Source organism: Calonectris borealis, chromosome 6 (assembly GCF_964195595.1).
Source record: "Calonectris borealis chromosome 6, bCalBor7.hap1.2, whole genome shotgun sequence".
Classification (NCBI taxonomy): Eukaryota; Metazoa; Chordata; class Aves; order Procellariiformes; family Procellariidae; genus Calonectris; species Calonectris borealis.
The window spans coordinates 22,125,597-22,339,328 of NC_134317.1; the positions used below are offsets into that span (position 1 = coordinate 22,125,597).

At 40.4% G+C, this 213,732-nt stretch overlaps 4 protein-coding genes across 6 annotated transcripts in view; 2 read left to right on the forward strand and 2 right to left on the reverse strand.

Annotated features, from left to right (window-relative positions):
- The first annotated feature begins 35,598 nt into the window (after positions 1-35,598).
- On the forward strand, positions 35,599-161,674 carry CERS6 (ceramide synthase 6). 2 transcript variants are annotated; one of them, XM_075153125.1, is made up of 11 exons: positions 35,599-35,845; positions 71,306-71,411; positions 74,514-74,644; positions 98,739-98,796; positions 123,489-123,539; positions 127,651-127,743; positions 134,515-134,643; positions 138,861-138,967; positions 155,834-155,990; positions 157,008-157,031; positions 159,995-161,322. In XM_075153125.1, the coding sequence occupies exons 1-11, from the start codon at positions 35,676-35,678 to the stop codon at positions 160,154-160,156; spliced, it is 1,188 nt and encodes a 395-aa protein (XP_075009226.1). In that variant the 5' UTR covers positions 35,599-35,675; the 3' UTR covers positions 160,157-161,322. The 2 variants fall into 2 exon arrangements, with proteins under 2 accessions (XP_075009226.1, XP_075009228.1); XM_075153127.1 differs by lacking the exon at positions 157,008-157,031 and having other exon boundaries at positions 159,995-161,674.
- A 12,888-nt stretch (positions 161,675-174,562) lies between these two features.
- On the reverse strand, positions 174,563-178,862 carry SPC25 (SPC25 component of NDC80 kinetochore complex). Its single transcript, XM_075153128.1, has 7 exons — positions 178,481-178,862; positions 178,101-178,258; positions 177,946-178,011; positions 176,984-177,130; positions 176,728-176,832; positions 176,318-176,416; positions 174,563-175,323 (listed from the first exon to the last, which is right to left on the reverse strand). Exons 2-7 carry the CDS (start codon positions 178,252-178,254, stop codon positions 175,199-175,201), a joined length of 696 nt encoding a protein of 231 aa, XP_075009229.1. The 5' UTR covers positions 178,255-178,258; positions 178,481-178,862; the 3' UTR covers positions 174,563-175,198.
- A 7,055-nt stretch (positions 178,863-185,917) lies between these two features.
- On the forward strand, positions 185,918-198,339 carry G6PC2 (glucose-6-phosphatase catalytic subunit 2). 2 transcript variants are annotated; one of them, XR_012674084.1, is made up of 6 exons: positions 185,918-186,135; positions 186,461-186,570; positions 190,599-190,710; positions 191,539-191,654; positions 192,852-194,203; positions 194,906-198,339. XR_012674084.1 is itself a non-coding variant. In XM_075153129.1 (5 exons), exons 1-5 carry the CDS (start codon positions 185,918-185,920, stop codon positions 193,361-193,363), a joined length of 1,068 nt encoding a protein of 355 aa, XP_075009230.1. In that variant the 3' UTR covers positions 193,364-198,339. The 2 variants fall into 2 exon arrangements, 1 of the variants encoding a protein (XP_075009230.1); XM_075153129.1 differs by having other exon boundaries at positions 192,852-198,339.
- Positions 198,340-198,635: 296 nt separating this feature from the next.
- ABCB11 (ATP binding cassette subfamily B member 11) overlaps positions 198,636-213,732 on the reverse strand; it is a 43,678-nt gene continuing 28,581 nt past the window's right edge. Inside the window, exons 19-27 of the mRNA XM_075153895.1 lie at positions 209,268-209,372; positions 209,007-209,168; positions 206,692-206,895; positions 203,287-203,528; positions 203,017-203,173; positions 201,779-201,976; positions 200,769-200,975; positions 199,743-199,889; positions 198,636-198,988 (exon numbers count right to left, since the gene is read on the reverse strand). Of these exons, the coding sequence (XP_075009996.1) occupies positions 198,788-198,988; positions 199,743-199,889; positions 200,769-200,975; positions 201,779-201,976; positions 203,017-203,173; positions 203,287-203,528; positions 206,692-206,895; positions 209,007-209,168; positions 209,268-209,372 (1,623 nt within the window). The 3' untranslated portion in view covers positions 198,636-198,787. The remainder of the gene's footprint in view (positions 198,989-199,742; positions 199,890-200,768; positions 200,976-201,778; positions 201,977-203,016; positions 203,174-203,286; positions 203,529-206,691; positions 206,896-209,006; positions 209,169-209,267; positions 209,373-213,732) is intronic.

Sequence of the window (213,732 nt, forward strand, 5' to 3'; positions counted from 1 at the left end):
GTTTGAAGGATTTAGACAAGAATAACACTGGTGCTTACAATGACATTTCAGACAATTAATTAGCTTTAAACATAAACTTACCTATGTAAAGTCAAAGACAAGATGAGAACTGGGGTTCGTAAGCAACGATACATACACTGGTAGCATGCACAAGGGATAGCATCCACTCACTCCTTTTTTTCTAAGTAGAAAGGCAGCAGATGCAAGCTAAACAGCCGTATAACCTAGCATAGACTAAACCAGAGCGAGAAGGAACTATTCTCTCTACTATCACTTCTACCTCAGAGAAACAGTGAAGTAAACCCATCCTCACTCCCAAAAAATGGCCTAATATTGCAATTATGACTATCACATGGTGTAGCACAGCTCTCTGCAATCATGTATGTAAAGTCTGAAAGCCTCTAATTTGGTAGCGGTGAGGGACGGCTGTGCTTTAAACGACATCATGAGATATGAAGGCTGACACAATAGCAGCTGGTGCTGACAGGAGTGGACTAAATGCTTTCAACCTCCCTTTCTCTTCTAGTGAATATATACTTAAATAGGTAACGTGTCCATTATTGCCACTAGGGTGCTTGCTTTCATCAAAGCTTGCAGCTTAGGTTAGTTTCTGCTCACACAGAAGACACGAGAATTCTTCTTGGCAATTCACATTAGAAAAAGCATCTTACTTAATACACTGGAAAACATTTGATTCAGAAATCACTGTCAGCTGTGTTCTTACTAAGTCTCACTGAAGTTAATGTCTATCAGAGCATAGTGACCTTACAAAATAAACCACTTTTATTTTTTTCCTAGGTTGAAGGCCTTGATGCCTTTCTCTCTTTTCTTATCCCCCTCCTTGTAAACCTTTGCAAGCTGTTCCACTCAGCAAATTTACTCCTTAAGCTCAGGTAGGAAGGTTTTGTGTTCTGGATATTAATGATCGTTGAACCAATAACCATTAAGCCAGAGTTTATTGTTATATAGTCAAATGGGCCTTTTAGTTATTTCCTTATATGCCATACCCCAGGCTGTTACTGGTCCTTGCAATAGAAACTTCCATTGCCTTTCTGGTAAGTACAGTCAGTGCCACAATACATGCCCCTGTGATTAGTGACTCTTTCTATTAGAACCAGAATGAAGTACTGTTCTCTTTCATGTGAACACCAAACCTTTTTCTTAAGTATTTTCTTATTTGACCATCCTATTTTGCAGACCACAGATACAGAAAATGCTCACACCTTTGTCTGAAACGCTCTGAATGTGAGGGACCTTGACGGGCATATTGAAGACAACACTTAAAAGAATAACGGAGCCTATGTGAAATTCTCTGCAGAGCAGACGCAGCCTCAGTCTCAATAGAGCTTATTCCTCAACATCATGGCTGGCATCGCATGGTAGGAACCACTGTTAGGTAATTAAGTCTTCATATCCTCCCCATCCAGTTTTTCAGACCATGAGAATGCATTTTGCAGTTAACTTGCTGTTGCTACCAAACCAGCCAAAACTTGAAAATCGTCGGCTTAAAAATGACTAGGTCATTCCAGCAGCATAAGCACCAGTGGCTTATTACCTAAATCATGGTGGCATACCAATGATTATACGTTGCAAACATTCAAAATTCAGAACTGTGCATACATTTAGAATATTTACACACTAGTCATCCATGTATTGGCAACAATAGCTTTTTTGCAACAAATGCCTTCTGGAACCTGCAGGAATCACAATTTCCGCTATGATGATTTGAATGAATTTAGGATACAGTCATCATGAAGATGACAATGGACTAAAGATTATTGTTGCTTTTAAACTCCAGTTTAATATCATTAAGATCTTGTGGAGGTGTCTGGGTTACCGAGGCTTTTAGCAGGAATGAACTCTCTGTAGCTGTGAATGGATAAAACTCAAACATACAAAAGAGTTGATCTAGGAACTTCCATGGCTTTCATCACTGTAGGATATGAACATCTCATGCATATTAATAAATCAATCTTCACATACCAAAAGGCTGGGGAATATAATTATCTCAATTTCACAACTGGAAACAGAGAAAGCTTAAGCGATTTGCTAAACGTCATACAAGAAGTCTGTAGCAAACCTGGGAATATAACACACATTTTCTAAGGATGGGATTTCACACAGCCTCACAGCAAGATCAGGGACCTAATCTGGCTGACAGCTAATTCCTGGTTTGGTTCAGCTGGAAACATTAGCTAGTTCACCGGGCAGCCAAACAAGTGATAGAGAGGATAAACAGGAGAGACATGAGAAAAATGTGGCCAATAGCGGGGAAAGGGATATGCCTCCATTTAGGCAGTAGCACAGTTTTAGATTTGTTAGATGGTCATGAAGTGACACTAAGTCCAAAACAAATACCTTAATTATAAAAGGCTATCCATCATTGGAGTAAATGACCCTAGCCTTTCCTCGTTTTCTATTTATAGGATCAGGGAAGGAACAGTTCATACTTCACTGGAAAGCTACAAACTTCAATTCAGCAATGTTTGTAGAGTGCTTGAGTTCTTGGGATTGAAACACTTTAAAAATAAAATGGTTTCCTTTTAGTTTTGGGGATGTAAGCTGAAATCATTTTGTAATCTAAATGCCATAAGTGTGCCTGTATATGAAGCCCAACCATTAAACAAAAATTTGTGATGACATTTGAAATTTCCAAATTTTTTTTTCTGATGGAAAACCTGGGATCTGATGGGCAGGGCTTTCTGGGAAATCAAAATGGCAGTTAAAAACAAAATAAACCTTGTTCATATTTTATGCTTTCTTTCCAGCATTATGATTTGCAAATGAGAAATTAAACTGTCCAGAGCTGCTGGCTGCATTTCCCCTCAAGTAATTCAACAAGATTCCCAGTGCAGCTTGAGCATTATAAAAAGCTCAGGCTCCTATCTCTCAGGGCAGCTTGCTCTGCTTTTACAGACTGGCAGAGCTCCTCAACCTAGGTCATCCTTGAGGAGGAAAGCTGTTTAATGAAGGGCTCCTGCTTGAGCAAGCCATGTCAGGGAGCAGCGAGGGCTGGGCTGCCCTGCGAGGGCAGGCGAGCCAGGAGCGATATAAACAATATTATTTTTTAATGCATCCCTTACTGTTTTTATGATTTCTTTAAAAATCTAATTTATCCATGAATGACAGAAACCTAAAGTCATCAATGCTGGCTTTTAATAGACAAGAAACTGAAATCAGGCAGTTTAGGCACAACCTACTTTTAAGTTTTATTGTCATTAAAACAATCAAAACAGCCCCAGTAGACATCATTATTCACAGATGCTGTACCTATAAAAGCCCTACCCCCCTAGGTACAACATGCTAAGAAAACACTCCTCGTTTTGTTTCAGTCATTACCAATAGTAGAATCAACTGTGCGCGGAAGTCAGACACCCCAGATAAGCAGGTTTTGCTGTTGTAGCCTGTAATGCGTCCTCTGCAAATACAGCGATCAAAGTCAGAGCTCTGACCCAATACTCTGGCCAGTATGATTGCACCTACAAAACTAGTTATAGCAGCAGAAACCACACTTTGACTAGTGCTGTTTGCTACGCTTGTGTAAGGGTGCTTATTGTACTAATATAAAAGCCTAATTTTGCCAATATACAGGAAAACGTATTTGGAAACGGTGCCAGTAAAATGCAGTTTTATCTCCGTTGGTAAACAAGTCCTGGCATAGGCACAGCTTTGTCTTACCAGTGATTACACCAACACGTGGCATAGTGCTGGTATGAAAGTACTCACTGATATAGGTCATGCCACTTACACAAAGCATCAGCTGAAGTGGTGTAGTTCTGGGTTGTGATCTTTGAGTGGCACCAGAGCGAGCTGTATGGGAAGAGGATGCTACAAGCAAGGGGAGCAGGCACAGCTCGCTCTGGGATGTGTAGGGCCCAGAGTGAATATTGCTGGGTAACAACCAAAAGGCAAGAATAGTATTTGATGGGAAGAATGGGGCAGCTGGAAGCTCTGGGACAACTTAATATCCGACAGAACAAAAGACAACAGGAAGATACTTAAACAGAGCTTTCCTCTGAATCTGCAGTGTCAGTGAAAAAAAACCCTCTTGGAGTATCACCTTATTTCCTGTAGTAACTAAAAACTCTTTAACACTTCATGCACATCAGACACTGTTTACTTAGAATAAGTTTACTACCAAGTTGTATTACAGAGACTTGAGCAATGCGCTACACATATATTTGAAATGTATGAGTGCGATGTCTTTTAACCAAAGGAAAGAGGAACTGTAAGGGAATCTGCAACCTGTCTAAGCTGTGCGCCTTTAGGAACTTACTCTGGTTTCCTACAGTGGATTGGGTTGTGGCTGGAACTGTGGACAAAAACTTCATTCCCAGTCTTTCAGTAGTCCAAAATCTTGGCTAGCCTGCTGACATGCTGAAGTTGTCCACTCTAGGAAGAAATCTGCAGAGGGTGCAAAACACCCCAATGTTCCACGTGGGACAGCCATGAGGGGAGAAAGGTGGCAGAGCTCAAAATCCAGGAGGACCTGCAGGTGGTTCTAACAACAGCAGCACAAACGGGCAACACCTAACATATAGAAAACAAAGAAATGCCATGAAAGCCTTTGCTTCCGTGAGTGAACAAAAATGAAAGGCAGGCAGATAAATAATTATTAGATCAAAAAAACAGATGATTGACTTGAACAAAACGTGGACTGTGATTGCCAAAAATATATCTGAAGAGCAGAGCCTGCAAAGTTAAAGCCATTAGCACAGATTGGGACAGGAGGTGCCCAGCTCACTTAGCGACTCCGGAGCAAGGTCCCACCCCTACATCAACTTTTTTTTAAAAGAAAGCAGAGCACTGATCTTTAAGATGTTAGAGAAAAATGTATTAAAAATTATGGACTATGTGTGGATTTAAAAAGCAAAGAAAAGTGTTAGTAAAATTTTATATTGGCCTCATTGTAGCTTCTGTGATATCAGATTAACGGTGGAGGCTTGTGATATGCCACAGACACAACTTCAGTGGAGACAAAAGAGTATGTCCTGGTGACAAAAATAAAAAAGGGCATGGGTAAAATCTTTCATAGACTTGTTTATGTTGATGGCAAAAATATATAACTTAATATTCTCAATTTGCTGGAACAGATATGCTAAAGGAGTATCTCAGCTAAGCAGCTGATTGACAGAGTCAGACTTGTTTAGCCAGATAAATATTCTAGGTTGCAGTTTACATGGCATCAGTTTGAGCGGGTCACAATAAAGTTGGTCGTCTTTTTACCTTAATTCAGTGGGATAGCTGAAAGTCATTTTAAAGTTAACACAATCCGTACTGAAAGGGATTGTAGCAAAACAGTGTCAGATTCAGTTTCATTGATGCCATATTCTGTTATTTAATGGTGTAAAGTATAATTTAACAGTTCTAACAGTGAATCGTTGTTGGTAACCTGCGGACGTTTTTGGTAGAAAACTCCAAACTAGAATACTTATAATGGAAAAAGCTGGAGGCAGAAGAAAAGCTGGGATGTGCAAACCTATAAAGAAACAGAAAACCTCAAACAACAAAGGTGGTGAGTACCTAGGAATTAATGCCTCTTTGACAAAAGACAAAAATGGAAATAAGTCATCACAGATTATCAGAGATGACAAATAAGGTCAACTCCAGCCAGAGACAGTAAAAGGAACATATGGCACCTTACCCAGCTCCCAGAAAGGAGGGAGACCAGGCACAGAACGTATAGAATGAGATGTAAGAGTGATGGTTTGCTGCAGAACTGAGGCAAGACCAACAAATCCCCTAATATAAAACAAGCAGAACAAATTAATTTTCCATATCAACAGTGGCAGTGATATTTCAACTGAGAATCGCTGTCATTTTTAAGTTGTAAGTCATCTAAGTAGGCTCCATTTATCACCTGGAAATTTTAAAAATACCCATATATTTTTAAATGTTGTCCAGAAAGAAAGTTGAAGCACTAAAATCAGCTAAGGACTTTCCTATGGTCATTTACACCACCTCAACTGAAGAGCAGGAACTCCTTTCTCTGCTACGAGCATTTTAGCAAGCAGATACCTGAATGTATTCCAAGAATCTATTAATACCATGGTTAAGGAAGACCAAACAGGTTTTGTACTTGCTTTTACATCTGATAGTTTTTCTCTAATAGGCATAAAATGGTAGCCTTTAATAATGGGAAAGGAAATGAGTATTTCCTCCGTTGCTTGGTCAGACAAGGAATAAAATACGAGTTCTTTTTTGTTAATTCTCCCAAGACTCCCAACAATACATAAAGGGCTTTTTGTTGTCTCTCCCTTAAAGGGACAAGTTTATGTTGTCTCTTTGTTGTACTTCTGAAGTTATTTAAAAGTATTTTTCGCTGCTTGAAACAGTGCAATATGTAAACTCAAAATATGTAGGAGTTACAACATTTGCAAGACATATTTCTTCTGCTGCAGTAAAATGCTATTTTTAAGGAAGCAAACAACAGAAAAGGTTTCTTTTCACATGAATTGTGTGCATATTTATTGATATTCTGTGATAGAGTTCACTGTATGAATGCTGTATTGAACAATTAAACAACAGCGTATATATAGAGAGAGACAGAGTGAGAAATTAGAAAAGATGTTTACTTTTTAGATTCAGATCTTGTCTGCCAAATGTCTTAAATCAAATAATAAAAACTTATACTTTTAATTAGTGCCTTAGATTCTGGTCTGTAAAGTAAATTAACTGCCCTAGGCTTACACAAGATATTCCCACAATATGAATAAAATAGTTTTGGTTTTGTTTGCTTAAATTAGCATTCGCACTGCAGATAGTACTAGTGCTCTTCAAAGCTGCTTAGAAATTCTGGCAAAGTATTCATCCAACTGTGTAACTTCTGTGAAGCACTGGTATATGAACTAGTCAAAAAGCAAGAGGAAGAATTTAAATCAGTTTAAATGGTTTTTTACCCCCAACTGACCAATATTTCAGATTTTTAAAAAAAAAAAAAAAAAGAAAAAACATTTGCCAGGTATATTTGCAGAGAACATAAAGGTGACTCACAAGAGGTGCAGGACTCAGCCCTTGTGTCTAAGGTTCACTGGCATCAGTACAAGTGAAGCATCAGCATATGAATGATGAGACCCTTCAGGAAACTGCCCCTGCTTACCCTGAGCTGGAAATAGTGCTGCTCACTCACCATCACCATTAGGACTGTTTTCTTAAGGCACGTATCCAACCATATTTAAACACCTGTGCACCCCAATGACAATGTGAGATCTCTGAACAAGCCTCAGGGTTCAAAACTCACTATTATTTTTAAATGGAAATCTTATATTCTGCAGAGCTGGGCACTGATTCAAGTATTAGATATATATATCTGGCAGGCTGCCTTCAGCCAGGGGAATTGCAATCTGACACACGCATTATGAATCAGAAAAGTAACCTGTATTGATTTGTATTAGTGCTGATCTCATATTCCTAAGCAAGGTTCAGGTGGCATTTCCACTCTCTTGATGAATTACAAGTTCACATCATTTGTAGAGGCAAACCAGACAAACCGAAAGAACTATTACTTTCAAATAAGAGATTTCATAGCAGAAAGAGCCTATGTTTTCCCAAGTTTTGAAGTATTTTTAACCTTATGCCCCTGAAAGTTGCCAAGCTGGCTAGCCTGGATGCTAGAACCACTTGCTTAATGGAAGAACAGTAATACCGCAGGCAGGCAGGCAGGCAGGCTTCCTCCAGCTGCAGAATCAACACAGCCTCAGACTCCACCAGCCCATCAGTCTTCAGTCTCTCTGCAGAGAATGCCACCAAGCATCATTTAGCAGCAGCCCCAAACTGCAAGGAGACAATGAATTTCAAAGCAGCTGCCACTCACTCAGCCAGGTAACAGCACACTGTAATCAGAGGCAAATGGACCTATCTCACCTGCAGACTGTCAGTTTCTAGATTTGTAGGTTAATTTTTAATTCCCACTCGTGCCTACTCTTTGCTTATAAGTTCAGCTACATAAGCAATTTGCAGAAGCTTGAATTATTTTTAGCAGGTGGATATGTACATCCTTTTGCTACTTAAAGTCTGTTAGGAGTCAGGTTTTGTTAGACTATAGCTTATATATATCTTTATACTCTCAGAAACTTTATACTTTTTTTTATATATATATCTTTATACTCTCACAAACAAGGTTGTGGAAGGGAGAATTCTAATTGATACTGTTGGGGGGATGAAGAGGAAAGACAAGTTTTTAGGTCACAACTTCTTCAGTTTTGAAGCAGAAGCAGCAAGCTTGGAGATGGATGCAGGTCAGAACCAGAGACAGGTGGCAAGGACAGAAACGCCCCTTGCCTTCAGGAAAACGTTCTTAGGGAACAGCCACTGTGGCTCTGGCCTCTCAGTCTCATCCCAGGCTGCTTTCCAGAAATGAGCCTAGGAAGAGCAAAACATAATATGACTACCTATTAAAAATCATAAATTCAGTACAGATAATTTTTGCCACACCGTGCCCGCTGTTGTTCCAGAGCTGCTGACTCTCTACATCCTACTGCCCTGGCAGCTTCTCTGCCTCCCTTCTTGCTGTCATGTGTGCCTCACAGGTGCCAATTACCCTTTTCTCTCAACTTGTTTAAAGGGTTTTAACTCCAAGTAGTTGCACCCTACCTGTATTTTGCCTGATGTTTAGTGTCTCTGTTCCAGGACTGAAGAAAGACCATGTGTTCAAGCGCTCATTTATTCTATCCAGCAGTATCAGCACTCTATAAAAGATAGAATCATAGAATCATTAAGGTTGGAAAAGACCTCTAAGATCATCGAGTCCAACCGTCAACCCAACACCACCATGCCCACTAAACCATGTCCCTAAATGCCACATCTACACGTCTTTTAAATACCTCCAGGGATGGTGACTCAACCACTTCCCTGGGCAGCCTGTTCCAAGGCCTGACCACTCTTTCAATAAAGAAATTTTTCCTAATGTCCAATCTAAACCTCCCTTGGCGCAACTTGAGGCCATTTCCTCTCGTCCTATCGCTTGTTACTTGGGAGAAGAGACCAACACCCACCTCGCTACAACCTCCCTTCAGGTAGTTGTAGAGCACGATGAGGTCTCCCCTGAGCCTCCTCTTCTCCAGACTAAACAGTCCCAGTGCCCTCAGCCACTCCTCATAAGACTTGTGCTCCAGGCCCTTCACCAGCTTCGTTGCCCTTCTCTGGACACGCTCCAGCACCTCCATGTCCTTCTTGTAGTGAGGGGCCCAAAACTGAACACAGTATTCGAGGTGCGGCCTCACCAGTGCCAAGTACAGGGGCACGATCACCTCCCTGCTCCTGCTGGCCACACTATTTCTAATACAGGCCAGGATGCTGTTGGCTTTCTTGGACACCTGGGCACACTGCCAGCTCATGTCGGCACCCATGGTGCACCCCAGGTCCTTTTCCTCCGGGCAGCTTTCCAGCCACTCTTCCCCAAGCCTGTAGCGTTGCATGGGGTTGTTGTGACCCAAGTGCAGGACCCGGCACTTGGCCTTGTTGAACCTCGTACAGTTGGCCTCGGCCCATCGATCCAGCCTGTCCAGGTCCCTCTGCAGAGCCTTCCTACCCTCCAGCAGATCAACACTCCCACCCAGCTTGGTGTCGTCTGCAAACTTACTGAGGGAGCACTCGATCCTCTCATCCCGATCATTGATAAAGATATTGAACAGGACCAGCCCCAGCACTGAGCCCTGGGGAACACCGCTCGTGACCGGCCGCCAACTGGATTTAACTCCGTTCACCACAACTCTCTGGGCCCGGCCGTCCAGCCAGTTTTTTACCCAGCAAAGAGTGCACCTGTCTAGGCCGTGAGCAGCCAGCTTCTCTAGCAGAATGTCGTGGGAGACAGTGTCAAAGGCTTTACTGAAGTCCAGGTAGACCACATCCACAGCCTTTCCCTCATGCACTAGGCGGGTCACCTGGTGAGATGGGAAGGGCGGTCAGAAATTGTGTGTTAACGTAACGTTTCTCCTAATGTGCATTCACTCCATTGCTGCTTTATTTATTTATACTCTTTATCATATTCTCATCATGTTACATGTTTTTTAAGCTATCTTTCCTTGTCTTTTTCTTGTCTTTAAAAAAAAAAAGGTAGAGATTAACAGCAGAATCTGAGTGCTGAGAACTACCATCTAAAACATTTTCCTTTAATCAGAAAGGATATTTAAATTTTACATGTTTTTTAAACAAGTCTTATGAAAGCCTGTATTCAAATGGACAGGAAGAGAGAACAGAGGGAGAGAGAATCACTGAAGAGTTACTCGTTCAAGAAAGTTTTCAGTGTATTCATTCGCACCAGCTTTATTCCCTAGTGTATATGTGCACGCGTAATGAACGTGCAACATAATTTGGTTGGTATACAGTGCAGTAAACAAAGCTCTTTGTAAGAGAACTGCAAAACCAGATTGACTGCTAAGTGAAGGCACTCAGAGAAGTTGCAAGTTACTGGAATTACCCTATCACCTTCTGTTCCTAACATTCACTTTGGAGGGTTAAATAGTTGTTTTGCACAGCTCTTTGGAAGTGTAAAAAAAGCCACCCCACTATCATGCTGGCATACCAAAAAGGTAAATCCTTCCACAGTTTATCTTTCTGCAAATACAGTATTTGGCGTGGAGTGATTTGTTTGAACTATTTCTAATGCTTTGATTTTCCCTTCAAAAAGATACCCCAGTCTAGAGCCTACCCTCAGACTTCAAACACTCCCCAGAGCCCAGAGGGCTGGAGAGCAAAGACCTGGGTCTTCCCAGAAGAGCCCACTCCTCCTGCCTTTGTGGGAAAGGAGCAAGCTGAGGCACAGGCAAGTGAGACAAATATAAAACAGATTCACAAAAAAAAATGCCCTTCCATTACCACTCTCCTATGGTATGCTTGCTGAGATATGCCAATGGTCGTGGGAGCTACTGCTCAGGACATGGGGTGGCTGGATTTTGCTCCCACTGAATGCCCTTGCCTAGAGGCAGCTTCTTCAGTCTCTTTGAGACCCGGGCGTCAGCACTGCACCAGCGCTGCCGCTTGCAGGAAAGTCTTCCACCCTGGCACTATCGAACAGAGCAGGGCTGTGATTTTCTCTGATTGTACCTTGGCAAAGCAACTAAGTGAATGAGGATGATGGGGCTGAAATTTATATCTATTTCATTATTAAGTGACTTAATAAAATCCTCTGTCAGAAAGCAGAAATTGTGGACCACGTAACACTTGAAGTGATAAACTATTGAAATAGGAGCTGAGAATGAAGTAGCAACTTCTAATGAAATACCAACTCTGAAAATTATGTCCTCAGTTTTTCTTTGTCGTGTGTGTTTTAAGTCTGTTTACTGGAAACAGTGAGGGAAAGAAGAGAAAATGGAAATCACTTTATTTTCCAAAACCATAGTTGTGAATGCATGTATTTGTTTTAATCAGCGTTATTGTAACTTCCACCAAAGTTATCTAAAACCTGTCTCTTGCCATTTGTCTGCATTTTGGTTTTGGAATACAATTTTTTGGGGTGGGATGTCCCGGGAATTTGTTGAGGGAATCCCAGGTTCTAGCTCATGTCCTGAAGCAATTATTTTGTTCTTGACCAGCACTGGCTTCATTTGGGAGGGCACACAGAAAGTAACCCTGGGGATGAACACTGCTCTGCATAACACAGTTATTTTAAAAAGGCAGACAGGATCACACCAGATCAAAGCGTGATACCAAAGTGAGGTTCTTACACAGATGCACATGCACCTTCTTCAGCAGTAATGTAATTCCCCTTCTCAACACCCAGGTAACCAAGTAATGCTCTCTAACTCAATTAATAGTCCTAGTTGCACTTTTCTAACCTCTCTATGTCCTGTACAGTGACAGTCAAGCTTTCAGCTATTGAATTTCCAATTAAAATCCTGAGACCTGATTCCTGCTGCCTAAACACCCCTTCCCACCATTGCTGCTTAGGTATTTATATCTCCCCAGCCTCTTACCCCTTCCAAACCTCAGTGTAGTCATCTTTGGTTCAGATGGCACCTTCAGATGCACTTCTCACCTGAAATCTATCATGTCGCAACAGTCTTTTTCAGCTATTCTTCTCCCAGACTAATCCAAGGCCCCAGATTAGTTTTAAGACCAATGCTCATTTTACCTCTGCAATGAAAATCAAACCATTGGGAGCCAATCAACTGATTCGTTAGAGGAAGGCTAAAGGTGGCAGTCAGATGGCTGTCACCTGCCTGACCTCCACAGCAATGGAGAGGGCCCTCCTGGGAACTCAAACAGGTAGTCCCTTCCTCCTTTTCTACTCCTCCGGGCAATCAAGATGAGTAAGGGTTGATCTCTGTCATTTTTCCAGACCTTTTTCCTGTAGTACTGGAGAGAGAACTGCTTGTATGAACTTGATGTATTAAATTAAATTTCTAAGATGTAATATTTCTATTTTGTGGATAAAAGTATCCAGTAAAGCAATTTTACATATGAACTTTACATTTTGATGTTGAAATTGGGGAGGGAATTTAGGGAGGCACAGTGGCTAAGGCACACAAAGAAACAGGCAGTAGGGTAGCCAGCTCTCCTCCTGACTTTTCCATAAAATTGGATTTTAAAAAGGATGCTGTACTCTCTTTGCTGATCAGATATACCATAGTACTTTTCATAAGCACTGCAATTTTAACAAACCTCTATAGTTGCATGTGAGGAAGAGAAGAAGAATCTACCCAATCTCTTGCCTGTTGAAGTACTTTCAGATTGCATTTCAGAATCCCTTATTGAATCAACTTTTTTTTAATTGGTCTTTGATCCTGGTCTTTTTCTGCAAAACCCACTAACGCTCCTTCTTATATTCTACTAACCCTATTCCAACAGTTCAAAAGCCCTATCATACTTGTATTATAACCTTTGTGGAATGTTTGTTTTCTTCAGTGAGTTCTTCAGGCTTTGATGAAAAATAAAGTGCTAAAATTTACAGAGTTAGTGCTGAGACTGGAGCTGAAGAGTGATTCCCAGCTCTAAGTTCAGATGATGGCTCTATGCAGTTAAAAGCAGTGATCTCAAAGGAATAGCAGCGCAGAACTGTTTGAGACAAATCTACAATCAATAAGACCTGTTATTTGGATACTGGCAAAATAGCAGTTCTTACAGCACAGTGGATAGGATACTTTATCACAAGAGTTCCTACTTGTGCAAAACATACAGATTTTTTTAATGCGTGATCTTTGAAATCACAGAGGGAAAATTCAATAAATATTGCATTGCATAATAGCAGGTAGTTTGCCAGTTGATGCAGCCATCACATACTGCAAATCACTTATTTTCTGGCAGTTAACATTATTACCCATGTGATTGCCTGGGCAAGCTTTTGGCTGTATACTCCTATTGTTTTAACCGATTTGGTCCTATTTGATCCATGGTAACATGCCAAGGAGACAGTGGTATGCTTTTCCACTCTGTCTCAAATGTCCTCCTTTTCTATCCTTTGATCAACCTTTATGTCTCTGGTAATGAATTCACAGATTAAGTGATCTTTTGCTTTTCCTAGAAAACATCATTCAAATTTAAAAGGTGGAAATTTGTCTCTTCCCTCACAGTGAAAAGTGATCAACCAACCTAGACGAATGATGTGGTGCTGCTGGATTCCTAATTGTCTATGCCCTGATTATCTGTCATTTCTATCTCTTATTTCGTCTTCCTGCTGTTGATTGGGTACTTATTATGGTGGATATTCAGAGACACTGAACCTCTGCAGTTCCACTGATCATTAAAATATTTTAACTCTTTCAGAGAAGAGTGAAAACATCCACAAGAAAAAACAATTTTGAGAGCTGATTTTTTGAGAGAGCGCTGTTACTCCCCTTTCTACCCTTGAAGCTCTCCCTTACATAAATAAATCATTTTTGCAAATGCCTGGCAAAATCAAATTGTAGTGACAATTTAATCTGATGCATCCGTCACTGGTTCTGCAGTCTGTCCTTAAAGGAGAATGGACTTGCTCACCAAATAGTTTTTTTCTGTCTCCCTCTGCTATGATTATCCACTTTAAATGCCTCAATACCAATAGAAAAGGTCATACTAGTTCAGAAAATGTTGGCTAATAACCATGTAGAGACAGAGAGACTGCAGAAAATGCTGTCCTCCAGGTTTAAGACAACATCTTGAACCAATGCCTGGCCCATATAGAGGAACTGATTTGTCTGAAAGAACCCAAAAAACAAGAAAGTGTATATCTGAATGCAGATTTCTTGAGGATTTTTAAATTTTTTTTTAAGGAATTGGAGGCTCCATCTTGTGCCCAAACTATAGCTGAAAACTATGAGTTTTACTCACAGTGAGTAAATTCATGTAAAAGCAGCATTTGGTGTTTTGCATTGGATTTCCGAATTCTACTTAATTATTATGTAAAGAATTATTTGCAAGAACCCCTCCTTTAGACTATGTGATGTGAAACTCTACCTGACACAGCATGTAAGGTGCAGAACTGTTATTTACTACTTGTGTAGTTTTTGTTATTAATTTAGTGAAGTACAGTTCTCCAGGAAACTTTCCAGTGAGATGTAAAAGTATCCTTCACTAAAGATGATTTAGCCACCTCTGTTGCTAGTTCTCCTTAGCAACCCAGCGTATGATCATCTGCCCTCTCATCTCTTTACCCCCTTGTTTTCAAAACTCTACTCCAAGCAAGAGAAGTTAAATCTGCTGATTTCTTGCCCTACATTTTTCAGGCATTCCATATGTCTTGGTATATAAGCATCTTAGTGGTAACTTTCCAAACTGTACAGTGGCACCAAGAAATGAAAAGACAACTAATTCTTCATAAGCGGTAACAGCAGCACATCAGCAGCTAAAGAAAAAAAATTAGCCTCCTGTCTGTCCCTGTCCTGCTGATTCTATTGTGTAAAGTTGATGTTATGTAGCAGTTTGTGTCAATAAGATTAGAACAATATTTGTGAAAAACAAATTCCATGTCTTGGCAAGAAGTATTTCTGTATTGGAAAAATGTGTCTATTACAGAAAGTAATCAATAGTTTATTCTGTTGTGATTTCCATGAAAGGAAACAGAGGGATGCAAGATGTCTTAGTCCCTTACACGGTCCTCTTACACTACAGAATGGAAGGAAACTAGCTGATACCTCACCCTCTGTTCCTCAGGTGGGCAGAAAATGCCAGCTGCCAGGAAAAGTCTGTGCGAATGCAGCTTTAACTTTCCATGTACTTCAGTCTTCCAGATGTAAGTCATCAAGTCCTCCTATATGAAGACAATATTTGGTGGGAGGGAGAGTGAGGTTTGGTACCTGCTGTGCTCAAAAGTTATTTGCTAGAAAGAGACTAAAATAAACAGACATTCCAGATGGACAGCCAAATGCAAGTAGTGCTGCTGACCGTAGGTCAGACCTGGCAAACAGTAATTTCAAAGGTTTGAATGTGAAAAGAATAAGAAATCTTCTCCTCACAACTTCTTATAAATGGGTGAAGTCAAACATGTCATGTTGTAGGTTCCATCTCAAATTCTGGAAGGATGCTGTTCCTTCAGGATAACCAGCTGCTCATAACGAGGTGTAAGTTCCCCTTCCATGGGCATGTGGGCTTCTCAGCACCATGCGGAAGGTACTCATTGTGAAAGCTAATTCAACAGGATAGACACAAGAGGAACTCACCCACAGCTATGAGGCAGCACCATTCACATTTCTGTGTTTTCACTAGCTCTTCCCAGCAGTATGCTCCATTTCATATCTGGATTAGGATCTACCCTGGTGAAATTAGATCCTAATTAAAAATATTAAACATTGAATATAGATCAAATATTGCAATGCCACAGAAGAGGGAATACAGAGAATTTCCCAACATTATGTTAAGTGATTTTCAAATCAAATACATTTTCAGGCTATATATCAATATTTAGATCAATGAGCTTATTTTATACTGGGGAAAAAAGAGTCATTTTCCTTAAATAGCAGTTTGCCATTGTAGGACATAATAACCTTGAACATTCAAATTAGTGGGAGATTTTTTTTAATTTGACCCAAAAAGCATTAAGTTCAAGCTCTTACTCAGATACGTATTCAGCAAAAACCATTAGGTGTCCTTGGCACATATTTATACATGAACTGTATGACCAATGTGGCAGTCCAGCATCTCCAACTGGTTGCAAATAAAACAACCTGTGTCAGCTCCAAACGTTTATATTTGGCCATGAGAGCGTAGATACCCTCCCTAGCTATTGAAAAAGATAGATATATGTAATAAAGCACATGAGCTACGAAATTAGATTGTCAGAAATGTGCATTTTAAAAGGACCCTGAATATGCATTGTAACAGGTCAATAAAATATATTTGTAAGAACCTGTCAGTAAATAGGAGAAATTCACACATCTGAAAATATGGAGGGTGTCTGCCTCAAGTATTCAAGGTTAACTGTTCAGTTTTAACCTCAGAGTCTATTTTTGCCTTGATGTATGAGCATTAGTATAAGCGGATGCATATCAATGCACGAATACTTCAGAGAGGAAATGCTAACTGATGGTTACAACAAAATATTAAAACAATAGTGGCTGAAGGTACTTCTTTATAAACATCTCTTATGGTGCATTGGAATTGATTTCATAGTACTGAGCTATCCTAAAGGGGTACAGTGAGACCTAATTAATATTTGCAGCACATTGTGTCTGGGTGAAAAAAGCTAATAGAATCCTAAATTATTAGTGTCCGCATGTCTTCTGTACTGTGACTTATGAGGAACTGTCCAGGTTGCCATAAAGCATTACATGGAAGCACAGCCATATGGGCTGATATACCATCTCATCAATTTGTACCCAAGTCTTATTTTTAATAACAGTTTTCTTTCAAATTACTGACAATCAAAAAATGCATCTGGAACCAGTATTGTATCTCTGGAGTTCTTGACTTTTTGACATAGTGATCAAACCCAAGACAGTTTTATTACACATGAAAAGCAAGCACTCTTCATACAAATAAACAAACCAAATGAACATATAAGAAGTTGAAGGGATGTTAAAAGCAACCTGAAGTATATTTGTCCTGTAGCGTATGAAGGAAGGAAAAACTAACTATATTTGGTTTCCCATGTTAATAGATTGCAAAAGGTCGGTGTTGCTTCCTGCTAAGATACTTAGAAAATAGTATACATAGCTATAAAGTTGATCAAGAATCATCACTGAAGTCACTTTCATCTGCGTGTGGTATACCACTGGTGCAGGACCCAAAGACAGTGTGGCAAGTGGAATTCAAAGTCAAACTTTAGATTTCCCTGTTTTAATGCATTTTTAAAAAGAGAGTAAAACAAGATAAGCAAGAAAGCTTCAAAGAAATTAAGTATCATCAGCCAGATAGAAGTTTCACATGGGTACATGGGTTGTTGGGGTTTTTTTTTTGGCAGTCCAGCTTTCAGATATACATCCTGCATGTTGAAGGGCAGTCTTCTGCTCTCATCAGTGTCCAGAAAGAAGCTGGTTCTGGGAGGCTGCCGCTTTGAAAGACCTTCAATTGCAACAAGCTGTAGTTATCTTGCAGTTGATCCAGCCCCTCCATATTACTACGGAAATCATTGCTTCCTCATAGGAGGAATTGTCTTCCTATTAGTTAAGTCAATACTGTAGGCAGCTTTTCCATATTCCAAAACCCCGGAACGAGTGGTCAAACTTATAAAGAGCAACTCCTCCGTTGCCATCCCATTACCCTTCTTTTTAATTCAATGATGCCATTTTAACGCCATGGCCAGCACAAATGGTGCTCCAAGTCACAGTGTTGATCACTGCAGACAAGCTGCAGCTTGTTGATGAGTATTTGGCATTTTACAGTCAAACAGCATCAGTTTTGGAAATCAATGATTAGGCTCCCAAGTGACTTTTGGCAGCAACACCAACAACTACATTGCCTGCAGCTGCTGTAGGAAGACTGTGAGAAAGAAAAAAGGGAAGGATGTGAAACAGCTCCTTCTGAAGGAATTACTTTTGATTCAAACTCACTTTGGTGTCAGTTCCAACAAGCATCAACTGGTGGAGAGGAATGTGCTGCACACCTGGAAGGCTCAGCAGTGACAGCAGGACCAATGCCACCTTTCTAGAGATCTCTGCAGAGCTCCCCTCTTCTCCCCTAAAACCATGCAAGAGAAGCACAGGAAATTGAGACCCCCTATAGTACTTTCACGGTCCCCATTGCTACTGCTGACTAAATAAATTCACTGAGGTACTCAAAATCACAGCTGCTTTTATTTCACCCTTGGTCTGAGCACTTAGACATGCACAAACGTACTAAATTAGGCTGCAGGAAGCTAAAACTCCCTTTTTTAGCTGGTGTAGAGCAGGTGATAACTGGCTTGCAAAGGGATATGTTCTCAGAGATACATTTCTTCTCAGTAGCTGATTGCTGCTGGGCTGTATCAGGAGTTTGCTCATCTGAGACAATCAGTAGATCCAGCTCACAAGGAAGGTAAGCGCAGACTAACCGGAGTATGTGCTTCTGGAGGAGCGTGGGGGCTTTATCTGAATCCGTTTCACTTGGTGTAATGGTGCTTCTAACAAGTATCCTGGGGGGCCGCTATTCTCCATAAGCCATGAATCTGGTATGACTGAGGATTACAAGTTACCACGTGGGCTAATACTGCAGGAGGCCAAACCTACCAAGCAGCTTGCCAGAGAAAGACGTCTAAGGGCCATCCTGGCAGGTCCCAGGAGTGGTTTAAGAACACAGAAGAGCTGAGCTGCCAGGTCCTGTCTCCTCTGAAAATGCCGGAGACTGAGCTAGAAATGGTGCCTGAACTCTGACAAGACTAAGATGGTTTGGATGCACATGCGATCCAAAGTTCAGGTCTAATTACCAAGAATCCTGGTGACAATTAATTGAAGGACTCTGCCAGTTTTGTTACACTATACACTACCACACTATCTATTTACTGTGGAAATGACTGTATTTGCATGATTTTTTTCCGGTCCTGCAGACTAAAATTATCCCTGTTTAACAGCTGGAGAGGAAGCAGAACTACAGCAATGTGAAAGGATTTGCCTAAGCCATGTCGTGTTTCTTTCGCAGACGTAAGGATATGAATTCTTATTCTTGGCTCTCAAGATAGTTCTGGTCCCCATTCTTATTCTCAAACCTTAATCAAGTGATCATTTTTCTATGTTTTTACAGATTCTCCTCCTGACACAGCAATAAATGGGCGCAAGCATTTAAGTAGCTCGCTAATCTTCGGGTTTGAGACGCCAGTGGAACATACTTGAAATAAAAGCGAAAGTCATTTTTTGAAAACCAGAATTAACAAAAAGAAGGAACTTACTCTTCTGATACCAGTATTTATGTGGCCAGTTGTTAGGCAGCCCTGCTAACCCTGTTTCAGAAAAGTATTTCATAGTGTATTCATGATGACAAGCACTGCTGAATGGTTCATTTTGTGTAGAGCGAGGCACTTAATTCGTGACTTCAAAGAAATCTTTGATCAGATTGTTCACACAAGCGTTACTGAAGACTTGTCATGGCTGATGTGTCCAGGAAGTATCAAACAAGGAGAGTATGCACAAATGATCTGGTGCTACTGAAATAATCAGAATCTTCCCATTAATATATTAATAAAGTGACATCATTATGTTTAATTTAGGTAACCAATAAAGAGTTATTTGCCATATGCTTTTAAAGATATGTTGAAGTATCTTCATTTAATTAAATATTAAAATATACTTGACTTGCTGGGGTCCCTAAATACATTTTTAATAAGGTTTTAAAAAACTTACAGCAAACAGGCTTATTCCATAGTTGCCAGAAAAGACTATATAAAAATAGCTTTACAAACTTATCCAACGATCGCCCCAAATTCATAATTCTCTTGCACTTCTTATACTGTGAAAGGTAGCATAAAGGTGAATAGAGAAGTATTAAAGAAACTGATGTTTACTTTTTATCATCCCAGTTTACTTCCACAATAGAAAAGAAGCTGAAATTATCTAGGATGCTGTCATTTAGGAAATTATTCAGGAGAATAAAGCACAGTTTATGAAGAGAGAGGGGAATTTTTAAAAATGGTCTCTTTGAAGTTCCCCAGATTAGATAGAACAGATTTTTCAGTGCTGAGATATGCAATCTACTGTAGATTGGAAGGGAAAAATTAAACTAATCATATGTCTCACAGGAGTCCAAACTAATTTAAAACTTAAAATGAAGCATCACTGCAGGTTTCTCAATGGGCATCTGTGGCCGAAAGAGCAAACAAGTTGTTAAAGGAAAAGAAAATAATAGCGGATACAGTGATGGAAAAAAATCTGTCATTGTTTGTATTGACACTGCAGCATCAGCTGCGTGGTCTTGGTAACTCCATGTCAGAAAGGATACCACAGAGCTAATTAGAGTGGTTTCAGGAAAAGGGGTGAATCAGAAAAAGATGATCAATCAAGGGATGGAAAAAACTCTCCCATGGAGGCAAATTAAGAAGACAAGAATGCTTTGCTTTAATGTGGAGATAAATAAGAGCATGGTAGATAAAGTAATATTATGAACTAGCTTGAAACTTTCTGTCTGCACTACTTTTATAGACAAGAACAAGGCAACATTCAATTAAATTAAAGGATGGGCATACAAAAGTAATGAGTCTCTACACTGGAGGCCTAATATAACCTTTGTATTCACCAGCAGGCGGAAAATTATGAAGGCTGACAAATGATAGTTAGAGCGTCACTGGATAGCAAACATCCAGAGTTGTAACTATGGGCAAAGCTCTCTGAAAGGTACTTTTTGGGGATTCACAAAATCTCCATTAGATCAGGAAAAAATGTAAAGCATGTGTAAGGGCAGAGTGGAAAACACAATGTTTTGCTCATCTGCCAGCTGCAGAGGTCTTACATATTCTTCTGAAATACCTTGTACTGAGTACTGACAGATAAATTGAATCCTGGGTCTGATTCAGCTGCCAAGTTCCTGGTTTGTTCTGGGATGTATCAAAATATTAAGTTATTGACCTTACCTTTTGCAAATGTATTAATTGCCTCAAATGCACTGGCAATCAATCAATTGCAGTGATGCAAAACACTGAAGTAGCATATGCCTGATGATGAATTTCAGACATGAATTTACAAGGCTGGAACTCTCCTTCAAGTCCTGCTTGCTATGACCTGCACTATGTGTCAGGAGAAGAGGAAGAGCTGCAGAGCCTCCTCCCAGGTCACCCGCTGTACCTGCCCCGAAACCTCTGGGCTGGATTTGCAGCAGATCTGACTCAACCTATGTTCCTTCAGCCTCCCGCAGTGATCAGCTCTCATCCAGAGCCTCCACTCTGTCCTCCTACAGGCCCTGAGTACAGTGGGCGTAAGGATTACAGGGGTTCTCCCAGCAAAGAAGGATTTGTTGTGCAGTAAATGTCCTGAAGCCTCAAACTGTCAGGAGAGGCCTGTGTAAAACCTTGTCAAATGGAAGTGTTCTCCGGCTGTAGGTGCTTGAATTTTTGAGGCATCTTTGCTCTTTTTCCCAGGGAGACTCCTTCGTATTTGGGGCAAGGGCAGGGTGCTGGGGCAGTCCATTTCAGTGAGGAGCAGACTAGCTGAGGTCAGAAGGAAGTAGTTTGAAACCATTTGTGTTTTCGGATGCCTCGGATTAAAACACATCAGAATACCAATTGCTCTGCTTACAATAGTATTTCAAAACAAAGCAGTTATTTAAAAACAAATACACTTCATCCAGATATAATTATTCCTAATGTGGTATTTAAATGGTGAACAATCACCCAGTAACTGCTTTTGTTCTGGTGCAATGACAGTCTGTGGTTTATCCTGTGTTAGCTTCTCAAACTAGACCCTGGGCTTTATGCTCGGGTTAATTTTAACCAGCTCATGACTGCAAACTTTTAACAGCTTGGTTTACACTAGGATTTGAAAAGGTGTTAGTAAACAGTGCATGTTAAATTAAAGCTTTCTCTAGCAGAGTCTCAGTGGAGTAAGCAGAGCCACAGGGTACATAAGGATAACAGCTGCCAAGTGAGCTGAAAGATTTTTCATGGTGGGGTATCCCTTTCTCCCAGTTCCCAGCCTGGCAAGATGAATAGGATCTGGCTGCCAGCATGTGCCACTGCCTGAAGCTCCTGCATGCCAGAAAGCTGACTATTTCCAGCACCCGGTTTCCACACAGCATGTGCGCAAGGGGGCCAGATTTCCAAAGAGCAGAGTTTGTCTCACAGGTGGGGCCAGATCACTCAGACTTCCAGGGAGTTACACAATATCAAGGATTCATTTCCAGCCTGCTACCTTCCTGCCAGAACCTGGTCACCAGACTCCCTAGGGATGATGGTTTGGCTTTTTTTTAATTGTGGCCTCAATTTTGTGTAATGCATTCCTAGACATCTGGCCCTTGGGTTAACTTCAACATATGGTAGATGTTGCACATTCTTTAGTAAATTGTTTGCTGGCATGAAGCCAGGAGGAATGCCCCAGGAGAAGATTGTGTCTTTGCTATGTGAATGTATGCGAAGCAGTTGGAGTAAAATAGCTTCTCCCCTGGGGAATCTGTCTCAGAAAAGAACTTACACGTGTAAGGACACCTCCAAGAGTCCACCCGAGTGAATGACTGTGGGACGCTCCCATTGTGCCTTCCAGAACCACGGGGCAGGGTGGCAGCACGTGGGCTGTAGCCATTGCTCATCCCTGTGGCACGTTTCCCTCCTGGCATGTTCACACAGGTGGCATTGCAGTCTGCAGTTTTCTTTGGAAGGGTGTGACTCTAATTGCTTACATCTAATTGCTGTATTCCTCTTTCGTCATCAGTTGCAAAAGCGAGCGGACCCCCACACACCTTGCACCTTGCCCCTGCTGGCATATCTGCCATTAGTGCGGGAGGCAACAAGGCAGCGCCCACAGGAGCCCAGGGGTAGCCAGGAGGACATGGCAGCGTGGACAGCCCAGCACCAAAGCCACCTTACCAGGTGCTCCACCAGGGCCACCCCCCCGTGGGGCACCAGGCATCCTCGCAGCAGCGCCAGGTGGAGGTCAATCAGGAGATCGTTTCTGTCTGTCCTGGCCACCTGGTGAGCCGCAGCCTGCTCTCCCCCGGGTTATGGCGTCAGTAGACAAAGAATTCAAAAGCAGCGTTAAACAGATTTTTCTCCGAGTAAACCACAGTCTTAAAAGCCTGAAGCGTAATGGAGCGGCAAGGCAATTGTTTTTTCCTCCAACTGCTAATCTTCCTTAGCTTCTGGCCTGTCTTTTTGCTGATTCTCAGAAAGGGTGATTTGTAGATGTTTATTGTGAAATTCAAAGTGATTTAAAATGAATGCTTAAATGACTTTCAGAATTAAGTTATTCATACATTACTAATTTTATAAGCAGTTAATACTTTTTAAGGACTCTTACAATTTATTAGCACACTTCATATTTGTAGTTTATGCAGAAATGCCAATTAACCCACACAATGTGCAGTCAAGATAGATGAAGATTAAGTCCCTACAGCCATGGGAATAGCAGAGGTGCAATGACCTGAAAATTGTATCCTTAGCTCCTTTGCCTGTAATTAACATAAATTCACCAGTAAAGTGTCTTTCTTCTTTTTATTAATCTCTTCTCTCCAGTCCTGGATCTCTGTTGCTCAAGCAATTAGGACAGATAGCTTATGCTCTCCTGATTCTTTCAGATCTGACTTCAGACTTGCAAGGGCTGCCTGACCAGGCTTGATAATCTGGGGGGGATGGGGGACGGGGTGCCATCTTGCATATGTGCAATAAATTTCCAGTTATGCAGTAAATGCCAAGGCATGTAATCAACCAGCTCTCCAGCTCATATTTCTTGTGTATTTGTTTTCATTGCACATCTCTGAATATGCATTATGTCTTCTCTTCTTTACTCAATGTCAGCCCTTCCACACGCTATTTTGTTCTTTGCCGCCTGCTGGCCCACAAGTACAAGATGCAGTGTAGAACTATGGAGAACGCTCTTTTGTGCGTGGAGCGGAAACTGAGAAGGAAGGATTTGTCGCCTTGTCTGCAGTAACAGAGGCATGGTTCAGGATAGGATGACCAAAATATTTTAATAGGGAAGAGAAGTGATTGCTTTGGTGCTCTCCCCCTTGTTTCCAAAGGCACATAGTGAAGGTAGAGTCTACTGTTTTGACTCCAGTTGCTGCTGATTGGCATAAATTTTCACACATCTTTTGCTTCTGATTTGCATTTCAGACATACACAGCTGTCACTGGAGCCAGGCAAATGAGCAGAGCTGCAGATGCATGTGGTTAGCTGAGTAGGAGGATATTTGAAACTGCTCAAGTCCTAATGTGGCTACTAGCATCACTACACAACTCAAGACTATCAGAGAGAAAGGGATACCTAACAGAGGCTTTGGGAGACTTCAGAGGCAGCATCATGTGGCTGTGGCGAATGCTGTGAGTAACGCAGGATTCAGGTTGGTAAAGAAGTTCATTACAATATTCTTTTTTCTCTGTGAAATTACTTAAGGTTTAGTCTCAAAATAAAGAGGAATGCAGACCTTTGTGTGTCCTTGAAACAAAAAAAGCAGTATGCCATTTCTGATATTTTAAAAGTGTAAAAATTAAGGTTAAGGGAAGCAGCAGGGCTTCACTGAGGCAACAGGAAAACTTCAAAAGCAGTAGGGTGCTTATGCTGCTGCTCAGAGTTGTGGGAAGACTAAGCTGTGTTTTGGCTTAGAAATCTTGCCCCACCAGCCGAGATATTTATAATATTATGCTCCTTTGTGCACCTCTTTGAATGTAGCTCATTTGTTAAGCAGGAGGGGTCTTAACATTGGTAAAACATTCCTTCAACAAGTTCTGACATCAAGGAGAGCTAGAAACCTACAGCTACATGAAATGATGGAGAAGGCAAGAATCAGTGTGCTGGGAAATAAGGCCATGAGTCACGGTGACAAAAGGATCTCTAGGACTCAGCAGCTGACAATGCTATAGCAGGTCTATGGAAGGAAATACATCTAGTGACTTAATGGGCAAATTGATAGGATTAAAGGGGTGCTGAGAAGCAGTGTAATCTGTTTAAGATGGAATGACTGTAAAAGTATAAGGTCATGGGACTTAAAGATTAGGAATATTAAGCTTAGAAAAACAGCAAACTCAGAAGTCAAAGCTGCTAGACAGTTGTCTTTGGCATATTATTAGTTATTGGAGCAGGGGAAGAATAGTGGCATGCAGTTGGCATAGGTATGTAGTTTGTAGTTTGAGCTATGTATGGAGATGTGTTTGTTCTACTTGTAAAATCACTAAAGTATCTTCAAATTATACTCTTTTTTTTCTAAAAGGCCTTTAATAGCTAGCCTAGGAAGACAAAGATTGTTAAAGAATCTTTTTCTCAACATCCATCCTAATATGTGTCATCAGAAACAGACAAGATGAAAAGAAACCAGAATTTGCTATTAAAAGATTGCTGGATAATGTGGTGGTACTCACCTGAAACATGTTATCATTTATGCAATGACAGGGGAACAATTAACTGCTAATCTAAGGTGGATCTTGTTTCTGATTACAGTACTTCCATACAGCTCACATAGACATACTCTCAGCTGGGTCTATGTAGCCTTGGCATAAAGAGAGAGGTAGAGGTAGGAGCAGATTATTTTTGGCTTCTCCAGCAACCTTTGGGTCCCAGTTTCTACTAACTGAGGGGTTCCCCTGTTGTGATGTTGTGTCTCCAACGCAATGTTACGGCATGGCCAGCCCAAGAAGGGGTAACTGGTAATCGCTCTACCAGCAAATATCACTCATGAATGATGGTTAGGTAAGATATTTTTCTATTGTTTTGAGCTACTGGAATGGGAAATGGCATATGAAGTGGCCCTTAATGTGAGTGATTGTGTTGTGGGCAAGACACTGATCTCTGCTCCTGCCAGGCAGGACAATAAATCATCCTTAAATCACCCATTGCCAGGTGCAATTCCCTTCATAGCTGCTTCACCTGATCCCCGAGTTACTCAGAGGTGCCATCAGAGCTCAGGCTTCTTCTGCTAGCGCTGTCCTGCTCCTCTGAAGTCAGTGGCAACAGAGTTCTGCTGCTGATAGCCTTTCTGATGGTCCTTTCAGTCATCGTTTTTCTCCATCACCTGAGCCTTTTGCAGAATAAACAGCAAGCACTGAGGTAGATGAAGAATAAAAAACAAGGTTATGTTTTTTTTTTTTAAAAAAAAAAAAAAATCCACTGGAACAGGTTGCCCAGAGAGGTGGTAGATGCCCCATCCCTGGAAACATTCAAGGTCAGGTTGGACAGGGCTCTGAGCGACCTGATCTAGTTGAAGGTGTCCCTGCCCATGGCAGGGGGGGTCAGACTAGATGATCTCTAAAGGTCCCTTCCAACCCAAACTATTCTGTGATATATCTCTTTGGCAATATGCACTCCTTAGTGGCTGGTACCTTTGTCCATCCCTAAAGTTGATAATCTTGCAGTGTTGTTCCAAATCCAATTGGTATTGGCAAAATCCTTGCTCATGATTGTATTTGCCTTCCTCCATGCTGTATTTTACTAGATGACTACACACGCTGAGAATGTTGTAAACACGCCAACTATCTTCAATATTTGTGGGCGAGTGATTTTTAAAACATATTTTAGTACCCCCTTAATTCCTATTTGAAACAGCCTCTGCCTATATGCTCTTTCCTGGTTTCTCTCAGTTCCTAGGCTGATTTTGCAATCAAATCAGCATGAAATCAAACAGAACATCATAATTCTCTGAGTGCACTAATAAATAAATCTACTAACCATCTCAAATAATACTGCAGTAAAAAAATATATTTTTACAGCTTAAATTTAGTGAGCATTGAGTTTGAATAATAAGAGAGTGGAAAAATGACCACGTATACAGGAAAGGACAGAAGAGAGGCAGTCAAGTGAGAAAGAAAAATAGCTTAGAAAGCAGTAAAAAGTCTGCAAAAGGAAAGCATTAAAAAATCCTGGATGCAGAAAGTCAAAGAAATAAATGGCAATTAGGGATTTGAATACCTAATTAATATTATCTTGTTACAAAAGAACACCTGCAAAGCATTGACTACTGGGTCTTTTTACAGTCATTGATTGGTGGAAAGAAAAAAAAAAGGAGAAAATTGCTACTGCCAACTTGGTTAAAAGGAGTTGACAAATTGACACTAAGTGCTCCCTCACATGTTAACTATCCACACTGTTATTAACTCAGCCCATCCTTGCAGACTCTTGCACTTTGTTTAGTGCTCAGTGTTACAGTTCTTAATCCCTGGGTTTGTTCTACTTCACATAATAGATTCAGTAAAACACAATTCAGCACAATAGACTAAATTTACCAAAGGGAAAGCAGTAAAGTATTTTCCTAACTCTTATTTTAAAAGTCATTAAAACTTAAGTGTATAAATGCTGACCACTTTTAATGCTGATAAAATGTTAGTATTTATGAAGTGGGGTTTTTCTTCTTTTTATAATACTACAGAGCCTGAGTCAATATACTGTAGAGTGTAAAACTTTACAAGATGTGTGTTGAAGATTTAATCCTGGGACTTTGTTTGGACCCTCTGCTTTCAGACTGACATAGAATATTATGGTAGTGAAATAAATACATCAAACGTTCTATTATGGCACAAGGAAAATCATACATATATACTGCAACAAGCAGAGGATTATAGCCATTGTGTTGTGACTTTAGGTGCTGACTGACTTCAAATGGGATCTAAACACCCATGTGGCAAAAGGCACAACATATGACCCCATGCCAGGAAGTGTTTATTTCAGTGGAAATTCAAGCTAGAAACTACACAACATTTTCATAAAAATGGTAGAACCGTCCCCATCCTATCCCTGTCCTCCCTCAAAGAGCTGTGCTTTAGAGGACTTGAAAAATATAACAGGGGACTTAATGTGCTTTAAAGAAGTGGCATTTATCTAAAGATGGCAAATCAGGAGGTGGGGATGTATTTTGGAATGCAATGCAGCTGTGTGTGTCTGGCTCTGCTTAACCACAGCTTGTGTGAAGAGGTTTTGTGTGTTTGAAATTGTGCAGCTACAGCACGCTGCCTGCCCTCCCCTATCTTTTCTTGAAAAAGCTTGTTATGGTGCTGCTTTGGTGCAGGAAAATTTTGCTCTATAATTGAGGCAGTGGGGTATAACTCATCTCAGCTCCGTTCCCCATTCCTAAGGGCTGCAGCTTTTCTTCTGCTCTGAACCACAGCTGTGAGAATTCACAAGCAGCAGAAACTGAGCTCCAAAGAAAAAGACTGAAGAACCTGAACTTGTTGTGGCGAGACCAGAGAGCACCAGCCTCATCCAAGCGATTCAGGTTCAGCTGAAATCATGTCAGAGTGTTTCTCTCCATCCTCCATCTGTCCCTGAGAGCAGAACAAAAATATGTTGTACTTGGTGATCAAATCCACTGGAAGGTGCAACAGGATAAAGAAAGATAATCTCTTCCTTACTTTAAACTGTGTCCCTTTAACTCCCTTTCCTACTCCCCCTGCCAACCCTTTGGGCCCCAGCCAGCTGGATCTTCATCCTCTGTTGATATCCTAAATGCATACTTAGAAATGAGTGCATTGTGGTTTGCGTTATTTCATTTGTTTTTCTGTGATGAGTTCTTATTTCTAGAAGCAGCACTTTCTTCCTGAGGTTTAATTACTTGGGGTTTTAGTAAATGAAAACCTCTTTTATTGATAAACAATAGCAAATAATGACAGTGATAAGAATGTTAGTTAAAAGACTACGTTTAACATTAAGGGATACCAATTTTTTTTTCCCCATGGAGTATCCGTTCCAAGAAAAAGACATTGTTTTGACTGAAACTTTGGAATTTTTTTTTTTTTTTTAAAAAAGCCTGTCAGTGTTAATTGATATTATTCAGCTACCCCCATTTGCTTGGTTTGGAGTTCTCCTATTTAATTTAGCTGTCTTGATACAGACCTCGCCCAACAGGGAAGCTCCTGAGCTTTTGCAGCTGTATTTATTCTGGTCTTTTATGAAGTGGGTTAGCTAACAAAAAGCAGTTTCCAACGTACAATTTATGTTTGTAAAGTTCCCAAATTATACCCTGGCCCCCTTCATTGTGCAGAAGGAAAAGCCGCCTCAGCACTGTAACAAAAGCCAGAGTATAAGGAGGCAGCACTAGCACAAAAAGTGTTTTGCATCAGTGCTGATCAGCATGTAGTTTGATACCTGAATTTGGTTACCCTGGATTGATGAAGACCACCAACCTCAACAGTATCTACTGTTAACTGGGAAATTAATCAAATAGTGAGACTGCTCTGCGCCTGGTGAAAGGATGCCCCCTGACAAAATTCTGTTTCCAGTGAGTTATTCATTGACATAATTTGTTCAGTTTTACAGAAATTCTTTTGATGGTACCTCTAATCAGTTAAAAGAGTTTTCTCCTTTGTTTTGTTTCTGATTTCTATGAAGTTCAAATGTACACTAGTTAAAGCAAAATAGCAACAACTTGATGACAGTCAGACAGAAAATAATAAGCTCGGCCACCTGCCTTTTCTATTAGTCTGATAGTTTTCCTTTGAAGTCAGAGACAAAACTGCCACTGATTTCAGAGATGGATTGTACTTAAATGATATAAAACCACAAAACCATTAATATCTAATGGATTTTTTTCTTATCTCAACCCTATATGCTTTTAGGAACTCTGGCTTCTAGGTTAAAAGAGACAAAGACCTTACAGGTTTGGAATCTTTTCTAAAAAAAAAAATTATCTCAACTCTACATATATATGTAGAATACAATTAGTTATGCTAAAATATGTTTCTAATAACCACTTCTAATCTTGTTTAGTAGAATGCTTACATAGTTAGATCATGGTATGCAGATTATAAGCTTAGAGCTGTATGTGTTTGCAACTACTTCTTTTGCGGTTCACTAAGCTGACTTACAAATTTTGCAGTCTTCTGTGCCATTCCATGAGGATGTCTGTCTGTCCATCTGTCTGTGATGCACCCACTCTACAATCAGCCTCACTTTACAGAGCAGGAGGAGCATTGATCTCACCAGGGTTCTCCCCTACACAAGACAGAAGTAAGCACTCAAGACAAAATTGCCGCATCTCTTTCTTCTTCTTGGTGTGAAATGCAATGGGGAAAAACACACAAAAAAATCACCAAGCAATGGAGTCAATTCAACCTTTTCAAGACTAAGTATTACTTCAGGAAATACAGTTTGGTTTACAAATAACAAAACTTTTAGTAACAAAAGTCCAGGAATAAGTAAATTATAATGTGACTCTATAGCCCAAACCTGGCCACATGAATAGGCGTGAAGTAGATGTTTCTGAAATGCCAGTTAAGTGTAATGCAGTGTATCTAGTTTGAGATAAAACTGGCACTTTTTCCAGCTGTCTGTCTGTGCTAAGAGTTGTGCAAACCTCATTAGAAGCATTCTTTCAGGATAATTTAGTTAAAATTGGTGCAGAAGATTCTGACTACTCTTACTGTAGTTTGAATAAGGTCTAGTTCAGTTTAGCGTAAGCTCAAGTAGTTAAGCAACATTGAAATCAAGCAAACTATGACTGTATCATAATTAGGATGTACACTTTGGCACGCTTTCTTTAAATCTAGAGCAGAAAGCTAAACCAAAGTGAACAATGGAGACAAATGAAGCATGGAGACATACAGTGACTCAGGCGATCCCTGCTTCCTCCTCTCCTTCTGACCAGTCCTCACAGAGCAGTTTGGCTTCAGGTCTTGTCTTTAATTGGAGCCCAGCACAAAGCACAAACCCTCCCTCTCTTTCAGCTAGAGCTACTTGTCCACACATCTCTTCACAACAGCCAAACTAATTACCATTGCACCTCTTCCCAAGTGACAAAACTTGCCTGTCTGCCAAGATAAAAAATTTGGAAGGCTGTGAAGTGATATAACCTGGGGACACCTACTGTATTGATCTATTTTAAGCACTACTACATAGAGCTCTGCTGGTGACTTGAATTCAGGGTACGTCGTTTGGTAATTGGGTGAAGCCAGACTGGTCTCTTCAGACTGATACAACCCCATGCAGGAGTCAGGACTGATTTGACTGGCCCAGCATAGCTTTTGTAATGAAGACTGCTACTCTGTTAGTGTGACTTTACTTCTTGGGTGAAATTATTAGAGAAGCTGGCAAAACTAGCAGCAAAAGAAACTGGAAGTTCCCACAGCTGCTGGGACCAGCAGGTAGAAGACGTATTAGAAGAATGAGAGCTCAGGGCCATGCCTTCCACTGCTGCTTCCCTCGTGCCCGTGATCCTCCACCCTCCCCAGGAGGTTGCATAGCAGTCATGCAACACCCAGGCAGTTCTTGGCCCTTCTGCTAGGCACATCACTAGTGGCCTAATGATACGGACCTACGGAAATGGGACTGGCACCGCTGCTTTTACATGGGTCAGCCATAGCCACCTCTTCTGCTCAGGACCAACCCGGTTTGGATTTGGATAACAAAAAGTCTCAGTGGATCATGTTATTGGCACCTGTACTATCTGATCCATTAAATGGACTGGCACAGAGTCTGATTGCAGTTCCGTGCATGTAAGCCTGGCACTACTCCAGAATTACAGCAGACTACATGAGATAAAAAATTTGGCCGGTTGCTTTCAATTCTTTAGCAGTCCTTTAAAATCAAGAGATTTTGCTGCAGCTTTTCCTGTTTTGGTGGAGGAACTCTTCCAGCTGGCCAGCAGTATGGCACAGACATGTTGGTGCTAACAAATGCGTATTACCAAACTCACTCAAAGTGGTTTAGAGATGTGATACATGCTCCTGTTGACTGCAGATGGATAAATAAACCATGACAGGTAAATAAAAATAGTGGCTAATACCCACTGTAAACTAGTAAAGCTGCTTTTGAGACATCCCCCCAGTAAAAAGTTCGCTGTCAATATCCTTCAATGAAGCCTCTAAGGTTTTGTTATGAGCTTGTAACTCGAGCCATATTTGCAGCATGAATGTAGTGCTTGAAAACTTTAAATGGCATTTCTGTACTAAACAGATGACTTTGAACAGCATGCTGCTTTTCTATACAATTTTTGCAGTACCTGTTGGAACACCGTCCTGATCCTGTGTCCCATTACTTAAAGCAACTCTCTTATCTTAGAGTAATGTCTAAATACTGCTCATTTTTATTTTTAACCTTTGCTTTGTGTGTGTGTTTGTATCTGTGTGGAAGTGTAAGACAGCATAAACCACTGTCTATTTTAAGCAATTTAATATTGATAGAAAAAAAATTTAAGTTTTCCAGAAAACTTTCTGAATTTTCATGTATTAAAACATATCTACATTGGAAAGTACACGGTTTATTCTGATCTGTGAGGAAGTAAGTACTAGTAATCTTCTAATCTGATGTAAAGAGGCTACTGGAAGTTTGTGGCCATGGGGAGAAGTGAGGCTGGTGGGCAAAGGAAGTCTTCTGTTGTGTGAAAATGCATTTAATACACTTGTTCTAAGCCTGAAGGAGGAGCTTCATTAGACTAAGAACAATCATTTTATTCCTAAAGCTAAAGAACATTTTCTTTTGTGCCTGAGATCTAACCTGACTTCTTGATGTTAAGCAAACAAACAAACAAGACATAAACAAAGTCCTTCATTTTAGAGTGGTCACTCGGCTGGTTGCTCAAGGCCTTGAACTAGCGATGTACAATCTGTTAGTTTTCTCTTTTTCTTTTTGGAGCAGAAACAGAAGTTCAGTTTAGTTATTACTAACTCTTGCATTTTACGAAGACTGCCCAGGCTGGGCTTTTGGGCTTTTGAGGAAACAGACTGACTTTCAGCACTTTACTTTTTTTTTTTTGCCAAGCTCTAGCACTGTCTTGGAATAAGTTGCTTCAGAATAGGAGACCACATATGAAACCACAGTTTTTAAAATTCTGTTGGGCTCCCTTTTGTGATATAACAGTTTTAGGGGGCAGAAAAACAAACCCTAGTAATGTCTCCCTCTAAAGCACAAGATTCAGGCATCCTCATTCCATAGTCCTGTCTTGGCTACATCTATATAATTGCTGCTACAATTTGAATTCAATTAAAAGCTTTTAATTGGTCATCCTCCCAAACGTTTCAGATATGTCATTCCTTTTCAGATACGTCATTCCTTTTCAGATATGCTTAGAGATCTGTTGTCCTAACATAATTTTAGTCTGACACAAAAGTCAATTACACTAATTTTTCAGCAGGAATTAAGCTCTTAAGCATCATCAGTTGTTACTGTTGCTAGGTTCACTTTGCAAAGATCTGTTCCTCTCCTGTATCTGTACATAGGCAATGCTGAGCACCAGCACCTGCGAGCCTCAGTACGGGCTGGGAAAGAACTACTTCATTGTATTAGAAACTGATATAAGTATTGAATATACTTCTAAATTGATTGGAATATTGAAATATGCTGCAAAAAGACAGGTCACCTTCAGGTGCAGAATAATGATGCCAATTTTCTGATTAAAATTAACTTTGCCTTAAACACAATTATCATTAATGAAGCAAATGGTTATCTGTGTATTGTCAGCTATTAAAATGATATCTAAAGAGATTTTCATCAATAGATTTCAAAGTTTATGCTTCTGAGGTCACTCTGAGGACACACTGGATGATTTGGGTATTGTAACTGAAAAGAGGCATATGTATATGTGCAGGAGCCAGCTCAGGTGTTTGTGAGACAGGGCTGGAAGATGAGCTCCCAGGGGAAGTTCTAGGGGAGTTCCAAGTCAGCTGGAAGAGGGGTAAAATCCAGCCATGAAAACAAGACAGAGAGATTGGAAGGAGGAAGGGAGATATTAGCTGGTCACATTTTCAGCACTGGCAAAAAGAGGTCTTGCTTATTTGAGCAAGGAAGTGTTTTCTTCTGCTCGGAAAATCATTATTTGTAAGTAAAGAAGGCTGTATTAGAGGTGCGCAACTCCCGTGGTCAGTCTTCCCTCTGAACTGAAATCACAGCAAAGCCCTGGGTTTTGACAGATAGCTCATGTTAGAGACTCATAGTAGAATACTGAGACGATTACACACAGGGCTGGGACCAGTGGGGAGCTGAGGGCTCAGATAGGCACAGGCAGTGAGCTCCGTGCTAATCGCAGTGAAGGAAGAGATGGGATCTGGCAGTGGTGCTAGAGTCCACACTTTTTTCCAGGTGATTTGAAGGACTAGGTGTCCATGCAGCAGCCTCCAGCTACCAGCTCTTTTCTCTCTCCCCAGGAAGCAACCACAAGAACTAAATCAGAATATTTACAGACACTTCAGATGTTGGCTCAGCAATAAAACAGATGCATCCAGTGGCAGGTTCACCCGCATGGCTCCTAAGCCATCCTGCCAAAGCATTCCCTGAAACTTCCCCGAAATGTCCTAGATGGAAATTCTTCCTATATATAGAAATGGTTTGGTTTGTTTAAATCGGTATAGCGTTTTTCACAGCATCAGGGTCATGTGTTTAACTTAGAATTTTCTTCAGCACAGAAATGTCAGCACAGATGTGAGGAGCTGTGCAATTAATTTTTCAGGAAGGGCAAGTAGAGCCAGTAGGGGGAAAAGAGCAAGCTAGCAGAAAAACTAAAGGCAGGATGATAAAACTCTGGAGTATGCCATGTGCAGAAGTCAGTGTCTCAGTATTCAGTAGCCAGCTGGAGAGTGTGATGGTACAGGGGAGAAAACTGAAGCCATCTAAAATAAAGTGAGGCAGGGCTGACAAAATAGTGATATTACAGGAGCAGTGTACCTACTACTTGAAGTAATTTTGTGTGTGCCTAGACCACCATGTGTCTAGTCCAGTGGCTACAGCTACACTAAAGCCTGCTAGTCACCTTTGCTGTAAAGTCTAGTGGAGACAATCGTAGTTTTCCTCTTGCAGCTTGTCTCTGGCGGGACTGGGCAGTGAGATAAGGAACCGAAAGTAAAAACCTGCGTAAAGACAAAAAGGTTTTCTTTAGCTGGAAGCAAAGTCACTTTTGTTGCTGATGAGCGGTATGCTCTCAGACACTTTTCCATGCCTCATTTACGCCCGTTTGCTGTACATGCATACAGGGTTCAGTCATTAATGTTTCGGGGGGGTCCTTTCTCCCAGGACAGTCCCGCTGCCGTTTAAACGGCTCACCAGGATAGGGCAGATAGCAGCGCTGCTGGCAGGGGTTACTTGCGCGGGGACCAGGCTGACGCAGCCGGTACCGGTCCGCGTGGCTGTGCAGAAAAGGAGGGCTTTTTGTTGCTGCCATCTGCCCATTTAAATCAGCGACAGCCTTTCCAGGCTCGCCGGGAGCCCGGCAATACCGCACGGCGAGTCAGCCCGGCTGAGCGGCGGGAGGGAGGGCCGCGGTGGCCAGGCGACAGGGGTGACGAGGCGCGGAGCGCGTCGCCGCCAGGCCCGTTGGACGCTGAGCCGGCGCTGAAGCGGAGGCTGCGTCCCAGCCGGGTGCTGCCGGCAGCCTCGGCGAGTGCCCCCAGGACGGAGTCCCCGCTCGCCCGGGCCTTGTAATGTCTGGCTCCGGGTTTGGTGGGGTTTTTTGGAAGGGGAGGAGGGGCGGGGGAAGACTGCTTCTGGCCGCCCGGCGGGGCCACCCCCGGGACCGCCTGAGGGACACGGCGAGCTCTGGGGCAGCCGAGCAGCCGCGCGGGCGGGAGCCAATGGGGGCCGGCGCGGCCGTGTGACAGGCGGGGCGGCCGCTGCCCCCGCCGGGTGGCTGGGGCGGGGAGCCGGCACGGCACAGCGCGCCGCGCTGCTCGGCAGCATCATCTGCGGCTGCGGGGCTGACACACGCCTCCATCCTCCTCTCCCCCAGCAGCCGCTCAGCACACGCCTCGCCGCGGCGAGGGAGGCCGGCGGGCGGAGCGGAGCGGGGGGCGCCGCGGCAGACAAAGCAAAGATGGCAGGGATCCTCGCCTGGTTCTGGAACGAGCGGTTCTGGCTGCCGCACAACGTCACCTGGGCGGACCTGCAGAGCACGGAGGAAGCCGCCTTCCCGCAGGCGGAGGACCTCTACCTCGCCTTCCCCCTGGCCTTCTGCATCTTCATGATCCGGCTGCTCTTCGAAAGGTAACGCTGAGCCGCCCTCGCCGCCCCGGGCTCGGCGGGGCTGGGCGGGCCGCGCGGCTGGCGACGGCCGCTGGCTGAGGGGCAGCCGGGGAACCTTGGCTGCCCGGCGTCCTCCTCCCGCCGCCGCTTCTCTCCTGGCCTTGCCCGGCTCTTACGTTTTCCCTCCCCCCTGGGTCGGTCACGTAGCGGGCCCGATGCAGGAAGGTGGAGGGGTTTGGGAGGCAGCCGGCGCTCCTCTCCCGCTGCCCGCAGCACGGCCCGGCGCGGGCGCTAGGAGGCGAGGTCTCCCCGGGAATGGGCGCAGCGGCGCTCCTCTGGTGGCGGGGGGAGAAGGGCCCTCCGGCACCTGTGCGAGCCGGGGCCTGCCCGCCCGCCGGCCGCTGCCCGACGGCTGCGGCAGGGCCCTGGCCGCCCCCCTCAGGGAAGCCTCACGAGAAGCGCTCTGGGGACGGGCCGGGGCGGGAAACTGTCCCGGCAGGAGAGTTCGCCCGTGGCCCCGCCGCAGGGTCGCTCGCTAGAGAGTAAACTGCGGCGAAGCCCGCGCTGCCCTCCCTCTGCGCGGCCGCCGTACGCCGTGGGGCAGGACTCGGCCTAACTGCCGCCGGAGGCGCGAGGCGCTGGCGCTGCGCGGCTGAGGAGGCGGCGGCAGTGTCAGGTAGGAACGGGAAGTTTGATGGTGAGCACCAGCCTGCGGGGGAGGCGTGGCTGAGCAGAGTTTTGCCTGGCCAGTTTGTGTGGTAGCGGTGTGGGCGGCACGTGCCGTGTATCTGGGAACTACTCCCCGTACTGCCAGGATGTGGCACCTCGGTGAAGAAAAGCTCCAGATGCTGTTCATCACTGAACCAAACTGACCGCTCTTTGAGATTGCTGAATTCAAAATATACATTTCACAAACATATAAGTACACATATGTGTATATTTAAACACGAGACGTCAAACTAGTGATGGGTCAGCAATGACACTATTTTCTGTGAGTGTTTCCTTACGGGTATTTAAGGGAAGTCACCTGTTATGGGGAGGCAGCTGAGGCGAAGTGGGTTGCTCACTTGCGCACGCTTCAGTGCTGCCTGACAAGGGTGGTGTTCCCTCTATCTCCGGAGAACAAAAGAACGATTCCCTATGCCAACAGCTACGTGTTTTCAGTGCTGTCTTCCTAGGCAATGCTATTAGGGTAGTCCAGGAAGATAAAGGAAGACCTGTATTTACCATGTGCCAGAGAAAGGCTATAAAGATGCTTTAAAAATGGTAAAATAGCTGATCTGCCAGGTAGCACTCCACATCTCCTAAGCATTACCTCACCCTGGTTAGAATATAGCGCGTGGGATATTGGTTTGTGAAAAACTTGGCTGTTTTCAGGACTCAGCTGACAGGACCATATTTGTTTTGAAAAATAAGCTGTTGGGGGCTGTTGTTAACTTCTGTATAGCTTTACAGATTTACTAATAAAGACAGCAAAACTTGTGGTCTGCCTGAAAATCTGAGGTTGTCAAAACTTGATTCAAACACTTATCCCGAGTTAAATACTGCAATATAGTTACATTTTGAGTGCCAAGTATTATTTAAATAATGTCAAATCATAAGTGGTTTTTTTTTTCCTTTGCAGTCTGTACAATGTGTACTTTCGAGTGCTGAAAGGGGGTGCGTGATGTTGCATCTCTTGCCATCTGAATTGCAATAAGTATCACAGCAGGGCTGTGTTTAGATGGAGGAACAGTTAGGGAGACAATTTCAGCGTAAACTTAGAATCATGTTTCTGCTAGTTCTGATGCGGCTGTTGTTAGCGTTATAGAAGCTACTCTGATTATTTAGTAGTCTGTATCCACTCCCTCTGGTTATTTTTCTTCATTCAATTAAAGTAATTTTTAATTTTGCGGTACGTTATATTTTTAAGTGTTAGTTATACAGATGAGAAAATCAGTATGTTTTCATAATTCTCTTATATTCTTTAGGCTAATTTTGAAATTCAGATCTGGAAATGCGTTCTGCTAGCCTGATAGTAGGTGAGAGACCTCCAAAGAGGCTTTATTAACAATAACTTAAGTATGTATTTTTTCCTTTTTAATTTCAAATCAATTGCAAAACTCCACTGTGAGAGTAGGATCAAGCCATTTTGTGTGTGATTAATCCACACGGCATGGCACAATTGTGATTTTTTTCATGTAGAGCATTTTATTAAAGCAGACTGAGCAAAAGTGACTGGACCTGCTTCCACTGATCAAAGCGGGGGGATTGTCTTTGACTTGAATGGGGGAAAGATCAAGCCTTATTATTGCTCATTTATTGTGTCAGACCTCTGTGCTTTGTTTGTTGGGAGCCACAGAAATGCCTCATGCACATGATTAATTAAAGGCTTGCAATTATTTCAATTGATAAAGCTATACAAGATCTGGAAGGGAAAAGAGAGGAATATCTGTTAAACTGATAATTTTTCATTCTTCTGTGTATTAAAACAGCTACATTTTTCCCTTCCAAAACTTAAGTTGTGGATTACTGATGTTGTATATGCTACATCCTCGAACAGGGTTTTGCAGATGTGTAACAGTTCCCTGTTTTTGCAATGGCAGCAACTAAAGAAAAAAAAACAGGTGCTGTAATACATTTTTAAAAAAACCCAGGTCTACATTAAATCCATGGTTGTACTGCAATATTTGTAACGTCAGTGTATTCTCTATTTTGCTTTGTAAGATACCTAATACAGGTGCTCTTGTAATTCTTTGTACTGGTAGGGAAGCAGCCACAAGGTGTTAAGAATCTGATTATGTATTTTATATCCATTATTTTCAAACTCCTTCACAGCAGCTGACTGCTAGGCTGCTGGAGTAGTATGGTTTTACTTCCCTTGCTATGAAGGGTGACTAACTTCATGGATCTTCACAGTAGTAAGAAGTATGGTTCAGGGGGAGCTGTGATTTGGACTTCATGTGTCTTTGCTTACAAAGTTCTTGATATGTCTAGGGAATAAAACTTGTCATGCTAAGGGTTAAAAGTTGACTTCATATATATATTTATATTCTCTATATATATGTATTTGTGTTTACGTATTTGCTGGCACAATTGAAATGTCAGGACTTGGAAATTTTGTTCTATACGTATTAAGCTATTATTAACAGAGTTAATCCTACTGGGATTTTTTTTGTTGTTACTGGTTTGGTGAATCCACTAACCAAGTCAAGAAAAGAATCTAGACACTTCTGGAATTTTTTTTCTTTTTTTTTTTCTTCCCCTTTCAAATGAAGTTTTTCTTTATTTCCTTGTCCTGCCGTCCCTGATCAGCACTCTTGAATGAAAGGAAAAAGTAGATTAGAACATTAAGTGTATGCTGAATTGCTTCAGCAATTGGATCTGATGATGATGAGTGCTCTTGAAATAAGCTTTGCTCTGAGATATAATCTCATAACCATGAGATTTAGTGGATCTATCTGCTGAGGCCATCATAGTTATGGATGAGGTGCTAAAATACCTTAACAGCGTTTTCTCTTTTCCCTTCCTTCTCATTTATCTCTTTCTTTAAGCACAAAGTACGTTTTAGAAAACTGTAATAACTAAGCGTAAAGGTAGTGTTACCTAGTAATTTGGAAGATGACAGGAGTTTAGCAATGCAGTGGTAATGTGGGGACATATTTCTTCATAGTATCCATCAATTTTGTGTGTCTTACTATTATTTTAAAGGCATGTAAGCAATTAAGGATCCCCTCCTGTACTATACAACGCCTTCAGCTATAAGGAGATAACGTAAGTGCTTGATAATAACAGTCTCTGTCTCCCCGGATCCTTTCCAGTTCTAGTGCAGGCATGACAGATTAAAGCTGAATTGAAACTGGTCTTACTAATAGCAGGGTGTTGTAGTTTTGATTGGCCTAAAAAGATAAAGAAACGTCTGTTATTCTGGGCAAATACAATTTTTCTTTTTTCTTTTATGGGATCACATAACTCTTCTCCCTCTGCGCTAGACCTCACTGCTCAGAAGCAGCATCCTTTCCTATCCTTCCAGGCAAGTCCTCTGTGAGGTGTGTGTAGTTATATGAAAACAACATCCGCTCAGCAGTTGGTGTGCTTGTTGGACACCAAAGAAGAGGACAACACACCTCTGCTTTAGAGACTTCTTTCAAGGGAGAAGTTGGCTGAATTCTCCAAAAGAAGTGCTAACTAAACAGATTTCTGATGTGGTCCAGCAATCTTCTGAGTCACGTAGCCTTATATTACTGCTTTCTTTACACTTGGCTCATCTACTCAAGTTTCTCATATCTCATCTTTGCATTTTAATTGCACTATACTTTATTTCCCTCACCTTGTAAGCAGCAGTTTGGGCTCAGATCTAATGAGATCGCTCCATAAATCAGCAAACCAGGCTTATAATGCTTTTATTGTCCTCTGGCCTTGATGGGAGGGCAGTTCTCAAAGGTGAAGCTGATATTCCTCAGTTGATGGAATGGCTCATATGGTCAGGGATAGCTTGATTATATATAGGAACAGCCCTCCAGCTGCGCTGATTTAAACTGAGCCAGCCTCATCATTTACTATCAGTCAGATCAAGATACTCTAGACATTGAGCGTATGGAAATTCACAGCTTTTGTATGACATTTTGCTTTTATAATGGTAATTCAGCCTCAAAGGTAACCTCAGCTGACACTCATTTAGTATGACACAGTAGAATTCCTAGTGGATCAGGGTGACATAATACAATGACTGTGTGTGTGCACATGTATATCTATATATATTTTGCTAACTGTAAAAATTCATTCAGGTGACAGTACATTAAAGCCTTGCAAGCGTTTCTGGTATGTGGTGTATACATACAAATTTGATTTTCGTAATCCCTAAGACATCTAGTATCGGTGCTTTCTTTCAACGACGAGGAGGCTAGACAGGATTCAGAATTTGGAAGAGGGTGTACAAACTTGCTGCATTTCCAGCAGCCCAAAATCTCATCTGCGGAGGTTGGGTGGGGCAATGATCGTTATTTCTATCAAAACCTGTTTGTAGGCTGTGATATTTGTAGATTTCTTGCTTAGTTCCCTGTGTGTTAGGCAAAATCTGATCATTCAGGTATAATTCACTTGTGTGTAAGTGGATGCACGTGTTCACTGACAATAACTTTCTCAGATTTTTTCTCTATATTTTTTTTTACAATTTCTTTTTTTCATAAGGTGACCTATAAGGTCTTTTTTTGCTTGATTACTATTTCATAAATGCTTAATTCAGTTGAAATGGAATAGGACATTGGAATTGATAACTTCCTACAAAAAGACACAGGCAATGTAAAGAAAATAACTGAAAAAGCTATTTCTTTTAAACTTTAAACCAATTTCTTTTGAAAATAGTAACAATAGAGCATTAACAGTAAATAGCTTTAAAATAAGTTTATATCTCGCTGATTGTACTATCCATTTCTCTGTGTTTCTTTTCATTAGTTATTAATTTTCTGTCATTTATATTTTCCTTTATGTAACCGGTTTTTGTTTCGTAGGGTTGCAGTGTTTGAGCTTCAGCCACTAACACAAGTAGATACTTCACAACGAAATGATTGTTTCTACCTGGAGAGCCGTTGTCTGTCTTGGCATGGATGGAGCTCTGTCTTACCAGCTCTGACCAGTGCGGTGTACACTCACCCACCTTGATGGTGTCTGTGTTGGCTGGTACGCATCTCTGTTGTGTAATGTAGTTGTGTGTTCAGATGTAAGCTGAGAGTGTTCCTTTAAAAGAAAGTGGAGTGGATAAAATGCTTGCTGTTTAAATGTCCATTGTAAAGAACCATTTATAGATGCACATTAGTGCCAATCTCAAAATTGGGAGTTAAATGGGAAATATGTGTTGAGCTCCAGGAGAGAATACCATTAAAACTGATTTCTAAAATATCCAGGTGGCAGAAGTATGACAGCCAAACCACAGCTTAGCTGAGGGAAAGGTTTCAGTGACAGGTCACTAGTGGGTACTAGGAGCCTATTACTGGGGCAGAGCTGCCGTTAGTGAGGTTTTGTCTGAGTGCAGGTTCCAGTTACTGTTAGAAACTCCCATTCAGTTCTTGCCTGGATTCCTGTAACTGCGCAGTTGGATCCAAATTGCCTGTGGCTCTTTCGGTTGCTACTTCTGCCGCTATCGCTGATTAACAGGCATTTGCTAAGAATTTGTTCTTGGAAAAAGAAGAGCTTCTGGTATGCTGCCTCTTTCTACACATCTGCAGACCAGTGTCGTATTAGTCCATACAAAGTATTTAGTAAATTCGCATTTGGGGAAATCTGTTCCCTTGACTCTATCTCTGTTATCTGTCAACAGGGTAGAGAAGAAGGGGATGCCTGAGCTGAATGGTGCTTATTTGACCATATTTGTGTTCTGTTTTGTTTTTTTTTTCCCAACAGTTGTTAAATATCCCATGCCTACGGTAGTTTGACAGTTAATTAGCCTTTGGGGCTTCTGTGCCTGTCTCAAGGTGGTCCTGGAGTTTTGAGAAGGAAGTTAAAATTACAACATAAAAGTATGTGGCTTTCATAAGTGATGTAACCTTATATAATATTCAGTAGTATGCTTAAGACTGTAGTTGGCATCTTATGGACATTCAGATGTGTATGATGTGTATCAACGATTCCTTGGAGGTGTTCATCTTACACCTTGATTGCTCTGTGGTCTCCCACACCAGTGACTCCCTTCACTCATTGGGCACTTACAGATTTTGGGGGTGCAGCAGGGATGGGCATCCAGGTCAAGGGAAAGGGAGGGAAACGTGATCACTTGAGAGAGGAGGAATCACTGATGTCTTGCTTTAAGGTGAGAAAAATTTCTGACAATCAGATGGGCTGCGATCTTCCATCCTCTGCGAGGAAGTCTTTTTAGCAGGTCGTCCTTATAGAAGACTAACTCTACACCATCCATCAATTCCTCACAAGGATGATACCTTTCTGGTTATTCTGCAGTAGTCAAATTGTGGCAGAGGTGGGAGAGATGGAGTTTTTAGCCTGGCCAGTTATAATCTTAGAGATGGTTTTCATAATGCTGGTGGACCTGTAACACAAAGCTGTGGCTTCTGTACCAAAACCAGAGAGTAAACTGTAATGATTTTTTTTTTCCCCCTATGTAGTTAATACCCCTCATAATCACAAATTTTGTCATTGGTAAGCTTTCATACTGCTGAGCGATTGTGAAGCCTCATGTAACTGTTACTGATGTAATATAATCAAATTTTAACTCTCAAGGTAATTGTCTGTACAATTACTAAGAATGTCGAAGAGCCGTAAAGAAGCATAACATCCAGTTAGCCATGTTGTGTATTTTATAATATGTAAGATATATGTATTTATATATTGGCTATTAATCCAAGTTACCTTTTGCACAGGGAGGAACATAATGCTAAGGTTCTCCAGACTACCTTACCATCAATACCTTGTATTAATGAAGTATCTTTCAGGTTCACTAACCTAAACCTCATTTTAATATTATAAATGATGCATTTTAAAGTTTCGTGTGAAATGATGAAAAGCCTTGTTTGCACTCATAGGTCACACTAGGATGGTTAAAGCAATATATCGAAATCACTTGCATTTTTTCTCAGTGTGAGTGCAGTAAAAGCTTCCTTTTAATAGTATCTTCTCTGTCTTGGTTTCCCCTGTAAGGATGGGGGGGAATAACCTATAGTACTATATTTAAAAAAGAAAAAAATCTGGCTGACATAGTTACACTGGTGCAAAAAACAGAGGTTAGAGCCCAGAGGGTATTCATTGGCATAAAATCTTCGATTCCCAAGGCTGTTTGAGTATTTGTGCATGCAGTAGTATTTGTCTAGTTGCTCTGTTTCTTACAGCAATGGGATGACCCAGAGGAAAAGTGGCTCTTTTATTTATTTCCTGTGGTGTCATCACATTTACTCGTTGCCCATGTGCCATCCTCTGAGATAAACTTAATGTTTTTTAGTTCTGCAAGCAGAAGGAGAAAAAGGCTTGATAGAAATGATGCTGAAATTCTCACTTTGGAATTGGGATCTCTTCACTCCCTTTTTGCCTCTGTTGCTGATTGAATTCAGTTCTATATGACATTATATAGATACCTGAACTTTCACTGGGACTGTCATTTACTGTGTTCCTGGGACTCTCATTCTTACTGAGAAGAGAGTGGAAGCGGAGGCCACCCCCAGCTTCTACTTTGCTATGATGTTTGGTATGATGTGTAGTCACACAGAACTTAAACTATGAAAGCTGCTTTTGCACCAGTACTGTCTACCTGGACAAATGATACAAACGAGCATAACTGCCTAGGCTAGTGAGAGACTCCTTCATGCGGTGGCAGGGAATTGCTTATTTGGAAATAAGAGTGTGCTGTACAGTGCAAAGTAAAGGGACCCTGCTTACTCAAAAGCAGTTGCTGATCACAAAAGTGAGTAATGTAAAAAGAAGATCAGAGTGGCATATTGTAATATCACTTATGCTTGCTTTTCCTTTTGTCTGTTGTGACTGTGTGACGTATCTGTTGCTGAGAGAAATGCAGTGGTCACACAGCTGGAGACAAACTGCCTGGTCTGCTGTCGTGAAGGGGACAGTCCGAACAAGATATGTTCCTTAAGAAGTACAGAAATTAGCCTTGATACGGCAACTGCTGAAACTTCGTCGGTGGGCAGTGTAAACATGGAATGCTAGCCTAAACCTGTGGGCATTACAGCGTGACAAAGCAGACAAAATTAAATCTACGTGAAGTGAAAGTGAGCTGAGAAATTTTGGGGGCAGTGGGTGAACTCAGGTGGTGGTGAGCTCCTCTGGTGCACTTCTCAACTAGGAGACCTGCTCAGTTGGGGAGCTGGAGGGCTCCAGCCTCTCACCAGCTGACTGTCAGGGCTGTGGCTTTCCTGGGCACTGCTGGAGCAGGTGAGACCAGTGAGTCATCAAGACCAGAATCCCCCTTGCAACTGGTGAGATCAGTTGCTCCTGCTGAAAACAAAGTTTTAGGTAATGAGTGGATTATGAGTGGGAATGTGCCTGTTGACAAGCTTTTCTGCAGTTGTCCATTAGATTTTCTTGAACTTCCTGCTGTTTACTACTTGCGGTTGTCCAAAGCATGCTGCTGGACAAGATGATCGGGGCCAGTTGGGTGTATTTATTCCTCTACAGGCATCATGTTGGAAAGAAGCCGTTGAGAAAAAGAAAAGCAAGTGGTTAGACCACAAGCAGGAGCGTGTTTTGTATATATTGAAGCAATAATTGGGTGGTAATTGGGTGGTTGATACTTATCTGTCAACTTTTCCCACACACCTAGTATGAGAGAAGGGAGAGAACTGATATGATAAGAGGGTAGCCTGAAAATATGAACAGTTCCAGTGCCAAATGCTCCCCAGGATTACAACATCTGTTGTGCTAAATTAACTTTGCAGTGATTGCATTGATGTGATTATGACAAATTGAACTGCAAACAGAATCCTGGGAGTGCTGGTGGACAACAAGCTGAACATGAGCCAGAAATGCACCAGCAGCATTGGGGAAAGTGTTGCCAGCAGGTCGAGGGAAGGGATTATTCCCCTATACTCAGCACTGGTGAGGCTATGTCTGGAGTGATGAGTCCAGTTTTGGTCTCCCCTCTACAAGACATGAACATACTGGAGTGAGGGCAGTGAAGGGCCACTGAGGGAGAGTAAAGAAGTCAGGAAATTCTGCTTAAACATGAGAACAAACTTTTTCCTGGGATGATGGTGAAACACTAGGGCAGGTTACCCAGAAAGATTGTGGAGTCTCCATCTGTGGAGATACTCAGAAACCAACTGGGCACGGTCCTGCTCTAGTTGACCGTGCTGTGAGAAGGGGGCTGGACTTGGTGATCTCCAGAGGTCTCTTCCAACCTCAGTGATTCTGTGAAATCATAAACCTCACTAAATGGCATGCTTTCACAATGCAGGGCTCCAAGGGGCTCCTGGGATCCTACGTCTGTATGAAGTGTGTAAACTGTATTGGAAACCTGAATAGGTGAGGATTAGATTGAAGTTCACTGTAAGCCTGCAGAAGAAACTTAATTAGGGCAGAGCACATAATACTTGATTGAATGGACATCTGGATTTTCCTTTTGCTGTAGAATGGGTCTTTTGATTTTATTGTAGTCTGGCATGTGAGCAGATGGGTCATAAATCAAGAAATAGATGCGGACCTCCTCTACCTAAGACAGGAATTACCTTGTGGGTACCCAAAATGAAGTCTGAGTTGCTGCAGTATAAACACATTCTTTTCTCTTCTAGGATCAATACTTGGAGTCTCCTACAGCATTAAATTTGATTATAACAGGCAATTTTGAGGATAATTTTAGTTTTGTTGCCCTTAAGTTGATTCTTCTCCACACTGCAATATCTTCAAGATAATTTTGTTTTTGAAAAAAATTCACAGAAAGAGGTGCTTAGAAGACAGGGAATGGTGATCACATGCCTTATTGGAAAAGCTTTTATTCACTTTGTGTTCAAGATAATAAATCAGTCTTAGAAAAAAAAACGAGAGAAGCTAGTCTTTAGTTCCACATTCACCAACTGTTTATATAGGCAATATATGTATAGTTGTAAATATATATGTGTGTGTGTGTGATACAGAGTAATTTATACACCTCAGTGTATCATATCGCTCTGATATAATACTTTTTTTTTCTATTTTATTAAAAATCATTAAATTAAAAAAAATCTTTAAGAGCAGCTGTAAAATACTGACTGATCTAGAAAATGAGATATTTCAAAATGTCAGTTGTTGGGGTGATAATGAAACAGTTTGATATTTGACGGAAGAAACACACCCTGTATCCTAATTAAAGGAACTCTTGTGTGTGCTAACCTGGAATTGTTATTTTCTAGAGCATTTATAGGAAATGTGAAAAATATTTGGTTTTCTTCCAGTTTGGAATGAAATGGAAATTTAGAAATGTCAAAATTTCATCAGGAACAGATGTCCTGACTCTCAGCCAGCACTGATGAATGGGTCTGGGAACAAGACAATGATGTAGAGGTAAAAATGAGATCTCTATAGCATTGCCAGCTTCCAGAAGCATACATTTTTGACCAGCTCTTAATTTAAGAGTTAATTCAGTTTGTATCTGTATGCATGTGCACAGAAAGTTTTGTTGTGTTTTTTTGTTTTGTTTCGTATTTTGTTTTATTTAAGAAAAAAAAAATCTCTGAACAGGTTCGTTTTCTTGAAAATAGCTTGATGGTTTGCTAGAATCATGGCAAGAGCTCAGACCTCTAGCCTGGCATTTACCTTCAGTTGTCAAGATGAAAAGTGTGCTAGCAGAAATGGGAGAACACTACTTCATCTTGCTTACTCTTCTATTGAGAGCTGACTTCAAGGTTTGAAGAGAAAGTAGCACTTTGTATCCATCACCATTACTTGTGTTTTGCCTTGTTTCCTGGTTAGAATAACTCAAGCATAAAACCAGAGTGGCTTAGAGCTTTAAATACTAATAACAAATCTCTTACTGAAGTAAGGTGCCTCAAAGAATAGAAAACTGCAAAGTTATCTTGAAGCATCTGTTTTTACACTTATTTTTAAGTGCATTGAAGTTAAATCATTTGCCCTATTCTGGATGGTGGATTTAGTGGTGGTATGGGGTTTTTTTGTGGGTTGTTTGTTTTGTTGTATTTTATTACCATGCTTTAATTTATAACTCGAAACATGACAGCCATCACATCTTTGAAGCACCGGGGCTGTATGAATATAGAACTAGAATTTAGGATTCTGATTGTTTCATGTCTGCTGCGGAAGATGCTGGGATCCTTTTTTATAATATGAGCAAGAACAGTAACTGCTTCTTGCTTCTAAAATGTTTTCACATTGTTTAATGAGAACTACCACGAATAGCAAAAAGTTTTCAGAACTTACTGCAAGGTGAGCCATTCTTCTGAACTCCTAAACTCCCTTCCCCCTGGAGAGTTTACAGACTTACAGGTGCAGTTGCTTCTGTTCTGGAGTAACTTCAAAATGTGACTGGCGTATATGAGGATAGAGGCGAAGAAGGAAGATGGAAAATTTCATCTTCACACTTGAGTCTTCTGGGATATTTTTCTCTCATCTCTTAAATAAGAATAAGTATAAGGTCCCAATGACTGACAGTTGCCATCAACTGTATGAAGCATCCACTTCTAAAGAAACGCCATTAATCAGTCTCATTCCTGCTTTGATGAGGAGAGACCTGGAACAAAACGAAATTAACTACAAAACATGCAGAACTTGTGGGAATCCTTATCAGAAATTGTTTTGGAGAACCCAGATCTTGAAAAAAGGCATTGCAGTTGTAAGCTGTAGTGGCCGCTGGAGAGTTTGCTTTTTTTACTTCTCAACACCTTCTTAAATATTGTCTTGCATGGAAATTTTCCAGCATATTACTTAAAAGAAACAAAAGAAATACTCTTCATGTAGGAAAGTGCAAACTGTCAGACTATGTTAATTTTAATGGTATTGCCTTGCTTTGCCATCCGTTTACAGTGTACCCCGAAGAGTCACACACAGGATTGGGTTTTTTCCCTTCCTCATTCCTTACCTTTAAAATTGTATTGAAAACATAATACTAATAGTGATGATGTTGATGATAATATAATATTTGCCACTTCCAAAAGGGTGTTTTGAGATGCAGGTCTGTAAAGGGGACTTAATGCATATGAACAGTTGAGAAAGGTCTCAGTAATAATATGATGGCTGTGTAGCTGGCTGTGTGTAATAAGGCTGTGTAAGGCTGAAAAATCAGCAGAAGGAAGTGCTGATGCTTTTCTGCGGAAGCACAGTATAACGCTTGGCATGAAGATCTGTGAGCAGAGAAGGGCTGCTGTGTGCGGCAATGCTCTGTATCAAAGGGACGTGTCCTCTTTATTCAGCTAAAAAGAAATAAATTTTGGAACGCATTAAAATCTATATTTTAATACTGCTTTTGGATACCTGAATGCTATTTAGGACAGGGTATAAAAAGTTAGTATTTACAAAGTTATTGTCCTATAATTGTTGAGGTTTTAATGAAGGACTTGGTTTACTCTTAGGCTTTATTTATGACAATAGTACACTCCTGCACTGTACTTCAGCTCTCAGCTCATAGTTTTAGGTTTAGATCTTGATCCTGCAGCTGGATTATTTATGGTGTAAATGAAATAGTGATGAAATGTAAGTTCTTTTGGTCCTACTGCAGAATAGGCTGAGTTATTTTGGTGTTCCAAAGCCTCTTAACTAACGGTGTTAAAATAATGAGTAATAAAAACAGAAGTTGGAATACTTCTGTCCCATCAATAAATATTTGCATCTCAAATGACAGATAACGACAAGTCAACCCCCTCATGTGTGTGAGTAATGCAAATAATTTTTGTGGAGATACAGTGCAGCAACCACATGGCTTGTGGTGTGACAATCTGCTGCTCTTCAGTATCTTGACACTTCTGTTGCTTACTTGGAACTTAAAGTTTAGGGAATAAATTACTCCCCAAATTCCTCCTGTACTCGCTAGGTTAAAATTGTTAATGGAGAGGTTGAGGACCAGAGGTGGGAATGGGGCAGAGAAGTAGAATTGGAAGGAACACACAGGTATTTTCTGGAGCGTGGGAGAGGGGAGTGAGACTAACGATACAGTATGAGGGGGGAAAACATGACCGTGACGTGTGTGTGTGCACCTGGGAGGAATGCAGTGTAACCAGGCATGCCCGTTTGTTTGTTCTCACCAGAAACAATATGCATTTGCAACTGCTCCCTTCAGATACACTTCTGAATTCAAAGGTATGTAAGAACACTTGTATCCTAGGAAAGGAAGAAACTTGATGTATGTGTGATTTGTCCGCCTCAGCTTTTGCATGGGACAGATCTGAAAATTGTTAAGAAGAATTAAAATTTTCCTTTTTTTTTTTTTTGTAAAGTAGGCAGTAGAAAGCCAGAGTGTTTGTATCATTGCAATCCCCTCCCTTGCAATGGAAGGGTGTAGCATGCCCACGCACCACCCCCACCTTCTTGCAGCAACTTTAATGAACACAGATTACAAATAAGAAAGAAAAGAGATGCCAGCTGGCTAACGTGACCCAAAATGATTACGGACTGGTATCTGTTTATCTATGCTGATGGCATCCAGAAGTCTGCCATTTGGGAGAGACAGCACCCTTGCTACTCTTTCCAAATTAAGTCAGTAATAACCTTCCAGGTTTGGTTGGAAAATGTAGGTACTGTTACTTCTGGCAGGTCTTGGTGAGAGATTGGATCCTCATCATTCACCAGAGCCCTGGATGGTCAGTGAGACCACGAACACCGAAAGGAAATACAGAAGATTTGTATAAAACTTTCATTAGGGTAGCTGGTTTCCATCTGTAGAAGTTACAAGCAGTATTAAAACGAGCTGATTTCTGATTGTTGAGCTTGAGAGCTCCAAGGACAGGAATCGCAGATGGGCGTGAGATGAGGTGACATACCGTAGTATGTCAATATAGGCAAGAAGAATGGGAGATCTTGAAGATGGTGCAAGTAGGTGAACTTTGAGTCTGATGGGCCTTTTGTGGGGAAATAGGAGAAATATTGTTACATGCGAAGAGTTCTCTAAGTGGACTCTAGCCTTTTCTTTGAACTGGAAAATGCCCATTGCAACTGCCTGCCAAACTCTGCTGTTGACAAACCAAGACGACTGACAGAAAAATTCTTGATTTCAAGATAGAGAGCATTTTCAATCAGCTAGACGGTGCATCCTTCATATCCTTAGGCTATCACGGTACAAAAAGTACTGCTTAAATCATCTAAGGAAACATCTTAAGCAAACTGCTGCTCTGATGACTTGATTAGCACTAAAGGTTTATTTTATGGCATTAAAAATAATGCCAAATAATTGTTCTTGCTTTATGCTATACTGTAAGGGGGGATGTGTGTGTGGATGTGTGCCTGTGTGAGAGAAAAATGGTAATGTTCTCTAGTAACCCAGAACAGCTATGATTGCCTGGATCATCTAGAAGTACAAGATGTTTTCAGCAATTAATTTATAGACTTAGCAGATGTTCATTGTGGCGAGAACCCAATAAAGGACAAGAGCTGTTCTCTGAAAGGCTGGTAGTATGTTTTCCCAATAACTGAGGCTTAGGAAAGAAATCCACAAACTTTTATTTCCTTATTGAGAAACACCTATTTCATAAGGGAGATCTCCTGTTAAGTTTCTAATTAGAATATCAGTCATAAGATGGTTTAATGATCTAACAGAAGGAATTGAAAAAAATGAAAAATTTTGCTCAATACAGTTGAGCAAATGCAATACAGTTTACTCAATACAGTTTGACTGTTCTTGAGAGCTGCTGTTGAATTGTATAAAACATTGGTTTGGGAAGCTTTTTAAATAAATGAAGGAAAAAGTAATTTCCAGCTTGATATTTGAGTACACCGTAATTTCAGCTGGTAGTTTAAAAATAAAAATAAACTTTGTTTCATATAGAAAGCAAACCTAGTTGACGATGCTGTTCTGCTAGATACCTTTAAAGAACAATGCGGGTTTCTGATTGAGTTGTGGAACAAGAAATCATACTTCTGCAAATGAAGCTGATCAAATTATTGTGCAATTTATCTATTGAACAGGGTGGCGGGAAAAAACCCTTTTGAATCTCAAGACTGTGTTTCTCATTCTGGGGCAGTATTTCAAAAATGAAAGATAAATAAAGGAAGTATCGGTTAGGGTAAATACAGGCATTCTATCTGACCTGTGTTAAAAGGATTAATGAAGCTTCGAATTTTTATAGAAGCAGAAGATCTGTATTAGATCATCATACATGAGCACTGCTCAAGAAGAAGGATTGAGCATTAAGGTACGGATTTCAAAACTGAGTGTGGGCTTTGCTTGGAGTGAGTCAAAGTGTGCTGGATGCTGCTACCTGACGGTTTAGTGGTTCCAGAATGTTTTTAGCTTGGCAATTTTCTCACAAATGCTTGTTTTCCCTATCGTACTTTGTCCAGTTCCTCATATTCACCTAAATAATCCCAGCACTGCTGTTTCTTTACCTTCTTGATCCAGTAGACATTAAGCAGAGCTCATTTGGTTCCAAGTGTCCTCCTGGGTTCAGGTCCAAGATGCCTCTCCCCTCTTAATACAACACTGTCAAAAAAACAAATGAAACAAACAAATCCCAACCAAGGAACAAGAAACCCCCAAAACTTTTCCTCAGGATTTCCATAGCTGTTTATCTAAGGTATCTAAGGCAATAATTGTTTATGGCTTACTGAGTTAAGAGTGAAAAATTATCCAAGACTGTGAAAGTTCAACAGTGACTGCTATAGATAAGATCCAGCTCAGAAACAAAGGCCAGATGGGGCTGATTTAGATGAGTTATGTGTAGCATAGCCTTGGCTTCAAAGGAATTTAGCCAAAGGCAGGAAGGGTAAAGGTAAAGAAACATCAAAGACAAAGGCTCCCCCTGCACGTTTCTGAATTTAGGATGCATTCTGTGTAGTCTGCTGCTCAGCTATATACTGTGCTCCAAATGGCTTTTCCGAGTGGTCTGTGATAGTCCTGGGTTTACTGGTAAGAGAAAAAGGCTTTAGTAGCATAATAGAAACTCCGCTGAGCCCCTGTGCGGAAAGAGAAATTATGACGATTTCCATTAATTCGGGCTAAAATGGCTCGAGACTGGTTGTGTGTTTTGCCAGCCAGATCTGCAAGTGTCACATTCCACAATGGCTTTTATTTTCCATCAAAGCAAATGAATGAGGCAGTCGTGCTTAAAACAGCATCCCCCCCCCCTGCCGCCAGCACTCCTTTCCCACCACTGGAGTCCCTCGGCTGCCTGTAAGCAGGGTACCCCAGTCCTCCTTGAAGCGGAGGCAGCAGGGCGAGCAGTGTCCCAGGCGTCTGTCACACGTCGTTAGAGGCGGCGCTTGCCATTAAGAATCAGGACTGGTTCCCCCACCCAGCCCGTGGGGCACGCCAGCATTCCCCCAGCCTTCAGCTGTCAGCATAACATTCTATGGTACGGAACCCTATGAAGGTTGCGGTATGCGGCTTGTCAAACCAGTTAGGTTGGCCATCACTGCAGTAAGTCAGGAAGTTGATTTCTTTGCCTTCTTGCAGTAACCTGTCAGGCAGCTTATTGTGTGTGCTGGAAATGGAGTTGGAGGGTGATTTGGTTTAGTATTTGGCCGATACAGAATTGTGTATCTCTGTTTCTTGGTTTTTGTTTTTTTTTTTTTAAATGATGAAAGCAAGTGCCTTCTGTCTGTGCAACAGAAGGAAAGAAATGAATAAAAATGAGTAAGCTGAAATTGGACTGACTTGGTCCCTGCATTTTATGAAGATTTTAAAAAGAACACTTGATGCCTTTGTGACAGTGAATGTATGAATTGCAGTATGTGAGTCCAATTATAAAAGATAATTATTTAAAACATACACAGGGTGACTAGTAGATATAAAAACTAGTATTACAGTTACTTTTTGGAAATTTAGTGTCAAAGTGGAGATATTTATGAGGTTTCTAAAATGTTCACTCACAAAGCTGTAGAAAATACACTAACAAGATGTCATTAAAAGCAGCAGATGCTATAGTGTTTTTGCTGCAAGTACAGCAAAAGCGAAAGCACCGCAGTTCCTCTATTTTTTGCCTCTTTCTAGCCTATCTTTGTCTGCCTCTTGCTCCCCTCCCTCCCCTTTTATTTTTTAACATGCATCATTGTTTGGCTGCTAATGGACCCTAGTAGCATTGAGTACATACACTCTAGGATTAGAATTTGTGACTTGGAAAGACTATAATGATTTAATTTTCCCCCTTCCATCTGCAGTTGCATAGGTGACCCCCCTGATATGTACCAGGCAGAAGTAGTTTGAGATCTGCATGACAGGTCTGTTGCATTCTCATTAATTGATTTCTTCAATAACTACTGAAAGCTAAAGGGGAGGAGGGCTGGGGAGGAACAGCAGTGAGGTTGACTAACAAAACATTTGACCTAGTTCTTTCAATCTACACGGCTCTGCAGACAGATTCAGTTATAAATCTGCCTCTTCAGAAGTGCTTTTATTTGTTTATTTTTGTTCCCTGCATGAACAGATGCATTTGTTTTGAATATTCGAATTTGGTGGGTTAAAATGTAAAATTTTGTCATCATTGTGTAGTGTCGTGGAAATGTGCTTCTATGGTGAGGAAGTAAAGGAAGGCATCTACTTCTGCTGGATTGCTGTGGGGATTTCTACTTCTGCCCTGCCCCTCCATCGTTCTCCTTTCTGTGTATTTGATAGCTGTGTGACATTACACGCTTGGTTTTTCATCTTGCCTGCAGTATTAAAAAGTGTTGAAATACAATCACTCTTCACTGTGCGCAGGAGTTGTTGTGGTGCTGCTTTGCACACAAAGCTAAAAAAGACTGAAAGGTTTTTTTTAAAGTTTTTGATAACATCTCTAAGCTAATCGTTTTGCCTTCTTATTTCTATTTATATCAAGTGGTTCTGGCCTTTGCTTGGTTTGCTTGTTTGTTTATTTTTCTTCCCTTACTTAGCAGTGAAGGACCAGGGATTAGTACTAAATACTGTAACAGCACGGGGATTCATGACAGGCTGATGACCAGTGCTTTGACCCTCCAGATGCTCTGGGTAAGCATTACAACAGACATCTGAAGGGGGACATTCAGTCGCTGAGTAGGTATGCGTATAATGTTTGTCTCCTGAAATTTGATCACAGAGAGGTTTCCTTCTAGAGCCATTTGTTAACTGAAGCACAGGGCTCTGTTATTGACCGATGAGGGTTTTACCTGTTCTGCGTTCTTTAATAACTGGTTTTGTTCTCGAACCACTTGCATCTGCTACAGGAAAACCATACCCAGCTGAAAGCCAGGGAACTGACTTCTGTTTCTGAAGCTGCTCTGAGATGTAGCTGGAACTGCATCAGGAGACTGCATAAACCCATCCTTGCTGGTTACACCCTGGCTTCCTACCCTCCTGGGGCTCTCTTTCATTGTGCCGTAGGCAGTGGTGCTGGAGCACAGCTTCATGCAGCTTTACAGTTTCTCACTGTTTGCTCCCTTATGGCATGGGCTGTGGCTCCAGTGTTGGTTCTTGTCAGCTGGAGAGCCTGTTGAAGAGGGCAAGAGTTTCCAGCTCTCAATCGGCAAGGAGGGGGCCTCATGGGGAATGAGAAAAGCAAAGATGGTGCTTGGATCAGGGGAGGTTCTGTAGGCTTCATGGGAACTCCTCAGAGGTTGTCTCTCTCTTTGTCTCTGGCCTGTATGTGTCAGTCAACAATATTCATCTGCTTTAGGCCTGGAAAAGGATAGTTTCTGCGTGCTGCTGTGACCTTGGTGTAACAGCATTCCCCAGCCCTCCTTCTTCCATCCCTGCTTGGTTTTGCAAGTGCTGCTCTTTTAAGCTGAAAAGATATCCCTGTAGGTAGAAGTTGATCTTGCAATGGAGTAAATTCATCACCGTTTCCTCTTCTAAAGTAAAATTTGAGATTACGCTGTAGTTCTGGGTATTCTGAAGACTTTTGCTTTTCTTTGTGTTCCTGGCTGTAGGTGTTGAGGCAGCGGTCACACTCTTTGGGAGCCAGGCTCTGTCGGTAACATTTCTCTAGAGGATGATGACTGACATGCATGTCAAGAAAGTGGCTGTCAGCCCAGGAGCTGAAGGGAGGTGCCCGCTTGCTTGTAATTCTCCATGTGCACCAGAATGCTCAGTTTACTGCAGGACCTGGAGCAATGGGATGAGCTGTAAAGATCTATGGAAGAGGTGATTCCCAGCAAGGCAGCATGTTCTTGTCTAAGTTCTGCTGGGTGGGTTTTGGTGGTTGGGCTAGATTGACCTGTGCCTTCAGGAGTATCCACGTTGCTTCTTTGCTCAAACCGTACCCTCACATTGCCTGGTCACAGCTTATTTTAAAGGCAGAATGTTTTTCCTTTTGACTTTTTAGTTATACTCGTAAATAAGAATTACTTGATGACCAATCTTAGGAACTATGTTTCTTCCCATTTAAAAAATAAAACTCATTGTCTACAATTGTGTAAAAATCTTCTATAATGACATGATTATAACTCACATGGATTCCCAATTTTGGTTATTAGTTTCCGTTTTTTATATTCTAATAGAAGGTACTAAACCAATTCAGAGCAGGGTCCAATTTCTCTGTAACGTGGTGATGGTCATGGTGTGCAGAAGAAGCTGCTTTTATCCTAAGCAGCTTCCGCTGTGGTGTGTTAAAAACAAATAAATAAGAAGGACAATTCTAATGATCCCAAGAAGATGAGAAGGCATATAGCACCCCTAAACAGAAGTACAAAGACTAACAAATACTTGCCACTTTAAAAGCTTTAAGTAACTATTATCTTACAAGTATTTTGTGACCTGCCAGGGCGGGTAAGTGCTCTGCCTGATTTTCCGCACTGGGAATTTGTCTCCTCCTTTTTTTTTCAAACTCTAATAGAAAAAGAGCCACCTCTTGTGTTACCATCTCAGCATCACTTACTTACGGCATCTAATAGCAACCACTGGGGGACGATGTTACAGTGTCAGGCTCCCTCAAATACCCACCTGCCCCAATTTTTTTTTTTTTTTTTAAACCCTCTGCTGATAGACATGGGTAGTTATATACTAATACTAGGAGGGAATCACATTTCAGTCAGGTGTCCTTTGTGGGATCATTTGAAGTTGGAGTGTGCAAGTTGCTGACAAAAATCTTGTAATGAGCTAAAAGAAAATAGGATTGTAACAGTTTCATGTGTATTATGATGTACAAAATACACTTGCTTATGGATCCAAGGTATAAATGATTCACAAATACCCCAGATATGAGATTACTACTTTTCTTTTGTTTGACACATGCTGCAGCATTTTCAATTGCTGTCAAAACTGGTGCACCAGCATTGCTTTTATGCGGTGAGCTCCTGCAGCTGGATGGTAGCCATGCATACAGCTCACCAATGCGTTGTGCAAGGCTCCCTTCCCTGTCTGCTGTTTCTGGCTGCAGCAGTCCAGGGAGTTGTTTCCAAAGTGGCATTTGGGTGATCTGCTAGCAAATCCTATTATTTATTAATAGGATTTGTTCTTGCACTGCTTTGTGTGATCACTAAATGTTTATCACGCATTAGGACTACAATGAGATGCCTGTCAACTGTGTTATGAGTATTTTGTGTGCAAGACTTGTTGTTTGCTTGCGATGGTGGGTTTTGCTTTGGGAAAGTCTCAGTATGGAAGGCAGAAAACAAAGGCTCCGCATTTCTAACACTGCAGCATATCCTGCACTCCAGTAAGCGCTAGTTTCCCCGGCTCCCCAATAGATGGTGGGGCGCATAGAGGGTCTGTAAGCTTATCTGGAGGCCTGCGTGCTCTGCGCTTGTGGATGCAGAGCCGCGGCTGGTTTCCAGATTGCCTCTCTGCCTTTCTGAAAGAGTGCGCCGCTGAGGTGGCAATCAAACAGGAAAACATTAAGAAAATTCAGAAATAGAATAGAAAGATGAAGGTGAAAAATGTACAGGAAAGCTTGGGAGCTAGTAAGAACTAGTTGCTTTTTTTCTTTGTAGAGTGTTTTGATCAGTCTGGATGATGTTTAATGATCATACAAAGCAGGTAGAAACTACTTCGCAGAAGGGGTCTGTCTGAGCTGGTTTTTGAGGTTTCAGGTGTGAGCATTTGTATAGGTATTTTTACAAATCTTTTGCTGAAACACTTCTTCCAAAAAACTAATTCATAATAATTCTTTTGAATTATAGGTACCCTAATATGCTTTTTTAATCCCTTTTCTCAGAAGGGAATACTTTTTAAAGAAGTACTAAAGTCAGATTTCCAAAGCAGCATCTGAATGTGGTCCTGGGATGACTTAACTTGAGCTTCTAGAGAGTTCACACTCAGGTTTGCTTATGTCGCAGCTTAGCAATGCTGTGCTGATGGAGTGAATTGGATCAGGTCACTGATCCAGCTGAAAACTGGATGCTTTTCTGGGGAGGTGGGCAGGGATAGTCTTCAGTTTCTCGAAGCCCTAATCTGCTGCTTCTGTGGCTGCAGTAAAGGTGGCAGGGTGGGATAAGTGTGGGTGATGCAGCCTGAGCGCTTCAGGTGGCTGCCCCTGCTCAGGGTGCTGTGCCCAGGCAGGTGGGAATGCCTCAGGGGAGCCTGCCCTGTCCTGGCTTAGTTGGCTCCAGCTGGAAACTCGAGCTGTGAATTTTCAACAGTCCTTATCTTTTTAAGTAATCTCAATTTAAGGATAAAATAGGCAAAATAATTTATTATGTAGTTTGGCTGCATCCGTCTTCAGAAATAGGTTTCCTGAATATCTACATATATTTGTTATCTTTTTGTATTGGAAGCTAAATAGAAATAAACTGAGGAACTAGTTTTTTGTACCAGTTAGGAACAGATTTTTGTTCTGATTCTGTGCAAAGCGTCTGGAAAGAAATAAGGCTCTAATTCTTGTTAGGTAATGAGACAATATGCTTAAGTTTGATTGTGTATACACACACATATATAACATAAACACAAATATATAAATATATATGCTATTATATATGCTTTATATATTGTATATGTGTTTCTGTGTGTGCGCATACATATATACATGCACTCACGCACATATATAAAAAATATAGTGAATGAATACCATTGTGATCATCTTGTGTGACTAATACCTGCCAGCAAGGATGAAAATTGGTTCATCCTGAAGTTCCCTCAAAAGGTTTGATCATTTTGTGACCTAGCTCTTGGAATGAAACGCTTGATCTCCAAGTCAAACCAACCGCCCCTATTTCAAGTACTTACAGAAATACAGCCATCCTACTATGAGGTATCCATGACCTATTGCTTCTTCAAAAGGAACAGTCTTCACCAGAAGAAAGATTTAGTGTGAGCTTTCATCTCAGAGCAGGAAAATTCCTGAAACATGTCCTATCTCCTAATGTAGGGAGAAGTAGGATTTGCACCAGAGGTACTGGTTTGTCAGTAAGAGTGAGGCACATATTTAAATCCTCTCTGTTGTATGCCGTGACAGCCCACCTGCCGTGGAGGAGCCAAACTTCCAAGAGCACAAAGAGGAAGCTTACAAATATTTAAATACTTCGTGGTGTGTGCTCTTCTTTCAAGACCTGAAGTTTGTGCCTCTCCCAGGTGGTGTGATGACAGTGTTCAGGAACAGAGCATGCCTATAAATCATGCAGGCAGGCCGGGTCGTTTGCTCAAACGCAAATGCACACTTCTGGCAGACAGGCAGAGGTTCGGGCATTGCTGGTCAGGCAGCACCTGTGCTTGCTCAGGGTCTGGTTGCAGAACCTGTGGAGAAAGACAGCAGGGAGTGGTCCTTGAGCCAGACAAGCACTGAAACATATTGAGGACTTGAATTTATTTTTTTTTTTAATGTTCCATTGAATATAAAGCACCTTCTATCTTCTCTGCTTTCAAAAAATGCATGCTAACCCAACGTAACTTAATGAGTTCCTGTTCTAGGTGAGCAATATAATTTCTCAACGTTTCAGACACCTTTTAATATTTTCCAGGAAGGCATTGCTGTCCAGTTCTATTCTGTGACTTGCTACAGTCTTTTGTAATAATATCAGATGGACTGATTGTTGTTAAGAGTGATCACTAGGGATTTTTAGCTACATCCTTCGTTATTTTGCCTCCTGGTAGTAAATAGATCAGAGTAAGGAAAATAAATTAGAATATAAGAGGACATTGATGAGATGAGCTATCACTTAATGAGCAGGGTGAGAACTACCATGGAGGAACCTGGAGGAGTAGCATTGGCTTTCTAGTGGGCAGTTATGTTATTTATCAAAATGATTGCTGAGGCTTTTACTTCTTGAAATAGTTGCTCTGAGCCATTTAGCAACTTTTGGGTCACGTCCAAGTGGCAGGTAACTGCAGCTTCTTTTTGCGTCTTGGAAGCTGCCTTGGTGGATGAAGGAGAGCTGCATTAAGAGTGTGCGTATGTGCCAAGAAGCTGGTGGATGGTATGACTTGTCTACGGCTTTAATGTAGGCACAGGTATTGCTCAGAATTTTTTTTTTTTTATTTTCTTGCTCACATATTGAAAATATGACCAAATTAAAAAATAAAGTAATGCTGCAGGATCTGATGGGTTAGAACAGAGTCATTGTATTAGAGTGACCTACTGTGATTTAAAAATCAAATTGTTAATCTTCCCTTTCTATATACGCTTTTTTCCTGCCCTTTTCTCTGCCCAGCATTTAATCCCATTTGGGTCATGTGTCTTTTCATATGTAGATGTTTTACAGATGGCTCTTCGCTTTGGTTGTCCCAGACTTGCTGAATTTACGTATCAGCTCTGTATTTTAGGAGGTAGCAGAGGGGAGTAGGAGACAAATCTAGATGGTCAGGAGTGGCACAGAAAGGATGCATTGGGATTGACTGCTCACTTTTTACCAGTGCAAGAAGTAAAGGACCAGAAACTAAACTGGCAGGTGACAAGTTCAAAACGAATGGAGATGGTTGTCTTCACACAGTCTGAATTTACACTGGGGAGCTCTGCCACAGGGTGTCGAAAGTTTGCATGGGCTCAATGAGCTACTAGTGTAGCTTGGGGAGGAAGGGGCAGCTCTTTGGGGACTGCTGTGTGCAAAGATGCTTTTTTTTGGTCTAGAAGGTCCCTAAGCCACAGCTTTTTAAAAGTTGGGAGAATATTTTTATCTCCACTGACCTTTAGCAGTGGACTAGAATTTTGGAGACCTGAATCTTACCACTGACCCTGACTTATGTATCCTGATTTTACTGTGTGTAAAAAGGGTGAGAGGGATACCTTCAGCACTGTATCATCCATACCTTCTACAGCCTTGATGATGGCAGTGGAGGGCAGCTGAGAGTAGGCACTGTGTGTGAGAGGTGGGGGGGACTGGAGTGCATCTCCCCTTCCATTCCCTTCTCCCTCTGCCTCATCCACGCTTGGAAAGTTGCAGAGTGACTAAACTTTTTATTTTTAGACATTACAAAGAAAGAAAGCATTAGACAGCTGGCTGCAAAAATATTTATTTGTGACCTTTCTCTACATTTGTGCAGTTCTTGTTGCTATTCTGGAGAGAGTGTGCAATTCCTCCCCACTTCAGCTCTTTGGTCTCACAGAGTTTCAGGAGAAACTGAAATACTTACAGCTTTATGCATGCATATATTTAAAAAAAAAAAAAATTAAAAATGCTTCCATGTTTGGAAAACATGGCTCCTTCTGTTTGTAAGCTGTTGACCTACATTTGTGTCCCATTTTCTTATTAACTTATTAACTGGACAAGCAACCGGAGTGCTGCTGGTAGAGGCTGTGCTGGGGCATTCCCATATTGGTGGCTGAACACCCTCTGCTCCAGTCAGTCCTGTCATGAACTAACCTACAGCTTGAGGTAGGCTCCTCCCTAACCTTTCCACTCTAAGAGAAAGGATTAAGTAGGTTTGCCAGATCAGAGAGGTGAAAGGGTTTGGCAGTGTGTGTGTACAGGGCGGGAATCAGGGCCACGATCAGCGGGGTCTGGCCTGCAGCATGTGGTGGGAGCTAGCAGGCCTGCAAAGGTAGCTCAAACAGATGTTACTGCTTGGGTTTTTTGTGATTGGAACAAAATCTCAGGAAAAAGGAGTATTTTTGACTTTGCACAGTGGGGAGATGTGACTTTTAGACATGCATGTTCAGTCAAAAAAAAAAAGGCAGGATATTATAAATGTGAGAAATCCAGCTGCAAAAAGAAACAGTTTTACAGTAATTGAATGGTACAGGTCAGTCATATCAGTCATGTTCCTTAAGAGTAACTCTGTAGGACAAAACATTTCATAATACTGTTGTTGAGTGATGAGGATAATTTGTTTTATTTACTTAAAATGGTGTGCGTTAGCACTGCACTGATCAGGAAACCTGCAAGCTGACATGCAGCTACTAGATCCATTTTTTATCACAGCTACCTTTCACAGACTGTTGAGTAAAGTGAAACTTTCCATTATGTGAAAGTACTCTTGGATGGAAGCCCTTGAGTCCCTTATTGCCCCCAAGCAGATTACTGTGACCAAATTTTCTTCTCTAAAACTGATCTGTATAAAACCATTTTTCACTTCAAAGGCATCCAAAGTATGAAAAACACTCGATGCTGAATGCTGCTTTGCTAGGACAATAGGCTGAATTTATAGGGTGCTTTGCTTCGCAGCTGAAAAATTACTAAAACCTTTTTGAAGGTGAAGCATTGCTCTTGCAAGCAGAGATGGAGCAGTTTTATACAGGTAATATGTGTACATGTCAGTACTCCTATTGCATCAAATGTTACAGGTGTAGTGCTGTTCTTTAGCCTGCCTTTTATATCATCTTTGATATATTAAAGGAAAGAATATTTTCTGTCAAAAGGCAGAAAAATGCACAGGAGTAGTGCTGTAGGGTTACAGGGGCTGTGGCGGTACTTGAGTACTACCGACTGGTATTCCAGAGGGGTGTCTCGCCAATGGAGCAAGCCTGATAGAGCCCACGTCTAGCGATGCATTGGCTTCTGCCACCGCTGGTTTCTAGGACTCTGCCTACGCTAGATCCTAGCAAATACCTGCACTTAAAAGTATTGGATTGTGCTTCCTTATTTTAGATGAGCAGTTTCTCATTCCGCACCATTAATTCCACCAGCCCTCAGCAGCACTGCAGGCTACTGCCAGCCACGCTCCCTGAGGTCCAAGTACTGTAATAGATGCATTTTCTACTGCCAGTTTGACATGTTCTTTGATTTTTGTTATGAGGAATGAGCAATGCCCTTTGTTAGGAAGGATTTCAGACAGCTTCCCAGCTCTGTGTTTAAGAACTAGCAGGACATTGGTGATTGATGTGTGGGTTAGTTTTTTGGGTTGGTTTTTTTTTTTTTTTGGTTTGTTGGTTTGGGGGTTTTTTAAAGCCTTTTAATGAAACTTACAATACTTTGTAGAAATGCTGAGGTCAAAAACATGTTTGCTTGTTGGAAAGGTTTTTCAGGTCAAAACATTAACAAGAAGCTTTCAAAACCTTAAAAAAAACCCAAACAAACGTCCCAAAGTACTGATTTTCCAGCAATCTTTTCTCCCCCTCTAGTGCGTGTAAATGCTGTCTAGTAATTTGAGCCAAAGAAAGACAAAACTTCACTAATTCGGTAAGCTTAATTCTCTTGCAAGCTGCTTAGGTTTTATTTTTTTTGAAACACATGTGGGTTCCACAGCATAGTTTGCATAACTTGATGGGAGGTATGGAATAATGATGCCGGCTAATGCATTTCTAATAAGAAGAGAAGGAAAGGCATGGGACCTCTCAGATGAAAGGCGGATGCATATGTGTGCTTTTCTGAAGTCATTTCAGGGGGGTTGGGAATAGGTCCCCTCTGAAAGGGTTGGCTCTGAGCTCTCCTGCGCGCGGCCCTCTGAGGCAGCACTCGTGATGCTCAGCAGCAGAAAGCTCTTGCTGACGTACCGAGTTGTGTGCTGGGCTTCTTCCTTGGGCAGGCAGGTTCTTACCTTTGAAAGAGTTCGTTGCGGGAGTTGTGACCCTAGCACAGCCAACAAATTTTAGGTTAACTTTCCTGTATAGCTACTGGATGAGGTTAACTGGGCTAAGACACTGGCCTGTGCTTCAGACATTGTATCCTTGGGGGCCTTCTATACAGAAGGTGTTGGGAAACATAAAGCCAAAATTAGTGCTGGGATAGGTATACTGAAGTGACTACTCTACTTATCTACTGAATTTGTCCTAGGACTGTTAAGATTTTTCTGCCTTTTTTTATTAGCAATACAAGTAACTTCTGAATTAAATAGCCAGCTATACAAAAATAATAAAACAGATTCAGCAATTGTTTTTGTGTGTTGTGGCAGTAAATCTGTTGAGTGTCTGCTCAGAAACAAGCCTCTTCTGCTTTCACTCATCCTTGTAGTTAAAGCAAATCTAGATTGTTTCTGTTTAAAACCAGCAAGCAATGTCCAACAAGTTAGACAATTGTAATCATAAATCCCTGGAACAATCTGTGTTTGGAGGGCATAAAGTAGATGAGCTGGGAAAATTTGTTCTGCATCAGTCTTTCAAAAAGGGAGCCAGACTCTTCAAAACAGAACAGAACAGGCACCTCTTTAGCACAGAGAGGAATTTTTGCTGGTTATAACTGCCTTCCCTGGTATTTGTAAATATACTGATAGGAAACTATGAGATTTGACAGACATACTTAATTTGCAGGAATAGCTTGCTTGGGTTTTTTGTTATGGGGCTCAGAGTTGGCTGGCGTTAGCAACATGAGCAGTCTTTTATGCAAGCACCACTTGAACTATGCCTGTGTCCAAGTGAGAGTTTTTTACCAGGTTCACAGAGATACTGTATGTATGTAATCAGAGTATACCCCTTAGCTCAAACTAGAGTTCATTATACTTGGAGATGACTCAGAGATGCTCTGCACACTTCACGTTCACCGTAGTTTTCTCAAATTTCTCCATGTAGGTGCATCCTCAGCACAGGAGGGGGAGATTCAAACTCTCATGCACCAGCAAGCAGTTAACTCAAATGTCTTTGTGGATGTGAAAGGCTAAAGCAAAAATGCCTATTCTCAGTATTCATGGGGACTTTGTAGGGTTCTGCCTGATGGCTTCATGAAATTTTTAATCTATTAGCACAGATCATGTAGGAGCAGTCTCCAGGGTGATTTTTTGCAGCTGCTTTCTGCCAGGCTGAGGTACCTTCCCAGAAAATAGATTGTTGGTCGGGGGATGGATGGGCTCCTTAAGTTTTGGGCTGTGATAAGAGGCCATTAGTCCTGTCTGTTGGTCCATAAAATGACCTACTTTTGATAAAAATGAAAGACAAAAGGGAATGGTTCAAGCTGTGATCAACAAACATTTTTAAAAAGTGTGAAATGTGCACTAGCTTAGCTTTTCTTTCTTGCATTGATGAAAATTTGTGAGTGGGCTTCCATATTGAAGTTGGCCACAAAATAAAGTTAAGTGAGGGAAGAAGCTTTCAGTGCTTGAAACACGTCAAGGAAAAAAGGTTTTCTAATTTGTGGGAAGAAGATTTTACAGAGCCTGTTAGCCATTAAAATGTGTTACACCTAGATAGAAAAAGTCATTGCTTTAGCAAGACTCAAGAGGAATAAGAAGGTTGATGCAAAACTAAGAAATTACATTAATAGGTCAGAAACCGAAATGAATTCAGTCTTTGCTTGCAATCCTCAGGAGAGATTTCAAGGTCAAGGAGCAGACAGGTCACTTGTCTCAGTCCACAGAGTTTGAAAGTTTTAAATTAAAAATTTAACAGATTTCAGAAACCTTCCTGACATACAACAACATTTAAAACATATTGCATGTGAATGGCAGGACAGCTTATTAAATCTGATGGGGAAGTCCATAAATTTAAAAAAAAAAAAAAATTCTAAGTTTATTTTATTGGCAGTTATTCCTGGGCTTGGGGCCTAGTAAGGCTTCTTGCAGCTCCGACCCTCGCGATGGTGACTTATTTTAGGTATGCCAGTTTTAAATGCAGGAGTGTAAAATACCCTTTTTTATCTACGTCAAAGAACCTTGTCTTGATTTAGATTCTCTTGAATGGATAATCTTGTCCTTATCCTTTTGTAAAAATAATTGGACATGAGTTCAATAGCTTTTATTGCAGATTATATTAGGACAGTATGGTAAAATCAAGGATCAGATAGTAAGTTGTTATCCTCCTGCAGTAGAAAAAAAAAAAAGTAAAAAAATCTACAGCAGACTTTTTTGTTCATTCAGTCTATTGCTTCCCCATTCCTGGACCCCTTTCTTATCAGCTTGTGAGGTTTGAGTTTGGGAGAGGGGAGAGAGTTATGGGGTTTTGTAGGGTTTTTTTTCTTTCTTTCTTTTGCTTATTTACCTCAGTAAAAATGGAGAAAGGTTTATGGTTTTCAATTTCTGGATTCTTGTTGTCTTGTTCTAGAGAGAATTTTGGTGAAATGAAGTGTTTCTAAATAGAGCAGAAACATTTGACAAATAAGGATTGCAAAGTGCTACAATTTTATCACTTCAAAGAGCATGGGAAGGAATCCAAACCTGGTTTTAACTGGTTAACATGTATCGCTTGCCAGCTAACATTGTCAATTAAGACTGACATTTCTTAAATTGAAAGTTTAGAACAAGCCACTGAATATTTTCTTTGTATCTCCCCACACATTTAGAAAAAAGAAGGCATATTTAATTACATGAATCAAATATTCATTAGCGCTGTTAGCTTAATGGTGGGTGGTTTTGGTTGAGGTTTTTTTGGCCCTGTTTGGAAAGCCTTAATTCTTGCAGACCTTTTAGGCTGTTTAAAAAATGTGTAATCCCTATTTACCTGTTGTGGGCTCTGTGGTGGTTTGAGCACCTTCAAAGCTGCTGAGAAAATGTCAAACATGGATTTGCTAAAGGGCAGCCACTGTGGTCAGCTCAGAAATGGCAGATGACCTGCTGGTATGGAAACACTACATTCATGTGGTGTAGGAGGGCCCTGCAGGCATATTTCCAGTGCCCCAGATGACTAAAGAGTTGCTATATATTAGTTTCTGACCAGATTCAGGGCAAAGATTACGTGTTGTGAGTAGGGCTGTTTGATTTGTAGTAAAATCCAAAGAATCAAAAAAAAAAAAGGATCCTTTTACTTTTCTCCTCCTCCTTCATGTGATGCTTTAAAAAAAACCGCAGACTTTGCAAGTGCTAGTGAATATCAGCCTCCAAGGATTATGAGGGTCAACACTAACGTTTCTAGTTAATTCTGGGATTAAAATGATGTAATTTGTCAAGGTGAAAAGCAGTAAACTAAAAAACTTACATGGTAATTAATTAGTAAGGCTTAAATAGCCAGTAAAGGAGAACAGAAAGAGCCCTGTGAGTCAGTGGGGACATTTTCCTTACTCTTTTATTAGAGGTTAGTTTATCAGTGATACTGCAGTTACGTTTCCAGTTAATGTGCCCAGGATGGTTTGTGCTCATTGCGGATCTGGCCTGTTCGTATTTCTAAGGAGAAACTTTTACAGGGTGTGCAGTGTCCAGGATGTGGAACCAGCATATTTTTAAGCTGTACTTTTATGAACATGAGGAATTAGACATCTAGCGTGGAGCAGTAGGAATGGTTTCTGAAGACGCTGCAGGTTTGGGGTTTCGTTTCCCCAGGGTTGATGGCCGGGTGGGATCCTTGTCTCCCTCTACGCAGTACTGTGCCCACTGCGATCACTGCAAAGAGCAGATGGTGCCCAACTGGTGTTTAGCTTCCTCCACCAGGGCAAAGTTAATTTTTAGTTGGGTTTTTCTTTTTTTTACTTCTTCTTTTTCTACTTACTCATCTGTTGTAAGAGCAGCTGACTTTGTCTAGTTGGCATTTGTTAAAGGGCAAGTGGAAAACCCAAAATGGTACTTATTCTTGATCAAATTTACATACTTCTGGTGAAATGGTGCTTCTTTTTATGCTCTAGGGAAGGTGGGGGATCATTTTGCAAAGGGTTTCTTGACTCCTTTGTAGCGAAAAACTGATCTCTGAATTTGGGGTGGAGTATGAGGCCTTGCTGTCAGTGTTGTAAATAATCGATTTGAGAAAAACAGACAGGATCCAAAATGCAAACCAGCGCCTGCCTTCAGAGGGTATGGGACACTCAGAAATGCTTGTTGTCTTCAGGCAGATGGTGCGGTGTTTATGGGCCTGCAGAGGCTGAGTGCTTTCTACTCGGATGCTCTGCAGTCACCCACATTGTCTGAACTGGCTGGCTGTCGGCTTTTGGTTTGGTTTTGTTTTTAAATGTGGCTTTAGATTGTGAATGAGGAAGCTGCCTATAAAAAGGTTCTTGAATTCTGACTTTAATTCCCTTGTTTATGTCGGTGTTTCATTTCTAGATCCAGAATAGATGGGGCTGCATTTGGCAAAAAATGCTTGTCCCTTAATTTCTCTGTTAATTGAATGCCAGCTTGCAATTCAACTGTACTGAAATCCATTGAAAAAGATATATTAGTGTGGTATTTGTTCAGATTTACATGTTTAAAGAGAAAACTTGGCAATATACTCAAGTCTGCTCTCCTTACTCTCTCACAATAGTTCTTCCCTCTTAATTGCAGTACCTTATGCAATAAATAGTCCGACAGGTTTCAGTAAGACTGCTTGGGGAATTGAAGACCGCAGCGTTAGCAGAAATGGAAAAATGAATAGTGCTTTTAAGAAGAGCAGCATTTGGCAAAACGCTCATAATTTGTACATGTATCAAACATTAATTCTGTTTTGTTTACTTAGGAATCTATTTAAAATATTACAGAAAACTATCGGTGAGTATTATGTTAATGATGCTTTTTATGGTACCTGATGTGACATTTGGGATCCTATTGATTAAGTTCTACTTTAAAATTCTATTATAACCTTGAAAAACAATTTTTATACTGCAAGGTATAGCTTGAAGTCATTAAGTTTTTGTATGAAAAGTAAAAAATATCTCTGAAATTTCACCAGTTGCACCAAAGGCAATCACATGGACATGGCTCACTGTCGTGGTTTAACCTGGCAGGCAGCCAAATACCACGCAGCCGCTCACTCACTCCCCCCGCCCCCCAGTGGGACGGGGAGAGAATCGGAAGGGTAAGAGTGAGAAAAACTCGTGGGTTGAGATAAAGACAGTTTAATAGAACAGAAAAGGGAAAATAATGATAATAAATAATGATAGAATATACAAAATGAGTGATGCACAATGCAATTGCTCACCACCCGCGCTGACCGATAACCAAGTAGCGATCGGTACTTCCTGGATCACGCGTACTGGTCATATACTGAGCATGATGTCACATGGTATGGAATACCCCATTGGCCAGCTGGTCTGGCTGTCCTGATTATGTTCCCTCCCATTTCGTGTACCTAGCTCAGTCAGTAGGCACGGGAGCTGTCCTTGGACTAGGAGGGCACTTAGCAACAACTGAAACATCAGTGTGTTATCAACATTCTCCTCATACTAAATCCAAAACACAGCACTAGGAAGAAATTTAACCCTATCCCAGCCGAAACCGGGACACTCACGCACACTTGAATTGGTGGTCAGACCTGCTCAGTATTGCAGGTATTTAAAATGTTTCTGTTAAAATTGCTTTATTTCCCTGAGTGTCCTACTAGGATTTAACAATCCCTTGAGGGGATTTTTGTAAAGCTTTTTTTCAAAAGTGGAGAAAGACCACAAGAGCGTGTCAGGAAAGAGACCTTTGTGGTTTTTTTTTAAACTTTCCCTATCCCTTCCTCCCAGACATAGCTGGCCAAGATCATCCTGTGTCTTGCAGCTGTGTACTCTGTACACGTCCTTACTGCACTTTGCTGTCCTTGTGGATAAGCTCTCATTTGGGTCATGTGCCCATTCCTCCACTGTATGTAAAAAACATAAGCAGCAAAGGAAGAAAAATTTATATTCCTGTTTAGAAAATACCAGATTGAAGCAGAAAATGTGTTTCGTTTTAGGTAATGGGTGTAACATCAATATTACAATTCTCTTCTCTTTTTAAAGTCTAGACAAACACTGTATCTGGGCTTTGTTCTGGATTTATCTAGGCTGTTCATTAGCAAGACATGTCATTTTAAGAATGGCATTTAAGCAAACCCAGCTGATTTGCTTAGATTTAAATGAAGATCAGCTCAGCATGAAGCTTGTTGGAATTGGTCCTTGTGGAATTTTTCTAGCTGGGACTTTTTAATCTGCTTTTGACTTTACCAAATTAAATATTTTTTTTTCTTTTAAATTAGCATTTTTAAGGAACTGCCGTTCTATTGGAATTATATCATGGCTATCTCATTCCTTCATTCAGCAGAGGAGAAAAGCAAAACAGAAGTTGAAAGATCTATGTGTGTTAAAAAAAAAAAAGCAAAGACCAAAAAACAAAAAAAAACCACCAAACCAAAACCAAACAACACAAACCACCAAACCAAAAATGACACCCCTCAAACAAACAACAACAAAAAACCGTAAATCAAGTCTTACTTCAGAGGAGACTGACTTTGCAAGTCCATGTTAAACTAGAGAATACAATTCTCGCTGCTTCTTTTGTCACCTTATACTTTAAGTAATGTACAAGTTCCCAGTGTAGCGAGATTACAGTGTATTTACATATAACATGTACAGAGCTTACGTGCTTCTGTTTCGTGAGCAGAAAACTCGACTGCTTTCTGCTTGAGCTCAGCAGTGAAACTGGAATCGTCAAAGCTCTTAACCCTAAAGCAGGGAATATTACACCTGATGCAGTGCCATTGATTTGGTTGATGCTAGGGATCTAGCAGTATGGTTGCAATCTGCAGCCAATCCAGATTGCGACCAAACTTTTACAGAGTGTAATAAGTTTTTTTTGGTTGATTCTCCCCCCCCGACGCCTTAAAACATACAAGGGTCAAAGAGTGAGTTCACTGATACACTACACGTGTCTTTGGATATATGACTTCCTACCCCCCTCGCAAATAGTCACCAGAATGATTTCAGGCTATAGGATTGGCTTTCATATGGGAATGGTATCAATGTATCAAGAATTTTTCCTTGGAAAAACAAGGAAAACAAGGTAGTCTGGCATCACCCATCTTTCTTTACCAAATGCTATTGCTAACCACTGTAGCATTGCTTAGGACTTAATTCTCTTTAATCCGCTGTGCTGTCTTAAACATAGCAGAAACAGCAGATGTAGCGCAAAACAGTGCTTAAAATGGGACTTGCATGCGGATAAGAATTCCATGATTTTTAAGAGCTTGTGGTCATTCAGCTGGATAAGCGTGAAACTACTTCTTAACTACTGAGTGTGTTGTTTTGGTCCCTGCTCGCAAATGAAGTCTTAGGAAACGGAAGTCTTTTAAGTGAAATCAAGAGTTATATAGTTCAAAGATGGCAGAAGTTCATACTGTTCATATATGAATGTGATTCCTATACAGACTTTGTACCTTTCGTGGGGATTCCAGAGTTGGACTCAGAGTTACAAATAATTTAGTTTTTAATGATGGAATGGTTATCTTTGAGTGTACGTCATGTAAGTTACGTAATTCATCTCTAAAATGTATCAGAACTTATGGATTGGTGTTTGGATCTGTGACAGCTTTGTATTTTAGCAGAAGAGTTTGGAGGAAGAGCAAAGTCTTTGAGGCATGGCTCAACACTGTTTAAACTTTATGGTTTAGAAAATTGTATTGACTGGGCAGCTTCAGTGCTTGCTGCCTTTAACGACTTTGTTTGAATTTCCATTATGCAAAAGGAGGCAGTAGCTACTCTGGAAACTGATTTATGAAAAAGGCTCTGTTTGGAGCAGAATATTACGTGCTCTTCATCTCTGCAAGCTGCCCTGCTCTTTTCATTAGTTGATGCTTCTCTAGGAGGCATTCCTCTAATGCTTTTGTTTTATCCTTTTTTTTCACAACATGAAAGAAAACCCTCAGTTTCATACGCTCCACGGAGTTCCTTTCATCCTTCAAAGTGATGTTACTTATTTTGCAATGTAATCGCGTGTATGAGCTTGCTTTTGAGCTGTAGGCTAAGTATTGTTTTTGTTGGCAGGATTATAATGTTTGCACATTTACCACATGTCATTGATAACAGTAATGAAGTAAATAACTGAAGGATTTCACTTGTTTTCTTTTTTCACTCTTCTGTTTCTCACAGGTTCATTGCTAAACCATGTGCCTTAGGCCTTAAAGTCCAAGCCAACGGACCACAGAAAGCTCAACCTAATGCTATCTTGGAAAAAGTTTTCACAGCTATTACAAAGGTAGAGTATTTAACTGTCCTGGTTTTGGCTGGGATAGAGTTAATTTTCTTCCTAATAGCTGGTACAGTGCTGTGTTTTGGATTTAGGATGAGAATAATGTTGATAACACACTGATGTTTTAGTTGTTGCTGAGCAGTGCTTACACTGAGTCAAGGACTTTTCAGCTTCTCATACTGTCCTGCCAGTGGGGAGGCTGGGGGTGCGCAAGAAGCTGGGAGGGGACACAGCCAGGACAGCTGACCCAAACTGGCCAAAGGGATATCCCATACTATATGACATCATGCTGACAAAAAACTGGGGGGGAGTTGGGGGGGGGGGGCAGGGAGGGCGCAGCCGCTGGTTGGGAACTGGCTGGGCATCGGTCAGCGGGTGGTGAACAATTGCATTGTGCATCACTTGTTTTGTATATTCTTTTATCATTATTATTATTTTCCCTTCCTTTTCTGTCCTATTAAATTGCCTTTATCTCAACCCATGAGTTTTACCTTTTTTCCAATTCTCTCCCCTGTCCCATTGGGGGCGGGGAGTGACGAGCGGCTGTGTGGTGTTTAGCTACCTGCTGGGTTAAACCACAACACTAACTAAATATTTACCTTGTGAAGTGGGATATGGCACTATCAACTATGTCTGAACAAAACAAAGCTTTTTTAGCTTTTTACAACTAAAATCAGAACATGCAAATGTCAAGGTTGTCTTTGGCATGCCAGTTTGAGCAGTTGTGCATCCCTTTGTGATGTCTCCTGTAAGCTTTTAAGCAAAAAAAGTTGTTACAGAAACACTTTATAGGTGCCATATGGCCACCTACTTTTTTTTTTTCTTCTTATCTTCTAGAAATTTCCACAAAATCGACTTTTTTTTTTTTTTTTGAGTAAATTGTGAGCCAGTAAGACTGGCCTTACTGTGTTTTCCATGAAACTTCAAAGCTACTCCTTCTAGGGGAACTGCCTGAGCACAGGGCACTGGTGGCTTGCTGGTGTCCTTGCTGTTTATGTTGCGATGAATGTCCTTTGAAATTGGGAGGGGGGGAGAAGTTAGAAAAGTGGGGGAAACTGACCGAAAAATGTTTTAGATCTTGCAGGGGTTTTTTTGTACAGTACAAGTTTTTCCCCCACCGCTTATGTCTCTCTCTGTACAGCTCTCGCTGTATGACATCTCAACTAAACCTCTATGTCATCCTGTCCATGCTTTTGAAGCATCCTGAGCTTTCCCGTAGCCGTGAGCAGTGATCAGATGTCCTTTAGCATCTCCTGAAGGCCTCAGTGGTCAGCTGCTTTGTAGCGGAAAGGCCTGTGGAGGCCTGAAGGATGAAGCCACTGTGCTGCAGGAACTTCCCAGGCCCACCTCGGCTCCAGGCTGCGGCTGGGCAAAAGGCCACAGCAAAGGCATCAGTCTAAACTTCAGAGAGTATTAGAGTCATGGAGGGCAAAAATGGGTTCAGTGTCAGGGACAGTGAAATATGCCATGGATCTGTCTTGCTTGTGTGTCCTACCCTATCCTGAGATCACCATGGCACTTGGTGTGGGTTTTGTCCTGTTTTCGGAAAGGGAATCGCACATACCTTGTTTCTAAAAGCTGCAGCACATGTGCTCTCACCCAGACTCAGCTGGAGGAAGAATGGAGTTTGTTTTTTTTTTTTTTAAATTTTTCCTTGCAGAATCTGCTAGTCTGACACAGGGCCTGAGTGTGTGAAGTGATGTAACTAATGCCTGTGAGTCATCGCAGGAGCTGGCGCACACGGCTCCCAGCACCCAGTGCATGGAGACGAGTGGGAAGAGCTCCAAAGGAAAGTATCTACTTTCCTGCAAGAGTTTGGAAGGGCTGTCTGGTAACTGCTCTCAAAGAAACTGTCCGATTTAGCTAGCTGCCTTTTTTGAGTCATGTGCAGCAGTTCTCTCTAGTCAAGCTCCCAAGAGCTGCATCAATCATTTGATTTTTCTAAAGTTACAGAGAATGGCTTTTCTTAACTTTCCATTGAAAAACTAGTGGCTACTTTGGTTGATTAAAAACCTTTTTTGTTTTTTTTTTGTTTTGGTTTGGGTTTTTTTGTTTTGTTTTGAGATGGATGGCAAATACTTCACCCTTCTCTTGTCTCACCCCTTCCTTTTCCTTCCTGTCTTTTCCTGGATGCTGATAGATGAAACTTCAGCCTGACAAAAGCTTTGCTGTTTTTACCTCTTGCAACATTTTAAGAAGTCTTTATCATGGCAACTCTTGTGTCTCATTCAATGTATTTAACTGGCTTGCAGAAATAAAGCTAAAGCTCCAGGAAACAGATTGTCCAAATTTTCTGTTTTTTTAAAAAAGAATGCGATCAGGAGAAATATATAAATAGTCCTCGTGCAGTACTGTACATGTAGAATTGCTGCATGATTGGAAACGTGGCCTGTACTGCTCTTCTATCCTATAGAAGTCAAATTAAGGGCAGACTCATTTTCTTTTCTTTTGACTTACCTCTGCACTGGTTTGCAGCCGCTCTAATGGAATGAGAGTTCCACATTTGCTGCTTTGGAGAATAATTGTGTGTAGCTAATTTTACAATAAAAAATTCTCTCTCCTTGTTGTCAAGATGATTTTCCTTTTGAAGTTGTCACTTTGTTTAATGACCTCATTTTTTAACATTAACATGCACAAACATGGGATGTATCTTCTTTCCATGTCAGTCAAACAATCTTCACTACTGCAGTAGTCGATAAGACAAAGATCCTGATGCAGGAGGATGGAACAGACATAGCACGTGGCAGGCAGGGGGTGTTTGTAAGCCCCGCTGCTTAAGAAATGCATGACATTTTATCCCTGCTTATCATCACTTTCCAAGTTTCAAGCAAGTTTTCATCCCATAGTCCCCTTTAAGCTTCTTGTTAGTAACAACCTGCATGCAATATTACAGCATATGTCCTTCTAGATTAATAATAGTCACTGTAAACGTATTTGGATGTGTATCTGCCAGCAGAGATTTCTGTGAAAGTAATTTTATTTCTATGTATCCACGTGTCTGACAGGCAGCCTCTAAGACATCGAGAGGCAATTACAGTGGTTCTAAATTTAAAGTGGAGTTACTGCAGTTGGTCAAAGAAATAATTTTTATCCTTCTCTGTTCTGTAGCATCCAGATGAGAAGAGGCTGGAGGGCCTCTCCAAGCAGCTGGACTGGGATGTACGCAGCATTCAACGTTGGTTTCGACAAAGACGCAACCAGGAAAAGCCCAGCACTCTTACAAAGTTCTGTGAGAGCATGTAAGGATGCACGTTCTCTTCTTAAGTCTTGTTGAGCCTGTGTTTTCATCAGTTTTCCCCTTTGTTCTTCATGGGTATTTTTGTAGACGGGTAGAAAAATTATACAAATTGGTAGAATATAACTTCTTGCATGAGAAAAACAATCATCATCTTCCTGAAGGAGTCAGATTGTACTTTTCGTGTACTTTCAATGGTGAAAAATTATACAAATTGGTAGAATATAACTTCTTGCATGAGAAAAACAATCATCATCTTCCTGAAGGAGTCAGATTGTACTTTTCGTGTACTTTCAATGGTGAAAAGCTTTCAAAGATCAGGTGGTTGTGATTCTATACTGTCAGGGTGCCAGCCTGATCCTTTGAGACAAATTGCCTGGTGTTAGGCTGGGAAGCTGTCTTTACAGCACAACCTTTAGCAATGCAACCTGACAGAGATACGAGATGGAGGAGTAAAGATAAAAGCCAACTGGGTTGTTAAATGCCTTCTTTGTTTTTTCTCATCCCAGGCTTGTCCCCTTTACTAGCCCATTTCCTTGGGTGCACTGAACTCTGAGAAGCTAAAGACTCCTATGCTTTCTTTAGGAGGTTATTTTTCACCTGCCAGGGTTTACTTCTAAGGAATCTTTCCCAGCACCCAGCTGCTCTTCAAACTGGTTGTCTACATAAAGTTCGTTTTTCTAATTAGACTCCATTGTTTTTAGTATCTGAGTTATATTTCCATGCCAGCTGGATTTAACATATTAATACTTAATCTGCATTGAAAGAGCATGGAAAATTAAATCTACTTAAAATATTTACATGTTTTTCTTAAAGGAGGACTGATAGACATTGAATTCATAACCAAACACAAAGAACAACACTAGTTTATTTGAAAGACTCATTAATTCCAAGACTCAGCCCTGTAGCACTGCTGGATGTTGTTCCTTTGATGTGGAAGGTCATGCATTTAAGGAAAATTTTACATGCCCCAAATCAAGAGACTTGGCAAATACTGCTGAGGCCATAAACAAGTATTAGCTTTATTACAACCTGTTGGTCAAGTAGTTGTGTTACTGCTGGCTTAAAACTCTAGTTACACATTTTGTTAGCTAGGAAAGAAGTTCTAGGTAGAAATGTCAGCAGAAATAGAGGAAGCCTATTTAAGTTAGAAAGCAAATCTTAGTTAATCTTGTTTTCCAAGTTTCGGGGTTTTTTTTATTCCTAACAACTCTTAAATGATTTATTTAAGAAATTGGAAGTAAAGAAATCACAAAATCACTGCAGACCAGCCAGAGAGAGAGAGAGGGGTGGGTGGGGGTGGGTGAGTGTACACATATATATATATATTAAAAAAAATATAAAAATATATACATATATATTAAAAAAAAATAAAAAAAACAACTTGTGGAATATACTGTTGTATCATTCATGCAGATTTCCTAAATATATTTCATACTTTTTCCTTTTGTAGGTTTCCTAAGTATTTTCCTTAAACTTTATCTTCCTGTGAAGACATACAGGAAGGTTCATAATATGGTCCTGAATAAATAATGTATTAAGGATTTTTTTTCTAAAGCCAAACCATAGATGAAATGTTATTCAAGTAGCAACTGATACTTACTTTCAACTAAGGACTGAATAGGAGAGAAATTAGAAGAGTTACTGTTAAGCATATTGTCTCTCTAGCTCAGAGAATTAGAGTCCTTTTTTTTAGAAGAAGAAAGATAAATTGTCTAAAGATGATTGTCCTTTAATAAACAGAGGAACTTAACTGTCAGAATGCTTAAGTCCTTTCCTTCGTACAGCTAAAATACTTAATAAAGCCAGGCAGGGTGAGATTATGGATAAACTTAGTCATCCTGTTGCTAGCAACTGGTGGTCTTAGAGTTATTAATTTTTGAGATCGGTGAAGAACAACCTTTTTTCTGCCAGTGTTGTAGCTGTTAATGTACACACTTGTCTGCTTAACTTGTAGGAAAGGCTCTCGAAACTTGGAAAAAAATTAAAACTGTATTATTGTTAGAGCTAGTATATTTGGGCGGTATATTTGGCTGCTTCTGTAACTCAGGTCAAAGACTTCACTCTTTTGCATTAGTGCCAGCACATCTGGGCTGATCTAGAGGTAGAAAAAACTTAAACGTACCATGAAATACAGGCACAGATAGGAAAGTTATGGGTGCTGAACTTGCTCCTTTGTGGCATACATTATGGAAAAAGCATGCAGAGGAGAGCTATGAATGCTAACTGGAAGGTAAGTTCAAGCTCTAATGAGTGTCATTAACTTACGTTGACAGAATTAAGTGCCAACTTCATTTAGAGAGAGCCATTGGGCATTACTGCTATATGTGTACTTAACAGTAATGATAATACTTGTCCAAAAAGAAGCAAGGTGGTGTAAATAGTGAGTAGATAATTCAAGTTCTCTCTGCTTGTGGTTTGCAGAAGATGCAGTGGGAGTTGCCTCTCCATCTCCATACGTACATGCTGCTGCGAGAATGTGTTATTATCCAACCAACCGTGTGTACATTGCCCTGATAGAATTTCCAGTGGTGCATTGTGTGCCACCAGCTGTCCCATCACACATGCTGGATGAAGTTGTTGGCAGGTAGTCAGAATATCACTGGGAAGCCAGGGGATACCCTTTTTTGCCCTCAGTGTGGGTCTTAAACGGTTGTCTAATTACATCAAGGCAGTAAGCGTGGTGCTTCATTTTAGTATGTTTGGAGCAAACTGTGGAGGTCTGTAGCCTTTTCACAGCTATTGGCTTTTTGGTGGCTTTTTGGATGAAGAGTCCTTGTGTGGCAGCCTCTTAGGAACTCTGGACTGCATAAAGCACATGTTCCCATGACAGTCTTGGGAAGGGGAGTACTCCAAGTCTTCAGTAACTGGGGTGCCAGTGGGAAGTTTCGTAGCCCTGACAGAGAATGAAATGTGCCCTTATGTAATAAGCAGGCACAGAGCAAAAAAAAATGACAGTGATCCCCACCTACACCTTCAGCTGTTGAGCTGTTGTCCTTCCAGAGAAGACTTCAGTTTTGCTGGCAACTGCATTGATTGACTGTGACTTGGGAAGAAAAGCAACAGAACCCACAGCAAATGTGGAGCTGCTTAAAAAGAGCTCCAACTCTTTTTACATGAAGACAATTCAATTTACTGCTAGAAAAAGTGTTCCTTGGGCCCAGAGTGGCTTTTCCATGATGCAAAGGAGAAGGCAGCTGTGCCAGAAGGGCCGAAGGCTGTTTCTGACTGCCTTATCTTTCTTATCAAATGAGTAGTGTGGGTGCTATCTAAGGTAGAGGAGCTTCCATAGGATAAAGGTTGAGAGTGAAACTCAATGATAAACACACTTGGCTGGGATGAATGACACCCAAGATCTAGACCCAAACAGACTAAAACAGTAACTTAATCATTAGATTCTTCTTGTCCCGGATTTCTCACTTTCTCTACCCCTTCCCTTCTTTTTCTTTTCAAGCAACCTCAATTCTGGTCCTAAACAGAGTGCAAAGAAACTCCAAAACCTACACTTTTTTTTTTTCCTTCCAAAATGGAATAATTACTGTGCTGCCAGCCTTCGTTAGATGTTCCAGGCATTAGCAGATGGTGGTTACATGAAGAAAAGGGCAGTAATAAAATCTCTTGTCTATAGCACTGTTTGTGCCACAAACAGTGGCATTGTAGTGAGCATTGTAGCGAAAATAAATTACTTTTCAGGGACCTTAACCAGCAATCACCCCATAGAGTTTTGTGTGTCAGTCTGAAAGAGAAGGCCCCATTTGATTGTCGGAGCTGTGGAGACTAATGGTGAGACTTCAATGGCATCACATACCTGCTTAAGATTTCAGATGTTATGGTGATAAGTACCTATACGAAATATGAAATAGATAATTTCACCAGATGATGATTCATGATACAGTATTAGTCAGAAAGACAGTAATAAATGGGGTGCTGAGGATTATTTTACTAGCAAGTCAATGGGTTGTTTTTCAAGGATTTGGTGAATCTGACATGAAACTTGGAGTTAACAGCAGAGTGTTTGTAGTCACTAGAAAGGCATCCACTCATATTGTAATGCTCAGGCACTTAGCTTACTATATTAGCTGCAGAGGAGAGTCTGTCCATAACTTTTCTTTCTCTTGTAGGAATTTAGGCAGTTTTGCTCCTTTCTTCAACTTTCAAGGAGAAGAAAAAATGGTGAACAGAGTGTGCAAAGTGGACTTTTCTGCTGCCATGCATTTCTGTTGTTTTTTATTCCTTTCTCTCTGTCCTCATGGCACAGCCTAACAAGGAAAGACAAGCTTTCTCCTGAACAAGAGTAGGGTAAGGACCTTGTGCTCTCCACTTTGAGTATGCAGCGCATGAGAAAACCCAGGAAGCGGATTACCTTGAATCTTTTCTGAAGCTCGTGTGGCTTCTGTGTTATTCATGGAGAGTATCTGCAGTACTTTACAAGGCTAAAAGTTGTTTCTGTGGAGGACTATCATTCTATTTATAGAATGGTATAATCAATGCTCTAACAACTCTGCTGGAGCATAGTTCTAGCTCAGAAATGTATTTTTGTAAAAAATAAAAAAAAAAAAAGGGGGGGTCTCTGACAACAAATATGTTCCCACAAATGTCCTAAGGAAGAATATGGTGGAATGGGAATTTGAGGCTAGTGGGGAAAGGGCTTCAAAGTATGCTGGGGACGACTGGGAGGATGCGATTCTTGGAAAACCATGAATGGTGACTTTGCTGATTGCCAGACAGAATACAGGATCCAAGAATTCTTTGTAATGTCTGACGTGTCAGAAAGCCAGTGCAGTAGTGATTCCCAAACCACTTCCAGTTTCTTCCCGGTTTCAGTGTATTGCATTGCTGCTCACACTACCAGTGCATAGGCATGTCTGCCTTTCTCAAAAACTAAATAGTATAGAAAGAGCAAGCATCCTGTCCTCCTCCCTTGTTGTCCAGAGCAAAGGGGAAGAACCTGTGATACCCTAAATTATTAGCCTGGGACTTTGGAATGCCATCAGGCTCATGACTTGTCTGTCCTACAGCTATGTACATTTAAGCAAGCTGTTTATTAGAGACATTTACATGGTTTCCAAGGAGTGGCTGGCAGAAGCATATGGCCAAGAGAGTTTTTTGAGTTTATGCAACAGTATGCATGTGAAAACATGGAAATGTGCAGACTGAAGAGCCAAAGATTTCCCGCCACCCCCCCCCCCCTCTGTCCCTCATTCTTCTCTAGAAGCAGCTTGGATACTAAAGTATCTGTAAGTGGGGTGTCTTTAAGTTTTGATGTAGGGGAGAGAAGAGTCTCTGTCTCATCTCCTAGCCAGAACATACTCTCTTTCCTAAGGAATTGCAACTGTGTTTATGCACATTACTTTTGGGAAGATTTTATCTATCTATAGCTGTGTATATGTGTGTGTGCACATATATTAATATAGATGGAGACAGATATATACAGAACATTTTTTTCGCTTATCATGCACGTTTGTGTGAAAATTTTCTGGGCAGTTTGCAACTTCATGGCTATACTGCTTTTCTCGACTAGCAGAGTAATTCTCTCCTACAAAACTGTACTAGAAAAAGAACTATGCAAGGGAAAGAAATTGAGACAGCTGCTTGGTTGTTGAAGTTCTGAACTGTGCTGATACAAATCTTAACAAAGCGCATAAAAGAATTCATCAGCCTGTGCTTTCTGTCTAGCAGTAAAGCACTAGAAAATAAATAGGCGTCAAAAAGCTTCTAGCTCTGAATTTTTAATAGCCTCAGGCCCTCTCAAGTCAGCTTCTAAAACACTGCTGAATACAACGATCTTTGATATGCAAGCAAAAATATGTGGTAAGTGGTATTATGGGTCCATTTAATTCTGATTTGTGAATATAGGTTTTCAGCTGCCTCAGTGCTACATGCCACAGAGGACTAACCAGTGTTTCACAACCAGAAAAGAGATCAAGGGGATGGGTCTGTAAAGCTGTGCTGTGTGCTCTGGGGCAAGTGTGATAGTTACTGTTCAATGGCCATAGAATTACCAAATCTCTCTCGTTTTCCTCTGCTGTTTTCCATGGGGCAGGAATGGCTGTTCCTCCTCGCTCTCTCACAGGTACGAGGTATTACCTCTCCCCTGCTGCTCTGGTCTGTTCAGGAAATCTAAAGCACTGGTAACTCAACCAGCTGCTTGGTGAAAAGGAAACTGCACACCTAACTAGCATGCTGATAAAAGGTTAGGTTTTCCTTGCTATTATAATTCTCTTTTTCTTCACCAAAACTGTTAGGATACTGGAGCAGCTACTTTATATTTCTGTTAGTGGTGTCTGAAGAAGAGAGTATTGTGTGATATCATTGAGGAGTGGGAAGTGTATATTTGCGTACACCTCTCTGTGTCTGGATGTAGATTTTTGATTTTTTTTTTCCCCCCGCTTTCTCCCTGCTATGGCCTTAAAACAAAGGGAGTTGGGCAGGAAGAATAAGAGGAGGAGTATTCCTGCAAGCATAATAGCTGTGTTTATAACCAAGAGACTGCTTTGGCTTAGGTCAGGCAACAAGGTGGTTTCCCCAAAGCTGCTAACTCAAAACACCACTGTGTTAAAACAAACCTGTAAAGGGAAAGCCAGGGAAGCTGTCAGCTGCTGTGACTGACCCAGTTTCTCCGAGTGCCAGTTCAAGCTGAGAAGTTGCCCAAGCTAACCTCTTTTAACCTACGGGAGCATCAAGTCGAGGCTAGACGGTGTGAACACAGAATCTTCTTTAAATCCCCTCAGCAAAGTGTAGCACTTTGCAAAATAAATTTTGAGGCATCCTACTTTACTTTGAATAAGTTTTTCAGTGTCACTGTTTGCTGCTGCTGTCTGTATGCTCCAGCTGTGCCAAGCTTATTATATCAAAAGGAGAGAGGAGCAACTGCTACATGGTCTGTCTTTGTAAAACAAGGTGCCCTTTTCAAATTAATTACCTGAGAAATTACTCTCACTTAGTATAAATCTTCGTGTCTGGCAGGATTTTTTGTTGTTGGAACCAACAATTTTATTTTTATTTTTATTTTTTATTATAACACACACACAGAGCCCCATCCACAGTTTTGATTTTTTTTCCATGTGAAGTCCTTATTGGTTTGTACTAGTTGCGCTTGAAAAACCAATAAAGATTGAGCCTGACAAGCCTTCATGAGAAGTAAAGACCACTTTAATGGTGTTTTCTGAAGGTCTTTATTGATTACTTTTTTTTTCTTTACTGAATGTCATGTAACTAATGTGTATCTTTCGATTAAAAGATATGGGAGCTTCACGTCAATGAATCCTGATAGCAGTATGTCATAAAACTGCTGGTGAAACTAAATTGGTGGCTCTTAAATAGCCATAAATTGCTTGTAAAGCAAGAAGCGTGTTCTTGTTTGGTTTGGTTTTTAACCACTAGAAGAAGGGTGTCATAAACCTGCTGTGTGATTGCTAAGGTAGAAATGCTAGAGAAAGATCAACTAATAACAAAAATGGATTCTTGGTATTATCAAACTTGTGAGGTTCTATTATCATTTTCATTATATTAAGTGTCTCTCTAAAAACAGCAGCTTGAAGATCTCAGCTCTCGTTTACTTAAAACAAAATGTCAAAAAAACTCACCTTTGCCTTCACAGTGGAACCAAAGCTGGAAAATAAGGGTGCGCCTTCACTGTCACGCTCCACTTTGCCGCAGGCAGTCTCATCTCCCATGGGCTGCACTTCATGAATACTGATTTGTTACTGGACTCCCTTCTGTGATGATGCTGCTACCTCTTGCCAAAAGGGAATGCAGGCACTATTGAAAGGATAATTCATTGAAAAGATAATTCACTCCAGGGTTTCCTCCAGATGGATGATAAGGATATAAAATTTGCCAAATCTGACTCTTCCAGCTGGGATAGTCTTGTTATCCAAGCAGGGCTAGTGCCTCTACATTGTGCCATAGGGCAAGCAGCACATGCTTGGTGTCAGGCTATAAAAACACTGTTCTGGCAAGGTGCAATACATCAGTCTATTTCAGAAACGCGTCTCCTTCTTGCAGGAACAGAAGAAAAGAAAGGGGAGGATGACAAAAAAAACCCACAAACCCACAAATCCTCATGATGTTTCAGAGTTATGTTTCCTATGAATGTAAAGTAGATCCTGGGCACATGCTATCCAGTGTTCCAGCCCTGAGCACTGTGGATATGAGCCCATCCAAACTAGTTGGTCTTTTGCAACCTTGAACTCTACGAAATGTCTGGGTAAGGATTCATACATCAGGTGATACAGATTTAATGGTGGTGTTAGTGTAAGGTAAGGGGGAACAACAAAGGCTAGCTCTTGCACTACTCAGGGAAAGCTGTCTTTGAAGGGAATAGAACTGTTACTGGTAGAGTTGGGTTGCCTGTCACTGTTCCCATTGTGCTGCTAGACTGTTGTGAACAGAACAACCTGTTCCATTGCCATTTTTAATTAAAATTTTGATTAAATGTAACATGAAAGTATGGCACTTTGCAGATGCAAATAGCAGCACAGTGACTGTAGATGCTTCAAGGATTGTGCAGGAGATCAGAGAGACAGTGGAAGAAGAGAGAGGGTCGCCTTAGTACAAGATAAAAGCATATGGAAATGATGACTTGTACAAAGAAAATAAATGGAGAACAGCAACTGCCTATTTCATTGTGCAAGAACCAGGAGGTATTAAATGAAAAAGAAAAGGAACATATTCAAAATTGAATAGTGAAAACAGTTTTTCACACTCTGAGTAATTAAAAAAGATTTCATGTTTCTTTCATGGAATTCATTGCTCTCCTGAGGCAATAATTCAGCAGTAATTTGTAATTGAAGAGATTGTTTTATTTGCTTGGGCAACCAGAGTATTTGGTATTGTGCTGATAAATAGATTGTATCCATAGTTTGCTTAGAAAACTGTTATGAAGACTGATCTTAAGTCTTTAACGATAGAGTATCACGCGTGCTGAAACTGGAGTACAGAGGTAAGGAAGAGAAGAGCCATGTGAGCAAACAGTGTTTGTGGCATGAAGGGCGTAGCAGGGAGTAGGGACTCGGGTGTTGGCAGAGTCAGATTTGTGAGGCAGCTTGGCAAGGGAGGACATAGGCTTTCAATGAGATGTGAGGGAGTTGGAGTCTGTGAAGTTGTTCCGGAACAGGGAAGACATGACCTTTGCTGAGTGCAAGAAGAGTTTATTATAGCTGCAGGTAGTAGGGAAGTTGAGGTGAGTCACGGATGCCAAAAAGGAGACTCTAATTGAAGTAAGTGGCAAGTGGCAACTAAAGTGTAGAGAGTAGCAAAGACGGTCTGGCAATTGTTATCTATAGTAAGCATGTAAAATACTGCGATTTTATCACAGTTCTGTAAAAGTTACATCTAGACTTTGGGATTGATAGATTCAAGGACCTATTATTCTCTTAAGAGTATTATATCTAATAACGTCACAGAAAAGGAAGAGAGATGTGCTTGAACGGAAGGCGTCAATAGAAGGTAAAAGAGAATGAGGCGTTTATACTGAGATTCATGTCAGGGAAACTAGCGCTGTGCAAAAAGGCCTGGAGTCATGTTTGGGTATTTAAAACTAAGACAGAAATCCTGCTTCATTTTACGTCGTGGTCAGATGTTGCTCCTTGAGAGTAGCACTCTAGCTCTGTACATTACTGATTCCTTTGTCTGATACCCCGGTAGGCTGAGTTGAATTTATGTTTCTCTCTAAGCCACATGTGAAGTCAGTGCAGAAGAGTATCAATGAAGCTTTTTATTTAGTGTAAATATGCTTTTTCATATCATGTCATTCAAAGCTGGTTCACTGATGGCTTCCCTGCTCCAAGAGAAAGAGGGTAAGACAGTACTGATTGCCTTGAGCTACATGAAATGTAGTAATTTGTAGCCTGAGTCCCTGGACACATGAATAAGTCAATGGCTGGCAAGCTGTCCTAATTTTAAAGTTGTGAGAACACAATGCAGCTGCTGACGGCAATTTTAATTCTGCCCTAACACTTGCTTTCTGATGAATCAGGACTAAACATCTTGCACATACCTCCTCTCCAACACACAGCTTGCTCAGCACTCGCACTTCCAAGCGCATAGTCTGGGCAATCACACCCAGCTGCTACAGTGTGGTTTGCTGTGGGTTTATGCCTCCAGCTTTGCCTCTCAGAGCATCTGTATTAGGCTCTGGACTATTCACATTTCATTGGTGGCCAGGCTGGATAAGTAGCGTAATTATACATCCTTTTATGATTTTATTATGCGCTTTTGTGCTGTGGGGTACTTGCACAGGCTGGCTCAGGCTGTAGTTCAGCAGCACAGGCTACCGTTGCAGCTCTAGTAAGCAGTAAAGGCCACCTCCCTGACCTTTGTGTCTTTGCCCTCCCATTTGCCCTGCCCTGTGCCAGACAGCTGGCTGTACAGCAGCACACTGTACTTATTGGGGTTAAAGGTCACCCTGCATAAAAATATAGGGTGCTTGTCAGTCAAATTTTCCTGTTGTGGGTTACAAGGTGGTCACATAAGCATGCTGGAGTACTGTTGCTTGTGGTGGTGGGGAATATGTATGCATCCGAGTAACAGAAGGGAAACTGGGGAGGCATGGGCAGTACTTGCATCCAGTGTGAAAGCTCAGGTTTTGGTGTGGCAGAGAGGAGAAGGGGGGAAGCTGCTGCAGCCACCTGGCCCCTTCTGACATGGCAGGGTGGGAGGATGTGGAGCAGGGCATGGTGTGCCATGCGGTGCTCTAAGTGCATCTCTTCCTGCTGCCAACTCTATATGAGTGCTTAGATTAACACTGGCTGAGAGAATGAATGCTTTTCTGCTGAACAGCTGCTCCTATGGCTATGTTTACGCCCTTTATCTAATTCTTCCTATCATTATTTCTCAATTTTGAATAGTAAAACTCTGGGTCTGGCTCTGGTCTTGTTGCCCTGCTATCCCACTGCATTAGAAAGCTGAACCGTCTGGTGAAGGGGAAGGTGGGAGTAGACTTCTTGCAACTCCATAGTACTGCTCGAGAAGCTCCAGTTAGTTCGGGACTGATATGAAACAGACCCCAGAATTGGGCAAGGTTGGCAGTTTGCCTCGTGATTCCTTTCCTACCATATCTGCCATGCTTACTTGTGAATCTGGTCTATGATCTCTGTTTTCTCTTTTTAAGCTAGGCCTCAGGAAGTCTCTGTGCCCAAACATGGGATTGGGAGGAAATTAAAACATTGGTTAAGTGTCAGGAATCGCCAGCCCTCTTCCCATGCTGTTCTGCTGGAGCAGACAGGCAAAGATGTCTGTGCCATGTCCTCAGACTATGCTCACCATATTTTTAGACTTTGCTGTAAGCACTTTTCATTTTGCATTATGAAATTCCCCTCTTCCCTCCAATTGGATTACTTAAAACTTTGAATTCCCTGCCCTTTCTGCCTTCTGTGACACAGTTTTTAATACAATTAATAAATTTAAATTAACTCATGTGCTGGTCCTGCAAAGACACCATCACTTAACATTATCATTGCACATTAAGCAAGGTTATAATACATTAACTAGGTTTCCATTCTCTTGCGGTTTGTGTGTGCTCATCATTATTTTATGTTATGGAAATTAAATATTTCTTCCCTAAGTTCTAGTTAATGTGAACACTAGTTCAAAATTATAGTCGCAATATAACGATTAGAGATAACTAAAGGAAAACTGCAAAGACTGCAGTAGCTGCTGCTTTCTTATGTTCCATGCACCTTGAATTGTCTAGGAAGAGACCAACTGCCGCCTTTGGTCAGCCTTGGCTTTAAATGAAGTTGCCAAACACAGCAGACAAGTGGCTTGACCGTGAAGGAACATGGAGACAGAGCTGGGATTTTTCAGAAGAGCCATAGGGGATATACAGCCAAGAAAGCAACGGCTCAGTCTGGGATGCTATAGACTTCAAGACTACTTTTGATACTTAGTAGATGGGATTCACAGGGCTTAAAAACTGACTCTTGATGATTTGGGGAGAATCTTCTGTGAATTCAGCCCAGGGTTTTCTCCCAGTTTCTCTCTCTTGTTCTACTTGAAGCATTGGGCTTCTTCACCATTTGTTAGTGTGTTTGTCTGTGATACTGATCTCTCCTAAGTGGTAGATTTCGGGTACTGATATCTCTTCTTCTCTTGTTAAAATTATTTTATTGCTGCCAAAATTTGAGCGCTTTTTTATTTCTCTTAAATGAAACTTTCCAATAATAAAACCATCCTTGCCCAAGTAGAATAGCAAATAGTGTAAAATAGTTATTATCTGTTAATAGTGAAGGTTGCATTTACTTTTTAAATCTGTAATGGTGCTTCTCAGTTCTTTATTTCATCTGTGATATTGGATTTAAAAGCTCAGTGGAAGAGGGGAAAGACAGCAAAAACACTTCTCTTCCTCCCTTTCACAACATGTTCTGCTCTTTTAATTGCTTTTATCTTGTAGGTTTGGTGTTTGCTTCCTTTATATGCCTTAGTGGTTACTTGTGCAATTTTTACCATGTACTTCTTACCTCCTTATTGCTTGTCTTCTCCTAGGAAGTTCTCTTTTCTGTTTCTAAGATGTTCATTTTGTTACCAATCCAAACTATGCTTTTGTTCGACCTATTATGTATTTGCAGTATGAAAGCGACATGAGTAATGTTTGCTTAAGCTGTAATAACGTTATGAAACGCATTAAAAGCAAGTATTATTCATGAAGAGTTACTGTCAGATTCAGAATAAATTCTCCATTCTTATGTGGATGCAAATTTTTGGATCTTCAGTAATGCAGATATCCACCAAATTCTACTCTTATTTTCATTTAAAAAAGAAAGACAAACATGAACAAAATCCTAATTCAGAAGGATACCCTTCTTACTCCCATTTCTGGTGTCTTCAGCGTTGTTAGCTGTTCTGCATATGTAGCACTAGCAAATGGTGTTTGTCAAATTCACAGTGAATCTGTACAGACTTGGTCCCTGGGAGCTCCCCAGGGATGCCTTTTGTAGCAGGTTGTTCTCTTCCACAGGAGACTGCAAACTACATGGACTCAATAGTCCAAAACTATTTGGTATCTTTCCCTATTTCAGTCTCTAGCAAAAGCAACAAACTTGAGTATGACTTGTTCTCTACAGGTTGCTAGTCACAATCAACCTGTATCAAAATACCTTACTCACTGAAGGGTAGTGGCAGGAAGGTTTTACTTCATACATGGCCATGAATGAATTGGCATACAAGTCCTTACTCCTCTCTTCTCCCTCATATTTATGTTGTTGCACAGTTTTATGTTACATTTGATTACCTTTCATTTTATAGATAGATGTACTGTGTGCATCTGTTCATGGAGACACAGAGTTACTGAGAATTAGCTTCCACATTGTTTAATATTTTTCCCTTACAGGCATTTAACTACATTGTTTTCTGTGTTAGTAAGTTGTCTGATAATGTACTTTCATCCTCTTTAGAGAAAGCTGAACTGAATATTTTCTTCAGATGCAAATATTTGTAAGCTAATGTGGCAGCTTGTCATATGCTGTTCTGATTTTTTTTTTCCCCACCCCCTCCTCCATTTTCTTTGCTGAGAGCTGAAAGCTATAAACTAACCTGGGTCAAGATGATGCCTGCCTAATGCTGCATTTGTATGGCTGTCTATCAAAATGCTTTTGTGGAAAGATTTCCCCTGTACCTACATGGAAATAAATTTTTGATTGGCAGAATAGTTTTTGTGATATTTGGGCATAACATCATATGTATGTCCAGGACAGCAAAGTAGGCATCGCTGGAGTATTGTGAGGCTCAAAAGAGGCAAACGGTGGCTTGTGGTTGAATAGATGTTGGCAGTGGCCTCAGCAAGAACATGTACACAGTCCTGGTGGAGGTGAGAAACTTGCTAGTTCCCCTAATGCTTTTTGGGAGGATGCTGTGGTAGTTGTTAGTGTAGCCAAAGGCATATGGTAACCCAATGTTCAATATAGCCTCTGTCTTCTCCTGCTTCGGTGTCTAACCGGGGTGGGTATACACAGACCTGCTGTGGCAGAACACAGAGCCCAGGCTGCAGTGGAGACCTTTCTGGTAACTTCATCTGTATGCTATACGTTTTGCGCTTCACGTACGTCCATGTAATTCCATTCATTCCGTTTTACTGATGTCATTAGTGTGACAGGCCCTTCTGTTTGTATTGACTGGTGACCAGCATTTGCTCATGCAGGGGTGCTTTGTTTTTCACTTCGCTGGAGTTCAAGAAACTGGAAGATGAAAAAAACATGAGTATCTGAGAGTTAAATTTTGTTACGGATTTCTCCAGAGGAGTCAAGTAATGTATCAGCTCATGTAGTCCCAGTTACTTGCAAGTTAAATCTTCTAGGATCAGGCCCTAAAACAGGCTGAAATTGTGACTATCAGACAGGAAATATTTAGTACCAAGGTGCTGCAGAAACTGTGCTTTGAAATAGTTAATGCTATCCCTTATGGTTAGTTATTTAAATACTTTCAGACTAATGAGTATAGTTTGGTTAGATGGTGCTTCTTGGTAAATTTGGGTTTCCGGCTTCTTTAGTTGTATTCTTGCTGCTCTGATGACAGCACTTTTGTAGGAAAAATAATACAAAGATTTCTTTGTATTGTGCTTGGAATACTGATGGGTGATATATTAAATCTTTAAAAACAAACACACCAAAAACCAACCTTTATTGTAATAAGCATCTTGTAGCAGTTTTTCTAAAGTTTCAGTGATGCGACAAATGATGACTGGGAGGGAAAGAGGAGGAACATAAATGACTAAGTAAATGATCTTCTTCAGAATGCAAAAGGGAAAATAAAATTAGGGACAACTGCTACAAACTTTGCTTATCCTCCTATCTCAACTATGACAGCACTGCAACTCCTGCTTAGAAGATGGCGAAGTTTATCATCTGAAATGGAAGTACAGAATGTGAAGAAGCAGCAAACCCTCCCCGGAAGACTGATCTATAACCGTGTAATATCAAGGGTCTGTGGTTGCTGTGCACAAACTCAGTGTGTGCTGCACGGATCGAAGTATGCTGCACAGCTGGGCGATTTCTTCAGGGAAATGGAGAAACAACCCTAACACCTAGCCTGATTCTGGAAAGTTCTATACCTAAAAGGGATCAGCATCTCTTTAGCAGGCTAAAAACCAATCTGAGGCAGGTGACTTAATGCTACAGGAAAGTAACATTCAGCATGAGGAGAAAATGGAAACAACTAATACAAGTTGGTCTAAGAAGATAATTACCTGTCACAAAAGTTGCCTTATGCATATATGTTGGCCATGATGGCTACAACAACATTGCTAGGTAAAAGCAAATGCAATCTGGAAGATTTTAAGTTTTTGTTCCTCTAGAACTGGAAAACAGTGGGACAGTGAGCGGCTGTTGTGCTATCCACAGGGGAGCTCTGAAAGGCTGTGTTTGGAAGCAGGTGACTTGTGAGATCACTCGTAAGAATGGAGACTAGAGGTCCAGATTGGAAAGACTTTGGGTCAGTTTTTCTCTCCAAGACTTGTCAGCTGTGTGCATTGAATGTCACTGATGTGAAACCAGTTCTGTTGATCAGACCACAGGAGAGGGTGCGTGGCAGCGGCATCTGGTTTTTCTGTGTGCTCTTCCCATGAGCTCTCCGGATAGTAGTACCTCTTTGCAGGGCAAGATTTGGCAATGCTAATACATCTCTGAGGTCTTACCAGAGCTTTATTTCATGTAGTCCTCAAAGCACTCAGAAGAGAACAGTTGCATAACTATTAAACAGAAGCTATGTAACCTAGAAGGAATTACCAAAACACCTATTGTATTATGCATCTTTTCGGGTCTAATTATATAAACATGCTTTATTATTTATAAAACTGCATCACTTCAAAATTTAGTACTGTGTTTCCTTTCCTTTTTTCTGCACTACTAAATTTTGCTCTTAAGACTTTCAGAGCTGCATTTTGAGCATACAGATTTAGGACAGGACTGGTCTCAAGTGGCACAGTAACATTAAATATTAAATAACTGATTCAAACTGCAGCCAAGAGGAAAATCAGATGACAGTCAAATCTTAAGCCAGAAAATTGAAGAGGAAAGCAATAAAGATTTCTCAATTTATCAGACCTGCTATTTTGCACATCTTAGTGAGCTGTGCATAACTTTCTTCTTCCTCAAATAACTTCTGCTTAACCATAGTGCAGGAGCTATTTACCATTTGCATGGTTGCTCCAGTCTAACTTAACAGCAGTACCATGCCAAAAAGGGCAAGAAGATGTATTTATTTACCTTTTTTTTTAATTAACATTCTTTATATCCACCTGCATCTGTCAGGCTTTGCAGAAATGCAGCAAGTTATCATTAAAGAAATCTTGGGAGGCAGCAAATTGGAGCAGTGGGGCTGCTGCCATCAAACATATTGTCACACTTGCAGCTTTGTATGAGACTAGTTATCAGGAATGAAGATAAGTAAAGATTTAGTGGAGGGTACAGACTGTTTGAAGCAGAGTTGCACTTCTATCTGGTTTCTGGACCAGTCGAAGGTATGCCATGGGGCTGAACTACTCACTAATTGTGATTGTGATCTGCTCTATGTTTGGGTTTTCAGTGTATAAGTCTGTCATGATCTAAGTACATACAGATGTAGGATTTAATAAAGCTCTTAATTTATTTTAAGAGCTTTATTAGGTGAAGGAGATTCTGAGATTGGAACTTAGAGTAGAAATTCTTTAGGAGATCTCTCTGAAAATTTGCAAGTAAAAACATAGGTCCATGCGTACCAGGCCAAATGCTGAGAGGGTGCCACCTGGGCAATCCAATTACCTTCACGCTGTCTTATTTTGAGTTCTGCCTGGAAAAGAGTTGGAACTCTGATTTTCTAAATTCTTTAAAAAGCTGGTATCTCCAAAGAAGGTGGCAATTTGTTGCTTTACGCTTCTGGATAGTGACGCCAGCGGTAAAGTATTAATAGTAATCCACAATTCCCTAACAATCCTGTGGGATAGCACTGCTCACTGCTTGCGTGTGTCAGGGCGTCGATCAGGGAAGGCAAAACATCCAAAAAGATTGCTCAGGGTAAAACACAGTAACACCTGAATTGTCATGTGCCTGATATAAAAGCACAGTTTTGTGCAACTTAACTACTATATGATTGAAGTCTTAATACTGTAAGATCAACACTTGTGATAAAATACAAAATGTCTTAAGTTTGAATTTATAAGAACGTTAAATGTTTAAGATGCTAGTAGTCCTCCTAGATTTTGGATGGATTAAGCATTATTTTTCTGTGCTCTGTCTTGTATTTTCACACGGTTTATTGCTTAAAAAAATATTATCTTTGTGGGGATTTTTTGTTGTTTTATGGGAGAAGGGTTGCTGTTTGTTGGTGTTTGGTTTTGGTTGGTTTTTTTTTTTAACCTAAAATGAGAGCTATAATAGGTCAGTGGACAATGTCACAAATATTAAGTTGATCCAAAAGTTCAGAGTCTGTTGGTTTTGCGATCATCCTCTAAATATCTCTCCTTAGACATAACCATCTAGAAGGAATGCATACTTCTGGCTATGTCAGGAGCAGCATTAATTGGATTAAGTCCCCTTGAATGAATCAGGAAGTTGAAGGCTCTGGTACTGTGTTTGGGAAGAAAAGATTCTTTGCAGAAAAATGCAATGTGAGGATAAAACATGGACTGCTTTAAGTCACAGTGGGCATGTGGAGAACTTAGCAATGCTTCCCGTTTAATAGAAATAAATGTTCAGTTTTGTTTAAACTCAGCCTCAGAAATGCTCCTTTGAGCAGTCTCACAGTGAACATACTCTTCACAGCCACAGGAAATCATTGCAGCAAAAATAGTTTTTAGTCTCAGCTAACGATTGCAATAGCCCAGCTACATGCTCGTCCAGTTCAGTCAGACGGTGGGGATTAAAATGGAGAACAAGCTGCATGATGGCAGTTCAAGCCTTCTCATCTTCAGGCCTGCACCTGTGGAGTTTGTGTTAGGCTCGGTATGGCGCTCAGCCCAAAGCCTGAGCCCAGAGGTCTGTCAGCCACTGCCAGGAGTTGAGCAGCAGGTGACTGAGAACAGCAAATCTGAAATTTTACTGGAGTGAATTTCCATGGGAAAAACTTCAGGGGTCTGCAGTTTCTCTGAAAATAGTTTTCAGAGCCAGAAAGCCAGTTTCTTCGACTGCAGGTGTGGTGAGTCCATGGCTAGTTGCTAAATATGAGGAGGTTTTTAATGTTAACTGTTTTGAAGTGTGGCATTCTTACATTGCTGTTTGTGGCCCTGACTGTAGCAAATCAGTGGCAAGAACATCTCTGTAAATAACAGCTACAATTCTGGAAACAAAATGGCTGTTACGTTTTTAACATTGTGTGTTTATTACGTTTCATGTTTGCTTGTCAAAAGTCAGTTGGATAACTTTGGATCCTTGCACCCCATTGCTGGACAGCAGGCACTGGTTTGGCATTGAAGCCATAAGGGGTGTGTGCTTAGGGTGGGGAGGGCTGTGCGCTGCCAGGGGCATGCTGCAAAGCTGGGGGCTCTGAGGGAGTGCCTGTGTTCACAGCCCAGACAACCGATTTTCCTGCAAGAGAAATGGAAGAAAGGGAAAACTGCAGGAGCGGAGAGGAGTTGTGCCTCTTCAGCCTTATCCTTGGGAGAAGCAGCCCTTTTCCTGGCCATACGGAGCTCACTCTGCTGGACAGCAGGTCCATGGGGAGGACAGCATCTTTCTGACACAGAGCACAAACCCCATGTGGTGGGCTCTGCAAAATATGTGTGCGTGTATATGGGGCAGGGGGGTGCTTTGCTTGAACATTGCTTGAACAATTTGTTTTTATTAACTGAAGTTTAATTTCACGTTTCAGAGCAGAAATTTGGAGGGAAATTTTAAGGACAAAATTCACCAGTGTGATGAAGGGAACCTGGTTAGACATATGCATGAAATCAGTGAAGTGCTTGCTCAAGTGTGCACTTAAAGTTTTTGCTGAATTGAGCACGACGGGGTATACCAGATTAGTTGGCAGAGGCTCTCCAACTTTTCTCTCTCCTTAGTGTTCTGTATCATGCTGAAGCATCTTTAAAATTTCATTAGCAGCTCAAAGTTAAAAGGGTTGAGAGGTTAACAAATTGTTAATTGTCTGTGCTCTGGATCAGGAGTGCACTCATGTGTTGAACAAGAGCAATCAGATCTGTTGCTGCACTCTTGAGGGGCTCTAAAGCATTCATTTGAGGACTACATTGAAGACTACTGTTTGCTGCAGTGTGTCACATCCATATTTGAAACACTGGCCTGGTAAGCACCAGCACAACCTGAAGGATTTACCAGAAGGACCATATGTAAACAGGTCCTCATTCTGAGCTGGAGCAGACCAGACACAAGCCTGGTTCAACCTAGAAGTCTTGTAGGCATGTTAATGCAGGATTAAAGTGAACATCATAAACCCTATTGCAAGCAGACAGATCAAGTCTTCCAGAACACTTGTTCCTTGAGTACTTTCATCTGGGTTTGCTGGATTTAAATTAACCTAAAAAGTCTTTCAAGCGGCACACTTTGTGTGTATGTGGGTCATTCAAATTTTGTGTCTCTGTACAACTGACTGGAGGAGTGTTTCAAGTCTGAGGGCCAGAGCAAATTCTCCCAAAACAGAGCAGCTTCAGCTGTGTTCATCATTCAGTTAAATGTGAATTGATGTGGCGGTCGCCCACAATGGGGTGCTTCACCTAGTGGCCTCCATTGTATTGCTTTAATAGGGCAGCGAGTATTGCTGGGAGGAAAGGGGAACAAAAGATATCTTAGTACCGATCTTGCCTTGCTTTTCATGGTCTGTTGGGCTCTGCTACCGCTGCTCTAGGAGAGTTTGTTACTTTCCCTGTTGCAGGCAACCAGCTGTGACCCAAAGGACAACTGTGCCCAGCTGAGGCACCTTCAGCATGAGCTGCTGATGCTTAAGAAGGACCTTGAGCAGGATATCAGAAAGGGTTTATGCCACTGGCCAAACACCTTCCCTTCTCTGGGGTCTGTGACTGTTCAGACTGTGCTTAGGCTAAGGGTTTTTTCCAACCATGACAGTTGGGACTATTAGTTGGGACCTAGGACAAATTAAAGACCTCCTTAATCAACTACCACTTTGTGAATTCAGTTGGGAATGAGACTTGATAACCTCACACTTAAGAAAGATGTCCTTCTCTTCTGTGATGTCCTGTGCAGAGAGAAAGAACATTTTGCCTAAGTTCCCAAAATATTAAGGTGGTTTGGACACTGGGCTGTACTGTGCATGGACGTAATTCATACTCATAACTGTTTCCCTCCACTTGCATCTCTTCACTTGCAGTGAGACCCAAATAGAGGGATAAAGAAGTATATACTGTGGATTGTGAATTATGGGTTTCATTAGAGTACTTGTTGCAAGAGAATTGAATTGAGAGTTCACCTTTGGAGGAATCTTGCTGGACAAATCTGCATTGCATGAAACATATTTATCTCATACTTTCTGGCCTTGTCTGTATGATTTTGAGTGAATAATGCAGCTTCACAACCTTGTTCCTGTCCCTTTCCTCCCTGTCCTTCGTCCCAAGTCATGGAGTATTTTCTGCTACATAAAACAGCTTCACAAGAAGAGATCCTACACCTGATGACTTTGTGGCTAACAAACCCTTCAGGAGTGCGCGAGAGATGTGACAGAGGAGAAAATTGAACCTGGGTTTTCCAAAGCCTGGCAGATGTTCTTACTACTAGGCTACCGAGTGAAAGAGACATCTGAGGGGGAGTGAGGACTGCTCATATGCCAATAAAGCATCAACAGGGTTTTAGGTTACCGGCTCCCTGCAGCAAGGTAGGAAACTGGGCACAGAACTTAGTGCTAATTCAATTCCTGGTGCGTTCAGAGGCATAGTGATCTATGTGTGACCTTGTGCAAAGGATTATTGGTGTATCTACCATTAAACTTCTGATTGCACATAGCTGACAGCTACAGGTAGACTCCTTGCCTTTTTTTACTCTACAGCTGAAGCTGATGGGAACAACATCCCTTAATTTTGACCATTAGTTGTATATATTTCTTCTGACTGTAATGCCTCATAAATGTCACTCATTCTGTAAATGGTCTTAACTGTTGGTTTAGTTTAATGTGGATTTTATAGATCTCAATATATGTTAATTTGTAGGTAACAAGCATCTAGTTACATCTTTGTCTTTTTTTAAGTTTTGTTTTATATAAAAAGACAGTTACAAACGAAATATCTCCAGTTCTTAAGGTCATTGGTGTTAGCAGTTAATGTGCAACATTTACTAAAATGTTGAACATAGTTACTTAGCTAGTTAGGTCAGATACATTCACTTACTGCATAATAATAAATACTTATAATTAATTTTCTTTCAAACCTTCTTGCGTTCATCTCTTTGACCTTGGCCAGTGGATAGTTTGCTGTTAATAGCAGCAATAAACTATCTACAAGTAGCGGTAAAACAATGTGGGAAACTCCTTGGGCTTCTTTGTATGGGATTGAGATTCCAATTGGGGTATTGAGCTGGCAGAATTTCCCTTTGAAGCCCACAGAAAAGGCAGCTAGCTGCCTGGTACAGAGGAGTGGAAAGTCCTTTGTAGCTCTGCTGCCACCAAAATTACCTGATTAATGACAATAAACATGCTGGGGGCCAATTCTGACTTTGCTTTGTTTTGAATTTTTCTTTATTGCAGTTTGACCAAGCCAGGAGTTTGTTGTATAGCTTTTGTGGATGTTGTTTAGCAGGAAGGAGCAATTTTTTCTACCAATATTACTTATTTTTTTAAGAAGTTAGCACTTTGACCAGCTTTGTCTATCACCAGTTCTGAGCCTTGCTTTATCTTCTGATGCTCAATCCAAGTAGACTTGTTTGGCAGGTTAGGGAAAAAGAGGAAAGACGACCAATAGCGTATATTATCATATACTTGTATGCATGTATCACCTTTGTAGCATTTGAACAGTTGGAGCAAGTTGATTGTCTTTGGCAGACTCAAATAGTACCTGGGCGCTCTTGGCTCTGAGGTTTTTCTGAAGCTCCAGGAATTCTCCTACAGGTCAATCCTTGGCTGTAGTGCAGATCTACGGCAGTGGCAGCCCTTTTTGGGGGGTGGGTGGAAAGTTAGGTGGGGAAATCAGTATTTCTGAATTTGCTTGTTTCAGGAAAGAGCCTTTTTATTTCCTCTGAGGTGATAGCTGCAGCAAATGCTGCAACCAGAGTCTTCCAGACGTCCGTGCAGACTGGAAAATCCCTGAGACCCACCATCTAAAACGTAACCATTAACATATTTCAAATACTTTAGACTGTCTGTGAACTCCTCTATGGAATATTGCATCTCCCAACAGCAAGCTACAAATGTCCTCATATATATTATGAATTTTGCTTGGAGAAGTGTGAAATAAAGGTGATATTGAAGGGATACTTAAAACAAGAAAACTCTTTGTGAGGAATTTATCATAACTGCTCACACTTAGGAGTGAAAGAAGGGCACTGGGAGTGCTCAGCAGTGAGATTAGTTTAGATGGTTTTTCCCTCCTAATATTTTTATTTTCAGTGACAGCAATCAAACTTTCACTAGATGAGGTATGTAACCCTGAAATTAAATGGCAGGTTTTCTAGCCGTAGGACAGGCCTAATGAGAAAATTGTTACCCAGATAAAACCTTCCTTCGTGTTGCTGTCCTTGCTGTTTCTTCCATGTGTGTGATCTGAAGGTTTCTACCAGCACAACTAATGTTTTGCCTCAGAGTGCTCTATTTTTGCAGTATCTTGAGGAAACTGCCAGCATGAAAGCTGCAAGACATGTTGCTAGTGTGACTGAACCCTTGAAGGGATTGGTATTTTTATCATATCAATTGAATAAATTAATCTCTGCAGTGCTGTGGAGGCTACAGGATAAGAGAGAGTTTCTGTTCAGCTGAAATATCACACTTTAGATCTCATTGATGTTCTTACACTCTCCTGTACTGAACTTGTCAGAGGATTATTTATGTATGACACAACTTTCTTTCTAAATACTTGTAAAAGTAGCTTTGAAAAGGAAGGTTTGATTTAACCTTCCTTTACATAGGAGCATTTTCAGTTTTGAAACCATTCCAGTAATGTCTGAACACGTTTCAGTGCCAATTAACTCTAAGCTAATAGTTTTGCCAGTGGAGAGAAAGTTTGTAAGTGCTGTAAAATATGTAATTGAAGATGATTCATGCTGCAGTATTGCCTCACATTAAGGAAGCTAAATCTCATCCTACTATAAACGTTATGAATAGTACCTCACTGGTGTTTGTCAAACATGTTTGTGTAGTCACACCAACCCTTGGGGAAAAAAAATAGGAATTCCTCTAAGAATTTACACTGCATGAGGTTTTGATTTTATTTCCTTATACTTCCATTGACTCTTCTTTCCTAAGTCAGTAATGGGTCCAAAAGATAGGAAGATACTCTGTATGTCGTCTTTTATTGGGGAAGGGAGAAAGACTAGAGGAGAGAATGATTTCGTATTAAATCTCCTGCTGGTTTCTCTCTTATTTTCCGTGGCATCTTGATCCTAGCTTCTAGTTTGCCTCTATCTGAAAAGAAAAACTAGAAGCCCAGCATCTTTATCAAGGAAACTCTTTGGAAGTGGACATAAATTGTGGATATCTATCTGTATCCAGCATATCTGTCTGATGCAAATGCACTGCCTAAAACCAAGAGTGAGGTGCTGGAATCTGCTAAGCAAAATTCCAGCTCATTGTGGATGATGCTTTTCATTACTAAAGACTGTATTTGATGTGCAGCACTCTAAAGTCAACTGTTGAAGGCTTAATAAAATTTCTTATTATCATTGTCCTGGTGTCTAATAACAAGTGAACTTCCCTGCAATAGGCGTGTGAATTGTCATCTGTCCTCCACTGTCCTACTAGTTTTCATGAAACTTTTAAAAACTTAATTATCCTTGAAAATTTGTTTTTTCCTGACATGTTTAAGTGAAATTAGCCAGTATTTTCAGAGGGGAGGCTGGAAAAAGCTGGCAGATGATCACAATGCTTGATAACAAAAGTTGTAGAAAACCAGACCAAAATTTTGCTTCAACTTCTGTTGATATGACCAGGGTGTGGTGGTTTGGCAGTGCTATAAGAAATCATGTGTTGAACTGTAAAGTATGTAAACCTGGTATTCTAGAGTTAATCTCTTGTACCTTTTGCAGGTGGAGATTTACATTTTACCTTTATATATTTACCTATGGAGTTCGGTTCCTGAAAAAGGTAGGCACTTATATTATTATGCTTTCATAACACATCACAGATTTGAAGTCTTGTATAGGTATAATATAAAGCACAGGCGTAAAACTTATGTTCAGGAAGAATAAAAATTAAAATTTAATTTGCATTCATAAAATGAGTTGCTGCTGGCATTGGTAAGAAATATAAGTTCTTACCAATATTTAATGGAGTAAAAAAATAATAAATTGGTATAGCAACACGCCTAGTTCATTTTATTACTTTTCATTATAGGCATTAAGCTGGCAGTAAGGCTTACCAAAGTATTCATCTCAATTTCTGCATCATCCTTGTTTAAATGCCTCTGGCAGAGGTTGCTTTTTGTTAACAAACAAAATCCGGTAGTGCTATTTTTTGCCCGTTCTTTGTCTGATGTATTGTGGAAAGAAGTTTCCATGGAGTTTCCCATCAATGCTGTGTTTCTGGTGATTTAAGCAAAGAAGAGTATTAATAGCTTCTAAACGCCCTGGCATAGGTCTATTAACCCTGCCTTAGGCAGTAATATGGATTCATGGTGCAAGTTGTTTTTACAATGTGACTAGTTCTCACAGCTTTTGGGCAAGTCAGGCCATATTTGTGTAATTCTGAGAGGTAAATGTGTGGTCTCAGTGTGTTCATGTAATCTTATCTTCTTCATTTTGGACAAAAATTTGGCAGAAAAAATGTATCCTAAATGTTTCTGGTCTTTGTAAGTAAAAGTAGCTATTAAAAAAAATCCTCATCATTTTTATGGTTGTAATTCTTGAGGCTGACACAGGTGCCAGTCAACTTGGTGCCAGCAGGACTGATGATGTGCCTGTGCGGAGGGGGGACATCAGAGCTGTTCTCAGCTATTTAGCAATAGTCAGCCCCAGAGGAAGCGTGTGCGCGCCAGTCGTCCAAACAGACCAGAGCAGCATGTAATGTGCAACCTCTCCCTGCCCCTTGAACACGTATACTTTGTGTGTACTTCATCAATAACATGCTGTATGGTCACGATCGGATATTCTGTTTTCTGCCTTCGATTCTGTACATGTCTGTGATATGAAATACGAGAATAGTTTTAATAAGCAATTGTCACAACCTAAAAGGTTACTCAGCCTGCGGGTGTGTAGAGATCGCAACTGTGGGTTCGTAGGATTCTGTAATACACAAGGACACGGAGGCTTTATCCTCTGAATTTCTCTGCTTCATTACAGATTACCACAAATACCTCAAAAATCACCATTAGCAAGTATCACAAAGTCACTACTAGAAAGCATATCTATGATTAATAAAGCAAATCTCTCTCAGCACAAAGAAGGTGTTTTTCTAGGAAAAACTGTGAATACTAGCATTTCTAAAGACTAAGAAGAATACAGTAAATGCATGCTTCATTACAAGCCATTGTGAGCTGTTTCTAAAGGCTGAGTTGACATGCAAAGTGCACGATGTCTTCCTCCCAATTCAGCATATGACTGCAGTTTGAAGAGGGCTGGTTGACATAGCATGTTTTTTTGAACAAGGTATACCATTGCTTGCTTAACAAGGATTGGTTGTGTAATTTTGTTGTAATTTTAACTTTCAACATGTTTAATTTTTACAAAGAGAACTTGTTCATTATGTAATTGTGTATGTATTTTTAATTACTCATTTTTACAGTGTTGTAAATGAGTCTTGCAACATTTTATGCCATAGTCATTATTCCAGTGTTCTGCTTCATATACTCAGGTCTTTCACGTAGGAATGTATGTAAATTAACAAAATTATGATTGTGATTGTATTTATATTTACACCATCTCCCTAGTAACATTGTGTAACTAAAAGAAAATACAGGCTTTTTGCTGTTGATCAAACGTGAAAGATTTTGCTGGTTCACTTAGGGAGGGAAATCTGGGTTTGCAAGGAATAAAATCCAGACCCCAAAATCTGGAGGGAGACACTTTTGAGAGCTTCACTGCAGTACCACAGTGGATAATCCTTTTAAATTTGTATTGGTTTTCTTAATGGAATAATTGCAGAGAAATACTGAATTGCTTCCTTAGGAAGCTACTGAAAAAAGTTAAGCATAATAAATTCTCTTACAAATTTGATAGAAAGATCTTTCCTTCAAAAACCTGTTTTGCCTGGAGAGAAGGTTCATATCATAGTCAGTGGTGTCTTGCTGTGCTAATGCTACAGTAGAGATCTGCATCTTTTCAAATAACAAGGTCTGCTTAAGATCATCCCTAAGATACCTAGTCCAGAAGATTGATAAGCATGGTGAGTGAGCCCACGTGCAATGGCAGTCCCGACGGGTGCGATTCCATCACAGCAACAGGTGCTGCCTTACTGGGAGAGGGTGAGAAAGAGTAAATACTACAGATGTTCTTGTTTTGAAGAATGGAATATGCCGCCAGCATATGCACCACATTGGAAATACTCATTTTGACTTTTAAAACCTAAGCTAATGCTTAGTTAATACATAACTTTGGATAGTTGGATAAGACATTTCCATAGAGTGTGTCTTTCAAACATCCAAATGTAATAAGAATGTATTTTTAAAAGGGAAACTGCATTTTGATGCTTTTCAAATGAACAGAATCATTCAAGGTTGGTTGGTTTGTCCATTTCTGGATAGTTAAGATCTCTGATTTGAGAAGGCTGGTTTTGCTGTCTTGAGTGGGACGTGCTCCTTATTAGTTGGTCTTACAACTTTTACGAGGTACTCCCTTTAGAAAAGTGAACCAACTCAGTTGTACAAAAGGCTCTCCCTAAAAGACTATGCCCAAATCATTGCCTCTTTTGTAGTTTCTTTGTTGGCTCTTGAATTGCCAGGCAACAAAATACCCTGACTTCTATATTATTGTCCTTCCCTCCCGACTTGACCTAGTCTCCTTGCAACCTGCCGCTCCTTTGCTTTGCTGCATATGTTGCTGACCTGATGGGTTTTTTGTTCACACTTCGCTCTCTTAAATGTTCCTTCCTTAGATTGAGGGTGAAATTCATCTCTACCTACAAGACTGGCATGGAGCCCATCAATTACTTAAGCACCGCTTTGAGCTAGTTTTGAGGTCCTTTGCTTTGTGCTGGCCCTTTGCCTAGAGGTGAATTTCACCTTTTGGATTCTTTCTGAAAACACCTTTCTCGTAATGCCCAAGCACATGAATCATTGCTACTTCGTCTTCTACTGTCACCTTCCCTATTTGCTGCATAAAGCAATATTACTGCATCAGTGCAGTAGGGTGGATGTCTGTGTTTCCTTGTGCCCACCAAACCGCCCGAGGAAGATCTAACCAGGATACTCTGGCAAACCAACATCCTTGCAAAGAATGTCATTAGGTCTTTGGTGGCTTTGTAGAGCTGACAAGCTTATCTGGCTTTTTGGGAAGATGTGCCCAAGCTTAATAAGCAGTAATTGGCTAGCAGACTTATCAACTCTGTTTTAGTTCTGAAAGTGTGATACTGTCAGCATGGCACACATGCCGACGTTAATTTATTTTTAGAATGGTAGTAACTAACTGCGTTGAAGTTTTACATTTGCCTGGCTAGAGCGTCTCGCAAGGAGAAAGAGGCCTGGGGTTTCACCTTTGATCTTCACTTCCCTACAGAAGCATATGAAAGCTAATAAAGCTGTCATTCAGAGCAATCGTAGCTCTCTCTAAAATGCCATGGCAAGCTTGTCTTTGTTACTGTCCATGACTGCAGTTAATAGCTGATCTAGATAAAAGAAATTTCTGCACCCAATAAAGCAACCTGTAAGTCTTTGTAGTAACAACTGCACGTGATATGATATATCAATTCTTTTGCCATGCTATAATTGCTGAGTATGTCACTGGAGATTTAAAAACTTTCTTTTCACCGAAAGCTCTATCTCTTATCGAACCGTTCTCTTGGGTTTTGTCTTTTTCCAGTAACAGATGTATGCTGTTAAGTCATAAATAAAGTAAAAAAAATCTTACTTTTGTTGAACAGTATTTTCAAAAAATCTCAATTCACAGGGAAAAAATGCCTGACACAAAGCTTTGTCTTCAAAGTTTGGTCTGTTCCAACAGAACCTATCAACCTATATGTTTTAAATAAGTTTTTGTCTTAGTGGTGTCTCCAGGACACTTTGTTTGGGCCATTTTGCTGAACAAAGTTCACCATGAACTCAGGAAAATCCTGTATGTTGGGAGGGCAGAGAGGATTAGCAGTAGGGTGTCCTGCATGTGGCTGTTTGTTGTAGGCCATGGTATCATGATCAGGCACTGATATTGTATATGATGGTTTTTAGCAATGTAAACATGCACAAAAACTCGTGCTTCCGCCCTCTCTCCTTCCCTCTATCTATATGGACATTGCTTTCCACAGCCTCTGGATCATAAAACAGCTGCTTCACAGCACGCTCCCCCGCCTCCTGCCAACTCCACCCCTGAACTCTCAAGGCAGGAGACCTTTATGGAGTTTGCACTGCTGTTGTCCTTGGTGCCTCCTATCTCAAATTGGGCATATGTTGTCAACTTTGCATTTGTTGTGATAACGCGTCAGTCATGAAGTGACGTTGTATGAATGAATGTCTGTCTTACAACGTGCACTGCTGATGGCATACACCATATCCAGCTGCTTTGATTGTTTCCCTTTTTCCCTAAAGAATCAGTAGAAGTGCGACTTCTACTATTGGTGTCTGCCTTCTTCAGTCAGGAGGTGATTTTAACTGCGGGGTGCAGCTGTGTGATTGGTACATCTTATAAAAGTTTGCGATATCGAGGAAATAAGTGCCCCTTTCAAGAGTGACGGTGAAGTGAGAGAATTAAGTCTTTGGTAAGAGAGTAGAGAAGGCAAGGGAGTTGCTTTCTTACTCACAAATGGACCACACATAGAGGAATAGCTCACAGCCTTCAAGGTACTCAGCCAAACCGTTGCACCACCTACAAATTGTGTCTTAATATGTATGCATAAGAAACCAACAGACTTCAGTAAAATTTTTACCATAGAGTTATTAGTATGTAATTACTTAGTATTTAATTATCATATTAGACATTCCTCCCTTCCCCAGCTCCTGTGTGCCTTCAGCCTTTTTTTTTTTAATTCTCCTTTGCATCAAAATAAGTAATGTTACAGAGCTGCAAGCTTTAATTTTATTAGGGGTTTTGCTGTCATTGTCTGTGACTAGTGAAGTAGTTAATGACGTTTCAGTGTCAAAGCATTTCAAAGATGAAATTGTTTCCTTGGTCTTGGTTTCTTTTTTAAATGTTCCCTATAAATTTTTTGTTTCTTAAAGTCCTCTCTAACTTAACGCTTTCAATTGTAGCTATCTTACTTATATTACCAAGTGGTATAATAGTGGGATGAGACTTTCTGCTTCCCAAAGAGTCTCTCATTATTGAAGTGAAATGTATGTTTGTCTCTGTTCTTCCAAAGCAGAATTTTCAATTTGATGAAAATGAACTGTTAACTTGCTAGGTAATGAGTATAAAGCAGATGTCGGGAGATTGATGGGTTTGTCACTCCACCCCAGCACCCCATAGCACTGTGTGCGCCTACCCGCCCAGCAGTCAGGAGCACACTCTGCTCCAGGCTGAACCCCATCTCCCGCAGACTCGGTGGTGTAGGATGCTCCGTCCTCCTTCCCAGCATGGTGGCTAATGCACTGAAGGGGTGAAATAGGTTATCGTAATTAGGATTTGAAGTCATCTCTGTCATTGCTGATGCTTTATGAGAAGAGGGGATCAATGTAAATGTAGGTTAGAGTTCAAGCCAGTTCACTTTCTACCTCAAATATTGCCATTTTCAAGGGCAGATTTGGTGATGAATATTCTTCTATGTGAGGAAACAGACTGAGACACCAACTTCCAAAGAGAAGGTGAAGCTTTCATTCATTACTCACTGCCAACTCCGTTACTTACTGCTTTCCACAGCAGATTTAAGTGATTTTTGGCTAAACAAAATCGTTTAATGCAAAGCATTCACCTTCCTGTCCACTCCTCATTGGCCCCATTCTTGGCAAAATGGCAAATGCTAGATGTGACCACCCCATCATAGTTTTCAAGCTTCTGAAAGAGATGTTAGGTCAAGCCTCGCTACGTTTTGGCAGTGTGGACCGAAGCCAGTCCTTTCACCTAAGTGCTTCAGTGCTTCATCTGAAGTGAAGCCCAAATTAAAATAGCTTTGTATTTCTTTTAGAACACCCACAGACTCTCCCCAGAGTAAATGTTTACTTCAATTTTTTTTTTTTTTTTTTTAAATTGGCCTATTTCACACTTTTCCTGTAATTTATACATATGAAACCAGAGTGTGGGGTTTGCTTTTAGTTTTACTTTTTAAACTCATTTCCATGGCTCTTGTTTTTAAATTAAGTGGTGAAAAAGGTGATTTTATTTTGTTCTGTGTGGTGTTTAGATTTATACATACAAGATATAGAACATAAATGCTTAGAGTAGGTGATCTTATATGTAGATCTTACAAGTTCTATATTTACACTTTTGTTAGCCTAAGAGTAATTCAGAGTAAAGATAATGATAAATTATCTAATACAAAGCTAGCATTCTTCTGTGGGTGGTACCAGAGCCCTAGTAGTGTTGGAAAGATTTTTCATCTTCACAGATAATGCGTGATGAGATAGCGCTAGTTAGTGGCTTAGAAGACCTATGTCCAAGTCGATCTGTAATGTAATGATATTGACTCTTACACAGAGGTATTTGGCCTCAAATGCCATCCTCACTGTGCAGTATGATTATGAAAATATGATACATCGCTATGTCGTCCTAGGAGTTGGCATAATAACCTGCATGCCCAGAAGCATATTCCTTTACCTTGGTGATACATACACTACATCATTCCTTGTATCTTTATAAATCACTAAGATTTGAAGCATAAAAGGTAACTAACCAATTATATTTCCACTCTGATCATGTATATGCAAATTCTTCCCCTTTCTGACTGCAGCTGAGATTTTTCAGCACTACCATTTGTTTAATTTGCATGTCTACAAGACACTTCCTTGCAGAGCACCATACCGGTATTGATGCCAACAAGACATTAAGTTCCAGTGACATTAAACTGGCTTCTTTGCTTATCGCTAACATAGGAACAAGATAACGTTTTTGTTTTCTTCAGTAATATTTGCAATTAAATCAATGGTGGCTTGGTCATTAGGAGTTAATGGTCTGATTGTGCTCCCATTAAATGGAAAAATTAGCATTAGCTTCGGTGATAAAGAAACAGAGTGAGGAACTCAGGACTGGCTTGTTGCTTGCTTGCTGATCCTTGGTGCTAAGCAGTATCTGTATAATGCTGTAGAATGAAAAACCTTTACAAACATCTGGAAGCAAAGCTTCCAGGTGACATATGGTTACTTTTCACATTCAGTTTCTTTCCTTTAATTGCCCATGAGAATTACAAACTCACAAAAGAGCATGAATTCCCTGCAGTAAGAGTCTTATGAAGTCTATGTTGAGACTTGGGAACCGGAAGTTGCATGTAGGTATCCTACTGGGAAAAGGACCATCTGCCTGGATAAACAAATAACTTTTGACTTGCTCTTTTTCAAATTCAGTATTGAAGTAAGGCTGATGATATGAGGATGCTGTGGCTGTGTTTAAAAAATGCTAGCAAGCTTCTCTACGTATGCAGATGATTGAGTGTCAGTTCTGCATCTCCCTTCCTAAGGAGTTATCCCCTACTACAGAACTGTCTGACATGTAATTGCAACTGCTAGTGGTGCAGATAGATTGCAAAACCACAGGAAAGCCATATTGAAGTGTAAATTTGACTCCAAAAACCTACTTAAGTGACATAAATGTATGGAAGGCGCTAGAAAAATAGCAGTATAGTACGGAGGAAAAAAAAACCCAACAGGTAGAGCTCCACTTCTGTTGGAAAGTTCCTCTTTCTGGAAACTATAGGATGTTTCAAAAGAAGAAAATGAAGTGCTTATCCTCGTGTGTGCACTAACTGCTGAGCTAGCCAATTACTGTGTGACAGCAGGAGATGCTCTCTTAGTGGCCTACGGTTTCTACACGCACTTAGGAAGAACCTGGCTTCGTATTGCTTTTTTGTGAGTGAGGGTGCTTCGTTCTGCGTCTCAGCTGAGTTGGCATGTTCTTTGCCTCTTTTTGGAATAAAATAGCAACAGCGATACATGCAGGTGTTACAGCCATGGGAGAGTAGTATAGCATTTGTAAATGCCAATTTGAGTTCCTGATAGTCAAGAATTTTAGGGCCAGAAGTCAGACCGCTTTCATTTGAAATACAAAAAAAGAACTTGTCACTTCATGGTGTGCTGACTGGGTTTTGACATCGTTTCTGTATTACAGTTCACCTATATCTCTTGATTATTGAGATTGTTAACCTTAGAGGAAGTAAATAGTTGTTGATACGCACAGCAAGTTCATGGAATTGTTATATTTGGGGAAACAGGCATCTCTATGATGAAGATTGTGAGTTCATATCCCTGCGCGAAATAAGACTGGGACACTGGAACAATGGGAAGTTTACCTGGAGTGGTGTCTCATTTACCATTCTGATTTTGGAATTTTCCTGCTATTTATCTTTCTATCAGTTTTGCAGCTATTTTGGTATTAAACTATTTAATAGCTTTACTGTATGCTGTGTCTTGCATCTCTTCTATCACTGATACTTCCTCTTCAGTTTTCTTCAGAACATCCTGAGGTCTGTTCTGGATGCAATCATATGTTCAGATGTCATAAAATACATCTCCATTTATTTTAGCTGTTAAATAAAACAATTTTGGAGACACTAGCATACGCTTCCTCCCTAAAAGAAACGTGTCTCTTGGTTTCTGGTCACTAAGCTGATAAGTTGGTGATGACTTATTTTAGTCAGGTTCAGGACATAATAAGACGCAACTGCTGTCACTCTGTTTGCTCTGCTTGGTCATGGTAAGATGTTTTGAAGGACCTCCAAGAGGCGGTGGACTCTTACTTTTGGTCAAAGTAATATTATAGTTCAGATGCTCCCAGAAAAGTAAGGAGTTACTATTAGTGTAAAATCACTACAGCACTTCTGTGTGCATTTATACCATTTAATGTTCTTTCCTTTAAATGGAAACTTTTCTTAAAAGACAAATGGATGAAAACCACACACTGCTGGTATTATCCCAAAGTTATCTCCAGTGTTGGAAAATTAAGGTTGAATTGAGTCACTCTTACTATTTTATAGAGCAAGTATATGTTTTCTCTGTTATGAAAGACATATTTCACTGTACTCTGTTCACCTGTTTCTTTCTCAGCCGTATAGGGTCTCAGCAGGCTCGTGGGATGTTCAGCATACATTATAAACACTTCCCTTCACTGACTCAATAAAGCAGCTTAATTCAGTCACAAATTACTTTGCCTAATAAACAAGGAAGGTTCTAATTTCACAGCTGTATGTGAGGCTTTTTTGACACTGGTGTTGTTTTTTCTTAATTGCTCCCCTAAGAGCTGAGTTGTATCTCCATGGAGCAATGGAGGGTACAGGTTTGATTGGTTACTGGTTTGTTTCTCTTTTTTCCTGACCTGGTTTTTGTAGACTTGCAAAGAATGACCTGACCTTGGAAAGCCTGACATGAGTGAGATCACGGGTAGTTTTCTACCTGCTGTACAGCATTTGTTTTCTGGCCTCTCTATCTCAAGACTGGCCATGGAAATCTCATGGATTATCTGAAGATGAGTAGTTGGGAGGAGGTACAGCTTTATCCTGGCAGTTCTTTTGGACAGGCTGGTTTGTCATAGCGGCCCGTTCCCCCGTGGTCAGTTCTTCTGTTCTGTGCAGCCCAGGGCTTGTTGGCACTGGGAGTGGCAGAACCATTCTGGGGACAAACTAAATTTTATATAGTTCTATATAGTCTTTCCTTTCCCATGTATTCCTCAGCTATCTCCTACGTCAGTATTTTCTACTTTTATCTTTCTGTCGGATCACTACACTGCTTCTCCCCACTTCTTAAACTGACTTTATTATTTTGGGGAGTGGATTTGGGAATCCTCTTAAGTCTGCAGGTTTGACGTGTTCTGGTGGACTACAGAAAGGCTGCCTTGTTTCATTCATCTCTTGTTGCCATCTTTTTACTCTGATCATTTTATCTAGTATCAACACATTTTCCCAAAGAAACAGATAGCAGTGACCTTGATTTAGCTCTCAGGGTCAATTGTGGTTCAGCAGCTGTGTGTCAGGGTCTTTAATCTTTCTGGAGGTTATTTGTTCCTCTCAGTTCTCTAAAATATGAGGAGAATAAATAAGGAGTTTTATCTTTGTACATTGCAGTTTCCAAAGTGCTAGTGAGAACGGGATGCTTCTGACTCTGCCTTACTGATACCATGCCCTGTCGCCTGGCGGCTCGGTAAGACAGAGGGATTGTGATCGGTCGGCTCTGGAGGTGCTGGGTGAGCAAGCCAGGGTGCGGCTGCTTTGAAGCCAACTGGTCTTTCTTAGTTGTCCCGTGACTCTTCACTGTAGTCACACTACGGGAGATACACATGGTCACCTTTTCAAAAGCCTCATGCTGGTTGCAATGTTTTATTGAACCATGATTTTTAAGAATGCTTTTGAAGTCATCCCGCCAGTTTCATGAGAGAACAGTTGTGTTATAGCAAAGGTGACTGCATCTCCGCAAAGAGCTCTCCAGATATTCATGCGGAGCATGACCGTGAATGGTTTTCTTTTCCTAATGTCACTGGTTCTGTATAGGTATTGCAGAAAAGGATTCTTTCTAGCTTGATGACAAGTTTTGAAGTTGACATTTTAACTGCTTTACTTACTTGGGAAGCTGCGCCATATCTGTGGTTACTTTGCACACTAAGTCATGATACTGCAAGGCCTGCAGTGAAATGAAGCTGCTAATAGAGAAGATCCCTGACTGTGCTTTCAAACAAGCTTACGTTACTCCTTTAGTTGGCATTGGATTGAGAAATGAAGAAATAAATAGGAAATAATTTTGAAAATTATCCTGTTTGAAATGAAATCTGCAGTCACTGGGCTGTAAACGTTCTGCTCTGGGGCTCATGCATTGTTGCAAATCAGGTTCCAGATAAATAAATAGAAGTATATATTCTTATAGCATATATAAGTATAACCAACCAGTATATAGCGCTGATACTGTGCTTCCTAAAAGCAAGTATGATAGCTCCAAAACGTCCTGTTGAATAAAAGCCCTTGGGCTTTGAGATCACTGTCACAGGATTCCTTGGTAGGGTCTTCCCCTCCGCGCCAGCTGGACTGATACCTTGCTACTGATTCATGAGCAACGCGCGATTTCTGAAACCAACGGATACAGAGGTGTCAAATGCGTTTACTTGGACTTCTGGATTTTCATTTGGCTCAGGATTGTGAAATTGCCTTTCATAATTTCAAAACGAAGGTCATGCTCCAGTTTAAATGGGGTTTTAGTTAGAATATTAATGATACTGTTCTGGAGGAAATAACAAAAATGTTTGAATGCAGAAATTGATAGTTTCAAATTCTTCACACAAGTTGTCTGCAGTGCATAGAGAACATCCTTCGTGGGGACTCTTGGCAGCTACTGTCATTAGAAATAAAGAATAAATTTATTTTTCCTCAATATTGTATGGGAATCATAAGAGGACATCATTCATGCTTAAAGTACTGACAACTCATCGTGCTGGAAGCTATCCTACACCAAAGATCACCTGTAATAGCAGAGTTCTCCAAGGCAGCAATTGATAGTTGTGGCTTTTTTAACTTTTTGGATTAATGTTACTATAAAGATTCATCACGGGTAGGAAACAATCTTGATAGATCTAAACTGTATTTTAAAAAATGTACTGCAAAACACCAGCAGCTGCCAAACTGAAAAATAAATTACTGTATTGAAAATGTCCAATGCCCTGGACAGTTTTCGGTGTTCCTAGCAGTAGAACAGACTTGATTATGTTGTAAAAGTTTCTCAGCTATTGGAAAGCTATTCGCACAACTCGTTGCGTGTTACTTATGTCATTTGGAGCAGAAAAAAATGAGCTGCATCAAATGGTCAGTACTTCATTTATCATTGTATCTCCTCTTGCTGTACCTGCTGCATCTACTTTTTCATGAAGGTAATGCTTCTGGATATTTTGCAGAACAGAATAATACAAGAAACACAGCATCTCGGAAATACTCACACCACTGTTTGGAATACATCTGACCATCTGATTCTTAGAATGAGACTTAAACCAGACTAAATTTTTCTGGTTTTAATGCTGAGATACCGAAGCATGAGTTTGTGAAATTTCTACCACCTTGGTTTAAAACAGAACTGTCTCTAGAAAACAATGTGGCAAGAGCTAGAAGCGGGAGGTTTGCCTCCAGAGCCCTTGCTGCTGCCCTCTGTCTCCTTCATTCTTGAATTATTTGAAGCAGGCATTCAGTGGGGCACTTCTTCTAGTCTAGTCTGCATCTGTTGTGATATTTCCTTCCCGTGTTATACCTGAAAGGTTTTTATATTATCTATTACTGAAACCTTGTAATTACTTCTGTTCAGTGAGCTTATCTGCCTGATAATGGATAAATACTCTCATTTAAATGAAGAATGTCAGAGGCCACTCTGGAGCCCTTTTAACACAATGCTGATACTTGATATTTTACTGTGCTATTAACAGAGGGATAATGTGATATGTATGCCACTCAGGGAGGAAATGAAGCCTGCCTTTGGCAAATTGTTCTGGCTGTAAAATTGATTGGGGGACTCTGTTTTTCTTGATTACTTTTTTTTTTTTAATTGGAAAACAAATTACTGAGTATCTGTAAGTAATGAAAATTGTTAAGCTAAAATAATTTTGGATGTTAAAATCCAATCATACTCTTATTCCTTTCTGTGAAAGTAGGGCTGAGCATTAGGTGCTAAATAAAACAATTTCTAATTCACTGTGAGAGCGGGAAAGAGCACTCGTGCCAGAGGCTCTTGAAGGATGCTGTTGTGAAAAAGAGGAAATGCCATATTACATTTTTAAATAAGTATCATGAGTGGGAAAGTTTTCCAGTAAGAACAAAGTTAGATCACATCTAATGGAAAAGGAATTTGTTTCAGATATCTCTTCAAAAGGGCATAAAAATTGTTGAGGGCATTTAGGAGAGATTAATAGAGTGCTTTGGATGTCTGAGATATAAATCATGAATCATGCTGTTAGAAAGATCAAAGTCAGTGGAGAAACTTAATTTTAAATTACTCCAACGCTTCAGTGTACATCAACAAGGAAAATGAATGCATTTTGGACAATGAGGATTCATAAGAGAAGGCCAGTCAGCATAGGAAATAATTTATTGTGTAAGCTGTTTGAAGCTAAGATAATAACTGGATCAGGCAAAAGAGGACAAAGCTAAGCCGGCTGGCAGAATTTATTTGTGGCTGAAAGGAAACAGAAGGTTTTTGAAAGAAACAAGCAAAAGGAGAATATCAATTATATTCCTAATTCAGTAATAGGACACTGATGGCAACAGGACATTTGAATGCAGACAATGGGGACAAATTTGACATAAGCATGGGGAGGAAAAGCAACACACTAATTTAAAAAATTATCTAGAATTGAATTTCACTTTATGTGCTTGGAATCCAGCTGGGGGTATTTAATAACATCTGAGTTATAAGTAAATGCTCTGTAATCAGCAATTTGGAGAGTTAAGCTGGTACTGAGCCACACACAGCATCTTTACTACTTGCACATTACACTGCTATTCTGGCTGGTGAACGGGGGGCCGCCAGACCTTGTGTCCCCCTGTCGACTGGTTGCCAGTTTTGACTTCAGCACAGTATTCATCTTCCTGGCAGCCCAGCTTTCTGAAAGATACAAATTTTTCAGTGTCCTATACATAAAAATGGCAGATCTAGAGCAAATACTTCCCAAAGTGTTTTGTTTGGGCAATTTTATGATGAAAATAGTTTTAATTCATCTGGAAACTAAGGTGGCTCATTCATACCTGTAGCAAAGTATTTAGCACAGCACTCCTCTATTGCCAGGAGCTTTTGCTATTCAGATGAATGAAGCAGTACTATTTTCCACAGCTAATTAAACCTGAGCGAAGAGTACATGTTTGGATATAAGAGCAGGTTATTAATAATCTGACTGGTGCTTTGAGTTGCCATTATTGAGTTGAACTCACTATTTGAGGCAGTGACTTGGAGCAGGATAGCTGTATCCTCATTTAAGCTAGTATAACCTTTGGAACAATACGTATTTTTACACTATAAGGGCTTGGAGTCATAAAGCTGCTTCATTTTACCTTTGAAGTAGTAGGGAAAAGCAGCTTGCCAGTTAAATAAATATATTAATCGATGAGCATTTTTTTTTCATATTATATTCCTTTCCAGTGTTACGCTGTTACACCTCTCAGAGCTTTCTCATTTCTTCTGCCTATTGATGGTGTCAGCTACTGGCTATTGAACAATGACAGAAGTTAGCATGGGGAAATACTGCTTTAAGTTCAAATCTAATTCAGAGTTTTGCTTCTGTTTTTCAACTGCTGTTATCTCACATGTGACTTAAGGAGTTTCACCAGGGATTTTTGGTTTTTGTTTGTTGTTGTCGCGTCCCCAAGATTTGTAGACTCAAGAAACTGAGGGAGAGCAAACTCTCTTCTCTTGCCCAGTTACTCTAGGTTTTTGCTGTGTCCAAAATTTACTGTTTATTGTTTTATACTAAAACTTTATACAAATTTAGCAGTTATAAAACATAAGCATAGTTCCTCTGCTCTCATCTCTACCAGCCACTCTTATTGCTAGTTGTTTTAATAGATCAATTGCAGAAGAATGCTACGAGCTATGTCTGAATAGATCCACCGGGAGGATGACAAATGGAAACAGCAAAGGGTTTGTATCTGGGCACTTCCTCAGCAGGAGGGGAAGGTGAAAAACAAAGAGGAAATGGACATAAAATTGTATGTAGTCTTAGACATTTTTAAAGGTTGGGGAAATTATTTTGGCTGTCTTCCTTCGCTCTAGTGAAGTAAATGTTATCATGGTCACTGACTCAGAACTGAGCAGGAAAGAATTCCTTGCAAACTGTGTTTTTATATTAAAATTAATTAACATTTCCCCCCACTCTCATTCTGTTAGAGGAAAATACAATATGAGAGAGATTTTCTCACTGGGCTTTTTCCAGGCAGTACTTAGTACTTGTGGCATTATTAAATACACCAAGAAGTGGTTCAGTAGTAAAAACACCTGCAGGCCCACGGGTGAATTGCCCTGATGCAGTATATATATGCACTAACCTCAGAAAAATGCAACGGTTGCAGGAATGGGAGGGGAAGAGGCTACTTTAGTCTGTCCTTACTCGTTGTTGCTTGGGGTTATGCCTCGTTTTAGCTGTGCTCAGTGACTGAAGTGCTTAGAAATGGGTCCCTATCTAGTGACCATCACACTGGTGTGGCTGGAGATGGGGTGCTTTCAGCCCGCCTGTTCCAGCAACCTGTCTGGAAGGAACTCTGCTCCCTTGGTCATCAGGTGGGTCTTAATGGTGTCTCTGTGTTTAGAAGCAGTCAGCTCTTCTGTCAAGGTTTTAGTGGCACCACTGAGTGGAGGAGTTCACTGCCGAAAGGCTTCCTCACCAGCTGCCTGTAATGGCACCGTGTGATTTAAACACACTCTTGCATCTCTGGGGATAAATCTTGGCCCTGTGAACTAGAGAAATCCTATATTTCCTATTAAAAATTCTGCAGTTGCAATAACTTTCTAATTTTCACACTGTCAGGGATGATTTTGAGACCTTGCTGCAATGTGCCTATACAAAGATACAGCAAAACAGAGCAGTTGGAGGAGTGGAAGGTGGAGGGGGCTTTTGTTTGGTTTTTCTCTATACAACTTTTTTCCAGTAGGCAGTGTAGGTTCATAAATACCACAGTCCTAAACATCTGGTTTTGTGCGTGAAATTTTACCTTTGTGCTCACTTAGTAAGGAGTTGTTTTGTTATTATTAAAAATTGACCCTGTCTCCTTTTGTGGGCTGCATGCAGTGATGGAGCATATTATACGTCAGTGAAGCAAGCCCTTAGGGCACACGGTGAGTCCTACAAAGGAAAGCAGCGTCAGGACTACGATGAAGGACGTGGTAAACACTTCCCATCAGCACATGGCATGGAAGTCAGTGGCTGGCCAAAGTCAGACAGATGCACTCTTCTGGCAGAGCAGCCACAGATAGGAACTATAATTACAGAAAGTAGATATGTAATGATGAGTTTAAATATTAATCACTTTCCTGTATGCCTTTGAGTAACCGTAGTATCAGAGCACAGAGCACTGGAAACCCTGGAGCTTTGTTGAACCTGCATCCTGTAGGAAAACGAGGAGTACTCTGAAATCACACAGCTCTGTAGTGATCTACCAGGGGTGAACTGCCCTATTTATTTTTTTAGTAATTTGCTCTTGGGATTTTTGCTGGTCTCTTAAAGGTACAATTTTACACAGGTCACCCTCCTATCAAGGTATGGTTTGCCAAGTGTAAACCTCAGCACTCTCTCTTTACAAGCTAATTCCAGACTTACAGTTGTGTAAGTCTGTTTTAATAAAATAAATTTATCAATATCCTCTTAGATGCAAATTCTAGACTAATTGATGTGATCTGGCTCTGTGATCAAAAAATACAAGGCAGCTGTAAAGCTAATGGGTTTACAGCTGCTTTGCTTCACCAAAGCATTATCAGGCATCTGGAGTGCTTGGCTGAATGTGTCCACTACTTTTTATGCACTCTTCTTACCGTGCAGATAGAGCGACTACAAAACACATTGAGTAGTGTCACTGGGAAACCTGTTACCTGCAAGTGAATAGGAACTTTAGCCTGACTTCTACAATATTTTATATAAATAGACCTTCAACTGCTCTAAACTGTCATAGCACCACTGGCTGCCCAACTTGCTCATGACAAAACAGTCCTTGAAAATGTTACCATTACACATGAAGGCAAAAGTTTTTAAAAGTTTTGCTTACTACAAAGCAACTAGCAGGGGGAGTGTCAGAGGAAGAAGGTGCGCACATGAGAGCAAGTCTTTTGGCAGCTGGGCCTGGCAAGGGGACTGGTGGCTGGCTGGTCAGGGCAGGGGGAGGAGACGCTACAGCCGCCAGCTTCTCCAGCTGGAGTGTTCTTCACTTCTGTTCAATGCATGCAATGCTTCAATATTAGGACCCTTCCAGATTCTCTAGGATTATCTGTTCCTTTTGCCATCTTCATTTTCCACATCATTTGGAAGTTGAAATTACGCATCTATCAGCACAAGACATAAACACCATGTCTCTGTACATCATATTTTTAAAGGGAAAAGTGGATGTATGTGGTGCATGGAGCTTATTCTGTCTTTCCGGAGATCATTTTATGTAAATAAATCCAAACCTGAATTCATGTTTTTTTCTAAAAGTATTTTTGTGCACACACATATATTTGCATTTGAAATGTCAAGTGCCTCTTCCAGTGATTGTTGTTAATCTTGGCCTTTTATGTGTCCTTACGTATATTTTATAGTTTCCGATTAATAGAAGTATCATTTTTAATTATGTTTGGAAATCAGCAGTGCAGATTGCTGAGAGGAAAGGCTGAGCACTTTTCGTTGCAAAAGCATTTTTCCCCCTAACACCTTGTTTCTGCAGACACAAAGCACTAAGCTCTAGAAAAAAAGAGAGTTCTGCAGAAACTTGTAACAACGTGCTTAGTCACAATATATGAGAAGAGAACCTCAGGACGTTCATTGGCAATGTGTCGCATTGTCTTCACTTCTATTGTCAGCTGTGCCAAGAAATATGAATGACTGCTTGGGTCTGTGAAGAATTTATGAAAATGCTATTCCTGGTGTGAGAAGCAACTGCATCCCAAACCAAATCACCAATCACTGTAAGGAAGAACACGCAGAAGTTGATGCAAAATAGTAGCCACGGATTTTGTCATTTTGCTGCGTTTTCTGTGTTCCCAGCATGGTGTTTTGTCAGAACTTAGTGATTTTCTGGGTAGGAAGTATACTTAATTTTGATGTGTAAGTGACTAAACACTGGTGCTTGCAAAGAGTCGGTTTATTCCGCAGTTCACCCTGCTGTAAGCAATACCAGCCACTGCTGTTGGCATCGTCGGCTGCTAAGGTTGTGCCCTCAGTACCTGTCACAGGTGGCCAGTGGAGACTGGAAACTGTCTGATGTATTTTTTAAATCAGTGAGACTTGAATATGAGAAATGCTTAAGTAGTAGCAAAATAAATACAACAATAGCAAGGGATGATGTTAACGTGGTTCAGATCCTGTCTTATCCAGGGTAATTTTTTGGAGGATAACAAGAAAAAAACACATTTCTAGGTAATCAGAGAAAGTTTCCAAAACTTCATAAATCTGATGTCCTTGGAGGCCAAGTGAAATTAATGGAAGATGATGGAAACTTTGAAAAGCTGACTTGGAACATTCTAGTTGTTCCTTTATAAATCATCTTCTAAAAATGAAGGAAAATGAGGAAGAGTTTCATTCTCTTTCTGTGGGAGAGAAAAATGCTGCAAAATATTGATACTTGTGAAAAAAGGAAGGTCACTTTCTGTGACTTGTAAAACTGTGACTTGTTTTACAACAATTAATACCAAAGAGTTTTTCTGTAGTTAGGAGGAAAAAAAGTGTGTTAGATTGTACATTATACGCAGAAGCAAATGTTTTCATGGATATATACTCTCCTTAGGAGACAAAGGCTGCAGTAGTCTATACTTATACTGATCCCCATTGAGCCAAGTAAGAAGGTGGGAAAGGAAACCCAGGATCACGGTGGAATTTGCATCTAATAGATTAATTTACTGAAAAATCTCTTGGTTTTACCATAAATAGGTGGAGTCATGTTTACACTAGAACATAGAGCCCCTGGCATGGGAAACTACAGAAGGATGCCTTTTTGTGCTGCCTGGTAATCTGACTTTCTCTCTAATGTCAGCAGCCATTCAGCATACCATGCTAAGAGGATGCAGGTGTTGCAGAAAGAAAAAGCAAGCAAGCAATTTAAGTAATTCCCCTCTAAGCAAGTGCTTATTCATCCAAGTTATGTGCAAGAGGAATGCTTATTAATATATTGAAAAAGAAAAAATTGCTATAATCCCTAGCCATAATTGGGAAAAAAGTGAACATTGAGATACTATTTAATTTAAGCACATAGAAGATCAAATGCAAAAAAAATCCCACAACCCACACCCCAAAACAACTGTTAATTATGAATAATTGTCCTTCTGCTGATGTTATGAAAGGTGCTGTTCACTAAAAGCCTGTAATTTTCAGTTCCTGGATAATAAAAAAGAGGTGGAAAGTGTTAAATATTTCTATATTTTGCAGTCAACAGAAAGATTGTAGTCTCCTCCTCCCCTGCTGTTATAACTGCACTTTCAGGTAGATAAACTGTAAAGCTCAGAATATGGCGAGGTATCGGTCCACACGAGCAGGAGATGGTGTTCTGCCTGCGGTGGGAGAAGGCAGCTGCTGTTGAGAAAAAGAGTACATATATGTCATATGTCATACGTGTGTATCAGCCAGCGAACGTTAGGTCTAGAGGTAAGAACAAATTGCACACAGCATTTGGGGAGCTAAAGTAAACACTAATCAAGAGGAAATGTTGTGGCCTCAGTTGTACCTCTTGTTTCCATGAAGAGCAAGGACCTGCTCTAGCTTGATGAAGGTAGAGATACAAATGCTGTGAGACATCTTTGCCTGTATCAGCCCAAAATGAATGAGGTGGGTAGAACTTTGCCAAAAGTATGTATTATCTTGACTTTAATTAATAGTGCTAATTTCTGTTCCGCTTAATATTGCTTGTAGCTGTCGGAGACAAATTATGTAAAGCTGTATCCAAATACATTAACCAAGTCAGATAAAATCTTGGCCTTTTGAGATTGCAGAGTGAGCATATACACAGCGAATGCTCAGGATTTCTGTATTGTGATGGTTTTGTTTTACAGGATCAAAAGTTTTCTAATTTCAGAAGCAACTTAAAATCTTTTTTTTTGGACTAAGGATGTCTCATTTTGGTTTGAAATGTGTTTTTGAGCATAAATAGGCTTTTGTGAGATGTGGGGATTCTGTCATGATGTTCATGGATTTTTACATGCTGTGTTCTACTAAAAACAGCAGATAGATTGTGTTTCTTTATCTGCTGGAAAAGTCAGAAGATTTTTCTTGCTTAGCTGGGAATTTAGGAAGAATCCCTTTGGGAGTTACAACATGCCAGTGTGGTCAAGAGTAAATCAGGTGTGTAACAGCTCTGTCTAATACTCCAAACTGCTAGGGCAGAAGCTGCTCTGTGGAGAGCTGGGTTTTGCTGTCATGAGGCTTAGTGATGTACTTCTGGAAGTGTTTCTTCAATATGTTACTTGTTTCAAGTTTATGGACTACAGAAAGAAAAAATGAGTGCCAGCAGCACTGTGTTCGTTTTTTGCACATCCCTTGTTATCCATAGGCTCACGCTTCCAAGGGCAAAGCAACACCGGTGCTTGTGGGTACAAGTTGCATATTGGGGTTTCTATTTGTGCTGGGTACAAGGAAAAATGACTCAGTTGCTGATACGGCAACTTGCAGTGAGACGAACTCTGGAAGTAACTTTAGCTGCCCAAAAGCAGTTATTTTGCAAATTTATGTGACCTACATGTATATATATTTATATTTACAGACACAAGCTGAGTCTATAAAATGTGCATGGAATTCGCTTACACGCGTGACATGCCTGATACACACACATCTGATGGCTGGCTTGCTGACGGTATGGGAGGGTACTGGCTCGTGACATGTACAGCTCTTGTCTGTGAGAACCTAGCCTGTGGCCTTTGTGTGTTTCCTATACTCAGTGGGTTCTGCTGGGTACATATGGATGAGAGAGGACTATTCTTGGTTATTTTTATTACTGTATGATGAACCAAAATTTACCTTGTTATTTTAGAATAATACTTCATCAGGTACATCTATTGCCTCCCTGATAAAATACACACAAAAATACTTTCAGCTAAATCAGCTGTCTAGGGAACAGATCACAAATGCAAGGTTTTTTATTGTACTACTACTTTTTTTTTTCCCCTCCATTTACTATCAAAACTGACCTTTCAAGTATTACGTACTAGCAGCACTTTGAGCAAGAGATGCAGATTTTCATTGCTTTGGGGCTTCTGAAAGCCAGGGCCCAATTAGAAGCTTTCTCTAAGGATAAGTGAGTGGGACAACGGATGCAAAACAACCCGAGGCTTCTGGCTAAGTATGCAGACATCTCAGATAATTTGTTCTTTTTTTTTCCAAATCCTCAGTCATTCCCTTGTCTCAAGAGAAGTTTTATTTCTGAAGGGGTTCTTTAAAATTACTCCCTTTAATCACAGACTTGAAGAGAGGTTTAATGGAGCTTTTGACAGATACTCGTTTGACAGAAACGAAAATAATAGAGATTTGTTCCTTAATAGTGTAAATGACAGCACATTCAACGGCTGTTTATCATCGTCCTCTGTCATTGATACTGCACTGATGAGGTAGTGCACCAAAGTGGTAAAGCTTAAGTTTCCATCTGAACTCCTTTATGTTCTGTTAAGGGAGGGTGTCAGCATTGTAAGGCTGGTGCTCTGTGCCTGACATAATTGGTACTGAAGTTTTTAGTATTCTGTTTCCAACTTAAGGATGCCTTTTTGTTATCAGGATCTTTGCATTTCCTCCCTTCTCCAGTCCCCTCAGGTTCCTCCCTTCCTCAGAATTATATACCAAGAACAAGAAGTAAAATGGGAATTTCGGTATTCAACAGGCAGTAGCACACATTTTATGTTCATCAAAAAAGGATCTGTGCAAAGCCAAGTCACTGTCCCTTTCTCCCCATCCATCATGGGACTTTTCAGGAAGGGCTGGGCTCTGCTCTGCGGTGAGCTTGCCTGGTGTGAGGAAGTTCACAGACATACCGAGTGAGCACATACAGGGCTCAGCTAGGCCCCGAGAATGCCAGTATTAGGATCTTTCTGATTAATCCACCCTTCACCACTGGGTCTAGGTGTCACTGCAGACTGTGTGGGCTCTTTTAGGATTCCCTCCTTCCTGCTGAAGCCTGCACAGAGTATCCCACAGTTGTGAGGTTCACAGAGGATGCTTCTTGCTCCAACTATAACCATGGTCTACATGGAGAAGTTAGGTTCAGTCTAGAACTGTGTTCATTGTGCAAGGCAGAGGGGAAGGCTGTGCTTAAACCAAGCTCTTTCTCTGCCTCTTCCCTAAACCCTCCAGGGCAAGCATAACCAATGTCCCCTGCTGCTACAACTGTTAGAGTCAACTCAGAGATGCCAAGGCAAGTCAAGGGGAGGGGGAGAGACTGGGGAGGAAAGAGGGGTAAGAAGGTTGTGTAGGTGCCCTGCTGTCTTAGCCCCTGTTGCCTGCATAGGATCCATTAGGTTTTCAAACAGCTACTCAGAAGCATTTTGTTTAAGATGGCAGCGTGGCTTTCTGAGCCTTATGTGGCTCAGAAGAGGCAGATGTACTGCAATGTATTGGTCTTTGAGGCTTAATGCATATATAATATGGTTTGTCAGTTTGTGGTATCCTTTCAGGCTTTGCGATTATGGGTTCCTCCAGTGAGGCCTATTTTATTTAGCATTCAGCATATTAATTGCACATAAACCTTCGTATCTGCAGCTCCTACAGCAGGCATCTCTCTGAAGAAGCCTTAAGATGCCATAATATTTGAAAGAGAAAAATGTGTATTTTTTGCCAGCACCTGTAATTTAGGTAGCAAAATAATTGGGTAGGAAGCATCTCTTATCTCTTGTTGAATCTGATATGAAAGACAGTTACAGCTTTTCACACCTGGCTAAAACTATGAATTATCCTACAATATTTGGATGGATCTAATTTAGGCAGCTGTCAGACAGAAATATTTTAGATTCTGTATATTAGTAACAATTGCAGAAGGGCTGTGGCTGTTTCCAAAGACCTTTTTTTGTTGCATGAAATGAGGAGAACTCACTTAGCACAGTAACTACTGTGGAGATGTTTGAACAAATAAATTGCTTGCATGAAGTAATTATTCCTAATAGAGAGAAGGAGAAGTTTGGGTGGACTTTAATCATTTTACAGCATCCTTGTGAGAGGCATATCAGAAACTCTAGGAGGTCTGTTACTTTAAATGTTGGTATACTGCTCAGGTTACTGTAAGAATTACTGCTTTCCGTTTCAGGAGCATTGGGGATATGGGTGTGCAAGTTTTATTTTATCTTATTTTCCATGTGAAGGACACATTCAAAAAACTAGGAAGAACCTTTAGTAATCATATTACATCACTGTTAACCAACAAAGGCTATAAGGACGTTCTGTAAGACAAAGCACAATTAGAACTTAAGTATCATTAGGAATTGGGCTGTAATTCTGACTAGTATTTATCCTGTCTTTTGATATGGTACAAATCCTTCCTACTTATAAAGACTTTACTAGCCTGATTCTCAGCCTGGGGCTTTAACATTCTGCTTAGTGTTCATTTTACTTGGTTTGACGCTCACACATTGTATTTTGGATTAGTTTGTTATTATGCTTTGCCTGAGTTGAACTGCTCCACCTGATGGTGAAAATAAGAAAATGCCGTCTCTCATGCAATGGTGATTTATTTGGAAAAATGTAATTTAGTGGCAGCACTTAATGCTGTAAGGGTATGCATGCCTTAATCCAGGAGACCCACTAATAATATTCTGCCCCCTTTATACTTGGATGTAGAGCAGTTAAGGTTATGTAAAGGAGTTGCACAAAGATCTTGAATCCACAGTTTTCTTTCATGTTTTTAGTGAGATACCCAGTGGGTAGGTACTTGTACTGTAGACACGTGCTTCTCAAAGTCCAGATGCTGCCAGAACCTGAGATGCAGCTGTGCTTTGCAAGACATGCATGTCTGAAAGGAGTTGTTCCTGCCCATGCACAAAAAGGGAAGTTTGGCTGCTTGGTAGCTGTTGATTTGGTCATGTTCTTCTTACCAATGGGGAAATACTTAATGGTTGAGTATGTTGGGTAGAAGAGCTTGCCCATATGGTATTTTCTATCTTGAGTCCATTTAGTTGCACAGAAAAGGAGATAAAAACTAAAGAACTCTGAAAGAAACAACCTGCTTGCAAGAAAAGATTTAAAAGGCTCTCTTGTGGCATTGAAAGAGAAATAATCACATAAATCTTGTGCGAGCAGCAAAAAAACAGGAAGCATAACTGAGCTGCATGTCCCCAAGTCTTTCAGTTTGCCCAGCTTTTTGCAATGCAAGAGTCTGTAGATGTATGCTACAATAAATTTGCTCTGGCACCTTTCATGTTGCCCTAAGATATCAGAGTGTTTTCCGTGTGATAGCAAGATCTATCATCTCTGGGCAGTCGTGTCTTCAGCCAGGAAAGCAAAAGGTATGATTTGCTATCTTGAGCTGATGTGTCTGGGATGAAGGATGGATCCTGTATGGAAGGATGCTTATATGTAACAGCAGATGCAAGGGACATTCTTTAAAATATTTGAGCATCCTAGGGCCAAGATTTTCTGTGCTATTGAGAAGGTAATGTGAGATCTGACCGCCTGAGCACAAGCTGATTATGTTCAGCCTGCACTCCTGCAAAAGCTATTTGTATAAGGTCATGGTGCACCAACCAAAAATCTCTGTGAACAGGCAGGTTGCTCTAATTCATGCTGTGAAACTTTGAGGAGTCTCCTTGTTGTATACAGTTTTCATAGCCTCTATCAAAAATTGCAAATTTTAAGCTGTTTCTGTAGTTTTGACCTTCACTTGTGTTAACTATGTACACTTACGTTGCCCAAAATGGTGTATACAGACCTTTTTTTTTTTCTTTCTTTTTCTCTCAGACACCCTGGCTCTGGAATACCAGACAGTGCTGGAATGGGTATCCATATCAGGTAAAAGTTACAGTGCTGCCTAAAAACAAACATGACGCCTCTGCAGATTTCTGTTTTTATTATGGTGGAGCTTTGTGTCAATATGTTAGTGTGAACGAGTTACTCGACATTTCAGAACATTGCTAGATGCTCCCCATCTTGCATGAGTTCAAGATGGGAAAGATGAATATAGCCATCACACTTGTGTTGAAATGAAGCACAGGATCTGAAAACAGATCTGGGAAATCTTAACTGTGAAAGCAGACGTGCAACGGCGGTAGAATGGTCATTTTTTACAAATTTCTGAGGATAAAGTTTTAGCAAAGCCTCAGATTCAGCGGGTTGGGAAAAACCAGTAGAGTTCTTATAGTTGTTACACTGCATACAGGATGAGACTTAATCCCTGTCAGTTAGTGTGATCAAAGAGGAGACTAAAGAGAGAAGGTAGGTTTCTCCTTTAGGTACTTAAATAGGGGCTATCCAGTCCTGGCCTCATGGAAGCTTACAACGAAAGAAGGCAAAATTAATGAGATAATTGAGAATGGTTTCAAGTCTTTATTTTCAGCAATGTCTGTATTTTCATGGATTCAAAAAGCATCATCTCTGTTCTAGGTCAAAGTTTATAACTTAACTTAAATGACTTAAGCCTTTTCTTTGATCTCCTTTACTAAGAAGAAGAATGCCACCATTAAAGTAAAAATGCGCTTTCAGGTTGTGTCCTGCTGCACTCATTCCCTCTTTCAGTCCTCCAAAAAAATTTCGCTCAAGTTTGAAATTTGATTTCCTTAAAACAGTCTTCAAAAGAACAACAGTATATTCATTCCTTACTGCACTGCTAAGGTTTTAACTAGTTCCAGGAATATTTAATTCCTAGGTCCAAGTTCTGGACATCTTTCAGAGTAGCACAGTTGCTTCAATGGTGTGCAGGTGTGCAGTAATACCAGGATTAACTGTAGCCCTACAACTCCAGAAACTATTCTCTGCCAGGGGAAGAAGGAGCAGGTCAAGTGAAAGGAGAAGGGTAGAAATTTTATCTATCATTATTATCTGGTTGAACAGTGGCTTGCAAAGTTTGCATACCCAAAGAGCTTTGAGAAACCTCTCCTGTGCTTTCCATTAGTTTGTGCTACTGGACATAGTTGTTAAAGTATGGGATGTATTTAAACAGAGCAGTCAACCTACTCTAAAGAATTCAATCTATTTTTCAGAAAAGATAACTCCTGAACTCTGCCTTGGCTGTACCACTGCCTCATTTTGCCCCCTGGTCTGATAGAAGTAACTTCCAACATGGATGTTGTGAGGATCAGTGAATTAATTAAATGCTCCCTTTTATTATCATTAATAATAACAGTAAGGTAGCCCTTTCGAGGAAGAAGTATCATCATATATATGCGCTAGGAATGGACTTTGGAAACTCTTTTGGGAAAGCTAAGAGCCACCTGTTTCCTTAATACCCTTTGTATAATAGGAGGCAACAAGAGATTAAAGTTGTGAAGTATAATTTTTCCTTTTTTTATAAATCAGAGGTAACAAATGTTTCAAATGTGACCTAGTAAGACGGTCTTTAAAATTTTTAATAACTTTTGAGGATAACTTTTGGTAGCTTTTTTAATTAGTCTGAATTCTAATTCTAAACCTGAGCTTCTTTAAAATGCCTTTTTTTTTTTTTTTTTTTTAAATACAGCATCCAGGAGTCTCAGTAGGAATCATTGAGATGTTGTGTTAGCTGCTATCCAAATATAATTGACATTGAATTCCAAAAGCTCCAGCAAAGAGTTTGCAAAAGACTCTCACCTGTCTAGGGTATATTGCTTTTTTTTTTTTTTGCCTTTTTTATTTCCCTGAAGGGCAGGGAGCGGAAAAAAAACCCTCATTGCCAGACTGTAAAGTATGAAGAAGAGTATTTTCTGAAAGACGCATGAATTCCCTGTGACAATGAACAGCCCTAGACAGGCTGAACAGGAGAACTGCATTTAGGTTTGAGTGCTACTGTTCTTGAAGGTTGTGTGCCTGTTGGAGATAGTTCAGTGGAGATAATTTAGCAAGAATGATCAGAAATCTTGATCTGAGAAAGGTTGAAGGAATTTGGTCATTTAGGCTCAGAAGAAATAATTACTTAAATTCCACCCAAGGACTGGAGGGTGAACTGAATGTTAGGGAAGCAGCAGAAGAAATTGAATGGGGGAAGTGTTGAATCTTCCTCCCTCAGAGATTTTAGGAACAATCATTTGTCAGAATTGATATGGCTGCAGTCACCTTTCAATCCTGTTTTCTACTATTTTTGTGTTATTACATGCAAGAAGAGATTTACTTATGACGTAAGACCACGAATCTTACTGGTTAAAGAACATGTATTTACCAGACATCAGAAGAACGAGGTCATTCAGAAAGTTAGTTACAACTTTTAGAGGGTGGCAACTAAACTTACTATATCTAAAAATCATGCTACTAGTGGAGAGGGTCCAACAGAAAGCAAATCATCAAGTAAAAATCATTATCAAAATCATTGTCTCGGAGATGAATGTCTACTGGGTGCTAATGAGGATTAAGTACTGGGTTTTCAATTTGGTTTGGGTTTTTTTTCTTAACTAGATAAAATTTCTAATCTCTTGTTTGCTACAAATTCTTTGTAAGACTCTCAACACAGCATTGCAGAAATCCATCTGTAGATATAGTCAAATGGATCATTTGGGTGACAACTCTACCCATAAGCACAGAATAGTCCTACTAAAGTCTATGGAGAACTGAAACGTAACATTTAGACTAAGTTAAACACACACTATTGATCCTTTCATGGAGGAAAACTATGATATCTTTAGAATCCCCCTTCTTTATCATCATATATATGTTTAGAAATACTAATGCTATTGTTAATAAAGCAACTGACAATCTTAATTGTTTTACTAGAAATTTTCCCAGTGAGTTCTTTTGCAATAATGAGTATAATAGTCACAGTTCGTTGCTAGCTCATGTTCTGTTCCATTTTTTTAATTACACCTAATTAAAAGCTTTCTGGCAGTCTCACTAAATCAGAAAAGGATTATATTGGCTCAAGAAATGGCTTCAAAAGATTGATTTTGAGTGTACACATTTTTCATAAAGCATAAGCCTGTGTCTATATTTAAATAACCCATATAGAGCATTCAGTGGGCACTTACTGACTGTTTTTCAGCTGCAAAGAACTGGTCTGCAAAAGGGAATGGGAATAAAAGAGGCAACTGAAAAGCCTCTTGCCAATGGGAATAGCTCATACCCTGCTTGGGTGCATGGTTGTGCCAGTGCAAACTGCTCTAGAGATGGTTCATCTAATCCCTCAGGAGATGTCCTCAGGAGCTTCTCCTGAGCCAGTGCCCCTCTCTATCACTGCGATGGAAGACATGACTAGCAGGGAGGCACAATCGCATGGAAATTAGAGTAGCTACTAGGACTGGCTCTTTTAGGCTGGGAGCTAAACAGCCTGTGCGTGCCACCAGTTACCTTCTTTCAAGTTGCCGCAGGTTGGTTTTGGTTGTGCATAAGTTCCTGTGTTTTGTTATTTTTATTTCTTTTACTTTTAAACATCTGTGTAATGATGTTGTATATCAAGCAAGATGCCTGGATAAATTTATTTTATTTTCTTCTTTCCAAGTGTTAACATGTTCCCAGAAAATGGTTAAATTCTTTAAAAGTAGGCTTTATGTTAGAGAGAGTCCTGTTTGAAGCTCACAACATTTTCATCATGAGCAGATGAGATTGTATACTGGCATTATTTTTCTCTAATCTGCTCTAGCATTGTTTTTTTTGCTTTTCTTTAAACCCACATTACTGATGTACAGCAAGATGTTTCACGTGATCTTTCAAAACAAACTTAAGAGTACTCAGAATTTAGTCTGTTCTAGGTTCCGAACGGACAACATCATAGTTTTTTGGTATTACAATACCGTCAAGATTAAATCTTAAGAGGAGGGTAGGTTGGGGAGCTTTATTTTTCCGGAGCCATCAAAGTTTGAAAGAGGCAACTATCATAATTTTTCTTACATAGGATGCTTATGTATAATTCAATAATCCCCCTGTAATTAAACATGTCTCCTATAGACAGCTGCCTGTAATGTCAGTTAGACTCTATTAACCTTTTCTCATCTCCATCTTTCAGCCACTGATGCCTGACCTTCATTATTACTACATAGTTGAATTGTCATTCTACTGGTCCTTAATGTTTTCTCAATTCATTGACATCAAAAGAAAGGTAAGAACAATGAGACTAAAAATGAAAGCTTTAAGCACATATCTTTCTTGACTTGAGGAATACGTAGATTACCTGTGCGGTGAACTGGAAATACAGTTCTTTCTAATCACCACCTCTTGCAGATATTCGTCACTGAGAAACTGGTGTTGAAGCGCTTGTCTTACTCTATTCCTTGTTACTATGTAGGATTTTTCTGCACATGGGGAAGAAGAGCCTGTAGTAATCAAATATCCAAGGGGAAATAGCATCAGCCAAAAAAACCTTCTGATCTCATACAGTGACTTGAATGGAATTGAACACATAGTAGCTAGTAGATGTACTGTTTCTTCTAAGAGTTAAATGATGAAATATCAATGACAGAGCAAGACTGCCTCATAAATTCACAGTATCGCTTTGGTAAGATTTATGAGGGCTTTCAATTTATTCTACAAAGGGGTGGTAAAAACAGGGACACATTTAATATTAAAAAGTGATGTTACATTTAATCTTACCTTTACAGTTATGAAATGTCAAGTAGTTGAGCATTGGTATTAAGGGGCTATTAATCAAGAAAATAAAACTCTGGCCAGATAAAAACATTTTTCCAGTATCAGTAGCAACCTGTTCCATATTCCTTCATCCAAGTTCTCTCCTCCAAGGAGAACAGGCAGCACAACAGTCATTCTATAATAATGGTCCATTGAACTATTCTTGCAGGGTTTTTTAATGTTGCAAAATTATTTGTTTAAAAAGTTTGGAAGGATTTTAAAATATTTTTATTTCTGCTGTCATTTAATTAAATGATTGTAGGCTGTGCTAATGGAAGAATCCCTGTTTACTAGAATTTTAGCAGGAGCATAACCCTGAAAAGAGTAAATGAAGGATCCAGTATGTCCTGAAGAAATTTATCTGCTGTTTGGAACCACAGTGTGCTCCTGGGAGTCTTGTGTCAGAGCTACGTATATAGAAGAACACCCCTCTATTTGAATTTCCAAGTTTTTCCAGAAGTAGAAATCTCAAGAATACATCCACAAATTTTAAAATCTATATTGGAGGGTAAATTGTAAACAAAACCAATTTAGGATGAATACATGTAAATCCCTTGCTTGCATTGTCTGTAGATGCTAAAAATTCTGTTAATCATGAGCTTGAAATGAGTACAACTTCACTGTTTCAGAAAACAGAGATGCAGAAGAACAGTGCTCAACAGAGCTCTATGATGGTGGAGATTAATTTAAATCAAAAGAAACATTGACTAATACACATAAGCTGCAGGTCCCAGCAATACTGAATAGCCATTTGTCAATATATCAAGCAAAACCAAACCTCTACAGCAATGTTACAGAATTGTTCAGGTTATTGCTGCAGAAATATGTTGTCCCCCTACATTCATATTCAGCCCTGTGCACTGTGCCATTGGTTATATTTTATTTTCTTTGTGTACTTCTTGAGGCAGAGGAAAATGTAACAGCATTGCAATTGCAACAGTACTGCAATTTTGCAGTACAGTACATCTTTAAAGAATATTTAATTGATTCCTGACTAGTTGCTTTGCTCACGTGAAAAGTAATTGGAGGCTACCTGAACAGCATCTAGGTTCAGCACTGAAGCACGCTTCTGAAAAGGGCCATTGGGAGGGTCAGTAACACCTTTCTCATTCAATATATCTCATGAGTAAATGCTATAGCTTTTTCCCTCATGACTTGGAGAGTTTGTCCCCATTGGTGAGCTGAGCACAGAGCTAAAGCCATAGTACAGGTGCAAGTAAAAAATCTTTTGCAAGTCTGTTTCTCAGTTACATGTAAATGACTTGTACTTGTTATCAGGAAAACTTTGCAGCAGCTTACTGTGGAAATGGAATGGAAGATGGAGGTGGGGAAGTGGGTTGCTGACAGCTAAGTAACACCCCTGCCACAGATTTGAAGTGCTTGAACCCAGAGCACCAGATTAAAGCAGCGTCCCATGCATCTGCTGTGTCTGAGAATGTCCAGTGTCCAGCAGAGAGCAGGAGCACAGTATCTGCAGTGCGATGATAGCAATCAAAAGCCTTTCATTATAAGCACCCTGCAGGAGACAGTGGAGATGCCATATTTATAAATAACCTATTAGATCACTGACCAATTTGGAGTGTGGAGACAGTTCTTTTTGTAGCGTAAGCAAAATTGATAACTAGGAAGATCAGACTGGAGAAATGCAGCTGTGTGCTGATGTCACACAGTAAAACTGTTCTGTGGCCAGGGGCAAGTGCAAGCTGTCAAGGAAACCCATGAGTTTAAAAATGTTAGCACTGGGAGCTTACAGTAGTTGACAAAAACTAGTACAAGCTTGTCAGAGACACCAGCTCTTGCAGCACCATAATAGTTCTCTTTTAAAGAGCGTGTTTAGTTTAAAAAATGTGGAAACATCTTAACGTACCCAATATGCAATGTGTGAAATGGTACCCATATGAAATAAGGCTCTGTTTAACTGGAAGAAGCAGGAAATTTGCCAGCTAATATCAGGTGCTATTGTAATACTTCATGACAGCTTACACAGAGCAGATTAACAGTTCTCAGCCTGAGAAACCTGTTGATGTTTTCATGTTACAGTGAGAGGAATACTTCTATCTAAGTCTTGGTTATCATTTTAGATACTTTAAATTCAGCAGTGGTTGTGTTGTAGTCTGGGATGATCAAAAGTGCCCTGGCAGCCTCGTGCACTGCAGGAATTCAGCCAACCACTTTTAAGTAGCCGGGTTTCTCTCAAGGTGAGGTACGGTAGGTCTCCTCTGAAAGCACCAGCACTTGGCACTGGCCTAACTCCAGCATTGGTGTTTTACTCGCTGTAGCTGAAGAGGAATGTATTTGCTGTTTCCATCTCCACTTTATTCTTCTCTAATAGCAAATTCATGACTTCAAAATTACTTCCAGTTGGTTTGCTGGCTTTCAAATACCTGTTTGTCTTTATTTAGGTGTTATAAATTCCACCAGATTATCTTTGTCTGGCTGAAGAGGTGTGAGCAAACTATTTAGGCTGTTGCACATATCTACGATTGGCATTAAGGCAGCGAACTGAGTAGATTAACTTTTATAGTTTTACAATGGCATGTTGTTTGCTTCATAAATATCTACTATGTTGCTGTAATGATGTTCTACCCTTACGGGTTTTTATTTTCAAAGACTGCAACCTAGTATGATTTTTTTTTTTTTATCATCTCTATCCAGCTTCCCATACTCCTCTTTTGTAAAACATAGAAAAAAAATTAGATCAGGGAACTTCGTTACTCTCACAAGCCCCTGATGAGTTTTAAAGGCAGTGAAGCTTATTTACATGCTTTCTGGATACCTGAAGTATTGTTTGATAGAAAAACATTTGACCGGTATATTTAAGGGAATGTGTAAAATTCCTCTCAGTCAGTGTTTTAACAGGTTTGTAGAAGACCTAGGAGACCTTTCTGTGTATTCACACCTTTTAGTTCCAAGTATTTGGCAATTCCTAGAGCTTCTGTGTTTTACTTTTTTTAAAAAATGACAGTTCACTTATTCCCAAAATAAAATAATTTGTAGCTGCTAATTTTCTTGAATGTTCCATTTTGATTCTAGAAAATTTATGCTGTATTTCACTGAATCTGGATCCTGGATCTCTTTTTTCAAACTCAGTAAAAAAAAGAGTCGTAGAGCTGATTTCTTTTGTTTCAGAGGAAACGAATTTAGATTGTGTACATTTTGCAGACCTTTGCTAGAATTGTAATGGTTGAAACCTTTAACTGGTGATACTCCCCATCCTTGTTGAAGCCCATTTCGAGAAGCTGGAGTGACTAATGAAGATGATGTTTTGCCCTTCAGTGGCACTAATGCTCCATAGCCACTTGGCAGTTTAGTCAATGAGCATGTCATGTTAAACAAACGTGGGTAGCAGAAGCCTTGATTCCAGAGAGCTTGTCTACAAGTTGAGTCCCATGGGGTTTCTCCATTATCTGCCCTGTGTTCTTCCCACTGATGGTGACAGGAGTAGGTTCTTTCTCCTATTCATGTATTTTCTCGACACAGGCACATGATATCTTTCAGCAATTACAACTGGAGGCTACAAATCTGCTGTAAATAAATGCGTCTTGCACAAACATACATGCAGTTTGAAATACATTTAAAAAAAGAAAAAGCCCATTCCTGTACAGCTGCTCTTCTGTCAAGTACCACTTGAAATTATGGGGACTTGTACCATTAGTTTGTATGTATTCATTACCCTTATGTATAATTAAAATCTAACAGGTAGCATCTTCAAAGCATAGAATTAATTACTGATGTAAAGAAATGTCATAAACAGGAAAGAAAGGACCAGAGTGACAAAAGTAGTCTTATTTATATCACTGCTGCTTTTTCCTAACAATTTTCAGTAGGTCAGTCCAGCATCTCCATTTCAGAGCTGGCAGAGTCGGGTAACTATCTCTTTTAAGAACATTGTCAGAGAAGGAGTTCCCTGGACAGCATTTCTGTAAGCCTCATGCAGAAGTGCAGAAGACTGCTGCCCAAGAGCATTAGGGCTGCTTAGGAATAACACATATTGTCAGGACTGCCTTGAAGAGTTCCCAAAAGGGACTAGAAATCTCGTATTTGTAGAACATGAATGTGTCAGCTATAAAAACAGACGAGAATTTTCTACTTGGCTTCTTCCCCCGTTTGGACTGCCTATGTGCTAACATAATTGCAGTCAGAAGGAAAATGAAGAACAGTGCGTTAGCATTTGCAGCTGAAGCAAGTGAAGAGCTAGACTGCAGTATGGCCATATAGTAATGCTAGTAACTTATTTCTAATCCCAGGGAATAAGGTAGGTGCTTTGCTGTTTTGATTACGGTATGGTGAAATGGTCCCCATGTGTGGGTTTGTAGTTACTGAAATGACTAAGATGCTGTTTCCCTGCTTTCCCTTAAGATTCTTAGAAGGGGAAACAGCCTTTAATTCTCTTTTTGTTCAGTCTGCTTTAAGAAAGCCATTTAAAGCAATGGCTTGAGATGACTGCTGAATGTATTTGGTTGTGCTCCACACTGCTGAGGACCAAATAACCTGGCTGAGAAGTGTTGGATGTATAACAAACTAGGATACGGTTCTCTGCTTTTAGTCTTTTTTTTTTCTTTTCTCTCTCCTCTCTCCACCCCCCCAGCTTTGTGTTGGCAATACTGGCAATGCCCATTGATGAGTATGCATAGAAAATAGGACCTTGTAGCACCTGATAGCATTAAACATAAAATGATAGGCTGGGAGGAGGTCCTATTCGCTTAGTGAGACTGCTGAAGCTGCAGGTTTTTCCATTGTGTACATTACAGTGAAGCCAAATACTGGTACTGAGAGGCAGTGGCACTGCACGTGTTTGAAAGCATTGGTGCCTGCTACATGCCTGCTGCATTCCCAAAGAGAGGTATGGTGGCACTGGGCAGTTACCCTTCCCAGTATTGGAGAGACAGAGCAGTCATCCGCTGTAGCTGCTGCTTTTCTGGAGTTGACCCTTTGTTAGTGGGAGCTCACCAGCACTTTCCGTAGGGCCGTCCTGCCCGACACATGTACCTTCAGTCCCTTTGCAAACCAGGTGCTGCCCCTCTAAAGGTTGCAGGGTCTCAGTTTCGGTTTCTCTGCTGTGGGCCGCTTAGCTGAAGACTACCACAGCTCAGCAGGACTGGCCCACGAAAGCTGCCAGAAAGCCAAATGCCACCTCCCAAGATGCTTGGTGAGCAGGCTGCCTGGAGGAGCCACTGCTTCTGACTGCCTGGATCTCTCCCTGCAGACAGCCCTGCATGAGAGCCGCTAGATCTGCTGAGAGCTGCGGGAGCAGCTTTACACCCGGTGCGTGGAGAAGCTCCCCAGTCAAATCATGCCTGTGATCTTTTCTTCAGGGTTTTGATACCACTTTCTCAAAGCTGTGCGGGTAGTTCAGCAAACTCCAGCAAGACTTCTTTTTGACTGCCTTGGTGCCTTGCAGAGAAGAGTCTCATCTCTGCGGGTCCTGTTCTCTCAGTAATCAGTCTGGGAGTCTAGGCCAGGCAGATGGGTTGTTCTCTCTGCTTTGCCTGCCCCTTGGCTTGTATCTGGGAATGTGATGGAGCCTCACCACTCCTGGTATTTTTCAATAGTAACAGTTACTTGCTGGCCAACTAACTCAGAGTTGCTGATCTGGAGACCGACTAACCTGCATCATTTGGGAGGCAGCAGATTAGATCTGAGTAGGAGGAGCTACACCAGCTCATTTGAAGACCCTGTTCTGACCCTGTTACAGTGTGAAGACAAAGCAGCTTCATTAAAAACAAACAAATAAAAAACTGGAACTGAATTTCTCAGCTCTGTGAAAGTTTTCCGTTGTGCTTGGCAGGTGACTGTCAATAACTCTGAGTGCGGTGGAAATGTTTCCCATTCCTTTGTAGCTATTTGAGCTCTTGTGAATGGTGCGTTATTTTGCATATTATATGTTGCTTGGTATATAAGAAGTATGGTGTAATTTGACTTGTATGTACATATGCCTTTTCAAAGTAACTTCAGCCACAAATGTTTACTTCATTAGATTAAATTACTATGAACTGAGAAGCGTAGATATTGCCTAGCTTTCAATAATCTCTTTGCATTTTGTTAACGTACAATGATAATTTTGTTCAGCCTAAGTGAAATATATAGCAGGGTATTTAATGCACTTGTGTAGCAGGATCTTTATGTAACATAGCCATAATGCTGGGTTTCAAAAACACCCATCCATTTGTGCATAAGAGTACTGAATCTCACTGTTTGGTTCATTGTTTTTTGGTTTTTTTTCCCCTGCTTCTTGCTGCTCTAGGATTTTGGCATCATGTTTACACATCACATTGTAACAGTCACCCTGATAACCTTCTCATATGTAACCAATTTGACACGAGTGGGAACCTTGACCTTATGTCTCCATGATGCGGCTGATGTTGTCCTAGAGGTGAGATAATACTATATCATCAGTGTCTGTACGTGGTATTCACTATTCTGAGAGCTAGCATGTCAATAGGTAGAATCTATTTGCTATTCAGAACAAGTATTTCTTAAGCAAAGAGGCCAGCTCAAGATGGTAATGGTGATTAATACAGTGTATTTCCTTGCTGAAGTATATGACACTTGTAGCAGTGTATGTTTGTGACTTTAGGCTGTTTTATCCCTTGATAAGTTGCTTGTACAGAGCAGTATCTTGGTAATGCATTGCATGCCAGGGAGGGTTACGCACAGATTTTAATTACAACATGCTAAAGTCAAAAGCTCAAAGTTGTAAAATCTGGAAAGTGATGACTCTGTGGGATAGAACCTCCTGGTTTCTTGACTCTTCTGAAGTGATGCGTGGGGCAAGAACCCTGTGTCCGAAAGAATCAAGGTGTCACAGTTTGATTCTGCTGTGCTTTGCTGGGCAGAGGGTGCTGGACAACTTAGTGGGTGTTCTGTGCATGGGCAGTGAGCTGACCTCTGGTCCCCAGGATTTTCCAGGTTCCTGTGCCTTCACATCCAGATGCCAGTATTAAACAGTTGGCTTTGGAGAAGAAGGGATGATAGACATTTTTTTAAGTCAAGATGGTCTGTAACTTCCATAGCGGCAATTTAGAGATGTTGTCATCCTGTATCTGCATCAGTTTTTAGACAGCTATGGGTGATGCTGGGATCAGGCTGCCTGTGAACTCTCCATCAAGATCAAACCAAAGTTAGTAACTATTTTGTCTGAAATTATTTTTTACTAAAGTAGTTGCAGGGATCCTGTTATGCAAGAATATATGGTCACCTATTGCAGAATCAAAATCTTGCCATTCTGATTCGATAGTGCTGTAAATCTGTTTTTATTTTTTAATCTTTTTTTAATCTAGAAGGCACATGACTGCATGAGATAGAAAGCAACAGAGAATCTGGATTTCTCCTGTTAGAAATAATTACATCTTTACAAGTTTATTTTTCTGTTTTAGCAATGTGTGTAGATCCATTCTGCTAGCTGCTAGCTGTGGGTTCACCCAAACTTTCTTCATTCCTCTTTTCTCACTACCAGACAGATGTAGTTGACAGTGTTCATTCCAGATCAGACCAGTGCGGGTGGAACTATAAAACCACTGGAGAGCAGCTGTTAGAGACTAGCTAAAACCTTACCTTGAACACAGTGAGAAACATATTTTTTCTCAATTCCTCTGTTCATTCACTGGCTAAGACAAAGAGAACTTGCTGGTATTCTCACGTGATTTGCAAACATTCAGCAAATAGACTTCCCCATACTTTAGCGGTCCTTCTAGTCAATTTGTTCAGTCTGTTCTGACTGGAAATACTAAAGCCAGTCTAAAGTGTAAGAAAGAGAATCACAACTCCTGAGAAGCATTTACTAGGAGGGCCATTACAACTCACTCAACAGGCTTTCTTCTGCTAGGGCAGTGGGTCACAGCCCCGGTGCTGTATGAGAGAAGATGGACTCCTACACGCTGCTGACATTACTGAGGGGAAAGTCAGTGCAGAGGAATAAAATTACCAAACTGCAAAAGAAGCTGGTGAAATACCTTGCCATGATGGATCAGTTGTGCACCTGACCTGTTTTACATGTTACATATTTGTAAAAATTAAAAGCTATTTCCAGAGGCCACTAGACTCTTTCCACCTACCGTTTCATAATGAAACATGTCCAGTGGAAAGCTGGAATGCAACATTTTCGCTATTCTCATTGCATAGTATATATTGGTAGGAATACCAGAGGTGAAGTTTTTTTCCATAGGTCTTAAAGCATCTGCAGGTACAGAAGAGTCATAGCAGGTTTTTCAGGAATACATAGCTGTTCTCTTAGGTCTCAATGAAAGTTATCTTGGATACTCAAAGCAGCCTAGCCACGGCAGGACAGACCAAATGTAGAGTCATTTACTTGCCTAGGAAGCCATCACATTAGTTTAAGCTGAAATCTAGGCTACTGAGAGGCAACTGTCAGAATCCCAGCTAAGTTGTTTAAGGGGTTTTGGGTATCATTGCACTGCAGTACAGCTTGTGGATTGGAAACACTGTAACCTAACCTGCTGAAGCACTTAAAATCCCACCTATTGGGGACCTTGAGACTTTTCAGCTTCAATTAATGAACACTCTGACAATTTTGATGCCAGTGTATGGATGTGAGTAGTTGCCAATTTGGTATGCTTCTGGTGTATGAGCCCCACATAGCTGACAGTTCAACCTGAATCCTTTCTGTCAGGTTCCAGCTATCTCCTAACACACTCCTCTAAAAGAGCAGGGAATGGACACTTCAGACCAAGGCAAATAGCTGCATTGTAAAATAAATGGATTTAAATAGACTAGTAAGAGTATCTGGAAGAGCTGTGTAATTCAGTTGTAGTCATGGTTTTTAAGCTTTGAAAATTGTGTTGTATTGTCTTAGGTGGCCCAATTCCATCCAACAACATACTCTTTCCCTTTTTTCGTAGTCCTTCCTTATCAATATAATTTGTAGATTTGTTATTTGAGAACTGATGAGCCAACAGATGTACTGTTTTTGAGAAATGGCGTGATACTACTGCAAGTTGCTATAGCAATATCAGCTCCACACACTATGAAACCAGCTTTTTTAGACTGCCACCATGGAAATACATCCAAAATTCCTATGTGAACTTTCAGTCATCTGAAAATCAAGGTGTTAGTTACTCTTCTGCTTTGCATGGTGGCACCAAAGTGTTCTCTTTCCCTTGAACCAGACTGTGAGTACAAACTGCTAGGAAATCCATTTGTGTCCACTATAGACTAAAAGGCTGACTCAGAATGGTTATGTGGTGCTTTCCTCATATTTTGGTGAGCACTGGTGGCTTTCCTCATATTTTGTGAGCTTCCTAACTTGTTTTCTGTTAGTGAGGATATCCTTTATATTCAGATTTTGAGTGGAAACATTGCAAAGTTATGTAACATCCAAAAGTCCAGGTTGGTTTTGGCATCTGAATTGTCTGACATGAGCATTGAGCGCTTTCAGGTTCAGTGTGTTCATACCAAAAAAATCAGACAGAATGCAAGAGTGTCTCTCACCATTTTAGACAATTCTCTGGTTTGAATTCTGCATTCAGAATAGTATTCTATATGCATAGTTGTGGTAATTTTGCTCCCTCTTCGCGCTCTGGAAAGTCTGCACAAGTAAGCGTCTTCTCAATATGGGAGCTGGATACAGGTCCCCTCAGAGGGGGACTTTGAAAGGGTTCCCAGCGATTTAAGTGGACACTAAATCAGACTCTGCGTGTACTTCATTGTGCAGTGACTCTCTGGATACATTTGACAGAAAGCATAAAGAAAGACTGTCCCTGCCTTGAAGCAGATGGTTTAAAATAAGTAAGTGCTTACACACATGAACGCTGTGGAAGCAGCATAGACGTCTTAAAACAAGCTTGCTTGTACATGCTGTTTTCTTCAGGGAGAAGAGTGCAAAGAAACTTCAAGGAAGATCAGTGTTTTAATGAGCGGTTTGAGAGAAGAGTAATTAGTGGACTTCTTCACTGAGGAGGAGTCGGAAGACTGCATGAAGACAAATGAGAAAAGCATGTAAAAATAGGCATAGGGTAACAAGTTGGAAAGCAAAAGTTGGAAAGAGAGGGGAAAAGAGCCTTGGAAAAAGATTTGAAGGGGAGGGGTATCATCTTATAGGTAGAAACTGTTCTGTATAGGCCAGAAAGGAAGAAGAGATGCTGTAGGAAAACATAGGGTATGGGGCACAATAGAGGATGTGAGACAGAGCTTATATATAGCAACACTAGAAGGTCAGAGAGCATGGGGCAGGTGGACAATGGATGGGTGCTGAAAATGCAAGGGGAGCATACTGGAAAGGTGAGAGATAGGTAGGTAAAGAGGTTGGGGAAGAGGACAGCATAAACACAATGGGGTTCAATAAAAGGTTTAGAAGAGTTTTGTGAATCTGAAATTGTAGGATTTCAAAAAGGAAATTGAATGAGGAGGGAAGAAATGAGAGATGTACTCTGGTTTTACGCAGTCTGTTTTTTTTTCTGAGAAGACATTTTCTACCTGCATGGTGGAGAGGAGTTAGGAGGTCACTGTGAAGTGGCCCAATGAAAATGTTAGCAATCTCATGAAAATCTGATTTCTTCTTCTTACAGCTTATACACAATACAAGAGAACTCAGTTGTCCTCACAGAAGTAAACAGACATTTCTTTCTTTTACAGGCGGCCAAAATGGCAAACTATTGCAAGTGTCAAAAACTGAGTGACCTTCTGTTCCTTACATTTGCCATTGTCTTCATTGTCAGTAGGCTTGGCATATATCCCTTATGGTGAGTAAGCGTATCGTTTTCCTCAAATGCTAAGCATCAAACAAGCTTGGAAATAACTATGTTGTAATTGAATATGATTCTTTGACATGACGCTGTTTCTTAAAGCACCAAGGAGAGTTTCAGACATAACCAGGTGCTGAAATAGTCTATTTGCTAGAGCGCCGTTGTGTTTACTGGGTGCTAGACAAGAAACATACAGGGCTTCTGCTGGTTTAAAGGTAGAAGTGGGTTGGAGACCACATAGCTTCAGGTCAGGGGTTGGTTGCCTGTATTGGCAAGAAGTTAGTCAAGGACAGCTCCCATGCCCCACCAAGCGCAGGCAGGAGGGAACATAGCTGGACAGCTGGCCCAGCTGGTCAATGGGGTATTCCATACCATGCTCAGTATATGAACAGTAGGCATGTTCCAAGAAGTAGCGATCGCTACTTGGTTATCGGTCAGCGCGGGTGGTGAGCAATTGAATTGTGCATCACTCATTTTGTATATTCCATCATTATCATCATTATTACTACTACAACTTTTTTTTTTCCTTTTTTTTCCCTTTTCTGTTCTATTAAACTGTCTTTATCTCAACCCACGAGTTTTTCTCACTCTTACCGTTCCGATTCTCTCCCCGTCCCACTGGGGGGGGGGGGAGGGGAGTGAGCGAGCGGCTGCAGTGGTATTTGGCTGCCTGCCAGCTTAAACCACGACACTGTAATACATACCTCTATAAGGTTGTTACTGTGTTACTGTAAGCTCACCTCTTCCCAGACAAAGGCAGCTGCTTGCATGTGCACATACTCTCTCTTCTAGATACATACACATGCATGCACACAAATAAGACATAGACATTTGATTCTTTAGCTAGGGTCTTCAACATCCAGAAGGCAGCTGGCTAGTTAGGAAATACACTGCTGTACTTCAGTGTAGAAACCCATTCAAGTTTCTCTGTAACCTATGCTCTCTATAGGAAGAGGGCTGGGAGAAGGCGTTGGCTTCACTCTTTTGTGTTCTGGATCCTTCCTTTGTCTCGTATGAACAGAAATAACCCAAATCTCTGTATCCCTATGAGAGCAAGAGGTATCTGTCATTGCATCAGAAGATAACAGTGACGGGTTTGGTTTTGGGAAGCATCAAGAATGCCAGAAATGTTACCCCCTTTGCAGAGTTTTATTTAGAGAGATTACCACCAAGCTCCTTATTTAAGCATGCAGAAGATTTACAGATGCCAATATCAATCTCTCTGCCACAGTTTCCTTTCAAATCCTCTATAATGATACCTCTTTGGGGTTTTGTTAATGCAAACAGGATAAGACCAAAGTGCCCTTAGGGAGCTGTGTTATCATCTCTGCTTAACAGTACAACATAGAAGTCTCATTTAACATTTAATGACTCCAAAGATAATGTGATAATGCCTGGTCCCTCCTGCGCTGTGAGTTGGCGAAGGTCCATGACAAAGGGAGAAAATGGATAGACATACAAACTGTGTGTTTAAAAATGCTTGTTATTTTTTCCAAGGAGCAATTATTTGTTTCTTAAACAGCTTTGCTTCCCTTTCCTCAGTCCTTCCTTGAAGCTAATTTGGCCATTCACTGAGTTTCTGTAAATGAAGTAAGCAAGTTTTTCTACTTGCATGATCTCAGATAGGAAAAATTGTGGCACTCCTGCTCGTAGGATTTCATCTGCCTGTTACATTCTGGTTTATATTGAGAAATGGAGGGAGGACCCAATTCCACCAGTGCAGTTCAGCCACTGGAGACTGCAGTACACGACTGTTTCAAGGAAGGCTCAGTCAGGTGATGACTGGATGGGTTCACAAAGGGGAAGGCAAAGCGGAAGTCATACTTGACCAATCTGATAACCTTCTATGATGAAACCACTGGCTTGGTAGATGAGGAGAGAGCAGTGGATATAGTCTACCTTGGCTTCAGTAAGACTTCCGACACTGCCTCCCAGAAGATTCTGAGAGAGAAGCTGGTAACATATGGGCTAGATGAGCAAACAGTGAGGTGGACTGAAAGCTGGCTGAGCAGCCAGACCCAGAGGGTCGTGATCAGTGGTATGAAGTCTAGTTGAGGGCCAGTAACTAGCAGTGTACTCCAGGGGTCATACTGTGTCCAGGCCCATTCAACATCTTCATTAATGATCTGGACGATGTAGCAGAGTACACCCTCAGCAAGTTTACTCATGTTCCAACCTGGGAGGAGTGGCTGACACACCAGAGGGTTGTGCTCCCTTCCAGAGGGAAGGAACCTCAACAGGCTGGAGAAATGGGCCGACAGGAACCTCATGAAGTTCAGCAAAGGGAAGTGCAAAGTCCTGCACCAGTATATGCTGGAGGCTGGCCAGCTGGAAAGCAGCTTTGCATAAAAGGACCTGGGCGTCCTGGTGGACACCAAGTTGAACATGAGCCAGCAATGTGCCCTTGCGGCAAAGAAGGCTAATGGTATCCTGGGGCTGCAGTAGGAAAGGTGTTGCCAGCAGGTTGAGGAAGGTGATCCTTCCCCTCTCCTCAGCACTGGTGAGGCCACACCTGGGGTGCTGTGTCCAGTTCTGGGCTCCCCAGTACTAGAGAGATACAAAACTACTGGAGAGAGTCCAGCAAAGGGTCACTAAGATTGTTTAAGGGACAGGAGCACCTCTCACATGAGGAAAGGCTGAGACAGGTGGGACTGTTCAGCATAGAGAAGAGAAAGCTCAGGATGGATCTTATCAATATGTGTCAATATATGAAGGGAGAGTGTAAAGAAGACTGAGCCAGGCTCTTTTCAGTGGTGCCCAGGACCAGAGACAATGAGCATGAACTGAAACACAGGAGGTTCCGCCTGAACATCAGGAAAGACTTTTTCACTATGAGCGTGACTGAAGACTGGCACAGGTTGCCCAGAGAGGTTGTGGAGTCTCCATCCTTGGAGATACTCAAAAGCTGTATGGACATGGTCCTGGGCAGTCTGCTACAGGTGACCCAGGTTGAGCAGGGTGGTTGGACAGGATGACGTCCAGAGGTCCCTTCCAACCTCAGCCATTCTGTGATTCTGTGAGCTACCTTATGTGTTTAACTGTGACTCCAGCATTTAAACCTCACTCTCTATTATTTGAAATGGCAAAGAAGGAACTGCTGACTTGAAATTTTTTGTTATTCAAACACAAACTTTACCAGATCACTGCTATGTGCTTGCCTTGCTGAATAGTCAACAAAGAGCAGATTAATCTTGTCCAGAGTGCATGATTTTGACGGAGGTCATTAGTCTTCACACATTTAACTATAAGCAGCTGCCCAATATGCTTTTTCTCTTGAGACATCTGAAAATCAGCAAGGTCAAGATTTTCCCATCCTTTACATCCTTACTGTGGTAGTCAAGTTTTGGAAAGTCCACACTTTCAACTGGAAGTGTTTAAAATAACACTGTGTGTTTAAAACTGGAACTGAAGCTCAGAAGCTGGAGGTTCGCGCTGTCTCGAGTGATTTCTGTGAAGTGTTGCAGCCAAGTGTCACACTGCGCAGGAAGCCCTTGCTAGGACTAGGCAAATTATGAATTAAAGATTGACATGGCTAATGAGAGTCAGGCATCCTAGAGCTGAAGTCTGTGTAAGTGTCCCTAATAATACGCACCTCATGCTGTCTGACTGGCGGAGTCACGGAAAAGATTACCAGCACAGTGATAAGTTACCTAGCAAGGGTCAAAAGTTGAGCCCTTCTTTACAGCTGTGGCATTTTGTGCTGGTGTTCTGGATGTGCCCATGCGTTCCTGTATATGTTAGGTAACAGCAGCACTTCTGTGCCACTTTAGATTGAACCTTGTCTGAATCCTGCTCTGTAGAGTAGCCCTGGCCCAGTGCTGAAAGCAGGGTAAAAATCAAAGTGAGTAGATCAGGGGAAGAGAGAAAGGGAAGAGGGCTGCACAGTACCTTCTGTTGTTAATGTCGGCTCCCTTGGTATTGAATATTGGGCTAATGAGGGCAGCAGGTTACGGCCATGGGTGAGGTTTGCTGCTGGGATGGGAAAGATCAGCATGGACTCTTGAAGGCAGTGAAGGCAGAGGGATTGTGTATTACGGGAATGCAGCAGCCAACAGTGTGCTCCTGTGTCACAGATGGAGTGGTTACACTGGCGATCCCTTTGCCTCTCCTCTCCCTTAATCAATGAAAGAACACATTTATTTATTTGAATATGCAAATGGTTTAGTGTGGTATATGTGATCTTTAAGACCATCTTATTTCCAGACCAAAGCCTTGATGTATGTACTTCTAATGGTTACCCTTACATACACCTATAATCACAGAGCCCAGAGGCAGTTTCATAGTTCTCAGCTGTACTGTGGGCATTGCATGTGGGATTCAGGGTTAGCAGGGATGAAGCACGGGACATATGAGCTTGTCTCTCCCAAATCCTTTTTCTCTATGAAGCAGCAATTCTAAATCTTCACCCCCATTAGCTTGCATGTCAGCAAAGATGAGTCACTGGAGTGGCAGCAGGCCAGGAAGCATAGTTTTGCTCTCCTTTGCTGAATATTCAAAATAGCAAAATTTGGTGCCTGATTAATATTACATAAATATGCAAATTTTTCTAGCATAAAAACTGAGAGGTATAAAATTGGTGTGCGTGTAATGTAAAAGGAAGACTGTAATTTATAAGAAAACTTCCCCCACACAGGGAGGCGAATACCCAAGACAGGCTTCCAGAGACGTCGCTTATGAAGCACTGGCATGCTGTTGTGCTCCAGCTTTGCACAAGTGCCATTTAATTTTGCATAAAGGTGCTAATAAAGAATTCAGAATGTATCAAATGCTGTTGTTTGAAGGTTCTTCAGCAGCAGGGCTAAGACAAAAGAAACTGGCAATTAGGTATATATTTAGCAGTCTTTCTGCAAGCATCTGGAGTTCATTTCAGCAATAACTCAAAAACCCCAGGACACTTTCTGCCTCCTGCTGCTAAGTGAATGTAGGAGTAAAGCTGCTATTTTCACTGACAAGACATTTTGCTTGTGAAATTCTCTCACTTGCGCATAATCACTGTTCTAGCAAATTACAACATAAAACACAACTCTCCATGAGTCAGGGGGAACATGATGCCTTCTCAAGTGATACAGGATTGTAGGGAGAATGAAAGCAATCTCAAACTAATAAATTATGTGAGCCCTTGGCTAGTCTAATCAGGCTGGGCAAAGCAGGTACTTCAAGGCTTGCTTTATTTCAATAGCCTTGCAATTCCTCTTCCCCAGGCCTCAAATGCTTGTTTTTGCTGTAGTTAATGGACATAGTCTTCTCTCTGTTGATAAAGGAATGGTTTGCTTTTTGCTGCTGTTTTGTTTTTCTTTCAATATCCAGGAAGGGAAACTCCATGGGGTAGTAATATTTATTAATCATTTTTTGAGGTGTGCAGAGGACAAACAGGCATCTTCCGTTCCAGGAGACGTGAGTGAAGAAGGTGATGCACTGCATTTTTCAACTTACTTTGCTCATTGCAAGCTGCAGAGTTCATGTTGTGAGAACAGTGAAACTCCTCAAGTCTGGGCTGTACAGGAGATGGAGGACTACTCACTTACTTTGGTTATTCTTCTGGAATACATGTTTTTTTTTGACAGGGCAGTTTGAATAAATCTCCTAATGCTGTGAAGAGTTTGGTATCTGAACTTGTTTTCACGGAGTGACCATGAACCAGGGTATTTCCAAGAGCTTCAGTGGAAGAAAGGTGGTTGGCATGGAGGGAGATACAAGGTTACTAAACCTGTTCATCGTTTTAAAAGATAGCTTAAGGTAGCTGCAGGTAAAGGTGTAACTTTGGGGTTTAAAAGAAGAAGGAGAAGGCTCCAAGGAAAGCCAGACTGATGTTTACCAGGTGAAAGTACCAAGCTGGGTAAGTTCAGGTTCTTTCAGGTTGCTCTGACTAGTACTAGTATGCAGTTGTTTTTCACTACTTGTGATTATTTTTATAATCAGTTATATTGTGTGAGAGGTAGAACACAGGGGGTTTCAGGGAAGTGTGGCTGACAAGTACTGCTGTCAAAGGGCGAAGAAGCAGGAAAACAGCGTCAGCATTCATGCGACCTGTGAGGTCTCAGTATGTGCATATTGCATATATGCACTGACAAATGTAAAACAGTCGCTTAACTGTACAAATGTAGATGAAAGCCTGATTTAAGCTGATTATAAAGAACACAGGTCACATTCTGCATGTGCTGTCCCTCAAATTCTCACCTAGGCAAATTTGGTGTAATCCAGGTAGTCTGTATGCCTTCCTATCCTTGATCTCTTCAGATGCTGTCAGTGCCCGGACTACTGTACCTCATTAAAAACTGTGAGGACAGACAGTCAACCACTTTGGTTAGTTGGTATGGTCTTTTTTTATGTCAGTAGATAAGTCTTAACCGGCTCTTCCTTTTGTTGAGTCTGTTTAGAAAGGTTCGGTCAAAAAAAAAAAGATGGCAAAAATAATTCCCATTGTTGCAACTCAGAGCTGTTTCAGGTGCATTTCTCCTCATCAACTGCAACGTACGGTTGCTAAATGGGATTTTTATGCCAACAAATCCTATATAAGCATGGGTCTGCCAGTCCTCTGAAGAACAACTTTGTTCCTTGTTATTCTTTCATTTTTAAAGCTCATGAGAATACACACGGTCTGGCTCATGGCTGATTTCTAATTGCCTTTTCACAGCAGTGAGTATCTGCATGAACCAGACAAGCATGGCATGATCCTCGCTGAGTTAAAATTAACTTCTGTTGACCATGGTGTGCTATAATGAACCCTAGTTACTTATTACCAGTCTTTCTCTCATCTCTGCATGACTGGCTGAATAGCTCTTCCCAAGTTTCATCACTGCTTGAACAATAGCGTGGGATATAGCCATGCTGTTAATGCACACGCTGGGTCTCCAAATAGTGATCCAGTATTGCCAGTTTGCACTGTTCTCTCTCCTTTCTTTTATCCTGGAATCAGCTTCTCTGAGCAAAATTGCAGCTTGAGTTACAAATAGGGCAGCGCAGAGCCCCAATAAGTAGCAGCTGCAGCAAAGATTTGCTGAACCTCTCTTTTTCCTAGCTTTGTTCTTTTTCTAGCTGATATTGGCTGGTTTTGTGCAGCTCTTAACATGCAGGGAAGTTGACTCGTCGTCTTTCATACTGGTTTTCTTTCCTGGCACATTTTTTCCTGTTTGGCCCTTGGAGCATGTGTGTTGTGGGAAGGCAGCATGTGGACCCTGGCAGAGTCACCCTGCTTTGTTCCTCTGAACATATCGGTAAAACAGAAAGCTCAAACCTACCATTAAAAAGCATCCTACGATGTCAAAGCAATACGTAGGCACTAGTTAAAGCAAGAATCCAGGTCAGTTACTTGTCATGGTAAGAATTTAGGTAGCCAGATAAATCCCAACTGCCCAGACTTTGTGTGGACTCTGAATGAACACAGTGTTTTGTGATGGTTTTAGTTACTCTCACTGGATCCTGAAGTCAGTGAAAATCTTTCTAGCCTGGCTAGTATTATGTATTGAGCTGGACAAACATCTCTGATTGTTCTACAGTAAAATAACTTGGTTTTTTATTAAGAAAATAAATCTCTTCTGACACTGTTTTGAGCTCATTTTGCTCAGAATATTGTCTAAACGAGAGCACAATCTAAATTGTCTGTGGGTGGCAGATATTGAAGGAATAAATTGTGATTTTGATCCAAGGTACTTGATTCCTGATGTTATTCAGGCTGTCAGTGAGTGGATGCTGTAGAACTAACAAAAATTATCTAATGTGCTTATATTTCAGGCTGTTTGTAGTTTCAGCAGGCAACTTATAACCCATCAGTTTAGCAAAAGCATTTAATAAAGTTTTTCGCAAGCTAATTGTAGTATATTTGAAGAACTCATAGACTTCAATTTATGGATTAAAAAGAAGTCTCCATAAATTTACTCACAACTCTTATCTTAGCTCTTTAGCAGAGCATATATAATGTTGTCATCCCATCTGCTTTTGACAAAATGTACGTTATTTGATGTTGTCCTTCCTGATGCCTAGTAATTTTATTTCCTCAGATTGTTTACAGTGCTTTTGAACTCAGGCCTTTGAGTGCTACATGAAGCAAAGCTGAAGTGTTTGGAGTGCCAGGTTAATACTGATCCAGCTATTTACAGGGAAGCTATAAGAAATGGAAAGGTTACAGGTGTCATTCACCATTGTGGGTTTGCAGTGTAAATAACAAAAAGTGGCATTTGCTCAGTGTTTCCATTTTTAAGATTTTCATGTGATCACAACAGGAGAAAATTATATGAAAAAGGATTTCATCAGACTTCCAAAGCTGATTCTTATCCTCAGTTTTAGTTTCTATAGACTGTACCCTGTGGCTGTAATAATGCTTTCTGTTGTCAAAGATAGGCTGTTCAGTCAGTGTTTCCACTTTCCTCCTTTTATTATGAAATAAGTCCTTTCTAAAACCTGTGCTCTGATTGAAAAGAGGACAGAAACCATTGCTGTGGCATTTCTTTTGCTCAGAATTATTCTGATGAGAGTAAATGTCTCAGGGGAAGGGAATCGGCATTGGCGTGTTTCCTGTGGCCAGGCACGTTAGCCACTTCTAAATCAGCTCAGCAAGGCATGGTGACTGGAGAGTATGGATGACCCAAGGAAGCTGAACTGAGGGTTGCTTCTGCCATGGTAGTCAGCTTCTCATATAAGCTGCTTTGTAGTCAGCTGAGGTTCTCCAAGTCTTCTCTGAAGTTGCATCACTTGCGAGAAGGAGGGGAGAAAAAAAGAGGCTGACCATGGGAATTTGAAGTTTGACTTTTTTTTTCTGAGGGCGTGCTATGTGAGGAAACTTTGCCCCAAAATACATGTTTAAGCGTTGCCCATTCTTTGGAGGGGGGAGTTATGCTGGTACAGTAGTACCACAGACAGCCCATATGAGTGCTGACAGTCTAGATGGCTGTAGGTAGTTCGAGCACATGCAAACATTCTGCTTCTTCTCAACCCCTTTTCTCTTAGAGGCTCTATCTGTAGCACCAGGGTTTTCTGTTAGTGGAGCATATTTTGTAGAGCTACAGAGTCAATATAAAAGCGGAACAATGCTACTGGTTCACTGCGAGTTGCTGATGTATGTGGGACATAAAAATCATAGCTGTACAAAAGCATGGGAGTATAATAGTTAACTTACCGGCTTGAAATAGTAAATGGCTTTTGAACACCATGATCAACAGCCGTGATGCAGCTAGGAGGAGGTCATTGTGACTAAACACTTGGGGAGGAACCCAGCACCCATGCAAGTGAGCACATTCTGTTGGTTTCATCAATGTTGCATGATGGCAGAGTTTGATCCATAATAGCTATAAAAGTAGAGATGATTATTAAGAAAATTGGATTAAACTGAGAACTGAGGCTGATTTCCCAGACTTTGTTGTGGAGGAAATTCTTATGATGGTTGTGGGGGCAAAGGTACAGTTAATTGGGTTTTTGGTGGTGTTTTTTTTCCATCCACATCTTTTGGCATTTCTTCCACAACTGGACCATAATACTTGAGTCATTTGTTTGAAAGATGAGTCCTTGGCAGCCACTGTGCCACCACACTTCCTTAAGCTGCGTGATTCTTAAGGATTTTAAAATTATTCCATTACTCTAGGGAGATGTTCTCAGGACTAGGCCAATGTATCCAAAGTGTGGTACTCCTGCTATTGATGGTATGTAAGCCACCTGAAAGACATTGGGTACCTGGCAGAGAACTGGCTGCAGCTGTTCTGTGATGTTTTGTGGGCTTTTGAACTAGTTCTGTTTAGTTCCTGCATTTACAGAAAAGTTTGGGTAATCTTTTTCAGCCAAAATATCTGCCATGGCATATAGCTAAACACAAGGCAGTGTGTCAGTGTGTGCTCCAAAAGCAAGCAGAAGAAATATTCCTTGAGCAGAGGTACTGCACTTATTTTTAGTCAACAGAAAGAGGCATGGGGAAGGCTTTTTTGTTCTCTGATACCCTGTTTTGCAAAGGTTGGAAACTGGCCTCCTTTAGTTTATAATAAATGCCTTTCCTATTTGGAGAATAACATGAACTCTAGGTAAATGGATCTTGATATGTATTCTCTGTTGCTCATATAAAAGTTTTATGTGTGCCTGGAGATTTTCAGATTTGGAAGTGTCATTCTTAGCATAACATAGTTTCTCTGTGCCTATGTTATGATCACAGGCCTTTATACAAGCATTTTGCCAGAACACATTACTGATACAACATTTTGCTGAGTATAATTACATTCTGCTAGGAAATTTGAATTCTCTCCATATCCTAATGTCTATTGAAAGACTCTCCTGAGATTTGAGCTTGGATTGTGAAGGTGTCTCTGACCTCGTATTCTTGTTTTTTTCTATCCACAAGAGTGGAAATACTATTATTCATACCAGTGGCTGCAAAATCAGTTAATGGGCAATAGCTGTTGATGAGAAGAAATTGAGTGAAGAGAAAAGCACAGCTGAACCCAGGACAGTGACAGCTTGATCAGAATGGTCTCTTTTACAGTACATCAAACATGAATAATTTCCTGCCTGTTCCATCATTTTAGTTAAGTAATTGGAAATCCCATTGATCTGCGCAGGGCTTAAAATACTACAGTCTCAGTGGCAGGGCTGTGATCTCTGCAAAGAGGTATTGTTCCCGATTAGTATTAGAACAGGAGGCACCCATCTCTACAGCAGCGGAGCTTGTATTAGCACCGAGTCAGGAAATCCTCTGATGTGGGGCTGGTATGGGTGAGCAGAACTCCACGTGATGCTGAGCTCACTGATAAAATTGAAGTGTGTGGATTTAATGTTGCTCTGAATACTGACTCAAGAGTGTATGTCCCTTCTGTCGCTGCATTTTGTAGAGATCTTTCATCAACTTACTGTCTAAAAGAAGAGAGTAATGAGCATTATTACCAAACCAAAAAATCTGAGGAATCCATCTGAGATGCTGTTGAAAGATCATCTCTCTCTCCCCACCCCGTCCTTCCTTCCCTGTTTCATTAATGCTGTGTGGGTGACTGGTTCATCTGACTCTTCTCGGTGCACAGTGGGTCTCTGCTGCTCCCCTCATATTTGCCATGCACTCATTAGTAGCATAAATCCCACTCTGGGGACTGAAAACCTAAGAGACAGCAGGATCTGAAAAGGGAAACCAGCTTGTTCTTCCACTCAGCAAGAACCAAGAAGCATCTGTTCAGAGCATAACAGTGATATAGACACAGTCCTAACAGCAGCTGGCTGAGCTGAAACTCAGAAGAGGAAGAAGTTTGCAGTACAGGCCTTTATGTACTGGATTTACTATAGTTAAATATTTAGCTGTGCTGCAGCTTGAGGGCTCCAGGACATGCAAGTGCTATAGACCAAAGTTTCTTGAATTTAATGAGTATTTTGCATATCATTTCATTCCCTTCTCAGGTAAAAACTTGGGTAACTCATCTGAAGTCTCTCATGCAGAAACATCTGTGTGTCAGGTCACCTGTTACGTAAAGTTAGCTTAGCATTGTCATTTTAAGTAACTAGGACAGCCTGGGATATGAAGTCCTATTAGATTTCATTCAAGGTCTAAATCCCAGAGAAGATAAATGTTGACTACTGATGAAATGTGGCTGATTTATCATCCTATGGCTGATCAACATGTGCACCTATGTGTGTTTTCCCACTCCACTGCCTCTTCATTTATCTGTGAATGTCAGTGATACTTTTTTTATTTGTCAGCTTTATGGGATCTTTTAAGCAAGTAGTCCATAGTGTTTTATAAACCAGCTAATGAATTAATTCTCCCAGCATCTTTGTGTGGCAGACAAGATGTACCAATACCTTGTGCGCATCTTTAACAAAAAGTAAACTATGTAAAGAAATTAGAAAATTTTTTGGATCACATAGTAAGTTAATAGAACAGCTAAATCCAGAATTTAGTACTTCTGACTCTTGGTTCTCTGGTCTTGGTTACTTTTTACCATGTATAATGGAGAATAAACTACTATGTTTTGGGGCAGAAGTAAGTGCAATTGTTTATTTTTTAACGGAAAAATTCAAAAAAGCAGAAACTTTGAAGCATTACTGGCAGTAGTATTGTTGGATTGCTTGCACTAAACAGAATCTGAATTTCATTAATGCCCACCTCGATGTAATTATCTGTTTGCTCTGTAACGAATGCAGTATTGAAGGATGTCCTAGTGCAGATGGTTGTGGTGCAATATGGAATACTGTTGTCTAGTATACACTTGGTAAAGGAGATAAAGACATTTATCCTGAATTATTTAGACAAGCTGGTATCGTGTTTTGCCGTCCTTGGTTATACTTTGAGACTTCTGGCTACTGCACTGTGGTAACAACATGCCTTTCATTCAGCATGTTGCACACGCAGTATGTTGGTCACTGGGCAGTGCAGCAGAAGTTAAGGCAACGTGCAGTAGCACTCATTTCAGCTGCACAGTTTCTCCTCCCGTTGGATGTGATGGTAGTGCCCATCACTCTGCTATGCTTCATTCTGCAGAGTTTATCATGAATTTCCTGCCTGTCTGGAAGAATGCCTACTCTATCCACACGGCCTTCTTTCCCACCTCCTTTCAGAAACAAACAGGACGTTTTTGCCAATTCTCAGACAAATGTAAATAAGCATTTTACTCTTCCACCCATCCCTCCCTTTCTTTATCTCTCTTCCTTCATCTCCCTTTTCTTGTTCCACCCTTTGTGCAAGACAAGTGATCAACTTGCCAAGAATTAGTAACTGCTATCCGAGAACCTGGACTTGTGCCCACTAAGTTGAGGGGAGGGAGTGTAATCTTATCTGAGTCAGTGTATGGGCCTGTTGCCGATAGCCTCCTAAGTACTGCTTAGCTGGCTAGATAAAGAGTTAGATGGTAGAGGGAAAACCTGTATTATTGTTGATGTGATGCAGCTGGCTGTTGAAAATGTGTTAATTGTATTCTGAGTGTTCAATTAGAGTGGTAGCACAGTAAGTACAGAATTACCTCTCCCGGCGGCTCAGTTATTGTGGCAGCGTTCCTCGAAGTCTACCTCAGATTTCTCTAAAAGTAGATTGGATCTTAAGTGGTGAATTTGTTTTCATTTGCCTTCATCAGCCACACTACATAATTCAAAATGCTAAAATGAGAGCTTCACGCAGCCAGGTGCACAACCCCACTTGGGATGTATTTAATGAGAGAAGAGAGAAGAACGCCTTTCATGAGATTCTGTTGTTTTGTCCAGCTATCAAAATCTTTCAGAGCCTCAGAAAAATTGCTACAGTCTAGAACCTATTTTCAAAAGCAGAAGCTAACATTTTGTTTCAAATCACAGAGACCTGAGAAATGCTGACCAAAGTTTTCAGAGAGGTAGAACACTTCCAGATTAAATTAATTTCTCCCTGTGAGATCAAGTCCAGCTGTTTGCAGTCAGATAGCCAAGAATCAAAGTTTCCACCATTCGTTATGAAAAGCTGGGATTTAACCACTGGAAAGCTTTGAAAAATTCCAGCAAGCATGTTTGCAGATTTAAGTGCCTGACTGCCTTTTTGAGTATTTGAACCTAAGATTTATTTGCCTGTACATCCCATAGGCACTTTCTCCTTCATGTAATCCATTCTCATGCTGCTTTTTCCAGTCCCTGTTATTTGTGTAGTTGGTTAAAATGCTTCCATTGAATCCTTTCAGCAGTGGAATTGGTGGAAAGTTGTCTAACATTTCTTCCCTCCCTTCCTCAGTCTTTACAAGTAGAATTTCCCTCTGTATTCTGCCCATTAACCTTATGATTTTTTCCCCCATTTCAGACTTTTGACATGAAATAATTGATTTATTCTGAGAGAGAAAGTTTATTTGTTTTCCTCCATTTTTTCTGTAGTTTTCTGTATTTTTCATTCAGCTTCTGCTCGGCCCTACGTGCTTAGGCATAGCCTTGGCTCCATCTGCACACCTAGCCTGCATGTCAGGTCACTGACCCCTCTTAGCATTGCTGAGCAATTAGTGAGATCCTTTATGCAGCTTTAATGGAGAGTTCCAGACCTGTCCTTAGTTTGCCAGACAGGAGCACATTATAAAGAAGTCTGCTTTTTCAGTGAAGGCTTATTTCCCTTATCACAGTAGATGAGTCATTTGCTCAGTGAAACTGCTTTTGGAACCAGAATCACTCTTTTTGGCCTTGCTGTCTTCCTGATATTTTGCACTTCTGCAAGAACGGACCATCTGCATCTCTAATGCTGCTTTTTTGACTTGACTCTTGTGGAAGTCCCCAGGGGTGAATTTGGTCCAATGAATGAAAATATAAACAGAAACCTGTAGAAACTGTATTTATAATTCTGGAGCATTTTATGTCAATTGGATGTACAATTGGATGTAAACAATGATACCTTTACATACAGGAGTTGTTGATTTCAAGTTTGACTTTGATAGAGTGGTTAGAATTGAAATAAGTGCTGGTGAAGTAAAACAGTACTGACTTACAGCTGTGTTTTGATATGCATGAGAGTGTCCCCTTGAATTATAAAGTGGGGTATTGCTGTGCCATGTAGAGCTACCATTGGCAGAACAAATTACACAACGCTGCAAGAGTCTTACACAAAACTGAAGAGTTTTAGCTGACAGAAGCAATAATATGACGGGTTTTTGCAAACTGGAAAACAATTTCTTTTTCTGATGTTCACCCATAAACAGAAGACAGTGTAAAAACACAGCTGTATAGTAAGGTTATAAAACATCCACTTCTCAATAAATTATGAAGCAAACGTGCAGTTCAGTGTAAGAAGACAAAAATAAAAAGGTAGAAAATTTATTATGAAATGCCCTACAGTATTAAGACCAGTGTATTAGAAATCACTGTTTGATTTTTGACTAATGCTGTTTATACGCATAAATCTTTACCACTAAACGTTGTATTCTGGTTTTGCTGTCTGTACCTACTTCTTATTAATACTAATTGAGCTGATTTTTATGTTGTTAGAAAGGATTGTGGCAAATCTGACTGCTTATTAAAAAGCTGAGCCCAGTATCTAACTTTTCAAACGAGAGCTGTGCTGTTCTGAAGTCCTTACAAGACGTGAGTTACACCTCCTGCCTTCAGACAAAGCTGGTGCAGCCCGAGAGCTGTGCAGTCGCTTGCTTGGTTAAACGTGCCATCTAGTGGCTAGCGGGTGATAGTTAATTTAGAGAAAGAAAAAGAACATAAAGCCAATGGACTTTTAAATGCATTTTTACACCAGCAGGGAAAATGAATGGAGGTTGACAAATCCTTAGATTGCCTTCTTTTTCTCCCCCTAATTAACAGGCATTCATAGATCAGTGTTTGTTTCCAAAAATGCCATTGTTTCTACTGTTTGTTGTCCACTCTCTGCTCTCAGGCCGTTTGCTGAGGTCCAGACTGAAATCATCTGCTATGGCGGAGTATTTGGACAGAATAATTAGTGCTGTATTCACAGAACTTCAGAAGTCATATTGTAACATCACCGTTACTGCCTGCATCAGAAATGTTGATTCTCAAAAACTTGGTTCAAATGCCTAGAACTGCCCAAATTTCATAGAATCATAGAATGGTTTGGGTTGGAAGGGACCTTTAAAGGTCATCTAGTCCAACCGCCCCCCTGCAATGAGCAGGGACATCTTCAACTAGATCAGGTTGCTGTGATTCAGCCTGACCTTGAATGTTTCCAGGGATGGAGCGTCTACCACCTCTCTGGGCAACCTGTTCCAGTCTTTCAGCACCCTCATCGTAAAAAATTTCTTCCTTATATCTAGTCTAAATCACCCTCTTTTAGTTTAAAACCATTACCCCTTGTTCTATGGCAACAGGCCCTATGAAAAAGTCTGTCCCCATCTTTCTTATCAGCCCCCTTTAAGTACTGAAAGGCCGCAATAAGGTCTTCCACCCCTTACTGCCCCCAAATATCCCCGTTGTCCACCTGTCCTTATGTAACTGCTAAACCTCGCTCTTGCTTGTACATAAGTGGTGTGCAAATTGGATTTTGTGCAAAAAGTGGCCACCAGAGCTACCCAGTACCTTAGTGGTTAGTGCAGGCACCCAGGATGTTCAAGACCCAGGATTAAGCCCCTTGACTGGTTGATTATTGACTTTGGATTCCTGTTGGTGCTGAGGTGCATAAGAGTTTTATGTTGGGACACTCAGCCAAAGCCCCCCCATTCTTAGAAAACCCCATATGAGGCTGAATCCTGCCACGCGTGTGCCGTTGTTTCACATGCCGCTGAAGTCTCACTTTAATTGAACGGTCTCAAGACTGTTTTCAGTTCCACATAGCACATCACTCGTGTTGCTGATACCAAGAGGCCAAAGACATCCATAGCTGTCTACATGGAAACAAACCCATCGGCTTTGAGAGTGGGTTTGGGAGAGAGGGCTTCAGATGGGAGTACCTAGGGAGCGTTGCCCAGCTCTTGGTACAGGTTGTCTCATGTAACATGGAGAGGTTGCAGCTCAATGTCACAGCCTGGGAACATGGTTTGAAGAACATGGTACTGCATGTGGGTTGCACTGTAGTATAACAGCCCTCATACGTGCTTTTACCTGTGTTAATATGGGAGCACCAAACCCCTACTGCAGGCAGTTGAGATGGAAAATCTTTATTTAAAAAAATAGAATAAAGTAATCTTTGTTATTAATCAGGGAAGGAGTTATTTGAGACAACCAACACCTGCCAGCTTTATAAAAGAAGAGAAGAAATGCACACTGAGGATCTTTGTTTTCTATATGTGATGTTTGCAAAATGAAGTTAAACACCGAAAGCAACATTTTGATGTTGTTTCTCTCTGGAGACACCTGTGTGATTCAGTCCGAGTCACTATTACTCTGAGAACCAACTATCCGTGCGGATCCCATCTAATCAAGTACTTGTCATCTTGATTTAAAAAAGGCTTCTTTTAGATCATTAGCTTAAGGAAAGTGTTACTATTTTTCTGTCCCTTTCTCTTCTAGGATATTAAACACAACATTGTTTGAACTGTATGAAGCTCTGGGCAATTTTCCTGCCTTGTGGGTCTTCAATGTGCTGCTTGTGATTCTTCAAATTCTGCACTGTTTTTGGTCCTACCTAATCATAAAGGCAGCCTACAAAGCTATTTCAAAGGGCAAGGTAAGACAGCACGGTTCTGTTTCATGTTTAGGATTTTAACTTTTCAATATCAATACAGGGTCACTGACTTTTTGGTTACTTTTTCTTTCTAATCCATAATACATTACTGAAGACACATGTTGTTTTATGTAAACTCTTTCCTTTCATGGAAACTTTTTTCTGCTCCTCCTAACAAACGTCAGATAAGTTAACATACTCTTTATAGTAATTGTATTTATATGTGCTTCCATACTTCTTTTTTATAATCTGATACACTGAACCAAACTACATTAGGGAAATTGGATTAAAAAAAAAAACCAAGCAAACTGCTTTCTTGGGACTCCCAGTTCTGTTTTTCTTCTTTATAGTAGTTGTTAGCAAAGTGTTCATTTCCCAGCTGGTAATGATAGTAATAATAATACAAATTGAAATTCTGCAGCCTTTGCTAGTGGCAAAGTTACAAATCACAACCTCTTTTGGGTTTTGGTATTAATGAGGTTCTGCGAAGAGCTATATACTTTCTTTGTAGGATTCCCACAGCAAGACCATTTGGGATAAAATTTAGTGTCTTGCTGCCATTGTTATATTTGACAGGAAGATACAATTCACAGAAATGCTAGCCCCATTATACTTGCTGTGCAGACACAGCGTTTACATTTAGGGGATAGAACTAACGCTTACAGATCATGTAAAGTACAGGGCATTTTGCCCTCAAAGAGTAGAGCGCATGAGTAGATGTTTTAGACATGTGACCGCTCCCAAAGTGAATGGTATTTTTCTGCAGAAAACTGCTTTCTATGAATGTACTAGAGAGCTCAGCCTTGCACTGGACAGAGCCCAGAATCTGCCACTCGCTCTGTGTGAAAGACAGTGCATTCGTGAACTGTATTTTGCCTGGAAGCCACACTTCAGTCTCCTCTGCTTTTAGCGATTATTAGCCTCAGCTGTCCTGTCTGAATTACACCAGTGACTTCAAAGAGTGCTTCGTGCTCTTTCTTACTCTGCTTGTTTGTCCTTTCCCTTGTGCTGTGCTGAAAGGCTGGGAAGTGGAACCCCTTGCATGTAAGTTTCCTTAAATTTACTATGCAAAAGATTTATTCTGTGCAATATTGGTGTTTGTGGGGTTTTTTTAATTTGTAGTTTCTGCTTGGTGTTTTATCCATTGTTTGTGTTTATATATTTAAATGAAGGCTATCTTTAAAGGCCATTTTTATTTCTTGCCTATGCGTTGCCCAATACCGTTCAAACCCACTTCTATCTGTAGTATCTGGGTGCTATTATGTTACAACCTTTTTTACACATAATGTATTAGCAGGATAAGCAGCTGCTCTGTCACCATTCAGGAAGCATACTTGAGAGCATACGTCCTCTGCCTTGTAGTTCAAACAATTGCACAGGAGAAAATTTAGATTGTGTGAGAGCAGAGTTAGACACTCACAGTAAGACAGTGACCAGATTAAAGATGCATATGTATGACACACACACTGAGGATTCTTCTTCCTTCAGATCTTAACTTACTTCCTCACTTGCAGCCCCATTCTTTCCATTTCTGCAGTAAAATAAGCAGTGTTTTCACAACACATTACAGATATCTTACAGTAAATCTTCATCCTTAATTATTGTTTTATTTTTGTATTACTAGATTACTAGTATCCACCTTTGGAACAGCTCAGCTGATAAAGCAAATTATTATCATTAAATTTGTAACTAATCCTGATCATCTATTTCTTACTCACTGTTACGCTTAGGAGTTTTATAAACCTAAATATATATTTTCTAGACTCCTTCTGTAGAAATTACTCCAGTGGGTTCTTTTGGAGATAAACAAAGGGAACTAAGTACTGCAAGATGTGTTGCATTCATATCAGGTTTTAAGTGCAAAGACCCCGGTTTGTTGCTGCATTTTAAAAATAAAGAGGGTGGATCACATGTTTAATAGAAGTGGCAGCAGCATAGAACCTTCTTTTGATTGTTTGGCTTCGGCGCAGGACCCTAGCAGAAGAATTGGCAGCGAATATAATATATTAAGAGAATTTAAGATGACACAGAATTTTTCGATCATCTGGTCTGCCCTCAGGTCGATCCCAGGCACTCGGTACCCTGTGCTGGGCCCATTCTCTTCTGTCTGATAAAAGGATAATTCTAAGTGTATTTCTCTATCCCCAATAGCTTTAATATAGTCCTTTATATAAAAGAGACTGAAGTAATCTGTTAATTGAAGCTGTGCAAGTATGGAATCAAATTTCTGACCTCAGCTGAAGTCCAGTTTCACGGGTGTCAGAATTGCGGTCTTGCTAGACATTGACATTAAAAACTTTACTTATTAGGAGGTATATGGGAACTGTGTGTTTCTTTTTTCTCTGTTCCCAAGCGGAATAGTGTCACTCAGGTGTTATGATATTGCAAGGATGGTAGCAGCATTGGGAGCCCCAAAGGCAAATGGCTGTTTCTGAGGCGAGAGCTGGAGAGCAGAATTGTCATGAGGGCTTTCTGGAGTAGAGGAGGATTACTGTAAGCAAAAAATTACATGCAGTGGCCCTGTTCTTTAATTGTTTTGATCTCTTTGCGAAGAAGACTTGCCATGTGTTTTGCCCCCTTTATGTCCATTTGCTATAGTAAAGTCAATTGTAATTGCCCAATATGGCAACCAGCACAGCATGGGTAGATTCTGAATGAATTAGGAGGCACAGCTATACGAACAGGAGTAGAGGCATGGAAAGCTGCATGTTTAAAGCTGCATGCAGCTTAGACTTCAGACCTCTTTCCATTGATGCTTTTTTTTACTTCATCTGATGCACTTTTACCAGTTTTGCAGATTTTCAAGATCAGACTGGGTAGAGCTCTGCGTGACCTTACCTGACTCCGCAGCAGACTCTACTTTGAGCAGGAGGTTGGGCATAGACTTCCTGAGGTCTATTCTGACCTGAGTTATACTATGATCCTACGATCCTACCTGTTGGTAGTGCCATTGTTACCTCCCTGGGAAAAACATCCCATTAAAAACAGGGCAGGCAGGGCCTTTCCTTTGCAGGATTTTCTTTTCTTGCCCTTGTTTGCTCTCCTTAACCTGCCTGTTGTTGGCTTCCTCATGTTTTTACTTGTTTTGGGTGCACCTAACTGAATGGCGTGAAGCAGAGTCACCTCAGGGATTCTGAAGGGACTCAGCTCTCAAAATTAGCGATCTTCCTCTATGACCTTCAAAGAGCTCTACAAAGGAGGAGAGCAGACTCCTTAATCTAAGGAACAGCATTTACCCAGTAAACGGGTATAAACCAGCAGGAAGGAAGTCAGCTGGAAATTAGCAGGAAATCCCTAGCAGTTAAGGTCAGTCTGTTTCTGAAACAGCTTTCCAGTGACATGACAGGGCAGACAGTTGAACTGTTCAAGTACGTTTGTGGTTCCTGTGATCAGGACTGAAGTGGACTATGTCCATGGTTTCCAAGCACCGTTACCACCACTTGCCTGAAGTCAGAGACTGGAGTTACCTAGTGTGGTGAGTTATGTTTCGGCCAGTACTCCTGTCTCCTGCTGCCAGCCCATAGCACTGTTCCCTGGAGCCGTGTGGCATCTAGAGAGTAAGTTGGGAGGTGTGGGGGAGAAAGTTGGGTTGAATATTTTCTATTATCAGGTCAAAGAGAAGCATCCCAAAGGAAGCACAGGAAATAAAGTTGTAGTAGGAGAGCAGAGGGATGGGAGCTCGGTTGAATTTGGGAGCTTGGACTGTTAGTTCCTTTAGTGTGTACACAACCCTTTGCTTTGAGCACTGTGCCCTCACTTTGACATGCTCCCTTCAGTGCACCAGTGCAAAGTTCTCACCCTGCCTTTGCACGTGGCATATGTGTGTACATGCATCTGTGTTTGGATTGAGTCCAAGCAGGCAAAGGCAGAGAAGTGTGCCAGAGCTGAGATAGCCTTCAAAGCTCAAATTGAAAAATGTTTGAATTCTCTGATTTTGGCTTGAACCAAAAAGCTCAGTTGTTCCCTTACAATCACCGACTGCTTGCTTCTTTTTTCAAATTCTACAGGTAGCAAAGGATGACCGAAGTGACATTGAGTCAAGCTCAGACGAAGAAGAAACAGTACCTCGTTCAAAGACCCCGCACAGCACTATCACCACTAATGGGACCGGCGGTGCCAATGGGACAAACGGGTATCTTACTGGTGGCACTTGCTCAGAGGAGCATTAATCCTTGAGTTCAATCATGAGACATGAACAGAATGAACTGTTTGCTACTGGAAGTAAATTACAAGTTGTGAATGCGGTTTCTTCATATATCTCAGCATCAGAAAAAATTAGGAGTATCAAAGCATTCTGATAGTGCACTGCCATATTTCCTGTCTGTGAATGAAGACAACACACCATTCTGTATACGTAGGCATGCTGTATGTGTATGTAACTGACACAATGGGAGCAGTATTTTCACTTGTACTGTCTTTGAAATATTATTTATTTTGTATTCTTTTGGGAACTTCTGGACAAAAGGGAATATCCATTCTCAAACTTTATCTCTTGGGATTCTCAGTGATGGAGAGCATCACGCTCAGATCTCTTCTGTCCATCCCTGTTGCTTTTGCTGAGTCTGCTATAAGTAATAGTTGCTTGATTTGTTACTTACAGTAAGATAGAACATAGCTTTATAGATTCTAGATCTGCTTCAGGTATTTTTGCTATCTTTGTGTTTTAAAGTGCTAGTTTTGAAATTGCCTATCAAATCACAGTGGCCGTTCCTCCCACCTGAAGTTTTAAAACACTGGATTGATATTTTAAATAGTAGGTAATCTGGTCAATTAGCAATTTGGGAAAAAAAACTGTGGTAATTGTGGGATATTATTTTAGCATAATTTAAAATTCAATTTGGTGGTTAATTGCATTAGAAGTAGACTTGGTTGGTTGTGCAAATACCCAAAAGCATTGATGTCGACTGTTAAGATAAAGTCATTCTCACTTTTTTTTTTTTTGCCTTGCAATTTTTGGTCTCTACAGATTCTAGCTTTTTGCAGAGATTCCATGTTGAAAGGTGTTTGTTCAAGTGCACCATTGTGAATCCAGACCTCACTCCTGAAACTGTTCTTACACGTTCAGATGGATGAGAGCAGGGGTGTAATGGAAAAAACAGCAGATGAAAAGTTCATTGCTTCCTCAGACACAGTTCAGTCTAGGTATCGTTCTTATAATTATTGCCACTTTTTTAGTAGGCTGAAGAGAGAGAAGACAGAATGTCATACATTACTAGTAGTAGTTTATTTTAAATACATGAAAACTTGAGCAAAATTCATTTAACATAATTCACAGCAAACTTTGAACACTCAGCAGTATTTCATCACCTCTAGAAATAAAATTAAGGGCGGTTATAAAATAATTTTGCACTCCTTTTTCATCCAAGATTTACAAACTGTGTCCCAAAGAAGACAAAGTAACACCGAAAAGAAACATTTTTTTTAACATTATATACACACTCCTTCCAGTCTCTAGATCAAAGTTTGATGTAGAATGCTAAGGATCATACAACTCTTGCAGAAATCAAAGTTTGATGTAGAACGCTAAGGATCATACAACTCTTGCAGGACACTTTTCTGTGATATGTGACAGCAGTGCCAAAAGTAGGCGAGGTTCTTGGGTAACAGACTCTATGCAACCTACTGTTCAACAGTATTGTGTATGTGCACACAGAACCAATGCTTGTAGACCAAAGACTTATATATATTAAAAAAAAAAAGAAGAAAAAAAAAAGATTAAAAAAAAAAGGAAGGAACAAACCAGGAAAAAAAATGTAAGTGTGTCTTCTATATACAAAGGGATTGGAGTGCCGTGTTCAGCTGGAACTCTAAGCCAGGAAATATTTCTGATTCCTTCCACCTATGCAAATAGCAAAATATAGATAGTTTCTGATGCCATAAAACATGTTTAAAGGCTCTATTTTATACAGACTCCATTGAAGAAAGCTGTGTTGCCACTTCTTTCTTTTGAAAAACTGAGATTTGTCCTATTCTACTGATCAGTCTTGAAAACTTCTGAAACCTTTATTATCCATAGGGACCGTTGTGTGTTAGCAAAAAATATGCTAAAAGTAGGGGCAGAATGGCATGAATGAAAATAGTACCTCCACTTAGTAGACCATAAAGGTAAGAAAACTGAAAAATTGTAAATCGTAGAAGAGCTGTTTGTTTTACTACCCACAGAGCATCTTTTGAAGAAGCCAGGTAACCTTGTAATTCAGCAGCTGCATAGCTTATATGTCCATGAATATATCTGAGGGAGCAAGGGAGTCTTATTTAAATCTCCTTCTCCCCCAAAAGCTTCTCTGCCTCTAATTTTTCTCATCTGTCTCCTGTGCCTCTGATTTCATACAGTTATCTACAGGGCAGGTTATACATGTGAAAATACACTGATTGCAATAGAAAGTATCCCATCCACAGTATTTGAAGTGGCAGTTGTTTAATAATTGCTGTCAAGACGATACCAAGATTTTAAAACAAAACTGTCCTGGGATATATTGAACGAACATTATAATTTCTGAAATCTGACCTGCTAAGATGGTCATTGAGAATAACAGTTTAAATACGCCTCTTTCATGGTGTTGATTACTACCTCCGCTGGACCATTTCCCTTCTGCAAAGATGGTTACAAAAATGGCATTCTGGCAAAATATTTGGTCTTACATGGGGACAGAATGTTGCTCTGAACTATAAATGTACACAACATACACAACATATAATAGTACTGTAATGTTGATACCAGAACAGATAGCAGTTCCCAAAAACAACCCCTGTGCAAGAGGCAGGAGACCTTTGATCCTTATTGCTCCTCCCCAGCTGTGCCATATAGTGTTGATTCAGATGTACAGTCAAGGCTACAACCCTTGAGATGATTAACCATCACTATGCTTTTAGTGTACCCCCGCTGTTAAATAATGCAACTTGGATTGAAACTCTTCCTTTGAAGTTTAAATTCAGTTGCATCTATGATGCGCTAAAGCATGTACATAGTTACCGTGGTTCAGCTGACGCCCAGTGACTTACTTATCTTGTATAAATCTGGCTTTTTGCAGTCCGTTCCTAGCAGCCTAGAATAAACTTAATACAGATTATGTCTGGAAAATAGGCAAGATGAGAGATTCAAATGACACATTTGCGGAAATGGGATAAGACTAAGGAAGCATTGAGAACTTCACTAAACTTTCAAGCTACAATTTTTTTATGGAAATTAAAAATTGACACAATTTTTTCTGTCTTTAGTGGGAAGGACCAAGTGTTCTAGTGATCATACTTGGCAGCATGTTTTCATTCATTGCTTTAACCAATGGATGTCAAAACTTTGGCTTCATCTTCCACTCTGCAGAGAGGATGTCATGCAACTATTTCCTTTTTCATTTGAATTTGTTTGCTTCTCTGCTGAAGAGCTTTGCAAGGGGCTTTTGGAGGCCATCAAATATTTAGAGAATAATCACACACATTCCAGAAAATGGATTGAAATGATTCGCATGGCTCATGGTAAATGCGAGATCTTAAAAGGTTCTGTATATTCGTACCTTTTGTAGAATTGTCATTTTAGTCATTTTAGAAATAAGGGTTTGTACTCTATAACCTATTTGTCTTCAACTTCTATGCTCCCTTTTTATAGTACAGTACACAACACAGTGGTTGAGATGTTGAAGTAGAAAAATGAGGAAATTATATGTAGAGTTTATTAGTAAATAATAAGAACTTGTCTTTTCTCTCTAGCGAGCCCAGAATATAGTAAAATAAGATTCAGGTTTCCTTTTGTTTACTGTTTTCCATATTGGCATATTTTGTACCAAAAGAAAAATATATGGTGGGGGTTTTTTCATAAAAACCTAAAAACAAACATTGCAGAATATGGTAGAAATATCTGATCAAACAAGGGTGGACGTTGGAATCTTTTGGATCTTGATCAATGTTAAATAATTCTAAAATACCAAAGTGTCCCATGCTGTTTCCTTGTTGCCATTTTGTAGTTTTTTCTATGTGCTATTTATTTAATGATTCCAGCAGAATGGGAACAGGTGTCGCAGCTTCAGATGCTCCTGTTTCAGCCTATGACCATTCTGTGTGATTGCCAATGCCAAATCCTTTTTCTGAGACCCAAGTACATGCACTAAAGCTTTGCTTACAGTGAAGTGATTCTTGTCTTAAATCTGTATCTGTTTCGAGTGAAAACTACTTTGTGGTTCTGAACGGGACACAACAGCGAAAGCTGTTACCCTGAGCAAATGTCAATGATGATCAACATGGGTTGATTTAGACACTACGTGTGTTCTACGCAGAGTATTCTAGTAGGAAGCCTAATGCCTGTTTCATTCATCTTCTCATTACTGCAGCCTTCTGTATTCTCAGAGAAATATGGGCTACCATTGGTTTTCTACAGTTGATGCTTTGGTATTTTTTTAATCTCTTTGCTACAACTCATTTTTGTACGTCTCCTATTGTCTACTTCTTGTGACATTTGTGTGAGAGGAGCTACTGAATACTTTTTACCCTTCCTGTAATGTAGACCCTATTAGGCCTAACTTCAGTGTTCTGCAAACTACAGTTGCCTTTAAACCATAAAGCAAAACCAGTTTGTATTACTTGTTTTGACTGGTTTTGATTTGGAACAGGGACCTAATGGGAACTTCAGTAAGACAACCTTATATTTTTTTTCTTTTCTTTTTAAAAAGCACTAGTGGAAGTTTGGAAAAGTGGCGTACATTTTAAATTGTAAAGATTTCTGATTGTAGTTGCAATGAAAACACAGTGTTTGAGTGTGTCTGTACAGAATTCTCAGTCTTTGAATTTGCTTTAAATTAAAAAACAGGAGGAAATACTATGAAATGATGTTTTGGAGCCATGTCAATGATCACATATGTCAGACAAAAGACCAAAATGATTGTCTTACATGACCTAAAATTATCTGTGCCACAAAACACATTTTCTGGCTTCTGTTGAGCTTCAGCTTCTCGCAGTCCCAGAGTTTAACTTTTATACACGAGCTCTTATACCATACTGTGCATGTTGACTACCTGTTACAAGTCAGGGTGAGGCAGATGACACGATTTCACCTGTGTTTTCATGACAATCCTGTGCTTGAGCAACTCTTTCAGAAATGCAGTGATGTGTAGGAACTCCACTGTCCCAGACACGGTGATGTGCTAGCTAGAAGTCCTTACATGTATAGCTGTTGTGTAGAACTTTGGGAGTTATTTTGTGTTTAACTCAGTTGGTTTTGGGTTTTTTTAATATGGAAAATAATTATTCCTCATAAAATCTCTGGAACCAATCAGTATTGTGGGCTATTTTAATTTGGAGACACTTTCATAATAAATATAAGTATTAGGAATGTAGTGTCGGTTTTCTTCTCTTTTCTGTGAAATGCAAACAATGTTTTCCTTTGTTTTGGCTCAAAGATTGTTATCCAAACTGCAGACTCCAGCATTTTTAGAGCAGATCCTACTATGTCTTTGCTGAGTTCGTCACTGCATTAATTTATGTTATTTCTTGTATGAAACTGTTTGTAACAGTAAGTGTTAGAAGGACAAGTTCTCTCTATACAAATTAAAATATTTTTATTAAAGACATTTTGCTAGGATTTGCATGTTAATAATTTCTGAGTGTCCAGCTGGACCCATTTTGGAAAAGCTGTCTTTTTGAAGTCTAGGTCAGAGTTTCTTAAAAGTAGATGTTCATTCCGATGTTTCGGACTAAACTGTCAGTCAGCAAAGCACCACCTACTAACCGCTTCCGGAAAGTGAGAGGAGAGGGTCGCTTGTACACTGGTTCTCCTGAGAAAAAGCTGCAGCTCTTGATTTTGCCAAGGAAGCTGCATCTTTCAGACCTCTACCAGACAGAGTAGACCAAATCTGCGTGCTTATTTATGATAGGATTCTGTGTTTTTTCACTACTGTCAAAGGAAGAGGGGTAAAGGGTTTTGCTTTTTATTTTTAAACAAGGAGCGATCTATGTGTAGCAATGCACTGAGCTGGAATTGCTTTCATACACTCACCGAAGTAAAGCCTGCAAAATAACTTTGTCAGGCAGGCTCTGGTGCAGCGTTAAAAGAAGATGAGGAAGTACTTAAAAATGGAATGCATGAAAACATTCTTACAACTTCAGCAGAAAATTGAGGCAACAGTTCTTATAACACAAATACTAGTTATATAGGAATCTCCACACATCAGTTGAAGTTTTGCCTCTGGAAGAGAAGTAAGCCTGGGGATTGGCATTGTGTTTAAAGAACTAATTACTATAGTTGTTAATATGTCTCCATGGTAATATATATAGAGAATCTTGTAGTGCATTTAATATGGCATTTAAATTCTTGTTTATTGAAGAGATTTATGAAGTGATTTAATTATGTGGGAATTTGTCCAGTTGTATGTATGTTTTTTGCTTCCTATTCCACGTATACCCCTCAACTTACATAGCACAAGGGAGAGCCACTGTGTACAGAAAATGGCTCAGGATAATGTGAAAAAGAGCAAAAATTTTGATGTACTGCCTTTAAGTCTGTAAAGGTCCTTCTGTACAAGAAACACAGTGGTTCTCGGACAAAGACGACAGGAGGTCTGTGCTGCTTTAGAAGAGCTAAAAGCTGGTGACACAGTCTCCTGTGGTACAGAAGGTGAGTGGAAGGAATCCAAATGTGTAACTGTGCCGGATGGGCAAATTGCCGCATGACTCGGTAGCTCCATGCTGTGATGGACAGAGGCTGGGAGCTTGTGTGGAGGGATTCCCGCTCCATGCTGGTAGTGCCGGCTCCGCTAGTGTGGGTGGAAGGTTGCTGTTTCCCCAACTTATGCTGGTTTGTTGGTCCTCTTTGTGCTCTGTTCTGCAGGATGCTAGTCCTGCCCCTTGACAGATTTTACACTGCGTACCCTTGTGAGTGGGTTACCTTCTTAATTACCTTCTGGATTTCACAGAGCAGGATGCCAATTTGTGCTCAGGTATTAGAGGGGTCCAGGATGGTTGTCATGTGATCGTCACAGGCTGTTTTCCACAGAGTTCCCATCTTGGGGAATTTTAATATTGTGTTCACATTTTGAAAAGTATGAGAGATACCAAATGAACACCGGTACATGTAATAGGTATGAAGCTGGAATGCACGCTGAGCAAACTTGCATATCCACGCTTCTCACTGGTGACTGCTCTCCCCCTTGGACTGTAAAATCCGGAGATCACAGCTCTGTGAAAAGTTAATTCCAATAATCCAAAACCTATTTGTGCAAAGCAAACGAATAAAACAATAACTATGTATTAACTAGGCAGAATAATGGTGTACCTAAGGCACGTGCCGTGCCAGGCCTAACTCTGCAGAGCTCTGCCAGTGGAAGACAACAGTGCCCACTGGAGGCCTCTCCACCATGCAGTGGAGCGGGGAGCAAGGGTAAGGCTCATAACGCCTTCCATCTTGTGCCTTAGGAGGCGGCTTTATCGCTATAGGATAAAACACACTTGAGGAAAGTGTTTTATACCTATCTTCTTCAGCCCTGAGTCTGCCAAGCTATTGATGATTCTTGTAGAGGGATTGCTTAAATGCAGAGTTGTGTGCAACACTGAGGTGTTTTTAAGGTTCTGACTTTCAAATGTAACTGTTTAGATGTGACACAGAACCATTAGCTTTTGGTCACTGGAAAGTGCAATATAAAATCAAGTATTACAAGATAGTTCAGTATGACCAACTTGTAATGTTAGTGCTATAGTTCACTAATTAGATGAAAAGATAAGGTACTTTATAAAGCTACTTGCTGGCAAGATATATTTACATTCCCAAATTAATACCCTCTCCTAAACATCTGAAAAACACTATTGAAGCTCTGATATTTTTTAAACGCTTCCAAGTGTAAGGTCCTCTCCCTAGAAAATACTATGCAGCTGATTTTTATTCATTCCAAAATAGGACCGAGTAAGACTCCCCCTGTAAATCGCATGACAGTAGCATTTTTTTGCCGTATTTAGGCAACTTTTGCAATATTTTCACATGAAAAAAGAATCCTGAAATTTGGAGGTGAGATGTGATCCTTCCTTAAATAAAATTCCATCAGCTCCCTCCTGTATCAACCTAACTAGCAACTTTCTGTCCTGTTTCTGGGCTCATTTTAAAGATAACCTCCCCTTTTAACTCCCAGTATTAGTAATTTTAATTTACTGTTGCTCTCCCAAGGTATCTTTGAAACAGCTGCTTCCTACCGGAAAGGCTTGCTATGTTACAGTTTTATTTGCATAGTGTCGCATCTAATTTTAATTCAAACTTAATTCAGCCAAAGCATTTAGGTGTTACTGTATCTCATTTTTATATGTGGCTTCTCACTGAACAATCTCCAGGTGAGATCGGTGCCCATCACTGTTATTATATGGGACAACCGAATCCACATGCCAGCTTCAGAAAAGGATTTCCACGTTAGTAGTCTAGATTACTTAAAACGTAGGTCCAACATCTGGTACTTCAGCAACGTTGAGGAAGCGATGACCCAAGTTGTGGTACCCCCCGGACCGGGTGGATGTAAAAAGCACTCAGAACTTCACATGAAGTTATTTAAATAGGTGCTCCCCTTTCATAGCAATTTCCTACTAATTGAATCCATTTTTCAAATAAATTAATTTTGTCAAATAAAGAGTATGCGAACATTGAGATTGCTCATACTTAGGTTTTGATATTCTGTGCTACTCTTGGAACTAGTCCAAGCATCCAGCACAAAATGAGCTGTTTGGCATGGGAGAATTCTTATGTAAGAACTCGATCTGTAAGATTTGACAGGTAACTACTATAAAATTCTAACTATATTATTTGGAAGAGGAAAAATGGATTGCTAACAGTGACATCAGCTGCCATCTGGATAGTATTAATGCACAATCAAAAGCAAGATTGGATGCAAATTTTTAATGCTTGCTCTGCACCAAACAATGTAGTTGAGAAATGATAGTTGAGGGAATCTTCAGCAGGAGCAGCTGAGGAAAGTCAATTTACATTGACTGTAAATTTGGTGTTTTGATTCATTGCGATGCCATTAGCAGAGCACTTAGTAAAGGTGGTCCCTACTGTAATACAGTCCCAAGCAGACTGTCAGAATTACGGACTAACATTAGAGAAGGCTGGAGCCTAAAATGACAGCTAGTTGCTGCAGAGTTGCAGATGACAGCGTTGAGGGTTGCATGTCAGAAGAGGTTTTCCCTCTTTCCTTTAGAAACACGATTTTATCAGATGGCTTGTCTGCTTTTGCACTAAGTATGGGAAAATACAGACCAGTAAGTCATGCTGATACTGACGACTAATGTTAAAAGAATACAATTACCAATTTGCTGCATTGTCTTTCCATTAATGGGGCTGCGTCAGACATGGAGTTAAACAAGCAAGTTTATCTCATTAGCTTCATTTGGAAAGTTAAGTATTAGTTATTTGCCTGTTTTTATTTTTAACCTACGAGGTAAGTATTTACTTGAATGTGCTTTAAGTTAGACAACTAGTACGCCACCCGTGAGGCCACCCTTCTATCACTTCTCGCTTAGCCAAAAAGTTAATGTATGCAGTCTGCTCTTAAATGGCTGGAATCCTTAATAATAATTGCCATCAGTGTAAAGTAAGTGTAGCATGCTTCTAAATCAAAATGATGATGTATAGTTGGTGTTCGTTCAACAGACACATTTCTCTGCCAAGCCAGTTATTCCAGCTGAAGCTCTGGTGCAGAAGATACTGGATAGTAAAGAACTGAGCCCACGATCCAGTAGCCAGTGCAAAAGAATTCACTGAGGCAAGTCAGTCAAAAAGCATGTTTCCATTTAGAGAGTTATCCATCAAACAGACGCAAAACAGATGAGTCAATAGCAATTAGCATTGTTAAACATGCTGTGACTGAAGAGGAAAGAAATCAAATTAACACTAATTGTATCTTCTTTCAATTCATCATTTCAGTGCATAGCCACTTTAAATATAAGGTCGTATAAAAAACCACTACACTCTTGCATGATTAAACACTATTTTTGGCAGTCTGTCAGTCACCCTAACAACTTTTGAACCCATTGCTCAATTAGTCCAAATCTGAAAAGGAGATTGTGTTGCAGCTATCGCTGTTCCTACAGTGTACTAAAAATCGGCAGCCGGAAAAGGAGAGGACCGCAACGCAACGCTCCGCGCTGGAGGAAGGGCAGGCAGGGTGCAGCCGTTGTCCTGCGGCGCCGGCAGCAGCCAAGCCCGGGCTGCCGGAGCGTGACTGGGGAGCGGCGCTGGCTTTCCTCCACGAGGGAGCCCGTGCAGCAGAGCTGGGGTATTGCAGCGAGGAGAATGGCACCGTTTAAGGACAAAACCACAGATCTGTAGGAAATCAGGCTTCATTACCTCTGCTTCTGCTGGAACAACTTGTTTATAAGCCCAAGATTCTAAAGGGTTCTTTGTGTATAATTGTTGGAGCGATTAGGGATAATAAGGACAAAAAGAATGGAGTCTCACTGTCTGGCAATCAGAGCCATTCCCCCCAACCTTTCAGGCATACAATCCTATTCAGCAGTAAAGCCTGATATAATTGGATTGCAACTATTGCTTTCAAAAAGGTAAGAGTATTACCATAATTATTTAGTATGGTTTATTCATACAGTTAAAAAAGGTACTGTAACCTGCCTGTGGGGCTAAGTGATTTATGTGTGCGTATGTTTGTTATGTTGGGTTCAGCAGGGCTTTTAAAAAGTTATAAATCACTCACAAATGAGTTCACAGTGATTTTAGAGTTATAATGACAGGACTAATTTAGACAGTATCAAGGTAATGGATAAATTCACAAAGTTGATTGAAGCATTAGAGAAGACTGTAAGTAATATAACACAATTGGAATCAAGTGTAGCCATTACTTGTTTGTTTGCTTTTTAAAATACGTCTAGCAACATCCAAGAGGGTTTATGAAAAATGTCAACAAACTCAGCTTAACCACCTCCACTCTTGGTTGAGTAGGTGTGTAATAAAACTGTTCTGTTAGCCAGAAAGACTCTTACAGTAATTCAATTTCTTTTCAAATCTGACCTCCAGCTAGCATACAAACAACAATTGTGATTAAATGCATTTAGTACATATGTTATTGTTTAATATTATTTTGCCTTCCCAACAGTGCTTAAATTCACTGTGTATTTCCAATATCTAATAAATTCAACACATTTTTTCCAGATTTTTACATTATATTACTAGATAAATTTGATGAGGTGCTGAGCACCAGTACCATCAGCAGTTTTCTATATGGTCAGCATTAGCTGATGGCCCACACATTTCAGGCTTGAGCCTTGGTAGCTAAGTACAGGTCAGCAGTTTGAAAGGGAAATCAATGTTCAGGGTTGGGCAAACTGATTTATGAAAAAGAAAAGACTTCACTGACCTTCACTAAAATCTATGTCTGCCTGAAGATAAACCTGATCCTGCTAATAGATGGAGTACTAGCACCAGCTGGAGGGGTTGTGTGTCATAGTCCCTAAGCTGCATACTGCTTTTGAGCCCAAGAGCTTTCCCATATGCTCTTTGGGGCATTTCAGTCTGTATTTGTATGCTACCCAGTATACTGGGGTTCCAATAACTGTGTCTGTTGGTTCAGTATATAGTATTAGCCTAGTTGTCTTTACTATTATTGGGTATCGCTGTATTGTGCAGCTTCGTAACAAACAGAAAATTCCAAATTGCCACAGATCCAGGTATGTGAAATTCTGTAAGCGCTAAGTGCATTTGATAAAGGCACAAAGGTTTTAAGACAGATCTTCTGCTAGCATAAAGGCTGTTTCAGGGATGTCGCAAGCCAGTTTTACTTCATACTTTATAATAAGCAAAGAAACAAATCTATTGTGTACGCTTTCCTAGCTTTTACCTGCTTTTGGAATGCCTGGCTCTGTTTTAGAGGAAGTAAAATCTGCATCTGATTTACCTTGGCAAATAAAAGCAGGTTCATTATTCAAACTCCAAAAGGAGCTGTAAAGGTTTAAATTACACAAAATAAACATTTCAAACTTTACTTCTTGCTTTAGGTGTATGCACAGAGCATTTACAATGAAGCACATCATCTTTTCTAGCAAATAATTCTAGGAATGTAAATTCCAGTGCAGTGGTTGTCATATATTTTATGTTCTGTGCATAGCAATCTTGGCAAAGTGATTTTGTTAGAAGCAATAAACCAACTACTCATGCCTGGGATGAACATGAAAATGGCAGTAAGTCTGAGCATTTGTCTTTGTACTCAGAGCGCATTTCAATTTTTTTCTCCTGTGAAGATGATGATCAAATCAGATATGCTACAGAGTGCATCTGAGCAGTATGTATAGCCTTGATGAATAAACAGCTCCATTTGAAAACATGGAAACGAGGTGGCTGCCACTGCCTGTCTTTTTGCTTCCATACAAGAGCTGTAAAATATTTGGTGGAGCATCCAGAAGTTCTTACTTTCCAGAGCAACTAAGAGTTGCTTGGCACAGCCAGGTGAAGGACAGGAGTATGCTCCAAAATGAATACAGTCATTCTGGATACAGGGGCGATGCCAGTGGTGAGAAGCCAGAAGGGATAGGGTTTCTAACATGGAAGGTGAAGGCTTCTGTATGAGGAAGAGAAGAGATACCAACAAAGTGGGGTCATACAGCAGTTGTAGCTCCTGGGAGAGAAGATAGAAATGGGAAGTGCAGAGCTGGCGGAATGCATTTTTTTTAACTCCTGGCTAGTTTATTGACCTACATAAAAGTGCCTACAGCATTTTAGTGGTAAAAGCAACTGATTGAAAGAAATACGTGCTATTTAAATATTCCTGTTAGCATGGTTGAAAAGGAGGCAAAATCTGCTAATGAACAACTAGATCCAGTACTTGAAGGCAGTCTCCCAGCCTATGCCTCTGTTTGTCCCATTGTCAGTACATGGGGTCTATGGACAGGGCAGAAATAGAGGATGTATTTCATTTGAGATGTCATTGTAGAAATGCCTAGTAATCTCTGCTGCCATTTTGTTCTAAAATTGTAATCAGTTGGCACCTTTACCATTCTTACTGCTCTTTTTTTGTGTATAGCTGGCTGTAGGACAAGAAAAAAAATCAATAGGGCATACCAAGGAAAATGATGCATTATTTAGAAAATAGCAAATTATGCCCTATAGGGAAGAAGAAATGGAAGGTTCTCTCTTTTTTGGAGCCAACATGTGCAAACATGGGTTACTGGTTTTTGTTAAGATGCACTTTAGCTGTCTCACAGAAGATTGAGCAGATAGTCTGTGCTGTATCCAGCAAGTTGTACTGTTCAGTTTAGACAAACCAAGTGATTTAAAATACGTTTCACATCACACTGGGCAATATTCTCAACTGTAGTAAGAATATCTTGTCAGCATCACCAGATTTAAAGATGCCTAAATGGCCAGGTTTACATATTAAGAAGCTGATGAAGGCATAGGAATAAGGGGGTGGGGTGGGGTGGTGGTGGTTTTTTCATTTTTTTGCCCAAGCATAAGATTATAGGTTGGGGCAAGAACAGTGAGTGCTGCTATAGTTACATTAGTAAACAGGAGGACCAACATCTGCACCAAATGCTGGTTTGGACCAGCTCTGGTCTGTCCTATGGACTACATAACATTACCAGCAGGAGCGCATTATATGTGCATCTCCCAGCTTAGTTGCCTTGCAGAAGGAATGCAGTTTGCATTTGAGATGTGAACCGAAGTGGTGAGGATCAGGAGATTCACTCCAAAAGTCCACGCCTGATACAAAATGAAATGCTGTATAAATTTAAAGACATTTAACTGAACTAGCATCTCGCAGGAAAGACAAGGGCTTCTGTTTACAGGTGCTTTGAGACAGGGAGTTATTTTAAATGAAGAATTTTCACTTCACAGAAAATATTCTGAAGTTTTGTTTTTATTGAAAAACAATTTGGAACACTCCTCAAAAAGGTATTCTAAAGGGTTATTTTCGTTATTTAGGAAATGCTAGAATTCTAAATACTTTTTCACCAGGTTTTCAGTATGTTGGATATTTTTACTCTACACTATATTTAATTTTTATGTACTTAGATATTTGTGTTTTGAGAGGGATCAGCACTAATTTTCGATTCAAGTGGTCTTTTAGTTCACTAGAATTTCCAGGACTGAATTTATTCAGATTTTATTTGAACTATGTTGTATTATCAAATAAAGAGTTTTCTTGTTGCAGCTGTCCATTTAAATATTTTGTGAAAAGGAAAAGGCTTTACAAATAAGATAGAAAAAGAATAGTTTTAATTAAAGGTGAGTACTGTGGCAGTAATAGTCTTGATAAGTTGCAAGATACATAGATGATATATCTGTAAGTACTGTATTTCATACTTTAATACATTATACTTCAGGCTTTGACATGTCTTAAGATTTCCAATGACCATGATAAATAGTCCTTCACTGCAACATGCTTTATGTAATAAAGCAAAATGACTAGTCTGTTCTAAACCATACCCAATAAAACACTAAGGCTGGTAATCTTTTGAGTGTTACTCATTCACTACTGCAGCTCAAGTTTCAGGCCAGCTTTTCTGCCAGCTGGGTGTTGCGGGAGCCAGGAACCTCTGGGCTACAGCAGGGCTCTATTTCAGGTCTCTAGGATTTCTGATCAAATCAATACAAAGTTCCCCCTTGCTCCTATGAAGAGCTTTATTCAAGAATAGCATGCACGTCAAACAGTTTTATTACTAAAAACAGAAATAGGCATTCAGACAAGAATCTGAAACAGGCAGTAAAACATACAGTTTAACAGACCAAAAGAAAAACGATTTACATGTATGAAAATGAGTGATAGCACTGGAGAGTACAAGACAGTAAAAATTAAGATAGTGACCTGTGACACAGGTCACTGAAGTAATTGCTAAGCTCCAGTGCATTATTTTGATAGGTTTCAGGCCTATTCCAACCACAAACAAACCTGAAAGACACTTCTATGCTTTTGGAAGAGAGACAAATTACAGAAAGTACTTTATTTTTTAATATCTTCCTGGGGTAGCTAAATAGAGATCATTACATCACTAAGCTACTTGCTACTGGATCAAGATTTACATGTCTGGAGACATTCAGTTAAGGATGTAGTTGATTATATTGTTGTTCAAAGAATCACCAAAAATGTCTCTAGATGACAGTGGACTAAAATGGTATTTTCCTTATTTTTCTTTATTTAGAAATTAGAGTAAGACATGGATAAATACATACTTTCACAATACAGGAAGGAAAGAAAAAAGTGCTCTACAGCCAGAGAGGGAGGTATAAGCTAGTTTTATGCAGACTATTTATACGATAAAGCAGTGAAAGCTTTTCTGATGTTGGCAACAAATGCAGAAAAGTTGTTAGTTTCTCTCACTTTGAGCTGGAACTCTGCTATACAGTCCAGAGGAGGAGTGCAGGAAGTCACTAAAATGACACGAATTTCCAAAAGATTAGACTACTACAAAAAAATTAAGTATTACTCTTTTTCCATGTTTATGAAATACAAATGTAGTTTGTTATCTTTGTATGTTTTAGCTTCACCCAGTATTATTTTTGAGTAACCTATTAAATAATTTTCTTTTAGCAAAGACAAAGCCTCAAAGAACACACAATTTTTTTTACTTCCAGACCTCCCGCTAAGTGCTGTGCTCCTGCTTGAATTGTTACAGCAGTTTACAGTAATCCATAGCCTGCTCAAAAACCGAAACACATTCCTAAACATTTTTGTTGCTCTGCAGGCAGGCAGACTGAAAACTGATGTAGCCCAGCATGTGATAAACTTTTAACTTCAGCACAGTTTAGATTTGAATTAGTAAAAACAGAAACCTATTCAGCCCATACCTAGAGGCATAGCAGAGCAACAGTAGCATCCAACTAGAAGCTACTCAGCACAGTACTCGAATTACCAGTGCTGTTTCTTCGTAACTGAAGTAAGATCCGTATTGCAAAAACAGCTTAAAGATCTGAAAGGTTGTACCCTTGCAGAAGCAGAATGCTGGATTTCAAGTTTTAATCTTTCTCCTATGTCACACAACTTTTTTTTTTCTGCCGTCTAGGCTTCTCAAACAGGTTGAAATATGCCTGTCAGCATGAACACTCACTCTAGCATAAAGGGAAGCAGCAACAAACTACAAACTGAAGCATTTATCTATGCCTGTTATCTCTCTCTTCTCTCCTGCTTTGCTCAGTAGGAAGTAAACAGCAACTGCACAAATGGGAGTGAAGATAAGCAGTTGTATTTTCATATAAATTAACAAGAGAAACTTCATTAAAAACAATATATTACCATCACAAGATTTTTCATTCAGAAATTGGAAGATAAAGGTTACAACTAAACTGTACTTTACACCTCTCCCCCTTTTTTCAAATAGGGGCATCAGATTCTCTCCTCATTGCTTAAGTATTAAAATTCACATACCTTCATAATCTCCCTGTTCATTTATGGAAAGGGTAAACACATATGGCTTGTCAGGATCTTTGTGGTCAATGTGTCTGAATATAAACTGTAATTGTTCATCTAAAGCAAACACAAACAGAATTAATTAACACCATTAACCTCTGCTGGAGAGTCACGATGACTAAAAATCACAGTATTAAGCTACAGTTTCACTTAATATTTTTAGAATACTTACAAGTTCAGTAAACCTGGTCTCTTTGAAAGACAAATGCATTTTAACATACCATATTCTGCCATTTGAGAGACAATCGTAATACCTGGGCTGGGGCAATTCTTCAGTTGTGTAAGGTAGTATGTTCTTCACTGCACAATCCAACATTAACCACATTGCATCACTGCACATGGAAACTATGGAAACGACAGAAACTTACTATGAATTCTGCGTATCTCCAGTCCAAGCCGCTCTTCAAACAATACTTTAGACTTGCATAGTCGTTCCACTCTCTCCTTAGTGGCTTTGTTTTTAGAAGATATTACTAGAATTTTAAAAGCAACCATAAATATCAAAGTAAAGGTAAAACAAGCACATAAAAAAATAGAACAGTAGAAAAGCCCATCAAGAGCAAGTGTTGAAAACAATTCCTCCTCTAATTAAGAAAATCTACTTCTTATCCTTTGCTTACTTACTTTCCTTTTTCTTCATCAACTCTTCTTTAAGCTCTTGGATGCTGTCAGTCAAGTCCTTCTTTTGATCCTCTTCTTGATTTAGGTTAGATTTTATTTCTGTCAAATGCTTTTGATTTTCTGGTATGCGTTGGCTCTGCTGGAGAATCTCTGAAATGAGGCAAGAAAATATGAACATATACAGTTGATTAATTAAGTCCCCGCTATTTAGTACTTATCTATATGTACTTATCAAATGAGATGACTCATTTGAATAAAATATAGTGAAACGTCTGCTATCTCAGCTGAAGATAGAAGTCAGCATAACTATACTAAGAGCATCAAATAAAAGCTTAAAGTGAAAGTTATTCAAAAAGAGAAACTAGTAAGTAGAGAGCTCCTCTGATACTTCAATCAGATGCAATTTGTTTCTGGTGCCAGAACTATATACATCCTCAAAGCAGGAGGATGGTGGATCTTGTCCACAAATAATTTGACAGAAAGCAAGGAATGGAAACACTGACTGACATTAGAGTTGCAATTATTCTTACCTAATATTCTGAAATTTAACTACAAAATTCAGAGAAGTTAATCCTAGACTGATAAGCACACTGTATTCTATTACTAATATGGAAGAGGCATAAGTAACCTCACAATATTTAACTTTACTAAGCAGTTTAATTTACTTTTCCTATTGCAGTCAGCAAGTTCTGGTACTTTGTTGGTTTAAATACTTAAGCACCAAAACCACTATACAGAAAACTTTTACCCCATCTTTATTTTTTTGCATCATCAATTAAGTTTTCCAACAAATTGCTTTTGACTTGCAATTTACATCCCATAACCAACCAATTATGTTTGGGTTTAATTCTGCCTTCATTCTGATGTTGTTATTTACCTTTTAAAATGGGAAGTTAAACATACATTCAGCTGTATTAAGTTAATTTTAGAAGTGTTAGACACAACAAATAAACACCATACTGTACCATTGCTATACTCCTGAATTTTATCGATCATCAGGTCCCCTTCTTTCAGCTTCTTGGACCATTTCTCTGTAATGGAAAGTTATTTCAGTTATCTGAACAAGTTTGATGGTAACTCGGAAAAAGTAGAGGTAAACAGGAACATGGAGCCTTTTTACCTGAAAGTGCATTTATGGACTCCTTGCATGAATCTCTCAGTGCTAAAGTCTGATTGATCTGTTCAGTGCCATAAATGTTTTTTAATTTGGTCCAAAACTCTTTCATTTCTCTTTCAAAGAGGATTATTTCATCTTCTGTCTTTATACTAGCCATAGTGCTGCAACAAACATGTAAGTGAATAAATACAGTGTCAGGACACACAAGACAATCGCAGCAGCTATTACTCACAATTACAGGATAAACCTTCAGAGCAGTTTTTAACCCCTTGGCTTGTTATTAAAACCTCTTCCCGTAAGTTGTTTTTGTTGTTACTGTTACTACAACAGGCAGTAACAGCGGGAGCTAGGTTTCTTCTGCTGCTCCACCAGCGATGGGTTACCTGCCTCAGGAGGAGGCCCGGCCCGGCCCTGCGCTGCGCTCACGACTGCCACGGTCCCGGCAGCCCCCAGCGGCACCTTCCTGCCGCCAGGCGCCCCCGCCCCTTCGCCGTCCTCCCGCGGGGCTCGCACGGAGTCGGAGCCCCCTCCCCAGGTTCGCAGCCCGGGCCGAGGGGCGTATGGGGAAGTTCCCCCCTTCTCCGCCCGACGAGATGTTCACGGCGGTGGTGCCTGCCGAGCCCCGCACGCAGCACCCCTGCCCGGGGGAGCGGGACGGGGCGAGTGGCGACACTCCGGGGCCACCCGCACCCACCAGCTTTCAAAGCGCCGCCGCCTTCCCGCCTCCCCAACGGCTGCTTTCTAACTGGGCACCGCCTCTCGCCCGCCTCGCAACAAGTGCACCGCTGATTGGCTGAGCCATCCTTCCTGCCGGGACTGGAGCCGCAGGGCGTGCTGGGAGCTGCCGGCGCTGTTGCTGCGGTAACGGTGCCCCTGGGACGAGGAGGAGCCGCCATGACGGGCAGGGCCGGGCCGGTTAAGACATTTTCTCAGGGCCCACTGAGGGGCGGCGGCTGTGCTGTCTGCAGCGCTGGGGAGCGGGGCCGGTGGGCCGCGGTGAAAAGCCTGACGCGGTTTGTGCGATTTACTGTTCCGTGCCGAATGAAACCGGGCTCGAACTGGGGAGCAGGCTAGCTCCCTTACGCCCCTCTGAAGCTAGAACTTGTTTCCAATGTCTGATTTAATCACGGAACATACTTGGGGTAACCTAGTCGTAAGTTTTGTGACACTCCTGAATTGCCTTTTAATTCCCCAAGCCTGAATTCTCTCATGAGTGTGGAGCTATTTACCTATCTTTATGATAGGTTAACCATAAAAAATTGCCTTTAATCTTTAAGGTAGATCTTTATGGTGACGTGCAGAGGGAATTGCAGTCCTTTTTGGTATGAACAAAACCACAATACAGCAGCCCTGCCTGTGCCCAGTCAAACACTTGTCATAAGCCTCTGTCATCGTGAATGTCCTTGCGACACTGCGCCTGATTTTTCTGCTCTGGATAAGCACTAGTTTGTGATCCCTGATACCAGCCTTCAGTTTATCATGGAAGCTACTTACTAATCATTTTGTTACCATAGCTAATGAATTTCTCCTAGCTTTAATTTAATTTACTTCAGTACTCTTTAGATGATCTCAGAATAATGTAAACTTAGTAAAGCTTTGAGGATTGCTGTCTGAAACCATTAATTACTCTTCACCCCCCCCACCAGACCCAAAGCAAAGTCTGAGCTGAGACCACCCACTATTAGTTGCATTATTCTTGTACAAACTGTTACTGCTGGTGGATAGCACTTCTACTCAACTGTATTTCTGTCTCATTTGACTCAGACACCTGTTCTCTAGATTTCACCGTTTCCTCAGCATTAGTCCTAAAACTAATTATTAGACCACTGTTTCTTATCTGCTTGAGACTTAAATGTACTGAAGTTGGGCTGGTTCAAGGATGATTACCTAGCCACATGTAAATTTGGGCATTATGGAGCCTATACCTTACGGCTCTTTTTAACTAGGGCCATTTGTCTCTTTTTCCCAATCAAATCTTAAACCTAGCTGAGTGAACGCTGCCAGTATAAAGTTTAAATGTTGCTCCCTTTGTTATGTGAGCTCTTCTGAATACACAATTTTCCCAGCCCCTGGAGTTTAGCAAATACAAGTTCAACTAATCTAAACAAATACTGAGTTCTAGCCCGTAATCTTTTGGTGGGTTCTTCAGCCTGGTCTCTTTTGAATCCTTTTATTAACATAGATAATAGGTTCATCCCACAGTAGCTGGCACTAGTCCGAAATGTTAGATATCTTTTTTCATCAGTGAAGTTTTTCTAGATTTCATTAGTCCTATTCCTTTGTTTTAGACTTTCACCAGCCAAAGACTAAATATAGCCTGTGACATTTACTAGCACAATCCATACCTTAATTGATCTTTTTTCTGACTGATTTGGAAGTCTTTTCTCCGAGTTTTCTAGAGACATGAACTTACAGTATAACCTATCCTCAACCTTACTTTCCCACTATGAACTCTCTCTACGATCAGCTTATCAACTGCATGTTTAAATGAAGCATGGTGATTTTAGCAGGTACTATTTTCTATTCAAACCGACAGCTCTTACCAACCACAAACAGAAATGTGGCCTCATGACCCAAACTGGCACAGGTCGTACACTTCTTAAATCCTCTGCTACGTCTGATTCAAGAGGCTCCACAGTCAGAAACCCTGGCACCTAACCTTACCGTAACTGTAGCCCAGACACTTGTTCTGAAATGTTTTTTTGTAAATGTCTGTCATATCAAGCCACAGGGTAGTCATGGGTGGAAAAAAGTTTCGACAGCGATTTACCCTATTTCGAGCACTGAGCTTTGCTGGAGACAATGTAATTGTATCACGTACCCCTTTTCTGCATTTGTCAGCTCTTCACGGGTGTCTTTGTAACCCTAGGGTACTTGGTTAAACTTAAGGTTCTGAGATGTACAATGAGAGCAGCAGGGTGACAGTTAACCTGCAATCAAACTGAAGGGCAGGCTATGGCCAACAAAGATCTGTTGCTTTATTTTATTGCTCAAAGTCCATACTGGGCTATTCCAGTGCTGGGTTAAGAGGTAGTTGAGAGCTATAGTTCAGGGTTGGAGAGCTACTGTAGCTTAGGTGGAACTTGCTAAGGGAACACAAAATTGAAGAGCTGGTGCTAATAAACAGACTCAGCTACTTCTCTCAGCACGTTCTAACCTCACTGCGCTGTGGTTGGCATGGGGCTAGTGTCAGGGATTAGACAATGCCAATAAATAAGGCAGTGATCTTATTGGAAAGGGAACAAAAAAAATGTAGTGGAGATTGTTGCCCTTATGGGTCCAGACTCCATTTCTGCTTGCAGTTTATGGAACTTGGAGGATTTTATTCACCATTAAACTCTAGGTTGCTTGTAATTTCTAAAAAGTAGCTGTTCATTCTTAAAATTATAATAACTAGAATTCCTTAGATGTGACTTTTTCAGGAACATGCCAGAATTGTATTCCATGCATTGTTTGTATCATTTACGCTGTTACACATACAAACACACAGAAATATAAGCAAGTATTAAGGTCTGGCAGTTGTTGTTATATTGCAAACACGAGGTTTGTTAGTTTCCTGTATGTGCATAGTTAACTTTATAGCAAGGAATAATGACAGTGTAGTAACTAGGAAAAATTAGAATAATAAGGTCACAGAACCAAGAGAAAGCAACTGGTTCACGTTAGCATTTGCTAAACCTCTACCGGTCAGTCCAGCCCTAAAGAAGCCTGACCTATACGAGGGCTGCCTGGGTCCAATGAGGAATGCTTGAGGGAATGAAACAGGGAAAGAAAGAGCGAGCTTCTTGAAAGATTCTTCTTTTCCTAAATCTAAAATTAAGATGTATCTTTTCAGTGTTCAATTTGGAAAATAGTCATACCTAAGAAAATAGCTGTCAGTTGTGGTACACAGTGTCTACTTGTGAACTTACTAGATTACTAGTTAATCCTTGTAGCTGGTCCAGTGCCAATGAAAACACTGATGTGAAAATTAATGTTATTGTTCAATTAACTAAGCATAATGTACCAGAAAGTTAGGCCCAGTACATAGGCCTCCATTAACAGTGTTTTAGAAAATGTTTGCTTTGAAGGCTTTTCCTTCCCTTGCAAACATTTGCTTAACAACATCTGATATCCGTTATGTAATATTTGCTCTAATATGTAGGTGTAAAGTAGCTGTAAACATTTTATCCTCCCTTCAGTGGATCATCAACATGATTCTTGTTTCTACATTATTTCCAAGAATATATAAAGTTTTGGATAGTTTCTGGTTTTATATGTCTTAGAAAATAAAATACGTCAAGAAAATATCAATAAATTAAAAATTCTTTATATGAACAAATAGCATTTTAAAGGTTTTTGCTTTGCACTAAGAACTCATTTGATCATGTGAAGGCCAAACCTTGGTTCTATAATATCAAAACAAGACAAAGCTTTGTTTTAAAAACTTAATTGCATACCCATTCTGACCATTTTGTACAGATCACTAGTTTTCCTCACAATTCCACGTACTAAAATACAGCAAGTAGTTTTATTTCGTATATTATCTCAAGTGACCTTGAAATACTATGTGCATTAGAGAAGCATTTTGTAGTGCTTTGCATAGAAAAGGAGGGGAAAAAAGCTTATTGAGGAAGTCTTTCTCCTTTGTTAGTTTAAACGAGTTATTACAGATAGTATTTCAAGACATGTGTTGCCATCTTTGCTCTACTGGTTACTAGAGCTAGGAAAGTCTTTAGTGTCTCAGACTTTTATAGGTTGCCGAATATCACAGGCAGGACGAGCGATGACTCGCATGTCAGCTGTTGATTGCCTCTTGGATGAAGCAGGATCATGAGTGCTTCCAGGCACAATGAGAACATCACCTGAACTGCCTCGCTCACAGAAACCTGTTTACCTGTTCCAAAAACTTTCTGCTTTCTGTTTTGTAGACTCTGGATTTGGTTTTGGTTTTTTAAACTTCTTTTATAAACATGACTCTTCTGGTGTGTCTAAGAGGTGGATGTAGGAGCTTCTGAAACAGTCAGAAAGAATGTAGGAGAAAATTAAAGCTTACTTATGTTTGCTGTTAGCTGTTAGTCTTCATTATGTCTAAGGTGCTTATCTTTCTATCTATCTAAGCAGAAAGATAATTAGCAGCATATGAATCAGTAGCAAAATCTTTAAAATGAAAATTAATATCAGGAGGCCTTTAGCATTTCTACTGAAAGAGATTACTTACTGAAACATTGCCAAGACATACCTTCAAACACTATATATTAACGAAGTTTCTGGAGAACCAAAGTGTGCCTGAGTGGTCTGAAGAAGAGTTCAGCCTGAGCAGATGCAGCACTATTCCAGTGGGTAACATGGGTGGGTGTTTTTATATTTATAAATAAAACAAACATGCAAAAAGTTATTGCAGTGGTCCTGCACATCCTGCGCCAGAGAGGCAATTTTTCTGATACTATTGAATAACTATGGTGGCATTAAAGAGGGACTGGGAGGTGATCTATTGTATTACTTGGTAGACTCTCCTGAGGACATTAAATTGTATCTAGATGGAAACTTACTTATTGCAAAATATTTTTCCTAATAGAACAATAGTTATTTAGACTCAACCTCCTTACAGTTGATAGTTTTAACTAAGTACTAGAAGCAAGATGGCTGTTACTCAGCCACTGACTGACTTGACATTTACACTCATGTTTAAAGCTAATTATTCTTTATAAACTAGACTGCAAAACAGAAGAAAACCTCAGATTCTCCACATTTTTGCATACTAAACCCAGACATGTATAAAAGAGTGGGGTTTATTGCTGTTGTTATTGTAAGTCCTACTTATCTTTAAAGGAGATATACTTTTGCAGCCAAAAAAAGGACATTTTCTCTAGTAATAAGGTATAAAAAGTTATTTGAGAGCGATGTTTCTAAACAAGTAAGTTCTTGGGAAAGAACTAGGAGAGGGAAAATTAGTTCCGTCAGTTAATTTATATGACAGTTCCCTTGCTGGACACCCTGAAAAGCTGTAAGCCATACAGCTTAGCAAGAAACAAACATCCCTAAATATTTGCAGCTAAAAAGCTAAGAAATATTTATTGTTGAAATATCCTGAAATTTTGGTTTTGTAAGGGCTTTGCTTGAAATCGGGTGATATGAATTTAAGTGAATAATTCAGTCAAGAATTCAATACAAAAAAAGTAGTAGTTATTCAGAAACAGTGCATTTTTATATCTCTTTAAGGTTTTCTACATAGCTCGATGCAACTGGTAGCAATAATAGGATTTATATCTGCTAAAAGTTTATAAAAGCAGACTATTAATAGCTAAAGTAAATGTGAGTAGCTAAAGTAAATGTGAGATTGTGTCAGGAAGAGAGGTCTTCTAAGTCCATTTAATTGTCATGCCTTATTTGTTGAATCTACTTAATGTTTCCACGTGACTTCCCTGACCACACATCATAAAGCCCTGTTAAGCCGTTAAGTCGCTTCTCAGCAAAAACAGTTAAGTAGTTCATAACTTTGTCTCCATAGCTTATATAGTTTAGCTTTAAGTGCCATGGAGAAAGCAGTAGGGAAGTGCACAGTGCATATATACAGCTGCTTTTGTTTTCTGATTTTCATTGTTTCAGATACATAGATAATCTTTAATAGAAGATATGAATATGAGAGCCTGATAGAGAACTGAAGTTTTCCTCTTGCTGCTCTGATGATATCAGATGATGGTATCATCAGGCTTTTGGTATCCATTTAATCTCTTGTGGAAGAAGGTTTCTCATGTAGCCACCTCACAAATGAACATAGTCTTTTCCTATGCTACAGTTATTAGTACTAATACTGATAAATCTGATGTGCTAATCCATTATTTGCTGTATAGTCTTAAAATCCTGCTATCTGGCAGAATCTCAGTTTCCTCTTGGCTATTCGCCCTGGAGAACCCGAGTGCTTCACTTGGGAATACTTCAGGGAAATACTCATAATCATCTGTTCCCAACCTTGCTCTGGTTTGCGAAGCAGGTCTTATTTCTGCTAGGCTGGGCAGCGAGAAGGGGGCTGCAGTAGGTCAGGCTTCAGCTCCTTTTGGCAGAGGTGTGTAGGACTTGCATCGTGTAAGCAATATGCGAGAATGGCGATACTGAATGAGATGACTCAGAGACTAAGCTTCATCTGCATTGTGCCCCAGATTAACATGGCCTCTTGTATGAAGGAAACAGTTGTTTTTCAGTGCTTTGAGAATATTGCTGCTTTAAAAATGAATCTAGAGCTCAACAGCATTGTTGATGTATGGATGCTGGTTGCATTTTCAGTGACTGAAAATGTGTTGTGCAAAGTATCAGACGCAGCCTGGTAGCCAATTTCTATTTCAAAGTGAAATGTACAGCTTTAATGACAGTTCTGCAAAGACCAATTATTTGTGTATTCTTTCTATCCTTTATACAGGCAACATTTAATGAAGTATACACATTACTAATGTCCATCCTGCAGAGAAATGAACTGTGAAAAAATTCAAGCAAACATGTTCCAACTGTTCATACAAAGGATTGCGTAAGTCACGCATTGTGTTTCGACAAAACTTTCCCCACAATTTGCTGCTGCTCAGCATGTACTTCACTTAGTTTCCTCCAATTAAAATTTGCAAACAGAAAAGCTTTCCAGTGCTAACAGCCTCATGTGCTTTCCTGGAGATTTGGAGCCACGTGTTCCAGGAATGGCTGGGTACACCACGCCGATACAATATAAAGGCAACGTCAATCACCTTCTCTCACTTTTTAATAGCTCCCTTCCATGGTTCTCATCCTCTATCACTAGAACCTTAAGATTAAAGGAACTTTACTATATTTCAAGTACTGTTTAATCCATTAAGATGGATCTCCTTCATAGCAATGGCGTGCTTATCATTCAGCATTTACAGAGGGACTACAGGGCTTACCAGGATTTCCTTCATTTTATGTCACATGTTGGAGATCCCCGGAATATATTCTCAATTTATTTTCCTCTTTGGTTTCAGCTCAACCAAGTGGTTGGTACTAAAATGATATGGGTGGCAGTCATTGGTGATTGGTTCAACCTCATATTTAAATGGTAAGAAGTTGGATTTATTTTACAATTTGGTATTTTTAATGATGGTTACTATATGTGCCTCAAGTTTAGAAGACCTTCTGTGAATAATGTACTACTAGACTTTCCCCTGTAATTATAAAACAGGAATTCACAATGAAGATATTTAAGATATGTTGAAATAACATTTTGATAAGACAAGAAGAACCTGTAGAACTATTATAGAATAGTTTTGGCAGTATAGCTCTTCATATTCCTTGTAAAATTATTTATCATGCTTTGCTGAGGCCTTCTTACATAAAAATCTTTTTATTGCATTTCTGCTTCTTTTTTTTTTTTTTTTTGTCAGGATTTTATTTGGCCATCGCCCATACTGGTGGGTGCAAGAAACAATGATTTATCCCAATCAGTCAAGCCCATGCCTTGAACAGTTTCCTATAACATGTGAAACTGGACCAGGTAAGAAATGTTGGAGATTACATTGGTACATTTAATAGAGGTGGCGGCTTTTTGGGGGGAGAGGATGTGACTTATGAAGGTCTTACATGATACACAAATCTCAGAGCTCATGTTTAAAATAGCACCAAAACACAGGAAAAGAAAATGGAAGAAATAAAATGTGATAGGTATTTGATTGCTGTATCACAAGAATGTTTACTTCATTGCCTTTAAACAGTGCAAGGGAGGGGGATTTGCTTTAAAAATAACTCCTACTAGAATGAACCAGTGTATTGGAAAGGAAGTTTCACAAAACTTATGTCATAGGTTCAGAAAGAGTAATACACCTGCTTTGTGAGGTCACTTTTAGGAACAGTTGCAGTGCCAATGACATCACTTGGGGAGAGAAATTCCACGTTGTTTAAGAGTGTTCCAAAACAGAGCAGGGGGCTGTTGAGTTTGAGGGCTTGTGCAGTATTGAAAGAATTACTCAAACCACAAAAACTAGTAGGTGATTCAGTGTAAATAACGATAGTATCAACAATCGATCATGTAATGTATCACAAGTGGAAAATGAAACCACTCTTCCCAGAACGAGACACTGGCACTGAATGTGTGTGGGTGGGTGGGTGTACAAATATATGGGAAAAAAAATCTTTAAAAAAATGTACCTTTCCAATGTATTTTCATTTTTTTATATCTCAGTGTCTTCTCTGTGCAACTCAAATGCAATTACTGCTGAAGTTAAGTGAGCTTATGCAACCCTGATATGTGAAATAAGCTAAACTCGCTTGGAGCTAACTGACTGAATTTAGTTTAATTCATTGTACAAGAAAATATTGACTGTGGAAATGAAAGTACTTTGCGCCTCGTCAATGCCACTGCAAGTTTTTAAGTGGTTTGCAGAGCTGTATTTCGTTAACAATATTCTGCATTATATCCCATTGTAATTTTGAACAAGAAGCTTAAGCCCTTGTATCTGGCAGGGTTTAATAATGCCTGGTCTATATGTGATCTGCAGTCTATTTCAAGTGAACTCATTTGGGACCTAACCCAAAGTATTAAGGTCCTTCAGGTCTTTTCAAAAGGCTTCAGAACTGAGCCCATTCAGCACCATGCAATTCCAAGCCCTGGCTAAGGAATAGTCAGAGTGTTTCATTTTCCAGAGGGACCTGGACAAGCTCGAGAAGAGGGCCCTTGTGAACCTCATGAGGTTCAACAAGGCCGAGTGCAGGGTCCTGCACCTGGGTTGGGACAACCCCCAGTATCAATACAGGCTGGGGGACGAAGGGATTGAGAGCAGCCCTGCCAAGAAGGACTTGAGGGTACTGGTGGATGAAAAGTTGGACATGAGTTGACAATGTGGGCTTGCAACCCAGAAGGCCAACAGTATCCTGGGCTGCATTAAGAGAAGTGTGGCCAGCCGGTCGAGGAAGGTGATCCTGCCCCTCTACTCTGCTCTGGTGAGACCCCACCTGCAGTACTGCATCCAGCTCTGGAACCCTCAGCACAAGACAGACATGGACTTGTTGGAGTGGGTCCAGAGGAGGGCCACAAAAATGATCAGGGGGATGGAACGCCTCTCCTATGAAGAAAGGCTGAGAGAGTTGGGGTTGTTCAGCCTGGAGAAGAGAAGGCTTCGGGGAGACCTTATTTCAGCCTTTCAGTACTTAAAGGGGGCTTATAAGAAAGATGGGGACAAACTTTTTAGCAGGGCCTGTTGCAACAGGACAAGGGGGAATGGTTTTAAACTAAAAGAGGGTAGATTTAGACTAGATATAAGGAAGACATTTTTTACAATGAGGGTGGTGAAACACTGGAACAGGTTGCCCAGAGAGGTGGTAGATGCCCCATCCCTGGAAACATTCAAGTTCAGGCTGGACGGTGCTCTGAGCAACCTGATCTAGTTGAAGATGTCCCTGCCCATGGCAGGGGGGTTGGACTAGATGACCTTTAAAGGTCCCTTCCAATCCAAACTATTCTATCATTCTATGATTTTGATTCATTGAACCAGAAGGCCATTCTTCCTGTTACTTTCCTCCTGAAGTAACAGGTCATTCCTATTTCTGTCCAGTGGGTACTGCTGTCATATCGATTCCTTATTTGTACTTATAATGACCACAATGACCCAATTTTCTCCCACCTCCAGATTTGCCCTTGACCATTGACAATATCTGTGACTCACCTGTTACAGTCAGTGCAACTGTTAGGTGCACACAGTCATTGTGTGAGCTTACATGGTACTTCACACGCTTTTTAAATATGCAATTTATATGAAAAGATTAGAGAAGCAGCCACAGACGTGAGAAGGGCATATCCAAATATTGCTAGGATAGCCTGAACCCCAAACTCTGCAGCTCAGCAAAAGGGAAAGCTGAAGGAACTTTTTATATGACTACATGGCAAGCAATCTAGGACCTGAATTTGGTTTGTACTTCTGGAATGAACTGAACTAAAACTCTGCAGCTGTCTTTCTCTGTAAGGTTTTAAGAATATAAGAACATAAACCTTAAGGTGGAGTTTATGCTGTTTCTAGTAGGTAATTTGCAGATGAACTATAAAACATTTTTCCTAGATGACATTTTCCTAGATGAAACAAAGAGAAGCTTTCCCAATACAACATTATGGTTTCCTTATCAGTGGTATTTGTTCTGTTGTGAGGTTTAGAAGTGTACATCTGTTACGAAATTAACCAAAGAGTTGGTAGCGTGACTACTAAAGATACTGCCAAGCAGAATACCGAAAATGAGTGCAGGGAGCCAGAAGTCATTGTGCTTGTCCTCCCTAGACATTCCTGCTTTGGTGCTTCACTGAAATATTCTTTTGCTTTGCAAACTACTGTATAGTGCTGGGTCATAACACATTCTTCAGCCAAAATTATTTCTTCTGCCAGTGAAATAACCCTGTCCTTTTTACTTCCGTTTTAGTCTCCACAGAAAGCCAAGCTGTAGAAGTCTGGTATAGACAGATTCCAAGGATCTAATTTTCTCTCCTTCCCTATTTCAATTTGTTGAATGTAAACCTGGTGAACGGGGGAAAAGAAGTGATAGAGTAATTTTAGGAATCATTTTCCTTGCATCATGCCAGCATACTTTGTTTTTTAGTGATTTTCACAGTTGTAGGAACTTCTCTGTGGCTTCATATTGTTCCCAGTAAAATTAAAATTTGATTCATTAACTTAAAACAAATTACACGTATATTAGTATACCTGGTCTAAAAAGAAATCACTGTTGATCTCTGTGTGAGAGTGTGTTCCCTGTTAGACTACTGTGGGTACAGCAATTAGTCCAATATGTTACAGCATCATTTCGTGTGCCAGTTCCACTGATAATCTGTTTCCAAGCTAGTGGACATTGTACACCACCTTAAAATTTATAAAATATATCGAAGTAAAGCATAAAGACACAGTTCTTCCATCACACTTCAGATACATTTCTAAGGTTATTACAAAACTACCTAAAATGTGAATTACCTGGACTGTAATATTACTAATGAGACACAGATCACAATCACAATTGCTAACGCCATGGTAATTGAAGAAGCAGATAAAAGGCAATTTGGAAGGGCCATCTAAAGTTATACTGGTACTTTAATTTAGAATGTTGCAGAGAGCTAAATCTCTCTTGCTCCCCTTAATTAGCCCATTCAAAACCTATCTCATCTGATCGTCATATATAACTTCTACGTTGTATGCTACAGCCCTAGGAGAGCCCTAGATACTCTATTTTTTAAATCACAATCCAAATCTAAGTAATGGAAAAATACTGTGCTTTCCAATCAAGATACCGGCTCATACCACTATAAGATGGTTAAGCTGTTACCTACTTGATTTCAGACAGATATTCTGGATTCTGTATAGATGAGTTTTCTGAAAAATTCATATTGAGAAAATTAACTTTTGAGAAGCAGTTGACATTCTTTCAGCCTTTGTTAACCATTTTCTTTCTAAATTATTAGGTGCCTGAGTAACTGCCAGTAGACATTTTCTATACGACAAATGTTACAGTAATCATTTTTAAGCTTGAATATTTCCTTTTTGTTTTTACTAGGAAGTCCGTCTGGACATGCCATGGGATCTTCCTGCGTCTGGTATGTAATGGTCACAGCAGCACTTAGCTACACAGTTAGATGGAAAGATAAATCAGCAGTTACCCTTCACAGGTCAGTGTCTTTCCATTATTCTAACTTATACAGATATTTCTTTATATACATGTTATGTTTCCAATGGACTTATTTTGACCAAACATGCATAGTCTGTTTTGTCCCATTTGTAAAAAAAAAAACCCACCTTTACTATGATCTATTTCAGCTGAAGAAAAAGAATATTAAGAGGATTTATCCATTTGTATAGGTTGGTGTTTATTAACTTATGGTCATTGCATACAATATCTCTGAATCAGCTCCTATTAAAGGTTGTGTCACATCTTCAGTGTTGGAAATTTTGAATTCTATTAATTGTCTTCACACGTTGGATCTTTTGGTTAGTACATAAGTTTACTGCTTTGATGGTAGTCCTTACCCCATTTTAAAGCAAATGTGCATAATGTTGGCAAAGTTCAGCGTAACATGTTGCTCAGCTCTGTGGGGAAGTCTTATAATTGCTTTGATGGCTGTTCTTTCCAAGCCTGACAAGGTTGTTCCCATACTGTGTGAATTTTGTCACCAAACAATTGAACTTTTGCATTTAAGTATGACTTCATGATGAGAAATATGTTCAAGGTACTAGTGCTAATTTAACTTGACATTGATGAATTTCGTCACTAAAACCACGGTGGTGTCTTGGACCTGAAACTAGATGTGGCTGCAAGAGCAACCACTCTTGCTAATGTTTTAGTACCGACTTCCAGTTTTTAATCATCTGATTCTAAACTTCTCTACTTGTAAACCTCTGCTTGGTAAAAATATGAGCCTGACACAAAGGGGCCTGGTGTAAATTACTAGGTGAAATATCTTGTCTTAATTTTTAAGCATCTTCCTTTTCCCTCTTAGACTGACATGGTCATTCCTCTGGAGTATTTTTTGGATTATCCAGATCAGTGTGTGCATCTCAAGAGTATTCATAGCAACACATTTCCCACATCAAGTTATTCTTGGAGTATTTGCTGGTAATGCTGCTATGTTTTCTCTTCTTTTCAACATATATGCCAAATCTGAAAAAAATTAAGTATGAGAAAAGGCAAGAGGTTTTTAGTAGGGCTACTCAGCCTGCAGCTCTAGTGGTGCTCTCCACTCTCTGGAAGATGAAGGATTTGATGATAGTCTAAAGGTAAAATTTACGAGGTAGTATGTATCTGCTGTCCTTGTAATTCACAGAGGTGAATTACAACGTGCCAGTTGATGCTGACTGCATTATGTCCACACTGCCACAGAATAGCGCTATCTGGTGTATACTGGCTGCATCTGATCTTTATCTGCGCTGCCTGTGTGGAAGGGATCAGAGAGGAAGTTGCTCCTATATGGCCCTGACCTTTCCCCTCAGGAGGAAGCTATTTGGTTCTCTTCAAGTGGTGGCCAAGCACAAACTAGCATGTGTGCAGCGTGGACAAGCACGGGGCCAGAGACCTGGGGCAAAACAGAGAAAAAGGCAAATTAGCAGCGCAGACTCCCCAGGGTGATTTAAGAAGCTAAAGTACATTTTTCAGAGTTACTTAAACATGTTTCAAATTGGTATTTAGGGAGTTTGAACTACGAACAATATCTCTCTAGTATCTATCTAATTTTAAGGAGGGTGAGCAGAGCATTGAGCGGGGGCTGCCCGCTCCTGTTCTCTTTCATGGATGCAGAGCAGCCTGGGCAGCGCTGGCTAACACCTTGCAGTCCAGCTCTCCCTTTTCACAACCAGGATAAAATGAGTAAGAAAGAAGATAAGTGTGTTCTGTGTCTTTTCCTTCAACACAAAGCCTGTGTAGGAACTGGAATTGAATTGTGCATTGCTGGGGCCAGTCTTTGAGTGGAGGACTCTTGTGGAAAAGGAATGTTCTAGTTTACATCTAATATTTGATAGTTGACAACTGGGAGATGCAGTCAGGCCTAAGGCATGCCTCATATCAAAAACATGTAGCGCTTGGTATTTAATTTCTTTTTTTCCAAATTAGCAGTTTTGAGTGGGAGAAAAGGTTTTGTCATGTACTACAGAAGTCGTAAATTGTGTGTGTATATATATACATATATATATATATATAAAAAATACATAGATATATTCTTCTGTCTTCAAAAGTCAAATTCTACAGGGGCACTGTAAAAAGTGCTTCTTCAAAGTACGCGTGTGTTGTTCCCTGTAACACTGAGTTTCTAATCCGCAGGCATTCTTGTGGCAGAAGCATTTGAGCATACCCCTGCTATTGAGACAGCAAGCTTGAGAATGTACATCAAGACAAACTTGTTTCTCTTCAACTTTGCCCTTGGCTTTTATCTAGTCCTCAAGCTTCTTGATATTGACTTGCTATGGTCTGTTCCAAAGGCCAAGAAGTGGTGTGCCAACCCAGACTGGATAAACATTGACACAACTCCATTTGCTGGACTGGTGAGGAATTTAGGTGCACTCTTTGGCTTAGGTCTCGGAATTAATTCTGAAATGTTCATCACGAGCTGCAAAGGTAAAAATAGCTGTAAGATAAGTTTCCGCATATTGTGTATAGCTGCTTCTTTAGCTACACTGCAGCTGTATAATTTCATTAAGATACCTACTCATACTGAGTATTTGTTCTATGTTCTCTCTTTTTGTAAGAGTGCAGCTATGCCTCTGACTGTAGTTGCCTTGGTTCCGTACTGTGTCCACTCGTTAATGAGGACAGCTGAAAAGAAACTTAATTAGATAAAGTTTCCAAATAGTTAGCAATGTGGGGATGGATATGAACTGTTCAAGAAGCCTCCGCAAAGGCAGTTTTGCTAACTCATTTTAACCAAGGGGGATGCCACTGCATCTTTGATGTGCTCCTGGTAAGTAACCAGTACATCCAAAGTCAGTACATTCAAGAATGACTTTGGCAGCTCAGAAATATTAATTGCTGATTTTATTCCTAGAAGTATTGCAACCACACTGCAGTATGGTTAGAAATGACCCAATACTCTGGGTCATAATGAAGTTTTAAAGTATAATCAACTAGTTTTATTTAGGTGCTTAGTGGTCTTTTAATTCTGTCCATCTCCAGCTAGACGGTGCTTCAAGCCTCAGTTGTATATAGTGATACTCAATGTTTAATGTTTTTATGTATAGATATTGTGTGTTAAACTACTAGATAATGGTGTGACAGTATCACACCACCTACAACTGTACAGCTGTACCCAGGCACTGTGAAAAAGCCCAGCATAGTTATAAAAGAAGGCTTTAGATTTAACTTATTGAGCTTCCTGAGCAAAACAGCTTCTGATTAAGCAGATGAGAAAAAAAAATAAAAGTTTATTTCAATTAGACTCTGTAGAATATATTTTTGCATTACTGTGTGATTTTTGTCATTTTTACTTTTTGAAAGTGGTCACATAAATCGTGAATGATACAGACTACACCTTTGATACTGAAAATGCATAAATATGGTGTAACAAATCTTTGGGTTCTGTACATCTACACAGAGCAACAAATGAAGAAAGTTGTCAATAATGAAATTATCTCAGCCTGTCACCTCAAGAATGTTGTTCATGCTCCTGTATTGCAAAGGTAAATTAGTCTAATTCTCTCATTTCAAGAGTCACAAGCCTGAATCACTGTTTGTAGTTGTGTAAATCATGAAAATGTGATTGCAGACTAAGTCATTGCAAGTTTATATTCTTGTCAGCTTGGTTTACCTAAGCACACAAGTCACTAATATATTAAATGTATGTTTGCTATATAAAATGGATGCTCTAAAGAGGCAAAGGCAGGTGCTTTCCCTTTTTATTCATTGTTTAGCACCTACTGTTGCATATTCCCTTTCCGTGCACAATCTTTAGGCAACTGGTATTTTAACTAGTATTAAGATGGTATTTTGCTAATACCATCTCATAATACTTAGTATACAAGCAGCAAAAAGCTATAATATGGGTGATGAGGGCTGTGTGTGTATGATGTGATAGCAATAAGGCTTAGAAGATGTAAACATGATATTGCTTCTAGACTTGCAATTAGCTGTGGGATAATTGAAATGGAAAGAATCTTATTTAGTTGGCAAAACAAGGTTAATAGTTTGAGTTGGCCCTTGGGAATGAACATGATGTGAATTACAGAAGCAAATCTGAAACAGGCATCCTTATTTAAGAGCCTGCTAAGACTACCTTGACTTAAAAAAAAAATTAATCTGTTTTTAACAGTCTGAGAAATATTCTGCTTTATGCATCTCCTGATATCTTCTGTAATGATTCTCTGAACTCTTCTTCCTGGCAGCAGCTGGCCTGAAACCAGTCTTTTCAATAATTGTGACTCCTTAAGCAAAATGACTAAGCTAATGGGACTAGAAACAAATAATGAAGAACAAAGACAGCTATGACAAAGATTTCTCCCATGTTCAAGATGCTCTCTTGGTGGTTTGTTATTCCCTATCAGTGAGGTGACCTACGGAGGCATCACAAAACGCTAGAAGGTTGGTCTAGCTGTCCTTCTGTTCCTCACTCCTGACCAACAGCAGCGGATTCTTTGTGCGCAGCCGTCTGTGGCTCTTGCAGCAGTGTTCGGGCCTACTGGCAGTGTTGGCTATTTTCAGCTGGGAGTTATGGGCAGACATCACGTTTCTAAGCTCCTACACAGGAGCTTCCAGGTACTGACAAAGCATCTTGATGCCTGTGTTGGGATAGACACAACCATTAATGTAGAATGACAGCTAGCATTTCTGCAGTACTCTTCTAAGTACCGTACAGACATGTAAGAAGACGTGGGCTCTCACTCGCTTTCTTGGAGTGTCCTATTAATTCAGCCTGCAACTTCAGTGCTTCAGGGAAAGGGACAAAGACCAGCTTCCTGTCTGAACCACCTTTTATTCTTTCTGTAACTATTAAAACATTACTAAAACCCAAAATGGTGGGAAAACTGAATAAATTAAGTTAGTTTAATTTTACCAGTAACTTCAGAATTTAATGTGTTGATAAAGTAATGGCAGTAGAATAAGACACTTTCTGAGCAGCTGAGTGTGTTGGGCTATGAAGTTTTGTGCAACTGCCTGAAGAAAAGAGGGCTCCCGAAGCTTCAGAGTTAGCCTTTTCCAGAGTGGTGGAATAAACAAGTGTCAAGATATAATCTTGATATTTTGATAGAATTAGAATTGTAAATCAGGAGCCAGCCATTTAGTTGATACAGTGAAATAGACCTACATGTCCCTTAGTCAGGCTTTAGTAAATTTATCACAGTTGAAAATTACACTTAAGCCTTATTAAGTAAGATTGTGTGGCACCTTAACTAAGAGCTATCAAACTGTTAAACATTTAAACTGTAACTTCATCAGGCTTCTGCAGCTGTTTATATTGTTAATATTTGGAACAGATACCGAGCATATACACTCAATACGATGGTGGGCTGAACTACTCAACCCTTTTGAATTAAGGTTTTTCTATGTAATAAGGAGAGTGGAAAGTGCTTGACTGATCCCCTTGCTCCCACTAATGGGATCCCAGGAGAAAGTTAATCTTTTATTCTTGACTTAGAGATGCCCAAACTGGGATAATGCAATTCCAAAAGTCCTTCCATCTGTCTGCAGAAAGATTCTCACTAGCCAGGAGTTTCATGAAGTGAAAGTGTCCCTCACTCCTCATACAAACTAGCTGACACGTTGGCATTACATTCAGTTCACAACACTCACTTTTGCTAAAATGCAGCTTTTCGTCCTCCCCATTCCCTGTTCTTCCTTCCTGATGGAAGGACTCTGGCCACAGACAGGCTGTTCCTGCTCAGAGTAGTCCAGTTGGAGCAGGGGCTGTATTTGCAGGGCAGTTAGGTGCCGTCCCAATACAGTATCATGGCTATATTTATCCAGAGGAATCGGGTGGTTGGAAAACCAGATAATGCAGCTGCCATGGACTATGCAGAGGAACATACAGCAGGACACACCAAACGACACCATCAGCTACTTCTGTCAAGACTAATAACGCGGGGCTGGCTCTGAAACTTTGGGTCTCCTCAGGGGTCTCCTTTGGGTCTCCTCAGGGGTCTTGTCACCAAGCTCCAGGGCTGGGAGATCTTACCTGTGAGGCAGCTGCAGAGGAAAGGCCAGTCCATCAAGGCTTGTTGCTCATGCCCAGACACACTGTGTAGCTCCACTTGCACTTTAATCCCTTTGCAGAGGTACTGAAGGGCTTTATAATCAATGGGTTGTCAATAGCACACAGGAATAAAGTGGCAGGAGGTGGCACCCAAGAATGTGTAAGACCAATGCAACTCTTTGTGTACACTGTGAGTGCCTTCTGTTATACAGGCATACTTCCCAATACATAGCTCCCAATATTTACTAGCTGCCTAAAAACAGGATGATGTTATGATGAAGAGCAGTAGTAGTACCACCCAGCTGGGCCCATGTCGCTGTGTTCCTGCAAGGAGGTGGCAGGCTCGTCTGCAGGCAGGGGCTGGTGTAGTTGCATTGGCCTTCTCATCAGCTCCGTCCTGCACAGCAGACCCTTGTTACAGACATGATCTAAATACATAGAAATACCTGCTATCTGCTGCAAGATGCTCATGTGCTTGTCTGAAAGGTGAGAGGTGAAGTGCTAAAGCACAAGAGCCAGTAAAAAATAAAATTTATTGGTATAATTTGGGCCACAAAAGTGGTGTCCTTTAGGCAAAAGAATTATGGAATAAGTACACCTAGTAATTGTAGTTCTTAATAAAGAGTTGTTATTTTTCCGTGGCCTTAAATACTAATACATATAGGTATGTCAATAGGTTATTGATGGTCACTCTGTCAATAGTTTCAGTCCTGAGCCATCCAAACTAGTTATTGTTCTGAAACATAAAAAGCCTAAAAAGATTAAAACAGAAGGCCAATAATGCAGCTTTCTTTTTCATTTTCAGTTAAGGATTAAAATACAGACTTCCTTGGGAAAACAGCATTTCAGTGTCAGCTATGTATTTCAGAAGGGTCTGTTGAAGTTATTCTATTAATGGAGTTGTACAAAAGTTGAAATCGTCGTTTTACTGCCTGGAATTAAGGGATGTGGCCTAATAAAGTTTTCACCCTTACAGCTCTATTCAAGTTTCAGCAGTTGGTACTGTTGCATAGTTTTATAAGAAACTCCATTATGGTCTGATTTGTTATAAAGTGGGTGAACCCCTAAACCCCCAGCTGCAGATTTTAGGACATGGAGAATGAGTTTTCTATTTAATACTCTATTATTTGAAATCAAGATTTAAATTTTGAAACTGTAATTTAGACTTTTTATCATCTGCTTTGTCTGCAAAATCCCAGTCACTAAAGGAAAGAGTCCTGTTGTCCTGCAGACAATAACCAATAACATATTTCAGAGAAACATGCAGTAGACCTTATAGTAAACTGTTACAGATACAAGCTTCTGCCAGAAGAGAATTCCTGACTATTGTTATTTCTGAATGAATTGTTGCTCTATTTATCAACTCTGCTTAATACAAACAAAGAGCTAATTATGGCTATTTTTTTTCCACCTTTACTGAATGTACTTATGATTTCCGTAAAAATACTCATCATTGTCTTACCTTCTGAAAAAAAGAGAACATATTATCCATCACCGTCTCAATAGAAGTGATTTAAGTAACTGCGATGATTAACTGTAGGATTTTGCATTGATTTAACTAAAGCATTTATTCCTATTCAAAATCTATTTGACAGCTTTGATCAGAGTGATGAGTGTAGGGGAAATGATCCTCACCAGCTCCTGTTCCTCTTCTTGATTGCTTTCCGTACTTTTGTGGAGCTATCCTCTTTGTAAGTACCTAATGGTTTTGCTGAAGGGGCACCGCTGCGCCAGGCTCAGGGCGCTGACGTGTTAGTGCTGTAGCTGCGCACAGTGGAAGCCCAGCCTCCCCCGACAGCACCGCTGACACGTATGGCGCGAGGGGTGGAAGGGGGGGTCTGTACCCACAGTAAGGGTATCTGTGGACCTCTGCAGACTGAACGTTAGGAGAGATTTGATCCCCTGCACGTGCCTGACAAGTGTGCTTGATGCAGAAAGCTACGTACATTTAGGGTAGCATAGAACTCACAATATTGTAGAGCACAGTGTAGCACAATGGGGTACCAACATACACATACCTACCACAGAGTATTTGCTTACAGAAAAGAAATCTTTCAAAATTTAGAATCACAGTAATTCAGCTAATTGGGGCTCCAGTGGTAACAAGCTTATAATAAGCTCCTTGCATGGCCATCAGTTCATCATGAGTGCCCCTTTCAATGATGAGTCCTTGCGACATCACAGCAATGATGTCGGCGTTCTGGATCGTGGACAAGCGGTGGGCAATGACGATGCAGGTACGCCCTTCTCTGGCCTTATCCAGCGCTGCCTGCACGGTCTAAAGGCAACAGACAAAGTGTCAGAGTGAAAATATGCAAACCAAAATATGCATATTTCTCAGAGCTGGAGAAATCTGATTGCTTCAGATTAATTAACCGTATTGTGCAACACTTGTAAAAGTGACTATGAGGCTAAATCAAAGGTTGTGTTACTGGTGTGCTTAGCTGGGTCATGAACTCAGTTTATTAGCAGCACAAAGAAGGGACAGGTAAACATAGCAGTAGAAATTAAGGAAGGCCTTTATTCAGCTGACACGCTGAATGTCAGCTCAGTGTGGATATGTTTTTAAATTTCCACCATTTCTCTAATCTCTGAGTGTCACCAAGCCATGCAAGTTATTGCCCAAGTTCTTAAGCCCCTCACTGCTGTTTTTATTGGATATTCAGGCTCATCGTTCATATGCTTGAATACATTTTTGTTTGTTTGTTTGTTTGTTCGTTTTTTAATGTGCAGAAACTATATTTATGAAACGTTTCCACTGAGTGCTTTGAAACCCAGGGAATTAGTATGCACATTTACTGCCTCTCATTGGCAGTCTAAGAGCCCTTGTAGCTGGCTGCTTTTTTTATAGCTGTGCTTTCTGGATCTTTCAAAAAGATCATTAAATGTATAAGTGCTGAATTAACAATGTGGAATAACGTTGTGGTCATGTAGTGGAGTACGTCAGGATGTCTCTGTAGAACAGAAAAAGGCCTTGTAGGTTGTAAGTCATTGTATTAACTTTCCCTTATTGCTTATCACTGTGCATTTACCTTTTCACTTTCAGTGTCTAAGGCAGATGTAGCTTCATCCAGTAATAAAATTTTAGGATCTCGTATGATGGCCCTTGCTATAGCAATGCGTTGTTTTTGCCCACGAGACAGCTGGGATCCTTGAGCCCCAACATTAGTTTCATATTTCTGAAAAATATACAAAAGGAAGGTTTTATTCAGGTGTAAGCAAACACAGCAGTACACAACCTGAAGGAAGAGCAGGAGGAGAGAGGCAAGAGCGCTGACCATTGCTGCCTCCTCCTTAAAAAAGCCCGGCAATGCAGAAATGCTGTACATGTGATACACAGGTTTGGGGAGACATTTCTGAGCCATGCTTTGCAGCGCACGTGGCCCAGGGGCCAGGCATGTGGTGACAGGCCTGGAAGAAAAATTTGATAGCAAGATGATGGCTGATTTGTCTGAGACAAAAGAAATCCCCCCACCCTAGATTTGGGAGAAGAGGCGAAAAGCGATTTAAGGGCTTTCTGGACAAGTGTGTTGTTTGAGTGCCTAAATTGTATCCATACCTTTTATGTTCTTCTGATTTATATTTACATGATTTCTGTGCATTTAAATACTTCTTAAGTGCATGTAAGCAGCCAGCTTACAATATTTTTCTCTTAAGTATCATGCCCTAGTCACAAGACAAATCCCCCTCAGCTGGGAACAGGATTTATATTTCCTGATTCAGCGTAACGCTTTGACTGCTGAACTGTGCTGCTGCTTCTTTCTTGTCCATGGCTTTGACAAATCTTCCCTGTTCTCCTCGTTCAGAGCTGTAACTGCTGGTTTCAGTTTTATACATATTTGCCTACTGTGTAAAAATCCAGTAGCAACTCGTGCCCAAACTCTCAGGAACATAACGAATGGTCATGACACCGTCTTTGCTCCTACTGTCACAGCGGTAAAATTAAATAAAAGGCATACTTGTGTAGCAACTTCAACTGGGTTTGGAGCAACTCCCGCTGCTATGAACACTGAGCAGCCAATCTGTAGTTCCACAACCAAGGCCTCGTGGGTACTTACATCAGGCAGTGACATGACAAAATCATGCAGCTGAGCCTTCTGGGCCGCTTCTATGACTTTTTCCATCATCGCCTCTTTGGTGTTACTGCCATATTTGATATTATCAGCAATGCTGCAGTCAAATAGCACAGGCTCCTGGGACACTATTCCAATTTTTGATCTAAGAAACGGTATGTTTATTTTCTTGGTGTCGTGTCCATCTATTAACTACCAGGAAATAGGAGAAAACTTGAAAAATCATTCCAAAATAACAGCCTGCAAAACCCAAATAGTTTATAGCAAAACTAAATGGTTTAGCCATATTACTAAAATGCAAACACAACTGATTTGAAATTATTTGAAGAATCTGCTTATATTTGACTCCTTTATGCATGATGTGTATTTTCTGGGTATGTCTGTGATCCAGCCAAACACTAGACCATTTGCTTAATCTTAAGGCCAGGCGAACTACTTAATTGCTTAAGGTTAGGCACATGCATTGTTGCCTTCCTGGCATAGTGATCACCACACAGTTTTTCCAAAGAAAGAGAAGTCAAACTACATGGCTAAGTATTTATATAAGGAAAAGATATAAAAGCTTTTTAAGCTATCAGTAATTGAATAACTGGAAGTTAAATCTAGACAAATTCAACCTGCAAAGAAGCTGCATGTTGAAGCTATATATTTAGGGATGTTCCAGACTCTTCGTTGCTCCATTCAGACTTGATTTTTGATTGTGCTCCCACAATGTATGGAACACGTTATATGTTTCATACAGGAGCTACCAAGGTGAATGTCTATGGCCTACATAATGCATGAGGGCACACCTGAGGCTGGTAGTGTTCTGATCTTGCCTGAATACATCTGAGATGATACTCAGGAACTGTCCACATTTGTTCGAGAAGGAGCTGAAGCCCCAAGCTGCATATGTACGTGCCACCACTGCTAGGCTGCACAGTAGGACACATGCACAAGAGTCTTTGTAGCATTGCTGAAAACAACAGCACGCAAACCACGTCTCCTTTGCTTACCACGCTTCCTTTCTCAGGGTCATAGAAACGTTCCAGAAGCTGGACACTGGTGCTCTTACCACAGCCGCTACTTCCAACAAATGCCAAAGTCTGTCCAGGCTTAACAGCTACAGAGAGTCCTTTCAGGACCTGAATATCAGGCCGAGAAGGGTATGTGAATTTACAGTTAAGAAATTCAATGCTTCCCTTGAAATCATCCTGGTGAAAAAAATGAGAAAGATGCTACAATGAGCTCAAGCTCAAAACTGAGTTGTAAAGTACAAAGTAACTCTTCCTCAAATTCCATTCTTGCATCTCTTATTTAAAATATGACATTAGTGCTTGTGAAATTAGCCCAGAAAGAGGGATAAGAGCCATGCTGGAGCGGCTGTTCTAGAGATTAAGCCATTAGTCATAACACTATTGCTCTGCTTATACTTCCCCATACTGCACTGGTCAGAGGCATCGATTGGAAATAGGATTGCCTTGCAAATGGGTAAGTAAGTTTTTTGTTTTAATACAGACACCGTGTAAGTGTAAATTTGGTGATGGTCCAAATACATTTGTGCAAAAAGCTGGATTTGGTAAAAAAAATAAAATCAATTGACTTTCGCAATGTTAAAACAATACATGAATTCAGGACAGTTTTCCCAGAACTCTTAAAAAACTCTTTTACAAAACTCTGAAGGGAATCAAGATATGTTATTTTCATGGTTTGAAGCAAAATACTTAATGTATTTAGTTCATAACAATTATTTCAAGTTTTCATTTAATTCTGAAAGAAATAAGTTAAATGAAAAATAAGCTGTTTGCATTTTCTGGGTCTGACTTTTAAATTCACCAAAAATTGAGCATTTTCGTTTTGTCTGACTCAAAGATGATTCACCTCCTCATGAACACCCCCAACATTTGGATGTGAATGGAAAAAAGCCCCCATTGCAAGCTAGCGACAGTCAGGTTTATGTGCGAACAGTAGAGCAGAAAGAAAAAACATGCTACTCTGTGAGTCATCCCAATTGGTCCTATTCCAGTTTACAGGAGTTTTACACTGACAAATTCCTAATAGCCACACTTTATATTACTCTTGCTGTCTAGTACTGAGCTCGCTGCTTCCAAAAGAGCAAAGACAAGTAACAATTATACAATCAGCAAAACCTTCTTGTCAAGCAGGGATCCTCATTGACTTATAAATTGTTAGTGCAACTTCAATGCTTATATTGAGCTGAATGACATCACAAATTACTCCTCTCCGCTCTTACCCATTTTTCCCCTTTTTCACTGTAAACACTGATTTTCGGAAGCCGATCAACCAGTTGAAAAAAGCGCGCAGCAGATGTTTTGGCTTTGGCATAGTTTGGAGTATAGGAAGAAGCTCTTCCCAAAGCAGTTCCACTGGTCACAATAGCAGAGATCACCCTGCGGGGAAGGGGGACACGGTCATTCTTGGGAAGCCATCAAGAAACTGAACGCTACGCTGAGACCAGCGCTTCTGGAGAGGAGCCTGTTTCTGGCCGCAGGCAGGCTCTCACCTGAACACAAAGCTGTAATGGAGTCCTTCAGTATCAACTAGAAACCCGCCGTATCTGTAAGAGACAGCATTGGCAATGAACACTATGCTCTGGGCAAAGCCAAAGCAGAGTCCATAAACATGTGCTTTTTTGATTGCAGCTCTGTAGGGCATATCCAGGTGCTTCTCAAAATTGTCGATAAACATTTTTTCTTTTCCTATCCCAGCTACAGTCCTGATGTTAGAGAGGGCTTCACTGGAAATCTGGAGGAGAAAAAAAAAAAAGGGTAAAAGCTCCTAATTTTTACTTGGAAAAGTAGAGTGTGCTTTTTCACAAATGCATGATTCTTTCATGAACACAGGACACCAATGCCATATATAAATTGATGCAGATATGATACAGTCTGGCCCAAATATCAGCCAACCTAAAGAGAAACTTTCCTACAAGCAATTATCCACTAACATCCTCAATAGTAATGCTCTGTCTGCTCCACTAGAACTAAGTTACTGGAAGCACACTGAGGAAATGTGGCACATGTGACTTATTTCATGTAATGCGAATAAATGGGACATCCACAAAAGTAAAGATGGTTTTAGGAACACTGTTATTTCCTTGATTGTATGCATTTATTAAAGATGTTTATTTCCATTATTTTACTTGTTTTACTTATAGCAATAGTCAGAGAAAGAGTTAGAAGGGATGCTATCCCTAACTTCTCTTTCATAAATTAAAACCACTTGAATTTACTACGTTTCCTCACCTGCTCACCCCCCTCCTTTCTCTTGTTTATGTCCAAAAAGCCTGATGAGATGCAACATATAAATGGAGGGTGACACCTTGATTCCTCTAACATCAGCAACACAATTTCCAGGAGTTTTACTTTGTACATAGGCAAGAGTAAGCAAATGCTTGCCTACATACATAGAAAAATGCAAACCAGGAAATTATGAGATAATACCCATGGAAACTTCTCTGGAGCTTTAATTAATTGTAGGCTTTATATTGTGCTTTGTGGCCAGTCAGAATTTGGGTTTCTGTCCCAAAAGAATAGTACTACAGTTTCATCTATAGAAGTAAATTGACTGTTTGATCCTAATTTCACCCTACTTATCTCAAGTAAGTTTATTAAGAAATTGGTTTAAAATGCTGTAATTTGCCTGGACTTTGATAGCAGCTTCATAGTGTGACACTTTCCTTTGGGAAGCAATATTCTGGTATATGGCTTACGAATGTTTTCAGCATGTAGGAAGCGCTCTGAATATAAATCATTAAAAATATTCCATCCAATTTCAAGGGGTTTTTCCTGGCCAAAATGAAGAGTCAAATCTCTTGCATTATCATACAATGTGAAGGGGCGGATAAGTAGGTACTGTGAATTGGACTGTTCAGACTGTGCTCTCCCATGTTTGGCATGGCTGACGAGCCATCGCTGTGGAAGAACTCGAGCGTGTTCAGCATTTGGATGCAGTGCTGGCAAATGAATTAGAAAATATCACCAGACATAATCCGTCATCGCCAAAACTGCTGAAGCATTGAGTGCCCTTTTCATCCCAGCCTCTGGGTCATTCTGTTGAATAAAAGCTGATGCCTTGACTCATTAGTGAAGTTTCTCTCCTTGTCAGGACAGTATTTTGATTTATCACTTTTTGTAAATAATTAAACCATTCTGAATGTGGGCAATTGGTCAGATCTTAATTCTTCCTTGGCTTTCTGGAATTGAAGATTTTTCCTAACAGCACTCAACAGTGAAATGTATTCATTTCATTAGTGATACCAAAGTCAAATTATATTCATTCACGTAATGCCTTTTGTGCATTTTTAAAAAACCAAACTTCCAGAAGTCTGCATGCGTAGGTAGTAAACATGATTTTTTTTTTAAGTCCTATGCCCCAGTCATGACATGCTTCTTTAAATCACACCCAGAAATGGGTATTGGGAGCTGAAGATTTGCTTCTTCAGAAGTCAAAAAGGGGGGGTGGCAGGCTGAGCTAGCTGCAGCAGGCAATGGGAAAGAAACAGCCAGTAGATGCTGAGCTGAACAGGGCAAAGGACTGCAGTCCATGTGTTTGCTGCACAGATTAAGGTCAAGAGGAGGCTGAAGATAGTTGGTTGAGAGCTCAGATGGGCAGAGGGAAGGTTCAGATGGGGCAGGGTGGAAGGTGGGATGGGTAAAATGTTTGGTGGGCAGGACTTTAATGTAGGAAGAAGGAGGATTGGAAGGAGTGGGAACTCTGCAAGGGTCATTTTAGGATGGGCTAAAGTAGCTCTGCAGAAGGAAAATCTCTGAGGCTTTGAGAGGGCCTGCAAAGCATACTTTTTCTGATGCGAGAAATATGGCAGCCTAAAGAGGGGGACAAGGCTCAGGCATTACTCTGAGCGGGGTAACCTGAGGTAGTCTTCCTCAAGTCGCCTGTCTTCTAAATCCCCGCCTTTCTGATGCAGTTCAGTTTCTGCACAGTTGAACTAGGTATATTTTAAAAGTATCAGGTTCTGGGTCACGTGCCAGAACTTAGTGACCCAGAACTAAAGTCAAAGGAGTTTAAGTGTTTCAAAGGCAGCAGACCTGCCCGCTCCTCTTTGTGCATAGGCGTGAACTTGTGAGAAAATGACATTCCTTTCTCTTGTGTCCCTTCCTTCTCCTTGTTTGGTACATGGACTGGAAGTCTGCTCAGCCAGTGCAAACTTCATAAAGCTATTCTCAGCCTTCGAGGTGAGGCAGTTCGCAGGGTCTTGCAGCCAACAGAGCATGGGATGCTGCTAACCATGATACTGGAGTTAGAGTAACAAGGAGGAGGGCTTTAGCCAGGGGGCCCTGAACACTGGACGCATTCTTTCCAAGGAAAGGGAATTCCTTCCTCACGTCCCATGCTGGTTGGTTTAATACCCGCACAGGTGTGTTTTCACCATGGAGCAAAATTTAAAGTATTATGAGAAAGTCCTATGCCTCCTGTTACAAATTAACAGAAAAAAGGTTAATGCTTATCTGAATTAAAAAAAAAAAGATTTATGTAGTGGCTGAGAAATGAGAATTGATAGAATTTTGACCCTTAAAATCCGTACATAAAGTTATGCCTGTGATCTAGCAGCACACATGGATGAAGAAGCTGGTAAGCTAGTAGGGCCCACTGAAGGAACAATTCTGCTCTCTCTAAAATCCACGTACTGATCTGTGGTTCACAGACTGCTGAGAGATCTGTGTCTACCAATTAGGTCCAATAACTTTTGAAAAGTCAGTCACATTCCATGCAGCACGTGCTTCTGCAGTTAGTTCCCTATGGTGTTTCAATGGTTTCACAAACTGAAATACTACAACTTATTTGCAAAACGTTGCCAGTTTCAGTACATTTGAATTACCGATGGTCCCAAATGCCTGATTTTTTAACTACCCGTGACTGCAAATATAAATTAGTTTTTAAATAATGTTACCCGTCCAGTAGCTTCCAGCGCTTTCTTGTCCTGAGAGGCGAATCCTGTCAGCATTTTAGCCTGCACAGCTCCAGATAAGGCCAAAAACGGCAAGAAACACAGTATAACTAAACTCAGTTTCCAGCTGAAGTAGAAAGCAATGATCATGGCCACTCCAATGTTGGTAAAGGAATTGACAATCATTCCTATCTGTGATCCAGTTGCCTTCAAAGAAAAGAAACAGAGATGATTGACTTGTACTCCAATAGTAACTTCAATAATCTTTAAATAAATTTTTCTATAAAACTTTAGAAAACTCTAAATGATATTATAGTATCATAAGGCACCAACAGCTGTTGACTGCAGTGGAATTTAGCCAGTTTGGATATACTGTTTCCAATTAATTGTATCAAGAGAAGGACTGCAAATATCCAATATTCCTTTCACCAAACTTTCCAATGAGAAGTCAGAAAATTGTTTCTAATGACTGTAAGAAAGATAATCTAACTATTGAAATTAGTTCCCTTGGTTCCCTGGGGAATCACTCATCTGAATACTCTGTTTAGCCTCCACATTTATCCATCTAGATTTAAATAATAAACAGAACCCTTTTGCAACTTAACTGTTAAAAACAAAGTCTCAGCTGTGCTAAAATCAGTTAGAAACATCACTCAGAAAGGATGAATTAAAGTTGCATTTCTGCCTGTCTCTTTATTACAGAAAAATTTTAAATACGCCTTTGACATCACCTTTATTGAATGCATTCATCTTCTCCTTATGTACTTCAAGAACACTATTCTTTGTAATGAACTTGATTTATTCACTCAAAAGTTATTTTCTTTCATAGCAGTAAACAGCAGCCCTAGATAGGAACTGGGTTGCTATGTATTAGGAAAAAAAAATACATTTAATATCCTTGATCATTTTCAGTTGAATTCATTTGCAGGATGTGAACTTGCAGCACAAAATGCTCATCATCTACTCCTCCTCTGACCTGCAGCAATGGGGCAAGGTGCCTCGGGCCTGGCCACGGTGGAAGGCACACCTCCCAGCTCTGCAGCGGCTACCAAAAGGGGCAGCCATAACACCCCCTCTCACTCCAAGAGTCCACTTCTTACTCCTGGTGCAGATGTAGACATTTTCAGACCCTGGACACTTGCGTGCATCTTCTCACCGTCAGCTCGCTCCGCAATAGCAGCAGTTGGCTAAGCTCTGTGTCAGGCAGTGAAAGGCGGAGGACACTGCTGCTCAAGCAGCTCTGTTTTTTTCCCCGGGAGCTGTGGGTTGAATGGCTGTGCCCCACTGCTGTACATGTGCTTAGAACAAAGATGACCCTTAGGAGGCTATTAAATAGTTAAGTCAGTGTTTTACAAGTTTGTTTATTTCAATTAAAATATGTCCTGTAAGTGCCTGTAAGGGCTGAAGAGGTTTGCAGCTGGTTTCTCAGATTCTGTAGAAATTGCTGCTGACAGGGGTTTGGGAACCTCTTCTCTCACTTCTCTTTTAAATTCTTAAAACCTCCATTAATAGTTTTTAAAAACTAATCCACCATCTTCAGTCAAGCTGAAACAGGACAATTTTTGTAACAAAGAAATCTGTATGCTTCCTTCTTTGTTTCTAGAAAATTGCTTGCATTGGAGCCAAGAAAAATGGCATCTGACTCACTTCTACCAAAGCATCAATTCAGATAGGTAACATTTATAGCTCAGCATGATTTAACCCTCACCCACTAAGGAACACAACGCATGGAGTTGGTGGTTCACTTTCCCAAATAATAAGTCACACTTAGTGTGACTAAGCCAGTCATCACTGGCTGCTTGTCCCTGGCTGGAGTACCAGCCAGAACTGTAAACTGTTTTTTCAAGTGGACTGTCAGTTTAAATCAAAACTGTCACAACAAGCACAATACCATGCTGAAAACTTGAAAACATGATTAGTGATGAATGTCACTAAAATACTAGTCTGACGTGTTTTTGAAATAAACACTTAAGCATTGTGGCAAAAAGCTAATTCATCCCAGAAAAAAGAAATTAAAACTTTTGCACTGGATGCTCCTTCCCATGCCACTGATGGTTGGTATTTTATTGGCTTTTTTGTTCTTGTTCTGGTAATACAGGCAGGAATAATGGGCAGTAAATTGTGACCCTATTTGTGCTTTTAGGTAAATGCAGTGATAATAGTTCCACATGGACAGTCTATGATAAATAGAAATAGCTTAATTGACTGAGCAAGGACAGATCTACACTGACCTTGCTGGTTGCATGCTAGCTGATTTCTGTGACAATGTGCCAAAATAGGTCTTATAGTAAAACGATTCTTAAGCTACCAGGTCTTACCCCTTGGACCTGTGAGGCATCTGTTGCAAGTCTTGTAGTCAAAGCACCAGGGCTGTTCTTCCGGTCATCAAACCAACCAATGTCTTGCCCTAGCATAGCCTGGAAACCAATTTTCCTTAACCGTCTTGTAAGCAGCTCACCGGACTTGGCAAAGGTGTATCCCTGGGGTGCATAAGAACAAATACAAATATTGTACAGAAAGAGATGACTTACAGAGTAGGGCATCAGAAAGAAAATTTACCCATATTGGACTGCTATTACCTGTAGAAACTGTGTGAAAAATGAAAGAATTCCAACACAGACAAAGAGCAAGCAGACACCGTTGATCTGGATTCTTCGTTCTTCTTCATCAAGAATGGAGAAGGTCTTTGAAAAAAATGGGTGGCATCATATTAGAAGTGTCAGTTTTGCTGTGTGTGAAGTTTATTCATGACTCCCTTTTGCCAAGTGCAGAAGCCCACCCTAGAACCAAAGCCAGAACACAGAGCTCTCCCTCACCCCTTGCAAAGGCCCGATTCCTTATTTTTCCTAAGGTGAGCCTGGGTACAACATAATGTTTTTTACTCCTGTTAAACAACAAGTTTATTATACTCGGTGTCTGCACATATTGCTATTACTTGTTGCCCATCCCTAGTTATAATTAATCAATCATACCCCCCCACTCTAAACAAGATCCAGTGTGATAACCAGGGAATGGCAATGAAATAAATAGCATAGCGACAAAGCAACAGTGCAGCAGCTCCCTTACCTCCTCTCTAACCTATGCCAATTGCAACGTTATTGGGCCATACAAAATGAAGTCTGTGTAAAGAATTATACCCTAGCATGACTCTCCTTGGACAACACTAATGGCTCTATAATTGCTATAGGTAGGCTTCAAGAGGAACGTATTGTCTTTTACTGAAGGAGTGTGGATATGAGCTACACCCTTACTGCTGGGTACTTGAGAAAAAGTATTAGTGCTTAAAGTAGAGCCCCTCCACCCCATTCTGCTCCAGTCTCCATGGTATTTTCCTTTTATCTTTTGTTCTTAATATCCAGTCTTTTTCAACACCTGCCAGCCCAGTGGCTGCTGCTGAAGTAGTGGTCCAAATCTAAGTAGCCATCCTTTAGCAATTCCTTTCAGTCAGAGCAGTTGATACATAGGTCAGTTAACCTACTTGAAGTTGTTAAACTACTTCTGCTACTTGCAGGTATAAGCAACAGCTCATGTTTGTACTTCTCCACTAACCTTAAATTAATTCTAATTGGATTTTACAGCTAAAAATTACTATAAATTCACTAATCTCTCAACCTGTTATCTGTAAGGTGTAACTAAAAATAACTTGTGCCTTCGACTTTTACTTATATCAAAACCAGCTTAAATTGTTCTAGGTAAGTATTTAACAGTAGAAAGAGAAGAAGGAATTTTCATTACAGCTGCAAAATGTAAAAATTCCACAAAAATAAACTTAAGTACTAGTCTTAAAAGTTCAACCCAAGTTATTTACGATTAAAAGTGAGCTATGCATCAAACTAACAGAGAGGAATTAGAGCATGAATTTGAGAAAAAGAAATCGCTGTTCTCTAGTGGAAATTCCACGTCAAGTATTTTAACTTTGTACATCAGTATCTTGGCAACAAAATAAATCCTGCAAAATCCAAAATGATAATATCAAAATGGCATTTAGTGTTTCAAGCTAAGAGCTGTCCCAATGCCATGCAGTCTTATCAGTAGCAAGGCATATTACTTTCTCAGACTAATCTTCGTTTTAAAAAAAAAATCACCAGGTATGTTTTAATATGTCATAAGAACAAAACATATAATGGTCTGCTGCTGTTCCTATCCCCTTAATGAAATCCACTATACATTCAGTAATTCATGCTTGATCCTGAATTGAACAGGCTGTGAGCAGATTTCAGCTGTCTTTGTAACTTCCGTATCTAGAAAAGATATTGCTGTTTTCTGTTTGCATTTTTTTTTTCTATAGAATATAATCTAGTTAAACACTTGGACTGAATGAGATACAAGGTGAACTCAGTGCATGCATAAACTGTGTCCTACAAGGATTCTAGATTTTAGAATTGCTGTGATGGTATTTTCTGTATCATCATGGTATGCAATATCTAGACATGAATGGAAAAATGCACTTCATAGTAGTGGTCATGCCACATGCATAGCTAGCCTAAAACATAACGAGAGGAATAACTAACTACTCATCATTGTGAACATTTATTAACATGTATGTCACGTTAATTACTGTGTTGTGGTACTTTTTCGTATGAAAAAACATCAGCAAAATCTCTAAATTTTCTAATGAGTAAAACTAATAAACAGTATGATAAACAGAGTGTGTGATGGATCATAATAAATATACAGTTGTGAACTGGCATGAAAAACTACTCTCCAGAGATGCTGATGGCTTTTTCACAAGTGATTTGCATGCTGTCTGCACAGTCATCCAGAAACACTGGGATGGCTCAAACATGGGTCGAACTTAACATTTTTTCTTTTCACACTTTGTAATTTTTCTCTCTAGTTGAATAAATAAATACCAAATACAAGACTGAGCATTGAAAAGAGAGATAAACACTTGCCCTAGGACCCTACAGTGAGTCCCGGTAAGTATTTATGCTTGTTATAAATAAACTTTTGTTCATTGCTTCTGTGTGGCTAGATGGTAGGCAAGATTAAGTAGGAGTCTGTATTTCAAGAAAGTCAAAGGCAACACAGCTCCTGATTTCAGGGAGGCTGGATCTATATCCATGCTTATGAAAGGTGCTCATGAAAAGGGAGAGTGCTGTAAGCCTTTGCTTTAATATTCTATCCATATCACCCACATTCAAAGTGGTTCCCCCGCTTTCTCTTATGCAAGAAATACGTTGTGAAAGATCTTCCCAGTTCCTGTGGCCAGGCTCTCCATTCCTCCTGGATAAAGGCTGAGAGAACTGCAATGTCTGCAAGACACCTTGAGGGTTTCTGGTGAAGCCAGAAGTTATTAGTCAGTCTGGGATTCCTATTGCAAGCTCTAAATTCAACGAAGCATCCCAGCTCAAGAAGAGCAATGGATGAAGTATGTGCTTACACTCTCCCTAAACTGAGAGCAATAGCACTTTACAGTCCTACAGAAGGAAACGTGGATAACATTCGTTGGGAAGAGATCTCTGTATTGCAAACAGAGGATTTTTTTTCCCCTTGCAAATCTGTCCTGTAAAATTGAACTATCCCATTCTGCAGCTATGTTTTTGACCTATGTTCTTGATTTAAAAAAATAACACTGATTACAGTAACATGTAGCATGGGCAATAGCATCAGGTCTATAAAAGGAAAGAGTTGTTGCTGAGGTGTCCATGTTCAGATTATACAAGTTTCAACAGTTTTAGCGTGGACTATCTTTTATTTGGGGCCATGGGCTACGTGCCCAATAGCAGTCGGAGCACATCTTCCAGTTGAGTTTCACTGGAAAGGATCCATTTCTCATACTCTGAGACAGTTCCACAGTGGGAACCAAAGCATAGTAAGAAGAAACTACTGAAAAATTTGTGCCAAAGGTACACTTCTGATCTGAACTGATCAGAAGACATATCCAGTATTATCCAGTTCTTCATTCACTTTTTGGGATTACATTCTGAGAACCTTCAAGGCAGAACTTTGCTAAATTTATCCTTTCATTTCATAGCTATGGGGATTTTTCCCCTCACTTCTCCAGCGTATTGGTCCCAGAGTACAAGCCCACGTGTCTGTCACAACATCATTGCAGATATTCAGACAGCTTGGAAAGGAAATGCATATTCCATCTTGGTACCAGGCAGAAATGTTTTAAATTTATGAATAATGAAACACAGATGTTGAACTTCGCTCATGTTCATTATGGCTTGTTTTCTTCTTGCAGCCTCTCTTCTTTGATGGACTGAGACCTTCAAGAGAAGGAATTCATCCTTGGCAATGAAGGCATTTAGCATCTTGCAGGATGACATCAACCCCAGACCTCCCAGTGTCTAGAAAATCTCTCTCAAAAGGAATCAAAGGTTAGACTCATTGCAGAATGCACATAGCAGTGTCTCGCTGTCTAGTGAAAGCCACAGTCCTTGGCATGAGGTCTAGACACTCAAAAAGTGTTTGGAGGTGGCACACCTATGGCTAAAAGGCCAAGCCCATTGGCCAGGAGCCACTAAGTGGATCAACAGAGACTGGAACATCTTTTGCTCTGCCCTTCCCTGGATCTTAGTCAGTAAACATTAAGCTGCAAGTAAATGTGATTCAAAGTCCTGAGTAACCTCCCAGAGAGAAATGTCTAAGTCAAAACAACCCCCCAAAAAAACAAACAGCAAAAGGTCAATCTTTCCTTTGATAGATTGCTGGCACTGCAATTAGGAGCATTTTCTGAACCCTCTTCTAATCAGTAGCTCAGATGCCGGGGCATTAATTCGTTCACTCTTTCCTGCCTGAAAGATTTCGGACCTCCACTTTCTAGGAGAGTGTCTGCCCTTCAGGTCATATATTCTTTGCACGCATATGTACCTACCATGACTTAAACAAGTAAGTGGGAATCACAACACAAGTTTTATACTATTTCAGCTGGGTACCCAAATCACGAAACGATAGTGGCATTCCCATTTTCTTCCCAGTGAATATGTCATTACTTTACCCAATAAGAAACAGCATCAACAGAGGGGGTTTTTCTATCCTCCTCATTCTTGAAAATTTAGGACACTTTCCTAGGCATTAGTTAGAGCAGCGCTGAAT

Coding starts and splice junctions, on each gene's coding strand:
- CERS6 (XM_075153125.1), top strand. CDS start 35,676: ATGGCAGGGATCCTCGCCTGGTTCTGGAACGAGCGGTTCTGGCTGCCG. Junction 74,645..98,738: donor ACAAAGTTCTGTGAGAGCAT/GTAAGGATGCAC, acceptor TACCTTTTGCAG/GTGGAGATTTACATTTTACC. Junction 123,540..127,650: donor GGAATGGGTATCCATATCAG/GTAAAAGTTACA, acceptor TCCATCTTTCAG/CCACTGATGCCTGACCTTCA.
- SPC25 (XM_075153128.1), bottom strand. CDS start 178,254: ATGGCTAGTATAAAGACAGAAGATGAAATAATCCTCTTTGAAAGAGAA. Junction 177,131..177,945: donor AATTCAGGAGTATAGCAATG/GTACAGTATGGT, acceptor GCCTCATTTCAG/AGATTCTCCAGCAGAGCCAA. Junction 175,324..176,317: donor TGAACAGGGAGATTATGAAG/GTATGTGAATTT, acceptor GTGTCATTTTAG/TGACTTCCTGCACTCCTCCT.
- G6PC2 (XM_075153129.1), top strand. CDS start 185,918: ATGGATCTCCTTCATAGCAATGGCGTGCTTATCATTCAGCATTTACAG. Junction 190,711..191,538: donor TCAGCAGTTACCCTTCACAG/GTCAGTGTCTTT, acceptor TTTCCCTCTTAG/ACTGACATGGTCATTCCTCT. Junction 191,655..192,851: donor TATTCTTGGAGTATTTGCTG/GTAATGCTGCTA, acceptor TCTAATCCGCAG/GCATTCTTGTGGCAGAAGCA.